Here is a 288,358-nt window from a genome sequence, read left to right on the forward strand (position 1 = left end):
GCCAAAGTTGAGAAACACTGTTCTAGACTGTCTCCCCAAATGTAGTGTCAGGCTTTGTTGCTACTCTTGGCGCTCATAAATTTCCCAGGCTTTAAGGGCAAAAGCAAATATGTTTGACTGTTGAAAAAGGAAAATATCCTTGGCCTTAGCAATCTGGCCAGGTTTATTCTGAGCTGTGCACTTTCCTGAATCTTGACATCTTCATTTCTCACTCCTTAACACATGCAGGAATTGCCAAAAACAATTCTGTTGAGGAAGCAAAACGCAGCAACCGTGCACTGCTTCTCCCCTAAATTACGTTCTCCTGCCATAGCCCATAATAAATCCATCAGGCAAAGCTGGCATGGGTCAGCTGCTCTTGTCCTGTAGGGAATGTGTGTGGGAATTAGAGCCACACACAGAAGTCTTGCAAAGTGACTCTTCCGTTGCAGTAGATGAGCAAAAAACATGAAGCTAAATGCCACCGATCAATATGTTTCTTTCATCTTTTCTTCTTTAGCATTTTAAATTCAAAGTATACCCTTGTCAATATTTGTACAACACTGGGAGATGAACATTTGTTGTTGTTGTTCTTTGCAACATTATTATGCTAGGATCACGATTATTTGGTTTTTTTTTTTTTAACACAAACTACTATTATTTTAAACACAAACTACTACAAGGACTCCACAAACTATTACTACTATTACTAATAAAAACAGTCTTTCCTTTAATGGGTTTCCTTGGATGAGAAAAAATGAGAGATTGCCGAACCACATTTTCACCAGCTTGTCATTCTGAGAGTTATAGTTCTTGTTATCAAGAAGACCTCATTTCTTTTTTCACCCTGGCATACTTAATGGTTACAGAACATCCTAATCTGAAAAGTCCACTACCTTTCCTGAGTAGTTTGCCCTCTAAATTATGATACTAGAAAGAGGTAAGAGAAAGGCAGAGGAGGGTTTGGAGTCTATGGTGCAGCTCCATGCAGTTGGGCAACATCAAGGAAGCTATTGAGTTGTAGCCAATTTTATTTTATTTAACTATTGGTTATTTCCATTTCCAAGGCAACCTGAGTCCACAGCGACTCTGGGTGGCTTACAATGAAAAAATTTAAAAGAAAGCAAGGTATATCAAAGAAAAAGAATTCAGCTGAATGGAAGACAAAACGAAAACCCAAAGTGGCTCGACCACCATTGTAGCCCAAGGCCTGGAGAACAACCAGGCTGTTAACAATTTGTGGGAAGTCAAAAGAGTGGGAGCAGTATTGATCTCAGTGGGATATCATTCCGTGGGGTAGGAGCCATTGCTAGAAGGAACACTTCCTGGGTCCTTCAAGGTAACACTGATTATTTAACAGGACTTGGAGTGTGTCTCCTCTAGCTGACCTCACCGGTTGAGCAGAAACACACAGAAACAGGTGTTCCCTCAAGTAGCCCTGCAATTCCTGATGATAAAAGCCCTCCAAGGTGTCCTGTCTCTCACTTCATCACACAATATTTGCAGGCACATCCCTGTGGCCTTCAGTACTTCATCTAGCCACCTCATGCACTTTCAGCCTCTCCTTCTCCTTCTGTCCTCCTTATTCAGCACAATTTTCCATAGATGCATCAGCCCATATGATGTGTCCAAAGTATTATCATTTTTTGTCACAATCCTTCCTTCCAAAGAACATTCATATTTGATTTCCTCTAGTACTGAATAGTTGGTCCTCTTGGCCATCTAAGGAATGAAAAGCAGCTTCCTCCAGCACCATAGTTCAAAGGGATCAATCTTGTTCCTCTAATTTCGTTGTATAACAGTAAAGACCAGCGAATGGACCGTTCTGACCTTTGTCTTAATGGAAATGTCATGATATTTCTTGAATTTATATAAGCCCCCCCAATACCCAATGCCCATCATTACACTTCTCTGAATTTCTTTTTTACACCTACCATCTTTATCAGTTCTGGAGCCTAGAAAATAGAAACTGTCAATCACTTCTATCACCCCATTGTTTATCTTATTTTTAAGATAAACTAGTTTTATCTAGTTTTCCAGTGGATATTTATCCATGTTTTCCAGTGGATATTTATCTGTGTTTTCTTGATGTTCAAAGAAAGGCCAGCCTTGTTATTCACCTGTTTTACTTTTAGAATGATCATTCTTAGGTCTTATTCAGTTTCCACAATCAATGTAGCATCATCCACCTATCTTAGATTACTGATGTTCCAACCACCAATTTTGGCACCACCCATCAGTTCTTCCACACCTGGAGCATGTAAAATGTATTTATTGTATTGATTAAACAGATATGTGATAATATGCAGCCCTGTCCTACTCCTTTGCTGGCGTTCAACCTTTCAGGGTTACCAAACTTTCATTTCTAACGTTACTCTGGGATAAACATAAAATCTTGGAAACTGCAAGAGGAATTTCCCAGCCTCATTGACTATGGAGTCCCTCTGAATGACTTGCAATGCTTTTTCCCAAATTTTTCTCCACCTCACCTGAGTTGCAATTTGTGAGAATAGGTGCCAGTGTACTTACCTTCTGTCTCTTGATAGTTTATGTCTAATCTTCCTTCTGTTCCTTCTTTAGCCCCTCCACAATCTTTCACAACTAGTAAATGACAGTCAATCTTCTTAAGCTTCAGTGAGCGAGAAGATCTTAATATGGGGTTGACAACATGCAGTCAACCAAGTGTTGACTCTGCTTATCATCCAAAGGCCTTGAAAGCCATCAGTACAGCTGCAGGCAGGATTTCATTTCTTCTCAATTTCTCGGTGGGCAAATCTGTCAATTTCACTTTCTTTCAGCTTTCTCTTTCTTCATATTAGCTTGACTTTGGGCAAATGTCATGTTTGCTGAGCATTTCTCATTCAGACTTTTCCCCAATATTCATTTAAAAAAAAAAAGGTAAAATTCAGGGGAATATGAGTCAAAGCGGAGTCTTCATCTGAGTGTTAATTAGAAAGGGCAAAAATAGACCAAAAATGCATTAAAATGGAAAAGGCGTTTCTCTCCCATGCTTATTGAATAATTCTGTCCACACAACACACTTAAACTGTTTACTGAGTTTATCTATTTTCTGCATTCCCACAGTTCATTGAACCATAAATTAACCAAAAGGGATGGTTTTGTATGCTGTGCCACAGGAAAACTGACATAAAGTTAATCCACCTTAACAAGTATGAAGGCAACCATTAGATCATGGTTTAATCTGGTCAAGGACACTGCATGAACTCAGCCAATGTCTTTTGATTAGGAAGCCCCATCAAAGAGAGCAACAGCTAGTGCAGAATCTATTCAATCCTGCCATCTCTCATGGCTGCGTCTTCATGTGCCTATTTTTATGGATAAAGGATCGTCCATGCACCCTTCACTGGCGCACTGCAGAAGGCCAAACCTTTGCAACTATCTGGCTACCTCAAAGCCCCCGCAGCAATTTTTTTTTTCCAGCGGCACCTTTGATTCAGCAGGTTTGGCTCATTTTAAGCCTTTCTCCTTAATTGCTCTGCTCATAACTCAGAGAGCAGGGAATAGTCTAAATGCCTCTTTTTATTTATAAATGCTTGGGATTACTTATTAATGAAGCTCTGCCAAGCAAGGAATTTATCATCCCTCTTCATTCTGCTGAGAGAGCAATGTCGTTACCGTGGCAAAAACGAGCAAAAGTGGAGCTGCGAGGTTGCAACAGCTGGTCCCGAATCTGGCACCCCAGGCAGTTACAGGCACATGGGACTTCCCATGTTACACCAGTAGTCTGTTGCACTGGTTGCCAGTTGGCTTCGAGGACAATCCAAGGCGCTGGTTGTCCCCTTTAAAGCCCTTCATGGCTCAGGATCTGTGATATCCGAATAGGAGCTCCTTATCCAATAAGAACAGAAAAATGAATGGGTGATTTTGGGATTTACTGATTAAAAAGGATTGTTCGTGGGAAGAAGGGAACCACGATATGTAATGTGGGAGGGCAGAAACAGTAATAACCATGTTTGTAACTGCTGCAAAGAAGATAAGTCGCTTCTTTAGATATTTTTCTTTTACTTTCTCTCCTTTCTTTCCTCTCTTTTTGACTTTTTTTTTTTACTTATCCAATAAGATCAAGTAGAGCGTGCTCCCTTGACACCCCTTTGCTCAGGGACTGTCATCCCCAATGATCACAGAAAGGAGTCCTCTCAGTCCTTTCCCCCTTCTATGGAACAGCATTCCCCCAGATATCCAAATGCCCCCTTTCATCCTGGGTTTACAGAAGGCCACTAAAACCTGGTATTTCCATCCAGATTTTTTTTTTGGGTGGGGGGTTTAAAACATTGCGAACCTGTTTCTTCTAGCAGTAGATGATTCCTAGCCTTGAATGGATTGATTCCTTCAATTAAGGTTCCCAGTGCTCGATACTGTATATCTTGTTTTAATAGCACTGATATGCTTGTTTTTATTATATTGTTTTTAACTTGACATACAGAGGTCAGGATGTACACTGTTCAGTTATTTCGGACTCAAGCATCTCAGAAGCCCGGGAAAGTAAATACATCGATGTCCAAACCCAGCACCCAGATGTTAAAAAAAAAGTTACCTTCAAGTCAAGCTCAGCTTTGTTGCCTACATGAGCCTCTCCATGTAGTTTTCTTGCCAACAATATGGTTTGCCATTGTTTTCTTCTGAAATACTTTTCCAATTCCTCAACCTAGCTTCCATGTCCCTGTGGTCTCCCACTCAAATACCAACCCTGTCCAATCCTGCTCAGCTTCTGAGCCCGGGGGTGGTTGTTAGCAATGAAAGGGGTCAGCAGGACAGACAACAGAGGAGAAAGGGCATCTTTCTGGATCTTGTTCTAGAAGAGATGCATTCCAAGAATGACAGCCTGAAGCCCTCAACAGGGCAGGGAGAACATTTTCTGGTGGACTAGTCCCAAAACTTGGCACAAAACTTGGTTTACATGAACTTGAAGCCAGCAATTTGGAGGAAACAAACAATTTTGTAGATTTTGAGTGGGGAGAATAAACCTGCAAGTGGGGTAGAAATGTGGGTCTTTGGCATTATGATAAGACACCCAGTTCCAAACGATTGCACCCTTGTTGCACTTAATCTTAAAAGTGAGTTTGGTTTTAGAAATGTCATAGGTAACTTTGCCATTTATTGGTCACCAATCAAAGGTGAGTCAAGGAGAGAGATTTGCATAACATTTCCATATTGCTGTATAGATTATACCTCCCTTCCTCCCTGAGGGACCCTGATTAGCACAAATAAAACGAACAATAAAAAGTATTTTCAATAGAAGCAGTTGGACAAAACGATTAACAATGAAACCATCTGTCATAAAAGAAAAGAGTAAAAACAGTAAGAATGCAAAGGCATTCAAGCAGTAACAGTAAGAATGCAAAAACATTTCAAAAACCAAAACAAAGAATGTGCTAATCTCTAGGAAATGGTGGGTACCGTTCTCAATTTGAAAAATGCACTTTGTTTCTGCATTTTCTGAAAATCTGCATTTCTGCAGCCCAGTTTGCTTTGGCTCAGATCAGGAGTTTGTGTCAGAATAAAGAGGCTGGAGGTTCAGTGAGGGCAACAGCTTGTCTCCAGCCCCACCAGAAACTTCCTTTCAGTGCTCTTTCTTCCAATTTCCTGGGAATTATGAAGCAGCAATCTAATGCTGTCCTAACCCCAGAGAGGTTGATGCACATGTGCAGAGAGTCTCCACATGAAATGCACCAACATACAAGCAGAGTTTCCCCCACAATAGTTGCCCCTCCCCACCTCCCACCTGCTTAAGTCTCCCTTTGGGGAGGATTTCAATCTCTCGGTGACGCTGTTCACACTCCGTTATGAAATGTGATTCATAGTCTTCTCCTTAATAAGTGCACAGCTATTAAAGAACATCTTCCAAGGAAAGGTAAAAAACCTCTCTGGGAAATCAAAACACGATCATATAACACAGCAGGGCAAAAACGGGCAGCCTTGGAAAGCTAACTTTGAACAGCCCCAAACAAGAGGATTCCAAATATAAATGCACGCTCTTGACATGCTCATATATCCTTCCTGATCATTTCTTTCCTCTGTATTTGATGCTGGAACTCTGACCCTGAGCGTGAATTAATTATGCTTTAATACAGTTAATTGAAGTTAAGATTTTAACTTGGGAGAAGCAACTTTTGCAGAAGGAGGAGGGAATGCCGTACTGACCCCCACCCCCATGGCAGTTTATCCCCACATTTGTCAATTCCTCAGTTTCCCCATTGTGCTGCTGGGAGCGCTTTCAACTCCCCTGTGCTGTTTAAAATTGCCTCTAAATTCAAAATTCCCCTTTAGCTAACGTTACTTCATTAATGTTAACATTAATTCAGTTGCATCGCTTTTTGGTTATCCAGAGACGTCATCCAGAATGTTATCATTCTACAATTAAAACCTATCTTTTAAAAGGACAGCATAAAAACATGGCTTGCTACTACTTATACAATAATTCCACTGTTGATCCTAACTGAAGCACCATCTACGCTGAAACTTTTTTCGTTCTCATAGAGCTGCTGGGCTGGTACATTCTTCCCAATGCTCCATGATCTCCATCACGGTGCTATGAGAAGCAAAGGACAGATTTTTCAGATTTTGGACAGAACCAAAGAGATCATTAAGCAATTGTAGGGTGGTTCCATGGCCTCTGCACTGACAGCTAGTCATTGCTGGCTTAGAGGCCACCAGCTGTTCCCCTGTTTGACTTGTGACAAGAAGCTTGGCAGATAGCTGGAAAGTATTCAAGAGGAAGAGCAGAAGTGGAAAGCAGGTGGTAAAAAAGGGAATGTGAGACATAAAAGCACCTAGAGCAGTGTTTCTCAACTTTGGCAACTTTAAAGATATGTGGACTTCAACTCCCAGAATTCCCCAGCCAGCATGGCTGGCTGGGGAATTTTGGGAGTTGAAGTCCACTCATCTTAAAGTTGCCAAAGTTGAGAAACACTGACTTAGAGAGTCCTCTTTACGTTGGGGACAAGGGGCCACTCACTTGGTTAGTCATGCCATATGTCTATATCTTTAAATTCTCCATTTTTAGAAATATAAATTCTCCTTCTCCTTCACCATGAAGAATCAGATCTCATCCCTGTGCATTACTCAGCCCTGCCCATTCTTCCCTGCCCCACCTACTGCTGCTGTGGCCTCCCCCCGCAAAAATAAAAATTGTTCAGGGTAGCTCCCTGACACAGAGTAAGAGCTGAAGACGGTCAACTTTGAAGGACAAAGGTTGTGGAAATTGCAACCATGAAGGAAACAGAATAAAGAAAGCAAAGTGAGGTATAAAAAGCTTGGGACATAAAACGAATCCATGATTCCTCAGTTCTGCATCCTTGTCTATTGCTTTTTGCAAGGATTTATATATCAAATCTCAACAGCCAAATCATATGTGTGTATATATGTATGTGTGTGTACACACACACATACACACACACTAGAAATCCTTTCAAAAGGAGTCTTAATTGGATGGGGAATTTAGTGGTAAGAAACCCTTTCTCTTCCTGCAGTAAATCTGACCGGCTATTAACAAGTAATTTATTCTGAAATTAACTGCTAACTGTGCCTCACCTCTCTTGGGAAGGAGAGAAAAGACAATGGCAGAGAGAGAAAGAGAATGAGAGGAAGCAAAACAGGAGTGACAGAAAGAAGAAAAAACGGTGTGTTGGAGAGAGAGAATAAGGGTCCCCGTCTATTTTTGGTTCTGGCTCCTCTTGCTTACACTTTGGGGTGTTTAAATTTACTCAGCAAAGTATGTCAGACACGACAGTGGCTAATTCCTGGAGGAATATGCTGGGGGGACAGTGTGGGCTACACCTTACTGTACTAGTGGATCATTCTGGATTGTCCCAGCAGGCCACATGTAACCCTATGGTAGGCCACATTGCTTGGTGGGCTACCTCTGATCTCTTGATAGAGCACATCCTACCTTTCACAGGTTGTACCTGACTGGCCTGGTGGACCACATCTGCTGCCCTAGTGGGCCTTATCCAACCCTGAAGCCACATCTGACTTCCTGGGCCATGGGTCATGGGTTGTGGCTTATTTTACATCGTTGTGATTTTGGTGACTTTTGTCACATTGTGACCATTGTTCTGGATCAAAGGCAATCACCAAAGAAATATCATCCATGAAAAGCCCTTTGCTAGGAAAACCAATACTTTTGTAAGCATGGAATAGATATAGCAAAAATCTTTGCTATTGATTTATGGTAGTGGGGTGGAGAGGAAGGAACAAAACTGGGAATTAGTGACAATATCTGACTTCGCAGTGTTGTTTTCTAATTGCAGAAATGGAATGATAGTGCTTCCCCAGTAAGAGGAGAAATGCATTCAATGTATTATTCTTATACTATCCAAGAGAACTCCAAGGTGTTCTTCACCATCCTGATCCATCAAGCTTCCCTGACTCACAATGATTTCTGACTTCTCCAAAAACCATGAAATGTGGCCATGAACTGGCACCTAAAATTGCTGCCATCAGCATTATAGGCTTGGGTTAATGGGAATTAAAAGCTGAACATGCAGTGATGATGAACTGATGATAATATGATGGTCAAGATGCTGATGTCCAATTCCCTGGACACCTAAAGTTAGAATGAGTTGAGCAAAAGCAGCTGAAGAAGACCCATTATTTGATGGAGAGAAGGGCCTACCTCCATGTGTTCTCTGTAGCAAACTCTTCTCTACCAGGAGCTAGTAAGTTGCTCTACATGCACCACTCATCACTCTTGCATGTGGAAAGCAATCTACCCTTGCAGTGGACAAGGAGGTCATTATCTTAGCCCAATTCACCACACATCTCAGTCTGCTGCCCAAGGAAGTGGCTTCATTCCGCTTAATGGGAGGACAGGCCCTAAATAGAATAAAACCTTCATTGTGGTCGATGACATAATAAAATTTGATACTATAAACAGATTACTTGTGTGCAGGAAAGTATTAATCACAAAGCTAATTAGGCATATCCTTAGTCAGCTATGCCTTCTATATATAACAGCACCATTTGGCTGCACGTAAAGTAACAGAATCACATGTGGAGTCCTTGGGGCTCTCTGAGCTTGGTTGTGTTCTTGCAAATGTTTTGTTACCCAGCTAGGTAACATCTTCAGTGCTAGAAGGGAGTGGGGTTTGCTCTCTGTTTATGTACAGTAGCTTGCCCTGCCAGTGTTGGGGGGGCAGGGCGGGTCTTCTTCTTGGTAGTTCCTTGATTAGGGTATTGTTTACTGCTTCATTGTATGTCTGGTGATAATCTTGGTGTATCACCAGACATACAATGAAACAGTAAACAATACCCTAATCAAGGAACTACCAGGACCACCACCACCACCACCCCCAACACTGGCCACTGTACATAAACAGAGAGCAAACCTCACTCCCTTCTAGCACTGAAGATGTTACCTAGCCGGGTAACGAAATGTTTGCAACAAAACAGTCAAGCTCAGAGAACCCCAAGGACTCCACAGTTCAACCCTGAGCTACAGAGATTCTCTTCTAAGTAGAAGTTATAAATAGAACCAGTTGTGATGAATTTGTTTAAGTGTGGGGTTATCAGCTCTACGTGTGTGTTGGTATAAAATAGGCAACATAATAAAACATGCCTTAAGGTTTCAATAGCCCATCTGCTGCATGGGTAAAACCTTTACCCAAATGGGATGCCATTATATCTCCCTGCTAAGACCATTTCTGAATCATGCCAGAAACCCTACCCTCCTGTATTTGGGGGCTGTAATCTGGCTTAAATATCTGGCAGGTCCAAAGTGGGTAAATAATAATAATGTATTAAACTTGTATGCTGTCAGGATCTCGATAACTCTGGGCATCTCACAACAATCAAACAAAGGAATCACAATCAAATCAATAAAAGATACAGATAAAAGACGGTGAGTGCGATGGTGCAAGGGGTCTCACTGTCCCTCGCCAAAGGGCTGGATGAAGAGTCAGGTCTTCACGGCTCTTCTGAACAACAGCAGGGTGGGGGCCATCTGGATCTCAGGGGGGACTTCATTCCAGAGGGCAGATGCTGCTACGGAGAAGGCATGCTTCCAGGGTCCCGATAGATAAAATAGTTTAATTGATGGAACCTGAGTGTGCCAACCCTGCCAGATTGAATCAGTTGGCAGATGTTATGGGAGACAGGCAGTCCTTCACGCAACCAGGCCCTATGCCATGTAGGTCTTTATAGGTCACAACAAGCACCTTGAATCATGCCGGGAAGCAAACCGTCAATCAGTGCAGCTCAAGAAGCAGAGGTGAATGACTAGTCAAGTGGAGCACTGGGATGGAGAAAGAACAAAGAAACCTGTCACTGATGGTGATCCATTCATTATCAGCACCACTGCAATTGGACCAGCCAGGAACTATCCAGGAATAAAAACTTAGGAAGAGATGTCAAGTCTAGTTGAATATCAATAGCCTTAATCCTTTGGCTCAGGGCTACCCATGCACAGCCTGGATTACATAAATGATGGAAGACAGTAAGAGAGTAGAAAAGCACATGGTGCTATCTGTAGCGGTGTGAGAAAAGTCAAGATGGTGGCCACAGCGTGCCATCAAAGGTCTGCCCCTTTTTTGTGGGCATGTCAATGTTTTCATGGGTGTGGCCTCCACCTTGACTATTTTGACCCCCAGCAGGCCCCTCTGGAACCAGATAGTCCTTCACTATCCCTCTGCCTCTGCCAATCAGATCTGTTGCTCTGATACTGAAAAAGGCAGTGGTCTTCTTCCACAAATGGGGGGGGGGACCCTGTTGTAGATCTCCTTTTCTTCATATCCTTTTGTTCTCTAAAATTAAGAGGCTCATTAACCTCTGGACATTCGTATAGGGTCTCTAGGTCTTGCTACCACCTCTAAACTTTTCTCTTTTTTTTGCCTTTTATTTCATTACATCGCTGGGGCAATGTGACAAAGCGGATTGTGGGGAAGATGTAGCACAGCACACTCCCTTGGTCAACATCTCAACAAAGACACAAAGGGATTCTCAGGGCATTATTTACTAAGGGTTTGTAACCGGGTTCACTGGATTCTGCAGCAGATCGATCGCTAGTCAACACTGACTTATGCTAGCTGTAAATGTATTCCTAAACCCATCAGCATCTGCAGAGGGGAGTCCAAACGTGTGAGATGGTGAGTGAGACATCAGGATGCAAGCACTGCCTCTTCTGTGCCTCACTGCAACATCACACACCCCTCCAAAAGGCGAAGAGCTGGTGCTGCAACCCCATGGTGGTTCATTTCATCAGTCTGATGCCCCTCTCTTGCACTTATTTCACTACAAGGTGGCTGAGAGAGGTGAGTAAATGTCCTGCCCTTCATTGGCCAATCTTCTCCCTGGAGGTCGACAACCATCCTCATATCCTACATTTTCATTATGAAATCTCAAGGGAAGACACCTGGGAAGAGGGGGTACTTTTTCAGATTGGAGAGGGTGGGCAATTAGGGAAATGCAGAGGAATGGAAAGAGGGCTCACAGAAAATGCACACCTAGACCCCTGCCTCCAGCAAGGCTATAAATCCCAAAACACCTCCAAAATAAAATTGGAATGAATTTCTCCATGGCCCTAAAAATAAGGTGGGAGAACTGAAACCTGTTTTGTGGGAGAAGAAAAGTCTTGAGAAGTCATAAGGCAGAAACTGAGAGGTAGGATTGATTTTTAGAGAAACATGCAAAATTCTGCTGGGATGTCAGATTTTCTTGGCTAAGAAATTTGCGTTGCCCTGATTGAAGCCTCTGTCAAAAAGAATCATCTTTGACCATTCTCTGGGTCAATACATTTGTATTACCACCTCTGCTGCAGATGAAGTACAAGAGGTCAATCCAATTTAGAAATATGTTGACTTTAATAGATAAAGTGTGAGACGTCAGTCCAATTTAGAAAAAAAATTGACTTTAATTACCTCCTCAAGAGAACTGTAAAAGAAGAAGGATCTGCAGAAAAGCCAACGTTACCTTGATCTGTTTCACCTTAAAACACATAAATGAAGGTGTGTTCTTCCTTCTTAATTATTTCTCACACAAGTAGGAATAATGAAGGATCTTGGCATTAATCTAGTCTGTGGGCAAACTGTAATTTCTTCTCTGTTCACTCATCTTCTTCCCCGTCCATCTGTAATTATATTTCAGTTCAGCACGGAATCTGCAAAATTACTTGTCCCAAGATAAATTGCCATGGCTTACTGACCCTGGCTTATATAATGGGCCAACGTCAGATTTTTGAGACTTATAATATGGATGGCATTTTGCTAATGTTTGATATGATGAAAGCGTCATTTATTTTACGATTTAAAAAAAAAATAATGTAAAGAGGAATCAAGGCATTCAGGGGCCAAGAAGTGTGTAAATTTTAGGCCATCCTTCCCCAATTGATATATTGCATTATATCACCCAAAATTCCTAGCTGTCATAGTCTCAGATGTGGTGCCTGGGAATTCTAGTGGCCCTAACTGTAGTGGTCTACTGTACTTGCATGCTGGCTGCAAGGAGGGAGGAGAATTTAAAGGAAGGAAAAACTTCAGGTTTGATTTAAGGTGCAAACCCTTCCCTTGCTCTATCAGCATATCATGGAATGTTTGCAATCATTTAGTTACTATTCAGAAAGAGGCTGAAGTGTATGAATCTTTGATTTAGGGATTCAATTTGACAGTCCAGTCAAATTGAGTTGGATTTCTGAATCAAATCAATAAGTTGGATGAGTTTATGGCTTGGATTCCTTTAAATCAATCTGGACAATTTGGGTAGCTGCTGCTTCCTTCTCCTCCTCCTCCTCCTCCTCCTCCTCCTCCTCCTCCTCCTCCTCCTCCTCCTCCTCCTCCTCCATAATTTATTAAAGCTGATCACACAAAGATTTTTTTTTAATTCAATCCAAACTTCTGAACAGAATTGATTGAATTTATGAATTGAATTGGAAGTCATGATCAAACTGGTCCATAATTCTGAGTTGGATCAATTATTCATACTGAATTTGGCTTGATTTATCTACTCCTAGTGCAGTCACAAAACTAGATCCCTATGTTTGAACTCCTCAAAAGCACTGATGTGGTTTCAAAAGCCAACATTAGGAAGATGCACAGCTTCCTTTTGAATGCTGAGAAAAATACTCAGCCTCCATTTGACACCTAGAATTCTGGTTTACATTTGTTTTGATAAGTTCTATTCCACTCATTTTTTCCAGTAATTTTTGTTTTCCCCTTGGTTTCCACATATGGGGAAAACCCTAATCCTTCCAACTAACCTGATGGAAAGATAGGAAAATTCAGAGGAACAATGAGCTGTGAATGTTATGATCCAGAATTCTGGTGAAACACATTAAAACAATGAAAAATCATTAAACCATTAAAATCATAAAAACATAATCTCCAGGACAGTCCAATCCATTTTACAAAGAGTATAACCATTTTGCAGGCTTTATACCATCACCAAATCCCTGGGCACAATGGCAAAGTCATCACTGTATCTGTATCTGTTACCAATAGAGGTGAATATGTGTAGCTCAGGGTTGAACCTTGGGGTTCTCTGAGCTGGGTTCTTTTCTTGCAAATATTTCATTACCCGGCTAGGTAACATCTTCAGTGCTTTTAGCTGGGTAATGAAACATTTGCAAGAAAAGAACCAAGTTCAGAGAACCCCAAGGACTCCACATCTGTATCTGTATCTGTGTGATGGAATGGAATTATGAAGGCCAAGCTCAGGGAGACAAACATTTTCTTAGCTCGCCAGAACCGTGCGGGAGGAACAAGTGGATGAGACTGGCACCTCCCTGAGGAATTCACACTGTTGTGGCTGGAGGATTTTGGGAACTGGGGTTTTAGTCTGGGAAGATTCTTGCTAGAGGTTGTAGCTAATAAACATAGCTGGACTGAATTGGCATTGTTTCTTGGAGTTCCTTGGGCTAGGCCTGACAATCTGTGCCTGTACCTGTGTCTGTACCTGTGTCTCTATCTCTATCTCTTGGTCATCTATATCTATCTATCTATCTATCTATCTATCTATCTATCTATCTATCTATCTATCTATCTATCTATCTATCTATCCTACTGCAAAATGCGGGCTAGAGAGTGTAAATCACAGAGTGGGGTAGGCAGCTATGTCTTCCAACCCCTGATTGTAAGCCCCTCCACCCCGAAGAAACTGTTGGGTATCATAAGAAACAAAATGCTAGAGTAAGATGGACCTGTCAGCCTTGCGAAGTAGTCCTGACAAGAAGCACAACCAGGAGTACTAGCTCTATCTTTATTGTAAGGTTACATTAACAGAAACGTGTAAGTCTGAAAGTGCATCTCTCCCCCCTTGCCTTTACAGTCCAAGAAACCAGGGAGGGTCCCTTCTGCCACACCCCCATTCCTTCTGCGGGCTCAACTGCTGCTTATCTGACTGTTCCCCTGGCTGAGGCTCTTCCTTCTGTCTCCCAAGGTCCTTCCCACATACCATTACAGGACCACAGCTTGATCCAGCATGACTATTCTGCTAAGGTATGGGATTGCCTTAATTGTGACTAACATACTTGATTTGTGCGGAAGCTTATAAACATTTCTCAGAGCTTTAGTAACAGCCAGGTTATAAGTATTGTCCAGCTAGGAGGTTCAGTGAACAGTTGCTTTGATTTTCAACTTTCAATTATCCATCTTTTAAAAACAGGAGGGTTCTCATGTGCTATTGCTGCAAATAATCCATAAAGTGTTTTGCTTTGCATAATGTATAATATGTCTGAATATAAGTATTTGGAAAATAAAAATGTATTTCCCCCTCCCAAATAATTTCTACCATGTGCAGCCAAGGAGAAACTAGGATCTTTCTTTTTGTTTTTCCCTTGCAATTTATTCATAGACTTTCCTGTCTCTGAGATTTGTCTAAAGCCATGTCGTTTTTATGGAACTGCTTTTAAAGGCTTGTTGAAAGCTTCAGCCATGCAAATTATAATGTGGCTTCTCTTGCAGATGGTGGTGGACGTGACTGCCAGGTCTAGATTGCACAAGGGGGTTATCTTTTAATAATCTGGGTGCTGGAATTCAATCATTTGAGCTTCAGATGGGACAGTATGGTTTCTGAGATTTGTTCTCCAATTACAAGCAATTAAACTGCACTGTTCTTGTGATTATCCCCATTTCTGCCTCAGCTTTCTGCACTCGTCTAATCTCTTTTTCAGTATCCTAATGGAGGAAAAAAAAATAGACGTTTCCTTTTAGAGGAAAAACAATTTCCCCAACATTACCATATCTGTTACCTGTACCACCAAAATTTATTCATTATATTCACTGCAGTTGTCAATGACTTCTGAGGAATTATAAAATACTCATGGGGAGTTGACTTCTTTCTCTGTATTCTGAGAAATGCAAAACAGAAAATAAACATCTCAGAAAGCAAAAATACACATTTGAAACTTATTCAGAAATAAACTAACTATTTGCCATCAAAGGAGACCGCATAACACCATCCAGCACTGCCAACTTTGAATATTGAAAGCTTGTTTAAAAAAGCTTAGAACAAACTTCCTTAGAGAAGTCCACATTAATGCCCTTTCCAAGTGTTGAATTTCAGGAGGTGTTAAAAACAAACTAAGAAACCAACAAACAAAACCCAAAATATATGTGCTGAGCCTATTGGAAGCCCAAAGCGTGTCTTTTATGTGTTGCTTTGCGTCCAAACAGTGGGAAATCAGGCCCCCATTATTTAGGGACAAGTTTTGCCAACAACATTGAGGGTCACAATTTGGGGGAATTCTGGGAGATCCAAAAAAGATAACAGAAGCTGAATGGTGAGAACCAGACTGGCATTTTCTGGTTGCCAAGAAACATAGAATATCCAAGTTTGAAAACCAGAATCCAGTGGAGCAGTGGAACTAGGACAAGCAAGTTCTTCTGGGCTCCTGATTGAATCAGTGAAGTGGCATGTCCCAGTTCAGGTTTCATAGAGAAAAGGACAATTAAAGAGTTAGGTGAGAAGGGGAAGAACGAAGGAGCCTTTAAAGATATCTGAAAGGAGAGTACAGTGGGATAGGATGGCTGCATTCATCAATGACTTATGAACCTGGAGTCAACCCAAATTAAGCCAATTTCTGAGTCTGCACAATGCAACAGACCAAGTTGTCAGCCTTACTAGGTAGATCAGACAGGAAACACAACTGGATGAACTAATTCTACTTTATTGTAAAGCTACATTAACAGAATCTTGCAAGTCTGAAAGTACATCTCTCCCCCCTCGCCTTTACAGCCCAAGAAACTAGGGAGGGTCCCTTCTGATCCTCTTGCCCCACCCAGTATCCTGCTGTGGGCTAGGCTGTCTCTTATCTGACCATTCCCTAGGCAGTGTCTCTTGCCCCATCCTCCCAAGGTCTTTCCCACACACCATTACACAAGTTGGGTTTTCACCACACACAAAGCCAAAGTAATAGTAACACTGTTACTACCACTTGCTGGGCACACTGGAAACTTTGAAGCATGTTATGGGTGCTCTCACAAAATGGCTATCTTTGGTTTGAATGGCCAATCACAAATGAACAATCTGTTAGGAGGTAAACTTGCAGGAATGCTGTCTTCTAGCTTCCCAGGACACTGTGCATTTCTGCAGCTTACAGTTAATTGATTTTTTCTTGCAGGAAGGCACACTTTTAACGAAAGCACTCCCTTGAGACCACCTACTATTTCTATCTTCTAAGGTTGCCTCTGGGGTCTTAATCAGGGCCCAGAAGCATTCTGAGAAAAGCAGTTCATGCCTGAAGGTGGTGCTCTGTCTAGCAACATATAGCCTTTGCATTCATTTTTTTAAATTAAATGGATCTAATAGAAAAAAATAGGGACCCTGGTGGACACCAAGGGATACATCTGTAGGCAGGTTTGTACCCAAGGGCGCCCAAGCTTTTGTGACCTGCTGGGTCTGCTCTCTTATAATATCATGATTCAGATTAAAAGGATTTCTCTTGGAAGGGAATGTTGGTTCCCTTCCCCCCAGCCAGCTTTATCTGCCAACTTTAAAAAATCCCAAATAAGTCCATTTTTTTTCTCTGGAGTGTTCAGTAGCACTAATTTATCAGCAGGGAAGTTTAAGCAAGTGAAGCTATTTTAATAGTGATGGATTTGTTTGTATTTCCATTCATGGAGACGGCGTTCATAAAAATCTGCTGAAAACAAACTTAATTAGAATGCTGTGTATCATGGTGTGTTGAATAGCAGATCAAAACATGATTTTATTCTATTTATAAATTCATATTCTGGCCTCCTTTACTTTGAAGGGCTCATTAAAATGTCCATTAAAAGTTTATTTTACTAAAGTCTCTGCTTAAAAAAAAGGAGAAATTTGGCTGCTTAAATCTAGTCCTTACTTAAAAGACTAGATCTTTGGGATCCTGTCCTGCTTGAATCAATCAAGAACAGAGACAATCATTAATGCAATTTTCCTATTGAAAAAAAAACACCTCATTCTAAGAGTCTTGTTTGATTAGATGACGTCAAGATGTCCTTTCTTTTGGCTGTGGGTACTGGATACCAAAAAAAGAACAAGAATTTTGATCTCTTTTAAAGACCCTTTTCAGATGCCCTCATTCATTCTCGTTCAGTTTAGCTCCTGGGTACCAGGCTTCAGTTGTAAGCAAACCCCATGACAACCGCTGTCCTTGTTGGGCTGTTACTCTTTTGGGTAAGATTCAGACAACTTCTTCCCCACCTCCAGGGCAGGGCAGCCACTTAAACTGGGGGACAAGGAGGCATAGCAGTGATGCAGAACTACTATATGAGCCAGGGGCAGAATTCATGTTAGTGTGTGAAGCCTACTGGAGAGCATCAAAGCCTACTGAAAGAGCATCAAACCTGGTGACTTTATAGATTTGTCCAGTCTATTCCTGGGATTTTCTGGTGGTTTTCCATCCAATTATTAACCAGGTCCAATCCTGCTTAGCTTTTTTCTGTGTTAATACTTATTTTCCCACATACTCAAATACAAATACAAATATCTTCACAAAAGGAGAGAATCACATTGCTGTCATTTAGGGGATTGCCACCAAATATTAGCAGTATGAGCTTCGGAGTTCCAGGGGCCATTAAAAGGGGGACTGTGAGTCACACACTGCTCTCAACCAACTTGGTTGCTATTTCTGCAGCATCGTCTGATTAACTGATAGAGGAGGAGCAAATGGTCTGTGATGGAAGAATGTCCCATTTTATCTCTAGGACAGATGATCTGAGTGTTTCAGGTGTGGCTTCAGCTGCAAACTTCATTGAACTGCTTCTAGGTATGGATAGCTCACATCTGGAAATATATGAACTATCCTAGAATGCTCAGATTGGCCCATTTTAGTGGAAATATAGGAGGTTTTGGATCTAAATCACATCAATACTTCTCTATTAATTCAGTCTTCTGAAAGGGGATGACATGAACAACCAGGTTTTAATGAGGTCTCTGAGAGTAAAATCAAAATATATTGCTCTCACTAATATTAAGTTAATGCTTTGGGTACTTTTCATCTGTAGGTCAACTGTGTTCAGAATTCCAAGATCCATCCTTTGCAAACCAAGATGTCCACAGAACTACTGTCTGGAGACCATTTCCAAACCAAGACAGAGAAAGTCCAAGTAGTGAGTCGGCTCTTGAAACAAATCCCACCTGGAGAATTTAATGAAGCCTTCAGTGACCTACGCATGCTAGTAGAGGATGATAATATGATGTGTGAAGAAGCAGCCAGCCTCTGTGCTGTGCACAACAAGGACCACTTCACACCAGTCCGAACCAAGAAATGTGAGGTCCTCTTGACTCGCCACAATGAGCTGGAGGAGAACCACTTCCTGGATCCACAGAACCAGGTCTCCTTCAAGTATGACCACTTGAGGAGAATACCAAGTGACATCCAGGCTCAACCTGAAGAAGACAAAAAAGGGGAACTATGGAGGAGAGCTCTCCATGAGGCCCTGAAAGTTTATGTTGACAACCACTACCCTGATGGGCTTTGTAGTGTCTTTGTCAAGGACACAGCTGTGCGGAAGATCTTTGTGGCTTGCATTGAAAACCACCAATACAAACCCTCTGCCTTCTGGAATGGCCTATGGAAATCAGAATGGACATTTGCTCTAGCTCCTGCGTCTACTTCCACTCAGGTGACTGGGGTCATCATGGTCCAGGCACACTACTTTGAAGATGGCAACATACACCTGACGGTGGTCAAGAATATTGAGGAGACGTTGCTAGTCACCAGTGAAGCCCAGACAGCAAAAGACTTTGCAAAGCTGGTGGAGAAAATGGAAAACGAGTTCCAGAGTAAAATAATGGAAGAGTATGTCCACATGAACAGCACCTACATAAAGTATTTTCGAAGACAGTTGCCCATCACTCACACCAGCCTCGATTGGGAAAAAGTTGTGACTGTGAAGACTGTAGAGGCTCGTGCAATCTAGTGAAAGTCCTGCTTCTGCATGGTCAGAGGACTGGGAGAAGAAAAGGTGGCAGCAGCAAAGTGGGGGAAACATCAATTGATGGAGGTCTCTTCTAAAAGAAAGGAGTCAATAAAGTAAGCAGTGTAAATGAAATGCAAGATGCATGTCTACTTTTTGATAGGAACATGTGGGAGAAGAAATGAAGAGCTAGTGTATCCTGTAGAGGTGCAAGAGGGCAGGGGAAAAAAGCAGAGTGCAGCTTGTGGGAGTCATGATTTCTTCATTCCTCCTAAAGCTACATTTAAATGCTTGGAAAAGGAACAAGGCCATCCATAAATAGGTGATTCTACATACAATGAATGCACAGATGTATCTGTCATGTGTGTATACACGTGAGGCTACATTCACCCGCACAAACACAAATCTATACCTACATGCTTATATCGTGACACATGGATACACACATTTGCATATATTTAATATCCATGCAGGTATGGGGGCCGCAGGTTACTCTTGATCTGTAGTATTAACTGTAGAAAAGTAGCAGCAAAATGAATGGGAAATCACAGTTGCCTTCACATCTGTATATATGTTTTCATGGGTGCTTTCAGGAATTGCATCCCTTATTCAGAGATAGCAGGGTGGGGAAGGGAGGGAGGGAGGGAGGGAGGGAGGGAGGGAGGAAGGAAGGAAGGAAGGAAGGAAGGAAGGAAGGAAGGAAGGAAGGAAAAGAGGGAGGGAGGGAGGGAGGGAGGGAGGGAGAGAAGAAGGAAGGAAGGGAGGGAGGGAGGAAGGAAGGAAAAGAGGGAGGGAGGGAGGGAGGGAGGGAGGACTTTTTCTCCTCCCATTTCAACCATTCCATATATAATAGGAACTCCACAATTCCCAGCAACATGTCCCAATAGCACCGGGTTGGGGAAAAGGTGCCTTTTGCAAACATTGAAAAGCAGTCCCAGCATTTCCCTCTCACAGGTGAAAGTATTTACATAGCACCAGCAACAAAGAAATGGTTGAGGTGTCTGGCAATGTGGACAGCATCCGGGGAGAAGCAGGGGGCCTCTTTGAGCCCTTGGCAGCAGGAGATAATGAGAGACAAGGATGTCAGAAGTTGGCAGGAAGTCAGAGGGAGACAGCCCCTGAATACATAAAAAAAGTCTGCTGTTATCCAGGGTGTTATTCCAGATGTTTGTAATGAAACATACACTGAAGTGGATTCCCATCTGAGCAGCATCAGTACCCTTTTTTCTCCTTGTCTTTACAAGATGGACCTTAAAAGATTAAGCATGGAGATATTTGCCAAACTGCCCTCTTCCAGAGAAGATCAGTCCCAAAGACATCTGGTGAGCTGACTTCCATCCTGCATCCAAGCAGCACAGCATTCTGGCACTCATGTGTTGGAAAAACTGAAATGACTGAGTTTTTAACATCCAGATAAGCTAATTTTAACACAAGCAGCAAAGGTTACTTTCACATCATCCATCCAAAATAAAAAAAAAAGAGAGAGATCAGTTCCTAGATCTTTACTCTCTTTGCAACATCTGGTACAGTTAGCCTTTTTGTGTTCAGGAACTTGCTTTTTTAAAAAGCATTTTCTCCACCTTCAAAGGTGTAAGAGATACAGTAAAATGTCACTGGAGTTGCTGGGATCAGATTGTTTTTTATTTTGGGGCACTTGGGAAAATAAACACTCCTGGAAATTGTAGAGGGCATCCCATTTGGCCTGGGAACCTTACATATTTAGGAGAAATGGTTACCTGATGGAAGAAAAGTCCTTCAGATATGTTCAGAGCTGGGGACAAACTATAGCTGAGTGATGCTCTGGATCAATTCAGGTCCTGACAGGTCCAGGTACGGCTGGGAAGGTTCAGGTCTAAAGTCCTGGAGACTGCTGCCAATTACTAAATTATTCTACTGGAAAAGAAGCTCTTGGAAGAGCAATGTACCTTGCTCCAGTACAATTCCAATACATTTTTTTTAAACATGAAAGCAATTGTAATACAATGGGCAATCAAGGCTTTCTTCAAGCCCAGATTGTCCCTCCATTGCGACCTCCACCTGCGGTTTTCCCTTGTGAGATTCAGCTGAATTTTCTTCCACAGGGCAAAAAGACATCAGATCTCTCTCTCACTCACAAATGAGTCAAAGGGGACACTACTAGCCAGAACCAAGGAAAGAATATCTGGGTGCTCTAATGCGTATGGGAGGCCCAACATTGCCTTGCCCTGCGGTAGAGGTGGACAACTTCTGGGAACCAGCTTTCGTATGTAGAGCCCATCACTTAGATGGCCTCCCTTCCTTCACGTATTGTCTTTTAAAAGCTGTCTCTCCTGCATAAAAGTTTTCCCAGCTTTGCACTTTGCTGACTTTTCCATTTACAGTTATAGCAGTCAACACGGAGCAAAGATAAATGAGGTCAGTTGAAGCTCGGCTCTTGTCAGTAATGGAGTGATCAGAGAAACTAGAACAAATCTACTGAGTTGTTATAGTAGGCTTTCATTTCACATTTCCTTAGCTTGGAAAAAGAATTTCTTCCTGTTTTAGGTAACAGTGGGAGGCACGAACAGTCGAAACCTTTGCGGTCCAGCTCCCAGCCAAGGCCTAAGCTACTTTAGCATAAGTCACTAAGATGCCAGAAGTAATAGCAGGTTCTCAGACATAAAAGCTTCCTGCGATGGAATAGCTTTTGGCCTGTATCCACAACACAATTCAAGATGGTGACACTCTTACAGAAATCTTGCAAAGGCTACCAACTTTTTGTCAGCTCAACACTGGAGTTGAGCCAAGATTTATGAACTTCTTTGGTAAATAATTGTCCAATTTCCAAGAATTTCCTCTGAGTTGGTAATGCTGTTCTATTTATTTATTTACTCTGCTTATATCCTGCTTTTCTATCTGTGTGGGCACATTTATATTTATTTATTTATGTTTCAGATTTAGTCATTGCCCATCTCACTCCAAGAGCAACTCCAGGTGGTTTACAATAAAACAAGAATAAATACTGATTAAAATACAATAAAACAATATGTGATTTGATGGGCTGTACAGACAGCATATTATGGCAGTGTACTGAAGTTGCAACAAACTTGGACGTGGCTCACAGATGATTCATTGCTCTCCACAATCTAATGATTGATTGAGATTGGTTGATTAAATCATCTCACCCATGTAGTTTTCAAATCTGAAATGGGATCTAGGGATTGGGTAGCCCTGGGAATAGAATGGATGGATGGATGGATGGATGGATGGATGGATGGATGGATGGATGGATGGATGAAGGTTCTTAGTTGTTCATGAAAAACAATAAGGTAAAGATTTGGGGGCTGTGGCTTTGTGCCAGCAATGATAGTTATTGTCCCTGTTCCAAACATGTGCAGAAATATTTCATACAGATGTTGCATGCATCATTTAAGTAGTTTTGTTAACTCCTAGTGGAAGCACAGCTGAGCTCCTAAGACAGGAGTTTTCAGACCTCCTCTTCCAGAATATCACTCATCTCCCCAGCTGGGCCTGTCTTTCTGCCTTGGTGTAGCCACTTGGCAATTATTGCTGCCACTATCTATCTTAAAAAAACTCAAAAATGAATATAGTATCCTTGGAGTATTTTGTATTTTCCAGAATGTCAAGATTAAAGGTGCTTTTTTAAAAAAAAAAAAAAAAAGGAAGATGCACACAGATGTGCACATTCTCAGCACTACAGATGAGTTGGTCGGTTGTTGGAAAAGGGAATAGAAGGAGGCTTAGATTGCAGGGAGAGAACATAAAAGCTGGAGCACATCCAGCTGTCATCTGCATACTAGTGAGAATGAAGCTGAAGCAGACTCTTTGCAATAAATCACCGAGCTGAACTGAATTGCACAGATGATAAGATGTAGTTGTGTAAGCAGCAAAATAAATAGGAGAAACGACAACATAATTGCAGGCTTCCCACAGCACATTTAATCAGGTTAGCTAACAACCTTGCAGTTGCATTTGCACAATGAACTCAGCCAAGTTAGTTAACAGCCGAACAGCTGTGCTCTCCCAAGAGATTGAGTCTGATTAATGTTAACCAGGGTTAGTTCTTTGATGGGTTTAGAAATTTGTGCAAACCCTGCCTATTTGGATATTTCTGGTTCAATGTCTTGTGCAAATCCAGGAAAGTAGTGAATGAATTAAGTGCAAGCCTAGCTTATTAGGAAGAAGCTCCAAGTATACAGTAGATGAAGGCTGGTGTGGGTCTTCTGGTGTAAATTTGCTCTGTCTGTGTAGCATAGCTGGTCTACACTCTACCTTGTTAGCAGGGCTGCTGAATGGGTGCTGACCTAACAGTCCACGATGGGGCAAACAAAGATGCAGCAGGAAAAGCATCCATCAATCTCCCTTCTGAATGTGAGTTGGGAAGAAGGCGAGTTTTGACAGATGGTCAGAGGAGCAAGTTTCGCCATCCATCGGAACCTCTAAATATAAGCACTGTCTTGGAACATCATGCATGTCAGATGTATGTAAAAATGCATGTCCCAATTGACAGCCAGGTCCCTATGCAGACATTCTGGTCTATGGTTTTCTCTAACGAGCTTGGTGCTTCTTTAGTCATCCAGGGTGATCTACCTCCATTATTAAAGCATCACTATGATCACTAGAGAAAGCTGTAGACCAGAACCATTCTTACAGATGGTTCTAGAGTGACCTTGATCTATGGCTTTTTCTAGTGATCAGGGCACTGCTGTTTCTCTCCTGTGGGTGGCATCAGTCAGCCAGGACAAACCAAAGCATCTGAGAAAGTTAGAGAAGAAGCCAAATGGAGCTGAGCAGCTGGCGGCCCCTATTATGTCATCATCGTGGTTGCATTAATCATGCAAATAGCAAGGCTTGTGCCAGGAGAAGAGGGAAAACTTCCACCCTGGATCAGAAAAATCCAAAGACAGCTAAGTCTCAGCTATGCGCTTGGGATAAGAAAACAGGTGCATCAACAGAGATGTCCCTAACAGCTGGTTAGGAAGGCATCTTTCAACCAAGGTTAGGAGGCACTTCAGCCATTCACAGCAAATTCAAGCTCTATAGCTTTTTCTAAATCAAGCCATTTTTCTTGTACAAGGAGTGGGATTTCGGGGTTGGGGAGGAGTTTTGGCATGCAATATATCTCTCCCATCCCACTGCTGGAGGAGATAAAGTCCATAAAAATCTATATCACTAAAGATGAAACTTAATATCTCTTATATCTTTTCCCTTTGGGAAGATTCATTATATCAGGAAAAGAGGCAGAAGACTCAAGGGGAATCTAAAATATAATCAAGAGAACAATTGATGGCAAAGAGACATAGCTGTCAATGGTTTTCTTACTTACAGTTATCAGAAAGATTTAAAGTAGATAAAAGAATTCATGGTATGAACAATGTAAGACAGAATTTGAAACAGAATTGTGTACAAATGATGAACATGTCATTGTTAAATGTATAAGCTTCTACTGAAATTTGAAATAGAAGAACAGGACAAAGAATGTATGATAAAATGGGCTAAAATTTTGGTTATAACATACAGATGGAACAATGGGAAAATATGTGGTTGAAAAGACTGAAATTTACATTATGTTATAATCTTAAGGAGAATTTCTATAAAATGATGTACTGTTGGTATATGACATCAGAAAAATCCTCTAGAATGTATAAAGGTACTTCAAATTTATGTTAGAAATGTAAACAAGAAGGGTCATTTTATTATGTTTGGTGGATGTGTAAAGTAGCTATAAAATTTTAGGCTCAAATACATAGTGATTCAGAGGATTTTAAAGATTAACATTCAATTGAAACCAGAACTTTACCTCCTGGGACTGATGTATAGACAGAAAAGAGCCATGGAACACTGTTTTTATATATGATAACTGCAGCAAGATTATTGTATGTAGAAAGATGGAAAGATTTGGCAATACCTACAATGGAGGAATAGTTGGTGAAGATGACAGAACTTGCTGAAATGGCTAAACTGACTTGATTAGAAAAAAGACAATATCTACATTTATCGGTGACTTGAAACCCCTTATGGACTTTTTGCACAAAAAAATGAATTTGTGATTTATGGTTTTGATGATTAGACAGGATAGATTATAGAAAGAAGAGAGTCTTTCTATAAGACTCTGTAACCTTAGAGATTAAGATATAATTTTACTGTTGTGAAGAAGATCAGAAGCCACTTTATATATATATATTTATTTCTTCTTCTTTCTACTTTTTTTTCCTTCTGCTTTCCTTTGCTCTTACTTTTTTCTTTTTTGTACTTTTAACTTTTTCTTATTTCTCCCTTTCTTCTTTCTTGTTCTACTTTAGTTTGTATTAGGTCTTACTCTTGCTAAAACTCTTGGTAAAAATTATTTTAAAATAAGGAAGAGGCAGAAGACCTCAAAACACGTATTTCTAAATGTAGGGTCTCTTGGAAAGTGCATTACTAAAGATAATGTCTGTAGAAATAAACATGCCAACTTTCAAAATGCACATTTTAAATGGGGTGCTGGTGGTGGCAGTGACTGAGAGAATAAAATCCCTGAAAAGCTTTATCATGGAGGGCAGGTGAAACACCTGTCAGCTCTCATTTTAAATGTATTTAATATCTTAATTTTTTTGCCCATGCAAACATTCCAATGGGAAACAGAATTCTCTCTGTTTTAGTTAAGGAGGTAAGGAGCAGGTCACTTTGCATCAGAATTTTCAGTTTTTGTTCTGCTTTGTTTTGCAATCATTCCCAGCTCTGATTAGTTTGGCTTTGATTGCACTAACATCTAAATTGTCTCTTGGCACAGACCGATCGGATAAGAGCAAACATAAAGGCAGATTAGAGCAACCTCTCTCTCCTGCTTTTGGCTTTGCCCATACATGCTGGGAATTCTACCATTTTAAGTCATAAAGATGGTCCTGAACCTGGAAAAGCTGGGACAGAATGTGGAAAATAATCTTCCCACACCTTGGAAAGCTCTTTCCAGTTGAAGATGATAATGAATTTGGTCCAGTAGCCTTCACATGTTCATCTGTCCACGATGGCATCTTCTGAAATGGCTTCTTCTACTCAACCATTTAGCATTCATGATCCCTTTTGGGGGGTGGGGGTGGCATCTGCTCAGATGCCAAAGAATTGCATCTTTTTTGGTATCTAGTCAGATGCCCACCAGCAGAACCAAAGAATGTATCATCCCCCCAACTGCTGCAGTATCATTGGACTCCAATTCCACCAGTCCTAGCCAACATAGTCAATGATGAAGGATGACAGGCAATGTGGTCCAACCACATTTGCAAGGACACAGATTTCTGACTTTGCCATGCGTGTTTGGTGTGTGCCACCAAAGTAACAATCACACTAAGTGCTCTGGGGAGGATTTCTGGGGAGGAGGAGAGGAACTGAAGATGGCAAGGGATGGATTAAACTTCCCTTTCGGATTTGCTGTGTCTTGATGAAGATCACTCCCCTCCTGCACAGTGTGTAAAACATGTTACTTTGATTTCCCCTGGATCTGCAAGCTTTTTGTGTGCAGGGATGAGGTACGGTTCCAACCTCAGACTGATTTCTCATCTGCTGTTTGTGAAAGCCAGGCTCAAATAATGAAGGCACAGATTGCTACAGTGACTTAAAATTGGGTTTATTAACAAATCTGCTAAAGCACAATAAAACAGTTGTTGGAACAAAAAAAAAAAAAAAAATCCAGCCTGTGAATTCGCTTTTACAAACTGAAACCCTGAATGCCAGTTCCTTCCTTCAATTGGCATCAGGGCTTAGCATGTAAAAAAAGGAGCGGGCCTTGGATTGCACAATTGTGGCTGCCCTCTGACTTTTTTGACCCCAGCCCAGTGGATGCCCCAGATTGGCATCGCTTATTTAGTACCGCTGAAAGGGGCTTCTCTACCAAGGAAGGGGGAAACCACAGCAGGAAACAAAACGGCGCCCCCCCCTTTGAAGTCCACTTCCATCTCTTATTTTTAAAAAATGACCAGTCTCACTGTCCTATCAATGGGCTGACATTTTCTCTTCCAGTGGAAATGTCAGAAATGCCAATCCTCTTGTGTCTGAGGATCTTGGGTTGGCTTTGTCTGAGCCAGCTGTGTGCGGGCGCTCCGCTGTTTTCTGAATGGGCGCGGCTGGTGGCCCCGTTGAGAAAAGCTCCATATAGCAAGGTTAACCTCTCCTTGGCCAGAAGCCTTTTGAGAACTGACCTGCAGGGTCTCTGCTGTGGTCCCGCCCTGCTTGAAAAACAGCATCTCTAAGGTTTAATCCCTACCCCTACATCCACTAAGCCAAGAACACAACACAAACCGGGGAAAGCCCGGCTTTCTTAGCCAAACCGGCCCTATCTATCACTTCTAGACCACGCACAACATCTGGCCTAACACTGAGTTGTCACACTAAAGTACCCATACAAATCACAGTGGCTTCCAGGCCTGGGAACGACAAAGGCCACCTTCTCTTAGGGTTCTTCCCCAGCTCTTCTGTTCCTTGCACCAAATGCTGGGTCCACTTCAACGCAGAGCCCTTACGGCCATGTCGTGCTCTTCTCCCAAACCAAGAAAACCCACCTCACCACCTACCACTCCTCCCGGCCTCCCCTCCCCAATCCTCCCATGGGGCACAGCCTCCAGGAAAGTGGCTTGCCAGAAGCCTCTTTTTACGTGGCTCCGTCGCAGGGCCCAACGGTGAGTTTTAAGGCTCCCTGGTGGTGCAAGACCTTCAACGCTTTGAATTCCAAGGGCATGGTGTGAGGACTGGCCTGGGACATGTAGCCATATTTCAGGCTGTCGTAGTAGTGGTACTTCACAGGGTTTTGGTCTGGGCCCTGGGGAAATGGCCAGAAACCATAGAGGTAAATCCGGTTGCAGAAGCGAGTTGCCAGGGTATACATCAATAAGCCAGTGGTTGGGCGCTTGATGTACACTTTGTTTGTCAGCCAATACCTGGAAGGGAACAAAATCATATAAGAAACTGTTAACTTCCTTTGGCATGAGTCTGAGAACACTGGGGGCGGGGGGGAATGCTTCTTTACACAAGGCGACATCATTACTGCCAAAAGATTTTGCAACAGCTTGGAGAGGGAAAATCATCAGGGGCCAAAAATCAGTATCTGTAAGTTCCAGCAGACCTTAAGAAGGTCAGAGGATGTGAAGAACATCAAAACAATAGTGCTGAGTGCCAGCCACTGGGAGGAAGAGATGAAGGTGATGATGAAGGAGTGATACCTGCCGGAGTTGCCAACCAAACTTTGGGGAAGCTAGCTGCAAGCTGTCAACTGAACCCACTCACAAGCAGCTGAAACGACCTCAAAGGGAGTTATTTTCATTGTTGAGTTGATAAGACCTATTCCTAAGTAAGCCAGCATTGCGTCAATGTTAGGTTTGCTATGGTTGCTATTTATTTTGATTTTGAGGCTGCCCAACTCCTTAATGACTCTGAGTGGCTTACAGTGAGAAGAGAAAAAGCAACATATGTCAAAAGAAAACACAACCAACCAGAAGCCTAACTCAACACTCGAAGAACCAAAGCCATAACCTCCCTATCTCAAGGCCTGGGAGAACAACCAGATTTTTAATCGTTTTTGGAAAGTCATTAAGATGCAAGCAATATGGGAGCAATACAGGGGAATGTCATTCCAGGAGGCAGGGGCTGCCAACGGAGAAGGCCCACTTCCTGGGCCCTGTGAGATGACATTGTTTAATTGAAGGGACCTGAAGCACATCCACTCTGCCTGACTTCACCAGGCAGGCAGGCAGGCAGGCAGGCAGGATGATGATGATGATGATGATGATGATGATATTATATTATATATTATTATTATTATTATTATTCACAGGGAAAATTTGCAGTGCAGTCCTTATTCAACAAACCCAGTGTCTGTGACTGGGAGCTGTTTCAAAGACAGAGACACTGTTATACATGGCAAGGAGAAAATGCACACGAGAAGCTGCTAGTCTCGTGAAACAAGCTAGGGATGTAACTTTGAAAAATTGCACTATTCAAAATTCTACAAACTGGGGAATGCTAAAGAGCCATCTGGACTCCGATTTGCCTTCTCTTCATTTTCAGAAGGAAAAAGGCACCAAGGATCAGATGCTGAATACCAGCAAGGATATATGTGTGTGTGTGTGTGAACTGATTTCATCCTACTTTGGGGGTATCATAGATGACATTGAGTTTGTCTTATGTTTGTGGCATGTGATTGCACTGGTTCAACGCTCCTTCATGATTTGACACGCCTCAGTTACAGCTCTGGAGTTGAATGAGCAGTCTTTTTTATACCAAAGGCATCAATTGACATTTGCAGTCTAGCTATGTAGGCCTCTTGTAGATGAGCCTTCCCTGTCTTGGTGTCCTCCGGATGCAGAGAGACCACAGTTCCCAAAATGCCCTGCAATCAGGAACAGCAGCCATGATGGCTAAGGGGGTTAGAAGAGTTGGAGCCTAACCCATTTCAGAGGCACAGATTAGGGTAAGCTGGTCTAGGTAAATAGGTTTTTAAGAACTCCTGAACTACAGTATGCTGGAGCACACCATGACTTGTTTTCTCTGGCTGGGTTTGTACAAAATACGAAATGGGGCTGTGTAGTTGCAAGCTCAGTGTGTTGCAGGAACCAACCATTGTCTGAGCAGGTTGTCAGAATCAGGTCATCATGTTACGCTATGACTTGTAACTTTGGGTATCACAGCCATGCTTTTTAACCCAGATTTCTTCTTTTTTCTTTTTTGTAATCAGTTGCCTGATGAAAAAGTCCTTGAAAACTCCCAGGTTGCACAACCATTTGCATTAATTTGAGTGGCCCAAATAAAGATATCACCCAATCATGATTTTACATGGATTTTGGGTCCAGCCTGTCCTCCATGGACCAATACAACTTCAACTGCTTTTTCAGTATTCCTGTATTTACTGGGTCAGGCACGAGACGTTGCTAAAAATGCCTCTACTTTATTTCTAAGTTTTCTAAGAGACATTTGTGCAAGGATGTTGTATGTATCAAGCAGTGATTAGGGTGGGATCCTGAGATATATATATATTGTTGCAGAAATTTGGAAAGTGGGCATTCCATCCAAGCCTACTGAAGGGCCTTCAAATGGCCTTTCTCCACCAGCTGATAATCATGGCACAAATAGGCCTTGACCCCCTTTTTTTTTCCTGCTGGATCCCCAAGACAACGCCTTCATCCCATCCCCAACCCACGAGTGAGGCAGGCTGGGATTGTCCTCAGTTGCACCACGATCAGAATAACTTTTCCCTCATTATCTTGATACTGCACTTCACGCCAGGATGGATTTCTTCTGGCACCAGGTTAGATGGAGAACACTTCAGCTCAGCAGAGGGGAAAAGCCCAAAGTCATCGAGTTTTGTCAGCAACCAAAAGATGTAGTTGTGACAAACCAGAAGTTTAGTGGCCACAAATGGATCGGAAAGAGGCAGAGGGGCAGTTTGTGAAGCACAGCCTCCGTTCTCTTTCAGGTGATGTGCTTGAAGACTCCGATTACTCATGCCAGTTGCAGAGGGAACAAAATGTGATATTCTTCCTGTTCCATCCTTGAGTCAGCTTCAAGAAGGTTCTGCTGCCACTCCCCACCACCCTCTCCTCTTGGCTAAACACCTGGGCCCACAACAAAGGCTAATTAATTTTGCAAACCTGCAAGTGATGTGGCATCAACTCTGTGTGCCACCACTGTTGTGCAAGATTCCAGGTTTTAATGAGAGGGCTGGCGAAAGGGCATAATTATTTCCTTACTGCCAACCATTGGCTACATCATTTGGCATTGCTATTAAATGTATCGTTTGAATTGACCAAGGCAGCTGGAAAAAAAACAAGCAGACATCTGCCACTTGGTATCTCTTTTCTGTGAATTGTTCTGGTTGAGCCAAGCTTCTTCCTAAGTTGGCAAAATACTATTTGCATGAATGTGTTTATTTTGGAGTGGGTTAGTCCCTTGGATGCCAGGGGACTTGTGAAGGTCAGTCAAGCTGAAACAAGCAGGGTTCAAATTAGAAAAGAAAAGAAAACCTCCTACTTTTTTTCTGCCTACAAGCCAACGTTCAATTTGGTGAAAGGAAATCTGCTTTTGAAACTGGTTTCAAAAGAGAATGGAACTTTGGTGAAATTCTCATGCGTGAAGCAGGGTGCTATGGCACATTTAGTGATGTGGTGGCCAAGTGTAGAGAATAAGGGAAGTGTCCTTGGCAGAAATATCTACCTAGGTAACGTCTACCTAGGTAAAGAGGGCTGAAACCTTATTTAAGTCCTGGGAAACAAGATAATATTCAGAAGGGACTCAGGTAAACACCTCCCTGATTCACTGGAGTATAAGAAGACAGGGAGGTCCAGCACAATCAGACATACAAGATTCTGTTATTATAGTCTATCTCAATAGAGTGTAGTTCTAGTCTTCCTGTGGAGTTGATTTTATGATCTGATCTACCTAGTGGGGCTGACACCAGGGAGTATATGTGAATGTCCTGTCTTTCATTGTTCAATCCTCTCTCCAGCCAACTGCAGCCTCTCTGGCTGCCCACATTTCCAGCATTAAATCCCAAGGGAGGGCCCCAGGAAGGAATTTCTCCCAGAGGTTTTTTTCAAGTCGGGAATCTTCAAAATGATGGAAAGATGTGTAAGTGAAAATAGCACCAGGGTAGCTCCATCTGTCACTTCAGTAAGAAAAGAAGAAAGTTTGTGAGAAATTGCAAGGCACGTTTTGGATTCCATTATCAAGAAAGATTATGGAGCTTCAATAATCAAGTTATCCACTTATAACACAGGGAACATGTCCTTCCATTCAAGCTTGACTCCTGCTAGTCTCCTGGAGACACTTCTGCATTTTCTTGACAACAACAAGACGGTGGTTGGCCATGGTCTTCTTCTGAGATAATTTTCAATTTCCCAATCTAGCTTTAAGCCTTGAGATTTCCTGGTAGTTTCCCATCCAAATATTATCCCAGTCCAACCTTGCTTAGCTTCCTACTTAAACTATCAGTTGAGTCTCAAATCAGAGTAAGAACATTAATTCTTCAAGAGTATTAAGTGGAAGAACACATTCATTAATCTCATTTGTTTATGATACAATCATCTCTCTGCCAACATTAAAATTATCAGACTCTATTTATCATCCATCCATCCATCCATCCATCCATCCATCCATCCATCCATCCATCCATCCATTCCACTAGGCTTCAACATTTTAGCTGCAGACCAGTACGTTTTCCATGTCTCTTTGGATATGTTTATACCAAATAATCTATAATGTCCTGTATTTTCTGGGCCTTATTGTCTGCTACCTGAATTGAAAGGAAAAATTATCCTGGTTCCATGGGAGCAACAATTCTGTAATCAGTAATTAGGGTTACTTTGCATAGCTGTTAAGCTCTGCACAACCACTAGAAAACAGTAAATAGCTGGTATATTTAGCTGGCCATTTGGTGGTCATACAGATTTTGGCAGCCCAGACATGGTAGCTGTTTTAGTAATTCACTCTCAGGTTTAATCACCTCCAGACGAACAAATGCACACTCATATACACACAGAGACAGACAAGGACAAAGTGATCCATATTTTATGGCTGGTCATTTCACAGCTTATTTGAGGGAGGGTCAAAGCTTTGAACCTGTCTATGTCTTGGAGTTGTAATTAGCGCTGTACCGCACCGGCTCTTGTCTTGGTAGCTTGTTCTACTGTAAAGGAATGCAGAGATGACCTTGGAATGGAGGAACTGTTAAGGGGGGAGAAACAGCAACTCAGCCCAGGGAAAGGGGACAATGTGATAAGGAAACTTAGAATAACCCCACCTTGATTCTGTTTGCTATAAGATGGGGCAGAGAGAAACTCCTAGAGGCTTTCAAGATTCTGTTATTATATTCTACATCAACAAAAAAAGGTAGATGTAGAATCCTTGTGGTACCTGTTTCCTGACCTGGCCTTTCTGGAAGGGCTGACATCAATTCTGAAAGCCTATCAGTTGTACCATACAGAATCAAGGTGAGATTATTCTGAGCTTCCTTCTCACACTTTGCCCTGCTCCAGGAATCAATTGTCACTTTTTCCTCCCTTAACAGTTCATTCACTCCTTTTCCAATGTTATCTCTGTGTTCTTTTATCTTTCTTCTGCCTCGTTCATCACCACTGATTGGATGCATTCATATGATCTGTTTACTCAGTCATAGCAACTAACTCAGGCAACTTATCTTAAGTTGTTAGTTTTAGCTCCAAACAGTTTCTTTGGGGAGTTACGTTGATGGTAAACTTCTCTCTAGGAATTCTTCCTTAGTTGCCATTTTAGTTATGGCCACCCACAGCCAGATGAAAGGTGAAAAAAGGGCAGGAACATAAAGGTTAGGGAACTCTGTCCCTGGTGGCACTCATCCTGAGTGGGCTGCCACAGATTGTTTTGTTCCCCTCCAGAAAAGGAAGAGCACAATAAGGTCCTGAACAGCATAACATGTACAACATACTAAACTTGATTAGTGCTAGCCTTGGTGAGACTCTTGTGGCTTAGGGTGTTGTGTGAATGAAGGCCATCTGGTTGGTTTTGGGATGTATTCTGTGGGCCCAGAAAATGGGTTAGTTCAAGAAACAGACTAAGTGTGTTGCCTGAATGCAACCAGCTGGATATCCCACAGGCTGCCTGTGCACCAAGTCATTAACTGGGGAGAGGATCATCCCAGTCGTGTGAACAGGACCCATTGCCAGAACAGACAACCCCACTTTGATCATCTTCTCATAATTTGCCACAGAACATCTGGTCCATTTGCCAGGTAGAAAATGAAATGGATAGGGGGAAACCATGTCCCCCCAGCTCTTTAGAACTTAACACAGGAGACATAGAAAGATAGACAATGTGGTGGCTCCCAAGAGTTTTGGAATCAGTGGTTTCTGCAGAGGGAGAGGTCGTCAAAGCAGGCAAGATGGCAGATGTGGCATCATGATCAAGACCCACCCCTTGTATCATCATGCAAACCTGCCATTTTGTCTGTTTTGATTCCTCTTTTCCTGTGGATGCCACTTTTGGACTCAGCTCCCAGTACCCTAGATCCAAAAATGGTAACCAATAGGACTTGGAGGCTGGGTCAGGCTCCCTCTGAGGAAAGATACAGCAACTGGGCCTCTACAGTTTGGAACAGAGGAGGACCAAGGGCTAAAATTAGGCATGGCTAAGGTCATGGGGAGACAGTTTTTCTCCCTTTCTCAAGCTAGGTCACCCATTACATGCAGAGAGATTTAAGACTGACAGAGGGAAACAGCACATTGTTAAGCTGGGGAATTTGCTGGACAATTTGAAAAGGAGACTGCACAGGTTTGTGGATCAGGCTTCTTGATGGGGGTTTACTATTTCCTGAATATCAGGTCTTAAATCAGTGTCTGTGGAGGAAGTAAAAAAAAGTTGGCAGCTGAGACCATACAATCAAAGCCCCACCCCCTGCTTATGTCCATCATGGATGCATTCATGCAGTCATGGCCACCATCTTGACTTTTCTGCTCTCCCTCTGCTGACACCTCTACCTTAAATGCTGGGTGTTGGGAGCCACCATAGAAGGTTCTCATCCATCAGCCTAGAGGGACTGGGACTAGTCAGGACCCCCATCCCCAACTGGTATTCCTTCAAAGGGTGTCTACAAGAGAGGTCAAAAAAGTCAAGATAGTGGTCATGACATGTGATTGAAGCCCCACCCCACAAAAATCATGATGGTGGCCATGATTAGAGGAAGGGATGGGGCTTTAGTCTCATGGTCATGCCCATCTTGAATTTTTCACACACACACACACACACACACACACACACACACACACCATAGATGCCTCTGATTCCTTCTCTTCTGTAACTCTGCTTGAATCAAATTCGCCCATTTCATGCACACTTTTTTTCTTGATTCTGTGCATGAATATAAAGACAAAACTCCCTAAAAGCACTGCATCTCTTCCTACATCTCCTCTACTTCAGCCCAACTGGGAAGTAGGAACCATTCCAAATTTGAAATGTTGGATTCATCCTCCACTCTAAGCTAGTTTCCCCTCCTGTTTTGTTTCACCCTCTTTAGCCCCAGAACTGCTCACCCTCGTACAGCATGCAACAGTCGCAGAGATGGGTAGGCAGTGCGGACGTTGATGTGATGCTTGAGGATGAGTTCGTTGACCCACTCCACCCGTTCCTTGCCCCCTTTGGCCATGAATGCTGGGATCCAAAGGATGCTGCCATTGAGGCTATGAAGACGCTGAAGCAGCTTCTCCCTCCAGGTGTCATTCACCAGGTCCTCAAAGGCACGCTGGATGACGGAAGGGTTCATGGTGACCAGATCAGTCTTTGTTCCAACATCGTGGGTATATTCCTGCACTGGGGCTAGATTGCATCTAGAAATGGAAATGCCAAAGGTTCTTTAGAATACAGGCTCAGAGCAGGCTACACGTTACCTTCTAGACATCATCTAGAGCAGGGGAGAGAAATTCTCCTATGGTTCTTTTTCCCTAGCAATTCTTCTTTCATTCAAAGAAAAAAGGAATTTTGCAAAAATTGGATAGATTATGGCATTCTTACACTTATTTGGTTTCTAGGTGGCCACCGTCTTGAATGTCCTGCCTTCCATTCAGTGGTGTCTGCAGGCTCTTGCTGCTTTCCTCCAAATGTCAAAAGCAACATTGCAGCATTGTACCACAAGCTTTACCCCATTGGGCATGATGTTGCTTGTGCCACTCGGATGCCTCCTGCCCCAGATGCCACTGCTTCCACTGTCCAAGTCCTTCTCCATCTGTCAACCACTCCCAGTTTAAAGAAGTAAGGAAGTGCCTCCTCAAAGAGTAGCCAGTGATTAACCCCTGGAACTAAGCAGTCTAGCCAGGTGGTACCATCCAACCATCCTTGGCCAATCTCAAAAAAAGTAATCAGGGCTGGATCTGACTAGAACTTGGATGGGAGATCACCAGGGAATCCCAGGGATGTAGGCTAGACTGGGAAGTTGAAAAAATATCTCAGAAGAAAGCAATAACAAGGCACTTCCATACTGCTGCCAAAGAAAGCTACATGGATGTGTCCAAGAAGTTGAACTCAACTCAAAGGAGATTTTACTTTAACTTTATTAGAAATGAATTGGCTAAGGACAGTCACATTTCCTGGGCCTCTTATGAGCTTGCAATCATTCAAGAAAGTCTGACTGCAATTCAGTTGAAAGTGAAATGGAAAAAGGAGGAGAGGGCAGTGGCATGTGATCAAGACAGATGTGATCGTGGGAAAGAAGGCAACAAGCTGGGGAGTGCCCAGTGTGGGAGGGCTGGAAGATCCAAGCCAGATTCTACATGATGCCACCCAAGGCTTGCTTTCTTTTGGACTGGCTTCTCTGGGAACCCAATTCCAAGCTCCTCATCTCCAGCCTTTGTGTGTTGGCTATTCGGCTGCAAGGCCTCTCTGACAATGAAGGTCCCTATGTGATTATTTGCAGCAATGACAAGGAGAGAAAAGAACCAGAGAGAGGCTCTCTTCCCCTGCCCTCCCCCCACCCCAACCGTTAGCCTCATTAATGCAAGAGAGAAGCCACCAGGGAATTCTGCTGCCTGGGCCTCAAGGAGAGAGAGGGGGGAAGAAAGGAAAGGAAAGGAAAGGAAAGGAAAGGAAAGGAAAGGAAAGGAGAGGAGAGGAGAGGAGAGGAGAGGAGAGGAGAGGAGCGGAGAGGAGAGGAGAGGAGAGGAGAGGAGAGGGGAGGAGAGGAGAGGGGAGGGGAGGGGAGGGGAGGGGAGGGGAGGGAAAGAAAGAAAGAAAGAAAGAAAGAAAGAAAGAAAGAAAGAAAGAAAGAAAGAAAGAAAGAAAGAAAGAAAGAAAGATGGGAAGGAAGATGGGAAGGAAGGAAGGAAGGAAGGAAGGAAGGAAGGAAGGAAGGAAGGAAGGAAGGAAGGAAGGAAGGAAGGAAGGAAGGAAGGAAGTCCACAGAAGTGTGGGTAAGTGTTTCTATCACTACTAGTTTATCTACCTGTAGGACCCTCAAAGGGATCTGCAAAATGTGATGCAGCCTCTCCCCACATATCTCCCCAACCTCTAGAATACCTACGGTCCATGGATGAGCAAAACAAGCCTCCTTGTATTTCAACACTCATCTACTCACAGGGAGTAGCATAAAGGTTAATAAAGGGGAGGAACATAGTCCTCCCTGGCATCTCCTCTGCCTCCATATAGAAAATAAATATTTTTTCCCAGCTAGTCACTTTTTTTTTGGTAGGCTTAGTTGTAAGACTGGATTCTCACTCTGAACCCTTGTTAGGGAAGAAATCAAAGGACCATTACTTTTCCACAAATTCTTTTTGTTCATATTTAAACCACGCCTTCAGGGGAGTCTGCAGAGGGGTCATACAAGTCAAGAGGGTGGCTACCACTACATGATTGAAGCCTCACCATCTTGACTTTCTTTATTCATGCCCCCCATGGATGCCCCTGCACACTTAAAGATTTACAGGCATGCATAGTTTAACTCAGTGTTTCTCAACCTTGGCAACTTTCAGATGTGTGGACCTGAACTCCCAGAATTCCCCAGCCAGGAGGGAATAGAAGTTTAACTTCACACATCTTAAAATTGCCAGGGTTGAGAAACATTGGTTTAAATAAAGGGATAGACTTTAACTTCTGGAATTCCTCAGGCAGAATGGCTGAAAAATCTGGGGCTTGAAGGCACCATCTGGAGATGGTTGTAGAAGACCCAACTGTGAAACCAGTGCAGAATCCAACCATATGGATTCTAACCACCTAGACTCTCAGAGAAGTAAGTCCAGGGGTAAAGATGCCCTTAAACTGCTCTTTGTCACAATAGACACCCAGAGAGGTCTTCTCTCAGTTTCTTGTTTCCATCTAGTGTCAGGTCCTTGGTACCAAGCCAGAGAGAAGAACTATCCAGACTTTTGACCAGGACTGAACAATTTGTGCCTCTGGAGCCACGCACAATCTCACAAAGTTCTTGTGACCCCTCAATCCCCCTTCATTTTTGCCACTGAATTCTGACTGCACAATTCCCAAAAATCAGTGGTGGTGGTGATTTTTTCATGGAATACCCAGTGCAACAGAATACCCTAAAACAGACAGAAGCGTTTCAAAACAAAATCAGTAACTTTCCCTCTCAAATGGGGGTAGGGAGAAAAATCCCCTCCATGGACCCAGCTCCATCCACTTCACCCCACCCAGTCTGCCATGACATCTGGGGGTGGGGGACGGTGCATCAGAAAGGCCGAGATGACCGCTGCAACTGCACAAGCAAAGCCCTAGCTCTTCTTTACATGCAGTGCATGCCACACATGGGGGGGAAATGGGGTTTCAAACGAATGGTCATGGCCACCGTTGTGACTTCTTTGGCCCTGCCCCATGGACACCCCTGCCACTCTGCAACTATAGACAAAGGAGACAAAGACGGCCTCCTTCTTCGCTATCCAAAGTCTGTCCAATCCTGCCTGAAGCTGAGGACCCGCCCTGCGTTTTCCATGAGCGCTTACCTTATCACAAAGCTATGGGTGTCAATTTCCTTGCCGCAGCCGCTGTTCAGCAGGATGCCCGAATTCCCCACAATGGCACAGGTCCGATAGTGCTTGCCCTTCAGTGGAGATGTCCTCGGTAGGAGGGCATAGAGATTCTGGGAAATGTTCATGGTGCTGTCCCTGTCAAACACATAGTGGATGATGTCTCCTGGTTTCAGAGTCCCCTTGAGCACCGAGATGTCTTTCTCAGCATCCAAAAACTTCAGGATGTGTTTTCTTTCAGAAGAAGAGGAAGATAAAAACACAGAATCATCATGCTTCTGGAATACTGCCTAGTCCTTCCTTCCTTCCTTCCTTCCTTCCTTCCTTCCTTCCTTCCTTCCTTCCTTCCTTCCATCCATCCATTTCCCCCATCTCTCTGTTTCCTTCCTTCCTTCACTTTGCATACATGCAGACTTGGCTTTTGATGTTATTTCCCACCTTTTTTCTTCTATTGGAAAATGTATTTTGGTAGCTGGGGAATCCTTTTTTTTTAGATTTTGTATCCTGCCTTTCTTACTCAAGGTGGCAAACATACCTAAAACTCCTTCCTTGTTCTATTTTCCTCACAACAACAACTCTGTGAGTGAGTTGGGCTGAGAGAGTGGGACTGGCCGAAAGTCACCCAGCTGGCTTTCATGAATGAATGAATGAATGAAAATGAATTTCATTTATTTTGAAAGTTGCTACAAGAATTTTGAAATGACAATTTCGCCTGGAATAACAAGGCGAAGAACGAAGCTAACATTAACCGCCATAAGTCTATCACAGATAGCACCCAGATCAGATCCCAGATTAGTAAGCAAAGCTGGGGAGGGGGTGGGGGGACCAAAAAAGACAGCAAAAACGAAAACAGAAGAGGGCAATGGAAAATTATGTCTGTGTTCCTGACAAACTACACGGATGTGTATTCACCAGGCATTCAGCTCAACTCAGAGGCCAGTTCTGTAATGCTAATACTTCTTGGCATGCATAATCTATGTGCACTTCATGCAAAAATCATTTCACTAGCTCTGACAACAAGGTTTCCTAGCCTGGAGCCATCCAACTGTTTGAGGGACTCCAACTTATCCAAACAGGAGGGTACAAAAAGAAGAAAGTAATCCATTTGCACTTGCAGATGGTTTCTTTTTATATATTCCAAGATATGAATCTTAGGGACTATGTGAATATAAACATTTCTCCTCTTTTGAGAGCAGGGGGAAGACTGAGAAATCTCTGCTCAGGAGTTCTGGAAATTGGAGCCTTAAGGGGTGGGGGTGGAGGTCCAAAAAGTCAAGATGGCAGCTACGTTTATGCTACAAGCACCAGGTTGGAGAAGGGGGATTTTGGCTTGGAAACTGAGCTCTCTGCTTTTTTAAAATAACTGCACCATATACTGGCTTTTCTCCAGGAGCTTTTCAAGCAATTTTATTCTGTTTGTTTTCAAAATCAGTTGGGTTAGGCAGCTGCATATGGGGACATTTGTCAAGAGGGAGATTCGAAACACGTCTATCATTTGGAAGGCCCAAACTCACCCCATGAATTGACAGTGGATTTGACCCCTGGTTGTTCCACTCCTAGTCCACCACCTAACTAGCACCCACCTTGGCTTTTGTATCTGCTGAAGGTTGCCAGCATCTGTCACCGTGGCTGAGATTTGTCCCTGTGGGCCATTCCCCATACCTGATGGTCAGTGACAGCGTCTGATTGTGTATCCACTGGGGTGGAACTGTCTTGTCACGGTGCTTAATGCTTTCATGACTTTGCTCAACCACAGCTGGAGATGAAGAACCATTTACTATCATGTCGGTTCTGGAGAGAAAAAGGAGAGCAAGGGAGGGAGAGAAAGAGAGAGAGAGAAAAAGTAGGATTTATTAGTAGCGTTCCCAATATCCATCTGATTGCTCGCCTATGCCAGCCAGCCTGTAATCCCTGAGAAGTGAGCTCATTGAAGCTATCAGAGTTAGAAATTGGCTTGGTTCTCCCATTCGTGTTTCTCTTTCAATGGCAGGCAACCAAACACCATTGTGGTGGGTTCTTGTTGGTGTCATTTGGGAGGAGTGAATCGATCAGTCTTGATTTCTCCCCATTTTACCTCTTTTTGAACCTTTCAATTCAGTTTCTCACTTCCGTGTCTATGCCCTTTATTGCACTACAATTTAGTTGCAATTTGGTATGTGTTTTCTTGAAGAGGTTTAGTTTGTTTGCAAGTTAATGCACACAGCTTGTGCAAGCAGTTTCCCCCAAGGCATTTTTTGAACATTATTTTCACAGATACATGCAGAAGCCCAGATTTATCATTATAAGAGTAAAAATAACATTTGCATATTTAAATTGGTAACTTTTGGTTTATATATTAGTTTGAAAATGTGAAATTAAATGCAGACTTCATATATTTCTTCCCACACCTTGCTTCCAATAGGCTACATTTTCCAGGGGTCTCTTCACCCACTCACCTCTTCTGTCAAGCATGAAAAAACAATCAAACCTATGCATTGGACGATGCCCGTCTTACCCAACCTGACATCCTCTATATTTGCAACTCTGGCCCATGCTGATCTAGAGTTATAATGCTAACAAATCTGGGAAGCATCGTCCAATGCAAACCAAGAGACTTTGGCAACAATGCACAGAGCACAATTATCTGCACATGAGGTTCTTCTACATGAGCAGCTTTTTCATTTCCCAACTCTTCTGAGTTCAGTTTAAACTGCATCTGAGGATGACCCAGGCTACTCCTGATTATCTGGACCCCAGGATGCAAGCATGAGTCTGTTTTCATATCTAGGAGTGTAGAACTTACAGAGAGTCACCAGCCACCAGCCCTTTCTGCCCAGCAGCTGAGCTTAGAGAACTGTCCGCCAATCAGTGCTGATTTTCTGACCGGTAACTGAATGCCACTCCTTCAGGTCAATGACTCAACATATGCCTTTCCCCTTTTTCATTTTAATAAAAGAGAATATATTGCTAACACCCTCCAGTGTTTAGGACGTGGCCATGATGGCAACCGGCAAGTCTCCACTGCCTTCAAATCGTCTAATGAGGGCATGCTGACAGCTTTCTTTTGGGGCTCCTTTGCCAGCATGCTGCTACAACAGATTTTCAGAGGTGGGAGGCAGGCAAACCATAAAACTCCTCCCAAGGGCAAGGGAACAATACATTGCAGTCTCTGAAGTAGCATCGGTTGCTTTGAAGCACCTTCAACATTGTGGCTGTAACACAACTGGAACAGGGCTACATCGAAATTGCTCACGATGCAAGTCCCCACTGACAACAGAGGGGGGCAAATCTTGCTCAAGGTTTCAGCTTGGAAAAGTTGTGGAAGCCCAGTGGCAGGCCTCTGATTCTTTGATGATTTCTTTGTAATTGAAACAACATTTCATGTAGCGGAACAAGCAGGGAGTATCTATCTATCTGCCGATAGATAATGCTTCTGGACCTCTAAATAAGTAGCCAAATCTTTGGCTGCCTACTAGGCCCATTCCAGTTTGGTTTTTGGCTTATTCTTGGGAATGATCTATTTTTGTCACCTAGTAGATGATCTCCAAAAAACAAAACAAAAAAAAACAGAGTGTGTCCATCCCTGTTAATTGTCTAAGATCTCTTTGCAACTTCTTAATTACAGGATTGTATTTTTCATAATCCAAATCCATTCTAGAAGATTTGCTCGAGAAAGTTTCATGCTCTGATTTGGGTATGTGGTGCCCACTGTGGGTTCATGATCTTCCCCCAATTGTTTGATGTCTACCAGAAATCGCTGCCACCTAGACTCCCCATCCCTCCCCCCCAGGACACCACTATCTTCTTCAGATCAGGAACCGGGGTCTGTTGGGGAGGTTTAACAGCATGGAGACTTCTGTAACAAAAAAAATCAGCAGTGGGTTCCTTTACCACCTTCAAATCTCAAGCAGATTCACAAGTATCACCATGAGAAATTGGGGGGAAAATTCAGGAGGAGAACTTTTGGGAAGTTGTAGATTTCTGCATGCTACCTACTTTTTCAGGCATTTAAATTTTTTCCCAGAGTTTGTAATATAAACAAATGAAGGACTTCTCCAAAGCTAAAATCTGAACACATGAAGCAAGGTACAAATGTTGTTGTTTGTTCTTGTTGCTGAGAACTTGCTTGTTCCCATCAGATGCTAAGTTGAAGGGGGCAACATTACAACAGGTAATCACACAGAGATACAGACAGCTTTCAGGAAGGGCAGAGATGAATTTCAACCCAAGAGAGATTCAGTTGTTTATTGTACTCATCTCTCTCAACAAGTTACTGGCTGGCTTCACATGCCATCCATGGTTTGCCAGAACCATTATGGGTTAGTATGATGTGTGAACTCAGCAAATTGTGGCTTAGTCACAAACCATAATTAAACAAACATGGCCTAAGGGGATGTGTAGTCTTGGGGCAGAAAATCCCTCAGAAACATGGAAAGAAGCAGATCTACAGAGTAAGTGAACAGAGCATTCCCCCCACCCGTCGAAAAAGGAGAAAATGGCACGAGGAAGCAGATTAATAGCACCTTCGAGCAGAAACCAAAGGATACACCAACTAATTTACGAACCTATTAGATTTGCTATGTAAACTGCTCGCTGCTGATCGGACTGCACCTCGGCCTCCAGAATTCCTGCAAAACAAAGGAAATGCATTATTTATCAACCGCTCAATGCTCACGGTGATTCCTTCTGCACTGTGGACCAGAGAGAACACTTTCAGGGTTCATGATCTGGGGATAAGATACTGAGATACGCTTTTGTGTTTAGAGAGTGTTTCTTCTCCCCCCATCCTTCAAAGCTCCCATGAAACATCTTCTAACCAAGAAAAAAAGCAGGCAGGTTGATGAGAAATGATTCAACCCAGGCCAATCCTTTGTTGGAATTGATTGAGGCTGTCAGCCTACGGACTCTTACTTGGAAGTGACTTCCAATGAAATCAGTAGGAGTGAAACCAATGAGAACAGCAAATGATCTTGCCAGTTCATTTAGGTCAACTTTCTCTTGCATCTTCTACTCACAATTTTCAGCCAAATCCATAATGTCTGAGAAGCAGGACTGTCACTCTGGGAACTGAACCCTCACACCGCTGCAGAGTGAAAGATGGGGAAGGTTACGTGCCCTCCTTTTCTGGAAATTCACAATTGCAAAGCCAACTTGGCTGATCTAGAAAGCTAAGCATTATCATGAAACCAGAATTTTTCTTATGAGAACTTATGGACACTCAACTAAAAAAGACTCATGGACAATTGGTTTTATATATGGTAACTGCAGAGAGATTATTATATGTACAAAAATGGAAGAATACAGAAATACCTGCAATGGAGGAGTGGACAGTGAAGATGGTAGAACTTGCCGAAATGGCTTAATTGACTTTGTGTTTTCAACTCTTTTCTTTCTTTCTTTCTTTCTTTCTTTCTTTCTTTCTTTCTTTCTTTCTTTCTTTCTTTCTTTCTTTCTTTTCTTTTCTTTTCTTTTCTTTTCTTTTCTTTTCTTTTCTTTTCTTTCTTTCCTACTTTCCTTCTATATTTTTCCATGTTTATCTTTTATTTTTGTAAAAAAATATTATTTAAACATACTTACATACGTACAAGCTAATCATTATCAGCCATAGCTAGGGTTCCATCTAAGTCTCCTATCCACCAGGAAATTTTAGAACTATATGGTACACTGGAAAGAGAGAAAAACATCCAGGAGGCTCTGTATTGATGTAAAAAAAAAAAAAAAACCCCTTCTTGGACAATTTTTGAGCTGACGGAGAGGCAGTTTTTGCATATTATCCCCCACCATTCCATTTGGATGAAAAGAAAAATAAGGGAGAAAGCATGGAGAAGTTGGCTTCTTGAATTCTTTCCAACCCCCTCACCAGCTGGGGCCATAGGAAGCATCTCTATTTTCTTCTGTATAACAAAGAAACGTGTTTCCTTTCCACTGCATCTTTGCGTTCATATGTACAGTACTGGGAATCACAGAGAAGACTGCATATATGCTCTAGGGTCACATGACTAGGAGAGAAGAGGCTTAGATTGTAGCTTGAAGGACAAGAACAATCCTTGCTAGAACTGCCCCAAAGTTGGTCTGACCTGCAAAACAAAGCTCCTGGATCACCTGGTGAAAAGTTAGTTAGCACTGGAGTAATTGTCCACAGGTGGCCAGAAGGAAGCCTTTTCTCTGTCCATCACCAAAGTCATTGTCTAACAGGGGCAGAAGAAATCCTTGAAGGGTCCTGTAACAAACTGTTTTGGATGGATGAAACAAAAATGGGACGGTTTGGCTCCAGCTACTCCAGAGACATGTGGAGAAAGGGCACCTTGCCAGTCATTAAGCCCAGAAGTGGCTCTATTATGCTTTGCGGTTGTGGGGCAGTCAGTGGAAGAGGACATATTGTGCGGTGGGTGGGGAGGAAGAATGGATTCAACTAAATATTAACACTCCAATAGCAGAGAACATATGTAGCTCATTTGTTCAATTGTTGGGTATTCCATGCTATCTGGGCTTGATTTTCTTCTTGCAGATGTTTCATCACCAGAGTAGGTGGCATCATCAGTTCTCAGAATTAGAGAAATGGGTTCTGGGGGTTGTTTAGAAGTAGCAATTTGTCCTATCAAATTTGGTTGAATTTGGGGGTAAATGTGCCTCAAAACCTGGCACCCTGACAAATTAGCATCAACAGATGTATAGAAATAAAGCCCAGTTATAAGCCAGTCAGAAAGAGCAACCAACTGTTAAAGAATGGAGAGATCCAGGGAGATGACCTAGGAGAAGGAATCCAGAAGCTGCTAGGGAAACACCAGGTGCAGAAGAAATGGGCACTGAGGTCAGAAAGATGGGAGGGTGTTACAGAGAGACTCAGACTAGCTCCCCACCTTGACTTAATGGGTTATACAAGGGAGGGAAGCGAAGACACAGACCAACTTGCAGGTTTCTGTTTATAGCCTATCTCAAGAAAGTAGCGTTCTAGTCTTCCTGTGGAGTCCTGTTTCTGATCTAGTCTACCTTGAAGGGCTGACACAGAAAGGAGTAAACAGGCCAGCCCACATCCTCTCTTATCACACACTCATTAACCAATACACAGATAAGCAGGTCCAATCAAACAATGCCCCCAAACCCATGGTCCACAGTGGAAGACATGTAAAATGTTTTCAAAACTCTCAAATCACCATCAGAATGTGCTTTAGATGATTCTAAGGCTGTAGTAATTTTTTAATAAGCAGTCTGGAGTATCACTAAGAAGGATATCAGCAATCTGCAAGAACCCTGGAATAGAATGTTGAAATAGACCACATTAATAAATCAGTCTTAAAGAGAATTAAGGATGTTAGAGGAGAGCGACTGAATGAAAGATTGTTTTCCACATTTAAATGCTTAAACAGGGTTGGCTATCATTTGCATTATGCTGGAAGCAGGGGTGTCCACAGGTTGTGGTGAAAAAGGTCAAGATGGTGGCTATCAAAGCTCTGCACATGAAAAACAGATGGCGGTTCAATCATACCATCGCAGTTGCCATCTTGACTCTTTTTACTACTCCTGGTGTATACTCCTGGAAGTGTAAAATGATGAAGGGATGCTCACTCATACGTTATGGGCTCGTCTTACTATTGCTCAGTTTTGGTTTGATATCCTTAAGTTAGTTAATAGATTGTTACCAAGTTCAATATAGTGTAAATATTGATTTATTTGATTTTATCTCACCTTTATTTTTGGTCACCTCATGGTGGTATACATGCCTCTAGATACCAACAATTTGGAATTTATCATTCTATGAAGAATTATGGATTTATCAAGCAGGGGGGCAGCAACGAACATCACTTATCATTTTTGGAAAGATATTGTGACTTCAGATTTATAGTCTTGGATCATTAACATCTGCTTTCTGTTTACTAGTCAGCTTGCTATTGAGTTAATGGAAAGACTGGTCAACATTATTTCTTGTGGTCAAGTTGGAATGATGTCTACAAGAAAGTAGAAAAGTAGAATTATTTCTTCTGTGCAGCACATTTTTCCAGCCACATTGAACGTACTTTTGTTTCTCCAGAAATGACCAAGTCTCATTTCTGTGTCACAGAACAGGCAGAAGCAGACTTTATGCATAGCTATTTTTGACAAACGTTTGTTCCTCACCACAGATCCCATATGGTCCTCTACCTTTTTATCAGCCCTTCCGTACCTTAAATTTCAATAAATGTTTTACTAAGTGCACAAGTCCATCTACTTGCTCTAGATTTTCATTGTTTATGTATAACTTTTAATTGTTCACTCTAGTTCAGTGTTTCTCAACCATAGCCACTTTAAGATGAGTGGACTTCAACTCCCAGAATTCCCCAGCCAGCATGGCTGGCTGGGGAATTCTGGTAGTTCAACTCCACTCATCTTAAAGTTGCCAAGGTTGATAAACACTGCTCTAGTTTCTTAGAGTGAACTACCTTGGTGTTTGATACATTAATTTTCAGATCTATATTCCTTGCAGTCAGTTGCATTATATATAATGTTGATATATGTATGTACGTTATGTATGTATAATGTTAACATTATATATAATGTTGATACACACACACACACAGAGCCTTCAAGTCATTTTTGACTCCTGATTACACGGAGAACTCCATACAGTTTTTGGAAATGGTTCACCACTGCTTTCTTCCTATCACTGAGAGAGTGTGACTAGCCAAGATCAAGCTGGCTTAAGGAAAGACCAGAACTCAGGTATTCTCATTCCTAATCCAATAGGCCAAACTGGTTTTCTTCTTGCATCCTACAACCTAACGTTCGCTAAAAAATTATTTGAGTTCTTAGCTAACAATACAGCGTAGTCTATCCATGAAAGAACACGCCCATTCATGTCCCTACCCAAAACACTTCTAACATCACCTCAAACGTTCCTTCTAAAATGATCCATAAATACATTAAACCACCAAGGGGACATCAAAGATGCTTGTTTTATTCTTTCCTTGCTCTTGAGACTGGCTCCCATTTGCATGTTTCTCAAAGACCTGCTGAAGAGTAACAATATGGGCTATATCAGCCCCCCCCCAATAAAGCCTCCCTGCGGTTCTCAAATTTTGCTCATGGTCACCTCTTGTACCCTTTCAATCATAATTCTGCCAAAAATCTTCTCTGGCACACTTAACAAACTACTGTTTAGTTTTTGCATTCAGCCCTGTTAGCTTTTCCTTTGGGGGGGGAACAATCATGGCATTCTTTCCATTGTCAGGCACAAACGCAGCCTTTACACACACCTTAAACCAACTGCAGTCACTCCATAAGCGAACCGCATCCTTTTTTAACATTTCTCCAGTTACACCATTTACTCCTGCCACCTTACAATTATCTTTCAACATTTATGACTTCCTTCCCATCATTTTTTTCCCTGAGCACTAGCATTACAGTATTTGCTCTAATTTCACTCTTCAACCTCTCTCTGCCGTTCCCACACAAGACTCTGAACTACTCCTTCTCGTGTTCTTTCAGCTTCAGCCCAAATCATTTCATGGCTTTTATTTTTAATTCCGTTCACTTTGCTGGAGGGGCCTTGCCTCCTTGCTCGCTTCCAAAATAATTTTTGATTTCCTTCAAAACTGCTGCACATTTTCTCTGCCTCTTTTAATCTCAGCTGTTCCTTGCTCTCTCTGACTACATTCTTTGCCAATATCTTTTCTGTCAGTACACATTATTTAATACCTTTTGCTCATCTTCATTTTTGCAGGAATCATTCTCTTACATGCATTTTCCCCTCATCTACACCCTCCTGCAAACATCATTCCACCAAACATCATTTTTTTTTACATCCATGAGGTTCTCCGTACTATAATTATTCTCACTCTGTTTCCTCATTCTCTTTCCTTACATCCACATTCCATTCATTCTGTTGAGATATTCAGCTCTCTTCCAATCCTTCTCCAAACACAACTTGTATTTTCTCTTCCTGAAGATGTTCTGTGGTTGTCCTTCATTCATTCAGTCGCTTCCAACTCCAATTGACCTTGCCCCCCTCCCCGTCATCTTGAATGTTTTTAGTATTTATGTACAGGGTTTGCTGTCTATATTTGATTTTTAATGGATTAATTTATTTTAACTATTTATGGGGGATTTTTAATTGTTGATGGGGTTTCTGATTTTAACTGTGAGCCGCCCAGAGTCACCCGTTGGGGGGAGATGGGCGGCATACAAATTTAATAATAAATAAATAAAATAAATAAACTCCTCATCTGTCAGTCATTTCTCTGAGTATGTATAAGCTCCTGGTTGTATTCTCAGTTATAGGTTCTAGCTTTCTGCTTCTGTTGGCCTCTTTACAATCAGCTTTGATTTTTTCCCCTGCATCAGGGATTTTTTCAATGACTCTTGCCTGCTCATTACATATCCAAAAGTGTAAGCTTCAGATCATATAAGTTTTTCATTGTTAGCATTTCTGGGGAGCTTCATTACTAGGGCTTCCAATGGATTTCGCTTCATCTAGGATTGAATTATTTGTTCTTCTTGCAGGCTAAGGCTTTCTCAACAATTGTCTCCAGCAACATAGTTGAGAGGCATCAATTCTTCTTCTTTCTGATGATCTAGTTTGACAATATGTACCTTTGCTGTGTGCGATGTCTGCACACTTTAATATTTCATCTCCATTTATCACAGTCTTTCTCTCAAGAAGCAGTTGTCTCTTTATCACACGGTGATAAAGTCCCATTATCACTGCAGCTTCTTCTCCACCTATTTGCATTGGAGTGGTGTTGCCTAAAGCTATCTCTTTTGCCTTCAACAAGAGATTTTAAAAGACTTCCGTACTTCCAGCCATCAAAGTGGTATCATCAGCATATTTCAGATGGTTGTTTCTCCCAGCATTTTTAATTCCATTTCTTATTTCTTCTCATCCAGTAGATATTCTCCTTTCACTCCAATTTCTTTCATGTCCATTTCCCCCAAAATCCACTCTTGATGCTATCAAATAATGGTCTTTCACTCATTCAGAACCTCTCATCATTCTTGAATCATTCATTCATTCTCTCATTCTTCCATTATAAACAATGAAATCAGTCATTTTTCATATGTACATATGAATAGACATATGCTTGAATTATACATTTGAAGCAGTATCTAAGCAGATGCTCACAATCATCTCTGTCATTCATTCTTGTATCTTTGACTGACCCAAACATGCTTTCTATACACTCTTGTCTTGTCCCCATTCATGGTTCCTAACAAAATATCCCCTATCTCCCGATTAGATTAATTCAGAATGTCACACAATTTTCCCCAAAACTAATTTCTTCCATGATCACCATTCACTGGAATGCAACATGTAATTATCACCAACTTATGGATTCCTATTTTCATAGATACTCATAATAGTCTAGATAACACTAATTTATACTTTCTAAGACTTTCTAAGATTTTAGACCTTTCATTTATAACTAAACCTACCCCTTCACTTCTCTGCTTGCATTCATCTACTCTTCAAGACTGCCTTCTTTCAGATCTATTACATCTTTCCCTAGAGGGCTTTTCCGCACTGCAGCCTTCAGCAGCTAGTCTCCCATGCGTAAAACAGCCGGAAATGAAGCTGGCTTAAGAAATCCCTTTATGGATTTTAACTCCTTCTTCTAGTTTGGACACAGTGACGGGCTGGTGTTCAGTCTTGGTGGTAGTTAACCCAGCCTGATTGGCTTCCTAATTGTACAGGTAGTCCTTGCTTAACAATCATTCATTTTGTGACCGTCCAAAGTTACACCAGTGCTAAAAAAAGTGACTTATGACTGGTGCCCGAAGTTACGACTGTCCCAGCAACCCCCAGTCATGTGATTGTGATCTGGGCACTTCGCAACCAGCTTGCATTTATGAAGGTTGCAGCATCCCAGACTCATATGATCAAGAGTTGCGACCTTCCCAGATGGCTTCTGACAAGCAAAATCAATGGGAACTGTGTGATTTGCTTAACTACCACAGCGATTCACTTAATGACTGCTGCATAAAAAGTCATAAAATCAGGTCTGATTTGCTTAACAACCACCCCACTTAACAACCAATTGTCCAGTCCCTATTGTGGTTATTAAGTGAGGACTACTTGTATTGTTGAGAAGTCCAAGGGATTCCTTCTTGGGAATGTTTTTTTTTGGTGATCAACTCCTTCAAGATTGCCTGGCCAGTGCTCCAATTGTCCCTATAATTCTGAGTCATGAGCTTTAAGAACATTGTCTGGTCCATGCCTGGGAATCTTTTCCAAGGACAAATGTTGTGTCAGTGGTTCCTGAAAGGTGACTCATAGTCTCCTTTCTCTCCTTATCTGGAGGGGGAATACAGTAAAGCTACCTTCCCCAACCGGGTCCCCTGCCAACGGGTGGCCAAAGGAGTTCTGGGAGTCACAGTCCTGCATATCTGGTGGGCAGTGGGTTGTGGAAAGAGGCCTGATGCTGTAATCCTGCACAAGAATTTATTTTGGGGTCCCACCTGCCAACTTGAAGTGAACAGCCGGTGATGTCACGGTAGGATGCAGCAGAGGAGCTGGGGAAACATTAAAGCGATTCTGACTTGTGGCAATCCCTCCTGGGATTAATTCTGAAAAAAGCCTGGATGCATCCATTTCCCTGCCAGAGAGAAGGGAATCTTATGTTCCTGTTTCAAACAAGATGTTTGAAAGAAGACACATAAACAATGATAATGTCACCCACTCATGCCATCACAGCTTGGCAACTGGGTGCCCAAAGAATTATTTTTCCCTTAACAAGCAGGCTGTCATATTTCAAGTCAACACTGGGACTTTCAGGAAACCTTTGCCTTTTTCTTTGTGCAATTGGGAAAACTTTCCTAAGATGTTCTTCTCCAGATGTGCTGAATTTTGAAATCTCCCCCATCCCAATCTCCAAAGAGGGTGAGATCAGATGTGTGACACAACTTGCAGGTGCTGGGTTCTCTTGTGCACTCGGAAGCATGTGGCTTCATAAATCCCTCTGAGTACAAAGGGAGTGCAGCTTCGGTCCCCAGCTGAACCAAAACCTAAGGCTGCAATCTGAATATATTTACTAGGAAATCCCATCGATGAAAGGCTTTGGTTTAATGATGCAATCACTTAGAATGGTCTGCTAAAAGTTCTGCCTACAACTCCCAGAATTCCCTGACATAGGCTGCTGGGAGTTGTAGTTCAGCAGCATTTGGAAAGCCACAGCTTCCTCATCTTCATTCAGCAGCATCTGGAGAGAGCTTCATTCAACAGCATCTTCATTCAGCAGCATCTGGAGAGCCACATCTTCCTCATCTACATTCCTCATACCTTCTTCCCAGCCTCCACATTCAGATTACAGTCTCCCCAGGTCAGGAAATACAGCTCCTACTCTTCCTGCAGAGAGCTTTCTCATTCCTTCCAGTTTCCCAGATGCTTCCCAAAAGTCTCCAGACAAGACCGGTGCTGGCTCTCAATGATTCATGGTTCTGCTACTTTTGGTCTTGGAAGCTTGGCATGCCTACAAATGCATGGCACTGTGAAATCCCTTTTAAAGGATTAGCCATTCTCTCAGGCTAATGAAGCAACGTGTTAAGCTGTGTCGGGTAAACTCAGTCTAAAAACAGATGTTTGTGCCTTTGATCTTTATTTTGATCTTTGCCTTCCAGGTATCTTGAGCATCAACACAATGCTGTGCGGGTTAGGCATGATGAGAGTTGTAATCCCATATCTGGAGAGCCCCAGGTTGGGAAAAAATATTTTAGACTATTGGCCTGGAGGCTGGATTCTTATCTAGAAACTGCTCTGAACGTTTCTTTGTCTGAAGAATTGGATGAGCTGCTCAATAAAATTACAACCAATAATGGGATTTAAAACAGTGGGGGTCTACATCTTTTAGCAATTACCTCTTGATGAGCAAGGTTTAAATTCTGGCACTGATTTTGCTTGTTGGTGTGCTCCTACAGTTGGAGTTCAATTTGTGCCCAACTTTTCCAACTGGCCTAATTCACACAACACAACTCGACCTTGAATTATGGTTCATAAGCTACAGTGGCTGGGTCTGCCGAACATGTTAAGCTGATACCAAACTAACCTACATGCTAAATGAGCCAGCCAGGAATCTACTAGCACCTGTGCTGCCCACCCACAGAAAGCTACCGCTTCTCAGTGGCTGGGTTCCCACAACCTGCTAACCTAGGCTCAGACAGCCTTGGGTACTTTGTAGTTCTGTATGTTGTGTGAATCCAGCCTTGTCTCAGCAGGTTGTGGGAACCTGGCCATTCTATTTAGTCAGTGTTGTCCAAACTTGGCCACTTTAAGATGAGTGGACTTCAACTCCCAGAATTCCCCAGCCAGCCATGCTGGCTGGGGAATTCTGGGAGTTGAAGTCCACTCATCTTAAAGTGGCCAAGTTTGGACAACACTGCATTAAGTCATAATATCCTTCTTTGGCTATGGGATGTCGTGTGAACACTGCAGTTCTGTTGTTAACTTGCAATTTGGGTTAAGCATATTACATGAATCAGCCATTTCCTTCCCTAGAAAGAGAAGAAAACAAAGATCACCCATGTACTACACCTTTGCCATGCGGGGTAGAGCTATCTTAATGGGTGTCCATGAGTGGGATCTTTCTTTCTTACTTCTTAAACATTTTTTCACGTTTCTCTTTTAACTTTGTAAAAAACGCCTTTAATCAAAATGATGTTTATTTATCAAATTTGTCACTGCCCATCTTGTGAAACGACTCTGGGTGGTTTACAACAAGATAAAAATGCATTGAAATACAACATAAAAAACCATTCTAAAAATAAATAGGTTCCAAGAAGACGGAGAATTGGCAAGTAATTCCAGGGAGCATCATCAGGGGGCTAACAACGCCCAGGGACGGGTAGAGCCCATATCACCCCATGCACACTGACAGAGCCAGGTCTTTAAACCTTTTTGGAAAGCCGGGAAGGTTCGGGCCCACCACACCTCTGGGGGGAGAATATTCCAAAGGGTGGGGGCAATGGCCCCTGCCAGCCAACATTCCCTCTCTGACAGGACCCACAATATGCCGTCTCTGCCTGACCAGGTGGGACAGGTTGATATGATGGGGATAAGACAGTCCCGCAGGTAACCTGGACCTGTGCCATTTTACATACATATATATACACATATATATAGAAGAACTTCAATGAAAGCTGGACAGCCACGGTTGCTGCAGCTTCTTAAGCAGTATTTTTGGAAGCGGTTTGCCACTGGCTTCTTCCTAGGGCGGAGAGAGACGGACTGGTCCAAGGTCACCAGCTGTTTAAGGCGGATCAGAATTGACAGTTTCCTGGTTCCTAGCCTGTTGCCGTAACCACTGGCTAAGCCGCAAAAAAGCTAACCACAATTAACATTACCTAGAACTCAACAACCTAAGCCATATTGGGTAAACCTAGCCTAAGAATTGGTGCCAGGGGAATGTCATTTTCCTTTCCCTTCCTTTCCCCTTCTATGTCATGTCTTTTTAGAACAGTCTGCCCAAACCTGTTCCAATTCAGCTAAACCAAACTCTCTTTGTGTACAAACACACACGTGCATCCAGAAGAAAGAGAGACAATGGATTTCTTAAGAAACTCCCACTTAAGGGAACCTCCCCCCTCAAAATATTATCCTTTTCCAACCTGGGACCCTTTCAGAGTGGAAAATCCTGGGAACTGTGGCCCTAAGACTTCTGGAATCACCTTTAAAAGAGCTAAAGGAAATAAAGAAAGTAGAGGGAAGGAAAATGAGAAAGGCGGGCACGAGGATTTGGCATTGAACAGCATGTTTTCTGGGAAAGGGTGGGGAATACGCAGCTTCATTATTATGCTGGGATTGTTAGAACAGAACAGACCATCGTTCGTTCTGCATCACATCCTGGGCTCTTCGGTTATGGCTCCCACTTAATTCAGTGGGAGGTTATTGTCCTTTCTGTAACCTCCATTATGCACTCAGCATCATTCATACTGTACATTCCATAATAAAAGAAGAAGAAGAAGTGTATATTGATTAAAAATAAACAAATAACTACAGGCGCACTGTGCGTCCAGCGTTAACTCAAAGAAAACATTCCTAGGAAGACATGAGTGTCATCATAAAGAGAACTGAGTGGAAAGGAAGGAAGGAAGGAAGGAAGGAAGGAAGGAAGGAAGGAAGGAAGGAAGGAAGGAAGGAAGGAAGGAGAGATAGGAAAAGGAAGGAAGGAAGGAAGGAAGGAAGGAAGGAAGGAAGGAAGGAAGGAAGGAAGGAAGGAAGGAAGGAAGGAAGGAAGGAAGGAAGGAGAGGGAGGGAAAGGAAGAAGGGAGGGAGGGAGGGAGGGAGGGAAGGGAATGATTTCCTGCCTTTCAAAGGTAAAATTCAGTGACAATTTTTGTAGAGGTCCTGGGAAAACAGTTCCAAGGGTTTCCTTGGGTGTACCCTGATTTACGATGATCCCAAAAGCTTTTCGAACAAAAAGATGCCCTTGGACCAGCATTTTGCAGTTGAGAAGTCTGCAAGCAGACAGGATGGAGCAAACATGCCCTGACTTTTACCTCCAGCATTCACACAGTTTCCTCTTCTGGGCCTTCCATTTCATTCTAGTGGGTAACAGCTGTCCATAAACAACTCTTCCCTTTCTGAATCCTTTTGAAAAGCAAATTAAGATAGCCACTACTAATAGTTGTTATATAGAAAATAAATGTACTTTTTGCAAAGCTCTTCCTTTTCCCTGCTTCAGAAGCCAACCCACTTCTGAGCGATGGTCAATCCCCCTTGCATTCAGCTCAGCTAACTTCATGTGGGTGTCCATATCATTTTCTTGACACAACATGGAAGTGGTTTACAGTTGGCTTCTGGGACAGTTTTCTGGAGTAAATTACAGCCCTGGTATTTCCTGGGAATCTCTCATCCAACTATTGGCTTGATCCAACCCTGCCTAGCTCTTTTTGAAATTAGCCATGGTCAACAAGGTGCCCTCTCTCTCTCTCTCTCTCTCTCTCTCTCTCTCTCTCATATATATATCCTGTTTCAGTCTAAGCACCACCTTGGCTTTTGAATGGCCAGTGGCCAAACTCCAACACATACTGGAGTCAGGATAAAGAAGCAGGTTTAACTTCATTTAAATTAAATTAAAGCCAATGACAATACATTACACCAGTTAATATGATTGCTCCCCATGAATCTGATCATTCCCCACCCCCACATCACATTAAACATTACAATTTTGTGACCATTATATTTGGAGGGGCTCTGAAGGCTAGATTAAAGCTTCCAGGGGGCATGTGGGACTGAGTTCTCAAATGCGTCCCTATAATATAGTGCATTTTAGTTGTTTGCCTTGAAAGTGTAAACATAAAAAGAAATCCACAGGGTAGGAAAAACAGGAGTGAAGGCATACATTTAACTACATTCAAATCATACTTCCATACCTACATATGCATTATACTTTTCTCCTTTGAGGTAAATCATGTTATGCAAAGGGCAAAAGTGAAAAGTAGTAAGCCAAAAAAATGAGAAAGAAGAGATAAGAAAAGGAAATCTAACTAAATCTGTTTATACCAACCCCATTCATCAACTCTTTCCATTCCTTTCTATCTTTGCAAAGCATCCTTATTTCTACCACATCTATTCACTGCTTCAATAGATTGCCTTTTGTTTTTAACCTTCTTACCTCTCTATTTTTGAGGATCAGATCAACTCCAGCCAACCATGATTTCCTGTCTTCCCCTTCTTCTCAACCCAATTATTCTTCCCTCATATACTGATTGTGCAATTTGATCCTCATTCATTCTTTCTAGAAGACCAAAGTTTTTCAACTTCTGTGGAATAATTAGTATAAAATCCACTTTTATGCCTTACCCTTTTTTTCCCCTTGACCTTCTCTCTTCTTGTCAGGGGAGTCTGCAGGGGTAGGGGTCAAAATGTCAAGGTGGCCACAATCATATGATCAAAACCCACCCTTTTTTACATCATGATGCATGTACAAAAGGGGTGAGGCTTTGATCACATGTTTGTAGCTGCCATCTTGACTTTTTTGACCCCCTCCTTGTGGATACCTCTGCTTCTTTTACCACATGCATTTCTTAAGTATCCTCTCCCAATTGTATGTTAAACTAACATTATAAACACAAGATGAAATCTTCTGCATCTTGTCAGGTAAAAATGGCCCTAAATCAGTCAATGTCGAAAGATGATTCTTATCTAATTTGAAAGCTTGTTTGCAATACTTTTCTTATCTGTTTGCTTTACACCAGCTTGGCTTAATGTGCCATGCACCCACTCCACCCATTTTGTTACACGAAAAACAATGTTGAAACAAAAGTGTAAGGATTTTTAGAAAATCAACAATGGCAAAAGGATGAATTGCTCTGAATGCAAGGAGAAATTCATCCCGAACAAATAAGAAACCACATGGAAGCAAATGTCAGATTTAGTACATGGAAAGGAAGCCAAGCTGGATGAGACAGATTTGGCTTGCCAGAAAAGAGAGAGGGGGAAAAATACAGGGGGGAAAGTATACTTATAAAAAACATATACATCGGAAATATATAACAGGCGTAATACTTAAATAGATATCCACCACAAGTCTCAAACCAAGTCATTTTCCTTTGGAATAGTCTGGAATCCTTGCCCACTTTTTTCTGTATTGCTTAAATACATGGAGCCCCAGATCACTTTTTTTTTCATCCCAGGATCCTCTCCAGCAACCACTGCTGAAAATCAAAAGCAGAGTTTTCCAACTTTTTGAGATGGGAACGATACAAGCACTCTAGCATATGCCCTTAAAGAGACGTAACATAATTTATAGAAAGCAACATCAACCCTGGCAAACAGTCCAAAAACAGAAAACCCTGCTTATGCAGGCTACAGAAATGCAGTCAAGCGTTACAGCTTCTTGTAATCTCTTTGGCTGCCTTCAAGGGTTGGCTGGATTTTTGCAACCTGGGCATGGAGCCATACCTGATAACCCTGGTTATGGTGAACCTCCGCCTCTGTCACCTTAGGTCAGTGTTGTCCAAACTTGGCCACTTTAAGATGAGTGGACTTCAACTCCCAGAATTCCCCAGCCAGCATGGCTGGCTGGGGAATTCTGGGAGTTGAAGTCCACTCATCTTAAAGTGGCCAAGTTTGGACAACACTGCCTTAGGTGACTCCTAGCCATGAAAGAATTCCCCAACTTGATCTACCTGGACCATCAATGACTCTCCATGTTTGCAGAAGTCTTTCCTGGAGAGACTGGAGGGGCACGGATGCCTTCTCCTCTCCTTGCATCCGTTTAACAGCTCAAGCTCTTTCTCTCTGAATTAAAACCAAGGCACTTTTCTAGAATGGAAAGCACCTTTGCATCCATACACGGATTTACATGAGGGGGTGGCAGCACATAGCTCTTGGATCAGAGGTGGCTCTGGGCCCATTTTCACCCAGCCCTCGATTTAATTTCAAAAATCGTTCAGAAATTCTGTTCCATCTGTGTAACTGCTGCTTGGGATGAAGGGAGGGAGAGAACAGGAGAAGAGGGGCACAGAGATTTGGTGATCCAAAATACTTTTTGCTTGCCTCAACCTCACTGATTAGTTTTGGAGAAACTAGGCTTTTAAAGGCAAAAGTCCCTAAACAGCAGAGGCCAGTGAAAGTGTCTCCTCTCCTCTCCTCCTTCTTCTCTTCCTTCTCTTCCTCTCTTTCCCTTCCTCTCTTCCTTCCCATCCTTCTTCTCTCTCCCTTCCCCTTCCTTCCCTTCCCTTTCCCTCCCCTCCCCTTCTTCTCTTCTCACTTCTCCTTTCTTTCCCTCCCCTTCCCCTTCCCCTTCCCAGTGCTGAGTGGGGCCCTTCCAGGCTGTTCCTTTGCTCTCCCCCTACTTATTTATCTGCATGCTGTTGCTGCTCACCTATGGCAACCGAGTGAGGGTTGCCATAGATCAAGGGATCTCTATAAGATCAAGTGACCAAGTGATCTCTATAGGGACAGTATCTGACTTTTGCACTGATCTCCTTCAAAAATTCTGGAGACAATCCCCTAACCTTCCTGAGTTGTCCAAACAGAGCTGACTTGCCCCACATTTCAAAGGACTTATTCGACTTCCAGTCTTTCCCCTCCACAGTTCACCCCAATGAACCAAACTGAGGGCAGGTAATTAGGAACCAGAACGCTTTCATGTTCCAAGAACTGATCAGCTTACAGAGATGTTTGCAGGTCAAAAAAGTCAAGATGGTGGCCACAACCATGGGATAGAAGCCCCACCCCCTTTCACATGCACTTAGATTCCTCTTCTAACAGAGACTAGCCCAGCAGCAAGACAAAATACATCTTTCTCCATCTTCCCCACAAAGAAGAATTGAGCTGTAAAAGCTTGTATCCTGCTTCAGGATGACCCATTTAACTTAGTTACTGAATTAACCCATGCCCTGGCTTCACACAATACGCCAAACCATCAACTATCCCAAAGAGACTTGATTTGCAGGGCAGATTAAACCGCAAATCCTCATCACTGTTCACCCTCACCAAGCAGTGTGTCTTGTGAATGCAGCTACTATTTTTCTTCATCCACTGGAAACCTGACCAGGTGTTTCTGCAGCCACACACATAAAATATCAGGTGGAGTTTCAATTGCACTGCTGTGGCCATCTTGACTTTTTTGACCCTACCAGCAGACACCCTGGCCCTAACTTTGGTGACAGGCTAAACTCTAATAAATCAACATGAACTAATAAAACGTCCTGCTCTGGTTAAGGGTGGGGTGGAAATTCAGCCCCAAGACAGTGAGTTCCCCCAGCCCCATTTGATCCAGAAATGTGTCTGTCTGTTCTTCCAGAGCTACAAGGGTTCTTGATGGAATCAGATGCCTCTTGGAGCTGTTCTTGCTCAGGAACTGCTCTTACAGCCAAGGAGTGACCAGTGCTCATTTCTACCTCCATCTTCCTTGATACCAAGAAGTGCCTTTTCCAAACAAGGCTGACTAAGAACCACTTGGCCGGCTTTCCCTCCACCTGTTCCAGGATCCCGCTGAGAACTAATTATTTTGCAGTGACTCATTCCCTGCCGTTGCTAATAATCATTAATAAGCCATCAGCCATGGTAGCTACATCAACCTTCTTCAATGGGTTGGACTCTAGACCCTATTATCCACAGTTGGCCCTTTCCTAGCCCTGCCTGGAGATGAGCTATGGTCCTTCTTTCTAAGGTAGGGTTGGCAGTCAAACTAAGTCAGGATTGACTTAACTGTAGCTCATAGAAGAAGCCACAACTGGGTGGAACCACCCCAATTCAAGCTAGGAAACCAGATTAAGTACGGGGTGGGAACTCAGCCAAGAGGCACTGTCATGCAAAGCCTAGCTTTACCTCGTGATTTAATTCGCTTTTGCCTCCCTGCTAAATTCAGGTATGGAACTGAGGCGTCTTGGGAGGGGGTGTGTACGCAGGTCTGCACAACCCACTGAACAATGAACTAATCCAACCGACTGGGTTCACGCGTCACGTTAAGCCACGAAACAAGTCACCACCGTCCAAACGAGTTAGGCTTAGCCCGTCGTGCGAATGCACGGGCCGGGCTCGGGGCGCTTCGACAAGGTCTTCCCCGGGCCGAGACGGGGGTCCTTTCCAAACTCCTCCCCGGAGTTGTCGGCTCCCTTGCTTGCAAGAGACTCCCTTCCCCACTTTAGGGGCTTAAAAGCCGCACGGGTTACCAAGGTAACTCAAAGTGGGGGTCTGCGGGGGCCTGACTGGCTGACTTTGGGTTCCGGCCCCCCACTCGGGGCAAACTCCCGGGAATGGTGCGGCCCCGGCCAGAAGGAGCTGCGCTCTGCACCTGCTCAGGAGAGCATTGCCGACGTTCGAAGCATAAGCCAAGGCTGAGCCCCTCCCCAGCATTAAAAGAGCTGGCCTGGGCAGTGGGGCGGGGGTGCAAGGGGAAGACAGCGGGGCCAGAGAGGGGCTGGGGCTGGCCGGGTACACTTGCAAGCCGGCCGCGCGAATTCACCGGAACAATTGCAACTGAGGAGCGCGCTGGGCAGGGAGGGTTCGTCCACGCCCCCTCGCCCCCTCCAAGGCTTTCTCGGCTTGGCTCGCCGCCGATCCTCCGCTCCGGAGGGGGGAGGATAGAAAGAAAGCGTCGCCTCCCGCCGCCCCCCCCGGCCGGCAAGCTCTGTTTCTCCCTTCCTTCTCCTGCCGCCGAGGCAGAACAGGCGGCGCTGGAAACAAAGAAACTCCGGCGCCCCCTCCCTCCCGTTCCCGAAGCCTCCTGGCCCCCCCTTCTGCAACCAGCCCGCCCTTTGTCGCCCCCCGCCCCGGCCCCCCTGCTGTCTAGGCAAGCAAAGCCGCCCCCATGCCCCCACCTGTCTGACCCCCATCTATCTCCCCCCACCCCGTTTATCAGTTTTCCCACTCCCCCTTCCGCCCCCTCCGGATTTTCTCCTGCCTCCAACTGTTCTCAGCAGCCCCAACAGAAGAGACCCCTGGCTGGTGGGCGGGGGGGGGCAGAAGATGCGGGGGGGCTGCCTCTCTCGCGCGCCACTTTCTTGTACCCGATTTCCAGTTCTATCTCGGCGATGTCCGCAAAAAGGAGGATTCCCACGAGCAGGGTGAGCAGCGCCAGCGTCCAGCTCCGGCAGGGCAGCGGCATGGCTCCGGGGCCAGCCCGGCCGCGACAGGATCCGAGCGGCGGCTGGAGGAGGCGGCGGCGGCGGCGGCGGCGAAGAGGAGGGGGAGGAGGCTGAACTGCAGAAAACGGTGTGTTGGGGGGGAGATGGGGCGGGCTCCTCTTGATCCTGTTCCCCCTCCTTTCCCGGTCCTGAAGGAAGGGGTCCCGGAGCTCTGGAGTTTGGAAACTGCCTTGAACAAAAAGGGGGAGGCTGTGCCTGCTTGCAGAGGATCCCTCTTCCTGCAGACCACCCCCTTCACCGCATCTTCTGGCCGGTAAATCCAACTTCCATCTCTACCCAGCGATGAACCAGGATACATTCCCCACAAGGTTTTCTCTGAAAAACATAACGGTAAGGGGGAAGAGGAACATCTCCATCTCCCTTCCCTCCTCCCCTCTTTCTCCTCCCTCTCCAACACCCCTTTGCAAAGTTTCAGCCCCCCCCCCTCTCTCTCACACACACACACACACACCACCGAATCTGATGAACCCAACGGCAGCCAACTCAGAGGTGTAACAATCAGGATCAAACCTCCCACGCTGTCTTTACCTTGTGGGAATCCTCATCACAACCCTGTAAGGTGGATCAATTTCCCCGCCTGTCCCCAACTTAGAAGCCAACTGAGAATAACTCCCCACCCCCACTTGCTTTGTGGGGGTTTCTGTGCCCTTTGGCTTAGAAGCTAGAGCAAAACAGTGGGATAGGAAGCCGAGGCAAGTGTAGAAGTGTAAGTTCCAGGAAGAGGAAGACTTTGATCCCACGCTTTAGTGTTAAGGGGAAGAAGAGTTTTAAGTATTCTGGAAGCGATGGGAAATGTACCCACAACACTCTTATCTTTAGCCAATGGGCAACTAAAAAATAGGGGAACTGTAGAAATGGGACCAATCAAGAGAACCACCTCTCTTCATACTGCCTATATATATATATATATATATATATATATATATATATATATATATATTTTAAGCCACAATAGCTGAATTACTCTCCACAATGTAAGGAAAGATCAGCCAAATCCAGGATGAGATAGGAAGGTCTATGATCCTGTAAAAGGCATCTTTCATGAAATGGAAAGTAATGTCCCAGGGAGGAGAACAGAAAGAAGAGGAAAAGTGGGCTGTGATAATCACAAAGGCAATATAAATAACTACCAAAATACATTGAAGAGGGTATCCCTAAAAAATAAAGTATTAAAAGAAAAAAATAAGAACTTCCTTAAATTCTCTTTCAAGCAGAAAAATCAGCCAGGAAGTAGCTGCTTGGGCCATCAGAGGACAGAGGAGAGATTTGGGGATTGAGGAGAAACTGAATGAAAGTGGACAAGGAGATTCCCCCCCCCCCCCCCCCCGCCCAGAAGCTGTAAGACCAGGAGTCATCCCAGGAAGTGGATTGGAAAGAGATTTAGACAGGAGCTTTTATTTTCTCTGACAAAGTAATTCTTCACCCCTGCATAAACTGTGGAATGCATTCCCAGAAGACATGGTGGCGGTCACTTGCTTGTATGGCTTCAGTAAGGAAGTGAGGTTCATGGAGAGCAGGTCTATCCAGAGCTATTAGTCTCAAAAACTCGGTGTGATCTCCAGGTTGGAGGTGGGAAACCACCAGATAACCATTGCAGAGGAACAGCAGTGGGAGAGGGGCAAGTCTCCATCTCCTGCTTACAAGCATCAGGAGAATCATCTGGTTGGCCAGTGGGAGAACCCAAAGGTTGGACTAGAATGAGCTTTGTCTGTTCTTATGTTTGCTGGTGTCTCAAACGAGTGTAATTTGTCTTAGCATGTGGCTGGCCTTGTCCAAGTTCTGAATCCAAGCATGGTCAACCCTGGCTAGTGTTTGGATGGGAGACCATCAAGGATCCTCGGACTGCAGGCAACTTTGGGAAATTGCAAAAACAATCCTGAAAAAAAAGCATTGGCAAATCACTTCTGTATTTTTGCAAGGAAAACTCCACCGTTCGTGAAATCCCTAGGAACTAAGCTAGAACTGAGGCCATCTTTATCTTTTATAGCATTATTCAATTACCATGAACAGTGGGAGGGGGAAAACGGTTAAGGAAAGAAATGAACTGATGATAAAAAGGGTGAGATTATAAAAAGGGTAATATTGGAAGGGAACAACCATTCTCTGGATGTGGTAGGGAAGTTGGAACCATCACCACAGCTTAAGTCCTTATGTGGGTTGGAGATGGAAATTTGGCTACTGTTTTCATGCCTCTCCCCAATTCCTTTACCAGATCCTTTGGATCTTCAGCTATGCAGAAATGCCTTGTTTCTCCCCTTATTATTAGTAGGGGATTAAATCCTGCAGAATTTTGTGGTTGACTTATCTTGTTATTATACCACCAGCCTCTTCTCTGCCATTGGACTGGACTCTCACTACACCCAGTGGCCTCCTAGAAGAATCTCTGTTTAGCTTTTTAAAATTTGCTCTGAGCTGTTTTTGTTTTTGTTTAATTTGTGCTATTTTGTACACATTTTAACATTTAAAAGGTAGGAAAGTGCAAATGAACACATCTTTTTTTTAAAATGTGGGGGTTCAAGGCCTCTGAGCAACAAAGGAAGGGTGAAAGTATGCAGAGATAATCTCACTTTTTCTTTTTCTTTTTTACTAAAAAAGATGTACCTGTTGGGCTATGGTAATTCACACATTTTGTTATGCTGTTGTCCTTTCACTGGGAGGGCTCTGTTCTCCAATTTCAGATTTTCTGTGATAGGAAACAGACTGAGAGAGACAAACAAAAGCACAGGAGGAGGAGGATGCTGTATCGGGTATCATGAACATGCCCCATTGAAAACTGAACAATTTATGGGAATCTCACTGAAAATTAAGGGAGAGACTTGCCTCTTGGCCACAAAGAGGCTGGGGTTTAGTTAGTAGGGACCTTTTTTAACCCTGCACCTCCATCTGCTCATAGCCAGATTTTTAAACCGGTGTAAAGAAAGAAAAGAAAATCAGTCAAAACCGAGACTTTTTAAAAAAGAATCTAGAACAGTTGAAGAGCAAGAAAAAGCAATCACTGCAGCTCAGTTTTCAAACCTCAGCAAGCTAAGAGTCGTCCAAAGCATCGTAACTTTCAGCAGTAACAGAATCCAGAGCTTTGGTGTTTATAGAAGAGAACACCAAATCACGTATGAATCATTTTTTCCCCTACTGGAGGCTTTCAAAGTATCCTTCTCTAACCTGATGCCTCCCAGATCTGCTGTAGCTACAGTTCCAAAATTGTCCACCAATGTGACTCCAGACCACTGTCTTCATGCTTGACTTGCTCGTGTGTTGCTCACAGGCCTGTCTTACTGTTCTTGGAGTGACCATGTTAGATCTGATGGAAATTTGACCAGAAAGATGCTTTTATCCCACCGGTGAAGACAATTCCAACCATGCAGCCTCAGCTGAAAGGCTATTGGGTGTTCTGGTGTGTTTTCGGGTCTAAGATTACATTGTGCGGGATGTGCACCCTGCTTTTGGACTCAAGGAATGGAAGTGAAAAGTGGTACATGTTTCTCCACTGCTAGGTTGAACTGTTTTCCATGGAATGGGCAGAAAACTAGACCAACACTGTTGGCCTGTTATTGAACCCTTTTCTTCTATTGTCAAATCAAAGCTTTATTACAATCATAGACCAGCATAAGGAGGGTGGGGTACAATCAATTAAAAAGCATAACATTGGAGTTCATTAAAAAAAAATCAAAAAGCTAAAAGATAGAAAACGTTTGACTTCTATTGTTTCTGTTCCCGGTCACTCCCAGTCCCCTAATTTTCCCCAAAGTGATAGGTGTGGCAGAGCTGAACAGATTTTATACCCCTTGAGGCTGTCTTTAGACAGAAGTGGAATAAGAGGGAAAATGCAACTTTAATGCACGGGCAGCTAAGGATGACTTCAGCTTGTTTCACTTCTGGTCTGGGGTGAGATAAAGGCAACATCATGGGAGCAGGGCAGAAAAGAGGAAATTGTTGGGGCACATTTGTTACATGATTAGGTAGAAGTGAGAAAAGGGCCCATTCTTTGCTATTTTGAGGCAGGAAATACACATTTTAGTGAAAGTCCTAAAAGATGGTTAACGCTGATATACAGGTAGTCCTCGACTTATGACCATTGATTTAGCAACTCTTCAAAGTTATGACGGCACTGAAAAATGTGATGATCAGTCCTCAGACTTATGCCCATTGCAGCATCCCCACAATCACATGATCAAAATTTGGGCACTTGGCAGCCAGCATGTATTTATGAAGGTTGCAGTGTCCTGGGTTCATGTGATTGCCATTTGCAACCTTCCCAAGGGGTTTCCAACAAACAAAAATCAATAGAGAACCTCGTGATTCACTTAACAACTGTGTGATTCACTTAACAACTGCCACAAAAGTAAAATTGGGTGTGGTCATGTGATGCCTCGCTTAACAACCACACCACTTAACAGCAAATTTTCCAGTCCCTATTGTGGTGGTAAGTTGAGGCCTACCTGTAAGGACTGGAAGGGACCTTGTAGGAGACCAACCATCCCAACCCCCTGCTGGGTGCAGGAATCCACTACTGTAGCATCGTGATGATGTTACCTAGTTGGGTAATGAAATGTCTGCAAGCAAACAACCAAGCTCAGAGAGCACCAAGGACTCCACAGTTCAACCCTGAGCTACAGATGTTCTCTTCTGCTGGATACAGCATCTTTAACAGATGGCCATCCAGCCTTTGTTTGAACATCTCCAGCGAAGGAGAGTCTACCACCTTGCGCGGTTATCTGTTCGATGGCTGAATAGCACTTCCCATTAGGAATGAAATGAGGCCCAACTGAAATCTGCTTCCATGTGATTGAAGGCCCTTGTTTCTTATTCTGTCTTCTGAAATCCCTCTGAACAATTCTTCTCTATCGTCTACATGAGAGCTCTTCAGATCCTGTTGTGTGCCTCCAAGAACTCTTAGGGAAAAGTTAGATTATAATTGTAGGGGAAGAGAAGGAGGAATGAAGAAATGTGGAGGATCACATCCTTGAAATAAATGTCTTACCCAGCAAAGAAAGGCAAGTTACACATAAGTCCCCTGGCCAGATCAGAGGACAAGCCAGATTCCTGTTTCCCACAGTAGCCAAAGAAGTGCTTTCTGAGAAGTTGAGAGCAGGACATGGACATGAAAGTCTTCTACAGCTTCCTGTACATGTCTGGGTGGGCAAGCTGTGTCTCATGTATGCAATTTGTGATGGGGAGGGGGGTAAAAACTTATTTTAAGGAGTTCATAAATGGGAGGCAGTGGGTACAAACTACTCATTGGGGGGGTTGCCAGGTGTACCCCTTCCCTTTTTCTGGGGTTCCTTTGCAGTTGGCATCCCCCAGCAATTGGTAATACATAAATCCAACACCTAGCCGTCATTAGGAATAAGCGTGGATATAGTGAATAACAGATTAATTTGGATTCAGTGAAAGTTCCTCCACTTTTCTCTCTGAATTGCCCCCCCCCCCCACTTTCTTGAATGTTGAATGGCTCTTGGTTCCGTTACTTTGAGAGCGGGAGAAAAATCTGCGGTGATACAAACAACCTTGCCATGGTGTGTCATCTGTACTAGGCTGTTTGCCCATCATTCCTAGATGGAAATACAGTTTTGGGGAAAAGCAGGCTGTAAAAACATGGACTAATCAGTTGCCTTCACCTAATGCAGGAACAGAGAGCCAGTTTGGTGTTGTGATTAAAGGTGGTGGTCTGGAAGCTAGGAGGCTCTGAGTTCTGATCCTGCCTTGGAACGAAGCCAGCTGGGTGACCTTGGGCCAGTCCCCCTCTCTCCACCGTAAGAAGGCGAGGGCAAACCACTTCAAAAAAGGTTGCCAAGAAAACTGCAGGGACCTATCCAGGTAGCCATCAGGAGTCAAGATTAAGTCACACACACACACACACAACGTGGGGATATAAAACAGCAGTGATCACACCACGGTCGCTGTAGCTCTCAGTGTGACTAAGTATTGACAAAACAGAAAAAGAAGACAGACAATAAAAATAAATGTTTGTTAAATGCACTTGGCTGGCAAGCTACCAGAAGCCAGCACCAAACCCTAAGTTACTGTTTGTCTTTTTAAGAAAAGGAAAACCTTCTTAAACAAAACATTTACTATTTAATTCTAGTTCTCCCCCACCTTTTTTTTTTCCCTCTGTAACATTTTGAGACTTGGCTTTTGTGTAGGGGGTGGGCATCTCCCTTCCATTGCGTGCCTTTGGGGGGAATCGTTCTCACTGCTGTGAAAAACCATTCATTTGGCCTCTGCAAAGCGGGAAAGGTGTTATTTCTCTTATTCTCAAGAAGAAATTGTCAAGGAAGATGGTGTGTAAGAGGGGGTGGGGTGGAGGAAGCTAGAGAAAAGGAAAAAGGATCAGTTTACTCACTTAGGATGACATTAGTCAAACACACGGCGATTATTGAAGGCTGAACTGTCCTGCTGAGGCTGGTTACATCTCTGGTCCTTTAGAGCTAACCATTGCTAGGGAAAAAACCCAAAACCCAAAAACCACCAATATGATTTGCCCAGAAAATTGTGTGTGTGTGTGTGTGTGTGTGTGTGTGTAAGCATGCATTTGTATGTGTGTGAAGCATACAAACTTCTATATTAGGCACTTGGCTATCTAAAACCATGTATTTAATGTGAAGGGGAAACACCATTAAGCAAATGCACTGAAAATGTGTCTGCATGGAATGAAATTGACCCAAATTAGAGGTTGTTTTCAGAAGCTCTTCCTCTTCCCAGTTTCCTATTAGCGGATAATATTAAACATGTTTGATACAATTTTGTTTCTGCCCACTGAAAAAAGGAGGATATTTGATATGCAGAATCAATACAAACAAGGGGAATGGGAGTTAGGCGTGTTTCAGGACCATTTTTAAAAAATAGAAAATGGAGTTAGAAAGGACAACAAAGCAAGGAGCCCAAAAGCATAGATTAAAATGCCATAGATTAAAACATATGTAGGTCATTGAGACTTCAAATCAACATGCCAAATGAGTGTTTTGATTTAATTTGACTGACTGATGGGCTGGATTTAGATTCCAGGTTTCCTCCAGAAGCAAAAGGCGGGGTACATTGTACCTTCTCCTCCAGTTTTATTCCAACAACAACATCGTTAGATAAGCTAGGAGAAGAAGAATTTGCCAGCCCTGTGGAGCTTGTGATGATTTTAAACTGGGATCTTCCCTAACTGGTGATGTGAACAGAATCTCTTCTTCATTTTTAGATCTCCTGGCCAAGGACATTTCTTCTTTTCTTTTGTCTTCTGTCTCCCTTTGCTTCTCTGCCTTCTGGCCTTTTCATGGAGCCCGTGGACCATAAATACCTACCCTCTGCATCCCTTAGTTTTTCTCCTTCTCTTTTAGGACCCTGTTTCCTCCATTTCTGCTTTTCTGCCTGTCCTCAGCCTGTCACAGAATGCCTAACAGACCCTGGGAACATGGAGGAGGGGGTTAAGACCATTACAGAAGGGAGAAGGACTATTACAGAAAAGATTCCTTAGTCCAAGGGAAGGGAGAGCATGAGCAAAAAACATGAGTGATTCCACCTTAATTACGCTAGGTATAAGTTGATCGAAGAATTCCTTTGGCAGGCTTTCAAGATTCAAACAATAAACCTCATTCCAGAAATTATCCTACTAGCAAGAAAATTCATTTCAAAATTCAGATTTCTTTTGGTTTCCTGACTTTGCCAGCCTTGAAGCATTTGACATAGTTAGATCAAAGCACTAAGTGCACTGAGGTGTGATGGATCAGCCCTCCTGTATTGATGTATTTATGGGTAATGGCTTAGCTTTTGACATTTGTACCAAGTTCTATATTCAAAAGGGGTATGAATATAGAAAACCTTACCTATCAAATTACTCTTTTGTCATACAGTCTTTATAGATATGTTCTGTCTAAAAGCATTAAGGGTGTGGGAGAAAGAGAAGGACAAAGGAGAAGAGACTAAGAATGATGTCACAGAAGAGCTAATGGATTCCACATGGTCACTTGTTAGGCAGAACTGTCTTGTCTCTCTTAAAGAAGGACAGAAATGAAAACCCTAACTTTCTAACTCAAGGTATCACTTTAGTTGCCTCCTAGTGGCTAAAGGATGCAGTGACAATTATCCACTTTAGAGGACTTTCATGGTTCTTAGGGAGCAGGAGATGTGGTTGGGAACCATGAACAATTCTCTGTAGAAACAGAAACAAGTTCAACTAAAGAAGGACTTCCTTTGATTTGTGAGGGTGACAGTGATTAACTCACCTTCTTTTGCATTTGTAAAACCATAAAATGAACATCACCCTTATGATGCCCATCAACTTCTGAAACTGCAAACCAATATTCTTGATGGACAATGATAGCAGCTGGGGAGGGGGCTGTATTGAAATGGGTGTGTGGGTGTTTGCAAATACTGGAAATATCTCTACAAAATCAGATGGAATCGAACTTCTCTTGAAGAAATAGGTAAAGAACATCCTGATCTGAGCAGAGTCCTTACACATTTTCTGATGAGAACACTCTTTTCATAACAATAAGATAGTCCCTCCCTTCCAAGAATTTAATCAATACAGGAATTAAGGGAGAAAGTACCTCCTGCCTCTTTGTTATGCTCAGTTGCATAGTTACAATTCAAACAATGGCAAGGCAGCTCTACAGCCAGGAAGCCAGAAGATCAGGAACTTGCCACCGATCTGGTTCCTGAAGGGACAGACATCTCTCAAAAGAAATGCAGTTCCAGCACATCTGAGGCATATGAGCAAACAGGCAGCTATCAGAGCTTTTAACAAAAGAGCTTCTGTGTAAAGATAACATTCATCCTTAAATCCAGACTATATAATGCCTCGCCCAATTACAGATGGAAGGGCAAACTAAAAGAATAATTCATTATAATGCCTTTAATAATTGAAATCTGCCATTTTCCTACCAGTTCTCAATCCGTTGGATGAAAGAGAATTGGCTTTGGAAATGCTTTCAAAGGAGAAAAGAATGTTGGTGCAATTCTCCCAGGCAGAGCGGGATTGTGTTTACACTTAATGAATTAGAAGATAGCTGTGAGCTCAGCGTCCTCCCCTTCACTGCATCATCCTCTCTCCAGCAATCTGCAGTCTCCAATACTTTATTTGAATCCCAATAGAATTCAGTCTATCCCCAGTTTCTTTCTCAAGAGAAACTTCTTCCAGGAACCTTTGTGGTTGAGATGTCTAGACAGCCAGGGAAGCTTCAAAGGATAGAGAGAGGGCTAGCAGACAATCCTCTCTCTAGCAACCTGCAGCCTCTCTGGTTTCTTCTGCTTTCATTCAATTTCAAGGGAAGATCTCAGGAGAAACTTCTCTTCTGGGCTTTTTCAGTTGGGGAAGTGAGGGGAGCCAGGGAGGCTGCAGAGGGATAGACAGATGGATAACAAGCTGTTCTGTCTCCAGCTGTCTGCAGCTTCTCTGGCTTCCCCACTTCCATTCAGTCCCAAGGAAAGGCCCTGGAAGGAATGCCTCCCAAGGAACTTCATTGGTTGAGCTGTGTAGGCAGCCAGGGAGGCTGCAGAGGGATAGCAAGATGGATAACAGGCTGTTCTGTCTCCAGCAACCTGCAGCCTCTCTGGCTTCTCCTGCTTTCGTTCAATTCCACAGAAGACCTCACTGAGGAACTCCTTCTAGGGAGCTGCCATCATAGAGGTATTATTGACTCAGGACTGCAAATGACCTGGCTTGTCATGCCATCTGTATACATCTGCTGTCCTACAAAGCCTGAGATATCCACTGTGCCCCTTCAATAATCCAGAAATGGAAAAGACTAGCCTAACTTTTGTCAGGTTGGTTCACACACACACACTGGCTCCAGGTTGACATGGGTACTTTCACCTTCTCTTTTTTGCCCCTTAACCTTTCCATGGCAGAAAAAGCAAATGGCTGTGTTCATTTCAGTGGTCTTTGGAGGGCCACCCAAGGATGCTGTCCCCTCCGAGAGATTTGTTCAGACCACTGGTCAGAAACTCCTATCCTTCTATCCTGAAAAAGGGGGTCCAGATAGAAAAGGGCTCATCCCTCCCATATTGGGGACTGCCTGCCTCACTGCTTGCTACTTCCTTGCTTCCCATGAGGATCTCTATGAATTAAGCCCTGACAGTGGAAACATTTGTATATAGGTCTGGAATATTACCCACATATATACAAATGCTTTGCTATCAAGGCATAATCCATAGGGACCTTCACGGTGAACAAGGATGAACATACACTCAACCCCTGCCCCCCCCCCATTTCAAGTCATACTTTTCTATTGGTAAGAACCAACTTACCAAGGACCAGTGATAACAACAGATTTCTAGCACTAAGAGGAAATTACAAATAAGAGAACAAATAAGATAAGTGCATCCAATTTTTTGACATACCAATTTCTCTTTTGTTGAAGAGAAATTAAAAAGGTTGCATAAGCAGCCATTTGGGATGAGTGCATGATGGAAACACCTCCTCTGAATCCCCCCCTTTGTTATTGCTCTCTCTCCCATTGTTAGCGGGGGCTTCACTTTGTCATACACCCTTTACCATTATTAGAATAAAATGTTTGAGACATCCGATGTCTATTTCTCATGTTCCCCCCCACACCTTTGGTCAGATAACCCATTGGGTGAATTTACATTTCCCAACAATATTGATAATTTGCATATAAAAGTGTTTTCTCCCTCCCCCACTGGCTGGAAATATCATTTTCTTTGTGTATGGCCACCGATCAGCTGTGACCACACAATATGTGTAACCAGATCAAAGAAATCGCAGTTGCGATCATTCACCATAATCAGATTAGTTAGTATGAATCTTAGTTGCTGTTGTTGGCTTTGGGGTGGAGGGAATGGCTTACTTGTATGACCCCGTATCTGTTTCATTAATTTTCAATGTATTGTGTAAATTCAGAATATAGGGACCAAGTCAAGCATGAGATCAGGTCAAGGGTGTATTGTGAGAAGACATCTATGCTGCCTTCTTTCTCTCCTCTCTCACAATTAACTGGGGCACAGAGAACCCAGAACACTAATGAGTTTGAACACAGCATCTTTGAGGTGCAAAACTGAGCTACAGACTTTCATCCATCCAGACGCTGATACCACAAGCGTGAGACTTTGCAGCAGAAGTCACCTATGGTTCTAGTATTTGAGGCATCGTCAATACACTGAGGACACCCGTTTATTCTATATATCGTTGTTGACACATTTATCATTGCTTTCTTGCATGTGCTGATTTTATGTGGCAATGCTGAGAGCTGACTGAGGCCAGCAGGACAAATGTAATGTATTAAGTAAGAAATAAACGCCGCAGCGTCTCCTGCCTCTGTGGATCTATTCTGCTTACCTGGAATCTACTCTTACATCTCTTTCTGGCACCTTCAGGCAGCTGTAGTAAGAACAGTGTTGCGTTCACTCAAGCTTGTGCTGAAGCTATTAGATGGACCATCCAGCAGGCTAAGTGTGAGTGTGTGCAAGCAACACATGCAATTATATGACCAAACCACTTTTCCTGCTCCAGATCATGCATTTTTGCGAGACTACTCCTTCTTTGAAAAGCAGTCCAAATCTAGCATACCAGGGTGGTCCACAGTAGAAACCCTTTTCATTCTTGTGACTGGGCTGTACAGTCTATACCAGTGTTTCTCAGCCTTAGCAACTTGAAGATGTGTGGACTTCAACTCCCAGAATTCCCCAGCCAGCAAGCTGGCTGGGGAATTCTGGGAGTTGAAGTCCACACATCTTCAAGTTGCCAAGGTTGAGAAACACTAGTCTATATAATAAGGCATTGACTGGGTTCACACATCATGCTAAACCATAACCATGATTTATAAACCACAATTGCCTGAGCTCACGTGCACCTATTTATTTCATCTTACTTACTGAATCCCAATTTTATTCTGCAATTTTTACCTTTCTATATTCTCCTTTTATTTTAAAGTTTGTTCGGTATCTTGTATCCTGGTACATCATGCGCTTATGACCAAGGCACCAAGGGGATGAGAAGGAAGGATTCAAAGGCCATCCTTAATCTCTACTCCCCCCAAGAACCTGGTGATCAAGGAATGAAACTGCTGTCAGGAACAAAACAGCAGCGGTCCAATCCTGTCCCTTTTTTAAAAAATTGCCCTTTCACTTTGATAGCTTTAAAAAAAGGATGTTTTTAAAAAATAAACCAGAACAGGGTGCCGTTGAGTCAGTCCACTTGTGTCATATAGGGTGTCAGAAGCCTCGCAATCAATTAACCAATTTGCTAATTAACTTGCTTCGGTTCTGCCATTATAAGAAAAGGGGGGGGGGTGCTGGAAGACTAACTGTTGAGCGCAGATGGACTGTTATCTGTCTCTCACAAGCGCCCATGGTCATACCAGCATGAGACCAGGAGAGACCCAAGGAAAGGAGCAAGATGGACTGTGGGCTGGAAGGGGGGTAGTGAAGGGAAAAGTGGTTAAGTAGAGTTTGGAGTGCACATGCTTTTTAGTTTCAGCAATCACTTTGCAGGCTGTGTATTACTTCTCAATAAATGAATCTTTCTTTGAACTTATCTGGGTTTCAAGAGGAGTCACGTTTACTGGGGACTGAGTATTGCAGGTCATCACATTGGGATATACCTTTTATGGAGAAGGGGAGAGCCATATATGACAGGACACGTTTACCTTGACCCATCTCCCACACATACACACGCACTGGAAACTCACACATTCCCAGGTACACATAGACACATACACAGAGTGATGGTGCGTCCACCCAAGGTGCTCGACTTGATCACCGAATGAACCCATTGTGGAGAAGTTGCATACGTTACCTTAAGCCATAAATCAACTCAACAGTCTGGGTATGTACCACATACCAAGCCGCAAAAGACTAACCAAGGTTAACCCTAGATAGGTTTACTCACAGGGAGTAAGGTTACTCCAAGGTCAACCACCCAGCAGCCCAGGTATTGCAGCTGATGTGATTAAAGGGTCATGCGTTGTTCACGGAGAGCTGGCACTCAGCTTGGTTTGAAGGCTTGGTGCTCTGCTCCCATTTGACGTAGAGGTTCAGCTTTCCCAATATGGTGGCCTCCAGAACCAAGAACTGGCTGAGGACTATGGGATTTGACATCCATACCCCTGGAGTGCACCAAATGTGGAAGGTTTCTGTAGAGACAAACAAACAAAATTACTTGATTTCTCTCATACTGTGCTTTAGTGTGACAATTCTGTTTTTGATCTATTTCTTTAATTCACTGTGTGTGTGTTTTTAATCTTTTTATTATTGTTGCTCAGTGTTCTGATTCAGTTTTTTAAGTATTCTGAACAACTGGCAAAGCACCGGAAAAATCCAGGGGGAGCAGCTATGCTCTCGGGACACATGCCATTCAGGAACTCATTTCTTTTTTTCTTTACAGAAAGAAAAGCAATTTTAAAAAGAAAGAAAAAGCTGAAAATTACCTATAGCCCCTGAAGGCTGAAAAATAGTCTGATGATGATGATGATCTGCGGTCTCTGATAAAAGTTGCCTGACCCTTGTATAATTGCAAAAACAAAATAGCTTAGTTTTAACAACGAAGACAGCAGTTTTTCTCATTCTTATATGAGGAATTAATTAAATGTAGCCAGATTTTCTCTTCCAAGTAAGTGTTAATGTCCTTCCAAACAGCGCCTTTGTTCAAAGCCTGCATAGTGCTAATATCATTAAAAAGAAAGACGGATGAATTGCAGTTTGCAAACGGTCAGATGTCCATCGGAAGGGCCAAACCCAATAAGTGACATTACTTCTGATCATGGAGGCTCCACAACCATTGCTGAATCTCTTTAGAATGGGAGTTTTCTGTCATCCTTTGGAGGTTAAAAGAAAAATACTCAGCGCCAATCCGGGGCTGTAATCATGCATGATGACATAATCGCACAAATGTCATGCTTACCAAATGCACACATTTTGACAGCACTGCTGTAGTTGTCACTAGCACAGAATTTGTATAAAAGAGGCAATTCTTTTTTTTTCCCTTTGCTTTTGTAAGTGAAGATGTGAATATGTCACACATCAAAATAAACTCTTCATAGCCTCTGGAATAGAACAGCCCTCAGACAAAACTGAATGTTGATCAGAGGTCCTTGTTTGGAAGCGACATAAAAGTTGTTCTCATAATTTTTCTGCGTAAATCCAGTCACTGCTGAGAGTTCATTGCTGTCCTTAATTGTCGTGAAAACATTCATAATGTATGGTAAATGAAGCTTAATTGCAAGCGCATTGACTTGTTATAATTATCTTGTTACATAGCAATTAAATCTTTTAGGAAATTAAAGAAGAATTTAAGACTTGCCATAAACAGGCACAAATCCACAGAATCCTACAGTTGGAAGGAGCCCTTGAGACATCAAGTCCAACCTCCTGTGACTTTATTTATTTATTGTGCTTTCGAGTCAGTATTGACTCCTGGCAACTGCCTGGACAAGTCCCTGTGGTTTTCTTGGCAAGTTTTTTGGAAGTGGATTGCCCTGGCCTTCTTGTTCCTAGGGCTGAGAGAGGGATTGGCCCAAGGTCACCCAGCTGGCTTTGTGTCCAAGCCAGGACTAGAACTCATGATCTCCTGATTTCTAGCCTGGTGCCGTCATCACTACACCCAACTGGCTGTCTTTCTGCTGAGTGCAGCAATCCAAATGAAAGCATTCTCAACAGATGACGGTACAGCCCCTGCTTAAACAGAATGAGCAAAAAGGTTTGTTCTAACATCCAGTTGGAATCTGCCTTCCTATTCCTGTATCAAGTCTGTTTTCCCATGTCCTCCACTCTGAAGTGATGGAGAAAAGGTCTTGGCCATCTGGATGAGACTTCTCCAGATCCTTGGAAAGTGCCATCATATCCCATGCACCCCTCCCTCAGTCTTCTCTTTCCAAAGCAAAACTTAATAGGGGAGCTGTGTTAATCTATGCTAGTCAAAAATCAGGAGGAGTCTGGTGGCACCTTTTCCGACTAACAGGTTTGATTAAAAGCCAGAAGCTCACTTCCTCAGGTGCAGAGTGGTGGACTGATATAGGATTTAAATTGGGATGGGGTGGGGGGAAGGGAGGAGAAGACCAGGTGGTTATACAGATGAAGGCTGCATGTGAGACAGATCACCAATACCTTATCAATTAACACTTGTAATGCATTAAACAACCCCTTATCTTGCCACTCTATGCATCTGAGGAAGTAAATTGCAGCTCATGAAACTGGAGGCCTTTTAATAAAATTGGTTTGTTGGAAAAGGTGCTACTAGACTCCTTCTGATTTCTTCCAAAACTCAATTTCCAGTACAGTCCTTTCTTGCCCTTCTTTGACCCTGCTCTAGTGTCTCTTAAAATGTGGAGTCCAGAGCTGGACACAAGTTGATACACCAGGGTGCTGTCAGGGTGTCCACAGAAGGCGATCAAAAAGCCAAGGTGGTGGCCGTGACCAAGTGGTTGACATGTTGCATGTAAAAGAGCAGAGCTTTAACCATGTAGTTGTGGAAGCCAGCTTGACTTTTTTGATCCCTTCTGGATCTTTTGGGATCTGCCCCAGGGGCAGCTCTCAAAAGATTCCTCCCCAAAGAATCTGGCCCTCAAGAGAAAATGTCCCATTTCTGCCCTAGATCAACAATCCAGAATGAACATCTACATGCATGGGACAAATGAGAACACATTTAAAATCAACCCCTCTCCCAAATCCCACCCTGCTGAAGAACTGGAGAGAATAAAGTCAGTATTTTACAGAAATCTGAAAATACAATCCTGGTGATATGTTTGGCATTTCCAAAGATACAGGCGAAGGCTGTTAGCTAACACATGGAAGTGTGCAGTAAGCACCTTTTTGCTGTTTGGGACTCCAAAAGATTACATTATTTACCCAGGGAAATATTTCACACCATTCTGATGTGGCTTTATGGCTTTTTCATTATGCTGCTTTGTAATGCCTTTTGTTTGAATGAATGCTCTACAACGGGGAATGTTGCGGGATGGGAAATAAACAGAACTTGGTAATTGATTGATAATATTTTGCCATGCTGAAAGTGGATAGCTTTCTATTATTGGAAAAGTGTGAATATGGGGAAATTGACAGCAGGTGGGGCCAAGCCAAGCCACAAGAGAATTCTGTCAAGGGTTTTAAAAAGCAATGGCAATTGTATTTGTTTATTCTAAAGATTCATTCATCACTTTTCAGTAAAACGTTCTCCGGGGCTTGTTGACAGTGAACTAAAACAATGCTAAACTAATTTACTTAATTTATTTGTAAAACAATGTTCAGAGGATTCAGTGCCCAGAAATCAAAGGGAGAACAATGCCTGAATGTTAAGCAGCACCACTTTACCTGTTCAAAATTGGAGCAATCTGAAACATGTTTATGGTTGGATCTTCATTGCTCTTTTATGCTTGCAAGAACAATCCTGGGGGGATGAGCCCAAGCTATTAACCTGACTTAACAGAAAGTTGAGTCTGAACTTTCCTGATTGATATCCTTTTGGCTGCCCCATAATACCTTTTGATCCATTAACTGGATTCACACATCTCCTTAAACTATAATGTGCTTTGTTGAGTTTTGGCTTACAGTGTTATGTGAAGCCAGTCACTGCTGCTTGTAAACTTAGCATTTATGTATTTAATTATTTATTCAACTATTAAATTAATTGATTCACTGATGGATACCCCATCTATCTGCTGTGGTGAGCACCCAAAATGGATAATGTACTGCATGTACATTCATAGACATTGCATTATTTTCTTTCAGTGAAACAAAGTTATTCAATGTTCAGAAGAGGGCTAATGAACTAGGAAAAAGGAAAGGCTATATAGCAGGGGTAAGTTAAGGCCAACTGATGCCCTAAACACTGAAACTTTCACACCATGAGATGGAAACAAATGTGATATCTGACAACACCTTCAAAGCAAATGTTTGACCTTTAGTCACTCATCATGCCAAAGAAAAGATATTTTTTTAACAATGCAGATTAAAGTAGAACATAGCAGATAAGGACAATTACAAAAAAAATTGACTGAAGTTGAGTTTGGCAGTGAAGGCATTAAGAGCATGCTAGGTAGGGGGAAAACCTCTGTGGTGCCCCCCTTCTCTTGGTGCCCTAAGCATGTGCTTATGTTGCTTAATGGCTATCTAGGGCTTCTATATAGCTAAAACTGGCCATCACCAGATGGGTCCATAAATATTGATCTCTAATGACTATCTTGCCTTTAGCCAACTAAGGCTTTCACATAATGTTTTTTGGTAAAACTGAGAAGTGTAGGCTAAATTACCAACCTTTGTTGTAACCACATCACAGGCAGTATTCCCCACTAACCCTGAAGACAATAATGGTCAATTCTGGCATATATTGGCCAGGATGCCACAACGGCAGCCAAATTCAGCTTTACCCCAAGCATCCCATTATTCATTATGCGGTGGAATTGCTTTGAAGTCCTAAACTTCATTGACAGAGGATCAGAGGAATGATGGAATGAAATTAAAGAAGTTGTTAAGGTTGAATGTGAAAAGAGACCGCCAAAAATGAGAAGAAGGCAAACTGGATGTCAGAACAAACTATGGAAATTGACAAGAAGAGAAGCCAATGCCAAGAAATACAATAATCTCAGAAAGGAACTTAACAAAGAGTTTCAGACAGCTGTTAGAAGAGGCAAAAAGCAGTATTACAATGACACCTGTAAAGGCATCAAAGATGGAAACAGACATGGAAAAACAAGAAAAGTCTTTCAAAAGATCTCTGAACTCAGAAGGAGGTTCCAGCCTTAAATTGGTATGCTAAAGTACGACAATGGACAGGTAAAAACTGATTCAAGGATTCAAGGAGATCAAACAAAGATGGAAGGAGTATACTGAAACACTGCACAGTAGACATCTCAACAAACCATAGACACCTGTAATGACATTGAGGATTGAAACAGACATGGAAAAGCAAGGAAAGTCTTTCAAAAATCTCTGAACTCAGAAGGAGGTTCCAACCTCAAATTGATATGCTAAAGGATGCCAATGGACAGATAGTAACGATTCAAAAGAAATCAAACTCAGATGGAAGGAGTATGTTTGAACACTGTACAGTAGAGATGTCAACATCCAAGATACCTTAGAAGATGTTGCATATTTACAAGAACCTCTAGTCCATTAGATGAAGTTAGATCAGCACTCTGGTCATTACCAAGTAAGAAGGCTACAGGAACTGATGGAATAGCCACTGACATATGGCAAGCAACAGAAGAAGAATCAGTAAAGGTTCTAACTAAGCTATTCCAGCAAGTCTGGAGAATGACACGTGGCCAACAGATTGGAAGAAGCCAATCTACATTCCAATACAAAAAAAAAAAAAAAAGGAAGCTTAACAAAGAGTGCAAACTATTGTACAATATCCTTAATTTCACATGCTAGCAAAATCATGTTTAGGCTCATCTAATGCAGATTAGAGCCCTACATGGAAAAAGAGATGCCAGATGTTCAAGCTGGCTCTGGAAAAGGCCAAGGAACACGAGACATTATTGCTGATGCATGCTGGATAATTGAGAAAGCCAAAGAACACAAAATAAGTCACTATGTGCTTCATTGATTATAGAAAGGCCTTCGATTGTATTGATCATGTCAAGATGTAAAAAGTGCTCAGAAAAATGGGAATCCCAGAACATCTCATTGTTCTCATGAGAAATTTATAGACAGGTCAGGAAGCCACAGTACAGACAGAACATGGTGAAACAGATTGGTTCAAGGTTGGCAAAGGAATGTGACAAGGCTGTTTACTCTCCCCTTATTTATTCAACCTATATGCTGAATATATATTAAAGGAAAAAAATGAGTGTGGTTTTAAAATTGGAGGAAGAAACATCAATAACTTGCACTATGCTGATGACGCTAACCTGATAGCTGGAAATGTAAAGGATCTGCAAGCTCTAGTAATAAAAGGTAAGGAGCAAAATGAAAAAATGGGACTAAAATGAAATACAAAGAAGACCAAATTAATGAAACAGGTAGAACAACCAGCCTTAAAATTGAGAATGAAGATATTGAGGTGGTGGAAAGTTTCTGCCTTTTAGGATCAACCATCAACAGTAAAGGAACAAGCAGTCAAGAAAAACACCGCAGACTAGGACTCAGTAGAGCAGCCATGAAGGCCTTGGAAAAGATATTCAGATGCCGCAATGTGTCTGTACCTACAAAGATCAGAATTGTGCAAGACATAGTATTCCCTGTGACACACTAGGGAAGTGAAAGTTGGACTTTGAAGAAGCAAGATAGGAAGGGTATTGATGCTTTTGAACTGTGGTGTTGGAAAAGACTCTTGAGAATACTGTGGACAACCAAGAAAACAAAACAATATGGAACATTGAACAAAACAACTCAGAATTCTCACTCAAGGCACAAATGACCAGGCTCCAATTATCCTACTCTGGACACATTATGAAAAGTTCTGTCTTTCTGAAGAAGGCTCTAATGCTGGGAAAGATGGAAGGAAAGAGAATGGCCAGCAACAAGGTAGATGGACTCAGTTACAGTAGTGATGGGGACTCCACTGGAAGAGCTGAAGGACCAGGTTAGGAACAGATCCTCATGGAGAAAATCTATCTTTGTGGTCACTAGAAGTCAAAAACAACTTGATAACACATAATCAATCAATCAATCAATCACTGACATATATTCAATGGTGTCCATAGGGCATGGTCAAAAAAGTAAAGAGGGTGGCTGCAACAGTTCCACTTGTTTGTATATGCATCACAGCTGCCATCTTGACTTTTTTCACCATCCCCTGAGGACACTCTGACTGGCCCCAAAGAGCCATCATAAAAGCAATGGCAAGAAATAGAACATGATTTAAAAGGTCAGGTTGCTACATGCGTCATGTGCTGCCAGAGTGAGGAAACTGAAATAATATTTTGAGTAGTGGATCCATTCTTGATCTGCTCATGTGCCAGGAGTAGAAGATTTGCTAGAAAGACACCTTGTAGGCTAACTCTCTCACGTAAAGCTGCGGACCAAGCTGAAGTTAAAAAATCTGCAGTGGGATGATAAACAATTTGACAACTCTCATGGCAATTAACTTTAAAATTTGTCTTAGTGAGATAAAGTGGAAATGATTCATGGGTGGAGGCAGACTGACCCTCAGTTTAAAATACACACACACATACACATATTGTGTTGTATATGCATGCAGAAACCCTAAGAGACGTCCCTCATTCGGTAAGTTTGCCGCTTACTTCCATTTGTGATTAAAAATGCCACGCTGAGTAAAGTATCCAAAGGGGAGGGGAGATTGCAGGCTAATTTGCATTTTAATGAATTTTTAATTGAACCAAAATCTGTTGTTTCTCTTTAAAAGATTTGCTGTTGACTTGGCGCACCATGCTGTCAAGAGCCAAGTGGGAGCTTAATGTGATAGAAACAATGATAACTTCAAGCTTAATTAGATTCAAAAGCATGTTTGGTGCATTAAGGAGGCATATCAGGATGAGAGGGTACTTCCTGATTCTCAATGTCTACTGGTGTGTGTGAGTAGGTGGAAACTGCAAACACATGCTCTTGCTTTTAATACAGTTGCTTGTGAACAGGTTACAGAATATGTGGACTAATTGGATGGATGATATATTCAATGTCTCCTTCAAATGCCATCAGATCTGTGAGGTTCCATTCATACTTGCTTGTCTTTCCTGAATGCAACTAATTTTTCTATATCAGAATTGTACAATTTGGAGAGGCGAAGCGAAGGCTGTACTTGGCAATTAAATCCACTCTAATTTCTCTCCCCAGACATGATTAGGGCTGGGAATGAAGATGAAAGGTAAAACCAAGAGAAGGAGAAGGAGAAGGAGAAAGGAGGAATGGGGAATGGGGAAGAAGGAGAAAGAGAAAGAAAAAGAAAAAGAGAAAGAGAAGGAAAAAGGGGGAATGGGGGAGAAAGAAGGAGGAGAAGCTCCTTGACAGCTTTTTTCAACAAGTTGTAAAAGCTATCCAGTGAAATCATGGCCAGTCCTAGCAATGGCTTGGTGCAATATTGGTGGGTGGACATAGTAGCCCCGGTCCAATGGGGGGGGGGTCCAACTCTTGCATGTGCTCAGATACTGAACACTGATGAATAATGAATATGGGAGCTAATGTCGTATGCAAAACTGTTATTGTGTTTCCCCTATCTTCTCATTAAATTTGAAATGAAACAGAATTTCCTTTTTTCCCTCCAAAAGGGAAGAGTGTTTAATTCAATTATTGTGGTCAGATTGTGGGCTCTTGCATTGTTACTCAGTGAGCCAAGGAGTGGGTGTAAATGTCCTGTCATCAGGACCATCCACAAGGGATTCATAAAAGTAAAAGACTACCCTTGACCACGTTTGTGGCACATCTTGATTTTTTTGACTCCCTCCCCCCCCCCTTGTCTTTCATAATCAGATCCTCCCTCTGACTTTCCCCACTGCCCCTCAACCTCCAGGGAAGAAGTAAAGAAGGAACTCCCCTGGAAACAGGAGAGGAGGTATTTAGTTATGACTCTGGAGTCCTTGGGGTTCTCTGAGCTTGGTTCTTTTCTTGCAAACATTTCATTACCCAGAGAACCAAGCTCAGAGAACCCCAAGGACAGTTCAACCCTGAGCTACACATATTCGCCTCTATTGGTAGTTATGACTCTCCTGTCACTCCCAAGGGGGGAACTTGCCCTTAAGAAATGATTGGAGAATTTCCCCTTCCTTGGACGAAATCTGGAGAAATCCACCCCCTCCTGCCCCATTTACTCTGCCCACAGATTTAGTGGAGAATTCCAAATCTTCATTTCTGTCCAGCTCTGGTTTAAATAAGAAAGATGTGTATTATCAGCCCCATCTTCCCCTGGGGTCACCGAGGTTCACTGCTTTGTGAAGAAGCGTCAAAGAGACAGACAGAAACCTTTTGTGTGCCCACGACATAATGAAGAGTGAGGACCAGCACTCTGTTTCTCTCATGTGGAACTGAGCAAGGCTGGCATTTCAGGGAACAAAGGAAGCCAATGAAGGTTTGGAACACAGCAGTCCCAAATGGGCCAAAAAGGCTGGCAAGCCCTTGGAGTGATTGCAGTGACTTAATTAGAGAAGACAAGGGAGAAGAAGAAGGTTGTGGTTTGCAGAAAGAAAAGAATATTCCTCTCTTGCAATGGGCTTGTATTTATCTCTCTCCTTTCACTGTCCTCTCTGCTTTATGGGATCTGTCCTCAAGACTCCTTCCTCCCTCCACTGCCTCTGCTGATGCTTATTAACTGGATGCACAACCTAAGCGTCCTTTTTGTGGGCAGAGGAAGTGGTGGATATTGCAGGATTGCTTAGCAACCCAAAGATGTGTGCTTCCAACTTTCGGCCATAGCAGAACTCTCCATTTCTCCCCCTCTTGGGGAATTTGTATAGCAGCTGAGGTAAGAGGGAGAGCAAAAAACTAACAGGAGTTGCATTTCCTCCCTACCTGCACCCTTCCCATCTCTGTTTCCCTCCCTCCCTCCCTCCCTCCCTCCCTCCCTCCCTCCCTCCCTCCCATCCATCCCATCCATCCATCCATCCATCCATCCATCCATCCATCCATCCATCCATCCATCCATCCATTTCACTCTTCTTTCTAAGTCCTGGGACAACCCATCCCCCTGTTTATTTTAAAATTATTCCATGACTTATGAGCTAAACATGAGAATCAAGCCCTGGAAAACATTCAGATCTTTTCTTGTAGCTTCTTAACAGCTAGCTTTGAGGGGGTTCTGGGGTAAAATCAGATACTTCCAGGCAGACGTGTAAAGGATCTACAGAATGTGTGATTGTGATCTAGCAGATCAGGAGAGATGGTCTTATATTGATTGAATTGTTATGTTTTTATCCTGCCTTTTGGGTAGGATTGGCAGCATTGCCAAGGGCAGCATTGATAACACCCCCTTTTCCAGGTTTCTCCCACAACAACCACCCTGTAAAGCAGAGGTGGTGGTGGGTGGAAAGAGAGAGATACTCAGGCCGAGGGTCTCACCGCTGCTAAAGCAAAACTGAATCTGACTAGAGGACCACACAGTAGGGACTCAGAGAGGTAGGAACTGCTACATCTATGAGCCAGTACAGAAAATATTCAGCTTACCTCCTATGGATGAAACTCATCCAGTTTCATTCACCCTCCAACATGGTAACCAGCCCTGCTCAGCTGGCTGACTCACCAGTGTGGTGCTGCTGTCAATATGTGGCCTCCAACCCATTGCTCATTAAGCAACATGATTCATGATGTTAAGTGTGCAAAAGCATAGTGGATTGCCGACCCCAAGTTGTTTTGGCCAGATGCAAGGTGTGAACTCTGGAGGTGATCCCATACAGCCAGAAGCAAGGGCAATAATGAGAACAAGACAGCCTTCTCTTTCCTTTCTGAATTATATGTCTGTCTGGCCAAAGGACCCTGAGATACAGGAATAGCTGATGCTTGAATCAAAGGTTTCTCTAGTCCAGCATCTCGTACCTCACTGTAGATCACTGGATGGTCCTACAAGCAATTATGCACATAAAAAGGGGTGGTCCTCAATTATGTTGTCATGACCACCATCTTAACTTTTTGGGCACCCTGGATGCCCCTGCCAATGGGAAATCCACAACTGGGCGTGGGGTCAGTAGTGTTTTCCACATTCCCCAGCAACTGGGATTCCAAGAGGATTTTTGTTGCTGATCTTGGAGATTCTTATTTAACCATCAAGCCTTATTCTCCAGGAATGTCTCAGATTTCCTGTTAGAGCTGTCCAAGTCGATCTGAAAAAACTACCAGACTAAATGGTGCCTGTTTTCCTCCTAGAAAAAGTGATCTATAAGTAACCCTTATGGTTCTCTTCTGTGGGATCTTCTGCAGCTGAAGGTCCCACAAAATGGGATCTGATATGACAATATCATTTCTGAAGTGCGCTGAGCAGGGCTGACCATAAAATCCATAGACATAACATAGTTCCTATAAGGGCTTTGTAATGTAAACAATTCAATTCTCTATTCCATTCCTAAAGGCATTTCTTCTTTTCGCAATCGCTTCATAATGGCTGCCTTCACATAACATAGGCAGCTCAGTGACTGGGTTAACCCATTTGCTGGATTCACTCAATACACCCAATTAGAAACCAACCCAAGGAGTCTGGGTTTGCACAATACACTAAGCTATCCCCACCCATTTCCCCAAATTAATCAAGATTTACATTGACCAGGTTTAGTGTGGTATACAAATGCATTTACTGTGAATTGGTCTTGCTTAGATCCTTGGAACGGATCGTTGGTTCTGCAAAAGCTCCACTGATCATAAATTACAATATTGTCTTCTAAGATACCAGGTTAGGGGACCAGGTTGTAAAAGCCGTTAAAGAACATCTGCAATACAAGATTTATTGAAGGACACTGCTAACAAATGAAAATAGTACTTTTAATATCATTTACAGCAAACAGTACAGTACATCATCACAGGTTTCTAAACTCGTCTGGAAAATAGAAGCTTGCAAAAATACAGAATGTGGTACTCAAAATATACTGAGCCCAGCCTTCCTTTTTCTTTTCACTTTGTCTCTTTCAATCAGACATACAGTAAGATTGTTCTCATTGTTTAAATAAATCTCTCTCCTCTTCCATTCTCCCCCCACCATCTTCCTCCCCAAGAATTAACATATTAAAAATTGGAAGAACTTCTTTCAAGTGATAAATGAGCTGAAGCATTTAACTCTCAAGGGATTCTCTGAGTATTCTTTGGGAAAAGAGAAAAAAGGGGGAGGGGGAGCCTTTTGAGATGTGGTCAATTAAAAAAAAAATCAGCATACCGTGGTATTATGGGGGCAATTATATAACAAAGAGGAGGAATGTTAGGCCTCTAGAAGCAAAAATGAGAGACTGAAATGTGTTACTGAACTCAGGGTTTCAGTCTGGATTTGTTTTTATAAATTAGTTTATAATAAGGACAATAGCTTACAACATACTCCATTCCAGTGCCAAAGGAAAGCAGTGAAATTTTTACCACCTGCTTCTTCCACTGCTCCATCTATGCTGTACTTATAGCAGCTTAAGAACTGCGATATTATTATTGTTATTGTTATTATTACTACAACTACTACTATCTTTATCCAGAGTGGATCTATCAGGTAAGTGGAGATGCATGGAAGCGGTCTCTGTCTTGAGACAGGTCTAGAACAAAGGAGGAGGGAACGTTTAAAAGTTCTAGATTCAACTTCTTCTGAGAATGTAATGGGATATACATTCATTACTCTTTGTATAAAAGCGGGCATCCTGATCCAAAGTTAGCTGAGAATATCTCAATTCTGCAACCATAAAAATAACTCAATTTCCATTGTCCCTGCTATTACATATAATTGCATCTGCTTTCTTTCTTTCTTTCTTTCTTTCTTTCTTTCTTTCTTTCTTTCTTTCTTTCTTTCTTTCTTTCTTTCTTTTTTTCTTTTTTTCTTTCTTTCTTTCTTTCTTTCTTTCTTTCTTTCTTTCTTTCTTTCTTTCTTTCTCTCTCTCTCTCTCTCTCTCTCCCCTTCCTTCCTTCCTTCCTTCCTTCCTTCCTTCCTTCCTTCCTTCCTTCCTTCCTTCCTTCGTCTCTCTCTCCCTGCCTCCCAGTGTTTCTCAACCTAAGCAACTCTAAGTTGTGTGGACTTGGCTGACGGGGGAATTCTGGCAGTTGAAGTTCACATATCTTGCTAAGGTTGAAGAACACTGCTCTATACATTGGCCACTTTTGGAGGTGTGGGAGTAAAGGAGTTACATAAACATCTTATTGAAAGTTGATTTTGTCCATCTTGGTAAAGGACTAGAAACTTGCATTCCAGCCAGTGAAAGCTGAATCCTGGGCAGAGTCTCACTTTGCAGATTTGTGGTGAGCTACCAGATCCAGGCTGCTAAACCCAGATGTACCACTAAACAATAGCAGAGAGCCACAGAAAACCCTCTTTGCTGCCCTTCGGTCTTCCTCTAGGCCAGTGTTTCTCAACCTCAGCAACTTTAAGATGGGTGGACATCAATTCCCCAGTGTGCTGTCTGGGGAATTCTGGGAGTTGAAGCCCACCCACCTTAAAGTTGTTGAAGCTGAAAAACACTGATGTTAGACCCAGGTATAGTATTTCTGTTCTAAGATTTATGCATATGCCTTGGAGGCAGCCTTAATCTTGAGCTGTAGTGGCCATGTGCACCAGGAACTGCTTAAAAGCATGCATCAGGAAACCAGCCCAAATCCACCATGCGCGGGCCTTTAAATGGGGAATATTCAACTTCACTTTTTAATGGATGGTATGCAAGGGGTAAACCCAGCACTTGCCAAATTTGGTTGGTTTGCAAAAGCAAGCAGGGCCAGATCAGCTTAGTGCACAGATGGGAGATCATCAGGACATCTCAGGGCTATACGTTAGAGTGAAAAGCTGAGAAACATCCTAGAAGATAGTAAATCACTTCTGTACTGTAACAACCAACCAACCAATCAACCAAAAATTAAGATGGAGATGTCTATGAAGTCATCAGATGTTCAGCTCAGTTGAAAGACTTCCTTTTTTTATGCAAGAGCTGAAGCTAAGAGCCCGGTCCTTGAGATACAACATAGTAGTAGAGGGTAGGTGGGACTTTCAACTTCTCCTCAAAGCTTTTAGGGAGGTTAAAGCCTTCTCCCATAACAGCATTATCCCAAATAATAGCTGCACTGGAGCGGCATAGACAGTGTTTTTGGCTGGGCACACACGCTTCTTTCAAAAAATGCTGTTTGGAAGGATGCTGTGAACATGCTCACAAAAGGCGTGCCACCACTGGCACGAAACCTGCATCTCCAAAAGGCAGACTGGTTCACCCCAGGAGAGGCTGGAAGCTCAGAGAACAGCACGACTACAGATGTGCAGCATTGGGGACCCAACCTCTTTTTTCCCCAACGTACTCGAGACTTGTGAAATACTTGCAAGAAGCTTAAGGATGCGAAAGCGTTTCTCAGAGACCCCAATGCCATTTAAAGAATAATGAGAGGAAACGAGATAAACACAGGCAGGAAAATAAGTACTCTAAGTTATTCGCCTGAATTGATACCTTTCTTATTGCTTACAACCACGTGGCATAATGGCACTGAAGACTCATGGATTTTTCCTGTGCAAGGTATAATGGAACCAAGATGGGTAGATGTGTTTTTCATCTTGCCCTTCAAAAAATTGAAACACAAACTGGCACGTTTCGAATGGCACTAGTGATAGACTCAGTATTGCAATATACCTTATTCCCTAGAATGTTGAAATGGATTCTGCATGAGTGATCCAGCCAAGAGTTTTCTTATCGCTGTGGAGCTTCAATAAACATATTCAGATGTGACACCCCTATCCATGCAGCCTTCCCTATCAAGGGCCCTCCAGAGAAATTAGGACTACAAGTCCCAGAATTCCCAGCTGGGGTGGAGAATTTGGGGAGCTGTAGTTTTAACACTTTGAACAGCTACCAGATTGAGGAAAACTGATTTTTAGTGCATCTTTGAATAGCTTATAATATTTTAACCAAGGTACAGTATCTACAGATGGTTGTAACTTCTTATGGTTACTTTCACCTAATGGATGATGATACTATTATTATTATTATTATTATTATTATTATTATTATTATTATTATTTCACACTTGTGCATGCTGGTGTCCTCCAAACGTGTTGGAACTATTTGGACCATCAGCCAGTTTGGAATTTAGGGTGGTACCAGGCTAGGGAGAGCTGAGTTAATCCAATTTATAGCCCATCTTTCCATCTTTGAACAAATCATTCAGAAACATAGTGAAAGACATGAGAAATGGTAAGCGATTAAATGCAAAAGGTCTGTTTCAGTTTTGCTCTAGAAAATGAAAATTGAAGGTTGATGTGCCCTGTTTGACTTATGCCATTTGGGCTCACATTGAATCTTTGCTGTCCTCTGTGATGATCTGTTGTGTAAACCTGGATCTTGAATGAATAGAACCAATGAATAAAACCAACAGAAAAAGCCCATGATGTGACTCTAATTAACTTTCTAAGTAAACAGGGATACCATTCAGAAAGTTCATTCTCTCCATTGTTACAAACTGTAAAGGGAAGAGCAAAATCATTGTTGTTAGCCCCATCTTCCTCTCCTGCGACTTTGGTATTCGCCTCTCTGAACATTAGCAGGATTACATCACTCATGGGATCTTTCTCCATTTGTGTAGATTCCCTGCATAATTTCAGATCTTGATTTTCTGCCCTTGTGATCGCACAGGAACCCCTCTTGTCCAGAGCAGAGCAGAGGAAAACAGACAGAGGTGAAAGAGATCTTGTGAAGATGGTGGACCGAAAGGTGTTGTCCATATTCTTCTTGTCTTAGGAATGGGTAAGTGAACTTCTGAATTTACCCTGGTGTACAGTGGTCATGAAGTCATGGCTTATTCATGAAACATGATCTTCACCCAATCACTCACTCACTCATTATGCCTTGATTCAATTTCTATACTGCTTCAATCTTACTGACCCTAATAAGCAACAGTCTTGAGTGAGCTACCACCTGCCCTCACGTTGTTGTGAGAATTAAATTGGATCACTCTAAATATGTTTCCCTCTTTTAGGAAACATGGAATACAAAGTTAAAAAGCAATGACATGTAAGAAGTGGCCAGCTATTCAAAGAGAAAAGAACAGTTGTCAAACTGGATGAAGGATGGATGGAGGTTGTGGAAAGCTCTGGATTGTATTTATAGCCCTCCTGTAAACCAGATATTAGGAAATCCAATATTGGTTTTAATGGGTCATCTAAGTTTCTGTGTCCTGATAAAGAAGAGCTTCACCAGGATGTGTATGTGTTTGAATAATAATAATAATAATAATAATAATAATAATAATAATAATAGATAAATATGCCAAATCCAGTCTAAACATCTGGCTGACTGTGCGACCAACCATAATAATAATAGCAGCAACAATCACTGGAATCCAAATAATTATGTATTTCTTTCTGGGAATAGAGAAGTATATGCGAGAAATATGTTGGAAGAGACTCAAAATTCTAGAAGAGTGAACTTTTGGTTACAACAGCTTTTTTCCAATATGTGACATTCACATGCCTTGGATTACAATGTCCATTATCCTTCAGCCCATTAGCATCACATGGGCAGCGTTCCTTCCACTAAGCTACATTTCTAAATGCAAGGAGGGCATTTTGTTGTTGCTACACAAAGGAGCATTTAAAAATGAATCTGGAGTCCGGGTCATGCATGGGGAAGGGTCAAAAAAGTCAAGATGGCAGCCATGACTGCATGATTGAAGCCCCACTCCTTCACACAATGCCTGGAACAATTTTTTTGAGTGGCCCTTCCCCACTCCCTGAAGATGCTCTTGCATGGAGTCCAAAACAACTCTTCCGACCCAGGATTCTACCATCTCATTCTGCTGGAACTGCTTATTCAGGTTCTAAATTCACATACAATCAGAGTAAATTTGGAAGTTGAAAAACAACAACAGGAATTACAAAGAACTCCAAAGCATTACACACAAAGGTTGTCACTCCCCTTTCCTACAGAGACTCAGAGATCAACCTAGTTCACTTGCTCAGCAAACAACACACCCTCAGCCAATCTTCTGGTGCAAGTCCCCCTCCTAGATTTCTTTTTTCCCCCCTCAAGCTACTTTTAGGATAATTTTTTCCTGGTAATTATGGTTTTTTCTACTATTGTGCTAAAATGTATGTTCCAGTTGAGTGACATTATAACACTTATTAGTGGAAATGACTTCAAAGCTATTGTGTCTGCTTCAGAAAAGTTCTCCCTCCACCTTTTAGCTAAATGGAGGGGAAGGGATTTGCATACCAAAAAGCCATGATTTGTTGTTTTTATTGTAAGGCTATTTTTCACTGGTCAGTGACATTGCTCCATGGCAGTGAAAAACCACTCCTTTCCATTTGCAACAAACATTCCTGCATAGTTGACAAAATGTGTGTGCAGTTTTTGGACTTTTTTTTTTTTTAAAGCAATCTGAAACAGCCACATGAAGGAACTTACCCCTGAATCCCCTGGAGGGTTTCCAGGCAGCCCTGCCAGCTCCAAGAGATCTAAAGCAGGAGCATAACCATCTATGTCTCCTACAGGCCTGTGTTAGCATAAAGGAGCAAAGACATGGCCTTCCACATTCATCTTGCTTCCTTGAATGACACTGGACTATGATATAAATAGGATAGATACTAAACAATGTTCCATCATGGGCTCCCACCAAGCAGTGTTTGTTGGACCTGAAGCTCTCAGAGAGGACAATAGGATGCTTTTCCAAAAGAAGCATTTCTTTTGAAATTCCATTTCTTTTGACATTGAATTCTTATGGGTTCAAAGAAATGGGAAGAGATTCAGGGAAGGGCTGCAAAGATGACGGAGGATTACGAGGTAAGCCCCATGAAGGGAGATACACTTCACACAAAGAAGGTCGAGTCCTGTCCTCTCATTCCAGAGTGCAGGAGCACAGGTCAACAATTGAAATGACCGGAAGGCAGATTCAGATTGAATGTTAGAAAACATTTCTAATAGCAAGAACAGCTTTGTAGTGGAAGTCATGACCTCCAGAAGTGGTGGGCTCCCATTTATTGGAGGTGTCCAAGTAGAAGCCAGTCTGGGATGCGTTAATTTGGATTGAAGCGCATTAAAAAAGGTGGAGCTTCAATCACGTCGGTCAGCCTACCATCTTAACCTTTTTGACCACATCCTGTGGACATCCCTGACTCCCACACTAAGCAAGGGACGGGACTGATGGCTTAACTTTCTCCTTCCGACAGTACCATTCTATGAACTGTTGAGCAAGGAATGCATAATTGCAGGAAAACAAGGCAGTAAAAGCAATGGTAGAAATGTGTAAAAAAACCAAAGTAAAGCAAGTGATGACTTCTGGATTTCCTGAGGAACAGGAAAAGAATGTTTTTTGAAAAGAGGGTTTGAAAGGGAGCAACTCAATGATCTTGTCCCTTCTGTGGGATAGTTGCATTTAGGGTAGTTTGATGCACCTCCATCTTCGGCGCAAAAAGATCTAGATCCACATTGTTCTGTTCTGCTCTACTCAGCAGGTGCATCCACAGAGAAAGGTCAAAACAGTCAATATGGCAGCCATGACCATGTGATGGAAGACCTATCCCCTTTCATTTCATCCTACCTCTTTCTATTCCACCTCCATAACACCTACAGTCTTCCTCAGAAAGATATGTGAAGACGAAGTTGCAGGATTGGCTAATCTTGTCTAAGATGCCTAGAGTGTGACCATCTGCCTTGGTTTGTTGACCTTCTCTTTGCTTTAGCCCTCACTTGAAGGTTTGGCTCCTTCCTTACAGAACCCACCCCTTTTCCAGCTTGGAAAACATGCATTTCAGATCAGTATGAACCCATTGGTTGGACTCATCATCACATTAAGCCAAGGTTTGTTTAAACATACTTTGTAGAATAAGCCATAATTTATTGGGTTCACCCATCATGCTAAGCTAACACCCAACCAACCAACCATGCTGGCCAAGTTCTGACACTGTGATTCACCATAGCATGATCTGTCTAGGAATTGAATCATCATTAAGCAAACCTTGCTTTAGTGCATAAGTTAATCCAGCCTTTCTGACTTAGTACAATCTATGCATGCTAACAACGAAGCAGTGTTTGCCATGCATGGTGACTGGGGAATTCTGGGAGTTGAAGTCCACCCATCTTAAAGGTGCTGAGGTTGAGAAGCACTGCTCTAAAGTATAGTTAAAAGTGCTTTTTAGATTCTGAGTAAAATATCAGCCAAGCTTTTTGCACAGTGGGGTATGGTCAGAAAGATCCAAAGCTACCTTAGAGTAATTCAGACTCTAGGGGTGCTCCAAGTTTACCTTCCTTTGCATGACATGGAGATCTGAAAGGGATCTGCATACACCCCATTGGAGAAGATTCAAAATCCTGAGCTCACGTCTAGGTCCACACAATGCATTGTCCTCTCCATGCCTTAACTATGGAAAAGCCCTAAGACCTTCAGTGTTCATTTCATTTATGAAAAAGGAATGAAAATAGTTTTCTTTGTTCCAAGGAAAAACACACAACTTGCTATCTCTAAAATATTTCAGCACCTCCACTGCCAGCAGTGGAAGGGAACTGGGAATGTTTTTAGCAGCTGACAACTCTTTGGCTGAATTCACACGTTTTATTTATTTATTTATTTATTTATTTATTTATTTATTTATTTATTTATTTATTTATTTAAATTTGTATGCCGCCCATGTCCCCTAGAGGGTGACGCTGGGCAGTTATACTATAGGATATAACTCTACATAATTCTGAGAGCTGCATAAAAGTTTGCGTCCAAGCAAATCTAACCTTGGAGTCCCACTGCTCTTTGAATTCATCCAATAGATCAAAAGGCTCATCTTGATGTTTGTAATTTTAAAATGCCTGTAAAAAAAAATAGCTGGGCTTTTGACACAGTGTAATCCTATTTGAAACAGATGCATTTCTGGATGAAGAACATAAAAAGAACATATGCCTTACAGAACTTAAATTTTGGATGGATGTCACTAGGGATCCAAACAGATGTGCACAGTGGAGTTTGGACCTCTTCTCTTAGAACTGCAGGCCCAACTTTGTGACTCCTGTTTCAAATGCAGTTTGTAGGGAAGCACAAGGATGGGAGCTTTTGTGAAATAAAAGAAGAAATAAAATCTATGAACCCTTCTGGGAGTTGAGAGCCATTCTTGAGATCCTACACTTAGTTATGGGAAATTCAGCTTACTGCTTTCAGCGCCATGGTGAAATCAGAATTGGTTCCCTAAGTAGCTCCCAAACCAGTGAAAATGTAGTTGGAAGTTGGGTTGGGTTTGCTGATGGCAAGCAGACTGCATCGTGGTTTTTTCTTGGCTGGGACTGGCTTGTTTGAAAAGACACCAGCCAAGGATTCTGGTTTGGCTATAATGGTAAACAAACCACAGATGGAGCCTTGTGGATTTTTTAACCGTCATCTGTCAGCATGAGCCAAGACAGATGAACAAGGTTGAAGAACTGCATTTGGACATAGTCACTGTGCGTGTCAAATTCAAGGATCACTGTTGAAACCAAAATACATTTAGCTCCTAACACCCCGTTCAGCAAAGCCTCAAAAATCCAACTCAGCATAAGAAAATAAATAAAAACAGATCAAACATCTGTAAAAATAAGCTCAGCCAATCCTTCTCTGACTTCATCATGTTTCTTTTTCAGCGTCCTTTAAAAAGAAAAACGAATTTCAGTGTCGAAGAATGGAAGAGAAAATATTAATCAAGAGTGATAGGAAAAAAAGGCACAAAGCCAATTTGGGCCCTTTCAGATTGATGCCTTCCCCAGTATTAAACTATAAATCTCTGAATCCTCCTTTACGCTGAACATGCCTTTACTGCAGATCCAAGGGGGAAGAAGCAGAAAATATTCAGAATTAGCAAGGGTGTGACAAAGGCAGGGGGAAGAGAATGAGAGGATTAGCCCAGAATTGGGATTTGCCACTGATGATCATGGCTAAATACAGATATGGGGGGCGAAGAAGTGATGTTCTATATAAAGTGCCAACAATCCTTTGCATGCAATGTGGTTTTCAGATGCACAACTCATATGGGAGGCATGCCTCAATACAATAGGACATATAAAAAAGTTTGCTTTTCCGCATTTGGAAAGCAGGCTCCCTGTTTGGCAACATGAAAGAGCACCCATTCCAAGGCAGCCAGCTAGCTGCTGTTCTTTTTCCCAGAATGCCTTGTCTGGTCTGGAGCCCCGCAGAGGGCATTCTGGGTGATTGTAACAGCAGGGGGCAGTCAACCATCTCAGGAAATTCTCTCTTGTTTTAGCCAAAGGAAAGTGCTATTTAAACGTTTAAGGTAGAGACAATTAATGTATGTTTCGTGATGTCTTGAAATGCTGAAGTTTACTTTTTACTCCAAACTGTCCAAAGAGCTTTTCGGTTTTGCTACTCACAACTGAATGAAACAATGAGATAATGAAAGGGGAATGAGATTTTGCTCCAGCACTACAATGTAAACACTACATCCCCTTCTTAGCAGGTAGGCTGCCTTCTCTTACTTGTAAAGCAAACTTTTTTTTTTAAAGGCACATATATTTATCAGCTTGTTCATTTTTCCTCGGGTCAGAACCCTTTTGAAGCTTCCAATGGAGGGAGTCGAATGTTTTGCAGTCATTTTTTTTAATTGGGGAGGATGACCAGCTTTCAGGAGCAAAACGGGTGACTTAAAACTTCTCTTTCTCTCTTTGATCACAATATTCTGATTCCAATGGAAGTGTACTGAAAATGTTTTTTTTTTTCAGGACTGACACAAAACTCGAAAAATGTACAGATGTTTAAAAGGCAGTGATGGCTCAGCCAGACCTCCTCTGCCCATTTTCAACGGCAACGTTGGTCATTAGGACCTTACACCATTTCCATCCTGCTAAAAGTTGAAAAGGTTACAGACTGGTGAGAGTCATCCTGTGTTCTGTCCCTCACAACGGCACACACACACGCAAACACACACACAATGTCCCATCCCACTTCCCATACCAAAATGGACTAGACCCCAAAATAGTTAAGAAAAGCAGTGCTGGTGCCTTAAGAATTGTAATGTTGTGGTTGCATTAGTGTTGGGTACAAGTCACAATGGCATCCAAACGATGACACGTGCCACTGATGCAACTATCTAACTCTTATTCAGCACGGGATGTCAACTTGATATCATCATGGCTTGTACCAGACACGTCTACTGGTTCGCCCATTTCAACAGCTGTCAAGGATGGTCTTTTGGAACTGCAGCTGGAGACAATACTGGTGAAGCAGTTCTGACAGGGCTTCCTCTTGGATGTGAGAGAGAAAGAGATGGAGAGCATTAGGAGAAAGCTGTGACTGCATAGCACCCTCGTTGACATCTTTTAAGCGTGTATTGCAAAGGTTACTCCAATGGTGCTTAAGTTTCAAATAGCACTTATTTTTGGGAACAGCTGTGGCTTACTTCTATTCTGTCCCCCATATTGGGAATTGTTTTTCCTTGGTTTGCCTTCACACCCAAGGACAGACATCTGCTCTGCTCTCCAATGAAATACCAGGTCCCCAAACACTGGCAGCTTTGCCCACCTGTTGTGTCTCCGCCCAAGGCATTGGATACATCGATGATCCAATTTGCATCTCCATTTCTCACTCCAGATTTGTCTTTAAATATCCTTTATCCCCTCTTCTTGTTTCATCTGCTTTTGAGAAAAGGACCAATGTCCTCTTCCTCATGTGAAGCTCCTGGAACGTCATGATAGATTTTGAAATAGCTGAGGACTCTGTTTTGCTTGTACTTTCCGAAACATCTTTGTATATTATATTACATATTTCATATACATCTTTCTTTCAAAAGGACCTTTGGGTTAGCAATCCACCTTTCTAATAACTATAAAACAGATTCCATGTTTTCACACCACTCATGGTCTTCAAGGTTGTAGATAAATTTTGTCCTATGGGAGGGATTCTGGCCAAGGGGGTCTCGTCCTGGGTTGTCCAGGGTCAAAGTGGAGGCAAAGAACTCACTAGTGTTGAGTCCACCTTCATGGTTCTTGATGTATTTCTTATAGTTTTTCCTCAGGCACCACCAGGTAGTGGTGTACAGGAGGAATGCAAATGACTTTAGGGTAATAGCGATGCTCACATACAGGTGCCTATAGACAACATTGTCATACAGGGCGCATGCTCCTTGTTCACCACAGAAGGTGCTCCAGAAAAGACAGGTGGAATCAATTCCTGCTCCAAAGATCAGGGGAGGTGGGATAAAGCCTGTGAAGGTAGAAGGAGATAGTTTTATATCAGCAGTATTCTCTGAAACATCTAGACTCTCTACAGACATAAGAGGAACATCTGCTGGATCAAAGATTTCTCGCAATCTACCATTCTGTTCTACCAAAAGCCTAATACAGTAGATGACTTCTAGAAGACCAAAAGGAGGACTCCAAAGCAGAAACATCTCACTCTTATTCTCCAGCAAGTGACGTTAAGAGGCAGGCCACCACTTATAATGGAAATAAGAGGTAGGCATCAAAGCTAAGAGCAATGATGCTGATCTGGAAACATCTGACATTACACCACTGTTGAAACCAAGTTCCTATAGATCTGACAGGAAAGCACTAAGGACAGATATAGTTCGTTACAGACCTAGTGTTTGAATGTGTATAACATGTGAAATTTGGTTAGTGGTTAAGTTTGGTTAGTTTTTCAATAGCATAATGTGTCATGAGAATGTAACCTGTTTGATTACTTTATAGTTCGGTCTATTGTGCAAATCCAGAAAATGGGTTAATTCAGGATAGGTTAACTGAATTTAAGTGCATGAACTGACATCATACTGAAACAGAATTGATTTCTACAGAACTTGCACCAAGGGGAGGAACCAACCACTGCAAAAAAACGGCCCATTCATGATTTAACTCAAAACATTTGGAGGACACTCGGTTGGAGAAGGCTGCTCAAGTCCCCAACTGGACCTAATCTGGGTTCATAATCCAGGTCCATCTCTCATCACGAGTCCTTGCTTCTCTGGAGGCAGCAGAGCGAAGCAATAGGAAGCATGAATTTCACTCACCTAACAATCGTAGGAGAAGGAAGAGAACTCCTAAAGCGTATGACTTGAGCTCCGGGCTCACAGTTCTGTATAGAAGAGATATCCAAGCAAATCACATTAAGATATAGATAGATGATAGATAGATAGGTAGAGATATAAAACAATTCCTAGCTCCTGGCTGGTTTTGTAACAGGCTACCATCAGCTACATTTTGCAGTCAGCTAGGATGACGGGGGCATCTTTTCAGAAAACAAGATCATCTGTAGGCAATCTTCCCACCCACTCCAGGGCAAACCTCCCTGGAGGAGGGTGGGAAGAAAGGTCTGCAGCTGGATTTAAGTATGCTATAGAAGATTAACAGGAAGAAAAGCAAGTTGGATGTCTCCAAATTGCCACAACGGATGCAATGATAGGTTGAAATTAAAAACAGCCCAGCAGGAGCAAATCCTCTAAGCCACTGCCCTACTACTAACATTGCTCAGCCAGATGCCTCCAGCAAGGCCACAAGTTAACAAAAAAGTAATGCCCCTCCACACCTTTCTGCCTCCCCCTTGGATTACCATTCAGGCATGCGCAAATCTGGTCGTTTCCTAGAAGACAGCAATCAGAATTAGAGCTTTGGGCATCTCTTTGCTGCCATCTGCTGGCTGAGCAGATGTTTGCAGCTCAGGCATGGTACCCCCAGTAGCTTCTCCTGTCAGCATCTGATACTGAGAGTTTGCCTCAAAGGGGAGAGCAGTCAGAGCACCGGGATACTGTGCATGTATTTCAGGTCTTAGCAATCATGCCAGTGTGAAAAAAATGAGAGCAAGCAGGATATTGCCAACTGCCACAAGATTTTGGCAACCTCACCAATGAGACCTTACTGCAGAGAGTATAGAGGATGACCTTGATGGAACCATTACCAAGCAACAATCAGATAAACATGACTTGAGCCCATTCCAAGAAAGAGATTTACATAAACACATCAGACGTCACACCCTTCCCCCATTCACATGAACATAAAAGAGGGAAGAGGGGAAACACATCCAGATGTGCAAGATGCTGTTACTAGAGCTGTTCTAATAAAAGTAGCTTTAGACCTACATGGTGTCTGTTTCTTAGTCTGGTCTACCCGATAGGGCTGACACTTACATGAACTCCTGCCTTGCAAGAATTTGACATTCCCTCCTGAGATCTCAAAACAAAACAAAAAAATCAACCATTTCCTGTCTTTTCATTCAAATTGATAATGGGAACCCATGGCAGCATGTGAGGAGCATCACAGATGCTGGGGGACCATGTTGGTTATACCTTCAAGGAATGTTTTTATTTTAAAAAATTAGAGCTTCCAAAGAAGTGGGGAATCTCTTGCAACAGAAAGACAAGCCGATCTACTGGCTTTGGCCCAAAGCGTTGCTCTTTGTGTGTGTGTGTGTGTGTGTGTGTGTGTGTGTGTGTTATGTGAGAGAGATTTGGATAGAGGGATTTTGGTCCTAGGAGTTGTGAAGAAATGTAGACCTGACCTTGGGAATGGGGAAGGAATGAGCAAACCATGAAAGGGGGACTTTCAGAAAATATTTCTCGGTCTTGAGAAAGAAGATATCCCAAGAAAGAAGCTCAGTTTTTTTGTTGGGCATAAGACGGAGTAGAGAGAAACTCTGGTAGGCTTTCAATATGTTGTTCTTCTATCTTACAACAATAATTCTTGTTATTATCATTCCTGGAATCCCTGCTATGCCTGTTTTTTGACCTTGCCCACCTCAAAGGGCTGAGTGATGTCCTGCTCATGAATGGGAAAATTAATTTTTGAAGCAGCTGCAACTGAGGAAGATAAAAGCCCAGAACTCTGCTGTGAAGTGGCCGTGCAGCACCTTCAGAGGACATAATAACTGGCTTCTCCCGGGCATTTTTCATGCCCTGGAAACCCCACATTACAAAGGCACAGAGGCTGATCCAAGGCAAGAAAAAGGCTGAATACAAGGCTTGGGATCAAACAGAAAGTGGCATTAACAATTAGCCTGCAAGGGAGATTCAAACTGATGGGGCAGATGAAAAATCATGCAGAAAACTAAAGGACGTATGGCCTCTTGGGAAAAATCAGTCTCTTTTGGAGGGAAAGTGGTTTCAGTGGTTTGAGAAGGTAAAGAAAGGGCCTTAACCTCTGTGAGCTTAAGCCTCTCATTTTACCCCTTAAATTCTCCCAACCACCCCCTAACTGCACACACACACACCAGTCTGAAAAATCAGGCTTACCAAAATCCAGGGGATCCCTGGGAATGTTCTGGGGCCTCTCAAAAGGGTCCCAAAGGGCTACATATGTCTCATGAATTATCCACGCCTGATTTGGGGTGGGGGTGGGGGACCAGGAAGGGTTTAGAGCTGTTTGGCCGGCTGTTACATACATTTTTACATTCTTCCAATGGTCATCCTGGAGTCTCACTAAGATCATCAAGATCACGGTGCATCGAAGCAGGTTTACTCTTCTCTCTCCTGCTACGATCTGGATGACAATCACCCCCTCTGATATCGCAGTGCGTGTTTTATAAAACACTCCCATTGGCATGACTGAGAGATTTTTTTTTTCCCCTGCTGGCAATTACTGTGCACAGAGAGATGGTACACCTGGGGAAGCCAGGATTAAATCAACTTGACTTCCCTACATGCTGCATTCCACGGAAACCACCTTCTCCACATTGCAAGAAGGATCAGGACTACTACCACTACTTACTTACTACTACCACCCCCACCAATACTGAAATTATTTAGGTTTGTGTTCTGTGTCTTTCAGTACAAAGGGGATGGGTGGGAAGAATGAAAGATATCTTTATAATACTATGAACAGGAAAGAAAGAAAAGCAGATTGTGAGCTTTGCTCTGACCCTGGGGCATTCAGATATGTGGTCTTTGTCACTGATTGCCAGCAAACCTTTGCACTCTGGATGATGGACGTTGCAATCCAGCCTCATCTGCAAACCCCCCAGAGTGGAAGAACCTGCTGCCAAATTTCTTCTGACAGCCAACATTCAATAGCCTCTGAATCAAAGAGTAGCTGTATATTCCATAGCATCCTTAATTTCTGGCATAGCACAGTGTCTCTAGGACTTCAACTGTGTCCAGCTGGAATCCCACCTTTCTCCGTAATTCAGGAATTGCCTTTAGCCCCAAATAAGATCCACTGGAGAAAGACTAGATCCAAAGGTACTTTTTCTGTATAAAACTGGGAGTTCCCTCCCCAAGCGAAAAAGCCATCCTAAACTCCCTCGAACGCTTTCTTAGGACCAACCGTATCCTCCCCTATGGAGGGTTCCCAGTCACCTGCCCTGCCGGTGTAAGCCTCACCTGATGAGGATGATGACGGAGGGTGTTTGAGCCATGGCTCCAATCATGCTGCAGACGCACATCACGCACAGGAATGTCAGGAAGGCTTCTTGGCATCCAGGGCTGGGGCACTTCCCAGGAATGACCGTGGCATCCTCGGCAGGGGCCAAGGTGAGGCATGTGCAACCGGTGAGATTCTAGGACAGAAGGCAGGATACGGTTGAGGCAACAGATGGTGTTGCATGGACCCAACTGCATGTCATCTCACATGTAGCCTTGACCTTCCAGAAGGGACGTGGATCTAATACAGAGGTGGCCGGATCCCAGACCACACTTTGAGAACCACTGCTCTAGACCAACCTTCTGGTGTTTCATCTTCTGAAATTCCTTGCAGAACTTGAGACTGCCCACTCCTTTGACTAGAGCAGTGTTTCTCAACCTTGGCAACTTTAAGAGGGGTGAACTTCAACTCCCAGAATTCCCCAGCCAGCCTGGCTGGCTGGGGAATTCTGGGAGTTGAAGTCCACCCCTCTTAAAGTTGCCAAGGTTGAGAAACACAGGACTAGAGACTCTATTCTGGCTTCTCAGATTTCAGCTGGCATTGTCCACACATTAACAAGCACACATTTATACAACAACTATTGTTGCAGCGTCAGAGATGGCAGCACCTAGTTGATGGTGACTGATTTTGGAAGAGAAATAGGTACTTCTGCAGGAGCACAGCAGAAGCATAGATCCCACTGACATATGTGGTTTACTCCACCAGTGCAGTGTGATCCTTTTCCCATGAAGCAAAGATCTTGGTAAGAGGTAGAAAAACACCTCTTCTTTGTTCATCTGCCACCGGAGAGAGCAAAACAGTCAGAAGATATTTGGCCTTTTATCAAAGGGACGTCATTGTACTTTTCCTTTGAGTCTTTCAAGTCTTTCAAGTAACCACAACTTCAAGGAAATTACCATAAATTCAGATCCCTGGTAAGGAAGGGATAAAAGGAAGATTCTGTGTCTCAGCATTAGGGTAAAACATTTCCAAACGGAAACATTCCAATTACTTTCCAATTCCACCTCCACATTTTCCCGACCCCCAGATCTTTGATTATACTAAAATATAGTAGAAAAGTGATGGCACCTGGCCCTTCACACCCTCATTTCAGTACCTTGGATTAACTGGGATAAAGAGTGATCTGGCATGCAAGAATAAAAAATCTCTTCTTGCTAGGATTGTATGGCAAATCGTAATTCCAGAACCAACCTCCCATATCACTCAAAGAGCAACAGCTCTCATGGGCTAGGAGAAGATATACAGGCAGGAAGGTGGCACCAAGGAAGGCACATGTCATCACCAAGGAAATAATCTTTGCCTTCCACACTACTGGGTACCAAAAGAGGCATTTGTGAGCCATTCAAGGGAATTTTTTAAAAATGTCCTCTAACTGCATTACTCTCCAAGAACTTCTGATGGGAATGAATGTGTCACCAGGATTAACCCTTTTGTAAGGACAGGAGAAAGATCACCATCTATTCCAGCTGATAGATTTGGACCTGGCATTCCTCTGGAGCTGCAGTTTGGAAATGGTTCTCCTCTTGGAGAATCTTTTCCATGTATCTTACTTGTTGATAAAATCCTTGAAACCCTGCAAGACCCATTTTTATTTCTGGATGGATGTTAAGTTCACATGAAGCACATGCTTGAGCTTCTGGAGCCTCATGGATGCCCTCTATGGGTAAGGCCATGCTGTCTGGGGGTGACAGGAGCTCTGACACATTTGCACCTAGGAAGGTTCTACAGCTTGCTCAGCTCTACTACTTGCTGAATGTTGCAGGAAGAGTTTGGAAGAGGATGGACAACAGGTCTTCGAGGAAGCTCATTGACAATTTAAAGCATGAAGTAAAGCAGCTTTTAATGGGTTACTTGGGGAATGCCCATATGCATATATGCACAAGCCTTTACTTGTGCCCAGGAAAGCTTGGGGAAGATTCTGTTCTGAGCCCCAAGTACAGTGTTCCTCAACCTTGACAACCTTGAGATACGTGGACTTCAATTGCCAGAATTCTGGGAGTTGAAGTCTACACATCTTAAAGTTGCTAAGTTGAGAAACACTGCCCAAGAACATCAGGCTGGGAACCTTTTCAAGCCAGTGGGCACAGCTGGTAGGTTGATCATATATTGTGAGCAGTCTCACAAAATGCTCCCCATTATGTTCTGTGCTCACAGTCACCCTGTGTGTGTGTGTAAACAGGTGGATACACTTCTAAACAAAACCTGGGCTGCACCCCTCTTTGATTTTCTCAGAATTCCTTTTGGGCCTATGTTTAATTAGAAGACTTAGAAACAACAACAGCAACACAGAGGGAACTGTTGCAATATGTTTTTTTAAAAAAAAAAAAAAAATGAAACATGGGGGCTTTGGAAGGCCCCTCCAGAGCAGGGAACAGCAAAGCAGGCCAAATCAAAAAGCTGCCGAGGCAGTTGGGTCTACTAGGGAACGTTGGCTGTCTGAACAGCTAAAAAGCTCCTCTTCCTCCTCCTCCCAACAGAGCTAAGTGGCATGAGGCTCATTTTCAGCATGCTTTGCAATCAAAGTTGCTATTCCCAAAGGACGCCGAGATACCGAGAATGATTTTCATTCTTCCTGTAGGTGCTCATTTGAACTGGCTTGCCTTGAACGGTTAGAAATTCAGTAATTGAAAATCCACAGAAACACGCACCCCTAGCGTGCGCTTCATTAGACAGCCGCAATTGCTTTTCACAGGATGACTTCACGATGGGTAGGCAGTGAGCTGCGCTGTTGCAGCCTTCCCCAGTCTGGTGTAGGGTGGAAAACAGGCCTCCAAGAAATGCCTGCCAGCGTGACTAAAGGCCCGCTGGAGTGGGAGGCAGGCAATGGAAGATGGGGGCATTGATGCCTTCCCGCTTCTTGCTCATGATGGAATTCAGGCAATACCTCTCTCTTGCTGATTTGCAGGACCCGGGGCTCTTCAGGCTGGGTGAAGGGGCAGCTGGCCTGTCTTTATTTTTATTCTGAAAGGGTTGTAAATAAGAAGTACGCTGTTTCTTTTCAACTTGGGAGAGTTAGTTCAATCCAGCCAGAGGAAAACCTGATATCAGATCTGTCTGTTACCAAAACAACCTATGCTTAATAGCTTGGGTAGGAGAAAGAATTTGATTTTTAATTTCACACTTCATACACAGCAATCACTGATATACTTTCATAACATCTCCTTAGCTTTTCGGTAAAAAAACCCCCTGTAATATCAGAAATTTCTAGGTTCTGTTTTGCCTACTTCACTGAGTCCTGTTTAGCCTCCCAGGAAAAGCCTGACTCTGTTCACCCCACTGCTTCTCAAAACAAGCCTAATCAACACATTGCTGCGTGTGGTTTTCCCTGGCGCCCAAAGAATGGAATCCACTGCAAAATTGGTGGAAGTTTTCAGCCTAGAAGACAAAAGATGTTCCAGTCCAGGAGGCACAGAGCTAACTTCGTTTGCTTAAGAATCAGGGCTTGAGGGCATTTCCCCACCCTCGCTCAGAGTGAGTTGACAGGCTGATAAAGATTTGGCTTGGTAAACAGCTTGGAAGGCTGTCCATTATCAGCAAAGCGGTCTGCCTCCTCACCACTTCATAAGCAAGTCATTAAGAAGAAAGGGAGTAAACCTCTCGCTTTGTAGGAGTAATAATTCAGTTGCGGATGTTTCTATAACCCTATCCTCAGCTCCATAAATCTTGTTAATGAAGGCTCTGTGAGAATCTTGCTTGGAATTGCTTTTGGTCTGAGGGTTGAGAGCAGCATTAAAAAGTCCCTGTGAGGATGCAGCCACCTCCTGTCAGCCTTGCGAGATAGTCCAGGCAGGAAGCACGCCCAGATGAACGAATTCTACTTTATTGTAAGGTTACATTAACAGAATCTTGCAAGTCTGAAAGTACCTTTCTCCCATTACCTTTACAGCCCAAGAAACTAGGGAGGGTCCCTTCAGAGATGTTTGCCACCCCCATTCCTTCTGTGGGCTAAGCTGCCTCTTATCGGACCGTTCCCCTGGCTGCGGCTCTTTCCCCTGTTTTTCAGAATCATTCCCACAGACCATTACACCTCCCCACAGCCAAATTTTTCAGTTCCCCACTGTGCCTAATCCCATGGATTTCGCTCACCTTCCGTTCAACTGTTCGGGTTCAAGAGAAAAACAATTAGTTCCCCCACGTGACAGCTGAAGCTGGAAAGGCGGAAAAGCAAAAAGGGTGAGCTCTGAGAGAGCCATTATCCAAACAAAATGCAGGTGCTTCCTGTGCTTAAGGCTGAAAAACAAGCATCCCAAAGTCTGTTGCCACAGAAAAGCAGGAGAAAGAGACACAAGATTTAAACCCTGGGGCTGCTGTAAGCAGGTGTGACTGCTTGAGTCTGCATCAGCTGATCTTTGTGGTTATTCGAGCTTCTTGAATCTGTGATAAAAGCAGCCTCTCTAGCCAAGCCCATCCTCGATTCTTCCACTGTCAGCTACCAAAGGCTGGTTGAGTTTATCGAGATTTCCTGCCATGTGCTGGATGAAGCACTGAGACTTTATCAGGTTCCAGAGCTGTGTCAAATTCATGGCCTCTCACTGTCTCTCTTTAGAACAAAGTCAAAAGGAAAATGGAAAAGTACTAGGGCAAAGGTGGGGAGTGGGAAACAAGGAACTAGACCTGGGGTACTTCTATGTTTAAGCGAAATCAGCAGAGTCCCATTGCAGGTGATTTCTAGCAAGTAAGATACGTGTCCTTTCCCCGCTCAACTGGGCCTGATGCGCCAATCTCCAAGTTCAGTCTTTTTCTATTTGCTTCTAGTAGCTATGTTGCCGAAGATGACCCAACCCATTTTGTTGGGGGGTGGCGGGAGGGGGATGATCAATAGAAGATGCAAGGTAGGGGAAGCCAGTAAAACTGGCCTTGAGGAAGTGCCTGAAGGCAGCATGTTGGGGTTTGTAGGATCCAAGCAAGTCATGCTTAAACTACCCAGCTGACTGTAGAGAAGCACACAGATAACCTGGCAGAAGGAATAGGACAGCAGTTAGCAAAAGATGACTTAAGCCCAGGAAAGGAAGAAGAAAGAAACCCAAAGTCTTGACTTGCTTTGGTCTAAGATGGAGGGGAGGGAAAACTCTACAAGGCTTTCAAGATTCTGTTACTACATCCTAGATTAATAAAGCAGAGTTCCAATATTTCTTCTGGAGCCTGTTTCCTGACCTGGCTCACCTTGAAGGGATGACATCAATCCACTGACCCACCAAGGGAGGGTGGCACCACCTTCTTGGAACCAGGGTTATGGAATGTTGTAACTGTGGGCTCCAGTATGCCCATTCTGGTTGATCTCAGGAACTAGGCAAGATTGGGTACTTGGAGCAGAGAGTAGCAGGAAACCCCAGGACACTGGGAATTCAGAAAAGCCATGCCAAAGAACTTGATTTTGTTGCCAAGAAAATGGCAGGGATGCAATCACCAGACCTAGACAGTTCCTTTTTGGCTCCTTGTCTGGAAGGCAACTTCACCCCCACTACTCTTCTTATCCCACTCACTGCTTACCATGACTATTGTTTTTAACGAGAGGAGAACAAATAGCAAGGGAGCTTGCTGCAAAGGCACTAGATGTTTGCATTATTTTCATTTTGAAGAACGCTTCTGTACCCTCCTCCTTGGACCCCTGGTATTTAAGAACATCAAAACGGTGGGTAGGTGCCAGCCCGGGCTTTGCTTGAAAGTGTGCCAACTTGTCCATCAAAATGAGCAAAGTGAAGCTAGAGTGGTGGGGAGCATCTTGGGGACTAGAGGCTGGTGGAAAGACCCTTTCTTGTGAAACAGTGTTTTGTGAATGATCAGGCCACCAACGTTGCCTCTAGTGTGAAAGCCTTCCAAATGGGTCCACTGGCTGAAAAAATTTTGCCTGTTCAAGCAGCAGAGCATTTTGTACAGCAGCTAATGTTGAAAGCTGAAAACAGAAGCTGGGGATGTCCAAAAGCTTCATTTCCTTCCTGCTCACTCCATTTTTTTTCTACCTTCTGCCTTTAGGGAGACAACTGCTTTGGACCATGATGAAACAACAGCATAAGAAACCTGGGTAGTTATCTGCTAAAGGCACAGTAAAAAAAGTGAGCAAAAGAAAGTGATTGGTAAGTGGATGATTCAAGATCTTGAGTCTCTTCCTCCCCCTCCCCCTCCTTCTTTTTCAAAAAAGAACATTTCTAGTTCTTATGGCTGCGAAAATGAGCTCTGCAAATGAGCTATTGAGACCTAAATTCAGAAAGACAAAGCTCATCTTTCTCCAATTTGGACACCCTCCATATATCTTGGGACTGCAAGGGCAGCAGCTGAGAATACTGGGAATTGGACTTCCAAAACATCTGGAGAAAGCTGAACCAGTATACATGAACTACTGAATATGGAAATGTATTATTAACTTTTTGCAACCTGCTTTTGTTTTTCACTTTGTTAGTCATCTTGAGGACACCTCAAATTACAAGAGCTGGGTATAAAAGAAATAACTGTAAATATTGTAAATGTTATTAATTCCCTTGAGTACTTGCTAGCATGAAATGGTGGGGCAAGAAAGAAAGAAACAAATCATAAATTAGATCCCTGGTTTGATCCCAAAGCTAATGTTGAAAGATAAGCTAAACAGATCCTCCTCCAAAGATCTTCACAGAGAAACCATGAAAATGGAGTGTTCTTTTTTAATTGCAATAATGTTTTTTTCCCCTTCTTTTTTAATTGTTTAGTACTATGTACCTGACCGAAAGTTGCTTCAGTGATTGAGGTGGCTAACGAATTGAATAAGTACATTTTTCAACTTAACACAAATGTAAACTGGGGTGTGCAATCCATAACCTTAGGACTGCTGTGAGCCACAAAGCTTCCCCATCCTAGGCAAAACCCAACATTTCAGACCTTTCCCTGTTGGGGAGGGGAATGGTTGAAAAAACAAAATAGGACTTAAACTTTGCAGAGACCTGAGTATCCACTGCATTCCATTAACAGGCTTTTTTGTGGGGAAGGGGGCAAATGAGGACCAAAATGGTCCCCATATCCTGCAGCCTCCAGATAGGGCAACAAGGGAATAAGCACATACATACACACACCAGCTGGCTGAAATAGGTTGCCCCCCTTGATGCACACAGATACAGAACATCTCAGAATAAATAAGGGATTACCATGTTGGTGCAACCAGCAAAACAGGCAGATAAGTATGTGATCCCATCTGCCCCACAGACTGGAGTGAAGGAATCCATTTGACATTTACAGTTGCTATTGCAGGCAGAATAGGGGGCCAAGCTGGAGATGGTTGACCTGAGAAACAAGGAAGGATGGGTGGGGTGAGTCAATCAGCAGGCAGGAAAACCTTTTTAGTTGTAAGGTGCCCAGAGTTGTTTAGGAATAAAGAGGAGAAAGAAAGAAGGAAGAAGGAAGAAGGAAGAAGGAAGAAGGAAGAAGGAAGAAGGAAGAAGGAAGAAGGAAGAAGGAAGAAGGAAGGAAGGAAGGAAGGAAGGAAGGAAGGAAGGAAGGAAGGAAGGAAGGAAGGAAGGAAGGAAGGAAGGAAGGAAGGAAGGAAGGAAGGAAGGAAGTCTTCCCAGAAGCTCCCAAATCCTTATTCCTCATTGCCCAGAAGATGGCAAAAGCAACATCTCTGTCTCAATTACATTTAAACTGATACAAATGGCTTTTTCAAAACTTTTGCCAGATTTGTAGGGATGGAAACTGGACAGATGACTCCTCAGAAGGAGACGCAGCCCAACCATTTCTCAGTAGCAGAACCTCCATTCGGTAACAACAGTAGCATTGTGACTGAAGAAGCCAGGGAGGCATACAGACCACTGGAAAGAAGATTGCACCGTTTAGATAGACCATTTTACAGTTTGAGATGGCGGAGGGGGCTACTGCTGGTGTTCCTGTTTCCTGATGTCCTTCTTTCACCAGGAAAGAGGGTCACCAGGAAACAGGACGTTTCTTGGAAATCTGTCTGCGCTTCATAATTTGAAGGATTCCCCTGGGAAGAGCTCTGGCAGGGGTCTTCCCTTGGATTGGAAGCCAGGGAGGCTGCAGACTGCTGGAAAGCATTAGAGAATACATGACACACACCCTTTGGTTGACTCTTATGTGCATAAGTGCAAGAGCATCACACAGAGAAAGTTCCCAAGCTGAATAACGACTGCTCTAGAGGTAAAAACATGCAGGAGAATTTCTCTGCCTGATATTAAATTATACTGAGCCACCACCTTATTCCTTGGTGAGGGAAATTAGAGGCTTAATGGCGGCTGCCCTAGTGAAGAGGCCAGGGGAAGTTCAAGACACTCATGGGGACAGAATGAGGCTTTGGGAAACTGGACACCTCCAAGGAGATCCTGGTTTCTCACTGTGGCCAAACATTTCTGGGAAGCCCACCGGGGTTTTAAAAGCGACTGCCCTTTCTCACTGCTGTCCCCCAGCAATTGCTGTTGGACTAGACTTGTGAAGCTCTGGAAAGTCTGGGGGTGACTTTGAGCCTGTCACTATCTCTCAATCCACTCTACCCCACAGGGTTGTTCTAGTGCTAGGTACAACCTTTTGGCGTTCTAGAGAACAGACAAGCCGTGAATCCACCTGCTGTTAAAGTACAGCTCGAACTGGCTCCAATTTTGGAACAAACTGCCTTTAACAAACCACTTCTTTATGACTTTTTCCCCATTCCCATTTTTCCTCTGCTTCATTGCCTTCAGTTTTCTTTCCCAAATCTAATTAGGCCTGCTCAATCCAGCAACAATCCACCAAAGAGGCTGGATAATCATCTAGCCAGGATGGTGTACTGACTCCTGTGGCAGGGGTTGAACTTCATGACCTCTTAAGTCCCTTCCAACTCTATGATTCTATTCTATGGCTTTCTGTAGGGGTGGGGGCAAACCTGAAGTTCCACATTTTTCAAAACATTCCCATCATGGATAATCCTTTCTCCCTCTTAACTTACTTGTTTCCATAGGGAACAGTAATGCCAGCCACAGGCCCCGTGTCGCAGCCCAGGAAAAGGAAAGAAACGTAGCAAGCTGTGGACACCAGGCTGACCAACATGGCCATCTGAATGGCACCCAGGGCAGAGAGGCTCAGCTTCTTCACTAAGAGGCCGCCCAGGAAGATGCCCAAACATGCGCAGGGAATAGCCGTCATGCCTGTAAAGAGAACAGAAAGTTGCAGAGGACTTGGGCAAAAGCTAGCCAGACCCCTGAGCCTCCTCTCCAGGCAGATAACAGTTCAACGATCCTGCCTATTATGGCTCCCTTTCCAGAAGTTGTTCAACATTATGTAAAATTTAGAAAGCAAGGCTACATTTGAACCAGTGGCCATAGCTAATGGAGAAGTAAATGAAAAGTTTTCAGCCTCTGAATTTTGCTTTCTTGCAAGGCGGAAGCCAACACTGCCTGTAGAAATGCAAAGGTTGAGGCGAACTCCAGCCCTGAGGTCTTCATTATGAGAGCCTCAATTAATTGGATCAAGGTCAGTGGCTTTTCCAATAGGCATTGGATGCTCCCAGGAAGCCCCAGACCAATTCAGCAAGGCCATAAGCCTTGCCAGTTGATTTGGCTATTCCAAGATAGCTTGCCTTCAAGAGTGGAAGTTCCACTTGGCCCTCATAAACATCAGGAGTAGGCAGAAAGTAGATCCAGATCTATCGAGTGAAAATAACCTGGAAAAAAAGGTCTGATTCAAAATGAGGCTGCCAAAACATTGGGGGGAAATGAGAGTGCATTTTCATGTGTGCAATGACTGTTAGCTCAGCTTGAGTTCAGGGTATAAATTCCTGGCAAGGTCAACACTCAGAGATGATGTCATCCTTAGCTGGAAGGCTTTTTTCTGACCCCCTTATTTCTGCCTGACCCACCATCTCAGGCTACATGGATAGGACAGAGATGAGATCTTCAGTCATATTATACAAAACCATTAAAGACTAAGCCAAACAAGATGTGTTTCTTGCTTAAGCGCCAAAGGGCAGAAGTTGGTTTCATCTCCTTTGAGATTTCCACAGGTGGGATGTTGGCAATCCAAGATCTTGTCTTGCATTACCACCTAAATTATTTTAATGATGGGACATCCAACATATCTTCTGAAAATGTTCTTAACCGACATGCATCCTACACGGCTGTGGAATATAGAAATCTTTCAGATACCTTTTAACCCAATTAGGGCTTTTCATTAAGCACTGGCACCTTGAACTGAACCCAGCAAATCAGATGAGGAAGCCATTGACTTAAGACCAATACAACGTAGTCTGAAAAATTTACATCAGAAAGCAATTTTGCTACTGCCTTCTGCATCAACTGCTTAGGTGGGCAGAAGGTGCTACGAACAGTCAAGCATCTAGCAGGCCACCTGTGAAACCCACAAGTCCAAGCATGTACAATGGCCACCAATCCAGATAGCTTTAAAAACCTTAGAGAAATGGGTGGAGAGCAATGCTATCGATGGCTACTAGGAATGATGCCCATAGATTACTTCCAATGTCAGAAATATCTCGATGCTGATTAGTGGGGAAACTGGCTAAGAAACAGCAGGTTGCCACCATGGACAAAGAATGTTGGGTTTCTAGTCTGATCCCATCTCAGGGCACTTCTTTGGTTCTTAGGTTCTGCCTCTGACTGGAGGGGGAAGAGCTGACATCCTCTGGCTACTTACCCAGTAACTGGTTGGCTGACGACGTTGTGAGATTGAACTGCTGTTCTAGGTATTTGCCAAGAAAGGCTGCGAAACCCGCCACCACTGCAATTTCCATGCAAGCCGCAAGAACAATGCAGGTGAACACCGGGTTGGAGAGTAAGTGCTTAGTTACTTTTGGGATCACTGGAAGGGGGGAGAGAGAAGAGGAGAGAGACAATTTCACAATGAGGTTTCTATCCCCCATGCCCTGTTTTAATTTCCTCAGGCATCCTTGATGTCTTCTCCAGACCATCTATCAGCACATCCCATGTGGATAGGGAGAAAATTCCATGGAATGACTCCAGCTGTGCGGACAGAGTCATGTAAGTCTTCCATAACTGGTTCAATTCAAAGGCTCTACTAGATGGAGCTTAGCCCATATGAGTTTAAGCCATGGAATCTGCTCCTCTATCTGCATCTAGGGTAGAAACAGAACCAACGAGAAGAAATGTAAGTGAAGAAAGTCTCCACCAAACATTACAATAAAAAACAAACAAACTTCCTAACAGCTAGAGTGGCTCATTCTCTTATATTCTTAAACTGGATCAGAGGGTTTAATGAGAGGATCAAAGAGTACCAGTCAATCAGAATTAAAACTCCCAAGTGGCCGCTTGGATGTGGCATAAGGCTCTCCTTTCATATTCTCCTAAATTTACTATTGGGGCATTTATTGATTTCCTTATTTTGGTTATCTGTTGGAATATTTCTACCCTATTTTCTTGTTAAAAAATACTCACAGCAGCTGAAGAACAGTTCAAGAGAGTTTAAAACAATGCATCTTTAAAATGAGTGACCAGCCTAGATCAATTCAGCAACAGCAGTAAAAAAAAAACACCACGGAGGGAGTGGTTTGCCAGTTCTCATTCAAGTGCATGAAAGAGAACTTTCCTTTGAAATGTAAAGGACATTTAAGAAGTAGAGCAACCTCTGGAGACATTCTCAAGGATAGAATGTGATGTCTTTGCTCTACTCAGTTTTGAGAGGGCTATGTTCCTCTCCACCATAAATCATGGTTTACAAACCTCAGAGGCTGTGTTGTCTGATTTAATGCTGGGCACAGAAATTCTCTTGCATTTCTTTTTCCTTGCCAGTTCTTATTCCTTTGAGAAAGGGGAATTAGTTTTTTGAAATTTCTTTCAAAGGAGAAGAGAATATTGGGGAAATTCTCCTGGGCAGAAGATAACGTCCTTCTACTTGCCAAATACAAGGTAGCCAGAAAGAGGTAGAGGAGTGTGTGTGTGTGTGTGTGTGTGTGTGAGAGAGAGAGAGAGAGAGAGAGAACATCCTCTCCTTCATGGCACAGTCCTCTTTCCAGCCATCCACAGACTGTCTTTGCTTCCCACCATTCCATCCAATTCCAAGAGAAGACATCAAGAGGGAACTCTCCCTGGGGCCTTTTTGATATTTGCGCTACGGTCACCACCATGGGAGTTCCACCTCTGAGAAATTGTTGCAGAAGTTTCTCCTTCCCTTAGAGAAATACAATTTTTCTGCCCACAAATGTGAAAAATTATGTCAAAAGTCCATCTGTCCCCAGCTCTAAAAAACCACCATTCCTCTACTTCACTGTATTGTTTTGCATTAATTTTGTTTTGTGGTTCTACCCATTGTTGATTTTGTTGTGTTTGGAGCACATCAACTAAAAGCTACAATATATACCTATGATCTATGTATATATTCCACTGCCAGTCTAACCCAACTGGACTGTTAGGGAGGTACACAGGACCCTCTAGTGACTACTGAATGCATTGCATGGGTACTTAGTTTGATTCTGATTACTGGGTCAGTAGCACAGAACTATGGGAAAGCTAAGCTCCAGCCTAAACTCTAGATATGCTCCAGATCTTGTGTCAGAATGGGCCCTGTCCCCTGTTCTACACCAATGACAGATGACCCACTGGCGCAAACGGGCATCTCTTGTCAGTGTATGTGTATGCGTGCAGGTGAAATCCTTTCTGGTTTTTTTAATTCACCCCAAGATCATCCCCAGATTCTCTGTTTGGCTACAAAACTCACCCAAAGTTTTCTCTTGGCTTTGAAGAAGTGAATGTAAGAGCTGAGAAAATGGGCTTTGCAAAAGGACTCTTCAGCTAATGAGTCAGGCAAAGCAATGTCTACTTGGTTAGGGATTTTAATTCCTCTGGAGATAACTCAGCTTGAGCCAGACGGGATGTTAATGTGAGCAAGAAAAGTCTCGCATCCTTTAATATGTGGTGATACACTCCTGTGCAAATTCCACGTGAGAATCATTACATTTGATAATTATCTTGGTGAAGTGCTACTGAGTCCTCAATGGGGCTCATTTGCCTTTTACAAATTCCCAACTCCACCCCACACCTACTTCCTTTCTCACCTTGTCTTACATGGCTTAGCTTTGAAAAGCATATTTTTTCTTCCTGACAGTTGATTTTTTCTTGGGATGCTCCAAGGTTTAACTCATCAGCTACCTGAGGTGGGAGTGAGAAAGCAGAGCTGGCCAAGTTGCCCCTTAAGGAGAATGCCAGATCTGCCATCACACCTCCTTTTGATTCTGCCATCTGCTTTTACTTGTCCAAGGAATCCTTTTTTCATAGCCGATTTGAAGTCTGCTGTCTAGAGTTCCCACCCCAGTTTAGAATATAAAGCTTCACTTTGAAAACACTGAGTAAAATGTGTTCATCAGGAAACTATAAGTGCTTCTACCAGAGGATCCATATCACCTACTCTAAGCCCCTTAAACTATAGAATTGTTCTGTTTTGCTGTTATGGGCAAGTGCCAGTTGGCTAGGCCTAGCAGCCATATTACTTTCCCATCCTATCTCAAAGGAACACTTCATGGAGGCATGGTAAGAAATTAAAACTGTGGCTAGATGAGGGATGGAAAAGAACTTTAATGTGCATTTTGTTAGGAACCAGCTTTAGATCTTCACTTCCATGAAATTCTGGCAAGGATGAGCACTGCCTGAAACAGTGGGATAATGTGGGTCACTTTTGAAAATATATGCTGGTTAGGACCCTTGGTCACACTCCATGGAGTGCTCAGAGTACTTGAAACTTCCTTTCCATGCTCTCCATCTCTTGCAGCTCATAATTCATGTGGCTCACGTGAAAAGTCACTACAGAGCCTGGGTGCCTTTGCTCACAGTGGCCTTTCAAGTGGCATGGTCCTGCACACCCATCCCTAGACAAGAGCAAGTCACAACAGATTATTTGATACTGGAAACACATGTTCTACTTACAAAGGATCAAAAGTTTCTGTTAGAACAAATGGAAAACCTGCTTGCTGTGTCAAACCAAGGCCATCCAAGGAGGCGAACCAGATCAAGTGTTATTTAGTTGTACTTTCAGTGTCCAGGACTAACCCTAACAAGGCTTTATTTTTTTCATCAAGTAGTTGGTAGGATAATTATTTAAGAGAAAGAAGTAAGATGAGCAAGGCAATCTAACATCTGCGTCAGGTAGTGAATCTAGCTAGTCATTAACCTGTTGGCTCCCGCAGAAGCCACATGGGCTATGAAGGAAGTGAGTCACCTCTCAGCTGCTGGAAGCAAGATGGATCATCGTCGGCTTCCATGGAGTGCGGAGGGAGAATCCCATTGCTTGGCTTTGGCCTCTCATAGTCCCCTTCGGGCAGCATGGCTTCCTCTACCTCTGCCACGTGTTCCGGCCGGCGGGTCAGGGACTGTGGGAATCCAAACATCGGGAGAGACGAGAAGAAAAGTAAGGCACCACAGAGCAAGAAGCCAGCCCACCATGCGCCAATCCATCGAGGGTCATCAGGGGTGATATCCAGCTTGCCTGCAAAGAACAAAAAGATGGGCTCTTTACTGGGGAAGATGAGGACATCAGGACCTACCAGGAAAGCACCAGTTTGCTAATAGGACTCAGGAGATGATCGCCTTTGAATGAAACCAAAGGCTGGCACCAAGAAGGAGAGCACCAGCTGGATCAGGAATCCAATCCTCTGACCAGTGCAGGGGTCTACATTGAAGTCTCCCTGATGGTGATCCAGACTCTGTTTGGACATATCCAGTGAACAGGTTCACCATGGTGATTGGGTGTTTTCACTGCTAGGAATAGGACCTGCTTTAATCATAGGGTTTTTTCTACTTAACATTCAACTGGACTTTGCTTTCCTGTAAGATAAGTTTGTTATTCCATGTCCTTTACTATGGAACAAGAGAAAACAAGTCTTAGCCTTTATCAGGTACTTGGCAAAAGCTATCATTTTCCCCTTCCACTTCTTTCTTCAAGGTTCAACATGTCCGCTTTCCCCACTCTCTTCTTGTAGGACTCCATTTCCAGTCTCCTGATCTTCCTTGTTGCCTTCTTCTGTACCTGTTTCAGGTTCACCGGGTCCTTATAAAACGTGGTGCCCAGAACAGAAAACTCAAAGTGGGCATCTGATCAGGATGATAACTATGCATAAAATTTCTACAAAGACAGGATGGGTTTTGAGGAAAGGGCTTGGAGGAACTGAGGTTTTCTTCCCAGGTATCTGGAGCGATGGTGATGGACACCATTGCGTTTCCCAGTCTCTAAATTTAAATATCACTTAAATTGTCCATGATTGTCTCTATCGCTCTCCCAACTATGCTTGAGGTATTCCAACATCCAGTTTCCTGGCACAGCCAACATTTTTCTACTACCCCTTCAGTGTCTTCACCTCCTGTTTTGGTTGGCTGCCCAGTGAAGGGAAATTTGGGAGCCCTCATTCCCATGAGCCTTGAGGTCCCATCCCAGCTACAAAAAGATCCACAGTGTGACTTTTGTCTACTCTCTCACACCATTCTTTTCCCTTTCCTGCCTTGTATTTTCACTCTCCTCTGCACACCCATTAGGTGTAAAAGTACTGTACCACCATTTGGTGACTCATTTCTTCCCACCGTATGCAGCTTTCTTCCGCACCAGTGCACAACGGAAGGGAAAATAATAAAACATGTCCTAGAGCCCAGCACAGAAATGATTTTTTAAAAGAATGCTGCAATTTATGCTATCATGTTCAAAAATAATGAGGCTATTTGGCCCTGCAGTTCTGCTATACATTTTGCTTTAAGAGCCGTATATCAGGTGTTTTAAAAACAACAACATGAGACCCTATAGAAAAGAGGGAAATATGATGGCTAGCCAGTGGGGAGCTTGGATTTTCTTAACAGGAGTGCTTCCAGCAAAAAAATTATTTTTGCAATTGCTTTTGGATATTATAGAGACTCTCAACTGGCAATACCTTCCTCTTGCATTTCTCCCACATTTCCCCATATCTTTGTCCATCTTTGTCTCTTTCCACACACAGGCACACCTAGGTGGGAAAGGTGGAAGAGCAGCCCACGTCTTCGTACTGATGGCATTGCAAGATGGCCATCTAGGAGCAACCTGTTTAAGTGACAGAGAGCGAGCAATTCTGGAAAAAAACATCTAGAGTGGCATTAGTAAGAAAGAGAGAGAAAGAAGTGGAGAGATTGTAGACCAGAGGTTTCTGCTCCATGATTTCAAACCCTCACTTGTCTGGCCAGAAGGCTGCACCTAAACTTTCCGGGACACCCCATGGAGTGCTCTTTACAAAATCTAATAGGTTGGGCCAGGACAGAAAACCAGATTTCATTTCACTTGCATTTCTGGTGAATTAAAACAAAATATAGGTAAAATGATTACCCTTTGGTTATACATTTAAGAATCGCCTCGGCAACTTTAAGATGTGTGGACTTCAAGTCCCAGATTTCCCCAGCTTGATCTTTGTAGCTTCCCCTGGCTTCCTTGCTACAAATAAGTAGCTGGGTTTGCACAACACCCTAAACCTGGGTTAATAGAACACCATGGCAATCTTCCTGTAACATCCTGTGCCCAAGCAAACAAATCATGTTGTGGCTTAAGGTGATGAGCTGGTTCACAAAGCCTGTTAAGATAATGATGGGTATCTATAGATGCTGGACCCAAAACTACCCACCTTATTTATCCTAGTCCAGTGTGTTTTGCAAACCAGCTAAGGTGCTGCTCTTATTGGCATGTAATACTTACTAAGCTTTGTCCACATGGTGGGTGTGATGCAGCTTCTTGGATGGTGCTGTCTCTGATTGCCACATGTAGTGGGCATGTTCATGACTGACCATTAGGAGACCATGTATAGCCTGCCCTCACATGGTAGGGAGTGTATATGACCATGCATAGGTAGCCCCATATGTTAGGTCTCATATATGTATGATGGGTAGGGGACAGCCTATGCCTAACAAGTGCCAACAGAATGCAACTGGTGCTTTCTAGTGGTCAGTAGAGAAAATAATGCAAAATTATTTAACAAAATACCACCTTGGGTGCAGGCCTTAAGGCTTTTAGTATGAAGCCCAGACAAAATTAACAGCTACACCTCTTGAGTCTGAGTGCAAATGAGTAAGAAGGGAAGGTGTACCATCCTTAGCATCTACACCCACCTTTCTTTCCATTTTTTCAAGTGTGTGTGCTTGGACATGTGCTTTTCTACCATTCCTGATGCTGTGAAGTTGAACTTCAAAATGGTGTTTGGGAAATGGGGCCTGCCTTTCAACCGGCATGCCTCTGATAAGGTTGTAAGTCCTCCAGTTTCCTCTGAAAATGTCTGCTCTTCTAGCCTAGTCCATTTCAACATTTAATAACCAGATCCGATTATGTGCTATATTGCTCACCCTAGCTAGAAATATTGATTTCCTTGCTTGTCGCAGCATAAAGAAACTGAGAATCATGGCAAGCGCCATTGAAAAGGAAGATTCTTTTTAAAACTTCACTTTGGATATAAATGATTTTCAACATGGATCCTGATAAGAATGCATTTGGATGGTATGATCTTGGTGGTTTGATGTCAAATGCTAACGGGACAAAGTCCAGCTCATGTTTTGCTTTCATTGCAGATAATTTCAGCTTCCTTTTAAAGTAGGACAAAAGAGGTTCAACTCTTCTACATTTCTTTTAATTGATTGTATAATGCCCCACTAACTCACTCCAGTGTACAGCCAGAATGTTTTTTGGCCTGCAGCACTTCATGGAATTATCATGCAACCCTGAAAAGTTACAGGGTTACATGATCAGTTCAGGAAATGCATGGATAACGCTGCTAACAGCATGCAGGACAGTATAACCGTCAAAATAAAAAAGATGTGAGAATCTGAACCAGCCCTTTTCTTTAAAAGTTAATCCACCCCCCTATTCTCGTTTACTTTTCTGCAGGTTTTATTAAAATCCAAGAGAAAAAACTCTCATCAGCCTGGAAATCTGCCCTCTTGTGGAACAAATAGAGTGGATTTATCCTAACCTTTTCCAGAAAAAAATCATATGGTGGCCTGAACTGGGTGGGAACTACCACACAAGGAGAATGGGGATTCTAATCTTTATTCCCAACCCCTTTGTTTGCTTAAAAAAGGTATAATCTTTCCTGTGTTTGCACAGGCTTTTTTTAAAAAAAAGCTTCCCTGGAACTTATGAAGTTTAAGTTCATGTGCACATCCGTGGGCGCACTCACCCCCCCACTCCTCCGGAGAGTTCTTTACAAAAGCAAAATCTGGAGAGGGGAAGTTGGAAATAGATTGCCCTGTCCATGCATAGCAGTCTCAGTTCAGATAGGGCCTTTGTGGGATCTAATGTGTGAAGATTTCCTCAAGTTGACCCCGACTGCTGGTGATTTAATGGGTGTGTTCCTGTAATTTTCTTGGCCACAGTAGAGCAGTGGCCTGATGTTCAACTTCCCAGCTGAACGTAGAATCCTTGGATTTCCTGGTGATCTTCCATCTTACTTTTTCAAGGTCAATTAAGATCAGCTAAATGTTCCCAAATGAATGAATAAAAACTCAGACAAGCCAGATGGCATGCAGAGCATCTAGTTTCACCTGAAATCTTTCAAAACACAAAGGTTCCCCCCCCCCCTTCCCTTCTGGCGCTACATGGCCTGTTGTTCAAAGAACCCTCTCTTCTTATGTGCAACCAGGGGGAAAAAGTCACCTACTTGTGTCAATGAAGACAGCATCCACATAGATTTTGGTACAGAAAGATCCCAGGATAAATCCACAGGCTGGTCCAAACACCAGCATTGTAAACAGGATCCCTGCAAAGAAACACAAAACAACACAATGAAGGTAAGAGAGGGACCATCCCATGTCTGGTGCTGGTGGGAAACTTCATTCTGGAGGGTGCTGGAGCTCACAAAATTGAATGTTGTTCAGAGATCTCCAATTCTGCAAGGCAGAGAGTAGAATTCTAACCTATCCTTCTGATCTACTAGTTTTGTAAATAATTTTGTTTAGGTTAGCGCTCACTCATTCAAACAGAGCACCTGGTCCAGCTCTTGTTTTCAAGTTATTGCAGAGATGAACAACCTGAGAATACCCCATTCCCTCATCCCACCCTGCTCCACTGGAAGGCTTAGATGCAGCCCTCCAAACTGCAACTAAATTGTAATTTTTAATGTGATGGAAAGAGAACACAACTAAATACACAGAGCATGATCATATTGAAATATGCCAATTAAAATTTAAATGAATGTGAAATTAAATCAAATTTAGTTTTGATCCAGCCCCCTCCCATTTCTTTCTTCTAATCTCATCAATATTCACTGACAGCGGCTCCCAACACATTAGTCAAATTCCTAATTATAAGATAGCTAGGCAAATTATTCCGAGCATCTCAGCCCCTGGGATGTCTCTTGCCTGGCAGATAATGGATGCATTTCCTATGTTACAGGACCAAGGGGCTAAGAATGACCTCTAGCTAACACATAGAACCACCACGTTCAGAGGCAGTACAAGTTGAGGACCAGCATCAGGCAACAGTCCATGTCCCCCTTCTGGTTTTGCCAGAGGCATCTGGGAGTTGGGCAGCATATAAAATTAATACTTCATCATCATCTGGCTGACCATCGTTTGAAACAGAATGCTTGGTGGACTCACTTCAATCTGATCCTGCAGACCCTTTGTGGTTTCCCGATTCTCATGTACAGACAACAGATTTAACCTGGTAACTGAATTAACCCAGTTTGCACAGTACATTGAGCCCTGAACTAACCAAATGGCATGGGTTTGCACCACACAAAAGTCCAAGTTAAATGAATGAAGCTTAGTATGTTGTAGAAATGCAACACCTAATGCCAAGTTAAGCTAAGGTGAATCTAAAGCTTTGCAGCTTAATTCAACGGGATAAAATACTGAGTCTGTTATTACTTTAGAGCTTGCCTTGAGAAAGGAATAATCTAAAATGTGGCAGAAAGGAAAAGAGATGAACACGTGGGTTTTGATAAAAAATACAATAGCTGTTGTGGTTTTTCTCACAGTGTTATTACTTGTTATTATGTCGTCCAAGTTAGCCTCGACTTCTGGCAACTACATGGACAAGTCCATGCAGTTTTCTTGCCCAGATTTTCAAAACTTTTTTCCAGGATGTTTAGTGATACCTAATCTAGGGATGAGAGAGAAGGATCAGCCCAAAGTCCCACAGAGATTTGGCTGACCCAAATTCATGCAGGAAGCTTCCATGGTTGAGGGGGAACCAAAATGTGGGTTTCCCCGTTCCTAGTCCAGCACCTTCACCCCTGGGCCACCTTGACTCTTGAGCTGAGAGGGAAGGCCTGGAAGGACTGTTGGTGGGTGGGTGGGGTGGGAGATTGATATGATCTGAAGAGAAACCAGAATCATCCAGCCATCTTCCATGCCTAAGGGAGAACTGGAACCTGGATCTCTCAGTTCCTAATCCAACATCTTTAATCACTACACCAAACTGGCTCTCTGCTCCCCTATACTTCTAAAAACCATCTGATGGACTCATCTGAGCTGAGCAGGACCTGAATCTGTGGTCTTCTCCTGCAAACCAAGCACTCTGGGCTCCTGGTCACCAACTAATTTTGGTTAAGAGTCAGGTAGAGATTCTGATGGGCAATGATGTACACATTTCTCATGCCTTGGTGTGAACCATTTCCGGTGTCTTGCATGTATGTACACACATACACAAAGAGAAGTGAGGTGCCAAGGGGGAATAAAATCTAACTTATCAATGTGCTTCAGTCTACTTTAGTATTGTTCAATTAACTCTATAGACTTACGGCCCATTTGTTGCCTACCAAGGGTGCAATGTGTTTATGTGGGCTGCTATGTCCTCTCTTTCCAGTAGTAATGTATGGCTGTGAGAGCTGGACCATAAAAAAGGCTGAGCGCCAAAGAATTGATGCCTTTGAACTGTGGTGCTGGAGAAGACTCTTGAGAGTCCCCTGGACTGCTAGGAGGTCAAACCAGTCAATCTTAAAGGAAATCAACCCTGATTGCTCATTGGAAGGATCGATAATGAAGCTCAAGCTCAGATATTTTGGCCACCTAATGCGAAGAGAGATCTCTTTGGAGAAGACCCTGATGCTGGGAAAGATTGAAGGCAAAAGGAGAAGAGGACGGCAGAGGATGAGATGGTTAGATAGCATCACTGAAGCAATGAGCATGAAACTGAGCAAACTCAGGGAGGCAGTGAAGGACAGGAAGGCCTGGCGCAATATGGTTCATGGGGTCACGAAGAGTCGGACACGACTTAACGACTAAACAACAACAACAACAACAATGTCCTCTCTTGGATCTGATTTCTGAAGGCTCTTCCTCATGACTCAGTTGAATTGCTATCCATCAGGCCTTCAACAGGCAGAAAACTATATTGGTATAAGATTTTGGTTCTCTTGTCTCCCCCCAAATGTCAGCAGTAAGAAAACATCCACCAATCACTCTCCTTAACTGGACTGGGCTTTGATCAGGCGAGTTTCCACAGATGGCTCAACCAACTTCTTTAGCCATCTCTCAAAGTTGCTCTTTGCATTTTGCACAAGCTCCTGGCAGCTGATTGCAGGGCTAGCTGTGATGGAATGGAATTATGAAGGCCAAGCTCAGGGAGATAAGCATTTTCTTAGCTCACCGGAACCGCGTGGGAGTAACAAAAGGATGAGAATGACACCTCCCTGAGGAATTCACACTCTTGTGGCTGGAGGACTTTGGGAACTGGGGTTTCAGTCTGGGAAGATTCTTGCTAGAGGTTGTAGCTAATAAACATAGCTGGACTGAATTTGCGTGGTCTCTTTGAGTTCCTTGGGCTAGGCCAGACATCAATCTTCCCAGACTAAAACCCCAGTTCCCAAAGTCCTCCAGCCACAACAGTGTGAATTCCTCAGGGAGGTGTCATTCTCATCCTTTTGTTCCTCCCACGCGGTTCTGGTGAGCTAAGAAAATGCTTATCTCCCTGAGCTTGGCCTTCATAATTCCATTCCATCACACTAGCAGCGGTGTCAAAAGAAGTGGGGAATCTGATTTTCCCTCTTTTGTTCCACTTTTTCCAGCCTAATAGCCAGTTGCTAGGGTTGGAGGGGTTGCAGAAGATGTGGGGACGCCAATGCTTGTCAGTAAGGCCATAAATCAGCAGACAGGCTCTTGGGAGTGGGGGGCTTGCAATCCCATGTTCAGGCTCCTTTGGAACACAACTTTACTCTTCTTTCAGAGGACCACCAAGCCAGTATTAAAAGCAGCCCTATGAACAGCAAAAGAGCAGGGAGAGTTTCTCTGTGCAGTGGGATAGCTCCCTCCCACTCCAGCTCACAACTGGTGCCTCCTTGTGTTCTTATCACCTTTTTTGGGGGGGGAGGGGAGAGGTATTTTGTCAGCCTTTTGAGGTAGGCCAGCTCAAGAAACAGGCATGGCAGGGATTCTAGAAATGTTCTCTTGTTGTAGGGCAGAAGAACAGACTCTTGAAAGTCTACCAGAGTTTCTCTTTACTCCATCTTATACCAAACAAAGTCAAGGCATGGTTATTTTAATCTTTTTTCTCATGCTCTCCTCAGGACTATGTAAACTTTCCTGACAGTCCCCCTTTAATGGCTTGCTCATTCCTTTCCTATCCCCAAGGCTTGCTCTACATTCTGCCACATATTTTTGAACAGGGGGTTAACGCTGTTCTAGAAGAATAGTAAACCCATGGTCAAAAGCAATGCAAACAACAGGTAGCAGGGGTTGCAATCAGAGGTGGCAGAGAGAGAGAGGGAGGGAGGGAAGGAAGGAGAGAGATCAATCGATCTAGCATTCTTCCCTGGTCCACCATGGGGATTCCTCACCACCACTACTGGTTTGGCTCAAGACCTGGGGATACAGAGGGACAGCCTGGTTTGAAAGAACAAGGCTCTTCTGCTACCCAGGACAGAATGGTTCTGGAAGACAGAAATAGAAGTAAAGCTTGAATACTCTCATATTATATATATATTTATTAGCTTAAATCTTGTATTAGCTACTCTGCTAAAATAAGGGTTGCAGTTTGTAATCTAGATTTCTCACATATATACAGTATTTCATCCATTTCAATGCATTACACTGACGGTCGCATTAGCTGAACTGATGCCTCGCCATTATCTCTTGCCTTGCCATGTCAGTCCGAAGTCAATCAACAATGAACAATTGTGATTGACTGGCAAGAATTGCAAATCTCCCCATGCGTTTCAATCTTCAAGAGCTCTTGGGAAATATCCTCCCAAAGTTAGAAATGGCTTTGATTAAAAAAAACCTAACTGTATGTCTTCTTACTAGTGCCTTCCCCAAGAACATAAATAACAAATGTCTTTTTACAACATTCCTCACCCTGAGGTGGAAAAGGAGTCATACTATTACAGTAACCACCAAGGGTAATTAACATGGCATTTGTTTTTTTTATATATCCTTGTAGCAGTGCTTGTTCTGTGCCCAATTATTATGGCCTTGGATAGAGGGGTGCTGAACTTCCTTGCAAGACTTCATCTGCACTTTATTCTAAGTTGTAAAATAACTATTCAACCGCATTGTACTCCTCTTCTGTTATCGGTGAACCTATATTAAGTCTCTGACAATGTTTCTCAACCTTGGCAACTTTAAGATGTGTGGATTTCAACTCCCAGAATTCCCCAGCCAGTAATGACTGGGACTGGGCTCCTGGTAAGCCATAATTTTGGAAACTTCATAAAGAAAACCAGTCTGGATCTCTCCAATCATTGGGTTCATTCTTTCAGTGAATAAAGAGGCCAGTAAGTGCCAGGATGACCCCATTCCCTAGGGTCCATATGACTATAGCACCAACAGCAAACCTGCTGTGGCTTGTTGCAATCTTAAAGGGAAAAACACAAATTTCACCCTGGGATAGCTAAGTACACTTCAAGCTGCCTCAGATATGGATTGGGGAAGAGATGAAGGCAACATCATGAGTGGATGGCCGAAATCAGAAGTTTCCAAGGCTTGTTTGGGCCATGATTGAGGGTAAACATCACCGACATCGTGCTCATCCTATCCAACCACTGCCAAGATGGGGGAAAATAAATAATTTCTACAGATTTAGAGCAAAAGGAAGAATACTTTCTAGAATAAGGATGTTCTTTCTGAAAACCAGAGGGTATGACTAAACACCTGTGTCCCTAATATGGTGTTTCAGAGGGAAGATCAACTTTTCTGTTAGGATATTCTCATGTGAAGAAGAGCAAATTGCTTATCTTCAAACAAAATTGTTATGGCTGCAGAAATCATGCCACCTGTATTGGCCTTCTAGTTTGCACGTATACTGCTATTTACTGCCACCTATTGGCGTCTTCATGCTAGTTACCTAAGGGGAGGTGCATAGTTCCAATAAATTGTGGGTGATTGTATGCCTCACTGCTAGTAGGTTTTTAGTCATCATGTAATCAGTTTTATAGGTTATGTAGTTGTAACTAATAACTAATTAGTGTACCTCTTCTCTGAGAATTTTTGGCTAGAGACTTTGTTGAACTTGTGTATTGGATAAGTCTTGGATGCCACATAAATGAGAAGAAGTGATTTTTATGTTTTGCATGAAACTTGCATTTTATGTAGTTTTATTTTTCTCAATAAACAACCAGATATGTTTTATAACTTCTGGCTGGATTTCTTTGGAGAACAAGATAAAGACATTGCATTCTTTAAATCTCTCTAACGCTGGTGTGTATTTTTGGTGTGGAATGTGGTCATGGCTTCACTCTGCCTGACATTTTCGTCATGTGAACCCAGCAGCAACATAAAAACAAAGAAATTTAATTCTGGAGAAATTAGTCTTTTAGTAATTAAGCAACTGGAATAACAACAAGAACAAGAAGAAGAACAACAATGAAACAGATGGAACAAATGTGCTTCTGAGTGAGCACTTTGGTGTCAAGACCAACCTTTTCATCCACCCATTCCACAACTGGAGGTCCTGTGTATAGGAGTTATAATATCTTTGGAAAGGATATATAGATTTACTGCTTCATCTAGGTTATCTGAGAAAAGGCTGGAATATCTGGGGTGGTGGGAGCAGAAAGTTGCTCCCATCATATATTAATGCATAGGTGGTCACTGGAATGGGGGGAAGTGACAAACTATGCCTCAATGCATCTTGATGCAACATTTGGATGCAAATGTGTAAAGATGGGATTTGCATTGTGACAGCAGGGAGTTGTTATTTTATATATACAAATTGAAAAATTATATATAAATTTTATATATATAAATTGAGAATATATATATATATATATTCTCAATTTATATATATAAAATTTTTCAATGTAGTAAAATTTACAAAACAAGAACAGAGATAGAAAATAAGAAATACAGAAACAAGAAAAAATTTAAAAAGAAAAAAAGATACAATTGTGCCTTCCGCCTTTTTTTCTACTGAGCAATTGTCACCTTAAACTTTTTCCCAACCTCTGTCTCATTTTTAATCCTCAAATCCCCAAATCATCATTTTTTTTCTTCTTTCAGCAAAATGTCCATTTAAAGTTTCCAGTCTTTCAAAAAAGCCTTTATCATTTTTTCTCTGACTAAACTGGTCAGCTTCGCCATTTTTGCAAGTTGAGTTAATTTTATAATCCAATCTTCCACTGTAGGCATTTAATTGCTTTTCCAATTTTTTGCATGCAATAATCTTGCCCGAGTTATCATATACAATATTAACTTCCCATATTTCTTTTCTAATTCCTTGTCCATAAAACCCAGTAGGAATAATTCTGGTTTCATCATGATGTTAATCCGCAATATCTTTTGCATCATTGTATGGATTTGTACCCAATTTTTTTTTCTTTTTCACAAGTCTACCATGCATGATAAAAAGTCCCCTCTTCCTTTTTACACTTCCAGCACTGACTTGATATTCCTTTATACATTTTAGACAATTTAGCCAGTGTCATATATCATCGGTACATCATTTTATAAAAGTGAGCTGTTATTTTGATGTAATCTCAGTTTCCCCGTGACACCCAATTATTATGGCTCTGTGCTGGAGTCCAGAAAGACTGGACCGCAGTGGAAGTTTGAAAAGTTGCAATTAAGAAAACAGATTTTCCCTTTCATGAAGAATACCTTGTAGCATTCATCTCATCCCTTGTACCTAACCAAAGTGCAAAGTTTTGATTAATGACCCAAAGCAACAGTAGCAGAATCGCTTTCCCCACAATCTATAAGGGCAATTATTTTATTAGGTTGACTATACAAAATGATGCAAGTTTGTCAAGGACTCTCCCTCATGCAACAGAGTTAGGAAAAAGAAGAGGGCAGGAATATGGAGAATGTTTATTTTGTAAAATAGAGTAATGGACACCCTTCGAACCTGGGGTTTGGACCTGATCAGGTAAGACAAGATCAGATTGCAAGGTGACTGGGAAGAAGCAAATAAGTGTCTGGAGAGGCTCCACTTGAGGGAAAGTAATGTATTAAATAAAGCTGGTACAAAATTGGATTAATCACTGGATAAGCATATTCCTATGAAGGAATTCCTGAGGACTTTTTTCTCCTATCTAGGATTCTACCACTAGAGGATGCTAAAGGAAAAGAACAGAGAGAGAGAGAGATAGAGAGAGATGGAAAAAAGAGGAACATGGGTGGAACCACAAGGCCATAAAAATATAACTGCATGTATTTTCCCAGGCTGTCCTTTGCAATACCAGGTGAAGTGGCAAAACACCAGCTCGAAGTTCTGGAAATCCCCTGACTTTCATTATCAATGATCCCAGGAAAAAGGGAGCATGGGTTGGGCTGTAGAAGGACCAAGTTCCTGATCCTCCAGCTAGTGGCCAGATTCTGCAGCATCCAGAGTGTTGCAAGGACTGGACCATGAAATGGGTGTGAAAGGACCAATGGCCTGGAGGGGCCAGAATTGTCTGCAGAATCCACAGGCCTGTCAAAATGACAAAACCAGGGTCACCATGCAAGCTCTGCCCCTCAATGTGGGCAACATTGAGACACAAGCACAAAAGGGTGGAACTCACATCAGGATATTACAATGCTCATTCATCCTGCCCCCACGCATACCTCCTGTCGACATCCACAGGAACAGCTGTGGTTGCAGGACAGAAGTTGTGCTGTAAAATATACGCCTTCTGTGTTCTTAAGGCTGGCAGAGGCAACTCACCATTGTAAAGAATTTCCCCCATGTAGTAGCAAGCAAAACACCCCATGCCTGCCTTTGGGGCTGCATGCTCAATGAGAGCCCATCTTTCTGCTCCGGTGGCTTGGCGGCTGTTCCATTAGATGGGCCCATTGCACTGCCAGTGAGAAAATACCAGAGGTGGGCACAGACAGCCTTTCACAATCCTTCACTCAACTTGTAGGTAGGGAAATTGGAAAGGTGATGTCTTTGACTTTTTTTTTTCACAAAGGAAGGAGACACACCCTCAACTATTTCTCTAGGGCAGGATTCTCTTGTTAGTGGTGACAGTTCCACCAACACACACACACACACAACATCCTTTGAAAGGTCTTCCCTTGGTTTTAAATGGAAGCCTGGGAGGAAGGGAGGGCTGGCATTATACAACAATGGACGACAATGGACGACAAAAGGCACAATATCCACATCTACCTCTTGGCCACCTCGCCACTCAATAGGGGCAAGAACTCCACCCAGGAAAAGTTTTCCTCTTCTTGGAAAGAATTTCTACAGCAAATATTTTCATCAAACTGAATGAGAACGGGTAGGAAAAATGAGGGAAGAAAGCATGCAAACACAGCTTCAGGAATGTTTTATCAACAGTGGCCATAGGAAGCATCTGTAGTTTCTTCTGCATAACAAAGTCACATGTCCAGTCAGTGTGTATACGAGCATGCCCTTCTGCTCTCCTGGTCTGTTGCATCAATGTGTGTGCGCGCGCATGTGTGTGTGTGTTTGTGTGTACATTCTGCTCTGGGTCACCGGATCAGGAGGGAAGAAGGAGGTAGCCACTGATCAAGCCCATTTTCAAGCCTGTCCTGTCTTTTGCTGGCTTCTCCCATGCCACCACATCTGGTCCAATTCTGTTTGGTTTCTGGAGGGTCATCCTACTGAGGGGCAAACAGACCAAGAGAGAAAGTCTTGAGTCCCTTTCCATAATATCTTTCTGATAATCTTGGTTTGAAAAGTAAAAAGGCGGCAGAACATTTCACCACCCAGTGCTTGAGTGGACAGAGAAATATTGAGAATAAAAGCAGGATGTACAGCCCAGAGTTGGTATATTTTCTTTGTTTCTGAGTCAGGTCGGACTTTTTAGGTGGCCAGAGACTGTGGTAAACACCAGCCTTTCAGCTTTATCGTTACCAGTTCAAAGTGGGACAGCTTACTCTAACCTTGTTGACAATATTACCCATACATGTCCCAAAAAAAAAAAAAAGCTTTTGGCAGAGTGATGATGGAGAGGCCAGGTGGTTTACATGGGAGGTGAATAGAGTGTGTTTGTTTTGCTCTGGCATATGGAGGAGCCATCAGAGCCAGAAATAAATACTAGAAAGAATGGCTAAAACAAACTATGGATCAAACAAACCCCAGGAGCTTTTTAACGCTGTGACACAGAGATCCACCCCACAATGGGTGCCTGAGTTATAGACTTCAAAACAAATGACACAAAGGGATCAGTGGCTTCCTGGGGGCCCTCTGGATGAAGCAGAACAAAAGGATCAATAGCCAGACCCCAAGGAATGAAAGGAAACCTCAAGGAGGCTGCTTCATCCTTGTTCAAGCTAATTAACTAAGCATCTGGAAGATAGCAAGATAAAATATATAGGACAAAACAGAGGGAGACCAGGTGCTACTTAACAAGCTAATACGCATTGGGCTTCAAGACTGATTCACCTTCCCTGCTAAAGCTCCTGATTGGATAATTTAACAATTTATAATTTAATTCCTATCAGTTGTTTGGCTCAGCTTGGTGCTCAATATGCTGGTGGATATTTCCAGTAACCAAATTTCTTTGGGGGACCTTCTTGTAATTCAATGAATAGGACATATTCAGCCCTGCCTGTTACCAGCTGGAGTTCTTTTCATTGGCAACCTTCAAGCACGTTATTTGCATCAATGTACCAGTGGGATGCTAACCTAAACTACAGAAAAGAAATTACTTGAAAATAGAAAGGCACCATAACAGAGTTTTTCTGTAATATTTAGGACTCACAGACTAAAAGGTATATAAACTATACAACTTGGGGGGAGAGAGAAAAAAAGGAACCAAATTCCTCCATAACTTATCCCATTTGTACAATGACAATAAAGATTTCTATTCTATTCTATTCTATTCTATTCTATTCTATTCTATTCTATTCTATTCTATTCTATTCTATTCTATTCTATTCTATTCTATTCTATTCTATTTGAAACTACCAACCAAGATATTGAACATTTATTCCTTCCAGTTGGAAAAAAAATTGTAATTGTAAATGGTTGATGAATAAATTAACCCCCCCCCCAAATGTGACATACTATCAAAAAGGATTGATAGCATGTCAGCAAAACTATCAACAGGCAGAAATCTAAACAGATGGAAAGCTGTGGATGAAAAGAAGCTGTTTGCAAACGATCAAAGATCCATGTTATGATGAGTTTGTTTTTGCACAGGGAGACAGTTAAAATTTATTAGGAGGTGAAAGAGATAAGAGGCGGGTGAAAAGTGCATGAAACAAATAAAGATGTCCTTGAGCCAAGCTCCTTTGCATCTGTGCAGTTTTGGGACTCGTTCTTGATTTCCCAGTCTAACTTCCAGCCCTGGAATCTATTAGTAACATCCTATGAAATGACTACACAGGTCTAAGATTAGACAATGTTGACTAGGTGATGTCCTCTGATGATCTATATCTATCATTTTAACCTTTTCTTCTTTTGTAAACATAAAAAAACCAACAACATCAGTTTAAAATATATTCCGATGTGGGAGAAATAGAAATAGATTATGCCCATGTAGACAGGGATCTCGAGTGCTTAGCAACTAAAGATTCAGACTGCATCTGTGTGATGCTGGAAGCACTGAATTAAGGTTAACATCTCTTTTTTTCTTGTTTCCTCAACGAACAGCTACATGGGTCCACAGGTACAACCTGATACTTTCCATGCTAGGAATAATTGTCCCTCTTGAATTTGGCTCATTTAAAAACAAGAACTTAGAATAATTCTGATGGGTTTTGGGTTTTGTAATCTGAAAAGAAAGGGCTTGAGGTTAAAAACTGAAATCAAATGTACAAGAAGAGAAAACTGCTCAGTGCACCCATCCTCAGTATAGGTTGGTATGGTAATTTTTATTTTTTGCAGCAACTGCATGCTATTCTATTTGACCCATACCCTAAAGCTCAGCTTAAACAACTATTTATTTTATCCTCAAACAAGCAGATGTTGCAAGGGTAAAAACAACTCACCAACTCAATACTCCTGTTTACCAGAACCTAAATAACAAGAATTAATCACAGAACAAGCCACTGACACCAGTCCAATGGATTCTCCGAATCCTGAAATAGCTTCCAATGTTCTTCTCCAGGCAATGGGAACAGCCTCCCCTTTAAAGACCCAGATAATCCCTACTTGTCCTACATTTTCATGCTGCTGTAGTAGATAATAAAAGGATGCATCTCCCTATGGAAAGATCGTTGGGATAAAATAAACTGCACTAGCTACAGAGACCAGTGGATTCAAAGGAGACTGTAATTGTGGCCTCCAGGAGTTGGGTGCAAGTAGAGAATAAATGGTCATAAGTGCTTCCGTTATCATCATGAAATCAAAAGAAGCTTTCTATGCAGCTTGTTCTGCTCCATGAAGGTCTCCTGAATGAAGGTGATAGATTGTTGCTCCTCAATATTCTGTAGCAAAGAAGCTGGGGGCACCTTGTGACCCACCTGCCCAGAGTTGGGCCTTGGACCAACTCTCCAGTTCAGGGCCAAGAGTTCTTCCTCAGTGCACAGTAATTACTGCTATCCACAACATCACAAGAGCTTGATCACAGATTGTTGCTTCAGTCCCTTGGTTATTCAGACATTTTCAAAGGTTGGGTTCATGCTGGAGGACACCACCAACAGCCTCTGAATTAGAATCAGCGAAACTTGGCAAAAGATTTCTCTGAATTTCTCTGAGGAGAGGAGAAATTATCCAACCATTTTTCATGGACAGGACAGCTGTCAATGGGATAGTACTGAAAAAGTCCCCAGGGAGGAGGTCTTACCTGAAATCTTCCTTTGGGACTAAACAGAAGCACCAAAGCCAGGTAGGTTTCACATTGCTGGAGGGAAGATGGAACCAGGAAGAAAAGGACACTTTTTAGTGGCCACCCAGAGTAAATGCAAGAACTGAGTAAGTGCAAGGAGCCCACACTCCAGCCAGGACTCTGTTCTCCTCTGAAGGCAACTCGAAAGCAAATTCTCTTCCACCCAGTGGAATAAGAATTGGCGAGAAACAAAGTGTTAAGGGATTTGTCTGCCTGGTACTAAAACTCACCACACAGACTCTGAGGTTGGTCTCCATGATTAATGTCTGAACGTGTGGTGACCACACAGCCAGTAGCAGTTTCTTCAGGAAGCTATCAGACTAGGGCAATGTGGAAACCAAATCAATGATTCTTTAGGTTTGCAGACCAGCCTATCCATACTCTTCTCTGGAAATGACAGGAACCAAATCTAGATCTATTTACACACAGAACAGATGCTCTGTGGGGGAGATAGTTCTCCCGCCTCCTCTCTCATTCTGCAAATTATTAGCCCCTTTTTGCATCTATTCCCACTCAATCGCACTTCTTGAATGCAATGATGGGGAGAGCAGAGAAAGCCAGCTAATAACTCTGAATTTCCTCCATAAGAATGTAAGAAGTAATTGAGGTTTGGTCATCATAGGGCTTTGCATGGACAAAGAGGGAAAGATTTGGCACTACCCATAATGGAGGACTGGTTGGTGAAGATGACGGAACTGGCTGAGATGGCTAAATTGACTTCTTTGATAGAGAAAAGACAGTATCTATGTTTATTGCTGACTGGAAACCCCTTATGGACTTTTTGCATGAAACAGAAAAAAAATAAACTTATGATTTATGGTTTTGAGGATTAGGCAGGATAGATTATAGAAAGAAGAGAGTTACGTTGTAACCATAGACTAAGAAGTATACTTATAACTTCTGTAAAGAAGGTTGGAAGCTACTTCTTTGTATGTTTTTTTTTCTTTTTCTTCCTTTCTTGCACTTTTATCTTTCTCTTTGATTTCTTTCTCTTTTTCTTACTTTATATTAGTTTGTATTAGTTTTTATCTTCCTTTTAAAAAAAAACTTTAATAAAACAAAATTATATATATTGGGGAGGGAGGGAGGGAGGGAGGGAGGGAGGGAGATAGATAGATAGATAGATAGATAGATAGATAGATAGATAGATAGATAGATAGATAGATAGATAGATAGATAGCTAATTTCAAATTTGGTCACAAAATTTATTTCCCCCCAATGCAATATCTTTGAATGGAGTTTTCAAGCTGTACCAGAGTCTTGATTTTATCAATGGGAATCTAATGTGATGTTGTAGTGAAGGTGCTGGACCAACAGCTGGAAACCCTGTGTTCTAGTCCCTCTCTTAGCCATCACAATGTATGATGTTTGATCATCATATTCAGTCTAACCCTGTTGTTTAGAACTGCACAACATTTTCCAAATTATAGCCTGCACTTGGCACTTAGCAGAGATAGATGGTAGAGCTGTTTTGTTGTAAATCTTACCAGCCAACTCAGATGGCAGGGATACCACATTTATAGCCTTAGGTTGTTATAGCTGTAAAAGTGTTATTCTTACTGAGACTGTAATTATACCATGGGGGTATACTGTACTGCTTTTATTGCCTTTCTGCAATTTTAACTGTTATTTTTTACTTGTTAATTTTGATTGTAGCTGAACCACACTAGAATGGGGGCACAGCTCATAAGTAATGTTTTTGTTGCTTGACATGCACCGGGCCATATTCCCAAGGCCAGAACTAACTTGGACTCAGTGAACTTTAACTTTCATTAATATTCAAATGGGATTTGTTACTACAAATACTGCCAGTGTTTTATACTGTCAACAATGATAGCCTGTTAGCAACTTATTCTTTCATGAGGTTGTTGCTGTTGTTAGACTGTATTTATTATTGCTACTGATATGTCTGATAATTCTGATAATTTTTAATTTATTGCAATGCTTTCTGTGTAACATATATTCCGCTGTGTATTGTATATTATGCAGTTAACTGTTAACTGCTTGGAGTCATACCGCTGAAGAGGCACAGGCACATTTATAACAAATAAATGAATTTTTAGTGGGCTTCTTGGCTCCTTTCCAAATCTTTGGGTTAGGTGGGTTTTGCATTTCTGCTGTAGCTGTTCAAACAACAGCAAGCAATCAAGCAAGCATGTTGAAAAAGGAGACGCCGACTTATTTTGCTTTGAGATATATTTGTTGCTCCTGCTGTTATCCAAACACTGAAGATGAAAAACCTGAAGACAGCAAAACAAGAAATATTGGCAAAGCGGAGTCTCATTTCTGATTTATTCTCCTTTCCCCGGGACTGTCTTTAGGACAAACATGAAGAGTCATCCTGACAGATTCTGAAAGTGCTTGAAGCTGTTAATTAATGAGAGATGATGCTGGCTGATTCCCTCTAACGTCTCGCTCTTCCTTCTTCTGTTTTTGATTCAGGGATCAAAATGGCTCCGACTGGATGTTGGTACAAGCTCGGGGACAGAGCCTGAAGGATGGGGAAAAACTGAGCAAAGATCTCTTTATAAAAATAACAAATGGGGCGGGGGCAGGGGGGATCTCTACAGCAGCAAGGATACCCGTGAAAAACTGAAACATGGGGCTGGCACATTAGGTGTAGACATGGGAACGTCCTTGGATCCAATGTGTTTTTAGTTTTTAGCCTTGATATTTTTGTTTGTTGCTTTTAACTGGAAGCTTACATTAGAATCACATTTGTGAGTTGGGTAGCAGGAAGGAAGGAAGGAAGGAAGGAAGGAAGGAAGGAAGGAAGGAAGGAAGGAAGGAAGGAAGGAAGGAAGGAAGGAAGGAAGGAAGGAAGGAAGGAAGGAAGGAAGGAAGGAAGGAAGGAAGGAAGGGAGTGAGTCCACAGGGTGTGGTAAAAGAAAAAGTCAAAATATCAGCTTCAACAGCATGATCTGTTTGCATGTTTGCATGATGCACCACACATAAAAACCAGGTGGCATTTTGATTGCACTGTTGGAGTTGCCTTCTTGACTTCATTGAGCAGACCCCATGGACATCCATGAATGAATGAATGAATGAATGTATAAAGCAAAATGGCTGAATGTAGCAAACGGGATGTACAACACATGGCAGTCATTTTCCCAGCCTTCTACCAGGCCAAAGCTCTACAGATGTGCATTTTATATTAGATAGTTCTGGTAGGCTTGATCAGTTATGGTAACTCAGAGCTGCCTCCAGGTGATCAGCCTTGAGTGAATGTGTGGGCAGCCTTTTTGGCCATCAACAAGGCCTCTGCGAAGGCAGGAAGTGGGTAAAAGATTCAATATTAGCCAGTCTCCAGGGAAGGAATACTGTAGATACCTGTCAAGAGGGAAGAGTGTGTGTATGACTCCCCAAAATGTCCTCAGTTGCCAGGGCAACGAGTAGGGATGGATAAACCATGTGACTTCCATTCACTTTGATGTGGGTTTATTCTTAAGTCAGTTCAACCTCATATTCCAGCTATCTGCAGTATTTTTTGCTGAAACCTGCATTTAAACAGGCATTTCCAAAGAAATGATCCTCTCAAAGTACAAATTTTTAACCCCATTTCCTCTCCCAGGGTATGTTCTTATCTGCATTTCCTTTCAGAACAATGTTTCTAACTATACTTCAGGTCAATACATGCAGCATGTCAGACGTTTTGTGAACACACCCACACATTCTCACAATTCCATTCTAAGAGTAAAAAGAGCCATGTTTTCTCTATCCTCAGCCACAGAAGGTCCCTGAGGTCTTTGGGCCAGTCCCTTCTCCATTGAAGAGCCGAATTTGGAAGGTCTTGGACCAAGAGTGGGGAGACCCAGGTTCTAATCCCCCTTGGACCAATTCCTCCCTCTCAGCTCCAGTGTCAGCCCGCTATAGTGGTGAGCGTGCTGGAGTAGGAGCAAGGAGATGCAGGTTCAAGTCCCCCCTCAGCCATGGAAGCTCCCCAGGAGACTTTGGGTGAGTCTCCCGCTCTCAGCCCAACCTACCTCACAGGATCATCTTGTTTTCAGTTGGAAACAACCTTGTACTCTTGAACACGTTGCACAAGGACCAATCAAACATGGCAGAGGACTTCTGTGCATAATCTCTGGAATTACCTTGGCCAGGGAGTCCCACAAGCCCACTCTTTATTTTTTCCCCACCAAGTAACCAATTTATGAATGGCCAGCCCTTGAATAACCAAGTTGTGATGGAAGTTTTCAAAATCCCACTTGTTTCCAGGAGTCCAAGAGGCTGAAAACTCTGGCACATGTATCAGAAGTAGAAGGAATTAGGAACTTCAATAGCTATGGTGGTGGTGGGAGTATATATATGTCTGTATATGTGTGTCTGAGAGAGAGAGGCACACCTCTGGAAAAAAAAGAACATTTTCTATTCCTGCATCACTGATTTTACAATATACACCCCCCACAAAATTAAACTGCAACTCCTGGTATTTCCTGCCTCCATGTATCTTGGAATACTGCCATTACATTGTAAATGTTTTCAACCTCAATTTTATATTTTTGCTGCTTTCCTTCCAATTGCATTTTTTCCTTTGTGCAGAGCATTGTGTTGTCTTGCTGTTCACATCCAGAAATGTATCTCCAGTTTACACTAGTCTGCTTTGCTTTTAATACCTAAATGCTGAAGTTGTCTTAGGAGCCCATTTTGGGTTCAATAGCACAACTAGCAAAATACTCTTGCTACTGTTTGTCCAACTGATCCCTCTGCCTTTAAAAGTCAGCTTTAGTTTGAGAATTTAAATCTCTAACTAAATAAATCATTAGCTGGGTAAGAACTACAATCATTTAAAAAAGGCATTTGTTTAGACCGTCTCATGCAAAGGAGGAAGGATATGTTTCAGTGGTCACACCCACACTTTGATTGCAGAACTTCCCAAAGTAGTATAGTGGTGCCCAAACCTGAAAAGGCTGCCAAACTCTGACTTAGCATTATGGATGAACCAGGCCTGTTCAGGCTTGTTCAATAAGCCATAGATACAATAAGAACTGGCTTAACGTAGCATGATGTATGAACTCAATTCGTAAAAACTTCCTCACTTTTTTCTTCACACAAATCTTTCACTACTGACATTTCAGCCCAACACTTACAGACATCCACAACGGGGGGAAGGAGGGACACAAATGACAACATGCACATAATGATACCATCGTGCAACAACTTAGTCCTTAATGAGACATCAGGATGAGAGTGCATTAACTGCCTCGTTGGTGCAATGACATCATGGCATACATGTCATTTTGACGTCACCGTGGCTAGTTATAGATGTCTATGCCAGAGGTGACTTGTAAGCACTTGAACAAAATTAACAACGTGAAAAAGAGCACTCCTGATGCACAGAAGGACTAAACAGGATGGGACTCACAAGCATTGTCTATCTTCATCGGAGCAAAAGTGGGGAGATTAAGTGCAACACCAGTCTCCTGGCTAACCTAACCACTTCTTACTCCCTTTTATTAATTGCTTGATTTTATTTATTTTTTTTAAGTCTCCTTATTACTGAAGTCCCTGGATAGTGAACAAATCTTCTGATTCTTAGCATTTGCTTCTGGTTAATCTTCTGCGTCAGTTCTCTGGTTACAGACATTGATTTCTCTCTTGCAATGTGAAGCTCTCTTTCCTTCCCCATATGATGTGGCAGAGCAACATTCTTGCTTTTTTTCCTATCTGTTCTCATTCAACTACTGTGTACCAGATGGTAGCATCAAGCCCACCTTTGCTGATCCAGAAAACTAATCAAGATCAGACTGATTAGTACTTTGATAAAGCATCACGTGGGAAATCCATGGACGTGAGCTAGATGGGGAAGTCAAAACGAACAAACTAAAGAAGGCAATAACAAACTACTCCAATTGCTCCGTGAAGAAATCTAGAGTCACTAGAAGTTGAGATTGTCTTGCAGCTGCCTACAGCCTAAATGATTCTTTTCCAAGCACAATTCCAAAGAATTCTCTTGAGTAACATTTAACTAAGATGGATGGGAGATAGCTACAAGAATTCCAGCAACTGAACTAATGCCTGCTTAGACCCAATATATCCCTGGGAACATTCAGGAACAGCATTTCTGATTCTCTAGCAGCCTTCTGATGAACCAGCAAGGAGATGAGTCCCATCACAGATAATAGGAAAGCTTGCAGCCAGGGAAGACCTCTGCAGAGAAGTCCTTTTGTGGAGCTTTCTTTCTCAGTAGCCATGCATCAAAGGGGATGGGAGGGAAGATCCTGCCCTTGAGAAATCACAGAAGAATTTCTCCTTCCCTAGAGAAATCATCCATGCAACTTCTCTGCCCACAAATTGGATGGAGAATTCAAAAGTGCTCTTTGTCACCAGCTCCACCTCTTACATTCAACAAAAGCTTTGGAGAACACTACTGTCACTGCACCCACAAGTCACCCCTCAGTTCCCTATCGTAACTTCTGCTCTCAAACAGAAGCTGTCACCACAACAGGAATTCAGGCTTGCTTCTGTCATTAAAGGCCCTCAAGAACTGATGTTCTTTCACTCATGGAATGCCATTAAGCCTCACAGTTTCTATTGAAAGCATGGAGGCTCCTCTGATTTATGTTCTGGCTTCAAGAGAGGGAAGTAAGGTGGGCTAATATGAATTAAATCAAGGTTACCCAAGTCTACAGCAAACCAGGGGAAGCCAACTGTTGTTCTACAAGGCTGTTTCCCCCCTTAGCCATGAAGAATCAGCTTTGTAAGGCAATGCACATGACTTCTGGCCTGGGAAAAATTTCCCATTACTTCTGGCATCAAAATATCCATTGGATTAATATATAAATGCATAATCTGGGGGCTATATAAACCTGGAGGCTGTATTCAGGTCAAAGAAGGACAGGGTCTTTTATATCCTTCCTCAACCAGCAACAAATACACAAATGACACATCTCTTTGCATCATCCTTTTATACTGCTCAGGTGTCTGGCTCACGTCTGCATGGATGAGACAGTGGCTTGGTTCACACAGGATGTCTGGTCTGGTGACCAAATAAACTGATTTTCTGGGTTTGCACAAGGTGCTCAACCCTAAGCGAACCAAGCAGCCTGCCATCACACAACAAGGCTAAGCCCCCAAACCCAAATAAGACTGACTCTAACCTAGCATTTCAGGTTGCATCACACAGCCACTCATTCTTTAAACAGCCCAATGAAGTTTGTAATTGGATTTATTTGTTTAGGTTTCTGTCCTTATTGTTATTTTTGGCTAACACTATATCATTTTAAATTTATTCTCAAGTTGGCAGTCAACTAAGATGAGAGGGGACAGGCATTAGGTTAGGTCTTCGAGCTACCTTATTTATGTATGCATTTATTAAGTCTGTATACCTTCAGGGAATGTAAAATGAAGATTCCAAGAACTAAAAGAAGCTGCTATGCTACAGGGCAATCTGGTAAAGTTTATTTTAAATGCTCATTTAAATATCATTGCCAAATGTCCCATAAACAGGCATTTTTAACTAGAACTTTCCTGGATTGCATTGCATATTGTGATGATTTCTTTGGGAAAATAGGGAGAACAAGAGAAGCGGACCATCTTAAATTCAAGGTGGCAGGTTATCTGCTGAGTATGGATGTGGACTTCTGAGAAATGTGCAGAGTTCATTGCAGAAAGAACAAAACAGCATTTTGGCCTCATGATTACATATTATGAGGACCTGACTGAGAACAAAACCTGAGCCGATGCACACAGATTGCTTAATCATACTTTGCTCAATGTGCCATAAGCTAGTTTCACCCAATATGCTAACCCAACAACCATGATTTACCAACCTTAATAGCTGGCATTCTGCATTGCAGTAAGCCAAGATCAAGAGTGCCTCATGATGGCTTATCCTGGATCTAGCAGCTATGTTGGAAAGTCAATGACTAAGGATCTAACCTGGAAAGTTACTATGATATGAATCTCCCTTTACCATGATTTGTTGGAGGCATTCATATACCATGCCAAATCAATCATAGATTGTTGAACAAGTCATAATGGTGTGATTACTGCAACATGGCTAAGCCATGTTTTATTCATCATAATGGTTAGATACAGAGAGCTCATTCACCCAAGACCAAACTTCATTTTGGTTTAGTGTGATGGATGAATTATATATTCTATTTTTTAAATAGCACAATATCCGGTTTACAGTTTACAGTGTTTACAGTGCCCAGCCCCACTTTATATCTGAATAATACAAAACAGAATCTTTTCTTACTGAACACTTACCGAAAAACCCAACTTCTAGATGCATATCGGAGAGAAAAAATAAAATATGGCATTTGAAAACTACGGCTTTATAGCAGGCTGCTATTACATTACAAAAAAGTGTTGTCATTGTTTAAATGCACCAGGTGACTTTTAAAGGTATTTTTCCATTGCATCGTAATTTTCTTCCCCATTTCATTGTTTGCTGTCTTAGGGAGTCACAAATTGGGATGAACAAGTAAATATTATCAAACAAATAGATAAAAGTTGGAGAACTTGGGAAATATCTAACAACAAAGCTTTCAGGTCTCCTGGCAGCTTAAACAGAGGTGCCATGCTTTCCAATTATGTGTTTCTCCCTCCTCTTATTCTGCTGCTTTAAAATAAAATTTAACAAATTCAGAAAGGAAAGGAAAGAGAAAAACAAATGGTTGATGGCTGGGTTTAAAAAGATTACTGTAGCCGCAAATTATATATAAAAAACCTGCAATTGAATTTTCGGGGCCTACGTTAGAAAGAATGCCATCGCATTGCGCTGTATTCATCTGCTTCCTAATAACTTGATTACAGTCTACCACACCAGGCCCCATATGTCATTATCCATTATTTAGAAAAGATAATTAACCCACAAGTCCTAAGATGCTGCATTGTCATATAGACAAGAGGCAAATGCGCAATTCTGGCGGCGGCAGATTTCTGCAACTTAATTGCCTTGGCAGCATGCCAAGCATTGCTCCAGGAAAGCAAGTGAGACGACGTGTCTCAAAGAAGCATTTTGCCCAACTGCAGCAAAACACAAGGCCTTCTGAAGTTATCTTCCCTTGCAAAAGAGGCTTCTGTTCTTCTGTTTTATTCGTGGCGGGACATTCATGGAAACGCTCCCACTATCTTATTCTAAACCAGTTTGATGAAAGGGAACGGACAGTTGCCACTTCTTTCGAAGCAGAAAAGACTTCAGAGGAATTCTTCTGAGTGCGGAGTAGCGTTCTTGCCGTTCTGAATAAAAACACAGCTAAGGAGCGCATGGCCGATGCAGGGGGAAGTAATCATCTCTCCATGTTCCAGGCCTCCAGCTTCTCACATTTCCATTATTAAAGGGAAGAGATCTGGAGGGAACTCTTCCCATTTTTTTTTTTTTAACTGTGCCAGGCTTTAGAAAACCAGTCAGGCTAGTTCACAAGCATATTGTAGAATCAAAAGGTCATCAAGGTCAACCCACTGCCTAGTGCAGGATTCACTACACCAACCTCTCCTAAATGACAATCCAGCTTCTGTCTGAAAACCTCAGCGAAGGGCAAGAGACCGCTCCGTGCAGTAACCTAGCCGACCGATTGACTGCTCTTAAGTCAAAAAGTTCTTTCTAATGTCGAATCTCGATCTACATCCTTGAAGATGTACATCTTCATGTACATTGAGATGTACATCTCAAGCCATTTTTAGTGAAGAAAAGCTTTGAAGTTATATGACAGAATTCTAGTGACTGCTGTTTTTCAACAGCTAGTCCAGTGCAAAATAACAATGTCCAAACTCTTGCATGTGTTTCACATTTCTACCTGATGTGTTGGGTGGCCCATCCCCTCCTTCACAGGGGGGCGGTAGTTTCTAGCGGATTAGTTCTTGGTTTTCGACAGTTAGATTTGCTATAATGTTTTTCATTGATTCAGGTCGCTAGTGAGAGTTCAGAGTGGGGTGAAATCTAGCCCCCTCGGCCACTTCCAAGCAATAAAGTTTGAAAAACAAGAGAAATTCGAAAGAAATTCTCAGGAACCTTGAATATCAAGTAGAAAAACACAAGCCTCTTTCATACGGAAGTAAAGGTTTTGAAAAAAATCAAGGCAGAGTTTGGCACAGCCTTATTTGAAAAAGTGATTTGGTGCATCGTGCTTGGATTTTCTGCATCACCAAGCCTCTGTCTAACCTTGGACTCGCAAAAACAATAGCTTCTTCCAAAATTGGCCAATAAACCCTGCTCATAATCACCTATGTCGCATAGAGTAATTGGTTCTATATTAATTCAACCGCTTTGCTCTGCCTTTGGATTCACATCATTAGGAGACTGATACTGTTTTCTGATAAGGAGAGTTTTCTATCCGCTATCTCCAAGCTACTGCTGCAAGTAAGAAAGACAGTACAAGGTGACAGGGAATCCCAGGGACGCAAACCTTGCATTAATTTAAGCTGCAGTAACTTCCAGAACAGTCTCAGATTAATTAATTCCACTGTATTCTACACAGCCTTCTCCCGACCTGATGGGGCGTCGGGGGATACGTGTCAAAAAGTTAAGATAGTGGAAGAGCTACATCTTTCAAAAAGGGGGCAGGGCTTTGATCATATGGCTGCAGCCACCATCTTGACTTCTTTGACCCTACCCTCCCATATGGTACCCCCACAGCCCAGTGCATTTCAGATCTGTTGGAAAAAAATCCTCATCATTTCTACTTTGCATCATATTGTCCGATATGGAGGAGTAACATTGTGTTCTAATGTTTTTAGAGGGCTCTGCAACTCCCCAAAACAGAATCTGTCTGTGTGTGTGTGTGTGTGTGTGTGTGTGTGTGTGTCTAGCTTAGTAGATTCAAGGTCACCCTTGATGGGTCTGCCTACCTCTCCCAGGTATCGCCTAGCCTGAAAAAGGAAAAGGGGTTTTCTGCGTGAAATTGTTAGAAACCAAACCAGCTTAAGCTGAATGCATCAGCCTGAACCCATTACAGTAACGTAAGCGCAGTTCAGAATAACATCTCCTCTACTTGGTTCCCTTCTATTGTGAGGCTTAATAACACTTTATACAATCCATTAAGTCACTTCAGAGAACTTTGTGCCAAACATTTAGCATTTACTACCCAAGGGAATAGAAGCAAAGCACAGCCAGATGTAATATTTGGCCTGTAAGAAACTGCAGGGCAGTGGGATTAAATTGGGGAAGGTCCAACTAGCAGAAGCCAACACTTTCATCCGTTCAAGATTCCTGTAATCAAACACGGAAGGGGCTCATGCATTTTCTTCTTCCTTCCTTCTATGACTACAGAAACCCATTAAAGAAAAATGTTTCCATGCTGGCATTGCAGAATGGCTAGGGCAATCTGCTGGGTTGATGCCAGAGATTACAAATTCAACCCAACTTCCACCATGGATTCACCAAGGGGTTTTAAGCAACACGAACCCACACCCTACTTTCTGCACCCAGCACTGATTTAGTTTCAGATTCTGCTTTTGAGGCTTAAGATTATCCATCGAATGACTGCATTCATAGCTTGGACTCAACACCGTTTATGCAATACACTGTGGTTTGCTGGATTTGTACAACAGACTAAGCTTAATAACTCTTTATATAATCTTTTAAGTCACTTCAGAGATCTTTGTGCCAATGATTTAGTGTTATGGCTCATAAACCACCAAGATGGAGTACACACAACAGACTAAGCTGAAGCCAGGCAAATTGCATCAGCAAATAACTCGTGTGAAACCCAGCAAACTCTGAAGTTGGATGGATTGAACGTGATTTAATCTGAACAAGGTGGACTGACTAAACATGGACAGTCCAATGCTAAGTGTTAACTGACTCCCCTTTTCTCAATCCAGCAAGATATTCAAACCAAATAATGGCTCGCGAATTCGGAAGAGCCCTAAATCTGGCAAGGTCATGGGAAAATCACAGTAGATGATAGTTCTGGTCTATGCTGAACCAGTCAGATTGCACCTGAAATACTGTGTCCAATTCTGGTCACCACAGTACATAAAGAATGCTGAGGAACTGGAAAGAGTGCTGAGAAGAGTGACGAAGATGGGGAGAGGCTTGGAGGCTAAACCTTACGAAGAACATTAAAGGAACTGGGGGAGTTTAGCTTAAACAAGGGAAGGCTAAGGGGAGAGATGATAGCAGTCTTCGTAGACCTGAAGGGCTGTCACAGAGAAAAAGGTGTGGATTTATTCGCCGTTGCACCCGAGGGGAGGACAAGAAACAATGAGTAGAAGCTTTACAAAGGGTCACCCTAACTTGAAATGAAATTTCCTGATGTGAGAGCTATGAAGCAGCGCACCACCCTGACTCCTGGAGTTGTGGCTTCTCCATTGCTGGAGGTTTTCAAGAAAAGGTTCAACAGCTATTTATCTGGGAAGGTCTGAGGATTCCTCCCTGGGCAGAGGTTTGGCCAAAAAGACCTCCAAAGTCTCCTCCAACCCAAGGATTCTATGATTCTATGAAATCATTGAACCCTTATATTTTCAGTGAAGATCTAATGTCCTTCCAGCAGCTGTTCTTGAGGGAAACTCCTAGGATATTCCATCTGAACTAAGACTTGGCCTCTGTGTGAAGGAGTTAAGTCTTGTGTTACATTGCCCTTATTACAAAGATGCCCAGTTACAGCTAATAACCCCCACAGATTGAATCAAATATAGACAGTAAGGAAGATGACCTTGACAGAGGTAGGTGAGATCCATTATCAAAGCAGCGAGAGGAAAAACATGTCTTAAGTCGTAGAAAATATGCGGAAGAGCTCAGACAGACACCTCCTTGATTCACATGGGCATAAGGAGGAGGTGCAGCACAATCAGATTTGCAAGATTCTGTCATTACAGCCACTCTCAGTAAAAGCAGCTTTAGCCTTCCTGTGGATTTGACTTCCTGGTCTGGTCTCCCTGGTGGAACTGACATCAGATTTCCAGGCCATCCAGATTCATTTCATATGCAGTTAGTATTGTCTGACCAACGTGATTCTCTTTTTCTAAACGTAGCTACATTTTGCTTTCCTATTTGTAAAATACATTGTACTTTGACGACATCCATTTTATAACTGTTTTGTTTTATTGCGATTTTGTTTGCTGTCGCAGAATTTGCTTCCTTTTTGAATTGTTTAATTATGGTAATAAACTTTATGGATTGACTGAAGTGATAACAGAGGTAGTAATGCCAAAACTCAGGAAAGAGAGCCAGACGTCTGTGGAAGAAGACAGGATTCTGAAAATGCAAAATGCTAAGAGCTGCAAGTAAGAGCTAGTTTGGTGTAGTGGTTGAAGGCACTAGTTCTAGTCCTGCCTTAGGCACCAAGCCAAATGGATGACGTTGGGCACGTCCTTCTTCAGCCCTACAAGGAAGGCAAGGGCAAGCCTCTTCCAAAAAATTTGCCAGGTAAACTGCCCAGACTTGTACAGGCAGTCACGGGGAGTCAAGATTGAATTAAAGGCGCATGCGCGTGCACACGTGCGCACACATACAGAGGTATACATAGCCCTTCTCTCGCCTATTTGTACCACTGAAGTTAAGTACAGAGAAGGTTTCTGGGCAACTGTCTATAGCAGGAAGGCTTTGCATTTACATAAATGTCAACTAATCACTGTCTCAGTTCCAGTTACAGGGAAGTGATTGTATAATTTCAGTTTTTAAGGACCGCAGAAAATGGATCTAAAAAGTTTAGCTCTACCCTCTTGGGGATGGAAAATGAGGCATGTTTGTGGCCCATAGTTTACTCATCCCCAGTGTGAGCTGTTGCCTGGAAGATGGTATCTGAAGGAGAACATCTGGATTAGGATAAACCATCTGCCAGGAAAAAGCATGGGCCATTCATTCTTCAGAGACTTCTGCAGATCTGCTTCATTGTCTCCATGTAAGAGTGTCTCTTGGAGGGTGGAACAGATGTTCAAAGTATATTTCAGTTTAACCACAACCAACCAGATTCTTTCTTGCTCGCCTTTCTCTTTTTCTGCAGGGGAAAAAAAGAATTTGCACTGACAATGAACAAAGCACAGCTGCTGTTTTCACACAGATGCAACATCTAAACAAATAAATTATATTCTGGAGGTCATGCGACATGTGTCTGGTTCACGCAACATGTGGAAGCAGTGGCTGGGTTTCTAGAACACATCAAACTACAATCTAACCAAAATCACTTTAACCAAGTATGTAGCCTTAAGCCACTAAGCTAAAGGGGGTTTGGTTAAATTGTGGTTTGGTGTCTTCTAGAAACCCAGCCACTGTTTCCACATGTTGCATGAACCAGGTCTAAGACAGCTACATAAGTTGGGGGTTTGCATTATCATGTCACAACACATGCTTTGCTATTGCCCCTCAGACCCATATTGATGCCCATGGTCCAGTCCAAATCCTTAGCATCTCTAGGTAAGGTTGCAGAATCTGCTTTCAGATAGTTCTCTAAATGTGAATTAAAAAAAAAAAAATACTAGGTGGGACACGCAGCTGAGCATCTGTGGGTCCCAAGTCACCTATTATTCCCCACAGCCTTTGTCTAATCTACTTAATAGCTCAGATCTTCAATTATTTAGAATGAAAAGGAAAGCATAAGAGGAAAAAAAAATTGCAATGTTGTATTATTTATCCTTCCTTAACTTACCTGTGCCTTAATTAAATGCGCCCATATTTTAAGCGCCAGTAATGCAAACTTAGCAAAAGCAGCATGTATGAACCTCTCCCTTTTTAAAAACAAATAAAACTAAAAAGGCTCCAAATTTGGCAAACTCACTATATCTCACAGAATCTTGCACAGGAATCTTACAAGATTTTGACATTTCTGCTATCACACGAGGATGCCTGTAAAGGTTGAATGACCTCGGTTTTTTCATGTGAAAGTTGCTAATGATGGCAAAAGTCCCCAAAGATTGCCAACTTCTCTTGGTTTTAACCTGCCATATGCAAATGACAGGAGACTATTGCAAAGATGTACAATCTTTTCGGGCTCCAGCTATACCCATTGGCAAATTCTCATAAGACCTTGTATAAGAATGCCAAATTTCACAGAAGTTGATATGAGATTTCATGAAACTTCACAATCTTGTAAGTTATAAGGACATTTAATTTAATTTATTTGGAGGGAGCAGTCAGCCTTTTTGTCCAGGACCAGCTGATTCTTCTTCTTGCAGTTCATGATATTCTTAGTAACTGTCTTTAGATCCATAATTCAAAGGATCTTCTTTCTCTGGCTCTTTCTCAATATCCACCCTTCATATGATATGTCACCACTAGAAAAACCATTGCTTTAACCAGTCTGATCTTTCTTGCACAGAAAGGTCCTTATCCTTTATAACCTTGTCTATGTTCACTGCTGCCATCCCCTTTAGGAGCAATTTCCCCTTGACTTCTCAACACATTGTCCATCTTTATTTTTGAGCCCAAGAAGACAAAACCTTCAACTTAAACATGCCCTCATTTAATGGACCTGAGATGCAACAAACAACATTTCCATCCAGACATTCCCTGAAGCAGTGACCACGTCCTTTGGATCTGAACTAGTCCAGATGAGGCACTTAAGAAAAGCCCCAAAGCATTACATTTACTTTGTTCACTGATTTCTCATCTGAATAATGAAATCATGATGCAAACAACACATTGCATCATTCATGTCAATTTACATCATTTGTGTAAATTGTTGCAAATGTCTTATTTTCTTATTTTACAGACATTTGAGAAGAACAGACAACGCTCTCCTCCACACAGTGCAGGATTCACTGTATCCACACGTTCAGCTCTTTAGTGTCAATTGCAGGATCACTAAACACTCAAGCTGGCATTATTTTTGTCTTCTTAATGTCTTCCCTCTCTCTTCATCAAACAGAAACCAGAGATTCACCAACCAGAACCTTGCAGAAAAGACATACTGTATACAACTTAGTTCTTTCCAAAAGTATTGTTTCAGTTCCCATAGCCATACTACTGGGAGTTGCCCCAATATATCTGGATGACACAGAAATTCTATGGCTATAAATTTGTTTCTGAACATGGACCCCAGTCCTTCCACATTCTGTGGCTCATGCAGACACAGATCCAAAGGCGTTGGTAGAAGCCACAGTGATGCCACATGCCACACTGAAGTCTTAGTGATGCCAATAACATCTTATGCACATGACACAAATTATATGAACTCTATATTAATGTACTGATAATTTATATAATTTATATATATTGTATAATTTGTGTCAGTTTGTGTTCTTTGTCCAATGATGTCATGATGTGTGTGATGTTGCTTGTCCCCCCCTCACATTCCCCTGTCCAGATCTACTTTTGGTACCTTCCTGCTCAAGATCCTATTTGCTATTTGCACACAGCAACAATAAGGCTCAACAGCTTTGCTAAGAAAGCTCCATGACATGGGTGCACTTTAGAACATACCTCAGGAACAACTCACTGAGCCAACCTTTCATAATGATGAAAAACGTGTTCCCAAGTTTTAAACGTCCAGTGAATTGTCAGAGTTTGCCTTTTGCATCTTGCTGTCTTTTGGTCCCATGGTTGACTCCTCTGCCTGGCCCTGAACTCATATACGGATAGCTGCCAGTTCAGGATAACTTCTCACACGTTGGCTGGAACTGGACACGGGTCTATACAAAAGGTCACAGCACAATAAATATATCTGTTGTCAAGGCACTACAGAGCCCTGCAATTTCAATCCAATGCTAAGGAGAGTTTCTGCTCCAAGAATTCATGGAAGACTATCTGAGCAATGTCTCCAGGATGGCCTGTTTGCTTTTAAAAGGGCAAAGCAGCTACTTGGATATTGGTTCAAAATGTCATCAAACAGTAGCTGCAAATATGTTTGGAAAAATCTAGGAGATTCTGGCTATTAACCCTCACTGTTGCTGCAGCAACCACCACACTGAGTGCAGCGAAGACCAAAGTGCTCCTCAAACATTTTCTTTCCTCAGCCTTCTTCTATACCTCCTATGGGGTGGGGTGGAGGTTAAGAAATGCTACTTTTCCACCATCTGCTTCTGGGCTTTTCTTTCCCTTGGCCCAGCAGCCATGGGGAGACTGCAGCTGCAAGAAAATTCCTTCGGGAGTTAGTTTTGCCCTGGGATTGAAGAAACAGATTCCCTTTGAAGACTTGGATCTCTGACCTGTAATACCTTTCAGTACCACTTCCTATACAACTGAATTCATTCACAATAAAAAAAGAAGAAGCTTTACAATACAATAGGAAAAGAAAGAAAGGAAAACAGTTATTCATTCAAAAGCTGAGATGCAGAAAGAGAGCAAAAACAGGAGAGAATCATCTGTGTAACATTTGTGAAGGCCAGGATGAGAAGATAGGGCCTTCAAAAGATAGAATAAGAGGCATCTCACACATCTTAGGCATTCCAGAATGCAGAACAACTCCCCCCCTCCAACATAGACAGCACTCTTGTTGAGTACCAGGGACTGCAAGATGGCACTCTGGTTCTCAACAAACCTAGAAGGACCCCCCTGAAATGCTTAGCAATCAATAGGGTCTGTAAGGATGAAGGCAATTTGTCCAGTATCTTTGCTCCGTGTTGTTTACAATCATATACAGTATATTACAAGCAAAACTTGAACTGGGAGTTTTAGTTAAATGGCAACCAGTGTAACTGTTTCAACATAGGTGCAATATGTGTGTGGACTGATGCCCCACTCAGCAACCGGGTCACCTCATCCTGCACTAGCTACGGCTTTCAAACCAAGTCCACAGATAACCTCCTAAAGACTGCATTACAATAATATAAGCATGAGGCTACCAGCGTATAGGCAAAAGTATCGATCCTTTCAAGGAAAAAGTGCAGCAGTTGACATACTAATTAAAACCAGTAATAGGTCCTCCTGGCCACTCAGAGCTCCCATTACAATTATGACTCCAGGAGCCCTGTGTCAAAGCTCCATTAGTTGAGTTGCTGGACTCTTCTAAAAGCGAAAGCAGGAATGCAGAGAATGTAAACAAACATCCATCAGCAATGGACACTGTGAGGACTGGAGATGAGAGGAAGCCCAAGTCTCTGGTTGTGAGAATGCATTGCCTCAAGAGAACAGAAAGGGCTTGAAAGCTGATTGAGTATAAATTATGCACTATTATTACTGCTTGATCAGTAACTGTCAACTATCTTATGTGGCTACTATCCCTGGAATACAGTGAAGATTGAGCATCTACCCATTCTTGCCTGATCTAAGTTAGAGCCTGACATCTCATCCTCCAGGTACATAACTGTTCTTTTAGAGGGAATGCAAACTCATTGAAAGGGGGCAAACCCCTGCTAATACCATTGACAGCCAAGAAAAAAAGAAGGATCACTGAAGAAATCAACCCAGAGTTCTCATTCAAGGCACAAATGACCAGGCTCAAATGATCATATTTTGGACAGATTATATGAAGACCTAGCTCTCTGGAGAAGTCTAGATTGGGAAAGGTGGAAGGGAAAAGAAGAAGAGGATGACTAGCAGCAAGGTGGATGGATTCAATTACAGCAGTGATGGGTGTGCCTGTGGTTGGGTGTGCCTAAAGGACCAGGTTGGGGACAGATTATCCTGGAGGTCTTTCTATGTGATTGCCAAAGGTCAACACCAACTTGATGGCACATAATTACTCAATACATCAGTGCAAAGACCCAGCTCCCTTGAGAAGTCCATAATGCTGGGAAAGGTAGAAGGAAAGAGAATAGGATGACCAGCAATAAGGTGGAAGCACTTGATTATAGTGGTGATGGGGGCACCATTGGAAGACCTGAAGGACCAGATTAGGGACAGATCATCGTGGAAAAAAATCTATCAGTGTGGTCACTAAGAGTTGACACTGACTTGATGGCACATGATCCATCAAATTAATCAATCAAGCTCCTCTAGTTTTTGTACCTCAGAACTACTTTCCATCTTCTCAGGATATAATGTACTTATGAGCCTACAGCCACTTCATCAATGCATCCAGATGTCAATTCAGGATCTGTACAGCTCCTCCTGATTCAGATGTTATGGAGAAATAGAGTTTCTCCCAATATATCTGGAGAGCAGTAGGTTAAGGAAAGCTGACGTGGGATGTGGGTGATTTCACTAACCTAAAACAGTAAGAAATCAGCAGAGTTCAAAATCCAAGATTAGCAATAACCTTTTGTCCACACTGAATGAATGAATACGAAAAGGAGAAACATCAAAAATGGTGAAAATGCCAAGAAAAAGCTAACTATCCCTGAACCAAATCTATCTAACTCCTCTCTCTTCTGGTGACTCAGTCCTCTATGTGCCATCACTTTGCTTTGCACATGGGAGAGCTGGAAAAAAACAAACTTTCAAGCAGTCTGAGCAAGGTGTCAGCTGTGACCTTTCCCTCCTCCTCATTTGCAAGAGACAATTCTCAAGATTAAAGTTTTTAGCCTTTCAAGAAAATGATACATATAAGACTAGGAAGAAAGGGGATGGGCAAAACTAAATTTCCATCTAGCGGGTTTTAATGCAATCATAGAGTTCAAACTTTTTCTTATCAGGACCTCTTTCCATATTTGGAGAACAAAATTCAAGTAGGATCCTTCAGTCACCCTACTTCAGTGAAGAGTAAGCTCTAAAATACAGTACACAATATAGCTAATGTGATTACTAGGTTGGACTAGCAGTAAAGAATCCAGGTTCAGGTCTAGCCTGGGACAAAGGTGGGATACAAATCTAGCAAATAAATCAAACTTGCCTGCCACTAGATCAGGGATGAGTAACCTAATCTGGCCCACTGGTTTAATTCAAGATACTTTCTCCTTTTCTGATGAGAGCCAATGCTTATAAACACTCCAGATGGAAACCCTGAGAAATCCTGGTCCTCCTTTAGCTAACATTTCACTTCTCTTGAAGTGGAAAGGCATGATGATGTCAAACAGCCAACATCACAAGTGGTCTGGCTGAGAGCATCCAGAAGGCACTAGTTCTCTTCAGCTGAGGAAGGTGTTGAGTCATTGGTGACAGCTGGGATTTATAAGGGTTACCAGCATGGAGGTTCCCCTAAGTGTCTACACTGCTTCAGACATTCTGCAATTCTTCCAGAAGGGTCAAGGTTTTCAAATTTGGCTTGTTAGGAGGATGAAGCCAGAATTCCCAGGCTGCCTATTCGTGTTCAGGAAACCACACAAAGGAACTTTCAGGGTTTACTGAATTAATCGCTTGCACTGCCAAGAACATCTAAGTGGCTCTGATCAAGCAGCAGACTTTGCAACATGTAAACATAGCAGAGGAGTGGCTGCTGCAACTTTAGAAAATTATGAATGGTCTAGAGCACTAACATAGGGATGAGAAAAGCAGACACAAACTTTATCCTCTTTTTCAAATATCCTGAAAATGAAAAATGTTCTGAGTTCATGGTACTCCAGGGGTTTTCCAGCTCTTCCCAGAGAGGTTGGTGACTGAACTGGGAACCATCTAAAGACAAAGCCATCACTGAACCTCCTCAAGAACTCAAGGCAGTCAGCCTCATGAATGAAAAACCCATCTGATGCGATGAGGCCATTCATTGTAGAAAAGATGGCTCAGGGAGCAAGATCTCCAGTTATGTCCTTTTCCCACTGAGCTAAAGATCAAGAAAACCCCAGGATTCTCTGGAGGAAGCCCTACATCGTTATCCTTGCTTGAAATTAGACTTTGCCTTAGGAATAGCCTTTGCCAAGTCAACAACTTCTGGATGCATCGGAACATCAGTTCCTAGCAAGTTCAGCCAATGTATCGAACACTCTAAATTTGGGAATTGTAGTCCCAACACATTAGGAGGGCACATGATTGGATAAGACTGGGATACCCCTTTCTTTCTTTCTTTTTTTTATAATATTTTATTGAGATTTTAAAGATACATATTTAAAAGTTAGAAATGAAAAGGAAAATTTGAAATACAAAATATAAAGAAAAGGAAAGGAAAAAGTGAGGTAAAGTAAAAGAAGAAGAGATATGAAAAATAGATAATTCCAATCTATCTCTGGTCTTAGAAATAATAAGGCTACGATAAGTGCTAGTTTTTAATACATTAAATAGGAATAATTCTTTGTCTAAATATATCCCATTACATTTATAATTAATCTTCAAATCCCCATGTAAGCTTCACCCCACCTGCATTTTGCAAATAGTCCATCAATGGTTTCCATTCTTTAAGGTAATAATTATTTGAGTTTTCTTTTAATAGGCAAGTCAGTTTGTCATTTTCTGCCATATCCATCAGTTTTAGCAACCATTCTTGTATTGTTGGAAGTGTCTGGGTTTTCCAAAATTGTGCATAAAGAAGTCTTGCTGTGGTAATCATGTATTGAGTAATTCTAATAAGATGTTTTCCTATTTGAAAGTCCATTATCCCCAACAGGAATAATTCCGGTTTAAATGGAATCGGTATTTGTAGTATGCTCTGCATCAACATTTGTATTTGAATCCAAAATTTCTTTGCAATTTTACATGTCCACTGTCAGGTTCGGTCAGCACGGGGCTTCGGGGAAGCTCGTAGCCAGCGAACTCCACCGGCGGTAGCTAGCGAGGAAAAGAGGAACTGAAAGCGCCGCTAATTAACGGGCCACCTGCGCCCAGCCAAACAGGAAAACCGCAGCGGAAGCTTTTAACTATAAACTGATAACGGCGCGAGCCAACAATGAACGGGGCCGCAGGCAGCGAAACAAGATCGCGCGCAGCACAGAACCCGCGGGCTTGCACGTAACGGGGAGGGACCAACCCAAGCCGGGGGGGACTGCCCATCAAGGACAATGGACCCTGACCGAACCTGCCATCATGGACAATCAAGGGGATTATTGGGGGGCCAATAATCCGCAGCAGCAACGTGATCGCGGGGCGGGAAAAAAGTGCGGGAAGGGGGGAATATAACAAGTGATGCAATTGTACCAAGCCAGTCCTGGCTTTGCTTGTGACTACTACGTTACGCATGAGTAAACCTTCTTTGTGAACCACACGTGTCACGAGAGTTTCTCTGTCGAACGGGGCAAATCTCACATAAAGCCAGGACTCACATTGAGTGCTACCCGGTACACACCGAGGAGCGCTCACCTTTCTTTCCCTGCAGCCAAGACCGGAGAGGAATTGATTAACGGCACCAGGAGATGGCAAGCGATGGGGAAACCGCGTGCCAGCTGGGCTACCAGGAGCCCAGATCCGAAGGCGTGATGGCGGGACCAGTCCGGGGCGAATGGCTCCCGGACACAGCCAAGAGGGCGCCAGAGGACGGGTGGTTGTTCGGCGGGGGCAGGAGCCCCAACGGGTCGCCAGCATGGGGGGTCGCGACGAGTAGTGACTCGGAACCCGAGGCCCGAGAGCGTGAGGAACGATTCACCCGACTGGAGGCCAAGATCGAGCAGCGGATGGATGCTGTCCAAGTGATGTTGCAGGCCATCTTCCGGCGGGGCAAGGCCCCAGGGGCAGAGTCGCAGGCGAAGAAGGAATCGGGCGATACCGGCAGCAGTGAGGATACGACCTCAAGAAACTGCACGGAGCCTAGACCAGAGGTTGCGCAGATGACTCCAGTCCCTAGCGTGAGGAAGAGGGGACCCACAACCACGGCCAGTTCGCGGGGCGCCAAGCGGGCGCTCAGCAGCGGGACGGAGCCAGAGGGCTTGACGGGACGTGCGGTTCCCGGGAGCAGCGGCGCAGGGTCCGGGAGCCAGGAGCCGGAGGAGAGGCTGGACGGGCTGGAGGGCGACCTCCAGCAGCAGACAACAGCTGTACCGGGCATGCGGGAGGCATGGAGTGGCGGACCCAGGGCCCCGGCTGGGGCAGCCGCAGAGGGCGGTGTGGAGACCAGGCTAGCAGAAGTGGTCAGCCTGACGGGGAGCGCGAAGGGGGGTCGGCGGCCAGCAGAAGCGCCCCGATTCAGGAGCTCAAGGAGCGAGCTCTCGGGGCGCCCCAAGCCACTAACCTATCTCCGTGCACAGGACAGGCTCCACTCAGAGATCCAGGGGGGAGCACCCAGTAGGGACGACCTGGAGGCTCTAGTGAAGTGGAGCTGGCTGGTGGAGACGGCGGGGGATGCCGGAGACCCGGGGAAGCGAGAGGCGCGAGCCCCGATACCAGCCACAGTGGACCAAAGTGAGGCGGCACCGGAGGCGAGGCGCAGGAGCCGACGGCAGAGGATCGAGGTTGGAAACGCCCGGCAGACTGCAGGGACCTGCTACCGGTGTGGAGGCAAGGGGCATCGGATGGTGCAGTGCCCCTCGAGGCAGGGGGTCTTGGCGAGCTGCACAAAGGACGGGGGCCGGCGATTCCCGGCTATAAGGGACCCCGACCGATCCTGGGAGGAGACAGCAGCTAGTGGAGCGGTGTGCAGCGGAGCCGGCTGGCTCACGAGGAAGCCCGGCTCTGCGAGGAGGGGAGAGTGAGCCAGCGGGAGGCGATGGCCGGCGACGCTGAGGCGCACCCCAGAGCAGCCAACGGAGTGGCAGCATGAGGAAGGGCGGGACAGAAGAAGCTACTCGCCCATGAGGATCAGGGTCCACCTCAAGGGGGTGAGATCAGAAGCAGAGGCGAAAGTCGATGCCTTGCTGGATTCGGGATGCACCCACTGCCTGATCCACCCGGTACTGGCATCCGCACTGGGGCTCAGCGTGAGGAGACTCAGGAAGCCCCTCGCACTCAGCCAGTTGGATGGATCGACGGCAGGGGGGGAACCGGCGCAGTATCGCACTGAGCCGGTCGGTTTGACAGTGGGGACAAGCCGGGAGGAGCTAGGCTTAGTAGTTGCCCCGGGGGCCGGCCATGCACTAGTGCTGGGGCTGGCATGGCTTACGCGCCAGAACCCGCACATCGATTGGGTGGCCAAGACGGTGCGGTTCGGCGGCACCACCGAGCAGACGGGGTCGAGCTGCGGAGGTGGCACGAGAACAGGGGGCCCCACAGAACCCGGCGAGGTGGCGGCTGGGCGACGGCGAGCCGAGGGCCAGCGAGCTGCGGCAGCGGCGGCAATAGAGCCCGGGAAACCAACTGCACACGCGGCGAGGGCGGCGCCGAGGGAGACCGGCAGAGGAGCCGAGGCGGCAAGCGCACGAGAGAGCGTGGCAGCAGAGACGGTGCGATTCGACGGCACCACCGGGGAAGCCAGGTTGAGCCGCGGAGGCGGCGCGGGAGCTGAGGACCCCACGGAGCTAGGCGAGGTGGCGACTGCGCGACAGAGAGCCGAGGGCCGGCAAGCCGCAGCAGCGACAGCAGCGGGGCCCGGGCGACCAACCGCCCGTCAGGCGAATACGAGGACGGCGCCGAGGGCGACCAACAAACGAGAGGGGTCAGAGACCGCCGAGGTGGCGGTGGCATCGACGACGAAGGGCCCCGCAGCAACGCAGGGGTCGGCTACAGCAGAGACGGTGGCAGCGGGACCCGAGGGCCCCGTGGCAAAGCAGGCGGCGATCACACTGGCATCAAGAGCGGGGGCAGGAGCGGCGCCGGGAGCCGACTGGTCCGCGCCAAGCGTGAGTGAAGCAACCGGCGATAGACCGGGACCTGGCCGCGGCCAGGGGAACCTGGAAGGTTGTAGGACACTGAGGGAGCCGCCGCTCGAATCCAGGGACCCAACAAGGACGACCCAGCTGGAGGCGAAAGGCGGAGCCCAACCCCCAAGGGAGAAGCAGGGGAAGGGAGCCGAGCCGGAGCTGAGGCGGCGCTGTGCAGAGGCGAGCGAGGGAGACCCCTGGTTAGTAAACAACAAGGACTCCCTGAAGAAACAAGGGACTTGCTGGGAGCACAAGGGGAGGCTCTACGTTCCAGAAGCTTGCCGGGTGGATGTGCTCCGGAGAGGGCACGCCGAGGACACTACGGGACACTGTGGGTTTGTTAGGACTTTCCACCTCCTGCGTGAACAGTTCTGGTGGCCGTCTCTCCGGAGGGATACGAGGGAGTACGTGGCCAGCTGCTCGACGTGCGCAGCGGCGAAGGAAGGGAAGGAGGGGAAGGAGAACCTTCGGGGACCCATCCTATAAGTGACTTAGCCAAGGAAAGGCACACCGTTATGGCAGATGGGGGGGGGCAACACCCTAGTAGCCCAATTAAGAGGGGGACTTGTCTTCAGGGGGGCGGTATGTCAGGTTCGGTCAGCACGGGGCTTCGGGGAAGCTCGTAGCCAGCGAACTCCACCGGCGGCAGCTAGCGAGGAAAAGAGGAACTGAAAGCGCCGCTAATTAACGGGCCACCTGCGCCCAGCCAAACAGGAAAACCGCAGCGGAAGCTTTTAACTATAAACTGATAACGGCGCGAGCCAACAATGAACGGGGCCGCAGGCAGCGAAACAAGATCGCGCGCAGCACAGAACCCGCGGGCTTGCACGTAACGGGGAGGGACCAACCCAAGCCGGGGGGGACTGCCCATCAAGGACAATGGACCCTGACCGAACCTGCCATCATGGACAATCAAGGGGGATTATTGGGGGGGCCAATAATCCGCAGCAGCAACGTGATCGCGGGGTGGGAAAAAAGTGCGGGAAGGGGGGAATATAACAAGTGATGCAATTGTACCAAGCCAGTCCTGGCTTTGCTTGTGACTACTACGTTACGCATGAGTAAACCTTCTTTGTGAACCACACGTGTCACGAGAGTTTCTCTGTCGAACGGGGCAAATCTCACATCCACCACATATGGTAAAATGACCCCTCTTGTTGGTTACGGGATACTCCTTTCTAAAATAAAAGAATTATTTAAAGTTTACAACCTTCTCCACCCCTCTTTTCTTCTTTAAGAATTATTTTTAGGAAAAAATCTTCCTGTCATAGCAGCTCCTCCTATAACCCAAGAAATTTCAGGAACCATGAAATTCACTTGTCTCCTTCTGAGGAATGACCAACCAAATTCGATGGGCGGGATGAGGGGGACACGCTGACTCTCATTCAAAACAATACAATACACAGAGGTGTTTCTTTTGGGATTGATGGACAAACAGTTGGAAAAAAGTCATGGAACTTTGTTTTTATACATGACTGCAGTGAGATTATTGTACACACAAAGATGGAAAGATTCAGCATTACCCACAATGGAGGAATGGTTAGCGAAAATGATGGACCTTGCGGAGATTGCCAGACTGACTTCTTTGATCAGAAAAAAGACAGCATCTATGTTTATTGCTGACTGGAAACCCCTTATAGACTTTTTGCATGAAACAGAAAAAAATGAACTTATGATTTTTGGTTTTGATGGTTAGACAGGATAGATTATAGAAAGAAGAGAGTTGTGTAACCATAGAGTAAGAGGTAAATTTATAGTTGTACTTATAACTGCAGTAAAGAAGGTCAGAAGCTACTTCTTTATATCTTTTTTCTTTCTTTTCTATTTTTTTCTTCTTCCTTTCTTGCACGTTTAGCTTTTTTATTTCTTCTTTTCTTTTTCTCATTTTATATTAGTTTGTATTAGTTTTTTATATTCTTTTTAAAAACATATTTTATATATATAATATAAATATAATGCATACATATATTTATATATAATATAAATATAAATATAATATAAAAACATATTTTATATATATAATCTCCAATGCAATGCTGTTACACAACATATCTTCGAATGGAGTTTTCAAAGCTGTATCACAGTCTTGATTTTATCAATGGGAATCTAATGTGGTGTAGTGGTGAACGTACTGGACCAACAGCAGGAAACCCTGTGTTTTAGTCCCTCTCTTAGCCATGGAGGCTCTCTGTGGGGCTTTGAGCCAGTCCCTTTTCTCAACTCAAGAGTCAACAGGGAAAGGTGTTGGACTAAGAATGGGGAGACCCAGGTTCCAGTCTACATTCAGTCACAGAAGCTCTCTGGGAGACTTCGGGTCAGTATGGAGTACTGGTGAAGGTGCTGGGCTAGGAGTGGGGAGACCGAGGTTTTATTCTATCCTCACACTGAAGTTTCCTGGGTGACTTTGATTCAATCCTAACTCATCAAGTTGTTGTGGGAAAAACAGAAGAATGGAGCATTATGTATATGACATTGAGCTCCTGAAAGTAGGGTGAGATATCAATCGAATCAATATCTCTGCATAGAATTAGAAAATTCTCTCATACAGATTGGATTGGGTGGCCACTTAAATAAAACAGGCATCATATGCCCCTCTGGTTTTCTTCATGTCTGATATAGTTACTATCCCCAGCTTCCATTTCAACATTACTTAAAAGACTAGGAAAGCAGTTGAATGTCCTCTAGAGGGTTTTATACTCTCCCAGTAGCAAGGGTGGGCAGGAAAAAGCACTGGACATACATCCAGCAATAAAGGTATTTGAGAATGAGAAATCCCCCCACTTTCAAAGCATTTGTCATTCTTAGATTTCCTGTGTATCCCCTTCCAGCAGGGGAAAGCAAAGAAGAAATTTACAAGACTGCCTGCCACAATGTAATTCATCCAGGGTCCCAGGGTGCTATTCAATTTGCAATTTACTGCTGAAGGCATGGAGGTCAGGGTGTGAACTTCTTCGCAAAGAATCCAAACGGGTACGCTGACTTTTCTGACTCAGCCAGCAGAATCTTTGCACTGTGGGATTTCACCTTTCTGAGGCCAGAGAAGAATGTTGTATGCTTCTATTTATAATATCCACAGATTTGCATTTGACAGGCAAGGAACAGCTGCCTTGTTCACTGTATCTTGGTGGGGGAAGTAAGAGTTCCTGAAAGAGCCAAGCTGAGCTTCTGCATGCTCAGAGATTTCTCTCTGGCCAGCTTGATTCAATTGTTCCAGAGGAAATTGGACATCCTTGATCATTGCTAAGCATGTCCGTGACAAGGCTCATTCCCCAATCCGGCACAAGTGCATCTGAGTTTCAGGAACACATATGGCTCCTAAAAATTCTTGGACACAGGCCTGGAATTCTATCAAAAGTTGCTGCCAAAAATGTAATTGTTAATATGACAGAAGGGGGAAAATATTATATGCAAGGGGAGGAATCAGATGAACTGTAATCCATATGTTCATTTGTTGGATTCATATGTCATCTTTCTTCCAAGAGATCTAAACTATGCATATAGGATTTCCTCCTCCAGTTTTATCTTCCTGACAATGATTCTGTAACAATGAGCAACTGGCCCTAAGGCACTCAGTGCACTTCCATGGATAGGGGTCTCCCTTGAACCTAGGACTCCCTGGCTATCATCCACGAGCAATTGCAAGACACCATGGATGACCAACCACCTTTCTCCTACCTTTTAACATTCCTTTGTGGCCTTCCCCATCCTGGTCATCTCTACCCAAATTGCACATCTCCACACCAAACAGTGTAGTATTTAAGACCAAATACAGGGAGTCCCCAGTTTAAGAACGTGCTCCATTCATTCCCAAGGTCTGTCCTTAAGTCAGATTTGTATGTAAGCTGGAATGGTATTATTGTATAATACTGTATATTGTGTAATGAACTTGAACCATTGTGTATTTAACTCAAAGCATTGTGTATTTAACTCAAATTTTGCTACAATAGGCTCCATTCTTAGCTATGAGTTGTCTGTAAACTGGGCGTTCTTAACCCGGGGACTCCCTGTAAGTGAAACATTAGAAATAGGGGTGTCCAAAGGTTTGGCTACTTATATGTGATGCAAGTAAACAGAGCTACGAGCACAACATCATGGCCACTATCTCGACTTTTTTTGCCACACCCTGCGGACACCCGTAGTCTCAATCATCAGTGTCCGTTCTATTTCTTGCTTCCTTCCTGGCAACTGCATTCATTTGCTTGAGAAGGGTTTGGCTCCATTGTTCAGCCAATGGAATAAAAGTAGCTTAGAAAAATAAGAAGATCCCACCAGATCAACCATGGTCTGATAAAAGAACACTTTGGTGCCATGCACACATCCTGGAACATTCTGTTTTCCCCTAGGAAGGATTTTGGGAACTTTTTGGAAGCTTAACCAAACAAACTATATTTAATTAATTCAACTTAAAGGTACATGAAATTCCATTGAGTTGAATTTCACCAAATCCTTTCCACCTCTTTGCCTAGGCTCTGCTTTCCTTTAGGATTGAACCCCTACCACCCAGTCATTCCTCTTAAAAGTCAGATCTGGCCATGGACCAAAAAAAAAAAAAGATCTAGTTGGACCAGAGTTGCAATGGATGGTAACTTTCTTGTGGGCTGGCAAATCTCACATGCTAGATGGCTTCAATTAATTGCATCACGGCAGGGAGAAGCGGCTGCCAGGAGAAACACAAAAGGCATCGGACCAAGCATTTTTGTTGCATGCAGGTTCAACCACTCAGTTAACAGCCAGGTGCTTCTCCCTGATAGACAAAAGGGGGCACCGATGGCTTGGAAACTGAAAAGAAACAAGCTGGAGATGGTTGCCACCAAATCAATGCACCATATTTGCAACGATGCTGCCTCCCTCCCTGGTGTTTCAAGAGCAAAAGGTATCAAGGCACAAATGGCCCCCGTTCCACTGAGCATCAGACAGGACAATGCATTCCACTGTGGAACTAGAAGAAACATACAGGGTGTTGACACTGACCACCAGAGAGGAAAGCAAGGCCTGTCACACAATGTCACAGCATGGAATATTTTTGTTAAGAATTCCAATCTGTCACACATGTCCTCTTCAAGATATTTCACTCCTATGCCTCTTGGTTTTTCTTCCTCCTAACTCCTTCAATAACCTGTCAGCATGCCTTGGTCACTGGGCAACTTTGCCCCTCATTGGCCTATTTTGAGAAATTTCCCTTCCATATGTTATTTTTCTGGTTTCATTGGTCTGGTTTAGTTTGGTTTGCTTCCACAAACTTTAGGGTACTCCCAGTATGACTGGTTTTCTACATCAGAATTTAGCAGTAGGGTTTCTGTGGGACCCTTAGCCTCCAGAATCTTCAAATTAAGGGGGAAAAAACAATGAAGACAATAAAAATGGCTCAAACCTTGCACTTTCATTAAACTTTTGGAGATCTCAGATAAGGAATATGAAATGATACAAAATTTGGGGCAAGAATGCAGATACGCTGCAAGATTTGGATAACTACTGAAATCACATGAGACCTTGGGGGAGAAATTGCCAAGTAATCTTCAGCAATCCCTCAAGGTTTCAGCCATTACTTTAGTTTTATTTTAATGTTTCGGTCCTTGCTGCTCAGTCCTGGGTTCACAGGATTCTGTCCCGATCTAGCTTTACCATTTCCAGGTGAGACTATTTAGATGGAGAACATGCCAAAGGAACTGAATTTCCAAACGTCTGGAATTACCATCTATGCAGTATGGCTTCAAACTGTAGAAAAGCAGGAAGATGTGTGCTAAATGCCAAGGATGAAGACCAATAATTTATACTGGGGCTTTTAAAGATAGTTAGAAATACAGTATGAAAGAGGCAGGAAGTAGAGGACATGCCATTTGATAATGTGATTAAACCAGAGGGTCAATGTTTCCAGACAATCTGACTGGTAAAAACTTCTTCCCGTTTCAAACTGTGCAACCAAAAAGACTTCACTTCTAAATGTGAAGTCTGGAACCACACAAGGCTGATAGCTTTACTACACTGGATCACTTTTGGAGGCCCAACTTTATGAAACTGCAGAAGATGTTTTGGCTAATTTGCCCTGACTTCTTCTATTGCCTCCTTTGTGTACATGTTTCAAGAGGCATTTATTTCTGGTTTACAGGTCACTGTGAGCAGTTTTGCTTCAGTGGTAGGATAGTACTGCTCACTAATTTTTAAAACACAGATGTGTAATAAGAGAGCAACGGCAATTTTTGCTAAATATGTATGTAGAAGAACCACAGATGTCATCCTTGATCTGGGATTATGGTCGAAAATGAAATCTTTTCCAATATTCCCGTCTGCACATAAAAGGACAACATGAAACAAAACAACGTGACATTTCTTGTATCCAACAGTTTTGATTCTGTTTGCTGAACAACTCCAAAGCAAAGCCATTATTAAGGGCGCTTCATAAAGGTGGGAGTGCATCTTCTTTTCATTGAATCAGATCCCCATGGCACCAGGGACAGCAACTCTTCACAAAATGAAGTCAGTTACAGTAATTTTTATTGAAACAGGTCAAGGGAGAGAAGGCAAAAAAGCCAGAATTGTTTGCACAGAGGAACATTTCTGAATGCACTGAAAAATTAAACAGGAAACAGGCATGCCTCTGACCCACTATGCAAAGATTAATTGTTTTGCAACATGGAGAGTAACTGGAAGGCCCCATGTGATACAGTGCCTCACTTGCTATCCACAATGATTAACCCAGGTAAACCAATTGGCCTAAATATCTTCCCCACAAAAGAAAGAAGTCTTCAGTTGATGCCAAAGAGATAATAAAGCAAACTATCCCAAGGAATGAATTTTAAGATGGGTCACCCATACAGATCACCTTTATTTCTCCTTGTTTGGTGGAATTCTGGGAACTGTAAACCTGATACTGCTGGAGGGTACCTGGTTGAGGAAGGCTGCTCTAGGGAGCTTTGGAAGTTAGATCTGCCATTTTTAAATTGTTCCTGAAAACACACAGGAAGTCAGAGAGTCAGTTTCAACTTTGGCAAAATGCACGTGAGAAGGGAAAACCCAAAGTAAGGCTTTGTTGTGCCCTCTGGAGGCAAAGGCTAAGAGATGGAAGGTGATCAAGGTGTTGGACTGGCACCAGGGAGACACAAGCTGAGCTCCACTCTTCACCTGCAAATGTTCCCTGGACAATTTTGGGCCACTTACCCTCTCACAGACCAGCCTATCTCACAGGATGGCTGTTGTGGGGGAAAACGTTAGGAACTCTGTATTCTAGAATGATTTAGCAGAGAAGAAGCAGAAATTAAACCATAATCTTCCTCTTCTTACTCCAAGCTTGGTCGTAGCCCCCTTGCAGAGATGTGGTCCTCAGCAGGTGCTGGCCAACATGTCTTCTGATCCTGGCCCAAGAGTTTGTTTAGATCCAAACCACACAGCCAGAACAACTTTTGTGACCCCCAATAATGCCAGCATGAAACTGAAATCAGCAGCCGCTAAGCAGCTGACAAAGCGAAGGGAAAAACAGACAGAAGGCAGAGTTTAGCTGAGATGAAAATGGGCTTGAGGATTAGCAAAGGATTGTTAATCCTGGCCTGCTCAGAGTTTTGAGTGCAGAGGGGCTCACAGGCCACATTGAAAAACCCAAGAAGGTAGCATTGCTCTGGTCTCACCTTAGGGGTGAGGGGAGAGGAGGAAGAAAACTAGCTTGAAGGACAAGTTCACAATGTGGAAAGTTACTTTCCTTGGACTAATGTGTGTGACCCTGCTGAACTTCCAAGGGGGGTTAAAAGCTATTGCAGTTAATGGAGGAAAGCAGAAATTCCAAAGGGGGTTATTGTTGACTTTTCAAAATGCAGCTTTCACCAAATCCTCCCTCACAAGCTGCTCCTAAATCCAGCAAGGTTTGAAAAGGTTCAGATGCTCCAAAGAAGCCAATCAGAGCTTCACTCACTCCAGCAGATGCCTGTTCTCCTATTTCTTTCTCCCATGGAGCCACCAACAAGGTTGCTCAGCTTGGCCTCAGGAAAACAGAAGCGGCCTTCAACCAAAGATGCTCTCAAGTCAAGACAGGGAAACTGCATTTGTTATTGTTAGTGGCTATGCTGGAGGCTGCACTGCATTGCAAAAAGATGGTGGGGTGGGAGGATCCAGAGAAAACAAGTGGACAAAGCCTGAACAACATCAAAACCAAATCAACATTTCATTAAATTAATTAAACATCATCAAAATACGTGTATTTCTATTTCCTCTTCTGTCATACTGGGGGGAAAAAAACCATCTGGCCACAAACGTTTGCAAAGCTCTAGGAGCTGCATCAGACTTTTGGGGGAGGCCAATTTTTTTCTTTAACTTAACGCCCATCAAATCTTTTGGAACAAAGAGTGAATTGAACAGACAGCCCACTTCTGCCAACCCCATCTTTCCTTTTCCCTTTGCTGTGTGCTGTTCAATTATACAAGACCTGCCTGATGAATGAGAAAAAAATCAATATCCAACAATGGCCTTTGTTCATTCAGTAACTGCATGGAGATTGTGCTTCTGCGCTGGAGTGTCAGTATTGATTAAAAAAAAAAAAAGCCTCATATGAAAATCCACGTGTAAGACTAAGCTTAGGAGTGCATTGATTTTAAAATAAATCACCCACTTTACTATAGCCAGACCATATAAGGAGGTTAGGTCCCCAGGAGATCTTGCCTTTCCTTCTCTCCTTTATTAATCAGTGCTTCATTTCCTAAAAAGGAATGATAAGGTTAAAGCAAACACCACCTATCCTACTCAACTCATCTGGTGCAACTGGCCATCACACTGAAGCACAAGGAGCCACTGACAAGATCCTTCCATCCCTCTTTCAAAAACCCGAAGCACCAGCAGGAAATGAAAGTACGTCATTCAGTGTAACCTTAGCGCGAAGGTTGCCTGATTCCCTGTTTGGAAGAAGGGTTAACCAAGTTGTGGGAGTAGCTTCCATGTCCAGAATACCTCAAAATAAACCTGACGCAGAATTAAATTCAAAGTGAAAGCCATTCCTGGACTATGACTTAATCCATGGATTTGTACTCTATTCAAAATGCACATTTTTTTTTATGTACAGAATTCATATTTCAATTTCATGGGATATTTAAAGCAGAACAGACTCTCAGTTTTGACTCAATCCATGGTAGCTTGTAATTTTATGTGATGATTTATACTATATTGACCATGGTTCTTGATACTTATTCCTGCTTGAAGCTTAAGAGTGACTTTTAATCATTTGAAGTGACATATTCAATCATTCATAATTTATTATGATATATCAGAAAACTATAACCTCCTTAACAGTTTTAGATCCCTTGTTTACTCGCCTGTGCTTTATTATTATTTTTATTTGTCTTCTATTTTCTATTTGTGCATGTTTATACACTTGCTCTAAAAAGTTAAATAAAAAAGAAATAAATAAACAGACAGCTATCCATTTCAATACTTTCAAAAAGGTAAAATACTACTGGACTGTATGATCTAAATTAAATATATCAGTAAGTGAGTGGCTTCATAATAATGAAAGATATAGTATATGGCATGCACATAAGAAAGAAAGAAAGAAAGAAAGAAAGAAAGAAAGAAAGAAAGAAAGAAAGAAAGAAAGAAAGAAAGAAAGAAAGAAAGGAGGGAGGGAGGGAGGGAGGGAGTGAGTGAGTGAGTGAGTGAGTGAGTGTGTGTGTGTGTGTGTGTGTAAGTACAGCTAGAACAACCCAAGGAAATTTGAGCAAATGGTATGAAAAATCCACTTCACAGATAAGATATATCCATATCCCATTGCTGGAAGCCAAGAATTGATTAACTCTCAGTAAGTCAATACATTCTAAGGTATTTACTTATTTATAATTCAAATTTGATCACTGCCCAACTCACTAGGAAGTAGTGTGTACTCTTTTGTTGCCAGATGCCACAGCTTTCATAGGGGCAAGGGGCACAGTGGGTGGGCAATGATGTAAAGTGGGCAGAGTCACGTAACAGACATGAGGAGTGAGAGGATGGGCCTTTTCTTTTTAAAAAACTACAGTATGTTATGTTTGTTTTATAAAGACAGCTAGGTGGTAGCACTGAGCCAATCTGGGCTAAGCTTGAAAATCTATGCAAAGTTGATCCTGCTTAGTCATTGGATGGGAGACCACCAGAATGGTAAGGCTAAGTGGGGAAGTCAAAACAACATTCTGGAAAAAAGCAGTGTCAAATCACTTCTGCATTATTGCGCATAAAACTGCATGGATGCATCCATGAAGTCAAGCTTGACTCAAGGGAGATTGTTTTAGGGTTTACACAACAGCTATCCCAGAATCAAGGAAAACTATGTCCTTGATTTCCAACAATTGTCAGAGAAGATGCTGGAGCACACATGCACACACCCACAAACACCTAGACATAAAAGGGGTTTGAGAATCACATACAATCCTAGAGCCACAGCCTGTCTATCCCCAGCCCAGCAGATTATTTATTTACATATTTATTTATTCTACATTATTTATAATCTACCATAATCCCATAACAGACTCTGGATGGGATAAAACAAAGTGCAAAAGACAAAAACAAGGTAAACAGTTAAAACAATATATTTAAAATTCCACTAGTAAGCATCATAAGTGTCCTTAAAATTAAACTAATCTGATCTAGGGGCCAAACACAAATTGGAACACAACTGCTTTAAGAAATGCCAGCAGGATCATGTGTGATATGAAGGGGGGGGAGGAGAGGTTCCTTCATTATGTGTGGGCTGCCAGTGAGAAGGCTCCTTGCACAAGTAGTTATATTATAAAATTGTGTCCTAAGGGTTTTAGACCAAATTACAACACTATTAGGACAAGCCCAAACCATACATGGGAAATATTAATGCTCTCTGAAAGAATGTGGCTGCCTGAAATGCAGCCTGCAAAGTCACCACTGCTCTGATCTTTTTATATACCTGACCCTAATTTCCTTTCTCTCCTTTCCATTCCTTCCAGTGCTGCCTCAAGCAACTCACTTCAATCGGTTGGATTTTCCAAAGCTGGCTATCGCTGAGAGTCCCAATGATCTCCCAGGCAAATCAGGAATTCTTTGAAAGAACTGTACTTGGGTGTGGGGTGAGGCTGGATGGAAATGAGGGCAACCAGCTGCTTTTTGATTTCTATTGACTTTTTTTTAAAAAAATTCAATCATTTTTCAATCATTTTTTATCACTTTTTAAAAATTTTTGACTTTCTGATTTTTTTCACTTCCAGAGAGGTCCTCTGGATTTCTCCACTGTTATGTTATCACGTGACTCTTGGTGGAGACTGGCCAGAACTGAATCTTGCGGTGAACTGCAGTTCCAGCTTCCTTCTTGGTTCTTTTCTATCCTCTTCCCCATACGTACCCTTATAAGTATGTAGCCTCTCCTGTATAAGAGATCCTATAGTAACAATGATGAACTTATGTTTGGTAGATCAGGGATTTTTTTTTCATTTGTTAACTATCCATGTAACTTCCAAAACCTTTTTCATCTTTATAGGCATATATTCTCCTCCTGTCTATACACTCTAGGCCTCTTATATGTTACAAATCTATTTATCTCATGCAGCAGTTTTAAATCCATCTTTTGTAGCAAAGAGAAAGAGAGGAAGGAAGGAAGGAAGGAAGGAAGGAAGGAAGGAAGGAAGGAAGGAAGGAAGGAAGGAAGGAAGGAAGGAAGGAAGGAAGGAAGGAAGGAAGGAAGGAAGGAAGGGCTTGTTTTCTTGTGACTGATGGAATTCTAACACATCACTTAGTTGATAATACCTCTTGATATAGTTCTTCCAGAAATCTTTAAGACACATCTCCAGGGATGGGCAGCTGTTTCCAACTAAGGAACATACTTTATCTTTTCTTTTTGAACCCCTGAGTTGCAATTTTGATTCTTCTTTGTGGGACCACCCTGCTCTGTACTACTCAGACAGCCTATCTTATTGGTCTCTTATCTCCAATGCCTTCTCCTGCAATATAATAGCAAGGAGGCATTACGTTCATGCACATAGTTTTAAGACCTTTAAACAAACAAACAAACATTAGTTTAAAAAGTTCTAATGACCTAGTGTGCAAGTAAGGCTAAGCCATAATAAATAGATGCCCAGGTCATATATTTGCATACTGATCATCAATTATATATATTTGAGGATGGAAAACTTCTGCTATAGGAAGCAAACTCTCACAATGAGAGGGTTGTAAATCCCTCAACAGAGCATACCAAAGGCAGCTTAACTAAATCAATAGCATTTTTTTGGTAGGTGTATCAAAAATGAACAGGAGGGGGAAGAAAGAATTCTGAAGTTAAACTGAGAAAAGTCACATTGCTGTGGGAACATCAGTGAATAAATCATAGCCATTCACTAGCTCCAGAGCTGCAAAGCCAAATTTTTGCCTGTGGGTGGAGCAGAGATCTCTCTCTCTCTCTCTCTCTCTCTCTCTCTCTCTCTCCATCCATCCATCCATTCCAATATTTTTATACTGCCCTCGTTCTCTCAGCTCAAGATGGCTTATGCCCCAGAAGAATAATACAACACAAGACATTATCCTAAAACGACAAGTACAATCCAGGTCCACTATCCTTGCTAAAAGCCCATCAGAAGATGGTTTTCACGCCTTTGAGAAATGAAAGCAAAGTAAGGGCCTAGTCTACCTTGGGGGAAAAGTATTTCATGTTGTGGGGGCTACCACTGACAAGGAGCTCCTCCAGGATCCCTTTTCCTTCCTGGGGATGGGAGGGTAGGGACTGCAGGCTCCAAAAGACAAGGAAAGGAACAAACAGTCCAAAGGACATCCTTCCTAGCAGCCAACACCCAGATAAGCAGGAAACAGCCCCAGATAAACTATCAGAGAAGAAACCACACTCTAATCAAGAACCTTCAAGGAAGAAACCACACCTCAACCAAGGCTGGCGGGGCAAGCTACTCTAGATATGCAGACAGAAAATGTCACTCCCCCAACACTGATGATGCTACCTAGTCTGGAAATGAAGGGAAATAAAATCAGAAAATCCCAAGAACCCACAACATTCTCTTACTACTAGCTGACATGAAAATCGTACAAAGTAGTAGACGTCTTTGAGAAAGCCATTGAGAGAAGATTGTTTTGTCCCTCATGAATAAGAATGTTGAAGGAACAGATGATTTCTTTATCCTGAGCCTTAGAACTTGATGCCACTGACAGCTGCGCTACCTCAAGTCCCTCTGAAATCAACAGGCTTAGATGCATCCAATTATTCAGTCATTTGCAGCAGAAGTAGCTCTCAGGGGTGGTTCCTTCCATTACGGGAGAAGCATACCTGTACTCTTTTGCCTGCAGACCAGATCACCTGCAATGAGTTCACCTCCAGCTACCATGCTCCCTTTTGCAACTCTGCCCGTTCTTCCTCACGTCATTGCAGGGAGCTATTAATGGAGGAAGCAACTGCTTTGTTCCTCCACTAGTAGCTCAGCAGGTTTCCATGCAGGGCCACAAAAAAAGGAAGTCCCTTTCTTAGCAAGCAGTGCAGAAGCAACTCCAGCTGCTAAGGAAGAAAGAAATCATTAGCTGGCTATGTTTTCCAGCATACAGGCATTCTCCTTCAGCACCTGACATGACCATCCATCAGGGTCCTCACACAGCTCAAGAATTGGAATGTTAATTGACATGATCTTCTTTCAGGGATGACCACAGGATTCAGCACTTTCATCAAAAAGAAAAAAAAAAAGCAGTAAAGTTCTACCCCTTTCAGGTATGTATGCAACAGCCCATATGCAAAAGGGACAGAGTTTGTATCACATCAATGCAATGCCTTTGTCATTTGCTCCTCCTTGTTGCCACATTCTGGATTGGTAATATAATTCTGGATTCATTGTTACATTTTAAAGATTCCTATGTTCTTCTCAGCAATATTCCTGTAACTTAAAATGTTTTCCAGATTTCAAGAACTGTGGATTTTTCAGACATAGAATAATGGCAAAAAGAATTCTCAAATAACACTGGAAGGGAAAATCTACATCTGTTAAAAAATATTAGAGTTTACCTTGAGGATGGGGAAGGAATGAGCAAACTGTTAAGGAGAGGCTTGTAGAAAAGATTACACAGTCCTGAGAAAGAGGGAAGCGTGAGAAAGACACTCAAAATAACCTCACTTTGTTTTGTTTAATATATATTGGGAGAGAGAGAAACTTGGAGAGGTTTTCAAGATTGATGGTAGCTCTTTGAGATAGGCCAGGTGAAGAAACAGATGCTGCAGGGATTCCAGGAATATTCTTAATTGTACAGGTAGTCCTCGACTTACAACCACAACTGAGACTGGAATGTCCATTGCTAAGGGATGTGGTCGTTAAGTGAGTTGTGCCTGATTTTATGACCTTTTGCCGCAGTTGTTAAGCAAATCACATGGTTGTTAAGCAAATCTGGCCTCCCCCATTGACTTTGCTTGTCGGAAGCCCCCTGGAAGGTCACAGATGGTGATCACGTGACCCCAGGATGCTGCAACCATTGTAAATACATGTCAGTTGCCAAGAGCCCAAACTTTGATCACATGACCACAGAGACTCTGTGATGGTCGTAACTGCAAGGATCGGTCATAAGTCACTTTTTTCAGTGCTGTCACAACTTTGAACACTAATTAAATGAATGGTTCTAAGTCGAGGACTACCTGTAACAAGGTAAATAACAGATAAGCCTGTCCAAATTTCCCTCTGTCCCATCTTATACTGAGCAAAGTCAAGGTAGGGTTATTTTGAGTTTGTCTTTCACACACTTCCTTTCATCTCATGACTATGGAATCTCTTCTTCAAGTCCCCCCTTAATGGTTCAATCATTCTTTCCCTCTTCCCCAGGTCAGCTCAATGCCTGACTAGGAGCAATGGGTTATTGATACATGTTGTTTGTTAACATTTGAAGTAGGCATTTTTTAAAAACTAAGACGGAATAAAGAAGACTTTGAATCCATTAGAACAAAGTCATTGGAGTTTTTCTGTTTATAACATAGATTTTCCGGCCCTTTCCCTGCTTTTTAATTTTGTTATTATTATTATTATTATTATTATTATTATTATTACAACCATTAATTTTGACATTCTATTATTTCATTAATACTGCTGCATACAGTTACACTTTTATGCTTGGCTAATCAGCTGAGCATAATAACATTTTAAGAAATCATCCATTAGAGTCAACACTACTTTTTGGATCCACACTGCCTTTTTCTGGCTACTGGAAAAGAAAGGCTCCCTTGCCTTTCCCATACCACCCAACTTTCCAATTAACAAGTGGACTAGCCAGATAGACTACAAAAGAGGCTAGTCCCCATAGCTGGAGATACAGGTTTAAACAGCTCTTTGGCTTCTACTGATCCAGATTTATTCCTCAGAGTATAACCCTGACATAAGATGCTTTGCTCAAACTCTTCTTCCCCATCAACAGAAGTCATCATTACCGACCACAGACATAACCTATAAAGCTCTTTCAAGTTCTCTGTTTGCTATCTCTGATGCTCAGATGGATTAAATTACAAGGGCTGCATATAGTTAGCTGGCCACTAATAAGATCCAGGTGGTTTTGATTGCAAGATAATTGCAACATCAACTAATTACAAATAACATTCGCTTAGCTCAAACCAGGCTTGTTTGCATTTCATTTCCTATGTTAAATAACTTAAAAATACTAATCAGATATGTCCATGCTGGGTTTATCACAGCTCTGGGAAAGTTGTTAAATTAAAACCATTAGGAGCCATCCATGCAGAAATCAGGATGGAGATGAAACTCAACTAAGAACAAACTTCAGCTCTCAAATGCAATCAGGAATATGACTTGTGAAAAATTGAGAGTTACTTCTGAAAGCAAGGTCCAATTAAGATCTCAAAAGAATGGAAGAACAGCCCCTACTCGCTTAGGCCAAAGGAACATGGAGTTCACTATCCCAGGTATCAACAACTGGAGCCTTGTACCTCTTGAGAGTATACAAGAGGACACAAGAGTCCTTTCCCAAAACTGGAAGGAGCATCTGGTATTCGAAGATACCCTACTTCGAACACAGGTGTCAGCCTTCCCAGGTGGACCAGACAGAAAACATGACCAGATGAGCTAATTGATTCTTTATTGTAAGGCTACGTTAACAGAATCTTGCAAGTCTGAAAGTGCAATTCTCCCGTCTCCTTTACGGACCAAGAAATTAGGGAGGCTCCCTTCTGAGCCTCTCGCCTCACCCACTATCCAGGTGCAGGCTATGTTGTCTCTTATCTGACTGTTCCCTAGGCAGCATCTCTTCGCCCCATCTCCCAAGATCTTTCCCACATACCATTTACAAAGGGCTCCATTCAGCAACTGTGGACAGTAGTAATTTCATTCCCTTTTTTCTTTTTTTGGTGAGACAATGAGACAATATTTCTAATCCATTTATTTTCATCCTGAGTAGATTTAGACAGGCAAAATCTATTGTCAGAATTAAATCTGCCCATTTGGTGAGAACATCTCAAGGTGGCTTGTTAAGAGTCTCCCCCTTTCTCTGAAGTGAAGGGGACATAGATAATATGACCGGCCTTTTCTGTGGTGGCCCATACACTTGGAAATTCTTTACTGCCATAAAGCTCCCCCCTCCACAATTCTAAGAAGATTTTTAAAGGCAATTTTATTTCACGAGGCCTTGGACTGTGGCTGCATTTTTATTGGCATCCATCTTGGAGGAGAGTTGATTTATTATCATTGTTGTCTTTATGTCCACAATTTCAATTTATGCCATTGTGGCATTTATAATTTTAATTGCTGTAACCCGCCCAAGAGTCTTTGGAGTAGAGCGAGCAAGAAAAACTGTAAAATAAAAAATAATGACTAAATGACTATGCTCTGTCATTGAGACATCTTGCTCACACATGAAACACTCAACAAGCTGTAGACACTGGAGGAGGACAGCCGTGTTAGCCTATGGTGGCAAAAAATCAGGAGTCTGTTAGCATCTTTTCCAGCTGATACATTTTATTCAAAGGCAGAAGCTTTCATGAGCTGCAGCTCTCTTCATCAGATGCCTCCAAGTTGCCAGTGCAAACTCTAACCCATCTGTGTCAGCCCTTTGAGATAGTCCTAATAGGAAACTAAAACCTTGAATACTAGCACTTCCTTTATTGTAAGGTTACAGTAACAGAATCTTGCAAGTCTGAAACCAGTTCCCGCCTCCCCTGCCTTTACTTCCAACAGAACTAGGGAGGGTCCCTTCTCAGATGCTTTCTCCACTCCCATTCCTTCTGTGGGCTGAGATATCTCTTGTCTGACTGTTGCCTTGGCTGCAGCTCTTCCTCCTGTCTCCCAAGGTAATTCTCACAGCCCATTAACATCTGAGAGGGGTAGAGCATCAGAGCAAACAGGACCATTATCAAAACACCTCCAAGGCAGGAAGTCTGTTACCACATAAGGCCAGGAGAAACAGATGCATGATTTAAACCATGAGACTCTTGTAAGCAGAGAGCTTGACTGCTTGATTCTGCAGAAACCAATCTTCTTCTGTATCAGAACCTCTTACATCTGCAGTAAAAGCAACATAGCTGTTCAAGTCCTGTCCTTGCCCCTTGCATTGTTAGCCTTTTGAGGTAGGCCAGATCTGGAAACAGGTTCCTCAAGAATGACTGGAACTCTACTTTATAGTAACACAATCTTGGAAGCTGGACAGGCTTTCCCTCCTCCATTTTATACCCAAGAAAGTTAAGTCGGAGTGAGTTTAACTTTTTTTCCTAATGTTTTCTTCTTCTCCTGGGCTTAAATCAATTTTTTGTAACTGCTGTGGCATAGTTTCTACAAGGTCCTCTCCATGGTTCCTTACACAAGTGATGGCTGAGTTGCCAGAGAGATTGGCTGCCCTGTCCTGGGTGAAGTTCTGACACTATTCTCCTGATCCCTTTTTATCTTAAAAATAGATCTTCCCCAATGGCTTTTAGGACCAATCTTTCAGTTAATTGCAACTTCCATGTGTTCCGAGGACATCATGCTTTGAAGCTGCAGGATCACCCATTCGAATTGGGGAATGTTGGCAGGCACATGCCATTCATAAAAGCAAGGAAAATTAAACTAGGAGTTTTCTATGGCATTGTGAAATTGACTAAGGGGTTATGAAATTGACCACATGAGATCCTTGGCAACTTTGGATCATGTTATGGAAGGAAAGCCAGAGAGAGCAAGGCCCTCCTTAGCATACTTCAGAAGGTATCTCAGAATGAATTTATTCACCCTTTCTAAGGTTGTGATATTTACAATTACAGTTTTCAATGTTCTATATATGGTTTTAACAATGATCATGATTACTTCTGCAGTATTTCTGTAAGCCACTGAAGACATGGAGGAAGTCTGTGGCCTATTTTTGGATTTAGACTACAGCTAGCAGGCATTTCCAACTCAAAATCATACTGCCAATTTTTGGCAAGGGTGCTTCCAGGTCTCCAAAACAGCTCAGAGGTCAAGACTGGGCCCAGGGCCTTTGGCTGCTCTCCATCACCTTGTGTATGTATCTGTGTGCCTTCAAATCAGTTTTTTTTTTAAACTCCTGGCAACTGCCTGAATGAATCCCTGCAGTTTTCTTGGCAAGGTTTTTCAGAAGTGGTTTGCCATTGCCTCCTTCCTGGGGCTAAGAGAGAGGAACTGGCCCAAGATCACCCAGCTGGCTTTGTGCCTAAGGTGGGACTAGAACTCACAGTCTCCTGGTTTCTAGCCTGGTGCCTTAACCACTGCATCAAACTGGCTGTCTTCCCCATCACCCTACATGACACAAAATACATATATATATAAATATACACAAAGAGGAGTAAGACATATGATTCCAAGTCTGAAATGGGCAAATAGTCCAAGTCAGATGGAGAAGTAATCCTCAAACTGTGTGACAAGCCTTCCTTCTGTAGCCCAACCTGTTTTGTAACCCAAGTCTTTATCGAAAGCATGGAAACCACCTTTGCTTTGGTTGAAGATCACTTCTCATCCAACTTTGGCTATAATAAAGGAGAGAATAGGATTCCCTCAAAATGAAGTTGTTACCAGCCAGATAATTGGTACTCCATCGTTGGAGAACCATAGCTTCAGATAAGGGACTCTATCCCTGACCACCTGTTTAGAGATGGACAACATGGAGTCTAAATAAGAGGAAACTGGTTGCAAACATAAGCAGCGGGTGTTCAGAAGCCTATGGAAACTGGCCAAACTGCCACAAGGGTGCTGTGGAGGCTAAATATATGATCTTACCAGGACCACAGATCTCCCAGGTGGAAGGGGAGGAAGTGAGGGGGAAAGAGGGAAAATGCATAATAAGCCCATTGTTCTGGAACAAAGGACAATGAGCGGGTTGCTCTGGTTGCAACCAGATGCTACAACAACAAGCTCTTTATGAACAAGGCTCAACGTTTTAAGAAACACTCCTTCGGCCTAAGCCATAAAAATATACGTTCACTAGGCTTCCCAGAACAACTTCCATTCAAAACATTCCAAGGGAAATAACCGTGATGTGAACACCACAAGCACCACAGAAAGGAGCAGCGTTGCCACACCCGAAAGGCTACACAATTTCTTGATTATGCTTCCTGAACAGTAGATAAGAGTCATTTCCCGGTTTGAATCACCGCAGTTCTGAGACTTTGCCTGCAAATCTCTTGATCGTTAATATTATTGTAAGTTGCATGACCTCCGTTCCCACCACTTCAAAATTTTAGCAGCAGAAGAAATGTCTTACCACACTGGGTGAACCGGGACATCATGTTAAGCCATAATATGGCTTGTTTGGGCATTGCAGATGAAATGGCAATTTTGTTTTTTTAACTCAGCCTTAGGGTTAGCCTAGCCGGTCAAGAAACAGACTCTGCCAGGATTTCAGGAATGCCATTTTATTGTTGTAGTGTATATTATTAACAGGATCTTGGAACCCTATCCGAAACCTTCACTGCCTCTTTTTAAGGATAACAAGGTTAAGGCAGGGCTGTTTTGAGTCTTTTTTTCACACTTTCTACTTTCCCAACGAGCAACCATTTCTCCTCTCCCTCTTCCTTCTCAAGGCCAGAACTAAATCCCTTTACAGCACTTGTGTGCGTGTGTGTGTGTGTGAAAAAAAGTGAAATCATGATGATAACGTAAGTAAACATAGGTGCAGGGTTTTGATTGTGCAATCACGCTGTCACCCTGACTTTTTTATTTCTCTACCCTGTGGACATCCCTGGACTGTGTTCACACAGTCTGTTTAATCAGACCAAGTCACCTAAGGATTTAGACAGCCTGATAAGTTTGGTAAATGTTAAACTTGGGTCATTGTCTGTGGCAGCGTGCCGTGCAAACGTAGCTCTTTTCAGAGAGCTGCAGGATTGGAGGCTTTAGTCTAGCAGATGAAAGCTGTGTTGCCCCCTCCATTCCTTTCAAAACTGTCCACTGCATCATGACGGATGTACAAAGAGGTGGAGCTTCTGCAACCATTTCACGTAACTGAAGGGTGGTTCAAGGCGAATTCCAAAACAGATAAAGTATTTGACGGGATATTAGCACACAACAGGGCATTCACCTCCAAAACCGAACAGGCTCAGCTTCCAGCATCACAAGCAACCGTACATCAAGAATCAGCTTGAATCATGCCTCCTTTGTGATTTAGTGCTTTTTTATTTTTATGGCTTTCGTTCCTTTTGCAAACGAAACCTTAACATGTGAAAATCATTTTAGTCCTGGACACAGAAGTAGGAACCCTGGTATTAAATGCAGGACACCCTCAAGAGCGACCAGTGGAAACCACAATGACATCACACATGCCATGGTGTCCTCAATTAAAAGTGGTAAATTATATAATTAGATGAGTTGCATCTTCTGAGCAATGATGTTGGGATATGTGTGACAACACCTGTCCCCTTTTGGCCCCTGGATACCCATGGCCTACCTCCCCCATTGCTCGAATGACATCAGGAGACCCTCTGCCACACGATATGCCTCTAGCAAGATGGGCCCAAACGTAATAATGCCCACGGAGGGACAAAATGACCTGCCCAGTGAACAAATCATCCCAGGGAAATATACAAATTAAGCCTTATTCACTTTGCAGAAGCTTCTAACAGCATCTTCAACTCACTGGTACTTTCCTTGATTGGCGCTTCAGCAAAAAAAAAATGTGTCTTGCAAAATAGGAGACTGATCCAGCGTGTAAATGGTTTGATCCTCTGCCTACCGCCCACCTTGCTTACTCAGTTCAAGCTGCAGAAAAGCTCTTAGCAAAATGATGGTGAAGTGGAGCAACTGCAGCAAGAGACCGCAGGCTCGGAGTCGTGATAATGCAGTGCATCCCCCCCCCCGCTTTTTAATTTAATAAAGCCATCCTCTTAAGTACCCCTAACAATTTCCCCTTCAATGTGGAAAGGGGTTTTCCCATTAGTTGATTAGGTATGACTACATTTTCTGACTTAAACCAGAGCCCAGAGGAACGTGGCCGTCCATCCCAGCCAGCAAAGGACATGGGATTAGAAATTGACATGGGGGCTTCCAAAGTAAGATTCCCCCTTTTTTCTCAAAGGTTCAAATCCTCATTGCCTCTCACATCTTTGCCTGTTTAGTTTTATGAAAATGTGAGCGCTGAGAGTAAGACCTCCTGTTATTCAACATGCTGTTCAAAGCCTGCTTTCTCAAAGGCCAGGTTCATGTATTCTCCTTAACCAGGGTTTACTTAATCCTGGCTTACTGAAGACACCACAGATAGTTGGAATCACCCACTGAACCAAGTTGCAACAAAGCACGTTATGGTTTTGCCTGATTTGGAAGTGAAGGCATGTTCCTTAACTGATGTGGAAAATGATGTGCAAACTGGGAAAGACTGATTATTACCAGAAATTATTTTTTTGAAAGGATGTGGTCAAGCACTTTCCATAAAAAAACATTATCCATTTTCAAGAAATGTTTCCTCTCCGTTGAACTTGACTCCTGCTGATCTCATAAACATATCCATGTAATTTACTTGGCAGAAATATGGAAGTGGTTAACCACTGGCTTCTTCTGGGGTGTGTGTGCGCGCACACACACACACGCACACACACAATCTATCTTTGCCATCTAGTCTATACGCTCAATATTTTATATCTGCCATCACAGTGTTGTCCATGAGGTACAATATAAAATGTTTTATATGAAAGGAATGTATAGTCTATAAAAAGCTTTTGATCTAGTTAAATCAGTAGGGCATAGCCTTGGACAGAAATCAACAAGTTTTGAAGTCATCAAATGGAATGACAATTGGAAAAGGAACTGTGCAAAAAGAGTAGAATGCCTATATATATATATATATATATATATATATATATATATATATATATATATAGAATGCCTATATAGAACAGGAATAGGATAGATACTGTGTTTACCTGTGAATGCAAGCTACTTCTGCATTTTCAAACCAAATCATTCCAAATTTCCTCATTTTTGCAGCGCAGTTCACCATGAATTGAAAGAGGTATACATATCAGGCAAAAATGTATGTATTCATGAAAATAATGTGAAAAGGCATTGCATTATGGAAGACTATTTGCAAAATTGCCAGGAAATGTATTGGAAACAAACTTGAGATAATTGCAAAAATAAGAAACTGGGGGGAAAACAGAAACGGGCAGATTTACATATTCCTAATTAGAAGCAATAGCTGGCTAGGATTTTGAACCAGAGCAGCCTCTTAGACATAAGACACACTTCATCCGTTTCTTGCAAATCCCACTTGTTTCATCGGGTGCAAAATGTGGGAAAGCTGGACTTCCAGAGCCAGGCAGTCAGTGGGATGATTTGGAAATTTAAGAGCATGCTTGGGCGCGCACACAAAGGGGTGCCATTGGAACCACTTCGTGAGTCACAAAATAGTTAGCATGTCAGGGAGAAGCTGGCTACCCACTCTAACTCTCTTAGATGCTCTTATTATTACAGCATTGCTTTATTTTTATTTATTTGCTGGCAGGCTGATACCCTTTCAGGCCAAGCTTCAGACTTCGGTCATCTGCCATTTTTACTCTGGCCACCCCAGTGGCATGTGGGAAAGCAATTATCTGAAGGGTCTCGGGACTCCGTCCGTCTGCTCATCAGCAGGAGGACTCTCTGGAAACCAGGCAGAGGGGGAACACATTTGGGCTGGCAGGGAAAGCCTGTGATGAAAGATGGAAGTTTGAAAATGGGTTGAATTTGGCTGGGGACTACAGAGAAGAAGAAACTGCCCAGAGCATCCCTATTAGGAGGAGGGCAGTTGGGTATCAGCTTGGGATGCTGACGTCTGCTCCGTTCTAAGCCCTCCTCCTGGTCACATGACCCAGAAGATCGCTGCAATTAAAGGGGTGGTATAGAGCAGGGTTCCTCAACCTCGGCAACTTTAAGACGGGTGGACTTCAACTCCCAGAATTCCCCAGCCAGCAAGGCTGGCTGGGGAATTCTGGGAGTTGAAGTCCACCCGTCTTAAAGTTGCCGAGGTCGAGGAACCCTGGTGTAGAGGATGAAGAGGATGACCTTGATGGAGAAAGGGAGGAAACAGCAAAGCAATGAAAAGGGACGTTTGCTTGAGTCCAAACAATGGTGGAGGATTATGAAAACAACTCAGACAGACACCCCCCTCATTCACATGAAGATAAAAGAGGGAGGAGGAGAACCACGGTCACACTTGCAAGATTCTGTTACTATAACCAATCTAAATTACAGTCATTTTTAGTCTTCTGTGGTGTCTCTTTCTTGGTCTGGCCTTCCTCGTAGGATGGACAGGTGGAAAGAATTCCAGAGGTCATGCTCTGCAGGCTCTCCCATTATTTTCTTAGTAAGGAAATGGCGCCCAGAGGCATTTTTCTGGAAATAAAGGTGATGCTGAAAGCAAGCAGCTTGCTTTCCTTCCTGTGGGCATAATATTGCCTACTCTCTAGCTTAAAGAATTACGCCAAAGCCTTCATAGAAAAGGTTTGGTTATGAAGAAAACTCTCCAGCTTCTACCCCTAGAGCGGATCTGTAGAGGGCAGCATAATCACCAATGCTACATAGAATAAATGAGCTTGTAGCATAAAAATGCTCTGGTGACAGGAAAAGAAGGTTCAGTTGATTCTGAATGATGTCACAACAGACACACCCACTCCCACGCACACACCAATTCCATCTGGTGAGCAGCAAGACTGGAAATGTTGCTCTGTGCCAATGTGTTTTCATTGCACATCAGAATGCAAATATTACTTTAACCTGCAAAAAGCCATATTCCCAAGGAGAGCAGTTCAAAACGAGATTGCATTGATTCAACTCATGCCTGTAAGAGATTGTGGGGAGGCTGGGAAAGGAATGGAAGGGAGAGACAGATGGGGAGTCCATTTGCAACTTATTTCTTAAAGAGCAATTCAGTCCAGGTGGAGAAGGATCTGGGAAGAAGCATTCCAAGATGACCTCTGTTGTAAGAAACTTGCTATATATGAGGCACGGAAATTCCTCTTATACTCTCCAAAAGCAGCATTGAAGGTACTTTTCTGAAATCGGCATAGTTTGTGCTTCCTTGATCTTGCCCAGCTCTGTAGAGCTAGACACCACCCTTCTAACCCTGGGGAAAACACCTCTGAATTAATTCCATTTGACATGCAGCTGGCATCTCTGCCAGCAAACAGTGGGGCGGGGAGGGGGCTGGTCTATCAAGAGGGGACTCATCAAGGCCAACAGATATCACCAGCAATGAGACCACAGAATAAGAAGCTGAAGAAAGAGAGAAATGGACAAAGCGATGGATTGCCCAGTTATTATAGAACACGTTCTGTAGAACAGAACAGATGTTCTGTAAAAATCCAGTGGCTTGTTGATAGAGATATCCCTTTCTGATCACAGCAGGTAAGTGAAGAAATGACAAAGACATAGTCCAGATTTGTCAGCATGGTACTGAAGTGAGGGACAGAGATCCCAGCAGTAACTATGTCATGTTCAAGCCCAGGATGAGAAAGCAGGAGTGCCCACCATCACTCAAATGACAGGGATCTCAGGCAAGACTTTCTCCTGGATCTGGAGTACTTGGGTAGTTGAGAATGGATCTTTTCACAAAACCTGTGCTTGCTTTATTCCCAGATAACAACTACAGTTGAAGATTTCACTCTCCCATTCTGTAATTTAGGCTATAGTTGCAGGTTGGTTGTGTAGCATGGAAAAGTCTTCCATTCCTTCATGGAAGAAATATTCTCCTGACCATTCTTCCCCCAGGACTTTGGAGCAATAGGGCTTAGATAGAGCTCGGGTACCTTCTGTTCTTCCCCTTGAAGAAATTTTGCAACCAAACATTGCCTGTCTTCTGCACCCCAGTCCTCTGTTCCTTCATCATCAATGTTGCCCTATTGGCTCATCTGAAGTCTATCCCTTCCACCATATCATGGTACCTTCTAGATCAGCATCTTTGGATTGCATGCAAAAGTCTGATGGCGCTCAGAGAGTGTTTGTCAGAAATGACCCTACCACAAGGCAGAATGAAATAGCTGCTTCAGTGGTAAATTAGAACAAGTGGTAAACTGAGAACAAGCCACCACCCACTGCCATCTAAACATGCAAGAGTCACTCCACTGTATCTAAGGTTTGTAGCTGTTTGGAGCCTTGCCAATTCATTTGATATATCATTCTGAAGACCTCCTTGAGCAACATGTTGTGAAATGACATGATGTCTATGTGTATGAGGAACTACCAAGGCCACTCAAACAGGTAAATCTGATCATCTCTTCAGAGCAAAGTATATAAAACAGCCATGCCACCAATATGTGGTGGTGGTGTAGCAGAGAAAGGACAGTGCAGCAAGTGCAGATGGGAAGACACTGAGATTGGTCCTTTGGTTGACCCCAATGTTCACACAAGGCCAATGCAAAGGCTTAGTTTCAATTCCCAAGAACAGGGCAATTTCAGATGTTAAGACAGGCCAATGACATTAAAAAACGGAGAACATTCTGGAATCTTAGAGGAGTGAAAAAGAAAAAGAAGCCCCTTCTTCTTAAACAACCATAATCAATCACTTCTACCTCAATCTCAAATGATCCATATGACTAAAGTTTAAAAGGCTGTAGAAATGCTGCTCACAGAAGACGTCTGGAAAATATCTTCCTAATGAATCACATTGCAGTTGTCAGCCCAAAAGGATTATTAACAGAAAATTAGTTCTGTTGAATGCCAGCAACCCTGAACAAACAGAATGGTTATCTTCACCATGCCATTCCAATTACAAACATGAAGAAAGACTGCATTTTGGATTTTTTTCATTCCCTACACCAATCAGTTTCCTTATCCAGCTAGAGACATCTACAAAACCCAGTCTAAAGATGTCTGTTGCAAACTTTTAGGCCCTTCTGGTCGAAATTATCTCCTTTTCTGTGTGAGTCATAAAAGATCCATTCTTCTGCTCAGGAACATGCATTCATTTCCTGAGACCAAATTAAAAGAGGATTTCTTAAGCAACAGAAAAGAAAATGCTGATTGTAGTATGTCCAGAGACAATGGATTTTGGTGGCTGCTATACTGGACACTGTCAGGATCAACGTCTAGAGCAGATCTACAAGGATCACCAAGGCAAACACCACCCTGTAGCCAAGTTTCATAATTAAGTTACACTTCATTGGTAACTTAATAAATCTATCTTTTTTTCATGTTTGGAACAGCGGATGAAGCTCCCATAAGCCATAAAACAAGAGTAATGTAGCTACATTTGCTATGGAAAGTCTCAAGTTAAGTAAGCATCTCTATAGCAGTGAAATATGAGTTCCTACCTACATGTATAGTAAAAGGTACCTACTACCTATGTACTTCAATTAATGGATACATTTTAATTTGCAAAGACCCAGTGATCTGAAGGGCTCCTCATAGACCAGTGGTCTAATCCAGATGGTCCCATATCTTATTCTTCATAGTAGCCAATGGGAAGGGCTTCTAGGATGAAACAAGCAGGATACAAGGACAACAGTGTTCTCCCATTGCTGCTTCCCAGTAATTGGATTTCAGAGGCACTAAGCTTTCTTGCTGAAAACCTGGACGCTCCATATGGTCACTCTTAGAAGCAATTATGGATCAATCATCCTTTCTCTTATTAATGTAGCCCCCACCACTAGCCAGTCTGCAGAAAAAAATCTAAGATGGGAATTGTAATTTCTGGGCAGACCAGAAGAGTTCCCAACTAGATCTGAAATTCCCAGAAGTCCAGAAATGGAAATGTTTAGACACCTACCAATACTCCATGGCCCAGAAAGATCCATCACTAACCCCACCACTGAGTCCTTATTCCACCATAGAAGCCCCATGCTGACAGTCCACTAAAATCAGATACCAAGCCCAGCTCCATTGAGGTCCAAAATAGAGATACTGTACTCCTTACTGGTTTCCATATTTCCTAAAGTTGCTTACCCACCTCCTAAGATATATCTGTAAATGCCCACTGCACAGAAAGATGGTGGATGAGGGCAGAGCTGCAAAGACTGTATTTATGAGCTAAAGACTGGAGATATCAATCAACAGCTCCTTTAGGAGAAAAAAAGGGTCAGGAGGAACAAGGTTGGCCAACGTTATTGGGAATCAAGAATCAGTTGCCTCAGGACCACATTCTGAAGAGATGATTTATTAATAACTTTTATGATTTCTAGTGGTAATAATATTATAACCATGTGAACTGGGGAGAGGAAAAAGGAAAGAAGTTGTCCTTTTTTCTGGATGCATTAAGTGTGTAGTGGCTAGAACAATATTCAAATTTGCAAATACATCCTTGTATAATTTACACTGTAAACTGGGGGATTTATATTGTACATTAGGGGAGCTGGGAGAAGTGTCTAGCAGAATCAGATTATCCAAATCCCCTTTTCAAAATTACCCAGTAGAATCTCAGACAAAATTGTGACTTAGGACAAAGTCGGCAAAATGGGAAATCAAGTCACCATAAAAATCTCCATGCTCATTCCTTCATTCCTTCCATTTGTATGGCCGCTCATCTCAGCAAGTGACTCCGGGCAGTGAACAATCATAACATAAATTAAAAACCTTCCAAGGAAGGCTCACCACTTACCTATGTACAGGGAAGAATCCTTCCGCTTCACATGGTCATCAATGTAGGAGACCCCCAAAGGTTGCACAGGAGTTGCTCCAATCCCCAGAAGGACTTGTGCTCCAATGAGAAGCAAATACATCATGTTTGTAGCAGTCCTGCTCCTGCAGATACGATCTGGATCTGGTCCCTCGTCGCTAGTGGATCCATTGGCCACGCAGACATCCCTCCCTTCCGCCCGCCACCGGATCTCCCCGGATTCGTACTCATACTGATGGGTGAGGAATTCCGGCAGAGCTGAAAGAAGGGCTCCCAAAGCCATAATGATCCCCCCACATCCTATCAAACGTGGTCTGTGACCCCGGGCACCAAAGTAGCTCACAAAAAGGATGAGAGCCAAGTTGCCAATCTCAAAGCTACTCGCGATCACACCAACGTCAGCGCTCTGGAGGTTGAACCGTCGTTCCAAGGTGGTCAGGATACTCACCTGAAAGGAAAGAGAGCAAGAAGTCAGAGGTGGTTTGCTTCACAGCTTGGCATCCTTGCGATGGGGAGTCTTTTCCCTGATAAACAGCTTGCTTGAATTCACAAGGCACCCAGTAGCTCCTTTTTGAAAGAGTTGATACACAAGGGCAGAGTTTGCACCACGTTTCACCCAGTTACTCAACTGACTCATTTTCTAGCTTTGTACAGTACGCTGAATCATAACCAAATCAAATAGGTTGGGTCATGCAAAATGCAAAGCGAAAGAAGGAAGGAAATTAAGCTTAGCATGCTGTGTGAATGCAGCCACTAGGTTTGTAACCGGTAAAGTGTCTTGTGAGAATACAGTAAAAGAGAGAAAGAGAGTGAGAAACCTTTTGAACCTCCTTAAAATTCTAAAGCAAACTTAACCTCCTTTTTTCCCTTTTCAAAAATCTACAGCATACACTAAAGACTTTGCTGCCTCTGGAGGAAATCAGAAATAGCCAGGACTGGAGGCAATCACAAAGTTTGCTGATATGCATCCTTCAGAGCAGAAGATGCCCTGAAGCCGACTTCTAGGAGACTCTGACAGCCTTTGTCATCCCACAGCAACTTCCTCCAGGGTACATGAGGATGCAGAGAGGGATTGAAAGATCACCAGGCAGAGAGAGAATATGCATTTGAGGAAAAATGCTAAGATGGTTTGCCAGTCTGGTGCAGGAGGACAATTCTCAGGATGGCAATGAATGAACCAGCAAAAACATGCAAGGTGTTCTCTGCAACTGCTGCCCCTCTGTGGGTTCCTAAATTCAACCTGACCTCTTCGCACGCTCTCAATGGGGAACTCAAAATGATGAACAACAGCGTAGCACTTCAACATTTTTTACCAGGTGTGGTCATAAAACTATAGTGACTCCATCATAACCATGTCCATTTGTAACAGTAGGGAAAATGACCTCAGGAACACATCACCGAGGCCTCTTTTGGAGCTTGGAAATACGGTTGCTTTGGATGGCCCGCCCTGTTTCCTTTTTCCCTTCTCGTGCTGACCTAGGGAGCAAGTAAAGAATTGTGGATGCTGAAGGCTGGCACTTTTCACTTAAGAGTCAGCAGAAGGCAGGGCGCGCAACTCCCATCTGTTCAAAGGCCACTACAGGCTTTGCATGGTGCACTGAGGCTGCACCTTGCAGGTGGATGGCGGAGGGAGTAGATGACCTTGACAGACATAGGCAGGTTCACTAGAATTTTATCAAGTGGAATATAAAATAAAATCAAGAGAACAACTAATGACAGAGGGACATAGTTGTCAATGTATTTCTGATTTACAGTTATTAGAAAGATTTAAGGTAAACAACATAATTTGAAATGGAATTATGTACAAATGATGAACATGTAATTGCTAAAACATATAAGCTTTTATTGAAATGTGAAACAAGAAGAATAGGTCAAAGAATGTATGATAAAGTAGGCTAACATTTTTGGTTATAACATACAGATGGAACAATGAGAAAATATGTGGTTGAAAAGACTGAAATTTACATTATGTTATAATCTTAAAGAGAATTTTTATAAAATAATGTATCAGTGGTATAGGATACCAGAAAAATTATCTAGAATGTATAAAGGTACTTCACATTTTTGCTGGAAATGCAAACAAGAAGGATCATTTTATTATGCTTGGTGGACATGTAGAAACAGCTATAAAATTTTGGGTTCAAATACATACATGATTCAGAGGATTTTAAAGATTAACACTGAACTGAAACCAGAACTTTTCCTTCTGGGACTAATGGATAAACAGTTAGAAAAGAGTCATGGAACTTTGTTTTTGTATATGATAATTGCAGCGAGATTATTTTATGCCCAAAGATGGAAAGATCTGGCAATACTTACAATGGAGGAATGGTTGGTGAAGATGACAGAACTTGCTGAAATGGCTAAATTGATTAGAGAAAAGACAATATCTACTGCACTTTATTGGTGACTGGAAACCCTCTTTTCACACAAAAAAATAGCTTATGATTTACAGTTTTGATGATTAGACAAGATAGATTATAGAAAGAGGAGAGTCATGATGTAACTTTAGAGAGAGAAGTTAAACTATAGTTGTACTTATAACTTCTGTAAGGAAGATCAGAAGCCACTTCTTTATATCTTTTTTCCTTTTTTTCCCCTTTTCTTCTATTTTCTTTCTTTTTGTATGTTTAGCTTTTTCTTTTACTTTTTTTCCTCTTTCTTTTCTTTCATTCTATTTTAGTTTGGATCAGTTCTTCTTCTTGTTAAAAATTTCAATAAAATTATATAGAAAAGAAAAAGGAAATATGCAGGCAAAAGGGCTGAAGCTTTTTTAAAGTTAGGAGATAACATTTGGAAGCAGTGGCACCTGGATTCACTTAACTATAAAAAAGAAGAGGAAGAACAGCACAATTAGACTTGCAAGAGCCTGTTATTAGAGTCAATCCCAATAAAAGACATTTTAGCCTTCCTAGGAGTTGATTTCCTGGCCTGGTCTACCTGGCGGGGCTGACAGATGGACCCAGAGTCTGTCTCAGGAGGGAGTTTCAGCAGCTTTGAGAAGAGATGAACTCTATTTTCTGCATAAGGCATTCTTCTGCCTCTCTCTTTGTCAGCCCTTCAAGAATGGCCATATCAAGAAACCGACCCCATAAGACAGTGTTGTCCAAACTTGGCCACTTTAAGATGAGTGGACTTCAACTCCCAGAATTCCCCAGCCAGCCATGCTGGCTGGGGAATTCTGGGAGTTGAAGTCCACTCATCTTAAAGTGGCCAAGTTTGGACAACACTGCCATAAGAAAACTAGAACTCTACTTTATCGAGATAGGCTAAATGAACAGGATCTTGCAAATCTGCTTGTGCTTTTCCTCCCTGCCCTGTTATGCCCCAGGGAGTCAGAGAGGAGCCAGCCAGGGCCTCTTCCTAACCCTAAACCCTTCCCAGGACTTAAGGAATGCTTCTGTCCTATTTATGGTTTTCTACTGGCTTCTGAATATTTACTTCAAAGCCATCTCCATGGCTCTCGACACTCTTTAACCCTCACTAACCAAATCAATGCCCATCTAGGAGGGAGCTAACGTTTGCATGGGAGAACACCAGGAAACAGGATGGGAGATCACCAGATTCCCGCCTGGATGAGATGAGGGACTACCAGAAAACCCTAAGTCTTCTAAGGACAGACTTAGAAATCCAAAAGACAGACAAACAAAAACAGAAAGATCCTTGGAGAAAGCAATAGCAAATCACTTCCATGTGACTGCCAAGGAAATACGCAGTTACCAGAAAACAGGCTCAACTCCAAGAAAACCTTAAGGTTTTTTTAAAAAATCCAAATCAATAATATAGACCTGTTACAGAAGAGTAATAGGTGAAGAGGCATGTTGCAAACCAGACTGCTGTTGACATAAAATGCTTACCCCCATCATTTCAGGAGCATCTTTTCAAAATGACCCATTCCCACCTGATAAGCAGCAAGTGCTGAGAAGTCTAACCTTGCTGGTGCCCTGTGGGATGTCCATTTATGGCCCTAGAATCTGCTCTGCATTGCAGTGACAAACTGCTGTAATAAAGGTGACTAAAATAAAATAAAATAAAATAAATAAAATAAAATAAAATAAAATAAAGCAACCACTTGTGCCTGGTCCCACAAATAGGCAGAGCTCTTCAAAACGGTCCTAACAGCTCCCAGGCCCCCTCAGAATCACATTTTGGCCTTCCAGTCTGGATTTCTGCACAACCCTCGTTGCTTCCAGGGGTTTTCTGCTTTTTTTCTCACATCTGTGGTGCAACCATCAAGCAAAGCTTTGCTTCTCTGCCTGAGATAACCGGCCCCTGAGAGAGAGAGACTGCTATGTCACAAAATGACAGGGATAAACAGGCACAGCCCCGCCAATAAAGGATCCAAAATGCCAGATCCTCACAGAGCCCTGACCTTGTGTTTGCAACAACGCCGTCTCAAATCCCACAGACTGGTTGACACCCAACCGTAATAATGGAAACGGATGGTACTGAAGCCACCTCACTCAATGCCGGAATCTCAGTTAAAGATCCCAGACAGATGGCTGTCTGGTGAAGAGGTTCTCCCATCCTTCTGGCATTGTAGCAGGAGACTTGTGTTAGTCTATGGCAGTGTTGTCCAAACTTGGCCACTTTAAGACGAGTGGACTTCAACTCCCAGAATCTGGCTGGGGAATTCTGGGAGTTGAAGTCCACTCGTCTTAAAGTGGCCAAGTTTGGACAACACTGGTCTATGGGGAGCAAAAATTGGGAATCTGGTAGCCCCAGTTTTTTTGCCATCTTTCTGGGTCACTGATTCCACTGGCAAGCCGCTCTTCCTGGTAGGAAGTTTTGTTCAACCATCTATCAGAAGCTGCCTTTGTGTTATTTAGAATCCATTATTCTGTGCTTGCGCTCTGCAATGAAAAATGCCACTTTTTGACCTTCTATGTGACAACGTTTTGGGTATCTGAAGAATGCAATCACCATCGCTCTGTCTTTGCTTTGGAAAGCTAAATATTCCCAGGGTTTTATTTTATTTCTCCTGCTCCTCTTCTTGATACCTGTTCCAGTTTCCTCAAATCTAAATGCAGGGCCCAGAACTGGAGGTGTCCAGGACTTGGATACTGGATCATCCCATGCGATAACATAAATTTGGGTTTGCCTTGTGTTCCACAAGCTGAATAAGCCAGTGGCTACCACGTAATTACAGAGGAGCGGTGTTTCTCAACCTTGACACCTTTAAGGTGTGTGGCCATCAACTCCCAGAATTCCCCAGGTTGAGAAACACTGCAGAGGTGAAAAACTAGCATTTAGAATAAACGTTTAAGTTCTCAAGGCCAGAGATAGATTGGAAGTTACTTGTTTTTCTATACCTTTTTTGTTATTGATCTATCAGATTTGTTTGTTTTTTAACGTTGTTATCTCTATTCTCTTTCTGTTTCTGTCTTTTAATTACATACCCGGGACTTCAATAAAAATTCATTAAAAAAAAGAGAGAGAAACACTGCAGAGGAGAGAGGAGTCCCTGCCCCCAATGTCCAGCACTGGGAAAATCTCAATTTGGCTTCATGGCTATAACGACTGGCTGGAAAGCAGAGGGTCAATTCCTGTTGAAATCTCAAGGGGGAGGAGAGGTTTTTAGTGTCTCCAGAGTACACAGAAGCAAACCAAATTTAGTAAGTAAATAAGGCTGTCTGCTTACTATCTACAGTATCTGACAATTCATCATCAGTCCTACTATGAGCCAATCGGTTTTTGCAATCATGTTCCTTAAAAAGAAAGAAACAGAGAGTTTGGATTCATGCCTCACATTAAGCCAGCATGAGGTTGTCCACTGCGCATTGCATAAACCTAATCACTGTGGTTTATAAACCATGGCTTAGGGTGTAGTGTGTGGAGGGGCAATCTTTTTCAATTCACTGTATCTTAGCAGCGCTTGGAAATCTAAAACATCCTGCCTGGGAAGGTCGGAAGCATCTCTTTTTGTTTTAATGAAAATAAGCTTATTTGAGGGCTTACATGATAGTTTTAATGTTTCCTGCCTTGAAATAAAGAGAAAACACATGTTTTTTGACAGTCCTACCCTGTGGGGATTCCAAGAGCTGCCAAAAAAGAAAGCTTACTCACCATGGTCTGTGACCTTGGCTAATGGGGGTTTATCCCGTGAACTACAGTTAAGCAAACTGTGGCGTAATATGACTGTGGAGCCAGCCAGAAAGCAAGCTTAAATTCAAAGCAAAGGCATTTTTTAAAAAGCCAGCTAGGGAACCAGTACTTTTTTGTTTGCTGTTTAAAAAAAAAACTGTTGTATGCTTCTCTTCCCTTTGGAGAAGAGAGAATTCACCACCTTTTGACTGTCGTCACCTCTGAACGTTGATCCAGGAAGCCCTTCCAGGATTCTGTCCCATCATGGCGGGAATGACACGGCAGCGTTCTTTCCCAATATTTCCTTCCTGCTACAAATGCTGACCTCTGAGGTCAAGAGAGACTCAACTCCCAGGAACAGCTGGATGGGTTCAAAGCCGCCAGCCTCAACATCCATTCCAACATCCTCTTGGTCACACAGCAGGACTGAAGAAGCAGAGTCAGACTTGCTACCAAAGGATTAGTGAAACCTGGAAGGAGCAGCAGGCAGGGGTGTCCAGTGGGGCAGGGGGTGTCAAAAAATTCAAGGTGGAGGCTATGCCATGCACCCAAAATCCTGTCCCTTTTGGGCATCCATTGACACCCATAAAAAAAGGGTGGAGCTGGTCACTTGGTCACCGCCACAATCCTGAATTTTTTTACTCCCTTGCAGACTTCACTGCTTCATTGCCGCTAATTGTGACATAATCTCTAAATCTATAGGCTTAAATTTTGGCAAGCTAGCATGGCCGATGCATCTTACTTCCTGGATTCCAAGGATGCTCTCTCACAGCACAGACCTACTCCAGGGGCTGGATTGCAACTCCCATAGTTCCCAGCAGGCCAACCATGCCTGCTCTCTGCACAGGCACAGGTTTTCCCCCACTTGGGGAATGGAGTTCAGGAGAACTGCAGGGTCTTCAGCGCTACTGGCAATGCCTCCCTGGATGCCTATTTTCAAAAGGATTGTGATGGAGCAATGGCAGGATACAGTGTGGTTCAACAGCTGCCACAGCTGTCCTCTGTTCTTGCCCCCCAGCCCAGGAAGGAGAAGCAAACCAGGCTGCAAGGCCAACTGAACTTCAGAAGGAAAAACCCAACACTTCTAAAATAAGTGAAAGGGTATCCTATGAAAGAAAACCAAAACTAGTTATCCAAGACCTGGGTGCAGGGGATCATAGAACAATGGTCTTACATTACAAGAAGGTAGATGCTAGGGAACAAATTGCACTTAAGGATGGAAGCAAATGAGACAATGGAGAATGCTTTGCAGGCATCTCTCTCAAAGCATAATGCTACTGCTACTGTCCTCAACTTCCTGCTGTGCCTGTGACTGTTGGTTTTCACATCAATAGGAAGTCCTGTGTCCATTTCCAAAACAATGAACAGATGCAGGCTGGCTGGTCTTCCCAAAACAGGCAAGCCCCCTGCCCTTTACACCAAAGAAGCGCGAGAAAACAAACTGGAGTTTGGCCTTCTCAAATGGCCTATAGATTGGGTTCCCATTTGAAAATAGAGCACTTGTTGGAATTCTTGTGTGGCACCCTAAACCCTTTTTCTAATAAATATTACTAATAAGAGCTCTGACAAACTTGATCTTGGGATTAACGGTGGTCCCTCTGATTGCTAGGAAAGGAGGCTGTTAATGCGCAGCAAGTAGCAGATGGAAAGCTTCGGTAAGATGGGTCTACTGATTAGAAATAGCCATGACAAAGGAGACTGGGATACAAAGGAGGGGTTCTTGAAAGCAGGGCAGGCATGGGACAAAGCATTCTAGGCCTTTACATAGTGTAAACAAGCCATCTAAAAAAGAAGGCTTTGTGCAAACATCAAGGGCTGTTACAGTGTTGTGTACACAGCAAAGGAACTGGGGGCAACAGAAAAGGTTGCGTCTGGCTGTACAGACCTTACAAATAATGAGTCACTGCTTTTCAGAGCACTTTGAATGGGGAAATTTTCTAGAAAGTTTTCCCATCATTTTTAATGGAGGGAGCTCTGATGTAGCATGTTGCTATTCCTTTGTAAACTTACTGTTAAAAAAAATCATTAAAAGTTACATTAAATTATAATAAATTATTTATTATTTTTATTTCTTTATTATTATAATAAATATGATAAATAAATTAAATTGTACCTGAAAAAGTATACAGATCTATAAACATTTGAAGTTTTATTCCAACACAGAAATGTAGCCCAACAGACATTTTTCCCCCACTAGATAAAGATTAGGGGCAAACTAATTCAAAGATTCACATGGAAATTACTTTGACTGGGGTACTTGGAAATATTTTAAAATGCATTTCGAGGCTGCTAAGTGAGGGAATGGGCTGAACTATAACTACAGTACAACTTTCAGAACTCCAGTCAGGTGGTCACATAAGGAAAGGATACGCCACATAGTTGTACGCATTTTAAAATATTTCCACGTATACCGGTCAAAGTAATTTCCATGTGAATCTTTGAATTAGTTTGCCTCTAATCTCTAATCTATCTACCTACCAACCTACCTACAGAATCGTGCAAGCTGTGGTATTCCCTGTGACACTCTATGGAAACGAAAGCTGGACTCTGAAGAAACAAGATTGGAAGAGTATCGATACTTTTGAACGTTGGTGTTGGAGAAGACTCCTGAGAATACCGTGGGTAGCCAAGAAAACAAACCAGTGGATCATTAAACAAATCAACCCAGAGTTCTCACTCGAGGCACAAATGACGAGCTCAAATGATCCTACTTTGGACACATTATGCAAAGATTCAGCTCTCTGGAGAAGGCTCTGATGCTGGGAAAGGTGGAAGGAAAGAGAAGAAGAGGACGACCAGCAGCAAGGTGGATGGACTCAGGTACAGTGGCAACAGCTGCACTGTTGGGAGACCTGAAAGACCAGGTTAGGGGCAGATCCTCATGGAGAAAATCTATCTGTGTGGTCAATAGGAGTCAAAAACGACTTGATGTGACATAATCAATCAAGTGAGGGAGAGCTGAAGAAAGCATTAACAATGTGGATTCAGCAGTAGATTCTGATAGTTAAAAGCAATGAAAAAAGACGTGAGAGCTCTCAGCCAGAAGCTTTTGATTCTGTTTCTGGTTCCATATAATGTCTAAGATAAATCTCCCAACACCTTAAAAGTTCCATTTGTAAAGCTAATAACTGCTGTAATTCGTATCTAGACTTCCGGGGCACTTTAATTGCCAGATAAAAAAAGATAGTTTTTTATATGCTCTGTATTTCCACGGACATGAAATGGCACCCTCCAGAGAGCCTGGAATCCAGAAGCTCAGGAGACTCATTTACGGAGCAAAGAGGCTTACGGAAGTGACTTTCTCCCCCTTGCTTTCTCGCACAGACATGCACATCCCTACCTATCCGGCTGGCTGTTCAAAACACCCCCACATCTCCCAGCTGCATGGAGAAAGGGGTGAACGCAATCAATTTTTTTAAAAAACCACTCTTTTTTACCCGTCACTGGATCAGAATTACTGTATCAGTCTGACGTTGTTTTTAAAGAGAAGCCTGAATTAGAATATGGGTAAAGTCTCGTTGAAAAAAATAAACAAGGATGGTATGGACTGGTTTCACACTGGTATGGACTGGTTTCTGCATGCTGCTATAAGGTATGACAGGAGCCCAGAGGTTAGGGATACCCATGATCGGCCGTTCTTAAAGTGCCCGGTGCAGCCAGTCAATGCCCCAAATATTAGCTATAACAGCATGTTCTTGCTGCAGGTTTTCAAATCTCCAGGACCTATCAAGAAGCTGGGTCCATTTAGATCCCCTCAGCAGGAAACACATACATAAGGTGGACTGTTTCTTCTCCTTTTCTAGAAATTTATCCATTTTCTCCTTGGATGGCTCATCCTGTGCCATTAAAGTTCATCCCCCTGCTGCCTAACCTCCCAGACTCACTCCTGCTCTTCCCATCTTCCCCTCCCCATTTCTCATTTGATGAACCTTAGCCTTCCTCCACCTCCCTTCCTTTCACCATCTCTATTTTTAGGTACCGTTTTGCCAGTCCAATCCCTAAGGGACTGATCGCCTAATCAAGAATCCTTCTTTTCATCAGCATTTGCAGTAAAAATAAAATGTTTAGGTTTCAGCTATAAATATTCTCCAGCTCCTGTTCCAATCTGTTGAACTATTAATGTCTACTGCAGGTGTCTCTTGCCCCTGTAAAAAAAGTCTCATTATTTCCAGATTTATGAGATATAGGTACATACGTATGGATATACATCTGCATACATGCAACTTTATGCAGATATGCCAACAAGGGTACTTGGAGTCGTTCCAGATAGAGGGATCTTTCCTCTCTCCTTCCTAACAGATATTTTTGCTGAAATAAAATACAAATGCAGTAGGCCAGGACAAACCCCCAGTCGTGACATTTTGAGAACGTCAAATGAGTAATCTCACAGCATATCTGTGGCTCATCCATTCAGAACAATAAAACCATTACGGGCATGGCCAGGCAGAAAAAATCTATTTGTTGGCCTGCTGAAGATGGTTTTGGAAGGGGAGGGCAGGTAGTTGAATTCCAAACACAGCATCAGGCTACAATCAGTCAAGGATATCCACAGGATCGAGCTCTTTCATCAAAATGCATTGCATCGGTAGAACACTGTCCTTGTGATTTGCCTTCACACACACACACACACTTCTAGTTTTAGCCACTTGCTATTTTTATTTCGAAGAATGTTAATAGGTCCCTGCGGGGATCTGTCAACTCTTTGAGATAGGACACATCAGGAAACAGATACAGCAAGAAATCCTAGAACTCTGCTTTATTGTAGAGTTAATCATAACTCTAATAATCGAATCTTTGAAAGCCTGAGATCTTCGTACAATCGTTCTTGGAAATAAAAATCAGGATGGGTCCTTGGCCCTTCTCATTTACTTGTATTTTTCAAAACTTAAAAATATTAAAAGTTGCATGAATGAGTCTGGGACACAGGACAGCAATAGTCTTGCCTGGGAATGGATGATCACATACCAAAAGTATTCCACCAACAGTATTTTATCAGCACTGACGTCCCACGTCAGACCTTCCAGTTTTTGACTGTGCCCATTTCCCTTACTCAACCATTTCACTCTCTCATCACAGGAGATGCCAGATGATTTCTGTCTCAAACCTTAGGGTGCCACACTAAGCCCACCCCAAGTAAACCAAAGTTAAAAAACTAACCAAGCTTTACATATTGTGCAAATGGAGGCACGGTTTCCTTCAATGACATGGTTAGGTAGGTTGTATGAACGTATTCACCGTCAGCTTCTTAACCTAGTGACTTAATTAATTCATTTTCTCAGTGTGCTTAATATTGTGAATTGTAAAACTAACCAAGAGAGATGGGTTCATGCAAGATGGCAAGCCACAAACCCTAAGCAGGATTAAAAATTCACTCCTCGATCTTTAATTGACCTACTTAAGTGTGTTATGCAAGACCCTCTGCATTTAGAGGCATAAGTACCCTGATTATTCATTCCGTGCACACATTAATCTCTCTGCTCTACCCTTCTAAAATACCTGCAGTACCCAAAATGAAACAGGCTTCACAAGAGTGTGTATGTGGGTTTAATGCAAAGTAACTTACAATAAGAATGAGACCACCAGATCCACTTAAGATATGGCATATCTTAAACCAGCTTCTTCAGGATGGAGTTTTCCAGCCTTGCTAGAAAAGCCACTCTCAATGCACAGGCAAAGTCTAAGATGGATATGGTTGTGTTAAATTCATCCTAGAGAGCCTGAAGGATTCAGTAAAATTTCAAGCCAACCCAACTCAGCATGACACATACATTTGACAAATGTTGCCTCTAGTCCTCAAAATCATTTGCATCAAGAAAGCTGATACAGCCCGTTTCCTCCCTCAGTAACACAAGGAATGTCCATTGGCAAAGTATAAACTCAGTGTATTAAGTGTGTGTGTGAGGCCTATCTTGACTGAATTATTATACACAACATTTTCAATCTACCACGTGAACTTTCAGCTTAACATTTCAACTGGAAGCTCATGGCTATAGTTCAAAAAGAATGAGCTATAAACAAATTCAATCTTAGCAGAAACCCACTCTCCTTGTACTCAGGGATGGGCTAAGAGCTTGGAAAATGTGTGGAAGAAGCAAGATGCATGTACCAAGTTGATCTCAGGAGTCTGTTGACCGAAGAAACTGGGTACTTCGGTGGAACATTTACCAAAGGTAGGGAAATGGATGGAGCAATGTTAGCATGGGTATATGCTGGTAGAAAGGGAGCAGGTAGTCTGTGGTGTATTCCAAGAAATGAATGCTTATCGAAAGAGTGAAACTGTACATAGCTCACTTTGTTATTTGGAATTGAGAGTAGGATGCATCAGGAAAAAGGTAAAAGGAAGTTGAATGCAGTGGAAAATGGGGAGTGTATACGTGTGAGGCAAAATGAAAACGTAACCATGCATAACAGTTAGTATTCAGACCCAGAATCTGCAAACGTCTCCACTATTGGTGAATTGGAACTGCTGCCAGAAGGCTGTTAGAAAGAGAAAATCAGGAAATCTCTGCCCTAATGTATGTGTATGTACCTTCAAGGCAGAGTTGACTCTTGGCGACTGCCTGGACAAGTCCCTGCCCTTTTCTTGCAAGTTTTTTGGAAGTGTTTGCCCTTGCCTGCTTCCTAAGGCTGAGAGGGTATGGCTGGCCCAAGGTCACCCAATTGGCTTTGTGCCCAAGGCAAAACTAGAACTCACAGTCTCCTGGTTTCTAGCCTGGTACCTTAACCATGACACCACGCTAACGTACGCAGAGATATATTGGTTCTAAAGGGAAACAGATCGGTTGCTGGAATTCTTCTAAATATACCATCCATCTCAGTAAACCTTGCTAAAGAGACTCCGTGAGAATCACCCTTGGAAAAAAACTGCTTTGGGTTCAGATAGCTGCCAAAGACCTTGACAGTATGGAGAAGAATAAGAAATGATCTGGTACAAACTCGGTTTAGCTATTATTCCTTTTCATTTTCTTACCCCATCCCTTTTATTTTTTTCAGCTTATTATTCTTACCGTCTGTACTTTGCGTAACATTGCTCACCTTGAAAAAAAAAGTGTGATGGGTCTGTATGTGCGGGGAGAGCCAGGAGAGTTATTTGGAAGGACAACATTGGAAGGACAAATTGTTGCCTGACATGCAGCAACAAGTTGATGATTTGTCTTTTCTGCCAATATTTGAAGGGGGGGGGTTCTCCAAAAATGAGGCAAGGCAGAGGACTTCTGAGAATCTGCTCAATTTGGGGGCATTTATCAGATAAAGCAGGAGACCTTTGGAGTGAGTTCAATGCTATTGTTTCACTGATACTATTTATGTCTGTCATTTTTCTTTTCCTGTTAGTTTAGTGGAATAAAAATTATTGCAGAAGATACAGGGGTTCCTAGCCGTCTACAGTTCAGCTGTCATTCAAGCTAGGTAGTTGACCTCTGTATTCAAAAATATCATCCTGACCCGAAGCAACCAGCCTGACCTGAAGCAACCAGCCTGACCTGACCCCAATTTATGTGGCCCCATAAAACAAGGGTGGATAACAGCTGCCTCTCCAAAGGCTACTGGACCCCAACTTCCATCAGCCTTAGCCAGGATGATCAATGCTGAGGGATGACTACAGTGGTAGCCTACATGTCTGAAGGCCACATGTCCAGCCCAATGTGAAGATTTAATCCAAGCATTGCCTCTCATTGAAGATTCTTCCTAAACATCAACCCTTTAGACAGATTCCTTCTTTGGTTAATTCTGAATCTTGCCTTTTTCCCTCTAACCTGACTCCTTACTATCTGGCCCAGGTAGGGGCTAAGGGGTTAGGCTAGCACCAGGAGACCCACCTCAATCATGGAAGCTCACCTGGTGTCTTCAGACCTATCATTCTCTCAGCCCAACCTATCTCACAGGGTTGTTCTAAGAAGTGAGGAAAGGTGGGATAGGAATCTAACCAAGAAATAAGGCAGCATCTTTGTCCAGCTTTCTATAGTCCTCAAATGTGGTAGCCTCGAACTCCACACAGTATTGTACAGAGAACATGCAACATGTGAACTGATCAACTAATGCAATCACCAGGTATAAGTAAATCAATGGATGCTGTAAAGTATCTTCTTTAACCTGGTGCCTTCTCATTCTGTTTATTTATCTGTTACATTTCTTGGGGATCTGTTCAAACAATTAAAACATGAAAAGTAAAGTTACAGAAACACACAGTAAAATGACAAAGACCCACCAAGCAGAGAAGGGTATCTAAAAAACACTCCTGACTTGCATGACTTTACAATCCTGGCAGTGGTAACTTTTTCAAAATGCAATTGCTGATTAAAAGGACCAAGACAACATGACAGCACACTTTGGTGTATTTAGGATACACATACTTCACCACAGCAAGGGAAGTAGGAGGTGTGAATTTGAGGCAACTGATAGCACAACAGTTGCAAATTCCCCATTGTCACCATAGTTGCCCCTTTTTTTTTTACTCTAAATTTGTGTCTGCACATGTATTGTTTGTTTCTGTACATTTCCCCAATCGATTGGAGAGAGCAGGAATTGGGGGGAGGGGGGGCTATCCTGCCTCTTATTCTTATGGTTGATAGATAGATAGATAGATAGATAGATAGATAGATAGATAGATAGATAGATAGATACAGTTTATTACAGTCTTAGACCAGTACAAGAAGTTTGTTCATGAGTGACCTATGTTCACTTATAAAACTAAGAAAACACTTAATACATATTTAGGATACATATATAAAGGAACCTGGCACAAAACCATAGGTAGAATTCAGACGAAGCAGTCTGTCTAAGATATGAGTAAGGTAGTATCTGAAACTTACCTAAAATATAATAACATCTAAAATGACAAAAATTTGATGACATCTAAAATGTAATCATAATATCTAAAATTATATGGAATTTAACAATGTCTAGACTTATATGAAATACATCTATATAGCAGGAGCTTGCTCTATTAAGGACTAGCAGATCTAATAGTAGAATTTAATACGGTCTTTGACCGACAGAAGCAAAAATCTACCTAAGGACCTTGTTTAAGCTAGTAGCTATCAAATAACAATAATAAAATATTACCAATTCTAATAAAATTTGTCATACTTCTGAAACACATTGTGAAGGTACCTGATAATGCAAACTAAAATACTAGTTGACTATAATCATTACTGCAGAACCTTTCAACTAGCTTCCTATCCGATGGTGACGGATCTTCATCGCCGCAGCGCAGAACCTGGCTAGCTGCGCTGTAACTATTCCTTTGGAATTCTACACATCTCTAATACATTTTGCACCCAACCTTATCAACGAAATCCTTACCGCCATCCCTAATCAACTCATCCATTTCGTTCATGCTCAAAGGAAGCCCCCTGGCTTGATTTTCCTTGCTCACCTCAACAGCATGCGCTTTTCCTTCGCAACGTCTGGCAAGCAAGTTCAAAGCAGCACAACCTCTGACAGCGTGCAAAACCCTGGTGGCCCCAAAGACCTGCTGTAAAACCAGCCAAAGAAATGCCACGTTCAGGGAAAATAATGTCTCTAGGACTGAAGTCCTATCTTTCATGTGTGAAGCCACTGCCATGCTAATGGGATGTAGCACCCATGTAGTCTGCTCCTGGATGGGGAAGGCCATCCTAGACATTGGCTTTAGTGCCAGAAATCAGCTCCAATGTGATCTCCCCACAAACAGGGCCCAACTAATCCCATGTTTCCATGTCTCGTGCTCCTTCCCCATCTTCTTTGCCTTCATGTTAGATGGCAAGTTTCAAAGCTGCTGGTGGCCAACAGTGGACAGTTCAAAGACTTTTGCTCAAAACCATGACCAAAAAGAACACATGGAGCTGTTGTTTTCAGCAACACATCCCCAGCTGGACAGCTTTTTTTCTTTTCTTTTTTTTTAGTGTGAGCCCCCACCCCTGATTCCAGCCAGGAGGAATCTATGCAACTAGGTCAGCTCCAGCTATTTTGCACTCTGGAAGGCTAAACGTTGAACGGAGAAAATGAAGTAAGATTCTTTGCCATGCAAACGACAAAAGAAACCTGGAAACTATCTGACCCAAGAATTTGGCTCCTGGCTGTACAAAGAATGATTTCACCCTAGGTTAAGCCAAGATTTTAGCATCAGGGTGAGAAAAAATGAGGAGAACAAAAATATCTGCAGGAGTAGAATAGAGCTCTCCATTTGCAGAAGTAGAGAGAAACAATCATTTAATCCTAAAAAAAAAAAATGACTTGATTAGATGGGGGAGGAAGGGCTGAATTAAGATGACAGAAAATTGCTACAAACAGCTTAATCTCCCAGGATTTCCAATTTTCTGTTGCAAGAAATGTGTTCATTTTGAATTGTTTAAGCTTTCCAAATTGTTCTCTAGTTTTAAACCTCTCCTGATGACAGTTGTACTGGAGGCTCAGCAATAAACAAATGGACAGGAATTTAAAACTAAGGAATAAACCGAGTAATAATGACCAATGCACTAAAGCATCTTTAATTGTGGAGTCCTTGGTGCTCTCTCAGCTTGGTTGTTTGCTTGCAGATGTTTCATTACCCAACTAGGTAACCTCATCAATGTTACCTCAGTGATGTTACCTAGATAGTGATGTTACCTAGTTGGGTAATGAAACGTCTGCAGGGAAACCACCAAGCTCAGAGAGCACCAAGGACTCCACCACAGTTCAACCCTGAGCTACAGAGATTCTCTTCTACTGGCATCTTTAATTGGCTGGCAATCAATTAGAAGTTAAGGTTGAAGGACTTTAGACATACCACAGTAATCACACTGGAAGGCTTCTTTTAGCATGCAAAGGTCTTAGATAAAAGTCTTCAGTTAAAAGTACATAAGTGAGGGCCAAAGAGATTTGCTCTTTCCTCTCAAAGCACCCTCACCAGAGTTGAAAAGAGCTTCCCGCAACTCTGCTCCCACCAAGGTGATTACGCCACAACTCTCAGAATCCCCAGCCAGGTTGGCTTTTCTTTCTCCTGCATTATTTTTAAATCGGACTTCCCCAGCTTGGCTGGGAATAATGAAAGTTGGTGTCCCAATGCATCTAGAGGGCACCAAGTTAGGGACCTGGAACACGAGAAGCATCACATGTCTACGCTGCTGATCCTTTTTAAAGAGATACTTAGATGCATTTATCAAATCAAGAAATGTTCCCACCTTCTCAGTCCGTGAAATGTTTCAGTTTGCAAATGTAATCACTAGGCTGGGGTTAATGTCCCAGCTATAGATGGAAATAACTGTTCCTTTCCAGAAAGAGACTGTTGGCCTTTAGGGTCTCACTTCTGATTCTCATTCTGATGAACAAGTCTTGCCTTGGCCTTCTTCGAATGAAAACTATGCCCACCCACCTTCTGGCAATGCTCCCTGTTGCTTTTGCTGCTTATCTTTTGATTTCCATCTCCTTGCTATTTCTGTTAGGTGCCTGTGTTCCTCTTTCTCTTCAAGGTCATCAGTTCCTTGTTCTTGGCCTTCTGCTCTTGAAGAATACAAGCTTTGTTGATTTAGATGTTGGAATTCGTAAAGTTGTTTTTCTCTGCCCCTTTTAGGGAGGCCACAAACCTTGGAAAGGGGCAAAGGCCTCAAGATCAATGCCCCCATCTTCTGCAAAGGGCTACATCCATCCATCATGGCAATCGCCTTCTAAACTTAATCCCACTTAAGTTTTTAGTTGTAGGAGAGTTCTAGCAAAAGTATACAAGCTAAATTATAGTTTATCCATTGAAGATAATCTTTATCTTTTACTCAATATCTCTTTTTATTTATCAGTCCTTCTGAACAATTTTCAGTTTTACAATACACCCATGCTTCTGTGCTTCCTTGTTCTTGTAAAATGTTGGTAGGTACTTAGAGAGAAAAGCAGAACTTTCTAATATCCTTTTTGGTCAACAGGATCAGTTCATCAGAAAAAGGAATCATTTTTTCCCCATGTGTACACTCAACGCCAATTATAACCATGATTATTTTTAGAGGTTGTGGTCTGTGGGGGTGGGGGGGGGTGACAAAATGTGCATCGCAATGTCACGATGTAAACTCTGCCCTTGATGTAGTTGTGTGCAAAGTTGTGGTGCAAAAAAGGGCGGAGCTTGCATTACTACATCATGACATTTTGGTATCATTGTGGTTAGGAGCAAACGTGAATACTCAATAACATTGATACTCATTTCTAAGGTGGAGTTTCAGGCCCAGAGCATAGTTGATGGGCAGCTAGAAGAAAGATGGGCAGTATTTAAATTAAATACTACAAGAAGGTGCATGAATGTGCCCCTTTGACCAAGGAAAAATACTTGGCTTGTACAACGCACTTAATCTGGATACTGAACTGACCCATTTTCTGAGTTTATACAATACCAGGAACCATAAATTAACTAAATTTATGGTTTGCCTGGGTTCACACAATATGTTAAATGGCACACACAGAAAATCAAAGTTAACCCATCTTGCTTATGTTGGGTGAATGCAATCACTTTTGTCTTAAGAGTTCACTTAGTTAGGCTTGCTGTACGAACACAGCCAAAGAGTGTTCGTTTTCCTTTTTGTTCAATTATATCCTGCCCTCCCTCCAATTTTTCTTTACAACCACCACCCTGTAAGATTGGTTCAGCTGAGAGAGAAAAACTGAGCCAAAATTATCCAGTGAGCTTTCAGGGCTAATGATGGGCTTGAACCTGGGTTCCAGTCCAACATTTTGACTACTACATCATCTACACCAGTGTTTCTGAACCTTAGCCACTTTAAGATATGTGGACTTCAACTCACAGAATTCCCCAGCCAGCCATGCTGGCTGGGGAATTCTGGGAATTGAAGTCCACATATCTTAAAGTGGCTAAGGTTGAGAAACACTGATCTACACAATCTCCAGGTCCTTATCTCCAGAGAACGCCACAAAACCTTGCTTCCGTCTTCCATTTTCACATACATCTTGGTGGTATTTCAACAAATTCTTCTACTTCCTGTCTATTGCCAGGAACAATTCCAAAGTTCATTTCAATTCAATTAAACTTCTGCAACTCCAAGTAACAGCTCTCCCTAACCAATGTTCTCCCTCCAAAGCTTTTGGGTCTACAATTCCAAGAATTCCACCAACCAAAATGACATCAAGAGTGGCCAAGGGAAGACTCCTGTCTTCTTTTACTCCTCAGCCTTTGAGCAATATGAAGCTCAACTGGTCTACTTTATCCATTTTTATCTATGCTAATTGATTCAACGTAGCTCTGGGAAGCAGAATTTTATTTCATTTAATTTTAAACACATAAGACACAGGAGTTAGGAACCCACAGAACAGTTCTAGCTTGCTTCTCCTGGACAATGCATTTCAGTTCTTTTTCTGGCCCAAAACAAATGATATTTTTCTGGCTCCTTGTCCTGATCACCTGGAGGCTATTTCCCCTCTCCAAAGGTAACCAGGCAAATAAGGACCAAGCTTAAGCTAAACTTGCATTATGAAGTTAACCTCTACTGGATCTTTGCCAGCAAAACCCTGTTCAGCACTAATGTCTATTTTCCAAGTGCTTACGGGCTAATTAAAGAGGAGTCAAACCAAAGTATAAACAGAACATTAAAGGGAACACAAAAATAGCAGGGTGTGTACGTGAAGCTCTCTCCAAATCTGGCACGGTGGGACAGCCATCACCATAAGCAAATCTGGACATGGCACGACACCATGCATCCTTTTTAGGGAAGAACAATTTCTCCTCAGAGCAACTGCGAGACTACACAAGAATGCTCTCGGCTGGGCCATTTTGTTAGATGTTCTCTTCGAGTTGTTACCAAGGCTACGTCAGGAGGAAAAAAACACGGAAGTGCAGACACGCTGCATTGCTAACAGGGCCAGGCAGGAAAGATTACTCTGTCTCGGTTATTTTCCAAGTTTTTTTAAAAAACGAAGACTTTCAGAAACAGTTTCCACATTTTGTATCTATGCAGAAAAAGAAAAACCCCACACTGTTGATTCAATTTTCTGCTGTGCTGTTTCTTCTCTTTCTGAATTTACAAGTCAATAATAATTGCAGTTTTGGAATGCTGGGGTTCATCTTGAGAGTTAGCTGATTTTACTGGAAGGAAAAGCATGAATGTTTTTATTAAATAAGATACTATGCCACCATGGTACAAAAGCCTTTTGTGCATTATGTGGAAATTGCAACTTTATGTCCTGTTCCAAGAATGAATAAAAAATGGCTTAACTTATTTCCTCTTCCTCCTCCTCCTCCATCTCCTCCTCCTCCTTCTTTTTAGGGCATAGCAAAAATATTTCATAAATGGTAAATCATGTTTAAAACTATCTTGCACACAACTCAAAAACACATTTGACTCTGACTATCACTGTCAAAGACAAGACTAACTTTATAAATAACACACAGAATGCTTTCACCAAGCATGTTCATCCCACTTATCAAATTTACACAATAATTTATACATGCATGTATTCATGCAGACAGGCCACCACACTATTCCCTTCCAGGGTAAACAGAATGCAGAAAAGAGCAAGATAGAGAAATCAAAGGCATTAAGTTAACAGAAAAGAAAAGGAAATCCAGCGAACGCTATCTTGTAGCTGCCTTAGATGGGCCTATTGATATCGGCCTCGATCACTCAAGAGGTCTGTGGTCCATGAGTGATAAAACTAACTCAAAAAGTATGTTCACATAATTCTGTAAGTCATACACAACAAAAGCACCTGAGTGAACCCTAACTAAACGCAGGATGTTATGAGAATGAACCCACTATTTCTTTAATGGGTTTGGTTCAGTGGTCGCACAGCCACAGCAAGAACATAATCCACGTGCTACGACATCATCAGCAAACGGCATGAACTACATGGGCGGCATCAGAAGGTGCATGACGCTGCTTGCCCCCTTGTGCTGTAAATGCCCAGGCCTATATATTTAATGTAGCAGTGAAGAATCCCTGGGTCGGTTCGGCTCTCCCCAAACCCACCCAAAATAAGTTCCCCTGAAATTGTTTTAGGGCTGGTGAAACCAGATCAGTTCTTGACACATTTCCTTTTTGCATCTTCCCAGCTGTCGTTGCGTGTTGCCAGCCAGGCAATAAAGAAGAAATAATGCCACGCACTCCAATTTGATAGGAAGAACAGCCGCCCCTTTCCCCCAGCTAGGCTACTTCTCTGAACTCAGAAAGCCTGGCCTTGTCTCCCTGCTACTGCTGCCATTCATTACCCCAGCCAACAAGGTTTCTGCTCCTTCCCAGACTCCTAACTTGTCTCCCATTTCTAAATCAGAGCCAAGCGGCGAACCCACAAGGAAAGACTTTATATAGCACGTTGTTCTGGGAGAATAAGCGTTAAAAAAAAGAAAGAAAGAAAGAAAAAAGACAGCAATGCTGCCTTTAAAAGAGCATCACCAGTCTCTTCCTGGTGCAAGGATATAACGTTATGTCCGAAGGAGATGTGATGTCGTTTGCACGAAACCAATGAACACTCCCATTTTTGCCCTGTAAACATAAGTCACATCCAGTCCACAGGTCCCACTCGGTCCTGATTAAAATCCTACTCTCTCCCTCGGCAGCTGCAATTCTGTAGTGCAGAGAGAAAATGTTAATGAACTACATCTCCCAACATCCTGCCCCATTAGTTCACACTGGCTGAGACTGCTGGAAGATCCAATTCATCAACTTTCAACCAGTTTTCACTGGTACCAACAGAAGCTTTCTGCCCATGTCAGCATCAGGGGACCGTTTTCACGATGATGTTACCTACTAACCCTTCAGAGTCAGAATACAAAATGCCCGGGTAGCGCTTACAAAGAAGGTCTCATTTCATACATCCTTCTTTTGATCGGTTACACGTCAAGAGCAGGGAGAAACTACATTTGCAGCGCAAGCTGTACAGTCCCACCGCAGCACGGCTACTTGTCTTGGGAACCACTTCAACTCATTAGAAAACCATCATCAGGATTTTGTTTATCAACTTTATAGATTTTTCTTGGACAAGATAGGTAGGTTTAAATGGGATTGTTAAAAACGCTCTTGGGTTAAAAAAAAAAAAAAAAGTGGGAAAAATTCCAGATTTTTAAATAATGAGATGTACCCCAGGCCTTGCACCACCTGTAAAAGGCTAGAGGCTAACACTTTGGTGTTATCTCTTATTAAAGCTGCTGCAACAGCTCCGAACGTTCAAAACAGGTTTCAATTTCTCAGGCAAAAGACACCAGAAAAATTTGGAGTCAGAGTAAGATTGGGGGGCAGTGAGACCAAAGAAGAAACAGAGCAAACGGCTATAGAAATTCTGAGTTTACCTTCAGCTAGAGGGCAAAATAATAATTTTCTACCACTTAACATTAGACATACAAAGGGGAAAAAAAGAAAGAAAAAAGCAGCCAGCGCATTCATTATTCTAAAGCAGCGTGGAATGACATGCTATTTTGGGCAAGCTTCTGGCAGCTCAGGTTAAAATAAAATGTGACTTAAAGGGAATGAAAACTATCTAAGAAAGGGAACAAGCGTTCAGATGGGGAGATTTCAAATTAATTAAATCCTACGGAGTTTCTTCAATAAGACTAGAACTTTCCCACCCGGTAAGGACACAACTATGACATCACCCAACATGATACTGAGGCATAATTTTCAAATTGTAAGCCTGTCAAACAGAGCCTGTCTCTGGACCAAAGTTTGTGGTGTTTCATTCTGTGATTACTTTGGACAACGAAGGAGAGAAAGCCGTTCAACTGGATTCAAATAAATAAGAACAGAAGGAATGCACAAAGTTAAAACCAACCCAAGCCTCTCACACTTTTTGCACAGGACTAAGATCCCATCATGGTGCTCTCCACGTCCATTCATCCTTAGAGGCCATATTCACATATTTTCATTTCTTTAAATTATGCTTTTAAGGGTTGGTTGCTTTAAACTCCACTTGGCAGCTGCCCAGGTACTTTATCAAGTAGAAAATGAATTGCAATGAATAAAATACTTAAATGCCGAGCCCAGTTCTGTGTTGCAAAGTACCTTTCTTAAAATACTTTCCACTGGTTTTTTGCAAGAACCGACCAGAGGAGTCTGCCACCTCTCCTTACCCCATTTGGCTAAACCAACCACCCTGGGCACAGCTCTTTGCTATGAACTGGCCTCAGACACTGAAACGCCAAGGCGCAACGGGGCACCCTGTCTTCACAACAGTCCCACTGCCATTTGGTTCCAGGATGGGAAAACGAAACCGGCAGGAAAAAGCTCTCTTGTCCCCTCCTTTTCCAGTTCTCAGGGACCCAAACATCCAGTCTCCAAGCAGGGCAATCAACCCCCAGCTAACCCTATGCTCCTTTGCCCTTCCTTCCCTGTCTAGTTTTGAATGCCTGTATCTATTCTTTCCTTACTCTTTTCCCACACAGAGAGGTAACCCCAGAGCAAATACTGACTCGCTTTGACAGCACCAAATATGTTAACAGTTGCTGGGAAGTAGACCTCACTAGAGATGCTCAAGCCAAGGGTCTGCAAAAATGCATCTTCCCTCTCTCGCCCGCCCTGTTTTTCAATGTCTCTCTCTCCATGGCTCTTGTAAGTCCCTGTCTTCTGGGAAGCTCACCTTTAAAAGCTCACCTTTAAAAGCTCACCAGGCTTAGGAAGCACAACCCGCGATGGGTTCCTTCCAGATGTGGCTGAAGGCTGGGCGAGCTGGGAATGCCAGGAGCTGTACTCCCGACACATCTGGAAGGCACTAAGTTCAGGAGGATGAAACAAGGATCACCGCATTGTCCTCAATGAACATAGGGAACTGTAAGCGAAAATGCAAGGGTCTCTGCCCCGGAGAGCTTACAGTTATTTATTTATTTCTTTGTTTGTTTATTTTTGCCAATCTCCCCTCTGGTGCCTTTAAACAGCAGTGTGATCTACAGACATTAGCAAGTGATGATGATACTTATTTCTCGGCTGTGAAGCCTCTGAAGATTAGTAGCTGTTATCAGGGACAAGCAAGTTTCCCCCCCCCCCAAGTCAGCTGATGCTTTGCATTTCAAAGGCGAAGACATCAGAGAAAAAAAAGTGGGGGGATAAAGAGATGAATTTAAGTACACTTTGGCATTTTGACTTCTAGCGCAGAGAGGACTTTTACGTTTTTGCTGGAAACACTTTACATTTTGTAGGGTAGCTTTACAACGGCCCTGTTAGGCAGGCCTGAAAACAACTGCCGTGTCGTCGTTGTTATTATTATTAAATAAATGTTGTCATTATTATTATTATTATTATTATTGTTATTATTATTAAATAAATGTATATGCTGCCTGACTCCCAGAGACTCTGGGTGGTTTACAAATTATTTAAAAGATGAAAAACAAGACATTAAAATGACAAGAAATGAAAGGAAGGGGCAGAATGATGATAAAGAGAATGGGGTTGACATAAAGCGGTTGCCCCCGGAAGTTTTGAATGTCAAGTCCAATCTGTCTGGGGCAGCATGGCCAGGGACAAGGGGCTGTGGGAACTACAGTTCCAAATATCTGTCAAACTCAGTTAAGCGAAAGTATCCAATTACCGTAGTTGGTCTGCAGGATGTGCTGAACCAAACGCTAGCCGGCCACCCCTTTTAACTGAGCAAGTTGCTCCAACCCAGCCCCTGTGGTCAGTTTCTGGATGACTAGAAACTGAATTAATTTAATAAACTATGCTGAAGTTCTCCAGACGGGCCAGTTCGGTACCAAGCCTGCAATCTGACCTGCAGCTGAAGTGAACTGCAATCCGGAGGTCACCTTATCAACTCTGCACCTCTCACGACTTTTCCTTCCTCCTCCTCCTCCTCCTCCTCCTCCTCTCTCACGAGCAAGGGCCAATTTCAGTTCGGCCACCGAGGGACTCGGGAAGCCCTTGTTCCCTTTGGAGGGGATCGGTGGCCGGAGCCCGTTAATAAAGGTACCCAACAGAGCGCAGAAATCTCCACTTAGCAAGGGCGCATTTCAGAAAGTGGTTCTCCGAGCCGCGCAGAGGGCGGGCCGCGGGCCACCTTCGGGGAGGCGGCGCCCTTGAGTTGGGGTAACTCCGCCTAACTCTCCCCTGCCCGCCGGTCCGAGCGGGGCTAAGCCGCCCAAGGGCTCTTCCCCACTCAGCCGAGAGCGCGGCGGGCTGGCCGGAGGAAGGCGAGGCGAGGCGAGGCGCGGCGCGGCCGAACGGGCAGCGGGACCGGGAGCTGCGCCTGTCTGGCCGGCGGTGTCAGTCAAGGCAACCTGCGCCAAACACGCCCCTTCGCAGCACCTTCGCGCTCCTGCAAGCCTGGCACAGACGCGGGGAAGCGGCAGAGAGACAGGGCGCACCGCCAGCCGCCGGGCAGAAGCACCCACTCAGTCCCTCGCCCGCCTCTGCAGCCTGGGCTGAGCTCCCAGCTCTCGGGCGGGGCAGGAGCAAACAAGCCCCTCGCCCCGGGTCGGGAGAGTCTTTGCAGTGCGACAGGACCGACCTCAGCCTCGCCAACAGCCCCCCCCCCCGGCCTGGTCCCTCGTGCCTTCCCCCAAGCTTGGCCGATCTCCCCCCCCCCCCCCCCGCGTTCCCAATTCGCCTGCCGCTCACCAGGTAGGCGCCCACAGTGCCCTGGGCCAGCATCAGGACGCACTCGGACACCAGAAAGATCTGGATGCTGGAGAACCGCGAGCCCTTCTTTTTCCGCTTCTTGGCGCGCTGCGCCTCGTCCCCTTGCAGCTCGCCAGCCCCGCCGCCGCCGCCGCCGCCCGTCGAGGAGCCGTGGGACTTCTTCGCCTGCATCCTCCTCCTCCTCCTCCTCCGCGGCGGGTCCCCAAGGCTCCTGGCCGCCTCCCCGCGAGCTGCCCGGGCGCGGCGGCTCCCCGGCCGGGGCCAATCAGATGCGCGAAGACGGCAGCTGCTGCCGCTGCCGCTGCCGCCCCCGGCGCTCGCCTCCCTTCCTGCCGGCAGCCGCCGCTAGTGCTGCCATGGCCGGCTGGCGCTCCGCACGCCTCCTTCCTCCGCCCGCTCCGCTCCGAAGGCTCCCCCTTCCTCCGCGCTTTCTCCTCCCCTCGCGCGGCCGCCGCGCCCGCTCCGGCTCTCAGCTGCCGCCGCCGCCGCCCGCTGCTGGATCGGAGCCAGGGGGCCGGGAGGGGCTCCCGCGGGGGCGCCCTCTTTTCGGGGGGGACAGGGACTCTCGGCGTCCTCGAGGACGAAGGCGCGGAGCACGTGGGAAGAAGCCGGTGCGCGTCCTGGGGGGCGGCGCACGAGCAGGCTCGGCGGCGCCCGGGGAGAGCCTGGGGGGAAAGGGGGCTGGTCGCATTCCCACAACGCGTTGGCCCTGGGTTGGGCTTTCTGGAGCCGTCAGCCTCCCCTCGCGGGAAGCTGGATCGCGGCGCTCTGACCACACTGGTTGGGTTCACACGAACAGACCCAAACCGAGCCCCCTTTGGGAGTAATGTCTGGCATGAACCATTCCTGGCGAGGCTTTCAAGTCTGGACTAACTGCCAGACCTTTGCCTGCCCCGTGGTGGATTGCAAGCCCCGGCTTACTCTCAAGGGTATATCCAGGTACGGTTAAAAAAGTCAAGATGGCAGCTGCAATGGTGCAACTGACGCGGAGCTTCGTTTCTATGGTTATGGCTGCCATCCTGACTTTTTAAAGCGTACCCTGGATGTACCTCTGCTTCTGGTGCTGTGCAAACCTGATGCTTAACATGGACTCTGCATGCTGTGGTTAAGCGAACCCAGCCAGAGGGTCACGTGTAATTTCAGGACCTCTGAGAAATGGGTCGGGTCTGGGCTCAGTAACTCCTGAGTCGGTGTTAAGGCTGTTCAACCATGGAGCTGGGCAGCCAGTAAATTTAGATAGATATGATAGATATATGGTAGATTGATATAGATAGATAGATAGATAGATAGATAGATAGATAGATAGATAGATAGATAGATAGATATGATGGATTGATACAGGTAATAATAGAAATAGAGGTGATTGATAGATAGATAGATGATAGAGATGATAGAGATGATTGATCGATAGATGATGAAGATGATGGATGGATGGATGGATGGATGGATGGATGGATGGATGGATGGATGGATGCTGGGGAAGACTTGGTAATGGGAAAGTAAAAGCAGCCAAGAGGGTGGTGGTATTTGTGTTGGTGTTGCAAGACTTATGAGGGCACTCTAACTCATATGTTAAGGTCAGGTTCTCCCTTACATCCTTTTTACAGCACTGAATGTTATACAATCTGTTGGCAGAATTATTGAGAAAACTGGTTTTTAAAGATGTGTATATTGTACTGAATTATATAACGACTACTTGGAATTTAATATGTTCATGCTCATGGTTTTTCATGCTCTAACAATAGCAAAAAGAATCATTCTTAGGAGATGGAAAAATACTCTTAATTCCAGAGATAAAGGGTTGGATTTCAGGGATGTGTGGTTTAATCGTTTTTGAGAAAATTTTATATTCGCTTAATCAGAAAATATCACATTATCTCTCCCTTTGGGGACTTTTTTTGAGCAGGCTTGGTTCAACATTAAAAGCTTCTTGTTAAAGACTTACAAAATCAAGTGGCCTTGTAATATAGTTGCAATTACAGGGGTTTCTTGTTAGTTTATTTGTTCTTTGTATTTTCTTGTTTAAAGTTTCTCTTTCCTTTTGTTTTTGTGTAGGGTAAATTGTTTCTTTTTCTTTTATATTTCATGCATGCCTGTTTGAAAATGGAGCAATAACAGTATTTGGTTTTGGGGGGCAGGGAACCAAGGGGGAAGGCAGATCACACAGATTTGTTTGGGTGGGCTATGAACAGAATTGCTACCTTCACACAACCACCTGGGGGATTCATGGCTTGGAAACATGACATCTGAGAAGGATTTAGGTGTGGTCACTGACGACAAGCTGAACAAAAGCCAGCAGTGTGCATTGGCGGTTAGAACATTTCCAGCTGTATTAGAGGAAACGTTACGTCAGAGATGAATGAAGCCATTATTCCTCTCTACCCAGCACTGGAGCCACCATATCTGGAATCCTGCCTACGATTCTGGGCAGCGCATCTCCACAAGGATGCTGAAAGGTTGGAGAGGGTTCAGTGAGGACAGCAGAGATGGTACAGGAACTTGAGGACCTGCCTTATGAGGCCTCACTGAAGGTGCTTGGGTGGTTCAGGCTGGAGAAAGGAGGGAGCCACAATAGCAGCATTCAGGAACATAGAAGTATGTCACAGGGATGTCAGGAGCAATTTTCCATGGCCACAGAAACTAGGACCAGAAATAACAGGTAAAAGTTGCAGCTACCTGGATTCCATTTAAGTAGAAGGAAAAACTTCCTGATGGTAACATCTGAACAACAGTGGAACAGTCCCCCCATGCTGCCATCCCACCCCCCTCCATCTGGCAGTGCAACCGCCAGCTGAAAACCCAAATCCCAGGTTTGATACGTGACTCCTGGCTCACTTTGCAGATTCCACCACCCCGTGGTGTCTTTCAGGAGACCATGGACTAACCAAGGACCATCTGCCCAGCCTTCTCAGTCCCTGACAGAGTCCTTTGCAGGTCCAGTCACTTAGTGGCATCTTAAACTGCCATCTAGTCGCCTATAACCATCCACATCCAATCCTCCACCCCTTATCAAGCCCAAACTGTCATTAATCGGTCTTCTCGCCCTGAGACCGTCTTCAGATTCTCCAGTCCTCCAGATCGCCCCTTGAAAGGAGACCATATTAAATTGTTGGGAAACCATTTAAACAATGGTTTAAGTCAAGAACGACATGATCGTTCACAGTGGGCTTCCTGAGCCATGCACTTAAACGGTAGCTAATTTGGTTATTTAGTTGTTTGTTTATTCGTCTGTTGGCTTACATGGTTGTTCATCTCACCATAGCAGCTCTGGGTGACAAACATAAGATGAAACACACACACTCAGATACATTTGTATGAACCCAGCCATCTATGGCTGATTAGAGGGAGGGTTAAGCAACCCAGGCATCAGACTACATATGAAGTCGCTGATCTTGGAATGCTCTGGAACAATTTTTAGAATAGCGACCAGCTCAGATGGATTAGAAAGATGAAGGCTATCAATGGGTTCAGGTTATGATGGCTATATACTACTTATAGATTCAGAAATAAAATAATTCTTAGTACTGGTTTTGGGGTAGCACCCTTGCTCTCATTTTGTAGGTATAGATTTCCCATTCTACTATCTTGGCTCAGTTTTGGAGATCTTTTAGGATCCTGTTGCTGGGCACCTCAGTGTCCTAATGGTATAAGCCAATTTGGCTATCTGAGTTCTCATCTTTTGCTATCAATGAACTAGAAGATCAAATGCCTAGAAAATAAAGCCATTCATCCTATTAATTCAGCCTGAGTTTTCTCCATGAGTACAAAGCAGGGGAAATCATTTTCAGCATTTTTTTTCGGCCTCAGCCCCTGGAAGTAACGTACAAATAAGTAAGAAATGTTGTATTTGATCTGAGCTCAACTCTGCCTTATAATTTTTATTTTAATGGCTGCAAGCTACCTTAAGGGGTTGTATAAAAAGAATTGCAGGATATAAAGCCAATGAACTAACTGTTGGTCACTACGTGTCACATCCATGTCGTTTTCTTGCCAACAGTACAGAAGCGTTTTTCAATTTCCTTCTTCCAGGACTTCCCCAGACTAAGTTGGGGAAAACGTGTAGGATTTCTGAGTGGTCTCCCATCCCAGGACTGCCTCTGCTGACTTTTCAAGATCAGCGCAAGGTCAGCTAAGTGCTGCCACCCAGCTGAGCAGAAGGGCCATGATTTAACCTTAAATAATCTCAGCCCTTCTGGATCCTTTTTCCATTTTGAAATGGGAGAAAAGAATAGTTTAATACAGCTGGGTTAAGAATGAGGGGTGGATAACACAAACAGGAATGTAAAAAAAAAAAAGCCAGAATACATTAGTGCAACTTGGATGTACCAAGACGAGTGCCCTCTGCAATGTGCAATCATCTAGATTTGAACCATCTTGCAGGGAGACAAGATCCTGGTTCTGGTTGAAATGCCACCTGGAAGGAGCGGTCTTTCCCCCAAATGGTGCATCCTCTCTGCCGCTTTCCTTGGTCTTCTCCCCAGTCCAGATTTGTCAGACAGAAAAGTTGTTGCTTTTTCTCCTTTTCCTTAAAAGAAAAGAAAAAAAAAAAACCACCTTCAAACATGGCATCCGGCAGTTATACAGGCTAAGAGAGCTGGCGAAGCAGATTCTTCCTTAACTGAGCAGAAAACCTCCACGAAGCAAAACATTTTAAAGAGGAGAAAGAAAACAGGAAGGATATTTCTGAGGCTTAAGAACAGTAGCCAAGCAGAGTTCATCATCTCCAACTTCTTGTCTGCTTCAGAACAGAGTCAAATAGGGAAAAAGATTCCCTTTTCTACTTTAAAAAGCCCACAACTGTTAAGGAGGAGAAACACTTCCCAGAACAGAGTGTTGCTGTAGCTCCTTACTAATTTTGCAACAATGATATCCAGACTGGTCAAAAGTAAGCTCAAAATAAAATATCCCTAGAGGAGGTGGTTATTATTATTTAATATTTGCAAGCTTCCCATTGTCTTAAAACTCTTTAATGGATGTAATAATTAAACATCAGGGCAGGGAAGGAGTGGGAAGGAAGACTTGTGGCTGATATTATTGGTCTCTGATATACCATCTGTATTCCTAAAGGGAATGGAAGCAGCCCTCAAGGAGTACAGTTTAGATGCTGTCTAGTGCAGCCTGTTGCAAATTTGTGTCGAATTACAGCAAGTGTAAGAGAAATCTTGGAGGCTGCAAAAGAAATAGGAATATCTCAAACATATTAACGAGCAGATGTATTTTTCAGGGGAAAGGTGGGTTAGCCCTTCGGTCTTGCACTCTGGGAAAGAGAGGAGCAAACATCATCTTAATGAATTCATTAAAAAGTTCTAGAGGTATGGCTTATTCAGTTTCCAAAATCCAGTATATCAAATCTTTAGCTTCATGACAACAAGTGTAACTATGAGACTCCTTGTCAATCTTTCCTTCTGAGTTGGATTCTGATGTTAGGGGCTTGACATCAAGACCCTAGTTATTGCTTTATTAAATCTCCCATTTTTGTAAACAAAATCCCAACAGCTACTGTCTTTCCATCCTGCACAAGATACCCAGAACTTTTGCTGGTGGAAAGGATTAATTAAGAATTTTGCTTGCCCCTTTCTGTACTTGGAGGAGTGTCCAAGCTGTATTCATACAACTCACATGTTGCAAGGGAAGGTAGCCACCGGATCTGTGGGAGTCAGATCTGATCCAATTTCAACCATCCATTTGGAAAATCACATTCATTGATTTCAGGGATCAAAGAACCAAATAGGTTTGCCTCAGATCATGGAATGAGGTCGCTGATCTGAGGAGGAAAATGAGATGCCTTACCTTCTTCTTGAGGAACCTGTTGTGCTTTTGAAGAATGTCAGCATCCACCGGTTGTTTGAAAGTGATTGCTTTGCCCAGAACATTTGATCAGCACAAGAATAAATGAACAACTGAGCTGCAAACACTTCAGAATTCAGCAACTGCTTCTGGGTTGTAATTATCCCTGATATCTCATTAGATCACAATCTGCTTAGCCACAAGCTGTTATGTGCAACGACCTTTTTGCCTCCGTTCTGTTCCTTTTCTCCTGCAAAAAGCAGTGTGCTCCCGGAATGACTTGTAAACGAACACCAGCCACTGGGCACAGACTCTGGTGTCTCTCGGCAGGAAATGTGCAGCAAAGGTTAGCAAAAATTCTCGTGGGCTTCAGACCATCATCTTTTCCACTGCAGCTGCTTTTTTCAAAGGGGCTATATTTTAAACCTGGCAGCTGTCAGAGGCTCTTGGCCCACAAGTCACTCCCAGAAGACATGGAGACAAAGAGCTCTTTAACTCTTTCTCACCCTGGACCTGGAGAGCAAAAGAGTCTTCTTCTGTCCCTGTGGCTCACCTGAGTGATTGTTAACATTGCCCTGCGCCTTGACTTGTGCATCTGGTTAAGAACAAAGCATTATGGTACCTGTATAATCACTTGAGGTTCTTTAACTACCACCAACACCACCACCACCAACACCTTTCTCCTCCTTCTCCTCCTCCTCCTCCTCCTTCCCCTCCCCTCCCCTCCCCTCCTCCTCCTCCTCCTTTAAACAGCTCTCCCAAACTTTCTTGCTCTCTAGGCTCAGATAGAACTAGTTAAGAAGCATCTTGCCCAAATCTTAGCCTATAGTCCTATATGTAGGCCTAGAAACACACGCTTACCACCATTTGGGCATACAATAAATAAAAACAATCCTGCATATTCTTTTAAGAAGGGATGCATTAGCAGAACCATCTATAACAATAGGTGAGCATCACATTATGATGCATTTCACCTGCATGGCCACCTTGGAAATGATAGGAGTTCCAAGATAATGACTACTGAAAGCCATCACAAAGCCGCCCCCCCCCCCCCCAATTTGGCAGGAGAATTTCAGGTTGAGAAGCTGGCCAGTCCTGGGTTCGTAAAACCCACTTCACCTGATTACTGAATTAGGTTATTGACCTGATGAAGCATTTTGTCAATACATGCAAAGTGCAGTCAGGCACATATGATAGGGATCTGATGTCACTGAAAGCTGAGTAATTCCAAGATGTGCTAAACCCCTAGTTTTTCCTGAAGAGCCTTCTTTAACGCCAGACCCTTCTGATGAGTAACTATCAGAATCCGCAGCCAGCCTGGATCCTTGGATTTCAATAATGCAAAGGGCACCAAGTTAGAGAAAACAAGCTTAAAATGTTTTAAAGATAAGATTACAGGTGGTCCTCAACTTATGACCACTTGTTTAAGGACCATTCAAAGTTATGACAGCACTGAAAATAGTGACTTACAACCAGTCCTCACACTTGCAACCATCATAATGTCTCTGTGGTCATGTGATCAAAATTCAGGTGCTTGGAAACTGGCATGCATTTGCAACATCTTGGGGTCACGTGATCACCATTTGTGACCTTCCCAGCTGGCTTCCAACAAGCAAAGTCAATGGGGGAAGCCAGATTTGCTTAATGACTGCAGTAATTTGCTTAATGACCCTGGCAAAAAAGGTCATAAAATCGGGCACAACTCACTTAACGACCACATTGCTTAGCAATGGAAGTTCCAATCCCAACTGTGGTCATAAGTTGAGGACTACCTGTAAAGATATTTTGAACAGGTTGTGTAGATGCAGAACAGGTGGGGACTCCAACAAGATAAGTTCATGCAAAATGCTAAACCATGATGTACACGTTTCCGGCTTAATGTGATATAAGAACTATGTTACTACTGTTCATTTCACAAATGAAAGTTATAATCCTGGGTTGATGTGATATGAATGCGGCCAACAGCTGTTTCTTCTTTTGGTTAAAAGTGTCCTTGAAATGCTGTTGTGCGATCTCATTACCTATTAACTGTTCAGATGGGGACATGTCCATGCGTGAAGTAGCAAACAGTGCAAACTCGTTTGAGCTTTTTGCTTAAAAGCTTCATTTCACAGGTTGAACTCATTTAGATTGCTTTGATTTTCAGCTTAGTGGGGAAATTAATTTTTGAATTACTGTTAACTGCCCCTTATTTAATCAGCATTTGTCAGTTAAATTATAGCTTTCCCACCATTGTTAGTTCTTTCTTTTCTTTTCCTTTATAAATAGTAGGGTTATGCACGCTTCAAAAATGATTCAGAATAGATGCTTTGAAATGTGCCCCAGTGTGAGAAGAGCACAAGTTTAAAAAGACCCAGCTGCAACTCATTAAAATAGCTCGGTCCTTTTTTTCCACAGGCTTCTATGAAAGCCTGTAAAAAAGAGAGATGGTTGCTTTAAAGAGGAGCTTTGCGCATGCTCTTGCCAGTTTCAAAGCACCCTTCCTGAAAAGGATCCAGAAGAGATCCTTGAAACTAAAGCCCAGTTAGCTTAGTGTCTGTTCCAAGCATTCTGGTGGGAAATATAATCAAAGATAAAATGGTGAAGTATGTAAAGGAGCATGCCTTGTTGAGGGGGAATCAGCATGGCTTCTTCAAACTTATGTCCCGCCTCACTAACTTTCTTGAGTTCTTTGATGTCAACCAACACATGGATAGAGATGACTGACTGACACTGTAGACCTGGATTTTCAAAAATAAAATTATAAAGTTTCTCCTCAGCAATCATGGGAGAACAACTGTAGCAGACAATTGAAGGAAAGATATTCTGTAATCTTAGAGGGAGAAAAATGGAGTTAAAGAGAATGGAGTTGCAAAGAATCCAGTTAGAGCAAGGAATGATTAAGATTAAAAGAGGCTGAGCAAAGGCAATTTTGATGACACTGTCATCAGTGTACAATACACTGTACAATACACTGTACAAAAAGTGTATTGGAAGTGGCTGAAAAAGGCTAAACAAGGAGCCCTCAGCAAAGTGGACGTAATTAAGAACATTGATGACATTATTTGGGATGCAACTGAAATGAAGGTGTGCTGGAAACAATATTTCAAAGGTTTGCATGGGAATGGTAGTAGTATATCAGAGGAGAACTGAAATCAACGTTACCAATATTGGCATCTAAGGAAAAAAAATGATGGAAAGGAACTCATGAATGTGAGAATGTTCAACAATACAAAGGCTGGGGATATGTATGGTGCAACTAAACAAACGTTAAAATATGGATGGGGTTTGCATATGGAATGGCAATGCAGCTGGTTTAACATCTTGAAGTGTGCATGATTGGAAGGAAGGTAGTGTGATGTGACAACTGTTCTCTTCCATAAAGGGAGAGGGAGAATTGTTCCCCTCTAAAAAGGGAAAGGTAGCAAGCCTGAAAGCTTATGATAAAGCCAATAATCTTGAATTGTGGAAGGTTCTACGTGAACACAATGGTTGGTTGCTGAACGTGATATCATCATATAATGGAAGTATAGCTTGCATAAGAATAATGGAAGATTTCGTGAATGGTTCAGCGCTGAGCAAGGAATAAGGCAAGGATATGTGATATCCTCTTGGTCATTGAATGTATTTTAGGGCCAATGTATAAGGAATACTTTTTATATAGCCTGATCTTTTTATATAGTCTGATTTTTTAACTAATTAATGTGGATATTTATATTTTTAACTGTTTTCAGGTTTTACTTTAATTGTGAGCTGCCCAGAGTCACCCTCCGGGGGAGACGGGCAGCCTACAAATTTAATAAATAAATAAATAAACATAAATAAATATTTCTATGGCCACAGTGCCATGTTTTTGGCTGAGAACCCAGATGATTTGCAGTGAATGTTAGACAGACTGTACGATGCAGTGAGATGTATGGATCTGAAAATTGACACTCGACAGGAACAATGGAATGAATGAATACAAGTGATACATAAATGGTGAAAAACCAGAGCAAGTAGATAAATCTGTGTACCGTGGTAGAATATTGACTAAAAATGGAGAAAAGAATGGGAAATGCTAAATGCTCCCTTTTCATATTCATGGAGAGAAACAAAGATGGCTGTGTATAGGCGTATGTTTCGGTCCATTTTGTTCTGTGGACGTGAAAATTGGATAGGCAAAGAGAAAGAAGTTTGGGTGGTCATACCAGAAGAGATAATGAGTGAGTGCCAAACGAACATGAATTGGAGACAAAAGCTGAGTACCCAGTATGAAAGAAATGCAATAAGGTGGTTTGGCCACATAGAAAGAATGAATGAGGTTTGAATTGCAAAACAAATATCTGTAGGAAGAATGAATGGAGCGAGACCCGGCATCTTTGTGCCCTACTTTGGAATATTAGCTCTGCGTACTAAATAAGATATCTTATTTCTTCTCAGCCATGCTTGTTGTAACAATTACCTTGCCTGTCCTCCTTTGTTGTTATTTCTGAATTCCCGAAAAGAAAAGAATGGCCCAACGTCTTCACCAGAAATGGTTACCTGGGAATAGAGAGAATATCCACATTTAATTTTCTCCCCTGCTGCGCTCTGATGAATGGATTTTCATTACAAACAATAGACAGCGATCAGCCTCTCAGTTCAGCAAATGAATTTGGGCTTTTAAAAGGAAAAAAAGGTGGAAAAACAGCATCGGAAAAGAAGAGTTCCATTTGTGCTGGACGGTTGCAGAAACACTGAGAAGCAAAATGCCTGGAAATTCATTTGAAATGACCATTCTTGGCACGAATCCAGAGATAGGCAAAAGAATAAATATGCACATTGTGGAATGTAGCCCTTTCTTTCTTTCTTTCTTTCTTTCTTTCTTTCTTTCTTTCTTTCTTTCTTTCTTTCTTTCTTTCTCTCTCTCTCTCTCTCTCTCTCTCTCTCTCTCTCTCTCTCTCTTTCTTTCTTTCATTGGAAATAAATTATGTAAAGGACTCAGAATCCTCTCTCTTCATCAGAAGTATAGGCCTCTGAATATAGAAAGAATGGGACCAAATTTGATATGGGGAGTGAACCCAGCAAAAGAAAGATTGGGGGGGGGGGAAATAAGCTGGGTCTAGCCTGGAGCTACAGAGATTAATAAAAAAAATCAGACTTTTTTGCCCAATGCATCTCTATGGAAAGGACAGGGGGACAACCACTCAGAATGATGCCAGCTACCCAATTCTAAGCCCCCTTCAGGTCATGTGACCCAGCATAAGGGGTTGGAATGAATTGCAATGGGGTTTCAGTTTTGCAGGGGTACCATATTTGGGCTACCAAGCTCTGGATAGATCTTAGTTTTGGTTTAGCATGCTCTGTGAACCCAGCCAATTGTGTTTTCCTTCATTCATCATGATTAAGTAGACCATGGCTTCAATTATGTGAATAAAGCCATCATTCTAGCATTTTCTTCTGGAAGCTGAGTGCTTGAATCCAGGAACTGTGAGCCACACCCAAGCACAAATAGGTCCATACTTCTAAAGAACCTTTGATAGCTGAAAATGGAACTACCTGCGTTCTTTGAATATGGCTGGTGTTCTGACCTCATCCTCTGATCCGGGCATCTGATTGTTCTCCCCAGTGATGTTCAGACTCAGAGTGAGGACTTTAGTTGCTCCAAGGCCACCTAGCTCAAGTTTGGAGCTTTGCAACCCAAACGTGGGATACTTGAGCTTGATGAATTAACTCATTATTTGATTTCATTCCTTGCTTTTCTGCTCTGTGGAGCATTCAAAGTGGTTCAGAAAATTTAAAACAAAAACAGAATATAGAGAGTTAAACGACTGAGGAGCATTAACATTAACGCAGGCGCTGCATCCCAAGTTTTGATAAAGAGATGCATCTTTAAACACAGACCAACAGATAACAGAGACCAAATGCAACTTTGCAGGAGAACCGTGCAGGAAAAGGCCCTTCCCTTGCATCAGAACAACTCTGGAGCATCTTTAGGAGGACCTGCCCTTCTGATCTTAAAAGCAGGTTCAGAAAAAGGCCTCCAATGAAGATTTCCAGCCAATACATGATAATTAACTTTCTCATCAGGTTAGCAATATATCTCTGCGGGAAGAGTCATGACCTCCAGATGACCAAGTCTCCTGGATAGAAAAGGCAAGAGAGCAGCCAGATTAGACCAATACATTTGGGAGATCCACAAGCAAGACTTAAGCTCACTCACTTTCTTTCAATTCTGTCTCTCAGCAGCTTGCGTTGGGACTGCCGTCCCACCTGATGCAGAAAGAGAAAAATGAAGGCAGTGAAAAAGGCAGCTGATGCCATGCATGGCCACTGATAGCTTTTCCCTCCATGAGTTGGCTTAATCTTCTTAATCTAGAGGCATCCAAGTCCATTAATATAATATGTTCCTTCTGTTTCTCAAATCTCTCAACCTGCAGCTTCAGCAGGTGGCCCTAGGTCCACAGTTACAACCGAGCAAGGCTGCTACCCTATCCACTTCCTTCATACTATTTATACATCTCTGTCATGTCCCCACCTTTACCTCAAAACTATGAGTGGTTCCTCAAAAGAAGATCATCCAGACCCTTGACTATTTTAGCTGCTTTTGGTGCCCCTTTCTCTTAGTTGCAGAGAGCAGAAATCTACAGGGTATCCTACATTTCACCACCCTAGATGTACCAGCTTACAATTCCCATCATCTCCTCCCATGTTGAGAGGGGTGATGGGATTTGTAGTCCAATATATCCAGAAGGCACGAGCTTGGCAAAAGATACAACCTTCCATGTAGGATTACACCTTTATATAATAGCTTGGCAATGCGGGCCATTTTCTCTTTATTCCTTTCCTAAATATCAACAGTTCAGGGCTATTTGGGCTAGAAGATTAGATGCCAGCAGAGGTGAACTGCCTCTTTACTCCCCCTTAGTGTTCATCTAGATTTTTGCAGCTTTAATGTTTCTCATCAATTGTGTCCACATTATCTTCTTGGTTTGCAGGTGCTAGAAATATTGTTAAAAGGAGCCGTCGCTTAAAGTGATACCCAGAAAAGATGTAGGGATAATAGCTTTACCTTGTATGAATAAAGATGGACTGATTTACATATTTATTAGATACCTTTTAGCACAAATGTTGTTTTGTGACTTAGTTCAGGCTGAAGCATCAGGAAAAGTAATTTCTCTGGAAGGGCAAATGACAGGCAATGTTCTTTCAGGATCACATCCGTTGACTCGTTCGCAGCATCCCGTTGTCTGCCAGGTGGTTCCTGCAGCTCAATGGGGCATGAAGGTTAGGCCTGCCATCCTTCGTCCCCAGCATTATGCACTCAAGGATCATCCTGAATTTTTAAATTCAGCAATCACAGTTAGGTGAAGTGGGGTACTAAAGAAAAATAAACACCTCCAGAAGACTAGTGCCAGCACTTTGAAACCAGAGGCAACAAAAAACAAGCAGAGTTATGTAAAGATGGCAATTATTATCTGGAAACAAGCAGATCATGTACATATTTCAAGGAGGAATGGGGAGAAAAAGCAGATAACTGAGGGATGAGAAAGGCAGCTGGAGAAAAAAGCCAGAAAATGTTGGATCCAAATACACACAGTGATACAAAGAATTTTAAAGATTAATATTCAGTTGGAACCAGAACTTTTCTTGCTGGGACTAATGGATAGACAATTAGAAAAGAGTTATGGAAGATTGTTTTTGTATATGATCACTGCTGCGAGACTATTACATCCACAAAAACGGAAAGGCTCTGAAATACCCACAATGGAAGAATGGCTGGTAAAGATGACAGAATTAGCAGAGATGGCAAAATGGATCTGTCTGATTAGAGAAAGGACAATAACCACATTTACTAGCGACTGAAAACCCCTTATGGACTGAAAGAAGAAAAAAAAATGAACTTGTGATTTACGGTTTGGTGATTAGACAGGAAAGATTATCGAAAGAAGGAAATTATGTTGTGACTTTAGAGAGAGAGGATAAAATATGAATGTACCGGCAACTGTGGTTAAGAAGATCGGAAGCTACTTCTTTATAACTTCTTCTTTTCTTTCTCTTTCTTTTCTCTTTCTTTCTTTGCACCTTTTTTCACCGACTGATTACTTTATTTTTCTTTACTTTCTTTACTCTTTTTTCAAAAGTTGTATTGTTTTTATTCTTTTAAACATCCCTTTAATAAAAATTACACACACACACACAGAGACAGAGGCAGAGAGAGAGAGACAGCTGGAAAAATAAAAGTGGCAATTAATTAGTTAGTGTTGTGTACAGTGGGATTTTCTCCAGCAGCATGAAAGATAAAGCTTCAAAAAGGCAAAAGGGCAAACTGAGTGTTTCTTTTCCAGAGAAGAGCTTCCCATACTTTTGTATTGGGCTTGGCCAGCTCTAGTAACAAGAGAGGTGAGGATGAGTGAGAGCGGGTGGCCACCTGTCCTGTTAAACCAACAAAGCTTTATTGTTGTTAGAACTTGGTGTTCACGCATTCGCTGCAAGATGCTAGCTGCCTCTTAGTTGGGATTCTCAGTGAGAATTAGGGAAAGACGTCCCACTGAGTGCTGTGTGTTTGATTTTCCAAAATAACCCCCCTCCCCACACACACCCTTTTCCAGAAGCCTGCAAAATAGCTTCCTTCAAGACCCTGATTGCAGTTGCTTGCAAGCAGTTGATCAAAGCTGGTGAATGGGTTTGTATACTTGGCAAGATTCATGGCTGACTATCCAATTTATACTGCTTTAGCTGTCATACCTACTACACACACATACCACACAACCCTGTATTGTTAAAGTTCATAGAGAAGTAAGGTTCTGGACCAAAAGTGATTGTTCTTGAAGAGTTCTCTTTAGTAAGATTCATTGCAATGACAAGAATCCAGCAACTGAACGATTTCCTTTTAGAACGAATATATCTCCCTGTTTGTTAGGGTGGAGACTTTCTGATTTTTCTAACAGCAAGGTGGCAGATCTTTTCACAGATAATGTTGAATCTTGCTGCTGGTTGTTTATATAATGCTCTCTTGAATGCTGTCACTCTGAGAACCAGCTATTACATATGAGGGAAGCTGCAGAAGAATTTACATGCATACATTAGTAGGCACTTAGAGCCCTCTCACATGAAGGTTGAATATGTGGATGACCTAAACTTCCTCATGTTTTACAGCCTCTCTCCTCTCCCTTCCATGCAATGCTGAACCAGAATTAGTGAATTCTACACTGGAACAGTAGCTGTGGTGCTCCATGTTCTCCATGAAAAACTCTTTGCCCCAAGGAGGAGCATTCACAGAATTGTCCTTTGAAGTAAGGAGACATTTGCTCCCCTGGATAATGAATGCCATTATGAATTGATGCCCAAAGAAATTATCCTTTTTGTCAGCTTCCTGGGCATTGCATGAAAGAGACAATCTATCTTTTGCCATTTCAGCATGTTTTCAAGCTTGTCATTTCAGCGCAGTTAGGCTCCACTGAGAAGGTAGGAGATACCGTGGTGGTGGTGGATCAGTTTTAGCAACAGAGGAGAAGAATTAACTCAGTGGTTGCTTTAGAAGCAGTCAGTCTCCTTCTGTGAATGTCACTTCCTATTTCTTTTGTCTTGCAAGAAGAATAAAAGTACTGCAGCTAAAGAAAAATGCATTTCAAAGCAGGACAAATTGAGAAAATGAGGCTGGAGTGTTAATTTACATGAAACCGTCACATTCTAGTTGGGACTAAGCTAATCTCTTTCTCCCAGAAATACTGTTTTGTTTTGTTTTTAATTATTTGTTCCTGGTATTTTTATTTTACCTGCCTGGGTGGTCTACAAAAATGATGGTTGAAAATATAGACAAAAAATATAATCAAACAAGATCAAAACTAAACCCTATTGTAACAGTCACAGATTAGCCAACAGGTGAGGACAGGAGATTTTTTGCGACTTTCTCATCCAGCCTATAGCTTTAGACTTTGCCCTGTCATAATTACTTCTCCCTATACACAATAAATCCAAATGGGATCCAAAGTTCACAATTTCCAAGCACCCAGACTCTAATTTGCTTCTCTGACTAGCTTCCAAAAAGGCTGTGTTGTGTTTTCATTAGGCAAGCAGATCATGGAGGAAGAGAGAGGCAAAAATAAAGCCTGTTCTGGTGTTACCTTGCTGTAACAAGGACAGTTCAAAAAGGTTTTCTGGTCAGTTTCAGGATCATCACATGTTCAGATGCACTGGAGAAGTGACCTCTGAACAGGTGGCCAGGATAATGGATCGGTCAGCTTGGCCAGCATTCCTCCTTCACAGACAGAACTTAGTGGTATGAATATTCAGAGAGCTAGGAAGGCTGTGTTATTCAGCAGGGATGTTACTGCATAATTATGTCAGATTAGAAAAGTTTGAATGATGGTATCAGCTGTAGAATGTGGAAAAGCTCATGGAATGCTAGATTACAAACCTTGGGCATAATCCCTCAGGGTTTTTCTCATGTAAGTTTCCTACATAAGATAGATAGATAGATAGATAGATAGATAGATAGATAGATAGATAGATAGATAGATAGATAGATAGACAGACAGACAGACAGACAGACAGACAGACAGACAGACACATACATACACACACACACACATACATGCACGTGCACGCGCACATGTGTGTATGTGTGGGTGTGTAAATATATATATATTATCCAGTTCCTCCATCCAGACTCTACTTGTTGATGATGATTTATTTTATTGGGACTTTTACGCATGAATGATCTGTAATTTTCTTTGGAACAAAATCTTTAACATGCTGCTGGGTGTGTGAGCCTCAGAGTTACTACCCCAGAGCAAAGTCAGTTATCTCAAGGCCAGCTTCTAAAAATAGCGTTGTTCAGCTCCTGGCCTTCCAGAGTATGATTCATGAGAGGGGAGGAAACTCTTTCAGTTGGTCATCTGCTTGATGATCTAGGACTTCTTTGTAAAAGAGAGCAGTACTCTTTACCTTGTCAGAGACTGCTTTCAAAAGAAAAATTGAGGTTGGCAGAATCTTACTGCCTTCATTTGCTGGGAAAATAGAAAAGGAAGATTGCAAGGTGGATGATGAAGGGGCATTATGATACTCAAAACTCTAGTGCATACAGGATTCAGTGTGCATAGCCACGGGTGCCTCATGCACTAGACTTCATATGTTACCTTTGGGGCTGCCTGCTACAGCTGAAATATGCCCCCCAACACAGACAGACTGGAAGGGAGTGAGCTCACTCCCAAAAGATTGTCGGGCAGAGGCCCAGAGGCTGAGTGTAGATAAGCATAGAGATGACCTTGGAGAAGGTCTCTAGAGACTGTTAGCAAAGCATGAGCTCAGTCCTGGAAAACAAGATAGCACAAGAAAGAAACTTAAAGATGCCCCACTTTGACCCTCTTTGCTATAAGAGGGAGGGACGGAAAAGCAACGTCGTGCTTTCAAGTTTCTGTTATTGTAGCCTACGTTTACAGAGTTCAAGTATCTCGTGGTATCTGTTTCCTGGCCTGTATAAAGCCTGTTCTCATAACTGGCATTTTAGTACAACAATAGTTGGATGACTCTAGAAGACTTAAAGGAAGCTTTAGTTTAGTTTCCTGCACTGAGTGGGCTAGATTCAAAGACCTAAGTGGGTCAGTACTAGGATTCTATGCTTCCTGTATTTTAACTGATTCACTATATTGATTTCAGCAATTTTAAGATGGGTGGACTTTAACTCCCAAAATTCCCCACAGCCAGCATGCTGGCTGGGTGGAATGCTGGGTGTTGAAGTCTACCCATCCTGAAGATGCCAAGATTGAGACACACTGGTGCAGGGAAACCACAGTTTATAACTTGCATACTGTGCAGACTCAACCAACTCAAACCAATCCATTATGTTTAAGCAAAGTAGGGCTTTGAATGACGTGCAAAGCCATCATGTGCTTACCAACTGGATTTAGGGGCCTTCTGCAAATGATTAGCACCCTCCCTTCCATAAAAAGCGCTGGAATGGCTTGACTCCTGTACATCAAATTAAGCTCTAAAATAAATAAACGGCGTGTTTCCAGGTCTGTTTTTATTTGCCCATTTGCGGGTAGTGCCTGAATCCACTGTTTAAGCCTCTAATCACGCTGGGTTTAAATACATCCCAAAGCTGTTCAGAAAGTCGATGCAATCCTCTGGCTATTTGGAAGGGAACCAAACTATTTCAGTGTCGCTGATTTGAGTGTGTTCTTTTGACTGCCTCTCACCACCACTCTGCTTCTCAGCTGCGTGTGAACTGAGCTGAGTCCTCCCAGACAAAGAACTCGGGGAACTCAGCAAAGTGGGCCAGGCACCGTCCAAGATACGCAACCCTTCTCTTTCCCAGCAATAACGCCTTCAAAGCAAATGTAAATGCAGGCGTCTTTAGCAGCTCTCCTTTATGGTTCCCCTTTATGGATCATTCTTCTGGGGCCTCCAGATGTAAAATGCAGTCAAATGTGATGCAGCAGGATGGTGTTAATGAAAATGCTGCTGACTTAAATCTTGGAAAGACTGCCAGGAGGCTATTATAGCCGGAGCGTCACGCTCACTTTGATTGAGGAGTTGTGGGGAACTGCTAGGACAGCCCAGCGCAGCAGGGCAGGAATCCTTCCGAAGGTCATCGTGAAACACTCCTTGGGTTGCCTTTCCAGAAAGTAGGCGAATTACAGAAGGATATGCCTCAGGCATTCCTATGCTAGGGACTTCGTTTAGGGTTTAGAAGAAGATATTTAGTGATGTCAACACTTCATTCATGGGCCCAAGGGCTTCTGAGAAGGCATGGCAATTCTCCAAAGGCAAAACACAATAATTTATTTTTAAGATGCAGAGAAAATGCCTGATGTTTGGGGGTCACACTGGACTCTTCCAGCCTCATCGGGTATGGATGTCCTATCTTTATGACTTAAAAACATGAAACTCTAAAAGCATGTTAACAATAATTTAAATTGTTTCATGTTTTTATTTCAGCAGCCAGCAGCTGACTTTGTCTGTGTTCAGAAGCTAAGCAGAAGTAGGCCTGGTTAGTATTTGAATGGGAGAACGTCAGGGAAATTCAGGTCCATAGGCTAATCTCAAAGGTAAAAAGAACTCCAGGAAAGGACCAATGGCCAATCATTTTTGAACGGTTGTCAAGGGAACAAAATGGATGAGTTTATGAAGTCATTAGATATGAGCTCAACTTGAAGAAACTTGATCTTTACCTGGTTATTTTTTCTATCCAAGACACTAAGCGTGGAAACAGAATAGCAGCAATTAAAGATCCCATGTGCCTTCCTATCTATGGTTGAAACAGTGAGAAGGCAGGGGCAGATACAAAACATTTTAAATACAAAGAATTTTAAAGATCAACATTCAGCTGAAACCAGAACTTTTCTTGCTGGGATTAATGGACACTCCGTTAGAAAAGAGCCGTGGAAGGTTATTTTTATGTATGACTGTTGCTGCAAGACTATTATTATGTGCAAAAATGGAAAGACTCTGAAATACCCATAACGGAGGAATGGTTGGTGAAGATGACAGAATTAGCAGAGATGGCAAAATTAACTTGTTGGATCAGAGAAAGATCAACAACTATATATTGCCCACGTGAGTGAACTGGGCATGATGGGTGTATTCTCCAGGACAACTGGTTAGGTAGGGCAATCTTGCTAATCAGTCCCCTTTCTAAACACCTCCAGAAAACTTTTTTTCAATGTTACAGCACTGATTCTGGGTCCTTTCCACTAATCTGTTTTTAAATAAAAGCATTCTTTATAAAGCCCCAAGCCCCTTTCATGGAAGGATCTTCTCTCTACTTATAAGATTTTGTAATGAAGCCAGTTGAGCCTCTAGAAATTCTCCACCAGATTTAGAGATTGTAAAATTGGTGGGAGACATCTAAATATTATCCAGAGTTGCAGCCCAGATCTGGGCACCCTTCTCAAATGAAATGCTTCCTGCTGTAAGTTTTCCCCCCAGTTCTCCAGGGAGATGGCACTGATCCCCTAAGTTACAGGACACATTCGTTGCTCTGTATCTTAGACTTTACCCAAGATTATTTTTATCTCCTCTGAAATTAAAACAGATGAAAGAGCCTGCAATGCTATCAGGCAGCTATCAGCATGCTTCAGAAAGCAAGAGGTAAGCTTCTGTAAACCATTCTTTAGATATGAAATACAGCCATCCAAAAATACACTTGGGTCCATGCCTTTGCTAAAGAGATTTAAAACTGACACCAAAGCCAGTTTTATCAAGTTACCCAATGTCTCACCTTTCTTAACACATGAAAAATCAGGGATCAGATTGAAAAGCTTGGGCCATCACATGCATTCTGAAAATGCGATTGCTTGTCACCATCCAGGGCTTCTGTCATTTTTGTTATATGTGTAAATCATCTTGATTTCAGCCAAACGTTTGGTTCCAGCACACTCTGTATCTGGAACAACTGTTTTGGTGCAAGGGTGAGAAAAATATAACTGGCAGTGGTTCCTTTCCACCAACCTCCTACAAATGAGGTCTTTCAGATGTTTTAAAGATTGTGGAAATTGAAGAACCACACATTCAGAGATTGCCTAACTGCAGAACCTATAGTTACCACAATCATTAGGTTATAAACATCTTTTCCGATAAAACTAAATCATTTCCCCCTCTTCACCAGTATATTCCCATGGTTGCTTCTCAGTGTATTTTTATTTTATTTTATTTTATTTTTTTTTCCAAATTGTTAATGTCACTGAATGATTTTGAAATATACATACCTGGCAATTATTGCACATCTCTAGAAAAATGCACAACAAATGGATGTAATCAAAACTCAGATGGGAAGCTTTGAGTTAAATTTTCACAATGCCAGGATGCTTGTTAAGGTGAAGTGATAGCTTACCTGGGACAACAGGGTCATTTCAGGACATGTCAGGCATATAAATGTGCAACTTGTTCATTGGCCTAACTGTTAGACAGAGTCAGGAAGTTGTCTTAGGCAGCAATTGGTAAATAACTGTGACCAGTCCTGAGCCGTGACTTTATGGTGATGATGCTTACTTTTTGCTGACTTAGACTAGGGAAAAAGCAATGGTTAAAATCTCATAAAATCACTGCAACTTCACAGGATTTGGGTGCTTTCATATTAGTTCTTATAAGACTTTGAGTGAGGACACTAAATTCTTGTGAGATGAGAATATTGTGAGATTGCCCAGACTTCTAGGTGGAGAAAATGGTGAATTGACGTGTCTCTGAAAGACGCTGAGGCTGGAACCTAGTTTAGGCACCAGGAAAGGTTACATATTAATGAGAATTAAGTGTCTAGCAGGTATTGGGTGCCTGCTAAAACAAAAGAGGAAAATAATGATCTAACTGGGGCTAGAACTAGAATTTTGCTATCTCCCAGCTCGTGAGAATAAACAGGAAGAGCAGCCTTTCTTCCAGGTGTTAGTTAAAAAATGCAGGTTAATCACAGGACACACGTGAAGTCTGAAAGATGCTGATCCTGGCTTTCCAGAAATCTCGTTTTATGAATCTGCCACTACACCCCCTGTGCTTTTATCCAAGTGATTTTGAGGAGTGTCCCAAAATGCCATCTCATTTTCTGTTGAATGCAGAATGCTTAGCTCTTAGTCCAAATGGGGTGTACTTTCTCCCCATGGCCTCTAACAATGTCCTCCAAAAGCTTGTTTTTCTAACTGAGGCACCCTTGATATTGAGGACTTCCTGGGACCCAGATTCACATCCACCAGATTAAGTCCAGCCTTCTCATGGCCTCCAGAACAAAAGGCCAGATGTTTGCTGAGAACTTTCAGAAATAGTTGGTGTTAAAGAAGCAAACAATCTAGGGCCACTCCAGCAACGTAGACTATTTGTATTTCAAGCACTGTACAATAATTCTGTAGCCATCAACACCACACTGTTTCCCTGGAGCTTTATTTTGGATCACAGAGAAAGCTACCCTCCACAGAGGACTTGAGGGGTGGAGTGAGTTGGAGGTCATCTCATCTTTATCAGAACTACCAGAGACCCTTTTTTTAAATAGATGGAAGATAGAAGATGAGCTAGTGTTTATATTAGCACTGTAGGTATGAACATTTAAAACTGCCAGCTGACAAAATCCACCCATGCCAACTTCTTGTCATGTTTGACTGTAGCTTCCATAATCCTAGCCACCATGGAACCCAGTAGCTAGCAGCAATGGGATTTGTAATCCCATACATCTGGAGGACCAGAAGTTGGATAAATTTAGTAAAGTAATTTGAAATATTATAATAACAGTCTTGGGACTGTCTTTTCAAGAATGCTTTCCCTCCCATCACAAAGCAATTCTACCTGATCAGTCTTTGATTGACGTTGGTTTCCTGGTTAACAGCTTAGTCTCAGCAAATGCACCATCTGGCCAATCTTGTCTTAGCTCAGGAACTAAGCAAGATAAAGACTGGTTAGCAGTCAGATGAGTCACCACCAGGCCATGGGAAATTAGAACTGAAAGTTGAAAAAAATCTTGAAGCAGAAGCTGACTTGACTTGTGGGAGACTGTAGCTTAAAACAGCTTAAATTATCTCCTGCTTTCCCAAGGGTATCCACAGGGCATGGTAAACAGAAGTCAGGATGGTAACTGCAACAGTGCAACTGAAATTTTGCCTGCTTTTTATTTGTGTCACCTCCAAAGCTTCGATTGCACTGTTGCAGTTGCCATTTTGACTGTTTTGACCACTCCCTGAGGATTCCCTGAAGCTTTGTTAATAGAAACCGTTCTCTGTTTTCCACTGCTCAGGGAGTTTGTCCATCTCACAAAGGATGCTTTGACTTTAAAAACTGACGTTTATATTCCTATTTGTTGAGTTCATCTTCCCAGAGAGTTTTGGGAGATTCCCAGATAACCCTTCTCTCTACTTAAAAAAAAATGATATGCAAGAAATCTACCTGGTTCCCAAATTTTGGCTCAAGGATGCCTTTGTTTAGGTCATGTTGTCATGACACAGGCTTCCTTTCAATCCCAGCCCATAGCTGAGGCACCTAATACACATCCCTCAAGAAAACCAAGACTTTGGGGAAATTCAAAGATTTGCATCTTCTTTTCTTTTTTTGGTAAAGCTTCAGTTGGTCTGTTAAAGGGATTGCCTGAATGGATTTTTTTCTCCTGATCAACAGAACCAGCTTCAAATAAAATGGGTGGATCTCCCCCTGTTCCTAGTCCAAGCATATGACCACCTCAGAAGTAAAGACTCAGGAAACCTGTTGCCAGATTACTGGTCCAATCTAGCTTGCTCTTGTTCCCCAACCCCAAATGGAGAATCTAAGGATGATCTAAGAAGCTTTTGTGATCCTAGAAAGCTATGGGTTGTGGCAGTCCAGTCTTGACGTCCTGGGATCTTTCAGCATCATCAGCTGCCTGCAGATTCCAGAAGGGCCAACATCCTATTTTCTATTTTGCTCAGGCTCAATAAATCCTTCCCAATTTGATGGAAAGGCACAATATATAATAAATAAGTATTTGAGCATGCAACTGATACTAGGGGAAATCAAATCAGTCAGACATTCTGAGAAGCAGTGGTGGTTAAAATTGACCACAGCAAAGATGTACAAACTCTTCCCGCTCCCCCAAATCTTTAGATGCATCACCCAGAGCCCCTAAGAAAGTTGCCATTGAATAGTAGTGTTTAGTGGAACCCAGAAAGTGTCTAAATACTTAGGGAGTAATCATATTAACTGCCTTTAATTAAAATGGATCTCACACAGTAGGTTTCATTTTAAACTTGCTAGAATTAAATTAAATTAATTGTAGGCTTTGTCTTGATGTCACTCATGTCTTTTGGCTTAGGGCTGCCTACTTCTGGAGATGCAGCCCCTGGTGTTGTGCTGAAATAGGTTCAGAAAAAGTTGACCACTTCTACAGTACACCTTGACCCATACACCCCTATTTCAACTTCACCCTGCTTGCACCTCATGTCATATAATTGTTTAACAAACAAAGTTTCTTTGTTAATTGCAAGCTGGAAGCTTCATTCATTGGGATCAAGGGGTTTCCAGTTGACTCCCTTGGGTCTCCTGGAAATTACATCAGATATAGACAGCAACGGTTTCATGCTGAGCTGTGGACAGTAGAAAGGTGGAACTCTCTAGGGATGGGTGAAACTTGGGGCACCAGCTTTGCAGCCATAGGTCTAAATTGAAGAATTCACATACTCCTGAACACCATTCCAGGAGGATAACATTAATAAGAGAATCTGAAAAGATTGCACCAACAAGGGAAGGGTGGAAAGAGAATGGGATAAATACAAAAGGACATTCTCTTTTAATGGGACAGAAAATGAATGGTTTCTGATTGTTTTCAAAGCAGAAGAACGTTTTTGTGAAACCTCCTTGGGTGGAGCCTGGGGAAAGGAGGGTTGGATATATTCAGTGACATATTCAGTGACCAGGAAGCCAAGGGTCAATGTCTTGTCTTTCATTCAATCTGTTTTTGAGTGGTCTGTAGCCTCCCTGGATTTCTACTCTTCCATTCAGTTGCAAGGGAAGTGTCCAGAAAGGAATGCCTCCATCAAGCTTTTCCACATCAGGATGCAGAGACAGTCAAGGAGGCTGGCAATGAATAGAAAGATGTGAAAAGGAAAACAGCAAGACCAAAAGCAGCCCCTTCAACAGGAAAGCTCAGATAACCGCCGATGACATTTTGAATAAATTCTAAAGTTCTCTGAGATGAGCTAGAAAACCAGGAGCCTGACTTGCAGAAGAAAAATTTCAGGGAAATTTTGGAAGACAGATTTCCACATCAGGGGAATGTTTTCCATAGCAGAGCAAAATGTCGACACTCTTGGGTTTTGAAGACATTGAAATTTTACCATCGGAAACTGTCTTGCTAGGGCTGAAATCACAATAAAAATGCTTTTCAAAATTGAGGACAGAAAGATAGGCCTGAACTCTGCGGATCTTCTATGACATCAAGGGGACAGGCATCTTGCTCATTAAAACAGCTGAAGCAGGAAAAGAATCTAAACCTATAAACAGTCCATGCTGGAAGTTGTAAATTTCCCTAATATTTATCTTTAAGCAGATTTTCCTGTGCATTGAAAACTACTGGATGGTTCCAGATAGACATATCCAAAGCTTCTTTGATCTGCAACATATTGGTTAGGTCCAAGAATCTGTGCCCTGGGATTTTTTTTCCCCCTCTTGCCTTCTCAGCTTTAGCTGTCTTCAGTAAAAAAAGGAATATGTTCCCATACAAATTCAAGCAACACTCCTATAGACAGTCAGCTGGACAGACTATTAAAGAAGCGATACTTGCGATAAAAGAGTTGTGCATTTTGATTACTTTCTTTAGGCTTTCTTGGGCAAATCAAGAGTTTGGGAACCATCAAGTAACTGCCTGATACAAGAAAATCATTCACACAACTGAAATTGCTTGGATCACACAGGATTTGCCTTGGCAGGGACTGTATCCTTATCTTTTGCTTCCGTGCATTTTAAGAGCAGTTGAAATCCATCAAAATCACTTGGCAGACATCTTTGTGGCTATGTTTATATGACCTGTCAAAATGATGCTTATCAAAGGAAGTGGCTTTGCTCTATTTCCCCCTCTTGTTATGCCATTAGCAAAAGACCCAGAAATGCCTGCATAAAACTCTATTTTACAGAGGTCAAGGGATGGCACTGCATTTTCTTAAATGCAACAACCATTGCTAGAATTAATTGTGAATATAACTCTTAATTATTCAAAACTAGTTCATCCCTGTCTCCCTACCACAGTACACACACATTCACAACTGCGAAAAAGAACTCCTGCAAACAAGTCTGTACACACAGCAAACTAGTCATTTCCGTGACTCATGGGGAAAAAAAGACATTCACAACAGCGGCAGCAACTGGCTTACAAGATTGTGGCAAAATAACTCACCAAGAAAGTACAACAACTGGAGAGCATCCAAACTTTAATTTTCTTAGTCCAAAGCTAGCAAGTTACAGCAAGTCACTGGTCTTTTGTGTCTTGGTGAGCCCAGAACAAGAGCGACAAGGTTACATGGATCTTATATAAAATGTTGATCAAATGTTGATCAAGTCTGAGCATGCATGTTCACTAATAGAGGACACTAACTACAAAATGAACTGCTTTACAACTGATAAGGAAACAAAATCTTATCTCCCAAAAAGGGAGACACAGGTATGGAAGTATTTCTTCCTAGGCAAGATCAAGAATGGAGCCAGGTAAAGACAAGTCTAGTTCTCCTCTTCCACTCTGAATTTAGTAGAGTTATCAGAGGGCATTTCTGCACCGTATCATTTTCATTCCCCAATCCCCCATGAGGCAGTTGAAAGCCAACCAAGATTAACATTACTTCTCAGACCTCAAAATGTTCAAAGGATCCAGGAAACACAAGGAGGCAACCACTATTCACCTCTAACTGACCAACAGAAGAAGAAAAAGTCATCCGTTCAGAGTCTGTTCCCTGAACTACAGTAGTTCCTGGAGGAACAAAAATGTCACAGGTCCTCTGCCTTTTTTGAGTGATTACCAAACCATGCCATTTCTAGATTGCATGTAAAAGCTTCAGACAAACTGTGATGGTGAAATGATAGCAGGTGGTATTTTTGCAACCATGTTTCCCCCCCTCCCCCCGATAGTTGTAACCATGATTGCATTTAGCTGCAGGGGCTGAATAGGAGGAAAGGGGCAAATACCTCTGAATCAATGGCTACTGACAGGTATCTGGAACAAAATGCTCAAGTTCCATTGTTGGGAGAGAAACGGTTACTAGAATCCAAGTGCCAGGAGGCAGAGTGAGTCGAGAGTGCTTGCCAAAGTAAAGAAAAAGGCACCCTACCTTCAAGGTCTGCAGACCTTCAGAGCTGCAAATGGAAAGATGTGTAGTTTTATGTACGTTGCATTTCAGCAAATGATAGCACCTGTTTGATGTGTTTGGACTCGGACACGTCACAGGATGGGGTCTGTTTAATATTCAGATGGAAGACCTCCAAGGGAATCCCTGGGCTGGCAGATAGACTGGTAAGTGGAGCGAGCATCCTGGAACAAAGCAGCACAAACCATTTCTGTACGGTTTCCAAGAAAACTACAGGACGTGTCTATGTATCTCCAGGAATTGAGATTGACTCAAGGCAGTCTTTAATTTTAAAACTATTGCCACAGAGCCAGAAATAAATTGGCTCTGTTGCTGAACACAGATGACAGTGTGAGATGAGACCATGTGAGGGCAGAACTGTAGCCCTGCAACTGCCTGTGGGTGCGATGGGTCCAAGATAGTGAGACTAATTTGTTCTCCGTGGCTCTCCCCAGTTCTAGTCCAACAGCTTAAGTACTCTGACCGCCTTTACTAAAGCCTTTTGTCTCTACTGCCACAGGCTGGATAACCAGGCGTGTGCAAGGAGTCATTTCCAAATAAACAAATACATGACTAGGATTTTTCTCCCCAACAAAAAAGCAAAGGAAACACTACGACGGGGATCACCTACTTCAATAAACAATTTTCAGCTGTCAAATGGGGAAAGAAGAAGGAGGGGGAAAGAGCAGGAGCAGCCCATGTGGATGTCTGTGAGAACGTGCTGAAGTTTTAAGAAGAGGATGGGGAACCCAAGACCTGGAGAAGCCTTGTCCATTCTTTGGCAGCTCTGATTACAATTGCTGGGCATTGGTGACACTGTTTCCTTCTGTTTCAAGAGTGGGAAATGCCCAAATCCTGTAGTATAAGCCTTAATACAGATAAATGCTTTGAAAAGCAACCCATCCCTTCAAATTCCTTCCCCCCTCAAAAGAAAAACAAGCAGAATATAATAATAATTTAATAATTTATTAAACCTGTATGCCGCCCGACTCTCAAGGACTCTGGGCAACAATCAAATGAACAAATTAGAATCAAATCAATAAAACATAAAAGATAAAGATAAAAAATGGCAAGCATGATTTTATTTATTTATTATTTATTTATTATTAAATTTGTATGCTGCCCATCTCCCCCCAATGGGTGGTACTCTGGGCGGCTCACAATTAAAATCAGAAACCCCTCAACAATTAAAAATCCCCCCATAAATAGTTAAATAAATAATCCATTAGAAATCAAATCTAAACAACAAACCCCTTATATAAATACTAAAAACATTCAAGATGATCTAAATTCCATCATTCTGGGGTGATTGGAAGTGGGCTATTCAAACACCTCTGACATAAACGATGACTGGCCATCATGGAATCTATGTGTGCAGAGATGTCTCCAGGGTATGGTCAAGAAAGTCAAGATGGGGCCACAGTGGGAGGATTGAAGCTCCACATATTTTTCACATGCATTGCAAATTAAAAAGAAGAAGCTTTGTCCCACCAACGTGGCTGCCATCTTGACTTTTTTACTACACCCTGCACACCCTGCTGTAGGTGTGTAAAACAGATAGTCATGTCTTGTAGGTGGCGATTGCAAATGAAGCAAGGTATGGGGTCACCTAGTCTTAGCATGGTTAACCTATAAAACCAGAATCAAATGTTTAGGTGTGGCAACTGAACCACGGGCTCCAGAGTTGAGTGCCAGGCTCATGGAGTTCCCTTTGGCAAATAACATGGGTCTCAATTGTTAAACAAAGGATGAAGATTTTACATCTTTCTTATTCCTCTTATGTCTGCAGTCTTGGAATCTCCTGACCTTCATGGAAGTGGTTCCTTTCCCAGCTTGTTACTATCTGGTTCAGAGTGGTGGTGGCTGGCTGGAGAACATGGAGGTAGGGTTGTCCACTGGCCTTCCACTGGCACTTTGGAATGGCCCTTGGACTAATCCAGCAAGGTTCTTGGGTTCTAATGGCTTTTTCAATGGTGGGGCCCTCTCTCTGTCCTATTTCCTCCTAGTCACAACTAGACCTAGTTTATTGTACCATAGACCCAGTGCTAAGACCAGACTGTCCTTTCTAAGGGACGTACGCTGCTGCTCACTTTCTCTTTAAAAGTCAATTGACTTCGGCTTTTTACTTCTGCATAAATTTGTGTGGATATCTATAATTTCTCTTCCTGAAATCTTGTCTGTAATAAATACATTTTAAAAATGGCCATCACTGGTTAAAACAGGCCAAGTTCAAAATAACACTGGAAACTGGGGAAAACGGTAAAATAGATTTCAATCAACTCCATCTGAAAATTCACTTATGTTTTTAAAACCCCACTCCCCTCATGGCTGGTCCTGAATCCTGTCCTTTGGAGAGAGCTTTAAATAACTAGAAATAATATATTATTTGGAGCCAATCATTCTGCCTTGGCTTGGGTTCAGCTCCATCTGTAGCTAGCACAAGCTGGTGAATCACATCGAAAAGGCTCTGTTCCATGGGGTCTTTCTACTCCCAAGTGCTAAAAAACTGAAAGCTTATTTCACTCGCTGTAGGCAGATGACGCTTTGCCAAAGGGGAAGAGAAAGGAAATAGAAAGCAAGTTTGCATAAATATGAATGCACCTGACTATATCGTTCTGTTTATCTTTCAGGCAAAAAAAAAAAGAATGAGTAGAAAAGAAGAGGATATAATCTCTGTCTCCCTGGTTCATAAAAATCTTTTGCTTGCAGGCTTTTTCTGCAGAGTTGTTTTTGGAAAGCCTTTTTGAAGATAAAACCACATATTTATGTGCAAACGATACGGATATAAATGCTTCTGGTTTTTGAGAGGAGGATTTCTGCACTGTGAGGGTTATTCTGTATTATTCATACAGTTTTCTGGTTTGCAGGTCAAGGTTATTGAGGTCCATCTGAGTCCAGTCGACTATTCTTGCAGTATATCGAATTATTAGTAGTGCCCATGAAAAATGCCATAATTTATTAAGATACAGATAAGGACAAATAAATAAATAAAATTAAGGACAAATTTTGCCCCACATTGGAAAAAAGCATAATACCTTATACCCAACATTTCCATGCTGTCTTGAAATCAATCCAAGCCATACACAAATTAACTTCTGTTTTGATTTTTTAAAGGATTGTTTGTTCCTCATGATTTTTTGCAGTTTTCATTTTCTCAACTGAGCAGAGAGAATTTCCCATATGGAATTTGCTATTATTCCAGTGAGCATTTTGAGTGTTGTAGGCAAACAAGTTGTTGGTCTGAAATTTTCAGTAAGATTTCTTTTCTTTGTCTTTTTTTCACTGAAAAGGTTCTTCCAGTTGACATCCAATCTTGCTTTGTTCTGTTCTTTAGTGCAACATTGAATTAATCCAACTAACTGTGAGTGTAGGCTGGATAGATATTGAAGCTAAAATCCATGCAACTCAATGTGTCATCAGGTCCAGTGGTCTTTGGGAACTGGAGAAATGGTCCAGGAGCAGATTCAGAAAACCATTCACTGGAATGTTCTTGGGACTGATGAGCTTATTTATTTATTTATTTATTTATCTATTTATCTATTTATCTATTTATTTATTTTATATATCACATTTAGATAGCCACCCATCTCACACAAAGTGACTCTGGGTGGCATACAACAATTAATAAAATAACAAGTGAATAAAGACAGGCACAGAGAAAGATAAAATATCATAACATTATCACATTTTTTTTAAAAAAATTAGGTTTTAAAATATACAGATCCCACAGAGAGAACAGAATATCAATTACAGTGGAGCCATCTGTAACATCTGCTCCTGGATCATTTCTTAGGTTAAAGTTAAAGCTTCCACAATTTTTTCCTTTTAATTCATTTTCTATAGGGTAAATGAATTAACCACCCAGAGTTGCTGGGAGTTAGGTGGCATATAAATTTAATAAATTATTGTTGATTAGTCAGCCAGATGTTTAAACTGGATTTGGCATTTTTATCCACCTATCGAGTCCTTTCGCAAGGACCTGAGATAGGCAGATGTTGTTGCTTGATGGTGTTAAAGTTATCATGTTTGAGGGTATTATTATTATTATTGTTGTTGTTGTTGTTGTGATAATGATGATGATGATGATGATGATGATGATGAAGATGATGAATGTGCTTTCTTGTAATGTCCTATGAGGTGATCCCACAGCCCTCTCATGAAATGCAAAATATCTTCACTGTCATTTTGGTTTTTTTTCACTTCGATGCTACTTGGAACCAATATTCCTAAAGAACTGAATCTGATTTTTCTAAATTGTAACTTTAGTTTCTGTTGGCTTTAAAAAACCGATTCTGTGTATATTATTATGAACATATAAGTATTTATATAAATATTTATTGTGTATTATATATTTATACATCATTATAATAAAATATTGCTTTATTATTAATGACTGATACAGATTAATACTATAGTATTCATTGTGTATTATATTTATTTATAATTATTATAAAATGTTTTATTATTATTGATGATTAATCGTAATAATAATAATAATAACAATAAATTGGTTGCTATTTTTATGTTATTTATATTTAAAATTATTGGTTGTGTTTTTATTCTGTTTTCATCCCTTTTTAACCCTCAGCTGCCCAGAATCAAGTAGACGAGATGGGTGGCCATATGAAATTCCAAAAAAATATTCCATTAAAATTCAGTAGCACAGTCTGATGATTTCAGACATCCTCCATAGACTTTATTGTCTTATGTTCCCCTTCAGATGGCAACTGCACCCATTTTCAGTGGTTTTATAGTCTCCATTACTATGTTAATGACTATTATGGCTGTGCTTTATGGTCTTGGGGTGGGCTTCCCCCGGAAGGGGGGCATTCCTTTCTTCTTTATCTAAATGCAGCAAGACGGTCTTGCCATGTTTGGAGTCTGGAGTTTTTTTGGGAACAGTCCTCTTGAAGATGTTATGGCAAGTGGGGGCTGAGGTCAGCTCAGCAGGCTCTCAAATTTATTTAGATCTAAATCTCACACTAGATGAAATTGGCACCACCTACCTTTCCTGTTTTCTTTTCTTTTTGCTGGAGAAAAGACAGGCACCCAGTTGGGGTTGAAAGCTTGCAGGGAGAACAACCAAAAGTCAAATGAAGATGTTGGCTTTTTGTACAGGGTGAGAGTGGGATTTTTCTAACTCTTCCTGGATTGTTTGGGTAGACAGGTAGATGCTTTTTTAACTGCGTTAAGCCCTTTTTGGCTGACATTTTAGCCATCTTGGTCTTGGGTCTACCTCTAAATAATGTGAAACTGACATCCCAAATTCCATATTCCAAAATACATGTAGTTCAGGGTTGAATGGCTTGGTTCTTGGGGTTCTCTGAGCTTGGTTGTTTTCTTGCAGATGTTTCATGACCAGACTAGGTAACATCATCAGTGCTTAGGGGGAGTGAAGATTGCTGTCTGCTTATCTACAGTAGCTTGCCCTGCCAGTCTTGGTTTCCTCCTTGATGGTTCTTAATTAGAGCATGGTTTCTACCCTGATTGTTTATCTGGTGCTGTTTCCTGCTTATCTGGGTGTTGGCTGCTAGGAAGAATGTATTCTGAGCTGTTTTTTTCCTTCCTTGACTTATAACCAAAAGTTATACCATCTTTTAAATGGTACATAATTAGGTTTTATCTCTATGCACCTGTTGATGGCTGATTTGTCAGAATACCTAGTTTCCATGAATTCCCTAGCATTTTTGGATGAATTCAGTCATTGAATCAGACAGGTCTCCAGACCAGTGGCATCCACAAGGGGGTGGGGTGAGGGTGGGGAGGGACAGAATTCCTAAAGCTCCTCCCTGATTCTGCAGCACCGGGAAAAACAACGTTTAGTTCTTTCCTCCCGAGCCCTTGCTTTGCTAAATGCCTGCTCCAGTTTTATATTCCATTCAAGCTAATATGGCATTTTTAAAATCATTTTTTGGGCTTCATTTTCAGGGGAGAGGGGGATTTGCAACACAAGCCGGGGAGAGTTTTAAGCCACCCCCTCTTTTTACAGTAGCTTTTATCAGCGTGCTCAGGAATACCTGCCTTAGGGCCAGCCAGGCTCCCTGATGCTTTACCTGAGTTATATATTTATTTTAAAATTTGGGGTGATGAGTGTCATTGCAAAGCCTCTGGGCTCCACGTAATGCCCCAGGCACCTACGTTTTTCACAGATTCACAGAAAAGGGACTTTCAGTTGGTGCAGTTTCTGTGCTACAGACACTTGCTGAAATTTCTTCTGTTAAGCAATAAGCACCAACCCCAGCTGAGGAGCCAACTATTCAACTGGAAAGTAAAGCAAAATGAAACAAATTCCTAGAAAAACAGCTTTACTGTTGTCAAGAAAAATCAGTGGATGTGTCCACAAAGTCACCAGGAATTCAGTTCAATTTGAAAGAGACATTGCCTTTATTTTAAAACCTGAGGACCAGGAGAGGAGCCGGTGGGCCCATTTGGAAGTTTGTCAGCATGCCATGGGTGATCTGTATATCCACCATGATGGACATGGGTAATCACAAAATACCCGTTTATGAGAAGAGAGAGACAGAATGGGGCAGTGGATAAATTGCTGGAGTAGGAGCAGGGAGACCTAGGTTCTAGTCAACTCTTAGGCATGGAAGCTGGCTGGGTGACCTTGGGCCAACCCTCCTGCTCACCCCAAGAGCCAGTGGGGTGTAGTGATGAAGGAGCTGGACTCAGAGTGGGGAGACCCATGTTCTAGTTTCCTCACAGTCATAGAAGCTCCCTGGAGGACAGGGCCAGGCTGTCCCTCTCAGCCCCAGGTCATCTGTGAGACCGTGGTGAAGATACTGAAATAGGAATGGGTAGACCCAGGTTCTAGTTCCTTCTCAGCCACAGAAGCTCCCTGGAGGACCTAGGGCCAGGCCCTCCCCCTCAGCCCAAATCAGGGTCAGGTTCTGTGACAAAACAAGCAGATCCTGCAACTAGGTAGACAAACGCTAAGAACAACAATCCATTTATGAGAAGGCAAACTGGTCAGCCATCTTCCTGTTACTCTCTTTAGCTTCCCTCCCAAGATGTCCCCCAGCCTCCCAGCTGAACATTTCCTTTTTCTGGTCAGGGGTGGGAGTGTGAATGCATTTCAAAACACTGGGTTCTAGCTATTTAATTTCCCCCCCTTCAAATGTCAGAGCAGCTCAAAGCAATGGTCTCTCCAGTACTAATGTTACAGTGTGGAAGTTGGATACTGATAAAGAACCAGAGAAAGAAGATAAATGACTTTCAATTATGGATTTGGGGGGCATTGCTAAGAATATCATGGATGACAAGAAGAACCAATCAATCAGTCTTAAACAAAAAATGACTGCTCCCTTGAGGCAATAATTAGCAAGAAGACACTCACATATTTTGGGCAAGTGAGCGATGGACCAGACGAACCAAAAAAAAGCAACTATGTCTGGCAAGCTTGTGGAAAGAAGAATATGAGAAGAAGGTGGATGAGCAGGATCAAGGATATAACTGAATTCTCTCTGGAAGGCCTGTGGATTGTCACCAGGAACAGGCTAAGGTGATAAAGATTTGTTCAAATGGTCGCCAGAAGTTGGATTTGAGTTGATAGTATTTAACTAAGGACAATTCTGCACTGCAGGCTAAGCTGCTCATCTCCCATGCTGTTCCTAAATGTTTCAGAAGCCAGCTTAATAAATTCCAATCCAGATAGCAGTGGGATGGCAATGGGACTGAGCTAGCGCTCAGTGCAAACTATGGCCACACAAGACTTGTATCAAGCCCTTTGAGGGTAGGAAACTGAGGAACAAGAACTACGTGGATTTCTGGAAAGGCCTTCATTGCTAGTCAGGTAATGGAACAAAATCTTGAAAGCCCGCCAAAGCAATTGTCTAGATCAACTTATACCTAGTGTAATCAAGACAGAGTTACTCTGAGTCACTTTTTCATGCTTCCCCCTTCCTCTGGATTTGGGAATCTTTCATATCATGTTCCTCCTCCCTCCTCCATGTTCCCAGGGTCTGCTAGGCATTGCATCACAACCTGATTGGTTGTTCCGCTCCTTCTTCCCCATCCCATTCATGCAGGAAAGGTAAGCCTCACTAGCTGGCTCCTATGTGGACTGGTCTATCTGTGCCTCCCTTTCCTATCAGGAATTGTTCCTTCTTCAGTCCCTGTACCATTCCTTTGCACACACAGATACCATCACATCCCCTTCCCACATTATCTCCTTTGACACTAAAGCTGACCCTTTCATTTTCTTTTTCCCCTTATTGTACCATTGTTACACTGATGCTATGATGATCAAAACAATACAGAACCAGTTGTTCTTTCATTTCTGTGTTTCCCTGTAGGTCTGTGGTAGCTTTGTAAAAAGGAAGAACTGATCATTCAGTTTCAAGGAACCAAGGTAGTAAGAATCCTTTGTTGTAACTTAAAGGAAAGGGAAGCTTTGCAGCACTGTGGGCAGGGATGTGCCAGCCTTATGAGGTAGTCCAGACAAGAAGCACACCCAGAAGTACTAGCTCTACTTTATTGTAAGGTTACATTAACAGAATCTTGCAAATTTGAAAGTACAATTCTCCCTTGTCACCTTTACAGCCCAGGAGGGTCCCTTCTGAGACATTTGACATGCCCACATTCCTTCTCGGGGCTCAGCTGCCTCTTACCTGACCATTGCCTAATCTGTGCTCTTCCTTCTGTCTCCCAAGGTCATTCCCACATACCATTACAGGATGGGAAAGCAAGGGGTGCATGTTTTACCCAGCCTGGACAGAAGCCAAAATTCAGTTCAATTCAGTTTAGGCACTTCCCAGCTCCAGAATGACTCTGTGTGGCTCATAATAAAACCAAACAAAGTAGAAGATACAATATATTATAAATAGAATTTACAATACAATGTACAAAAAAGGAAAGGGTGCCAGTTGGCAGATGCAAGGGTTGAATGGAGTATGAGTTTTAGGGTAGACACAAGTTCATTGACTTAATGGGCCACTCTTGAATCAATCACAGCAGTATTAAAAAATTGCAATTGCTGACCAGCAGAGAACGCAGCATTAATTGGGTGCACATGGCAGTGACCAGCAGCAGGAGGGAGGAGGTGTGCCAGGCACTGTAATCAATCAGAGCTGAGGTGGCCACTCAGATGAAAGAAGGTGCTGGAGACTATCCATTCTGAAGGTCTGAAAACTGCCCTTTTGAATTGAAGCTGGAAAACATAGGTGTGGGGTGCATTTGCAATGGGCTGGGAGGAGGAAGAGGAGGAGGAGGAGGAGGAGGAGGAGGAGGAGGAGGAGGAGGAGGAGGAGGAGGAGGAGGAGGAGGATAATGTCATCCATTTCTACACTTAGGAAACAAGTAGCCTGTACTGACAATAGGCCAAGCAGAAACTGTGGCTTTGCCCTAGGAATATCTTTGTGAGACCCAGCAACATTCTTGGAAATAAATCTGATGTTGGAGGCTGACCCATTTTCTTGACCATAGAGATGTCCAGCGCTTTGGATCCAAATCAAAAAAGGTGCTTCAGAGCAGGTATGAACATGCATGCCACATCTAGTTGTGTCTCCTTAAAGAACCTACATCTTGCTCTAGCATCACATTGATGGGTGTGATCCCAGAAAAATACACATTTGAGGTAAGGAGGAGCTGACAACCTGCAACAAGGGGTTCCAGGGCAGGGGTGGGTACACCATTGATGTCTCCTTATTTCAAAAGGTGTATTTTCCTGGGAATGCTCAGCTGCCAGGCAAACCCAAGAAAATAAGCAGTCTCTTTAAGAAGGCACTGCCAGGTGCAGGGTCCACATCCATGTCTACTCCATAGCACCTTTTCAATTTCAGATCCAAGGTGCTGTACATCCTACTTGCTAGATTCTTGTATTACTTTTTTAAATTCAAAAACTTAGACAATGAAACAGTCAGATAGGACAGGGAGGCTGCCAGTGCCAATCAATGGTTCCTCTCCTTATTGTGGGAGGTCTGCCTCTTTTGCAGCCAGCTACCTTCCCTCCCACCACCCCCATCAGTCTTATTACCTATCTTCCTCTTCCTCTATCAGCACAGGTTGCCTTACACCATGAAGTGCTGCTTTGTTCCACTGATCAAGCATCAAGAGTAAGCTATCAATGCAAGGATGGTGGAGGAATTCAGGATTTTGATGGGCAACACCAGAAAAAGGGTGAAGTTCCCCCACCCTCAGACTATTACTTCTAATTGATTGAATACATCCAATCCAATTTACTGCTTACTTTGCAGAACAGATTTTTTTGCTGTCTGGCAATTTTTTCCTCCTAATTTTTAATTAAAAAAGAATCAGAAGACAAAATATTGGCAGTATATTTAGAGCTGGAGGCAGGTTGGACCTATTTTACAAAATGTATGAGATGGCTTGGCCCCTTAGCTTTTCCTTTCTGTTAACAGCAAAAGTGCTCCCACAGAGCATGAGGCTGTCCATAGAGATTATATCTTCCCCCCCCTCCTCCTCCTCCTCTTTCCTCTTTTCCTCTTTCCTCTTCTCTCTTCTCTCTTCTCTCTTCTCTCTTCTTTCTTCCTTCTTCTTTCTTCCTTCTTCTTCTTCTTCTTCTTCTTCTTCTTCTTCTTCTTCTTCTTCTTCTTCTTCTTCTTCTTCTTCTTCTTCCTCCTCCTCCTCCTCCTCCTCCTCCTCCTCCTCCTCCTCCCACTAAAGATCCACTAGAAGCAAAATAACAAAATTGTCCCTGCAGGATCCACAACAAAGTTTTCCATTATTTTTCAATCCTTATCTCCCACTGGATTGAATGTCCCTCTTGCCTTTATTTTTTCCCCTTTCTTCCTGGAACTTTGGGGAGAAATATTTTGGGGAGAGATATTTTTGTGTTCCCTGTTTAAAGAGTAGAGTGAGAACCACCAGTCTGGAGCATGAGAATGAGACATACTAGTTGATCTGAAATGAGATTTAGGGATTACTGGAATAAATGCTTAATTTCAAATGTTAATTTTCATTTCCCATTAGCTTCCTGTGACCTCAACTAAAGCCCCTGAATGTCCTTTGTCTGATATTATGCAAAGAATTGCAAAGGGTCTGAACAGGGATCTTTTTTAATGCCAGCCACTGAGTCTCACAAGCAGGAATGATCTAAAACTATTCTCTATGTATAAACAGATGCACTGGGAAGAAAAGTGAAGGTGCAGCCTCACAGCAGCCTAAGCTTCTTGTCTCCCATGGTGCTTCTGGCTTTTTTAAAATTCCAGTCCAGATTGCAGTGGGTTGGCGATGGGATCAGTCTGGTCTTGGTCCAGATTAGGGCCAATACAGGACCTGATTGATCATTCCCCTACTTCTTGTCCTTCCCATCTTGCAGGAAAGTCAAGCATTATTGGATAGCTGAGTTGTGGGCAGGTCTCCCCATGCCTGCCTTTTCCTTTTAGGGATTGGATCTGCCTCACTAGTCCCCCTGTCCATGTCTGTTCTCCCTCATGGATGACCCCCTCCCTCCCTCCCTCCCTCCCTACATTGTACCAATGCTGCCCTAAAGAACTTAGGTTGTGGACCACTCTATCATTCCTTCCATTAATGTATTTTCAAGAGTGTTCCCCTTTTTTCAACCCCCTCACAAGTGTCAGCTGTTTGTTTAGGAGCTTGATGCAATGTTCTTATCTAGCACTGTCACACATGTGCTACTACACTACACTGCAAATTTTATTTGGGTTCACATCAAAATGCATGTCTCCCTTTGAATTCCAGGGCAGGGAGATGTTCACTACGTAGCTTTCCTGTTAGCTGACAAAATCTTTCAGGTCATCTATAATCTCACTCCATTTGGCTATTTAGCTTCAAGAATGCAACCGAAGTTGCTTCCTGAAGATTACGTCCCACTCACACAAACTTTGTTTCTTTGTATTTTTCTATATGTTGGCTTGTTTGGCTGGCTTCTGGCCACAATAAGGTTTATCTATGTATCTATCTGGAGGTTTTTCTTTGGCAGAACCAAGGGAAAATATTGCATATAGTGGACAGGGGTGGGAGAGGAAGTGTAATGAGTTGATCATAGTCTGGGGAGAAACTGAAAGGAAGCTTACTACAAATAATGAGAATTGAGTCAGCAGGAGCTTTTACAGGGGCTGCAAAATCACCATTTTGAGCCACCCTTAGATCCATTGTTAGATTTTAAAATGTCTTGATTTTACATTTGAAATTGTAAGGTTTTAAGAAAGAAAAGGGGATGGACATTGGAGCAGCCCCTGTGGCCAGCCAGGAGAGTGGGTGTGGAAAGCCATTCAGCCAATCATAGCTGGGGCTGTTAACTAAATCAGGACAGAGCACTCAAAACAGTCTGCTCTGCAAGGCTTAAGATGGCTTGGGCAGGGGGGGAACACCCCCCCCCCACTACATTTGAATTATAGCTGCAAATGACAGAGGCTGCTTTTGTGACCAGGTGGGACTGGGAGGAACACACCAGCCATTCTTGCATTCCTGAAGAGGTGACCCACACTGGTAACAGGCTAAGTGGGATGTGGAGACATGTCCTGAGTAGGGTTCCCTTCATGCAGAGATTTTTCAACTCTACCGGAAACTGCAGTTAAGAGAAAAGGGCCTTTGATGCAATTGTGAAGGATCAAAGTGGCTTGGCACAGTGAGATTTTCACTGGCCAAGGCTGCTGAATTACATTGGGTCGTTTCCTATGTCGTATGTTCCCCAATCTGGTTCTTTGCAAAAGTGTCTGCCTTAACGGTCCTCTATCAACATTGGAAAACTAGAATGGCCTTACCTCTCTCTCGGTCTTTGGACACTCACTATCCTGACCTAAATCCAAGGATTTCACTTGATCGTGCTGGAAATAACTTGTCTGCCATGTTGTGGGCAGGTTGCTAGTGTGGTCTCTTACATTCTCCAACCAGCATTTTCCAGAATTTCATTGCCAAGTTTGTAAAATTGTATAACTGTTACTAAAAGGGTGAAATATTTAATTTGTGCTGGCTCATAACTTTAGAGTGAGAACATCAGATTTCTGTTTTATGGAACTCAAATGCTCTCAGACCTCCTTTGAGGTGAGCTCAACTCTTGGACCTTTATGGACCCATTGTTTTATTGGCAATCAAATGGAAGTTGCCTTAATATAGGGCTTTTTTTTTTTCAATTTCCCAGTCTAACTTACAACCCTGGTTTTCCCTGGAGGTGTCCCATCCACAAATAAACCAAATTTGACCTTACTGAGCCAACTTTCCCTGGACTTGGAATATGAAGCTAATTCACTTATTTCCTTTTTAACAATGCTTTGTTAAAACTCAACAGTTTTAATGAATTTGTTTTTAAAAATGGCATTGCCACTTTAAATTGGATACCAATAATGGCATGAGATTTACTTTTGTAGATCTGGAGAGTTTTTCAATATTATGTAACCAATGGCTAAGGAAGAAAGAGGAAGGGGGGGGAGTTTTACACTCTTTTTTTATTTGAAGAGCCTCGAGTTAAACGTATTCCTTAAAACTGCAATTGGCATGCTGACTGACTAAGCCATTTTGCCTTTAGGATACCTTAAATCCTCCCTGATGGAATTAAAGTTGCTACAGAATTAAAGAGGCAAAAAAGGAGTGTGGGAAGACAGCCATTTTTCCATTGCAGAATGCAGTTCCTTGCAGCGTCTCCATGGAGGAAGCCCTCTTCCTGGGCTCTTGTTCCAACTGTGTCAGAATGCATTTAATTAAATTCTCATCTTGCTAATCTCAGCAGTTACTGATGAGGCCCCATATCGAGCCATTGCTCTTGAAAGCAGCAATCAGCATAGGAGGTTGGAGAATGAGTTTGGACTGGTGCTTGCATCAGCTGGCTAAAAGATGGGGAACAGGTTTTTGGGCATTCCCATGGAACACATGCCTTCTTGATGCAGGGGGACCTGAACTAGTTGTGTGAGCAGGCTATTTCAAGGAAGTGGTAGGAGACCATACAGGGCAGCCACTGATGTATCCTTACAAGAGAAGGCAAACAAGGACGCAGATTTAAGGGTACAGATTTAGAGCTAATTGAAAGGTAAAAGTGCAAGTTTGGGAATAATGGCTATAATGCAAATAGAAATGCCATCCAGCTTGGCCAGGCAGACTTCTATGCCTGCTATTTAATATCCTGTCCATGTCCAACTTGATCTCCCTTCTTGTCTTTAAAGTGGACTTGGAATCAGGGTACACAGATGTTACTTCCCATCTGTCAGACCTCAGGCCAGGCATAATTATAAATCTCTACTCCCTGGAAACTTGATCCCTCATTCAAGAACTAGCTAACTGGAGAAGCTTCACAGACTCAGTGCTGACTGATAAATTGCTTCATTGCAGATAGGAAAGAAGACATATACATCCTGAATCTGCCAACCAGAGAACAGCAAAGCCAAGTGTTCTCTGAATGTTAGCCCTGGATTTTGAATCCTAAGTGTCTTCTCCTACCCTTTTGAGTCAAAAACCTTTCTTTCCCAATCTTGAGACTGGGAAGTTCCCAGCAGTGCCTACAGGATATGATTTTAAAAAAAGTCAAGATGGGGAAAATCTGACTCAAGAGCAGCACTTGTGAGAAGGATTTGTGTGTACTAGTGGATCACAACTTCAAGCATGTCCCAATGGTATAATGCAGTTGCAAAGAGGTCAACAACATCTGGAGAAGAATCAGGAGAAGCATACAGTCCAGATCACGGGAAGCTATTATTTTGCTCTACTCTACTTTGGTTGGACTTCATTTGGAGTACTGTGTTCAGTACTGCACACCCCAGTTTAAAAAATAATGGATAAACTGGAGCAAGTCCAGAGAAGGGCTACCAAGAGGGTGAAAGCAATGGACAATTGTCCTTGGTCAAGCTGGACATTTGGCCAATACCAGCCATGGCTGAACACAAGCCAGTTTTCTTTCCCATTCTTAAAACAGGATTTGCTAGACTAATGTACATCAGTCTTGGACCTCTTGTTCCTACGCTTAAACTAAAAGCCAGGTTGAGATTTAAAGCATCTTTTAGCAGAACCCATCCTACTTAGGCAAGATTTCATGGACTTACAAGATGACATGCCAGGGCCAGATTTCATTCAATTAAACTTTTTTTCAAGCCTGGAAGAGTCATATTTCAGCAGCAAAAATAATTAACACAAGCATAGCTTTAAAAAAAAAACAGGGTAGAAGTCAGGAAATTATTTTGGGACCAATACCATCCTACTTATATTCTTTAAGACATACATAACTTGTAAGTGTTCACTCACATTTGCTGACCCTTATTCCAGTGCACATTCTGGAGGGCTTCTGCAGAAATATTATCATTGGTGTTCCATAGCTGCATGAGAGAAAGAGAGAATGCATACATACTACGCACATTTTATTTGTGTTCTAAAGGCAGGTAAGCAGGATAGACTGTCTCCAAAATGATTCTCCATTTTCCTGCTCCTGAAAAATGCCCACCATTTTGCCATCTCATATAGGCTGATGGGAGGCCAGATCAGCCTATGGACCGAAATGGCAGCATATAAATAAGTTTCAGGTTGGTTAAAATTTCCCTCTAAAATTTCTCACAATATCTAGAATGCAAGGTAACTCAAGAGTTAATATTTCCCAGTTCATAAAAGCAGGTTTAATATTATGGAATACTCTTTCGTGTTGTTGGTCTTTAAAGTGTCACTGAAAAGGAGAAATCTCACTGAAAAACACCAAGGGTAGCAGTGAAATTTCTCTGTAAATATGTTTATTTGCATATATTTCCCAGCTTATATTTTTAAAATGTTCTTGAGGCACTGCAGAGTAGAAGAAAAGTTATCATGGGAATTCACCAATGTTGGTTTCCCTGTCCAGCATAGTGAAATCTTCCTAATCTTTCAGACTATTTTGCTTTGAAACCATAAAGTTCTTAGACTGTCAGGCAGCAATTGTAATAGTTCAAATGTATCAGACACAGAGGAGGAACCGAAGATCACAAAACAGCAGGAGCATAAATATTTTCTTTCAGCAGAACCAAGAGCGTGAATATAAAAAGCGAAGAATCTGTGTAATGGTGTTGATTACAAGACAGTTGTAATTGTTGAAAATTGTGTTGACCTACAAGAACAGAACAATAATCAAATAACAACAACAATAATAACAATAATAACACAATATATTTGTGTCTTAAGTGTTCATCACATAATGTCATTGGTGGTGAGGATGGTGATGGTGGTGATGACGTAATCTAGTCATGTGCATCAGCTGCTATAGGGCTATGCCCAGGAACACAGCAAATCATTCTGCATTCCCCTAGTCAGAACCTACAACTGCCAGATGAAGGGAAGGAGGGATGGAAGTCCAGCACTCCAACATTCTTTGCCAAGCACCCTGCAAGAGAATTTCTCAAAAGTACCATTGCACTAGGCCCCAAGCTGTTACGGCTTTGTAGGTTAGTCAAGGTAATCTAACTGGTCCCATTCCAAATCTTGGCCCACTTCACATGACTCAGCTAATCCAGGAATCACCTCCCCTGGTCAGTTCATTCACCTTGGTGGGCTGAAGGCACATGATCCTGGCTGAGTGGGCCAGTCAGCCCAAAGCCATGCTTTTAGTGCTACCAGAGTTGGAAAGGCTTTCAATTCCAATTGTTTCACTGCAGATGGGTTCACAAGGGCATACCCACTTTCTGCTTCTGTCCCTTTGTCACGGCCCTCCCCTGTGGCTGGAAGTGTGGGGGTGAAAACCAAATTTACCACTGAAATGGTGTGCCCAGGGGAGCTCATTTGCAAAGTTTATCTAGGATTTTGCCCCAATCACAGACATTGGAAAGGACAATGAACTCTCAAATAAGTAGTTCACAAAATGTCCATGGAATTAGTAGATGTAAAACGAGTTTACTTACCTTTCTGGATTAATTTATTGAGTGTTGTAGTCAGCCCAGCTTAGCCTACGGTGAGAAAGGGACTTTAATTTTTCTCTGTAAGGCTTCTGAGGTTGGGTTCGTACAATAAATTTAAGCTGGTTACCAAATGAACTCATTTTCTGGATTTGCACAATGCAATGAAATGCAGCTTCAGTCAATGGGCTGGATCTGCACAATAGGCTAAGCTACAAAAAGAAACAGCAAGGTAAACTCTAACCAAACTCAGCACATTGTAGAAATGTAAGAGTTTGGTTTTTATACAACATGCTTAACTGAGTCGCTTAAACTTCGCCTTTGAGTTGAGTGATGGGGTAGAGATCTTGAGGCAATGCCTTCTAAGATCCAACACAGGGGAGGTGATAGTCATGGTTACATTACAGTAACTCAGAAGGAGACTAATAGCCAGCAATTATTTGGCAAAAGAGTTGCAACAGGAGTGGAGATATTCAGGACTAGGCTGAAATTCCTCATTTTTTTTTTAATTGAGGTAAGGAAGGAAAGTAAGTGAGAACTGCGTGAGCATGTATTGCAGAGAAAGAGATCTCACAGAAATTCAACATACATTGTGCTGCAACTGGAGAATGGAGACAGATGGCTGATTTGTATCTCTGTTTCAAAAGCCTATGAAAGATTCCTCCTAAAAGGAACTGTCAGAATAAAATGTATGAAAAAGATTGTAGAACAGCAGTCAACTGAACCAGTCAATACTCTAAGGTGATTCCCCAAAAGGCAAATTAAAATTTAGGATGCGCCTACAGAAATATAGTTATTTAATCAGTAGAAATAATAGTTCTGTTAGAATGGGTCAAAGGGAAGCAGTGAGGAAAGATCAGGAGAACAAGAGAGAGAAATTAGGATCTTCACTTTTGAAAAAAGGAGAGGGCATGTGTAGCACTTCTGAAGGACTTTTCACATTTTATTTATTTATTTAATTTATGTAGCCGCCCATCTCACAGATGTGGCTCATATACCTGGAAGGATGCCATACAGATAGATGTCAGGGCCTGCTCTCTGTCATTGCAGAGGGAGGTAGATTCTGAATGTTGGAGAGAATCTGCTAACAATAAGAACAGTTAAGGCAGAGAAAATAGGTGGATGTCTTCAAGCAGCAGGGCTGGGTAGCCATCTGCAGGGGATGCTTAAATCTGGATTCCTGCACGGAACAAGCCTTTGGATCCTGTGACCTAAATAGCTGCTCCCAAATCTGTGATTTATGATTCTATCAAGTGCAATGAACCCTCTTTTAAGCACTCCATGGATATGCATGTAAATAAAGCAGACAGTTTCATAGATTCAACACAGAGAGAACCAGGTTATTGCAGTAAAAACATCAAGCGATGCCAACCAGAAGTGTCTGTAGGGTATGATAAAAAATGTAAAGACGGTGGTCGTGATGGTGTAATCAAAGCTCTAGAAGAGAATATATGTAGGGGAAGGTTGAAAGGTTGGGTTCTTGGGGTTCTCTGAGCTTGGTTGTCTGCTTGTAGATGTTTTATAACCCAACTAGGTAACCTCATCAGTGTGCTGAAGATATTACCTAGTCAGGTAATAAATCACCTGCAAGAAAACAACCAAGCTCAGAGAACCCCAAAGACTCTACAATCAAAGCTCTGCCTGTTCTTTTTAAAAGGTTTTTATACATTTATTCAGTCATCCATAAAGAAAGCATGGCTTATGGCATCATGTGAAGCTATCCAAAGAATTATTTCCCATCTTAGACTAATATATTTATTATCAGTTCAGTCTACAGTGGTTCCAAGAAAATTGAATAGGCACCTCCTAACCATCTCATTGTTTAGAAGTCGGTTTGTACAGTACAGGTAATATTCCCTGAATTACAAGCATTACCCTATGGAAAAGTAAAGAAAGTTGAAGCAAAAACAAGGGATGGGTGATTTAGCCCTCCCATCAATCAAATCTATAACAGGAAAAGGTACTCAATTCTGCTTCCGTTCATAGCAATTCGCAATTTATAAACCTTTGGTCCTACCAGCTGGAGGTGATGAGAGTTGAAATATATCTGGAAGGCACCAAGGTGGAGAATTATTTATTTATTTATTTTTATTTATTTTTCAAATTTGTATGCCGCCCATCTCCCCCAATTATACTAGCACTATATTAGCTGCGTCTACTTTCTATCTGTTTCCAACTCAAGATTGATTTAGAACTCAAAAGCTCTTAAATTGTTTTTGTGCTCAATCAAGATTTCCAGAATTCCTTCTCCCAGAACTGTGGAGCAACATTTGAGCAGATGTTAACTCATTATACTTGTTTTAAAAAGTTTTATATGTTGCTGTGTTATGGGCTAACCATTTTGGGAGTCTGAAGTTTTGATGTGACCATATTTTCAGTTATATATTGCACTCTGCTTGGTACGCATTGTCTTGGACTTGCCAAATAAGACAGCAACAGTTACTAAGCCTAACTGGCTGAGCCACATCTTACAACAAAAGAACAACGTAGCCTATGAAATAGTCATTGATTTACAGTAGCTTTCCACCTGGTCATTCCACTTCTTACCAATCTGTTTTAATTATTTACCAAGGAAATGTTAGTGTGCAAAATAGACTTGAAAACAATTGAGAACATTTTCCCTCACAGTTGAGTTGATCATCAAGAAATTAATAGGCTGGGTTGAAACCTAGAGGAAGGAGAAGAAAGAGGATTGAAAAATGAAAAAAATATATAGAGAGAAATTTCATGTAGCTGTCTGAATTAAGACAAATGAGAAAGGTCATTGCAATCCAGGATCAGCAGAAGCTTTTCATAAATCATACTAATTACCTATTTGTGTATTAAATTGTGGTTTATATATAAAGTTGCAGATATAGTTTATTTTTTCATGGACTACATAAGCTCACAAGCAGATCTGTAAACATATTTATCCTTTGGTACTATTTTTAGAGCAAAATATTAAGCAAGCAGAAATGACAAATTGTTCCCTTCAGAATCATTAGATTACACTGCAGAGGGATTTAGGAAGACACCTGAGGCTTAATACGGGCTGAGTTGAAAGAAAGGAGCAATTCCTAAATCATTATGAAATGCTCAGAAAGGGTTGATGGACCGGCATTATTCAACCAGTGGCTGAAAGACCTTGACAGAAGGCACACCTGATTAATGGTTATTAAAATACATACTGTAGTCAGAAGATATTATTACACATATTAACTCAGCTGCTCCTAAAAATTGCATTGCTATCTTTTTCTCTCTGTTAGAAATAGGCTGATCTTTTCAGTTAGTGGAGAATTCCGGGATGTTGAGAGCAGCTCACGAGTGCTCTCACAAAATGTCTGCCAGGGGGATTTACCTCTTCACAAAATGATGGGCAGTCCCCATTTGGCAGTCACAAGGAAATGGGTGAAGATGCTCCATACTACTTTCCAATGTTTCTCATCCTTGGCCATTTTAAGATGTGTGGACTTCAACGCTCAGAATTCCCCCAGCCACCATGCGAGAAACAATGCTATAGACCACAAATATGTTCTTTTCCACCCTAGTTCTCCAGGACTTTTTTCTGAGTTGGCGAGGAGATTTCCAAACAATCACTTGGGGCTCCTTCTAATTTTTTTTTCTAAGAATGGCTTTGGAACTCATGTGTGGGCTAAAGGCATTGTTCTAAAGGAAAAAAATGGTGATAGATGGATGCTTTGCAGCATGACAGTCTCCAGGATATCCTATATTTTAAATAAAACAATCTAAAAAGAAAATTAGTTACAGTCAGGACCAGAAATATTGGAACAAGGATAACTGTTTTGGCATTTGGCCTCTGTACACCACCACATTGAAGTTGAAAGGAAACACACCCAGATGGGAGCAAAGTCAGGACTTTCAGCTGTAATTCAAGGGGTTTGACAAAAGTGGGGCACTAACCATTCAGGAAGTACAGCCAGCGGCATACACACACTTCCGTCATTGCTGGCTCATAAATAATGGAACGAATGGCTGACAAGCAGCTGCATGGCCAGGTGTGGCCTGTTTCCTGGGTACCCCACGACCAGTCAAGCAGATAAAAGGCCTGGAGGCGGTTCTGAGTGTTACATTTGCATCTGGTAGCTGTTCACTGGAATTCTCAACGTGAGGTCCAAAGAGGTGTCCATGAAAGTGAAGGAGGCCATCATTAGGCTGAGAAAACAAAATAAACCCATCAGAGAGATAGCAAAAACATTGGGAGTGGCCAATACAACAGTTTGGAACATCCTGAAAAAGAAAGAATTACCTGGTAAGCTCAGCAACAGCAAAAGGCCTGGAAAACCACAGAAGGCAACTAAAGTGGATGACCGCAGAATTCTGCTCATGGTGAAGAGGAACCCTTTCACAACATCTAGCCAGGTCAAGAACCCTCTTGAGGAGATAGGCCTGTCATTGTCAATGTCTACAGTCAAGAGACAGCTTTATGAATGTAAATACAGAAGCTTCACAACAAGGTGCAAACCGCTGGTAACGCTCAAGAACAGAAAGGCCAGATTAGACTTTGCCAGCAAACACCTAAAAAAGCCTGCCCATTTCTGAAATAAGATTCTTTGGACTGATGAAACCAAGATTAACTTGCACCAGAATGATGGGAAGAGAGAAGTATGGAGCAGGAAAGGAACAGCTCATGATCCAAAGCATATCACATCATCGGTCAAACATGGTGGAGGCCATGTTATAGCATGGGCATGTATGGCTGCCAATGGAACTGGGTCACTGGTGTTTATTGATGACCTGACTTCTGCTAAAAGCAGCAGGATGGATTCTGAAGTATAGAGGGCTATACTTTCTGCTCAGATTCAGCCAAATGCTGCCCAACTGATACGACGCCACTTCATATTGCAGATGGAGAATGACCCAGAACATACAGCAAAAGCTATCCAAGAGTTTCTCAAAGCAAAGAAGTGTGATGTTCTTCAATGGCCAAGTCAGTCACCTGATCTCAGTCCAATGGAGTATGCTTTTCACTTACTGAAGATAAGACTGAAGGCAGAAAGACCCACAAACAAGCAGCAGTTGAAGGCAGCTGCAGTAAAGGCCTGGCAAAGCATCTCGAGGGAGGAAACTCAGCATTTGGTCATGTCTGTGGGCTCCAGACTTCAGGCAGTCATTGACTGCAAAGGATTTTTATCCAGGTATCAAAGGCGATCCTTATGTTTGTCATGATGTTGGTTTGTTCCATTACTTATGTCAGAAAACGACAGACACGGGTTCGGTTATCCAGTAGACAGAAGTTTTTTATTGGGCACGTTTGCAAAGGTGGGTCCCTCCCGCAGCAATGGAGGAACCCCGAAGCAAGGTCTGACAGGTTTTTATACCCCCTATCTGTCCTCCCCCTCCTACGAGGGCTTGGCTCACAATCTCACCTTTTTTACCGCCCCGGAGCGCCGCTAATTAACCGCAAAACCGCAGACATTCCACTTTCCGAATCCAATCAGCGCAATACACATTCCAATCCCCACTTGACCCGACAGCCGCCCCCTGCCGCTTCTCTTCACTCTGGAGCGAACGTGCCTCTTGCCTGCAGTCTTTCCTCCCTCCTGCCGTCCTTCTCCACTCTGATGCGAGTGTGCCTTCTGCCCATCCTCCCTCCTGCCGTCCCCCCAAGGCTGCCCCATGGTGCACAGCGCTCTCCCTTAGCAAACATGGTTCGTTTGAGGCCCTCACTTCTCCCTGCCTTCTCACAATCCCCCCTTTTTCTTTTCACGCCTCTGTTGGGCCTCAAACCTGGCTAACAGGATTGCTCCCTCGTCCCGGACCCGGGGCTTCACACACTGGGACAGGTAATTCCCACAAGCAGGGAGACATTGCATTAAGCAACATACTAGGACCAGTAAGGCAATGAAACCAATGGCTAGTACAGAAAGTTGTTTTAACCAAGCAAAGTTAGGTAACCAACTAGTGAGCCACGACCAATTCCATCCCTCTGGATCCTCGGATATGCGAGAGGCTAAGGTCTTCAACTTGGCTAGTTTTGCTTCAACATAATTCTCATTGTTGGTTAGGTTAAAGCAACAAAGACCTTGAAAAGATTCACAGCCTTGTCCTGCCCTTAATAGGAGATAGTCTATAGCTATCCGATTTTGAATGACCGCCCTCCTGATCTCAGTGACTTCTTCAGTGAGGGCTGCAATGAGAGAGGATGTAAGGTTGACACTTTTAGCCAGGAGGCAGGCCACCTTCCTTAGGTCCAGGTAAGCCCTTCCACTTAGTGCAGGAACCCCTACTAAGGAGAGGGCCAGAGCCATGGCTTCTGTTTCAGACAAGAGTGTCACATCACTCTCACAATCAGATGGCAGCTCCCTTTTTCTTTTTTCTTTTGATGGGTGCGCTTGTATTGGAGGCAGGGCATATAGAGAGGTCAGGCGCCCTATGGCACAAGGGCCCCTGAACTATAGGCTGGAACATAGGTGTAAGCTTCATGTCCACATAACAAAAAGAAACCTTTAGGTAGGTATAGAGGGGTTGAGGCGTAAGGGATATTATAGATCCCTCCACAAGTGAAAGCAGGACCTTTTGAGGGCAGTGGGTGGGTACGGTTCTGGGTATTGTTGAAATATACACATTGAGTTGCATTGGTTATCCCCAAGAGATTTAGAGCTATTTGCCTTTGATTAGTCCAGGGTCTTGGAGTGGGAGAAGACCCAAAATGATAGAACATCCCCCCACGGGGGATCATCCCCAGTGATATCAATATTCGCTATCTGAGTAACATTCTTCAATGCTTCCAAGCTGATGGGCATTCCAAAGAAACAGGTGGAGGTGACACCCTTCACAGTCAAGAGTTGCCCCACACAAAAAGTTGTGCTGTTCAAAGCTGTCTGTGCCAATTCTACAAAAAAATTGTTGTTAGAGCTGTGCTGTAGAGCATCTAAGCAGTGACATAATAGAATAACCTGGATGCAAGCCTTCATGTTGTTCATCTCCTCCCCTGCCTTAGTTCAGTTCCTTTTAAGTTTTACTTTGAGTCCGTCTCCTGGTTGGGCAGTCCACGGTCGGGGGTCGGGAGCTCGCTTAACCCGATGGTAGTGGGTCCAACCCCCCTGTCGGGTCCGAACCGCCAATTCAGTTGTCAGGAGAACTTGGTATGGTCCCTCCCAAGACGGCTTCAGTTTCTCATCCTTCCACGTCTTTATCAGGACCCAATCCCCTGGCTTGTGGGGGTGTTGATCTTCCAGCAAGGGGGGCCGCTGAGCGAGGAGTCCCTGTTTTCTTAAAGATAAGAGAGATTGTGACAGTACCAGGAGATACTTTCTCAGGAAGGCATCCTTTAGCTCGGGGATAGGCTCTCCTATTGGAGCCAGGAAAGGTCTTCCCATCATCAGCTCGAATGGGGAGACCCCCACATCCTTGCGAGGGGCTGTCCGCATTCGAAGCAGGGCAGCCGGAAGTGTCTTTGTCCAAGGTAGCCCTGTTTCCAATCCCAGTTTGGTGAGATGTTGCTTCAATACCCCGTTAGCTCTTTCCACTTTCCCACTGGATTCAGGATGCCAAGGGGTGTGGAGTTCCCATCGAACCCCCAGGCTTTGCATGACCTCCTGCAGCACCTTGTGGGTGAAGTGGGTCCCCCTGTCAGAATCCAGACTCTCTACTATCCCATACCGGGGGACGATCTGTTCCAGGAGAACTTTTGCTACTACCTGTGCAGTCGCCCTCCGGCTGGGCACCGCTTCCACCCAGCCAGTGAGGTGATCTTTGAGTACCAACAGGTACTTCAACCCAGCCACAGGAGGGAGTTCCGTAAAGTCCACCTGGACTCGCTGAAAGGGCCATATTGCCAAGGGCCTTCCTCCCCTCTCCCTTCTCCTCATGGCTTTGCGATTGGTTTTCTGACAAATCAGGCATTTCCAGCACACAGCCTGCGCCTCTGTCCACATCCCCAGGCTCCAGTACCACGGCTTTACAGTATCTATCAAAGCCTGCACCCCCCAGTGAGACCCTTCGTGCAGTTTCTCCAACATCCCCCTCATGTCAGCACGGCTCACTACTGGGGTCCCCTCAATTGTAACTCAACGACCTGCTTCCTCCCTGCAACCTTCCCTTTCCAGCAGCACCTCGTCCAACTTCCCCGGCGTCCAAGCCGGAGGTTCTTCTATCTGGGGGATTGCAATCATGATGGCAATGGGGACACCCTCCGCTGCCTCCTTTGCTACTCGATCAGCAAGTCGGTTCCCTCTTGCCTCCATCGAGTCCCCCTTCTGATGTCCCATTATATGCACCACTGCAATCCTGTCGGGTTCTTGAAGAGCTTCCATCATCCCCTCTATCAGTTGCCGAGCTTTCACCTCCTTCCCAGCAGTTGTGAGTAAACCCCGTTCCAGCCAAATTTTCCCGAAAGTGTGCACTACTCCCCAGGCGTATCGCGAGTCTGTGTAGACGGTGAGGGACACTCCCTTTCCCAACTCTAGTGCCCGTTTCAAAGCGTGCACTTCACACAGCTGAGCCGACCAGTCCGCTGGTAGTGCCCCCTTCTCTATTGTCTCTCCCTCCGCAGTCACTATCGCGTACCCTGACTTCCTTTGTCCCTGCTCTACTCGACTAGACCCATCCACGAACCAGACCTCACCCTCCTCCAGCGGGACCTCCTGCAGGTCCTCCCGGGTCTTTGTTTGCAGCTGCAACAGGGTGGAGCACTCGTGCTCCGCCGGCTCCCATTCTTTCCGCTCCCCCGCAAGAAACTCCGCTGGGTTCAAATTCCTGTCTGTTCCTACCACCACATCAGGACTTATCCGGAGAACTGTCTCATATTTCAACATCCTCCCTTCTGTCATCCAAGCAGCCGCCTGCTGACTAAGCACACTTAAGATCTGATGGGGTGAATGGACAATCACGGGGCTCCCAAAAGTGAGTTTTTTCCCTTCTGTCACTAACACAGCAGCGGCAGCCACTGCCTGCACACAAGTCGGCCATCCCCTCACCACTGGTTCTAGGGCTTTGCTCAGGAAGGCCACTGGTTGATATTTCCCAGCCCGTTTCTGAGTCAGTACTCCAATGGCAGTTCCCCCATGGGCTGTAACGTATAGGTGAAAGGGGAGGGCCAAGTTCGGTAGAGCCAGAGCCGGGGCCGTCACCAGGCTCCTTCGTAATTCCCCCCACTTCTCTGTGTCCCTGTCTGTCCATTCTACCCTGTCAGATGATCCTTTCAACTTCTCATACAGAAACTGAGCCTTGCTCATGTACTCATCTATCCATAGCCTGCAATATCCTACTAGACCCAGAAACCGCCGCACCTCCGTTTTAGTATGAGGGGCTTCAACTGCATTATCCCCTGTATCCGAGAAGGATCAATCAACTTCTCGCCCTTCCGGAGTACATGTCCTAAATACTTGACCTCCCTTTCCACAAATTGGACCTTCCCTTTTGACACCTTCAATCCTTCTTCAGCCAACCAGTTCAATAAAGCCACTGAGTCTTCTCTCACCTTTACTTCCTTCTCTCCAGACACCAACAAATCATCCACATACTGCAGCACCCGAGAACCCCCAGGGGCCCGGAACCCCTGGAGTTTCTCTTCCAATGCCTGTCCAAACAAGAGGGGCTCTCGGTGTACCCCTGGGGCAGCACCGTCCATCTCAGTTGTTGCTTCCTCCCAGTCTCCGGATCTTCCCACTCAAAAGCGAACAGATCCCTACTTTCTTCTGCCAGAGGGCATGACCAAAAAGCATCCTTCAAGTCTATCACCGTGAACCACCGATCCCCGGGAGGGATCTTCCCCATCAAAGTGTAGGGGTCAGGCACTACCGGGGTCCGGGCCAAGACCAAATCGTTGACCCTCCTCAGATCCTGCACCAGCCTGTAACTATTGTCCTTCTTCTTCACAGCTAAGATAGGGGAGTTGAAGGGGGACATAGCCGGTTCCAACAGCCCTTGCCGCCTCAGCCCATCTATGATGGGCTTCAGCCCACGCCTCCCATCCCGGGACAGCGGGTATTGGGCTTGCCGCAAACCAGTCACCCCCGGTTTCAAGGGGATGCTAATTGGGGCAATGCGGAACCGACCCGCCCCCCCTTCTCCTGCCCATACCTCAGGGTTCACAACCTCCACGTCCGCCTCCCGCAACAAACACATCCTTTCTGCCTGTTCCACATTCCACAACTCCACTCCTAGACTACCCATCAGATCCCTTCCCAGCAAGTTCACCCCTGCCTGTGGGATCAGTAACACATCTGCAGTTACCTCCTTCCCATTCCACTCCAGTCTCACTCCCTCCAGTACGTCTGCCTTGACCGGAGAACCTCCCACCCCCATCACCGATACCGACGCGCCCCGGGATTTCGCAATCCCTGGGATCGGTTGGCACAACGATGTTCGAGAGGCTCCGGTATCCACGAGGAACTGCCGTTCCTCGCCGGTGGGACCCACCGTGATGTTTACCAAGGGTTCCCCGTGGGTCCCGGTTGGGGAACCATGACCCCCCTAGTTGTACAGGGGGAAACTCCTCTCACCCGTGGGGCGATCCACCTGGCAGTCCCGAGCAAAGTGTCCTACTCGCCCGCAGCGGAAACAACCTTGCCTATCCCCAGTCCACCTCTCCCTTCTGGGGTCGACGCCACCTCTCCGGGGCCAAGGTCCCCGGACCAGATGGGGAGAAGGTCGCGCCTCCCTCAGTCCCTCCCCCTTCGTCTCATTCTTGGCCGCCGCCTGAACAGCTGCCATCATCATTTGAGTTTTCTGCCTGGTCTTCGCCTCCTCCCTCCCCACATAGGTCTGTTGAGCAATCCTTAGGAGTTCCCCTATCCCCTGTTCAGTCCAACCCTCCCGTTTTTGTATCTTCTTCTGAATGTCTGGCCATGCTTTGGTGACGAACTGCATTTTTAACAAGGTCTCAAAGGCTGGGGTGTCCGGAGTCACGCCCGAGAATTTGGTCAGGCCAACTCGGATCCTCTCACAAAAATCTCCGGGCGATTCATCCTTCCCCTGGGTTACCTCAAAAGCCTTGGTCAAATTCTTCCCCTGGGGCACTGCTGTTCGGATGCCCTCCAAAATCATCTCTTTCATGTCTCTCATGTTCTGCCGGTGTGCGGCATTATTGGGATCCCAATTTGGGTCTGCCAGAGGGAATTTAGTATCTGCGGCCGGGGCATTTGGGACATTTGCATTCCTTCGCTCCCAAGCCCCGAGCGCAGCTCGCCGAATCTGGCCCCTCTCTTCTGGCGTATAGAGGTGGGCTAAAATGTAATTCAGTTCCCCCAGGAGTATTCCACCGGGCCAAGAAAAGTTCCAATTGTTCGGCGGCAGTATGGGCATTCTCTTGCATACGAGGGAGGGAATTTTTTAATTCCCTCAACTCACTGGGTTTGATGGGAACTGTTACGTAACTGGTGACGGTCACCCCCTGTGCGTTCGTTCCGTTCGGGACTTCCCGGACGGGGAAGGCACTGGCCGACCTTAGACTAAAGGGCAAGTTCTGAATGTCTTGGTTCAGCTGGTCCAGCTCTTTCCGCAGCCCGGGATAGGGTGGGGGCGCCGGAGGGGGAGCGGTAGGAAGAGGAGGAGGAGGAGGAGGTGGCGGCCCCCATTGAGGTCTAGTCAGCCAGAGGTCCTCCTCCTCATCCTCCTGTTCTTTTTGGACAAAAATTTTGGCTAACTTGGGTCGAGGCCCCTCCCAATGAACATGGAACCAGACTTCCACATAGGGTTCCTGTGTTAACATTTTATGCTCCACAATGTAGTCTTTTAGTTGGGTCACCCAGTAATTACTGGGGATTCCAAGAGTATCCCAATGGTAGGGGAATTCGGGGTCCACTAGTGGATATTTTGGCCATTCTTTAGTGCACAAAGTTATCATGGTCGGTTTTTCCAGACCCCTGGTGAATGGACACAACCAGGGTGTCTCCCATTGTTGCAACAATTGTCCTAATGGAGAATCCATGGGGATTCCCCCTACTGCGTTTTTCCCACTGGCCCCTGGCCTTACACTCTTACTCTGCGCCTTACCCATCCTTCCTGACTACGTTTCCCACCTTACAGAAGGTCCCGGACTCTTCTGTCCCCTTGCGGCGTCCAACGCCTCGTAACCACGCTAATCTCCCCGAGATTATGGGTAGGCTGTACTCACCAGACCTCCCGGAGGTCCCCTCGTCGGCCGACTTCCTCTTTACTTCTGTCTGACTGGCGATTGGAGTCCCGTCCTGGACCCGACTCCGGGGAAAACGGGAGACACCTCAACGGGGTGTTACGGCCGATTACTTACCGGTTCCCCACAGTCCGGTCCACGTCGAGGACTCCTGCCTGGCTCGCCAATTTTGTCAGAAAACGACAGACACGGGTTCGGTTATCCAGTAGACAGAAGTTTTTTATTGGGCACGTTTGCAAAGGTGGGTCCCTCCCGCAGCAATGGAGGAACCCCGAAGCAAGGTCTGACAGGTTTTTATACCCCCTATCTGTCCTCCCCCTCCTACGAGGGCTTGGCTCACAATCTCACCTTTTTTACCGCCCCGGAGCGCCGCTAATTAACCGCAAAACCGCAGACATTCCACTTTCCGAATCCAATCAGCGCAATACACATTCCAATCCCCACTTGACCCGACAGCCGCCCCCTGCCGTTTCTCTTCACTCTGGAGCGAACGTGCCTCTTGCCTGCAGTCTTTCCTCCCTCCTGCCGTCCTTCTCCACTCTGATGCGAGTGTGCCTTCTGCCCATCCTCCCTCCTGCCGTCCCCCCAAGGCTGCCCCATGGTGCACAGCGCTCTCCCTTAGCAAACATGGTTCGTTTGAGGCCCTCACTTCTCCCTGCCTTCTCACACTTATGAGCCACCAACGATGGGGGGGGGGGGGGGCTATGCCACTGGCTGTACTTCCTGAATGGTTAGTGCCCCACTTTTGTCAACCCCTTGAAAGTCCTGACTTCGCTCCCATCTGGGTGTGTTTCCTTTCAACTTCAGTGTGGTGGTGTACAGAGGCCAAATGCCAAAACAGTCATCCTTGTTCCAATATTTCTGGTCCTGACTGTATGTAAGATCTGGCAGGGCTGGAGCTAGACGTAGAGAGGTATAAGATCAGACAGAGATGGAGACCAAGTTAGAGATATATAAGATCAGGTGGAGATGGAAATGGAGATATACCCCCCACACACACATATAGATATATACATACATACGCAAACACATACATGTGCATGCTTGCATGCACACACAAATACTTTTAGTCTCAGAACACCACCAGCAAAAGAACCACATCTAACAATGTGGTTAGATCTAAACATCTAAACTCCTAAAGTAGCCAGAAAGGAGGAAAGAAAGCAGGAACCTCGTCAGGGAACAAAGGTTTAGGGAAAGTGATAGATTTTTGACCCTGCATTAATCAAAATGCATGGTGGGAGTATCAGATATTTTCTTAGAAATGGCATGTAGAATTCTAAAGCCTACTGCAATAAATTATGACGCAGTGCTTGTTTTTGTATCATTTGAGAAGTAGGTCCTCACACATATGCTGACAATTTCGTTCTACTTCTGTATTATGCACTTTAACTGTCTTTTACCACTCCTAAATTTTGGGAAGCAAAGGAGGTGAGTAATCTCAGATCATCTCTTATAATTTAATGAGTGACTTACAATTAAAGTTACCCTTCCAGCTAGCTGAGGAATTCTGGGAGTTGAAGTCCACCCATCTTAAAGTATGATGGCTGGGGAATTCTGGGAGTTGAAGTCCACCCTTTTTAAAGTTGCCAGAACTGATAAACACTAAGTTAGATCATTTCCTTTCCTTCCTTTTTCTGATATAATCAAAGGAGGAGGGGAATCAGTGACAGACTATGAGAAATCCATGGGCAAATCTGCTTAATCAAATGCTCTGTTGTTGTAGCAAAGAGGAAGAATTTTCCCTCTCTCTGCAAATGACAGGATTCCATTAACTTGCAAAATTCCACGGGGCAGATTCTAGAAGAGCAATATGGCAGGCAGAAGTTACCATAGCAACCTTTTCCCCTCTCCCTGGTAATTCAAAGGCTAAAATTATTTCAAGGCAAGGGCTCTAAAAACAGCTGACAGTATTCCAGCTGAGGTGCACTTTTAATCACCTAAATTAACCTCAATTTACGGAGAGGAATGGTTTCTTTAATGAGATTTGCTTTCACACCGTATGTGTTTGTTTACCGGATGATTCACTTATTTATTAAAATTATTTGTATGCCACCTACTCATGCAGTCCTGATTGAATCCTTACAATAACTTTAAACAACCAAAAGATAGATGTTTGAGCCCTTGAAACAACATATGTTGCTGTCCTCAATTAAACTCTTCTTCTCCAAAGGTGCTGCAGAAGAGACCTGTTGTAAGCAGCTTTCTAAAGGATTCAGTGGTGGGGGCTAAGCCAACCTCAGGGGCAAGCTGTTCCAATGTGAGGTGGCTGCTCCTGTGTATGCCATCTCTATGGATCCCAACACCCACAACATCCTTTCCCATGGGAGGCAGATTCTATCTGAAGAGAACAGTCTTGAAGTAACAAGGGCCCAAACCATGTAGGACTTTATAGGTGACACCATCGGGCACTAGTTACGAACAGGTAGCTGGATTCTGTAGATTCCAGGTCATCTTCAAGGGCAGTCCCATGTAGAGTTAATTATAGTCATCTAACTAGGAGATGACAACATGGGTCATTATCTTCAGTGCATCTTGGTCCAGGAAAAAATATACCTGGTGGACCTGACAAAGGTTCTGCATGCCATGAATTCCTGAACTCCCCCTGATCTCATCTCCTAGCATACACAACCTGGAGGAGCCCATCGCTAATCCAGTATGAGGTCAAGGAGTTTGGGGAGAGAGTTAGCTGGTCAGCAGTAGAGACTATACACCAGCAGAAACTTAATTTGTCCCTGGTACCCTACTTTATATTATGGACCTCACACCCACCTGTGGAACCACACATCTGGTTAAAATTAATGCCATTCCTCCTCCCTCCCCTGAAGTTGTTGTACCACCTGAAACCAACTGGGCAGATTTTCAATACAGTCACTGCTCCAGTCTCATCGATCGTAGAGAAGCAAAATGAAGATAAATCCAGGAGGACAAATTCTTCAGCTAGATTGAAACAACTTGTTTAATTTTAGGTTTTCTTTCTAAGATGTCACAAGACTCTTTGCTTAAAGTGCCACCTCTTTCCATATCCCTCCACTGATTTAGGTCAAGGCAACTGGTGATGGAAAGAACAACCTTTCAGTAGTGCTATCCTGGCTTTGGAAAATTCTCCCCAGAAAGACTCAGTGTCTATTTTGATTTTCTCATCTCCGAAGAGCTTCTTAAATTTTGCTCCCAAAGTTCTCAGTAGCTTTCAATTATCTCAATATTTCCATTCCAGAGGTTCAGCCCTGTTAGTCTGTTGCAACAAAAATTCATGTCTTCAAATGTAGTACAACATATGGCCTTAAGATGAACAAATATGGAACAGTGTAATATTTGTGGACTGAAGTTCACTTGGCAGATGCTTTATGCTTCTGCTTTTGTCATTTTTAGTTAGTTTTAAACATCACTTCTTGAAATTATGTGGGCTACTGTGAAAACACAATAGAATGGTGTACAATAGCCAAGTTTTAAAAGAACACTAATCAATCTGTGAAGTAGATTAGGCTGCGAATGAACTTCATGGCTGAGCAGGGGTCAAAATAAGAAGACATGGAAAATAATAAATTTCTCCCTTATGTCCTCTGATCTAAGACAAAAGGAATTCATTTTATCCTGGACCAAAGATATTCATTTTAGAGGAAAACAGAATTCTTCTCTTGCAAGTGTCTCAGATGAGAAATAGAAACCACCGTTACTTAGCTAAAATTAGGAGCAGATTTACACTACGATGGGCTGAGCATCCTTCTCAACTGGATGGGAAGGATTTAACAGCATGCATATAATAACTCTGTTTATGCAAAACTCATCTAACAAGCTTCCTTTTCTCATTCTAGCATTTGCTCTTTCTGGTTCATTTTAGAATCAGATGTGCAAAATGAGAGTGGGGAGATTTATTTCAGATGTGGTGCCCTGCCTTTGCCACTGCAGTCACACCACCCATTGGCTGCTATTCCAACCAGAATGTTTACTGCTTAATATTTATGTCATGCCTATAACTAACAAGGACAACTTCACTCATGCAGGACATAACTTAGCTGAAGTCCATCTTCTCCCCAACAAAAGGGGTTCGAAAGCACCCAGTTCCTTCTCTGCTTCAGCTTCCAGACACTCAGATGGGAAATATTCTTTGGCCTGGCCTGCCCCTCGCCCTTAAATCACTCCAGCCAGGATTCCACAGGGTAGGGTCAAAGATTAGGGGCAAAACTTCTTCAAACAAATAAATGCAGATGCTGGGAAGGAAGCAGGAAATGGACACTGATGGTGTCCAGGGGTGTCTGCAGGGTATGGTCTAAAATGTCAAGATGGCAACTGCAATGGTGCAATCAAAACTCCACCTACTTTTTATGTGTGTTGCACATGTGACATACATAACCAGGCAGAGCTTCAGTTACACTGTCACAGCCATCATCTCACAGCCACTATTTGTGCAAAGTCACTAGGGTTGGAGTTCTGCTTGCTGTAAAAACAAAGATAGGAAGAAAATGACTAGAAGGAAGGCCCTGGCATTTTATATGTGGGTCTGTGCAGTCTTCTGGAGCCAACAAAATATAAGATTGCATGCACTCTTATATAAAATAATCATAAAATAGGGCTGGCAGTTTTTTTCCCAGTGAAGGACAGCAAAAGCTGGGGCCAAAATTAATATGAAGTGTGTAAGTTTGCAAGAACGTGTAGTGCTCATGTTTCCCACCCACCCCCTCTTGGACAAGGGAAATGTGAAATTTGGCTCAATCAGTTTCCAATTCCAGCCTTTAAGTATTAGCTTTCTGAATTTAATAATGTAGCCCCTATTCTTGCCTTTAAACTGAAGACATCATGATTATCATCATCGTTACCATTATTATCATCATCATCATCATCATCCTTAATTCACAAAATTCTTTCAGAAGATGATGCATTCACATCTTAGGCAAGTAATTTGATGAATTCATTGGATACAGCTGTTTCATGTTTATTTTCTGAAACATTTATTTAGTTGCATCTGCTACAAATTAATCTACCAAAGACCCAGATCAGTGTTTCTCAAACTTGGCAACTTTAAGATGGGGAATGCCATCTGGGGAATTCTGGGAGATGAAGTCCAAACAACTTAAAGTTGTCGAGTATCAGATGTCATTGAAGACTTAATAATGTCAGACAGCAAAAAGAGTCCCAGTACTTCTTATCCCCTTTCTCATGCCTGCCCTACTCGGACCTCCAAAGCCCAATTCAATTCTACTTTTCTCAGTAGGATCCAGACTAGAATGAATTTCCCAGCAGAGCATGCATTTTTACCTCTTCCGTTCCAAAATGAATCATGCCAATTCTTGAATTACTGTACTGTTTAACCACATATATATAGTGGTTTGATGATGCTCTCCCCATCTTTTAACCATATATATATGGTGGTTTGATGATGCTCTCCCCATCTATTAACTATATGTACAGTGTATGATGGTTTGATGATGCTCTCCCCATCTTTTAACCATATTTACAGTATATGGTGGTTTGTTGATGCTCTCCCCACCTTTCAACCATATTTACAGTATATGGTGGTTTGATGATGCTCTCCCCATCTTTTAAACATATTTACAGTATATGGTGGTTTGTTGATGCTCTCCCCACCTTTCAACCATATTTACAGTATATGGTGGTTTGTTGATGCTCTCCCCACCTTTCAACCATATTTACAGTATATGGTGGTTTGTTGATGCTCTCCCCATCTTTTAAACATATTTACAGTATATGGTGGTTTGTTGATGCTCTCCCCACCTTTCAACCATATATACAGTGTATGGTGGTTTGATGATGCTCTCCCCATCTTTCAACCATATATGCAGTGTATGGTGGTTTGATGATGCTCTCCCCATCTTTCAACCATATTTACAGTATATGGTGGTTTGTTAATGCTCTCCCCACCTTTCAACATTATATACAGTAAATGGTGGTTTGTTGATGCTCTCCCCACCTTTCAACCATATATACAGTGTATGGTGGTTTGATGATGCTCTCCCCACCTTTCAACCATATTTACAGTATATGGTGGTTTGTTGATGCTCTCCCCATCTTTCAAACATATTTACAGTATATGGTGGTTTGTTGATGCCCTCCCCACCTTTCAACCATATTTACAGTATATGGTGGTTTGTTGATGCTCTCCCCACCTTTCAAACATATTTACAGTATATGGTGGTTTGCTGATACTCTCCCCATCTTTTAAACATATTTACAGTATATGGTGGTTTGTTGATGCTCTCCCCACCTTTCAACCATATATACAGTGTATGGTGGTTTGATGATGCTCTCCCCATCTTTCAACCATATTTACTGTGTATGGTGGTTTGTTAATGCTCTCCCCACCTTTCAACATTATATACAGTACATGGTGGTTTGTTGATGCTCTCCCCACCTTTCAACATTATATACAATACATGGTGGTTTGATGATGCTCTCCCCATCTTTCTACCTTATATACAGTACATAGTGGTTTGATGATGCTCTCCCCATCTTTCAACCGTATTTACAGTATATGGTGGTTTGTTGATGCTCTCCCCACCTTTCAACCATATTTACAGTATATGGTGGTTTGTTGATGCTCTCCCCACCTTTCAACCATATTTACAGTATATGGTGGTTTGTTGATGCTCTCCCCACCTTTCAACCATATTTACAGTATATGGTGGTTTGTTGATGCTCTCCCCATCTTTCAACCATATTTACAGTATATGGTGGTTTGTTGATGCTCTCCCCACCTTTCAACCATATTTACAGTATATGGTGGTTTGTTGATGCTCTCCCCACCTTTCAACCATATTTACAGTATATGGTGGTTTGTTGATGCTCTCCCCACCTTTCAACCATATATACAGTGTATGGTGGTTTGATGATGCTCTCCCCACCTTTCAACCATATTTACAGTATATGGTGGTTTGTTGATGCTCTCCCCACCTTTCAACCATATATACAGTATATGGTGGTTTGTTGATGCTCTCCCCACCTTTCAACCATATATACAGTGTATGGTGGTTTGATGATGCTCTCCCCATCTTTCAACCATATTTACAGTATATGGTGGTTTGTTGATGCTCTCCCCACCTTTCAACCATATTTACAGTATATGGTGGTTTGTTGATGCTCTCCCCACCTTTCAACCATATTTACAGTATATGGTGGTTTGTTGATGCTCTCCCCACCTTTCAACCATATTTACAGTATATGGTGGTTTGTTGATGCTCTCCCCACCTTTCAACCATATATACAGTATATGGTGGTTTGTTGATGCTCTCCCCATCTTTCAACCATATTTACAGTATATGGTGGTTTGATGATGCTCTCCCCATCTTTCAACCATATTTACAGTATATGGTGGTTTGTTAATGCTCTCCCCACCTTTCAACCATATTTACAGTATATGGTGGTTTGTTGATGCCCTCCCCACCTTTCAACCATATTTACAGTATATGGTGGTTTGTTGATGCTCTCCCCATCTTTTAAACATATTTACAGTATATGGTGGTTTGTTGATGCTCTCCCCACCTTTCAACCATATTTACAGTATATGGTGGTTTGTTGATGCTCTCCCCACCTTTCAACCATATATACAGTGTATGGTGGTTTGATGATGCTCTCCCCACCTTTCAACCATATTTACAGTATATGGTGGTTTGTTGATGCTCTCCCCATCTTTCAAACATATTTACAGTATATGGTGGTTTGTTGATGCTCTCCCCACCTTTCAACCATATTTACAGTATATGGTGGTTTGTTGATGCTCTCCCCACCTTTCAACCATATATACAGTTTATGGTGGTTTGATGATGCTCTCCCCACCTTTCAACCATATTTACAGTATATGGTGGTTTGTTGATGCTCTCCCCACCTTTCAACCATATTTACAGTATATGGTGGTTTGATGATGCTCTCCCCATCTTTCAACCATATTTACAGTATATGGTGGTTTGTTGATGCTCTCCCCACCTTTCAACCATATTTACAGTATATGGTGGTTTGTTGATGCTCTCCCCACCTTTCAACCATATATACAGTGTATGGTGGTTTGATGATGCTCTCCCCATCTTTCAACCATATATGCAGTGTATGGTGGTTTGATGATGCTCTCCCCATCTTTCAACCATATTTACAGTATATGGTGGTTTGTTAATGCTCTCCCCACCTTTAAACCATATTTACAGTATATGGTGGTTTGTTGATGCTCTCCCCACCTTTCAACCTTATATACAGTACTTGGTGGTTTGATGATGCTCTTCCCATCTTTCTACCATATATACAGTACATGGTGGTTTGATGATGCTCTCCCCATCTTTCTACCATCTATACAGTAAATGGGGGTTTGACGATGCTCTCCCCATCTTTAAACATATTTACAGTATATGGTGGTTTGTTGATGCTCTCCCCACCTTTCAACCATATTTACAGTATATGGTGGTTTGTTGATGCTCTCCCCATCTTTTAAACATATTTACAGTATATGGTGGTTTGTTGATGCTCTCCCCACCTTTCAACCATATTTACAGTATATGGTGGTTTGTTGATGCTCTCCCCACCTTTCAAACATATTTACAGTATATGGTGGTTTGTTGATGCTCTCCCCACCTTTCAAGCATATATACAGTTTATGGTGGTTTGATGATCCTCTCCCCACCTTTCAACAATATTTACAGTATATGGTGGTTTGTTGATGCTCTCCCCACCTTTCAACCATATATACAGTGTATGGTGGTTTGATGATGCTCTCCCCATCTTTCAACCATATTTACAGTATATGGTGGTTTGATGATGCTCTCCCCATCTTTCAACCATATTTACAGTATATGGTGGTTTGTTGATGCTCTCCCCACCTTTCAACATTATATACAGTACATGGTGGTTTGTTGATGCTCTCCCCACCTTTCAACCATATATACAGTGTATGGTGGTTTGATGATGCTCTCCCCACCTTTCAACCATATTTACAGTATATGGTGGTTTGTTGATGCTCTCCCCATCTTTTAAACATAATTACATTATATGGTGGTTTGTTGATGCCCTCCCCACCTTTCAACCATATTTACAGTATATGGTGGTTTGTTGATGCTCTCCCCACCTTTCAACCATATTTACAGTATATGGTGGTTTGTTGATGCTCTCCCCATCTTTTAAACATATTTACAGTATATGGTGGTTTGTTGATGCTCTCCCCACCTTTCAACCATATATACAGTGTATGGTGGTTTGATGATGCTCTCCCCACCTTTCAACCATATATACAGTATATGGTGGTTTGTTGATGCTCTCCCCATCTTTCTACCATATATACAGTATATGGTGGTTTGTTGATGCTCTCCCCACCTTTCAACCATATATACAGTGTATGGTGGTTTGATGATGCTCTCCCCATCTTTCAACCATATATACAGTATATGGTGGTTTGATGATGCTCTCCCCATCTTTCAACCATATTTACAGTATATGGTGGTTTGTTGATGCTCTCCCCACCTTTCAACCATATTTACAGTATATGGTGGTTTGTTGATGCTCTCCCCATCTTTTAAACATATTTACAGTATATGGTGGTTTGTTGATGCTCTCCCCACCTTTCAACCATATTTACAGTATATGGTGGTTTGTTGATGCTCTCCCCACCTTTCAACCATATATACAGTATATGGTGGTTTGATGATGCTCTCCCCACCTTTCAACCATATTTACAGTATATGGTGGTTTGTTGATGCTCTCCCCATCTTTCAACCATATTTACAGTATATGGTGGTTTGTTGATGCTCTCCCCACCTTTCAACCATATTTACAGTATATGGTGGTTTGTTGATGCTCTCCCCACCTTTCAACCATATATACAGTATATGGTGGTTTGATGATGCTCTCCCCATCTTTCAACCATATTTACAGTATATGGTGGTTTGTTGATGCTCTCCCCACCTTTCAACCATATATACAGTATATGGTGGTTTGTTGATGCTCTCCCCACCTTTCAACCATATTTACAGTATATGGTGGTTTGTTGATGCTCTCCCCACCTTTCAACCATATTTACAGTATATGGTGGTTTGTTGATGCTCTCCCCACCTTTCAACCATATTTACAGTATATGGTGGTTTGTTGATGCTCTCCCCACCTTTCAACCATATATACAGTTTATGGTGGTTTGATGATGCTCTCCCCACCTTTCAACCATATTTACAGTATATGGTGGTTTGTTGATGCTCTCCCCACCTTTCAACCATATTTACAGTATATGGTGGTTTGTTGATGCTCTCCCCATCTTTTAAACATATTTACAGTATATGGTGGTTTGTTGATGCTCTCCCCACCTTTCAACCATATATACAGTGTATGGTGGTTTGATGATGCTCTCCCCACCTTTCAACCATATTTACAGTATATGGTGGTTTGTTGATGCTCTCCCCATCTTTCAACCATATTTACAGTATATGGTGGTTTGTTGATGCTCTCCCCACCTTTCAACCATATTTACAGTATATGGTGGTTTGTTGATGCTCTCCCCACCTTTCAACCATATATACAGTATATGGTGGTTTGATGATGCTCTCCCCACCTTTCAACCATATTTACAGTATATGGTGGTTTGTTGATGCTCTCCCCATCTTTCAACCATATTTACAGTATATGGTGGTTTGTTGATGCTCTCCCCACCTTTCAACCATATTTACAGTATATGGTGGTTTGTTGATGCTCTCCCCATCTTTTAAACATATTTACAGTATATGGTGGTTTGTTGATGCTCTCCCCACCTTTCAACCATATATACAGTATATGGTGGTTTGTTGATGCTCTCCCCATCTTTCAACCATATTTACAGTATATGGTGGTTTGTTGATGCTCTCCCCACCTTTCAACCATATTTACAGTATATGGTGGTTTGTTGATGCTCTCCCCATCTTTTAAACATATTTACAGTATATGGTGGTTTGTTGATGCTCTCCCCACCTTTCAACCATATATACAGTATATGGTGGTTTGATGATGCTCTCCCCATCTTTCAACCATATATACAGTATATGGTGGTTTGATGATGCTCTCCCCATCTTTCAACCATATTTACAGTATATGGTGGTTTGTTGATGCTCTCCCCACCTTTCAACCATATATACAGTATATGGTGGTTTGTTGATGCTCTCCCCACCTTTCAACCATATATACAGTATATGGTGGTTTGATGATGCTCTCCCCACCTTTCAACCATATTTACAGTATATGGTGGTTTGTTGATGCTCTCCCCACCTTTCAACCATATTTACAGTATATGGTGGTTTGTTGATGCTCTCCCCATCTTTCAACCATATTTACAGTATATGGTGGTTTGTTGATGCTCTCCCCACCTTTCAACCATATATACAGTATATGGTGGTTTGATGATGCTCTCCCCACCTTTCAACCATATTTACAGTATATGGTGGTTTGTTGATGCTCTCCCCACCTTTCAACCATATTTACAGTATATGGTGGTTTGTTGATGCTCTCCCCACCTTTCAACCATATTTACAGTATATGGTGGTTTGTTGATGCTCTCCCCACCTTTCAACCATATATACAGTGTATGGTGGTTTGATGATGCTCTCCCCATCTTTCAACCATATTTACAGTATATGGTGGTTTGTTGATGCTCTCCCCACCTTTCAACCATATTTACAGTATATGGTGGTTTGTTGATGCTCTCCCCATCTTTCAACCATATTTACAGTATATGGTGGTTTGTTGATGCTCTCCCCACCTTTCAACCATATATACAGTATATGGTGGTTTGATGATGCTCTCCCCACCTTTCAACCATATTTACAGTATATGGTGGTTTGTTGATGCTCTCCCCATCTTTTAAACATATTTACAGTATATGGTGGTTTGTTGATGCTCTCCCCACCTTTCAACCATATTTACAGTATATGGTGGTTTGTTGATGCTCTCCCCACCTTTCAACCATATATACAGTATATGGTGGTTTGATGATGCTCTCCCCACCTTTCAACCATATTTACAGTATATGGTGGTTTGTTGATGCTCTCCCCATCTTTCAACCATATTTACAGTATATGGTGGTTTGTTGATGCTCTCCCCACCTTTCAACCATATTTACAGTATATGGTGGTTTGTTGATGCTCTCCCCATCTTTCAACCATATTTACAGTATATGGTGGTTTGTTGATGCTCTCCCCACCTTTCAACCATATATACAGTATATGGTGGTTTGATGATGCTCTCCCCATCTTTCAACCATATTTACAGTATATGGTGGTTTGTTGATGCTCTCCCCACCTTTCAACCATATTTACAGTATATGGCGGCTTGTTGATGCTCTCCCCATTTTTCAACCATATTTACAGTATATGGTGGTTTGTTGATGCTCTCCCCACCTTTCAACCATATATACAGTGTATGGTGGTTTGATGATGCTCTCCCCATCTTTCAACCATATATACAGTATATGGTGGTTTGATGATGCTCTCCCCATCTTTCAACCATATTTACAGTATATGGTGGTTTGTTGATGCTCTCCCCACCTTTCAACATTATATACAGTATATGGTGGTTTGTTGATGCTCTCCCCACCTTTCAACCATATATACAGTATATGGTGGTTTGATGATGCTCTCCCCATCTTTCAACCATATTTACAGTATATGGTGGTTTGTTGATGCTCTCCCCACCTTTCAACCATATTTACAGTATATGGTGGTTTGTTGATGCTCTCCCCACCTTTCAACCATATTTACAGTATATGGTGGTTTGTTGATGCTCTCCCCACCTTTCAACCATATTTACAGTATATGGTGGTTTGTTGATGCTCTCCCCACCTTTCAACCATATTTACAGTATATGGTGGTTTGTTGATGCTCTCCCCACCTTTCAACCATATTTACAGTATATGGTGGTTTGTTGATGCTCTCCCCACCTTTCAACCATATTTACAGTATATGGTGGTTTGTTGATGCTCTCCCCACCTTTCAACCATATTTACAGTGTATGGTGGTTTGATGATGCTCTCCCCACCTTTCAACCATATTTACAGTATATGGTGGTTTGTTGATGCTCTCCCCACCTTTCAACCATATTTACAGTATATGGTGGTTTGTTGATGCTCTCCCCACCTTTCAACCATATTTACAGTATATGGTGGTTTGTTGATGCTCTCCCCACCTTTCAACCATATTTACAGTATATGGTGGTTTGTTGATGCTCTCCCCACCTTTCAACCATATTTACAGTATATGGTGGTTTGTTGATGCTCTCCCCACCTTTCAACCATATTTACAGTATATGGTGGTTTGTTGATGCTCTCCCCACCTTTCAACCATATTTACAGTATATGGTGGTTTGTTGATGCTCTCCCCACCTTTCAACCATATATACAGTATATGGTGGTTTGATGATGCTCTCCCCATCTTTCAACCATATTTACAGTATATGGTGGTTTGTTGATGCTCTCCCCACCTTTCAACCATATTTACAGTATATGGTGGTTTGTTGATGCTCTCCCCACCTTTCAACCATATATACAGTATATGGTGGTTTGTTGATGCTCTCCCCACCTTTCAACCATATTTACAGTATATGGTGGTTTGTTGATGCTCTCCCCACCTTTCAACCATATTTACAGTATATGGTGGTTTGTTGATGCTCTCCCCACCTTTCAACCATATATACAGTATATGGTGGTTTGTTGATGCTCTCCCCACCTTTCAACCATATTTACAGTATATGGTGGTTTGTTGATGCTCTCCCCATCTTTCAACCATATTTACAGTATATGGTGGTTTGTTGATGCTCTCCCCACCTTTCAACCATATTTACAGTATATGGTGGTTTGTTGATGCTCTCCCCACCTTTCAACCATATATACAGTATATGGTGGTTTGATGATGCTCTCCCCATCTTTCAACCATATTTACAGTATATGGTGGTTTGTTGATGCTCTCCCCACCTTTCAACCATATATACAGTATATGGTGGTTTGTTGATGCTCTCCCCACCTTTCAACCATATTTACAGTATATGGTGGTTTGTTGATGCTCTCCCCATCTTTTAAACATATTTACAGTATATGGTGGTTTGTTGATGCTCTCCCCACCTTTCAACCATATTTACAGTATATGGTGGTTTGTTGATGCTCTCCCCACCTTTCAACCATATTTACAGTATATGGTGGTTTGTTGATGCTCTCCCCATCTTTTAAACATATTTACAGTATATGGTGGTTTGTTGATGCTCTCCCCACCTTTCAACCATATTTACAATGTATGGTGGTTTGATGATGCTCTCCCCATCTTTCAACCATATATGCAGTGTATGGTGGTTTGATGATGCTCTCCCCATCTTTCAACCATATTTACAGTATATGGTGGTTTGTTAATGCTCTCCCCACCTTTCAACATTATATACAGTATATGGTGGTTTGTTGATGCTCTCCCCACCTTTCAACCATATATACAGTATATGGTGGTTTGATGATGCTCTCCCCATCTTTCAACCATATATACAGTATATGGTGGTTTGTTGATGCTCTCCCCACCTTTCAACCATATTTAGAATATATGGGGGTTTGCAGATGCTCTCCCCATCTTTTAAACAGATTTACAGTATATGGTGGTTTGTTGATGCTCTCCCCACCTTTCAACCATATTTACAGTATATGGTGGTTTGTTGATGCTCTCCCCATCTTTTAAACATATTTACAGTATATGGTGGTTTGTTGATGCCCTCCCCACCTTTCAACCATATTTACAGTATATGGTGGTTTGTTGATGCTCTCCCCACCTTTCAACCATATATACAGTATATGGTGGTTTGTTGATGCTCTCCCCACCTTTCAACCATATTTACAGTATATGGTGGTTTGTTGATGCTCTCCCCACCTTTCAACCATATATACAGTGTATGGTGGTTTGATGATGCTCTCCCCATCTTTCAACCATATTTACAGTATATGGTGGTTTGTTGATGCTCTCCCCACCTTTCAACCATATATACAGTATATGGTGGTTTGTTGATGCTCTCCCCATCTTTCAACCATATTTACAGTATATGGTGGTTTGTTGATGCTCTCCCCACCTTTCAACCATATATACAGTATATGGTGGTTTGATGATGCTCTCCCCATCTTTCAACCATATTTACAGTATATGGTGGTTTGTTGATGCTCTCCCCACCTTTCAACCATATTTACAGTATATGGTGGTTTGTTGATGCTCTCCCCACCTTTCAACCATATTTACAGTATATGGTGGTTTGTTGATGCTCTCCCCACCTTTCAACCATATTTACAGTATATGGTGGTTTGTTGATGCTCTCCCCACCTTTCAACCATATTTACAGTATATGGTGGTTTGTTGATGCTCTCCCCACCTTTCAACCATATATACAGTGTATGGCGGCTTGTTGATGCTCTCCCCATCTTTCAACCATATTTACAGTATATGGTGGTTTGTTGATGCTCTCCCCACCTTTCAACCATATTTACAGTATATGGTGGTTTGTTGATGCTCTCCCCACCTTTCAACCATATATACAGTGTATGGTGGTTTGATGATGCTCTCCCCATCTTTCAACCATATTTTTACAGTATATGTTGGTTTGTTAATGCTCTCCCCACCCTTCAACATTATATACAGTACATGGTGGTTTGTTGATGCTCTCCCCACCTTTCAACCATATATACAGTGTATGGTGGTTTGATGATGCTCTCCCCATCTTTCAACCATATTTACAGTATATGGTGGTTTGTTGATGCTCTCCCCATCTTTTAAACATATTTACAGTATATGGTGGTTTGTTGATGCTCTCCCCACCTTTCAACCATATTTACAGTATATGGTGGTTTGTTGATGCTCTCCCCACCTTTCAACCATATTTACAGTATATGGTGGTTTGTTGATGCTCTCCCCATCTTTTAAACATATTTACAGTATATGGTGGTTTGTTGATGCTCTCCCCACCTTTCAACCATATTTACAGTATATGGTGGTTTGTTGATGCTCTCCCCATCTTTCAACCATATTTACAGTATATGGTGGTTTGTTGATGCTCTCCCCATCTTTTAAACATATTTACAGTATATGGTGGTTTGTTGATGCTCTCCCCACCTTTCAACCATATATACAGTATATGGTGGTTTGTTGATGCTCTCCCCATCTTTCAACCATATTTACAGTGTATGGTGGTTTGATGATGCTCTCCCCATCTTTCAACCATATTTACAGTATATGGTGGTTTGTTGATGCTCTCCCCACCTTTCAACCATATTTACAGTATATGGTGGTTTGTTGATGCTCTCCCCACCTTTCAACCATATTTACAGTATATGGTGGTTTGTTGATGCTCTCCCCACCTTTCAACCATATTTACAGTATATGGTGGTTTGTTGATGCTCTCCCCACCTTTCAACCATATTTACAGTATATGGTGGTTTGTTGATGCTCTCCCCACCTTTCAACCATATTTACAGTATATGGTGGTTTGTTGATGCTCTCCCCACCTTTCAACCATATTTACAGTATATGGTGGTTTGTTGATGCTCTCCCCACCTTTCAACCATATATACAGTGTATGGTGGTTTGATGATGCTCTCCCCATCTTTCAACCATATTTACAGTATATGGTGGTTTGTTGATGCTCTCCCCACCTTTCAACATTATATACAGTATATGGTGGTTTGTTGATGCTCTCCCCACCTTTCAACCATATATACAGTGTATGGTGGTTTGATGATGCTCTCCCCACCTTTCAACCATATTTACAGTATATGGTGGTTTGTTGATGCTCTCCCCATCTTTTAAACATATTTACAGTATATGGTGGTTTGTTGATGCTCTCCCCACCTTTCAACCATATTTACAGTATATGGTGGTTTGTTGATGCTCTCCCCACCTTTCAACCATATTTACAGTATATGGTGGTTTGTTGATGCTCTCCCCATCTTTCAACCATATTTACAGTATATGGTGGTTTGTTGATGCTCTCCCCACCTTTCAACCATATTTACAGTATATGGTGGTTTGTTGATGCTCTCCCCACCTTTCAACCATATATACAGTATATGGTGGTTTGATGATGCTCTCCCCATCTTTCAACCATATTTACAGTATATGGTGGTTTGTTGATGCTCTCCCCACCTTTCAACCATATATACAGTGTATGGCGGCTTGTTGATGCTCTCCCCATCTTTCAACCATATTTACAGTATATGGTGGTTTGTTGATGCTCTCCCCACCTTTCAACCATATTTACAGTATATGGTGGTTTGTTGATGCTCTCCCCATCTTTCAACCATATTTACAGTATATGGTGGTTTGTTGATGCTCTCCCCACCTTTCAACCATATTTACAGTATATGGTGGTTTGTTGATGCTCTCCCCACCTTTCAACATTATATACAGTATATGGTGGTTTGTTGATGCTCTCCCCACCTTTCAACCATATATACAGTGTATGGTGGTTTGATGATGCTCTCCCCACCTTTCAACCATATTTACAGTATATGGTGGTTTGTTGATGCTCTCCCCATCTTTTAAACATATTTACAGTATATGGTGGTTTGTTGATGCCCTCCCCACCTTTCAACCATATTTACAGTATATGGTGGTTTGTTGATGCTCTCCCCACCTTTCAACCATATTTACAGTATATGGTGGTTTGTTGATGCTCTCCCCATCTTTTAAACATATTTACAGTATATGGTGGTTTGTTGATGCTCTCCCCACCTTTCAACCATATATACAGTGTATGGTGGTTTGATGATGCTCTCCCCATCTTTCAACCATATTTACAGTATATGGTGGTTTGTTGATGCTCTCCCCACCTTTCAACCATATATACAGTATATGGTGGTTTGTTGATGCTCTCCCCATCTTTCAACCATATATACAGTATATGGTGGTTTGATGATGCTCTCCCCATCTTTCAACCATATTTACAGTATATGGTGGTTTGTTGATGCTCTCCCCATCTTTTAAACATATTTACAGTATATGGTGGTTTGTTGATGCTCTCCCCACCTTTCAACCATATTTACAGTATATGGTGGTTTGTTGATGCTCTCCCCATCTTTTAAACATATTTACAGTATATGGTGGTTTGTTGATGCTCTCCCCACCTTTCAACCATATTTACAGTATATGGTGGTTTGTTGATGCTCTCCCCATCTTTTAAACATATTTACAGTATATGGTGGTTTGTTGATGCTCTCCCCACCTTTCAACCATATATACAGTGTATGGTGGTTTGATGATGCTCTCCCCATCTTTCAACCATATATACAGTGTATGGTGGTTTGATGATGCTCTCCCCATCTTTCAACCATATTTACAGTATATGGTGGTTTGTTGATGCTCTCCCCACCTTTCAACATTATATACAGTATATGGTGGTTTGTTGATGCTCTCCCCACCTTTCAACCATATATACAGTGTATGGTGGTTTGATGATGCTCTCCCCACCTTTCAACCATATTTACAGTATATGGTGGTTTGTTGATGCTCTCCCCATCTTTCAACCATATTTACAGTATATGGTGGTTTGTTGATGCTCTCCCCACCTTTCAACCATATTTACAGTATATGGTGGTTTGTTGATGCTCTCCCCACCTTTCAACCATATTTACAGTATATGGTGGTTTGTTGATGCTCTCCCCACCTTTCAACCATATATACAGTATATGGTGGTTTGATGATGCTCTCCCCATCTTTCAACCATATTTACAGTATATGGTGGTTTGTTGATGCTCTCCCCACCTTTCAACCATATATACAGTGTATGGTGGTTTGATGATGCTCTCCCCATCTTTCAACCATATTTACAGTATATGGTGGTTTGATGATGCTCTCCCCATCTTTCAACCATATTTACAGTATATGGTGGTTTGTTGATGCTCTCCCCACCTTTCAACATTATATACAGTATATGGTGGTTTGTTGATGCTCTCCCCACCTTTCAACCATATATACAGTGTATGGTGGTTTGATGATGCTCTCCCCACCTTTCAACCATATTTACAGTATATGGTGGTTTGTTGATGCTCTCCCCATCTTTTAAACATATTTACAGTATATGGTGGTTTGTTGATGCTCTCCCCACCTTTCAACCATATATACAGTATATGGTGGTTTGATGATGCTCTCCCCATCTTTCAACCATATTTACAGTATATGGTGGTTTGTTGATGCTCTCCCCATCTTTTAAACATATTTACAGTATATGGTGGTTTGTTGATGCTCTCCCCACCTTTCAACCATATTTACAGTATATGGTGGTTTGTTGATGCTCTCCCCACCTTTCAACCATATTTACAGTATATGGTGGTTTGTTGATGCTCTCTCCATCTTTCAAACATATTTACAGTGTATGGTGGTTTGTTGATGCTCTCCCCACCTTTCAACCATATATACAGTATATTGTGGTTTGATGATGCTCTCCCCATCTTTCAACCATATATACAGTGTATGGTGGTTTGATGATGCTCTCCCCATCTTTCAACCATATTTACAGTATATGGTGGTTTGTTGATGCTCTCCCCACCTTTCAACATTATATACAGTATATGGTGGTTTGTTGATGCTCTCCCCACCTTTCAACCATATATACAGTATATGGTGGTTTGATGATGCTCTCCCCATCTTTCAACCATATTTACAGTATATGGTGGTTTGTTGATGCTCTCCCCACCTTTCAACCATATTTACAGTATATGGTGGTTTGTTGATGCTCTCCCCATCTTTTAAACATATTTACAGTATATGGTGGTTTGTTGATGCTCTCCCCACCTTTCAACCATATTTACAGTATATGGTGGTTTGTTGATGCTCTCCCCACCTTTCAACCATATATACAGTGTATGGTGGTTTGATGATGCTCTCCCCATCTTTCAACCATATTTACAGTATATGGTGGTTTGATGATGCTCTCCCCATCTTTCAACCATATTTACAGTATATGGTGGTTTGTTGATGCTCTCCCCACCTTTCAACATTATATACAGTACATGGTGGTTTGTTGATGCTCTCCCCACCTTTCAACCATATATACAGTGTATGGTGGTTTGATGATGCTCTCCCCACCTTTCAACCATATTTACAGTATATGGTGGTTTGTTGATGCTCTCCCCATCTTTTAAACATATTTACAGTATATGGTGGTTTGTTGATGCTCTCCCCACCTTTCAACCATATTTACAGTATATGGTGGTTTGTTGATGCTCTCCCCACCTTTCAACCATATTTACAGTATATGGTGGTTTGTTGATGCTCTCCCCATCTTTTAAACATATTTACAGTATATGGTGGTTTGTTGATGCTCTCCCCACCTTTCAACCATATTTACAGTGTATGGTGGTTTGATGATGCTCTCCCCATCTTTCAACCATATATACAGTGTATGGTGGTTTGATGATGCTCTCCCCATCTTTCAACCATATTTACAGTATATGGTGGTTTGTTAATGCTCTCCCCACCTTTCAACATTATATACAGTACATGGTGGTTTGTTGATGCTCTCCCCACCTTTCAACCATATATACAGTACATGGTGGTTTGATGATGCTCTCCCCATCTTTCAACCATATATACAGTATATGGTGGTTTGATGATGCTCTCCCCATCTTTCAACCATATTTACAGTATATGGTGGTTTGTTGATGCTCTCCCCATCTTTTAAACATATTTACAGTATATGGTGGTTTGTTGATGCTCTCCCCACCTTTCAACCATATTTACAGTATATGGTGGTTTGTTGATGCTCTCCCCATCTTTTAAACATATTTACAGTATATGGTGGTTTGTTGATGCTCTCCCCACCTTTCAACCATATTTACAGTATATGGTGGTTTGTTGATGCTCTCCCCACCTTTCAACATTATATACAGTACATGGTGGTTTGTTGATGCTCTCCCCACCTTTCAACCATATATACAGTGTATGGTGGTTTGATGATGCTCTCCCCACCTTTCAACCATATTTACAGTATATGGTGGTTTGTTGATGCTCTCCCCACCTTTCAACCATATATACAGTATATGGTGGTTTGATGATGCTCTCCCCATCTTTCAACCATATTTACAGTATATGGTGGTTTGTTGATGCTCTCCCCACCTTTCAACCATATATACAGTATATGGTGGTTTGTTGATGCTCTCCCCACCTTTCAACCATATATACAGTGTATGGTGGTTTGATGATGCTCTCCCCATCTTTCAACCATATTTACAGTATATGGTGGTTTGTTGATGCTCTCCCCACCTTTCAACCATATTTACAGTATATGGTGGTTTGTTGATGCTCTCCCCACCTTTCAACCATATTTACAGTATATGGTGGTTTGTTGATGCTCTCCCCATCTTTCAAACATATTTACAGTATATGGTGGTTTGTTGATGCTCTCCCCACCTTTCAACCATATTTACAGTATATGGTGGTTTGTTGATGCTCTCCCCACCTTTCAACCATATATACAGTATATGGTGGTTTGATGATGCTCTCCCCACCTTTCAACCATATTTACAGTATATGGTGGTTTGTTGATGCTCTCCCCACCTTTCAACCATATTTACAGTATATGGTGGTTTGTTGATGCTCTCCCCATCTTTCAACCATATTTACAGTATATGGTGGTTTGTTGATGCTCTCCCCACCTTTCAACCATATTTACAGTATATGGTGGTTTGTTGATGCTCTCCCCACCTTTCAACCATATTTACAGTATATGGTGGTTTGTTGATGCTCTCCCCATCTTTCAACCATATTTACAGTATATGGTGGTTTGTTGATGCTCTCCCCACCTTTCAACCATATTTACAGTATATGGTGGTTTGTTGATGCTCTCCCCACCTTTCAACCATATTTACAGTATATGGTGGTTTGTTGATGCTCTCCCCACCTTTCAACCATATTTACAGTATATGGTGGTTTGTTGATGCTCTCCCCACCTTTCAACCATATATACAGTATATGGTGGTTTGTTGATGCTCTCCCCATCTTTCAACCATATTTACAGTATATGGTGGTTTGTTGATGCTCTCCCCACCTTTCAACCATATATACAGTATATGGTGGTTTGATGATGCTCTCCCCATCTTTCAACCATATTTACAGTATATGGTGGTTTGATGATGCTCTCCCCATCTTTCAACCATATTTACAGTATATGGTGGTTTGTTGATGCTCTCCCCACCTTTCAACATTATATACAGTACATGGTGGTTTGTTGATGCTCTCCCCACCTTTCAACCATATATACAGTGTATGGTGGTTTGATGATGCTCTCCCCACCTTTCAACCATATTTACAGTATATGGTGGTTTGTTGATGCTCTCCCCATCTTTTAAACATATTTACAGTATATGGTGGTTTGTTGATGCTCTCCCCACCTTTCAACCATATTTACAGTATATGGTGGTTTGTTGATGCTCTCCCCATCTTTCAACCATATTTACAGTATATGGTGGTTTGTTGATGCTCTCCCCACCTTTCAACCATATATACAGTATATGGTGGTTTGATGATGCTCTCCCCACCTTTCAACCATATTTACAGTATATGGTGGTTTGTTGATGCTCTCCCCATCTTTCAACCATATTTACAGTATATGGTGGTTTGTTGATGCTCTCCCCACCTTTCAACCATATTTACAGTATATGGTGGTTTGATGATGCTCTCCCCATCTTTCAACCATATTTACAGTATATGGTGGTTTGTTGATGCTCTCCCCACCTTTCAACCATATATACAGTATATGGTGGTTTGTTGATGCTCTCCCCACCTTTCAACCATATTTACAGTGTATGGTGGTTTGATGATGCTCTCCCCACCTTTCAACCATATTTACAGTATATGGTGGTTTGTTGATGCTCTCCCCATCTTTCAACCATATTTACAGTATATGGTGGTTTGTTGATGCTCTCCCCACCTTTCAACCATATTTACAGTATATGGTGGTTTGTTGATGCTCTCCCCATCTTTTAAACATATTTACAGTATATGGTGGTT

The 288,358-nt window shown here is 42.7% G+C and overlaps 2 protein-coding genes, 1 long non-coding RNA gene and 1 pseudogene across 5 annotated transcripts; 1 reads left to right on the forward strand and 3 right to left on the reverse strand.

Moving 5' to 3' along the window:
• Positions 1–18,458: 18,458 nt before the first annotated feature.
• LOC103050611 (F-actin-capping protein subunit alpha-1 pseudogene) lies at positions 18,459–19,331 on the forward strand (annotated as a pseudogene).
• Positions 19,332–26,898: 7,567 nt separating this feature from the next.
• On the reverse strand, positions 26,899–61,676 carry ST8SIA2 (ST8 alpha-N-acetyl-neuraminide alpha-2,8-sialyltransferase 2). 2 transcript variants are annotated; one of them, XM_088136433.1, is made up of 6 exons: positions 61,166–61,676; positions 43,306–43,368; positions 40,424–40,552; positions 38,738–38,995; positions 35,333–35,626; positions 26,899–28,216 (listed from the first exon to the last, which is right to left on the reverse strand). In XM_088136433.1, exons 1-6 carry the CDS (start codon positions 61,261–61,263, stop codon positions 27,931–27,933), a joined length of 1,128 nt encoding a protein of 375 aa, XP_087992559.1. In that variant the 5' UTR covers positions 61,264–61,676; the 3' UTR covers positions 26,899–27,930. The 2 variants fall into 2 exon arrangements, with proteins under 2 accessions (XP_087992559.1, XP_087992560.1); XM_088136434.1 differs by lacking the exons at positions 43,306–43,368; positions 61,166–61,676 and having other exon boundaries at positions 40,345–40,444.
• Positions 61,677–85,579: 23,903 nt separating this feature from the next.
• SLCO3A1 (solute carrier organic anion transporter family member 3A1) lies at positions 85,580–210,447 on the reverse strand. Of its 2 annotated transcripts, XM_088136436.1 has the most exons (11): positions 210,031–210,447; positions 184,442–184,907; positions 119,651–119,749; positions 115,216–115,482; positions 111,685–111,849; positions 109,985–110,183; positions 108,198–108,333; positions 107,046–107,115; positions 101,046–101,221; positions 97,746–97,810; positions 96,723–96,943 (listed from the first exon to the last, which is right to left on the reverse strand). In XM_088136436.1, exons 1-11 carry the CDS (start codon positions 210,220–210,222, stop codon positions 96,904–96,906), a joined length of 1,875 nt encoding a protein of 624 aa, XP_087992562.1. In that variant the 5' UTR covers positions 210,223–210,447; the 3' UTR covers positions 96,723–96,903. The 2 variants fall into 2 exon arrangements, with proteins under 2 accessions (XP_087992561.1, XP_087992562.1); XM_088136435.1 differs by lacking the exon at positions 107,046–107,115 and having other exon boundaries at positions 85,580–96,943; positions 210,031–210,446.
• A 2,993-nt stretch (positions 210,448–213,440) lies between these two features.
• LOC148216456 (uncharacterized) lies at positions 213,441–216,272 on the reverse strand. Its single transcript, XR_015795353.1, has 2 exons — positions 215,842–216,272; positions 213,441–214,576 (listed from the first exon to the last, which is right to left on the reverse strand). It is a non-coding gene; the product is annotated as an uncharacterized LOC148216456 (long non-coding RNA).
• Between the last annotated feature and the right edge of the window lie 72,086 nt (positions 216,273–288,358).

Source organism: Python bivittatus, unplaced genomic scaffold (genome assembly GCF_059951505.1).
Source record: "Python bivittatus isolate LINGU-HERP-01145 unplaced genomic scaffold, Pbiv_v1 ctg000140_np1212, whole genome shotgun sequence".
NCBI classification, from domain to species: domain Eukaryota; kingdom Metazoa; phylum Chordata; class Lepidosauria; order Squamata; family Pythonidae; genus Python; species Python bivittatus.

What these genes read in the sequence shown, in the direction of transcription:
- ST8SIA2 (XM_088136433.1), bottom strand. Translation starts at nt 61,263, where the DNA reads ATGCCGCTGCCCTGCCGGAGCTGGACGCTGGCGCTGCTCACCCTGCTC. An exon ending in GAGATAGAACTGGAAATCGG is followed by an intron (nt 43,369 to 61,165) that starts GTACAAGAAAGT and finishes TTTGTTTTGCAG; the next exon opens with GAATTCTGGAGGCCGAGGTG. An exon ending in ACCCATAGCTTTGTGATAAG is followed by an intron (nt 35,627 to 38,737) that starts GTAAGCGCTCAT and finishes TTCCATTTCTAG; the next exon opens with ATGCAATCTAGCCCCAGTGC.
- SLCO3A1 (XM_088136435.1), bottom strand. Translation starts at nt 210,222, where the DNA reads ATGCAGGCGAAGAAGTCCCACGGCTCCTCGACGGGCGGCGGCGGCGGC. An exon ending in GCACTGTGGGCGCCTACCTG is followed by an intron (nt 184,908 to 210,030) that starts GTGAGCGGCAGG and finishes CTTTCCTTTCAG; the next exon opens with GTGAGTATCCTGACCACCTT. An exon ending in TCCGTCATCATCCTCATCAG is followed by an intron (nt 97,811 to 101,045) that starts GTGAGGCTTACA and finishes TCTTCTATACAG; the next exon opens with AACTGTGAGCCCGGAGCTCA.